Raw genomic sequence first — 266,649 nt, forward strand, 5'->3', positions numbered from 1 at the left:
TTCCCTTCCTCTGATCTACAGCAAAGTTTCCTCCCTTGCTAAATCCAACAAAAAAATCAGAGCACCATGCAGCCCACTGATGGGACCCAGGCAGATCAGCCTCCCAGGCAAGGGTAGAATGAATAGGAGTAAAGAGAAAATGTGGATAGAGTAAATGGAAGCTGTCTGGATCAAATATATAGGGTAAAATATTAATTACAATATTATAAGGATAAGAATAATTTGTAAACCACTGGAACAACAAGAACAATAGAGCAAAGGATGTACTTAATCAATCCACATTCTGGTAGATTGTAATTCCTAAAAGTTTGTGTACCACCCCTCCCCCGCTTTATCATGATTTTTTGACATTCCTCTCATTAAATTGTAAAGTTTCCTTCTCTTCACCCTCCAACTCCAGACTGGCTTGCTTAGACCAGCAGGATGATGCAGAAGTGATGTTATAGGCCTTCCATAGGCCCCAAGATGCCTTGCAACTTCTGCTATCACCCCCTTGGAATACTGAGTATAAGAGACCATGTGGAGAGAGAGGCCCAGCTGAGAGTCAGCATCAACAGGCAGACACAGGAGTGAGGTCTCAGTTGCACTGCCAAGTGGCAGCACCTACATCAATGGCCCCAGGTAGGACCAGTGGAAGGATCCCCTGCTGAAATCAGCTGGAAGTGCTGACCCACTGAAATATTAAGCAATAAAATGGAGGTTGTTATAAGCCACTGAGATTTGGAATGGTTTTCTATGCAGCAGCACATTACTAACAAATTAAACTTAAGTACATTTGAATGGCAAATAGAAAACAAGTCCATTGCTACTTGCAAGAGTTACAAAAAGCAAATGACACCAATACTTTGAAAATAAAGGAACGCAAGAAAAAAACATACCAATCAAAAAGCAATATTAAGAATAGGAAAAATAGAAAAGGTAAAAATATTTTTTAAATAAAGAAGGATATTTTAAATCAACAAAATGTACATTTACACCAGAAATATACAGAAGTCATGAATATTTATACCTCTAAAGATGTAACATCAAAATGGGTAGGGATTGGGCTCAGTGGTAGAGTGCTTACATAGTATGTGTGAGGCACTGGGTTCGATTCTCAGCACCACATAAAAATAAGTATAAAATAAAGGTCCATCCACAACTAAAAAATATTTTTAAAAAAAAATATACATAAGGTGAAAACTGTTTTAATGTAAAAATTAAAAAAGATTTTTAAAAATCTTAGAAATAAATTTAAAGATAAGTAAAAAAATAGATAATTAAGTTACATAATTAATAAGCTTAATTGACAAGCTATAGTTTAAGAAAATCTGTACTGAACATATGGGAAAATGCATCAAATATTCTTACTGATCTTAATTTTTGTGTACTATTTCCAACATAGCATAACAACATGTACCTGTCACTGGAATTTTTAAAAACTTAGCTCTTTTGCATATTTGCTTAGTTCCTTTTTGAAGGTATAAAATGCTACAGTTACAATAACACTATCTTATCTCGTTTACTTCTGCCCTTCTATGGAAAGCATAGCTATCCTTATTAAAATAGTGAATTTCCCACCCTGATTTTACACTTGTATTATACTTATGTTTCCACAAATGGGCTTGTTTTATATATTTTAATATTTGCATTGTAGGAAAGTAAAAAACACCTTTTCTTTTACTCTCCTAGGTGTTGTATCTGGGGCTCAGGAAATTAAACTAACCAAGGACAGATTAACTAAAGAAAAGTTGAATTATTAACATGTGCAAATCATGCACACAGGAGTAACTCAGGATTGGTCAGAACTTGGGCTTACATAGCATCTTTACGAAGAACAATAAATTTGTAAAGAAGTGAAAAAACAAAGGAAAAGGGGTGTAGATATTTAGGGATGGCAAACTGTGAGAAGGTAAACATGTGGGAAAACTTATGGACGATAAGAGTTGTTTCAGAAGACTTGGCGTCCAGATTTCTCTCTGGTTGAGCCAAGTCTAGAGTCATCTTGATCATTAAAAATCCTAGTAATTAAGAGTTATTCACCTCCTTCTGTTATGAGAGAGGGAGACACTTGAACAAATGGAAATTTATGGCCTGCTTTTTAGCCAGATAGGGAGAGGGAAATCTCTTAATTGACTTCAGTTTGAAGTAATCTTTATGCCAAAGTGCCATGTTTTGGGGTTGGCATATTCTGATGCCCTACAACATAAAAATTGTTAAACGATGTAAGTACATATCTTCCCACTATATTCTTAAATTCCAAATGAAATAGCCAAGCTGAATCCATTTAAATACTTAAGATCAAGTTCATTCTAAAATGAATGAACTAAAATATAACTGTGAAGTATGAGATTCAATGACCCATTCTCTTCTGATTGATTATAAGGTTGCTTCTCATTTTTTACAATTATGATAATTCTGCAGTATGTGCCTTTGTATATACACTCATTGATGTATGTAAATGCATTTCTCAGGGAAGTGGGATTGCTGGGTGATAGGTGTGACACATCTTCACCTTTACTAGGTATTGCTAAGCTGTGCTCAGAAGTTGCACCAATTTGTATTTCATTAGCTATGACTGAGTGTTCTGATCTCCCAACTTTGCATTGTTAGACTCCCAAAATCGTGCCAATCTGCTGGGAGTGATATGGGATAGTTTAGCTCAGAATATTATTCTAAATTGACAATTACGTCCCCATTGTCATCTGGCATCTAATGCTGCAAAAGAAAAATACACTGTCAGTTTAACTGTCATTCTTTTGTGGTGACTAATTTCTCTGTTTTTAATATTTTGTCTTTGACATTATACAGTTTATCATAATGTGATTAGGTACTGATTTTTAAATTCGATCTCTTCAAGACTAGGCATCCTTCTTAGATGAGAGTCTTTAAAATTTTCTGTAAAGTTCTCAATCATTACCTCTTAAAATACTGTCTCCTGACTTCTATTTCTAGCAATTTGGTAAATTGAGCATACCCATTGAAGTAGAGAACAGTTTTTATATACATGTTTCAAAAAGATGTCTCTCAACTCTCCAGAAAGCAAAGGAAAACAATCAGAGGCTGTGAAACACTAGAAAGCATGATCTGCAAACACACAAGCCAGCATTTAACCTGAGGAAGCTGCAGATCCCTAACGGTCCAGAATCCAAGAGCCAAGGAGGTCAGCTAGAGGCTGCCCACAAAAGCCAGGAACTTCCACTAATCATGGCATGATAAGTGGATGAACCAGAAAATATATACAGTGAAAAAGGCAGTTTGCCTGTTTTAACCTTTGCTCTGAGTAAGCAGAGGAGGGCAAAGAGTCTCCTGAATATTTGTAGCCACAAGTATGCACTCACTCAGCTTAGGAAGCCAAATTCACATTATTTATGAAGAGGCCCAAGCTAAAAATCCCCTCTAGAGGAACATTCTTCATAGACCTCAAAGAATTCCAAACTCTCTGGATCAAAAATCATTGAACACATGAGAAAATAAACCAGAATGAACGAGAATTATAAGAAAAGATAAAATATTGACCCAAATCCTCAAAGAATATAGAGATGACATATAGTACACAAGAAAGTCCTTAAAGCAACATTTGGCAAAGACTTGAAAAAGGTGAGGGAGAGAGGTCTCTGGGGAGGAGTGACCTCAGTTAGTTGCACGATCGTAGTTCAAAGGTCTGGAGCAGGTGATGCTTCAAATATAGTAAAAAATGGTCAGAGCAAAGAAGTTTGAGAGAGACACTTAGGGCTTGATCATATAGGGATGTATGTACTATGAAAGAACTTTGGCTTTAATCTAAGAAAAATGGAAAGTGTTGGAGGGTTTTGAGTAGAAGGGTGTTTAATACGACCTAGATTTTTAAAAGATCTTTCTGGATTCCACTTTGGGAATAAACTGTAGGGATTGGAGACAAAGGCAGATAAACCAGATACATTATTGTAGTAAATTCAGGTGGGACATGATAAGGAATCATAAGAAGTTTATTAAGTGATGAAACTGGAAGTGGATCTTCCTGAAGATAGAGCTCACAGGATTTGATACTGGCTGCCATATGGTTGAGAAAGAGAGTGGGAAAGAATCACGCCAAGATTTTTCAACGATGAGAAAGATAAAAGATGAAGTATGTTTTTTAGGAAATATCAGGAATTTCATTTTGGACAGGCTGGATTGAAACCACAAATTGAGAAACTAAGTAGGGAGTTGGGTATATGAATGTGGACTTTAGAAGAAAGGTCTTAGCTGGAAATATCTTTGGAGGATTGACAGAATGGTAAAGCTGATGAAAGAAATCCTCACATTCAAGAAGACCACTGCATCTCTAGAAGAATTAATTCTTTTTTTAAAATTTTTAATTTGTTTTAATTAGCTATTCATGACAGTAGAATGCACTTTGATACATCATATATAATGGAGTATAATTTCTCATTCTTCTGGTTGTACATGATGTAGAATCCCACCAGTTGTATAGTTATATATGTACACGGGGTAATAATGTCTGATTCATTCTACTATGCTTCTTATCTCCATTCCCCTTCCCCTGCATTCACTCCCCTTTACCTAATCTAAAGTAACTCGGTTCTTCCCTGTTCTCCCACTCATTGTGAATTAGCTTCTGCATATCAGAGAAAACATTCGGCTTTGGTTTTGGGGGATTGACTTATTTTGCTTAGCATGATATTCTCCAGTTCATCCATTTACCAGCAAATGCTATAATTTCATTCCTCTTAAGACTAAGTAACATTCCATCCACATTTTTTATCCGTTCATTTGTTGAAGGACACCACCTAGGTTGGTTCCATAGTTTAGCTATTGTGATTTGAGCTGCTATACATTAATTAATCCAGGACTTCAAGTTTCAGCATGGAACTTGTCACTCCCATCCTTGCAGTAAGAAAAAAACTGAAGGATCTGAAAATCAATGGCTTTTCTTAGATGCATCAGATTGTTACCCTGAAAATGGTACCCTGATATGGTTTCCCTGAAATCTAGAGACAGGCAAATATAAAGAATCACAGTCATTATCAGCTTGTAGGTCTTTTTAAGAAGTAAACAAAATTGACAAATCTTTAACTAGACTAAAAAATAAAGAGAGAAAACTCAAATAAAACTGTAAACGAAAGAGGAGACATTAAAACTGAAACCACAGAAATACAAAAGACATGAGACAATAAACATTATACACCAACAAATTGGGTAACCTACCAGAAATGGTTAAATTCCTAGAAACATACAACTTATCAATAAGAAAGAAAAAATAGAAAAACTGAATGGAACAATAATGAGTGAAAAAAAATTGAATAAGTGACTTAAGCAATTTTCTGCAGCTATAATACAACACCAGACATTGGATAATTTAAAAAGAAGACATTCGTTTTGGCTCACAGTTCTGGAGACTGGGAAGTCCAATAACAGCTAATCATATCTGGTATGTTACATGCTGTGTTACAACATGGGAGAAATCAAAAGGGGAAGAAGTCATGTATGGAAGAAGCAAAACTTAAGGGGTAACCTTGCTTTATAACAATCCGCTCTTGTAACTAGTACAGTCCTGTGAAAACGAACCTAGTACAAGGAGAAAGGTACTAATATCTCACAGTGACCTAATCACCTTTTAAACATCCTGCCGCCCAACACTGTCACACTGGCAATCAAAATCCAGCATTGGTCTTAGAGACAAACCATATTCAAACCACAGAAATGAGTAATCAAAAGCCTTCCAACAAAGAAAAGTGTAGGACCTCATGTCTTCACTCGTGAGTTCTACCAAGAAGTTAAAGAAAGATTAATGTCAATCCTTCTCAAACTCTTCCAAAAAACTGAAGAAAAAGGAACTTCTCCAAATTCATTTTATAAGACCCTGTTACAAAAGCCAGACAAGAAAACTCAAATAAAAGAAAATTACAGACTAATATTTCCCCATGAGCATAGATGCAGAAAAAGCACAGGACAAAACTCAACATCCTTTTATGAAAAAGATTAAGAAAAAAAACTTTAAAATTAGGTATAGAAGGAATACACCTAACACAATAAAGGCCATATATGACAAGCCTATGACTAGCACTATACTTGAGGATGAAAAGTTAAAAACTTTTCCACTAAGATCAGGAATAAGACGTGGGTGCCCGCTCTTTTCACTTCTACTTGCTGTAGCACTGGAAGTATACCACACACAAAAATCAACTGAAGTGGAATAAAGCCTTAAATGAAAGGCCTGAAACAGTAAAACTAGTAGAAGAAAATTAGGGGAAAAGTTTCTTGACATTGGTATGGACAATAATGTTTTATAAGACCCCAGAAGCACAGGCAACAAAAGTAAAAATAAGCAAATGGGATTGCATCTAACTAAAAAATTTATGCAAACAAAAAAAGCAATCAGCCAATTGAAGGACAACCTTTGAAATGGGAGAAGATACTGAAAACCATACATCTAATATCCAAAATAAATAAGGAACTCAAACAACTCAAGAGTAAGAAACTAAATAACCTGATTTAAAAGTGGACAAAGAACCTGAATAGATATTTCTCAAAGAAGATAGAAAATGGGCACCAGGTATATAAAAAAAATGTTCAGCATTATACTAATCATCAGGAAATACAAATTAAAATCACAAATGAGCTGTCACCTCACACTTGTTAGAATGACTATTATCAAAAAAATCAAAGATAACAAGTGTTGAAGAGGATATGGAGAAACAAAGAACCGTATACACTATGAGTGGAATTGGAAATTAGTACAGGTATTATAGAAAACAATATGGAGTTCTCTAAAAAAAATATTAAAGATTAAAAAAAGCATATGACCTAGTAATTATACTTTTGGGTATCTATGTCCAAAGCAAACAAAATCAGCATCTTGAAGAGATAGCTGAATTCTTAAGTTCATTGCATCATTATTCACAGTAACCCTGACATGGAAACAACCTAAGCATCCATTAATGGACAAATAGAAAAAGAAAATGTGGTGGACATACACACACACACACAGGAATATTATTCAACTCCAAGAAAAGAAGATAATTCTGTCATTAGCAACAACAGGGTTAAATCTGGAGGGCACTATGCTACGTGAAAAAGACACCAAGAGATACCCACTGCATGATCTTACTTATATTTAAATGTAAAATAGTCAAATTCACAAAAGCAGGAAATAAAATGGTTATTTCCAGGGACTGAAGGAGAGCGAGCAGGGAAATGGGGTAATGTTGGTCAAAGAGTACAAAGTTTCAACTATGCAGGATAAATAAATTCTGGAGTCTAATGTACAGCATGATGACCATAGCTAATACTGTATTATACAACCCCCAGCACCACCACCACCACCACAACAATAATACTATATTGTATACCTGAAATTTTCTAAGAGAATAGATCTTTTCTTTACTAAAAAGAGTAGATCTTAAATGTCTTCACCACATACACAAAATACATGTCTATGTGCTATGATGCACAAGATAATTAGTTTGATTGCTGTAAGCATTTCACATATATATATACATATACATAATCACTATGAATATATATAATTTTTATTTGTAAATTATACCTCAATAAATATGGAAAAATAAATAAATAATAAAAATAAAAACTAAAAAATACAAAAAATATCAGAGTGAATAAAAACTAAAATAAGATCCCAGCTATACGCTATGTACAGTTGAAAGATATCAATAGATTAAAAGTAAAGCAATAGAGAAAGATATACCATCCTAACATTAAGCAAAAGAAAGCTGTTGTAGCTATATTAATTTCAGACAGAACAGACTTTAGAACAAGAAAAAATTATCAGATAAATATCTAGGTAGGCCCAAACTACTAAAATACTTGAATCAATAATAAACAACCTTTCATAAAGGAAAGCACCAGGCATCCATGGTTTCACTGTTGAATTCAACCCAACATTGACGGAAGAAATGATACTACATTTTCCCACAAGTCTGTCCAAATGAGAGAAGCATGGGGAATACTGTGTAACTTATTCTACGAAGCCAGCATTACTCCTATATGAAAACCACATGAAAACACTGCAAGAAAGGAAATTTACAGACTATCTCTCATTAACATAGTTGCAAAATTCCCAAAGGAAATTAGAAAATCAAAGCCAACAATGTGTAAGAAGAATCATACAACACAGCCAACTGAGCATTATACAAGGTTGGTTCAACATTCGAAAAGTCAATTAACATAATCCACCATGTCAGCAGGCCAAAAAAGAAAACCATATGATCACATCAATTGATACTGAAAAAGTGTTTGACAAAATCCAATCCCTTCTCATGAGAAAAACTCTAGTAATAGAGGGGAATTTCCTCAATTTGCTATGGAACATTTACCAAGAAACCTACAGCTAACATCATGCTCAATGCAAGGATTACCTCCTATTAATACTTCTATTCAACATACTGTGGGAAGTATTGTTAAGATATCAGTTCTTCCCTATTTGATCTATAGGTTCAACCTGATCCCAATCAAAATTCAAGCAAGCTAATTTATGGATGTTAAATACTAATCCTAAAGTTTACACAGAAAGGCAAATGACCCGAAATGGTTAACACAATACTGAAGAAAAAAGTTAGAAAACTGACAGTACCAGACTTCAAAACTCACTGTAAATCTATAGTAGTCAAGACAAAATGTTATAGGCAAAAGAATAGACATATAAATCAATGGGACAGAATGTATCCAGAAATACACCCACACAAAATAGTGAACGGATCTTGACAAAGGAGCAAAGGTAAGTCAGCAGAGGAAGGATAGGCTTGTCAACAGATGGTGCTGGAATGGTCTAGATGCAGAAGAAAAAAGAATTTAGATATATAGACCCTACCTCTTAACAAAATTTATCTCAAAAAGTTCATAGACTTAAATGTATAATATGATACTATAAACATCTAGAAGGAAACATGGGAGAAAATCTACATGACATTGTATTTGGTGATGAGATTCAGATACAGTGTAAACTGTGTAATCATGAAATAAAAAATCAGTAAGTCAGATTTTATCAAAATTTAAAACAGCACTGATAAGAGAATGAAAAGATGAACAACAGTCTAGGAGAAAATATTTGCAAAACCTATTTCTGATAAATGACTTGTATCCAAAATACAAAGAATTCTTCAAACTCAACCATGAGAAAACAAACATCCCAATTAAAAAACTGGTCAAAAGATCTGAATGAGGACTTCCCAGATGTGATCAAAGAAAGGGTTTTTGTTTTTCTTTCAAGTTAAGTATTTTGGTGGGAAGATTATCTTGGATTATCCAAGTGAGCACAAGAATTACTCAGGTCTTTGTAAGAGGGAGGCAGAAGTCATCGTCAGAGAAAGCAGTGTGATAACAGATGCAGAAAGATGAGGAGGCATGAGGATGAGCGCAGGTGACAGAGCGGGAGCTCTAAAACATTAAGCTCCTGGGTTTGAAAACGGAGGAAGGGGTCCTGGACCAAGGCAGGCAGACAGGAGAAAATGGATTCTCCCCTGGAGCCCACAGAAGGAACCGTTTGTCAACATCTTGACTTCAGCCCACTGAAGTTCATTTTTGACTTCTGATCTGCAGAATTATAAAATATTGTTTGTTATTTAAAGTTACTAATTTGTTACATTCCCCCAAATCCCAAGCTAGCCTGTCTGGGAGGGACCCTTCACGTGGTCTAATTTGAGGGGAAGCAGATCCCTGACTTGCTACAGTGTTCTAATTTTACTGTGCTTTGTAACCACCACAATAGGAAACTAATACAGTCTGACAAAACTGCTACATTTTCCCACCAACTCTAGATAAACGGCAAGTTTCTCTGCTCCTTGGCCATTGGAGTGCACAGAGTGCTTTCCATCACCCTTTTCACGGTTAGCAGACTGTCCCTCAGGCCTTTTTCCCATCCATAAACAAACACAGCCCCCTTGCCACTTACTTAAAATATCTCCCACTATTTCTACCTTCTAGAGACTTTTTTTTAATTTTAGTTGAGCTATTCATTGAAAATATTTTTTGTTATATTTTGACCTTCATTTCCAAATAATTGCTAGATTCAAAAGATTCAAAAGGAAATTGTGAACTATTCAGAAAAGGGCAAAAATGAAACATAAAATAAGTGCAGGAAAAGTGGTACTTAAAGAAGCATTTAAAGACACAAAGGTGGATATTATAAAAGAGGAGGTTAAAAATAAACAGAATATCAATTCATTCAGCTCCATTTTAAAAAGCGAAAAAACAAAAATGTGAGATTATTTTATTTAAAAGAAATAAATTATGCACATATCTTTAAAGAGAAAGTACTCATAGGAAGGAAGAGGACGTGTAGTTCTTTTGGAAGGGAAAGAACAAAGAATAAATTATACAATGGTGAGAAAATTCCCAAAGCACACAAAAAACATGAAATCATATCAATATCTGAAAAATTATTCACTTTATTAGAACAGTGTGTGAAGGAATATTAAAATTAAGGAATTATAAATGCAAAAAAAAGTGAGATTTACCACAAAACCAAGCATGTAACATCCTTAGTAGTTCAGTATGAATAAAAGGATGAATCACTGTTTCAAAAAAAAAAAAAGAATCTAGAGAAGGAATTAGTTAAGGGATGTAAAACCTAAAATTAAAGATATAGGAAAATGAGCCAAAGGAGTTAATTTTATCAACAAAACTTTTTTCTCAAAAAATAAGACTATAATAAAGAAAAATGAAACAACTGGAATTTTGGCAAATAAGATCAAGAAAAAAACAGAAAATGTAACTTGAAGCATTAAATAGGAAGTTGTTTATAACTATTGGTGCAAATAACATTAAATTTGCCACATAATAATTTATAACCATAAAACATGAAATCTAAGTGACTAATTTCCTAGAAACATATATTATAGAAAACTAAACAGGTAAATAACTGCCTTCAAACTCAGAAAGAGATATTATATAAAGAGGGCTTTATGAGTGGGTTCTGCTCTACCTTTAAAGAACAGATGACTCACATCTTATTTAAATAATTTCATAGAAAAAAATATGTAAAGTTTCCCAATTTTTCTGTTACTTAAACCATATAACATGTATTGATAAGGACATTCTTATTAACCACATACACTTATGAATAAGGGTACAATAAAATGCTAGCCATCAAACCTAGACTGTTTAATGCCTGATATCATGTCATTGGAAGAAAAGATTCCAATGATTAAAAAAAGCCAGGGAGAAAAATACTTAGAATCAAACCTAATAAGAAATGTGTAAGGTCTGTGTGAAGGAAATGATAAAAATCTACTGAAGGTCATAGAAGAAAACTTTAAAAATGGACAGCCATATCATGTTCTTAGATAAAAAGTTCCAATGTTGTTACGTTGCAATATCTACTTTAATCTGCAAATCTAATGTAATCCCAATGCCATCCTCAATTCATAAGAAAGAGAAAATGTTGCAGGGTGTAGTGATACACACCTGTAATCCCAGCAGCTCTGGAGGCTGAGGCAGGAGGACCACAAGTTCAAAGCCAGTCATAGCAACTTAGCAAGACCTTGCCCAAAAAATATAAAAAAAGTAAATAAGGGTCTGGGAATGTGGCTCAGTAGTTAAGTGCACCTGTTTTCTATCCCTGGCACCAAAAAGAGCAAGAAAATGTCTAAGTATGATCCAATTTTTAAAAATTAAATAATTATGGCCAACTAGACACCAAAATATATGAACACAGTGATTTTAAAATGAGATATTAAGAGGAAAATAGGCAATAAATTGCTAGAAGTCAAAAGTCAAAAATGTTCCCATCTAAATGGAAACTAATTTTGGTTCGTATACTCTTTTATATTAGTCTGTAAAGAAGAGCCTATTAAATATATGGTACATTACTTCATATCATGAGTAAAAAATTAACTTCTTAGGAATTAGAGAGCTGGACATTAAAAAATAAGTAAAACCAGAGAACTATCTAAGAAAATATGAGATATTTTTATAATCTTGGAGAAGAGAGATGAACAAATTTGACTACATAGAAACATAACTTTTTTTTTAAATAAATGAACTTTCAACAAAAAGGCCAATGACAGACTCAGATAAAATGTTTGCTGCACAGATAACATACAAAGGATTAGTATCAAGGATAAAACCTCGCTACAAAGCAGTGAGGAAACAGGAGACTTTGAACACACAATTCACAAACTCTGAATGTACTGAGCATAATGTCTGTGGTGCTGTGCTCTGATACTGAAGGATCTATTTCCCCAGGGCTGCAAGTGTTGCTGCTCTCAGCCCGCAGGTACCAGCCCTCTGGGAATTGCTCCCAGTGGAAAAGACTCACCTCACCCAAGAGTAGCCCTCATCCAGTGACCGGAGGATCCTGGGCTCTGACCACCATGCTCTCACTTGGACAACTCAGAAAAGTCATCTTAGCTTCAGAGATCACCAGGGGTCAGCTGAGGCCTTATTTGTGACTAGTGGAAGCCAAACTTCTCCCTCTGCCTATCTTGCTTTCTCCCATCCTTCCAGAAGTTCATGAAGAGAGTATTCCTTAGTAATTCCTGCACCTTAATCTTCAGTTCAGTCTCTGCTTCCCGGGACTTGAGCTACAAGAGCCGGTGAACATGAAAAGATGGCTTACCTCCATCCTTTAATTAGGGGAACGTAGATTTTTAAAAAATCAAAGGTCTTATTTTGCCCATTAGATTGGCAACCTTTTCAGACTGGCAATATTGAGGGTTGGCAACGGTGAGAAAAAAATCTGCATTTTCATACACCAACATAAATTTCCATAATCTATCAATTTCACCTCTTTGTACTTAGAGAAACCCAGTATAACTGTATAAAATGACATACATAAAGTGGTACATTGAAATTTTTAGTTTTAATAGTAAAAAAGAAAAAATGGCAAACAATAGTATATGTACTGTTTTGTATCTTGCTCAGAATTTCTTCTCTGGGAAACCAATCCATTCTGTATCACTTAGAGATGAGATGGTGGGGCTGTCCGTCACATTGCTTCTCTATTTGGCATAATGGTGAGCACAGGACCAAGGTCTGGTCAATCAGAGCATTTTTTTTCCTGAGACACAAGGATAGGGCTGGTTGTGTACACAATCCCAAGAGGGCCAATCTCAGATCTGCCACAGAACTGACCAGGGGATGTGGGAACAAGGGAACTGGGCAGAAGTTTTGGTAAGCCAGGGCTTCTCAGTGGCCACCTTCCCTGGTATATGAAGAGGACATGTCTGTGAAATGATATCAACACACACACACAGGGGCTGATCAAGAGCCGGGAACACTGATATCTGAAGCAATCCATCCAGTGTCCACCCATTATGCTTCCACTTCACTGCATACATCCTTACTCTTTGGCTTTGCTAAGCAAGTCATGTCCTCAGTTTTGTTAAAACTAGTGTAAAACAAGTGTCTAAACTTTGCAACTAAAAGAATAGGTGGACTACTTAAATAAATGATAGGATCTGCACATGAGGAGTTAGAAGTGTTCTCTGTCGAGAGTCGAATTGTAATTACTGTAGGCTTTGCGGGTTGTATGGTCTATTTCACAGCTAGTCAGTTCTGCTGTTGTTTCCTGAAAGTGGCCATGCCCGCACTTAAATGAATGAGTGTTTCTGGTTCCCACAAAACTTTGTTTACAAAAACAAGTCGTAGGTTAAAATTCAGCCCCCAGGAAGTAGTATGCTGACTTCTGTTATACCATGGAACCACGAAACAGTGAAAAAATGAAGTCCTAGTATGTATAGATCCTAATGTCTGTATGTATCCTAATGTAGCAGGATAATATTTTGAAACATAAATTTGTGGTTTTTCATTCTCGTTACTTCTTTTAAGCTTTCTGCATCAAGATCTTTGCAACTGCAGGTACCCTGTCTGAATTACGTTTTTCACCAGTCCTGCATGACCTGCTTACTCCTCCTCTAGGCCATTATAATGTCTCCTCAGTAAGATTTTCACTGTCATGCTATCTAAACTCCTTTCTTGCTTGCTTTAGGTTTCTCCTGAAAGTTCCACAAAGACAGGAATTTTAATCCATTTCATTCACTATCCCAGTCCTTAAAACAGGATTGAGCACAAAGTATGTGCTCAATAAATATTTGTTAAATGAATGAATCATGACAGTAACATTTATTGAGCACTTATTATGTGCCAAGCACATTGAGAGCTCTTTCTGTGTATTGATAGTTACAATCCTCCACTATTATCTCCATTGGCTGTGTACCTAGGCAGTGACAATGCTGATGCCAATTTCCTCAAAGAAAGGCCAAAGAGCAGAAAATATTTTTAGCTTTTCCTTCCTGAATGGGCCCTTGAAACCCATAGTGAAGATAATAATATTTAAAGACAACATTTTTGTTGCAAGATCTGAACTTTAAACCAACAATGTAAAAAGGTTTCCATATGGCAAACAGCCAAGTACCCAAAGGATCTGGAGCATAGAGCTTACTCTTAAATGATAGTTTGGGATGATATTCACTGTTAGTTGTGCCCTAAAGGAGAGGACAAGACACCATTGGTGTAGTCAGGAGATTTCTCAGGACAGGAGAGCAGTAGAATGGGTTCTGGTGTGACCCAGGAGGCATCTCAAAGCAGAGAAGACCTCAAACTCTGTTATTAGGGGTGTCCAGGAGGCTGAAAGCTTGACACAGGAGAAGCAGACCGGACCAGAGCAGTTAACAGTGATGACCACTTGAAGGTCCAGGGGAAGGCCGTAGGGAAGCCCAAACCCCATGATTCTCTCAGGGTGGCAGTGTGGCTGAGGGGGAAGGGCAGCTCTGTCTGGTGGAGAGGTTCCCAGAGCAATGGGCCTGAGTAGAAGAGACCAGGTTGTGATGGAGTCAGCTCTGTGGAGACAAGCAGACCAATCCAGCAGAGGTCTCCATTCCAAAGCCAGAACACATAAGCCTCCTACCCCCATCTTACGTCACCTGCATGAGAGAAGGATTGACTTTCACTGAGTATTCTCTACTGGACACTGAGAGGAAGGTAGAATTTGTCTGAGTTTAGTCTAGAGGAGACTCAATCAAGGTTTTTGTAATTCAACTGAGCTAAGGCTAAATTAAGTATAGGATAGATAAAGAAAGTTACAAAAATTTTGTACACATGACATTTGCCATAAGGAAATTCATTCCTGTTACTCCAACATGGAAAGATCTTCAAGGCATAAAGTTAAATAGAAAGGAATAAATATGATTTCTTTTACGTTTAATGAAATAACACATACAGTGCATTCCCATTTTATAAAAGCAAACATATACTAGTGTGTGCACATATATATGCAAAGACAGGACCTTGGAAGACCTACTAAGACAGCAAGGGAGTAGAGGGGAAATGGGAAAATGGGAATTAGGGGTAGAGGAGTAGAAGGAGAGACTTTCCCTTTTTAGTCCATGCACTTCTGTACTGTTTGACTTTTTAAAGGAATGGATTTAATTTTGTGTAAATAAAAAAACGAAATAAGCAGATGTTGTTATTATGCTACATAAACTTTTTTTTTTTAACTCAAGCACCATCATCTTTGGCTCTGCCCATTCTACTTCCCTTCCTTCCCCTTCCCCCATAGTTGGGCAAGTGGTTCTTCCTTCCTTGGGGCATCCAGAGCACCAACCCTAGGGTCTTGCTATGGCATGTACCATATGGCACTGAAAATGGTTGGCTTAAGGATTTAGCATCTCCACCACACTCTGAGCCCCTTGAGAGCCAGAGACATGTCTTCTTCACCTTTGTGCTGAGATTCTTCTAGAATTTCAATGTATATGTGATGAACCAAAGAGGAAAAAATTATAATAAACCTATTTCTGACTTCAGTCCCTGAGTTCTATTTTATCAAGTTTTAAAATACCAGTACTATGACCTACTTAAATTTTGATTTTGAAAACCAAGATAGAAAAAGCTTCAATTAATAAAGGTAAAAACAGGATTCTTCATGAAAAGTATATTTTATAACATCTACCAACTCTCCAAGGGAGAGCCAGGCCATATTTAAGATGAAAGCTCAAATAAAGGACATGAATATGATAAATAATCAACAGTCCCATTTATTTAAAATTCAGGCTCAGATCTTTATGTAACAATGATTTCATCTATAGCTTCCTTTTAGTTCGATACTTGAATGCTAGCTAGCAATAAAAATATGTAAGGGAATTAAAAGGTGTTTTTCTGAGTCATAAAGCCCAACTCCACCTCTCTTGAGATTTTACAAGTCTTGAGAAAGTTGCTAGGAGAGGTCTGGGGTGACAGGAGGAAGACGAGATTAGATACATGAAAGTAGATAGCACTTTACACTGGGCACCCAAATCTGAAACTGTGAGAAAACTCTGGGACAGAACTTTGAGATCTTTTTAGAGGTGACAGAGGAGTTGCAGTGGATTTGTGGACTCCAGCACACACAGAGGTGGGATAAAACTCATAGGTTCCCCTGGTTTGGGAGCATGAGCTTGAGGATTTCGATGGATTTGGGGTGGCATTAAAACACGCCTACAGACTGATGGTTCTGGGGGCTGCTTCTGCTTCTGCTTCTGCAGGAGGCTGCAGTGGCTAATTTCAGGAACTGAGAGCAGAAAGGAGGAAGTGGAAACAGCTTGGGTAGCAGTCAGAATCTCTCTGCGACCCCTGGTTCCTCTTCAATTCTTACCCCTGGGATGACAGACAGGAACTACAAAGGGTTAATTGACGCAGTCACTTGGTACTAATAAGACAGGCAGAACTTTTTCCTTCACTGACTTTCAGGGCTGTTGCTTTGCATTGTCTATACAATTCTCAAAGGCAGTGGAGACCACACACTTCCCCATCTCTGACTATTGGACCCAGCAGCAAAAAGATGGCTGTGATAATTTTCCTGACCGTGATCTCAAGATACGTTTCTTTGGATGTATTTCAAATATATACTTGAATAATTTCTCTAGATTTTCTTTAGTGAAGCATCAGTGTGGTGTATATCATATTTTAGAATAAAAATACCTCCATTCAAACAGTCTTTAGGGAGGATTTCGCCCTAGGTGGCTTTTTGTAAAGAGCAGGGTGCCCCTTGGCTGCAAGCCGGTTAAAAGCACAAAGAAGGAGTGACTGAGATCTTCTCCCTGTACGCCAGTCAGTATTGAGGCCTAATTTGCACTTTCTCTACCTGAACCACTACTGCCCCTTATAGCCAAATTTACCTATTTCCTCCCATTATCTTTATTGCCAAGACTTAAGTCCAATCCACCATCAGCTCTTACCTGGATTTCTGTAATCATTTTCTTATTTGTCTCCCTATTTTGACATTTAGGTCTCTTCAATCTGTTTTCCACATAGGAACCACTGAGATTCTTTTCACAAAAAATTTCTCAGTTTCCTGTGGCACTGAGAATAAAATCCAAATTCCTCGCCTGGTTTTCCGTGACCTGAGCCCTGCCTGCCTAGCCAGCCTAGTCCTCCTTTGGGTCCTGGTACAAGCTCTCATGCTGGCTGAGCCCTCTGCCCAGGCAGTTCTTCACCTCTTTCTTTATACAACCAACTCCTTTTCTTTCAGATTTCTAGATGTCTTCCTTGGAGAGGCTTTTCCTGAATATTGTAGCTATTTTCTCTTACTACCTTTAGAACCCTTATTCCTATCTGCAAATATATGGCTGTTTACTTGCTGGTAGTCTTTATCTTCTCAGACTGTAAACTCTACAAAGGAAGAAATCATATGTAGTACCTAGCATGTTATCTGGGACATAGTAGGAACAATCAATGAATACTAATTGCACAAATGCATCTTTCTTATATGTAAATGAAAAATAGCTCTGAGAGAACAAAATAAAAACAACCTCCTTAACGGTTGTCACACTTAACTCTTGCTACAGTTAGGAGTTGGGCAAACTCACAAGTATTTTGCAGGGCTTCCTCTGTTCCCAGTATAATCCTTACCAGCTTCCACAAACTTGAGGGCCCCTTGCTTCCATCTTCTGTACATGATGGTCTCTTCCCTTGACCAGGACATACAGCTCAGGATAAAATCTCATTCCTTTGGTTTTCTTGTGTACCATTGGCTTCTGGTCCGAAGGTCATACCAATTTGTATAGGATACAATCTTCTGTCTTGGTTGATTTTCTGGAGCTATAACAAAATGCCTGAAACCAGGTAATTTATAAAGAATAGAGATTTATTTGGTTCACTAATCTGGAGGCTGGAAAGTCTAAGGACATGGTACCAACATCTGCTCACCATCTGGTGAGTGCCTTTCTGTTGTATCATGACCATGGTAGATGGTGTCATCTGGTGAGAGAGCAAGTGTGCTGAAGAAAGGACAATTCTATAATAAAACCACTCCTTGATGATCCATTAATCCATAAATGGATTGATCCATCCAGGAGGGCTGAACACTGATGACCCAATCACCTCCCAAAGGTCCCACCTCTCAAATATTAACCTATAACTTAGGGGATTCAATTTTCCATGCATGAAATTTGGAAGACACATTCAAACCACAGCAATTCCCTTCTTCCCAGAGCATTTAAAAACTACCTTAAGTGCTGGGCATTCTTATTTCCACAGGTTTCATCCCTTTGTTGTATCAAACATGTTAATATACAATCATATTCCTACATTTAATATAACACTTTTGCTGTAAAATACATTAGAAAAGATTTTTATAATTTTGCTTATGGAAGTTTTGGCTATGATTAACTATGGTTGGCTATTATCTTTATCAATCACTATGTATACTTAAAAACTATCTCACAAATTGCTTGCAAATATTATCACTTTTGTATTCTAAATTTGAATTTAATAAACAGTATTATGTTTTGCAGATATTAAATCAAGTGATTATTATTTGTATCAACTTTGCAGTCCTCTTTTGAGTCAATTTTTTCTTTTTCACATTTTGAACTTTTTCCAAGTCCCTGAAAAACGCAGGCCCTCTGCATTGGGAAGATGATATCCAGTAGTAAAATGATTCTTCTTCTATTTTCCTGTTCCCAACCTTCTTTCTTAAGAATTCTTTGCAAACGCAGGAGAGATTCTCCTCCTTCCCACATGGAGGAAAATGACCTGTTCTACTACAGGCTTACTTCACCTTTGCCTAATCATAAAATAACTGTAATAAATAGCAAGGAGCAACTAAAAAGTTCATCTCTTACAGAAATTGGATTAATGTGTTAAATGCCATTATCATGTCACTTATTTAATAATGGAAGATAGTTGCATTTTTAAAAATCATTATTATAAAAGTAACACATTCACCTTGTAAAAGTTGGAAAATGAAGAAAAATATATTTAAAAAATCATCTATAATCCAAACTGCGCCCTTGATACAGCACTGTCAACACTATGATGTATTTTCTTTTAGTGTTTCATATATATGCACATATCGAAACAATATCATATATACAATTTGTACTCTATTTTCACTTACATTACTATTAGTGACTATAACTAGCAATCAATAATGATTAGTGATTATTCCATCACATATTCTGTGAATGATAAATTTGGTTTTGATGCTCTGGATTGAACTCAGGGCCTTGCACATGATAAGCATACACTCTACTACTGAGCCACACCCCCAGCCTGCAAATGGCATTTTTTGGGGGTACACAATAGTCTACCATATGGATCAACTGGAATCTCTTAATTGCTTTTCTAGTGTTGGAAATTTCTGTTTCTATTATGAAAGTGCATGTAATAAAAATATAATGCTCTGGAGATTGACTCTTGTCTTCCATATAGCTTCCTGTCTTTCAGGGGGCTAGCTTTAGTTTTGGGGCTCTGCTTGGAGAATGGAGAAGAGGAGGCAGGCTGAAAATTATTGGCCCATTTGTGAGCCCCTCATACCAACTCCAATCTCTCCATAACAGGCTGACCAAATAGGTGCCAACTAACTGGTAAATTCCTGGAATTGCTGCCACTGTCCAGGAAGTCCCAGCCAGCTATCAAAGCCAGAAGAATCACCATTAATATTTTAATTGAAATGAAAAACCCCAACCAGCTGGTGCCATACCCCAGTCAGTTCAGAAGGTGTTTGGATAGCACGGCAGACCCTGGGAACCCCCATATAGCAAGCTCTGCCGCATCTGTTAATATCTCTTCCCAAAGAGAAACTCACATGTCACACTTGAATTTTTGAAGTCCGCTTACCGTATTTGGATCCTACTCATTGCCTTTTGGCTAAATTTGTCAGTTCGTATACTTTAATAATGGTCTTCCAAAATTATAATAATTTCAAATATCAAGGCTCTGGATGACACCACAGAAGACTGAATAATTATCCAACATCTTGCTCTGTTTTCTGTATCAAGAATGAAAAGCAGAAATGTGTCCAGATAACACTAAATCAAGGGAATTGCTGATTTCCTCTCTTCATAAGGAATTCTAAGTGGAATTCTTCAATTGATGAATTATTTTTTGATAAAAGATTTCTATAACAAAAAAATCAGAACATCTATACTATTTTAATCTCCATTTCTAGTACTATGCCTTAGTCATCCTAAAACTTTAAACATACTGCTTATCATTGTTTTGGTGCTGGGGACTCATTCTGTTTTATGATATAATAAGTGAGTTGACTATAGTAAAAGAAAGCAAAAAAACAAAACAACAGCAACCAGAAACAATGAATTCAGTACTGGTAGCCTTTGTATCTTTCCACTTTCTATTTTCTTCTTTCTTCCTAACGAACTTTGCTGCTGGGGCATTTCTTGCAACTTCGATGACTTTGGTGACTGGGTGAACAACCAGATAGTTCAAATGCAAAAGGGTGTGGCCTGGGGGAGTCAGGGACAGAGGGAGCAGGTTCTTGACTGACATAACCACATGCCTCTCTTGAGGCCCCACTTGCTCTTATCTCTAGTCATGCCTCTCTCTTCAAGACCTTTGATAACTGCTGGTGGCCTGAGTTCCCCAGTCCTTGACAAGGTAAGCAAACCGAACCAGATGCCTAGTCGAGTACAAGCAGGACACACCAATTATTTCGATGTCATGCAAACATCAAAGGAAAACAGTGATCAAATTGTTAGGTTGTTAAATTCATATAGTGTTCAGCCCTGGATCTGAAATATTATGTCTAACCTAGACCATTTCCCAATTAAGTATTTATAAGTAATCTTGCACAAACATTTCCTGACTGTGGAAACTTTACCTATAAATCTGTGAGAGATGAAATTTTCCTTTTCATTTATTTACCAAAACTTTGCTGTAGGTGCTATGGGGAAGGGAATACACTAGGTTCATGAGGAGGCTCTATTAGTGGTTACACCCTGGACTTACCTCTGAGAGTTTCTTGGGCTAGGGTTGTAGCTTGGTGTTATAGCACTTGCCCAGAATGCAGGAGGCATTCTGGGTTCAATCTCCTGCATCACCAAAAATGCTAGGCACAGTAGCACAGGCCTATTATCCCATTGGCTATGGAAACTGAGGCAGGAGGATGACAAGTTGGAGACCAGTCTTGCCAATTTAATGAGACCCTCTTAAAATAAAAAATAGAAAGAACCAGGAGTGTAACTTGGTGGTAGAGTGGTTTGGGGGTAAGGAAGGAAAGTGCCAGTTTCTTGTCTCCCAACAAGTCACTTACATTTCTCTAGAGTTCAGTTGTCTAGCTAATATATACAATTTGAGAATTGGATTAGGTACTTTTTGAAGTCATTTCTGTGATTCTAGAACTTCTGCATCACATGCTCTCCACAGAACACAAAGATAACATGTTAGATTATTGGCAAAATCATCTAATGATGTATTTGTGAATGGCATCGTGTTAAATGTCATTCGAAGCAAGTTAAATCACCCAGAATTCTGTCCTTTAAAAACCACTAGTCTCTTCCTATCTGAAAATGCCACCTGGATCTTCATCTCCGAGGTTCTGCCAATTGGCCTCTCACAGGGATGACATTGGCCTCTGCTCTCCTCCGTAGCTTGCCACTCTCCTCTTGAAACCTTGCCTGACAAAGCCACAGGTGTCCATTTCCTCTTCCTGTAGACTCATTTGGCACTTTGTCATCACTAAATTCAGTTTTATAGCATTTGCAGAAAGTCATTGTCTTGCATTATTAATATACAATTAAGTATAGCATAGCTATTGTGAAACAAATAAAGTGCTACGGAAGCACTGAAGTGAGAGGTTTAATTTCAACAAGGAGGGTCAGGAAGGCAACAAGGAAGAGAAAATATTTGAGCATCATTGTTTTCAAGGGCAGGATCTGGTAAGGGGGTTATATGGAGCAGTGATGAAAAGCAATAATCCATGATCGTGTGATGCTTTTAAGCCTGGGACAATGAAAATTTGTTAAATAAATGAACTTCTAATTGGGTTGACTGAATGATATGAATGCCATTTCCAACAGAAATGAAGCAACTTGTGTGAGGCTGAAGATGCTAAACTTGGTTTTAGACGTCTTTGTAAAGGTGCCTGTGGACAAAGGATGCAGACATGTTGAGCCAGGCATTTCTCTGACGTCAGGGGAGAATTTATGGGTCGTCTGTGAGTCCTCTACACTTTATCTTGTGTTGTTTGGTTTACAAAGGGCCTTCACGGCCATTAGCTAATGTTGATTTTTATTCTAACGAACATCCTGGAAAGCAGTCCCTAACATATTTATGTCTAATTATACCCATTAATGCAAAGAACTGAGGCTCCGAGAGGTTAAATAATCTGATCAACCAAGTAAAAGGGCTACAGGTGAAGCCCATGTCATCGTACTAGAAATTTCGGATTTTTTAATTTAAAACCATGAAGAGTGGTGATGAATGATTACAGGGAAGCAGATATTATTTTGGACGACAGAATGAAGGAAGTCAGAAATAACACGAGGCCTTCGGGCAACCTCTGTGTTTAAAGAATCAACCCAAGGGCTGCCTCTCCCCTGGACCACGGCCCCCATAAGGGATAATATTCTACCTTTGTCTCCCCTGATAGAAATAAGCGAAGAACGGGGGGTGGGGCGACGGGGTACAGAAGGTAACTACTTGGAGTAATAAGGACAACAAAAAGCAGACCTGCCCAGTGGGTGGGCTGAATCGCAGGAAATGAATGGCCAGGCTGGGAATTACTGGGAAGCCGGTTTTTAGACATGCTTAGAATGGCAGCTGAGGTGACCAGGTATTCCTATTATGGAGAGCAAATAGATTTCCATAGAAGAAGGGGAGTACACTAGGAAGAGGGGAGGGTTGGCAAGGAGTTCATAGATGCATCCGAATCATAAGGTGCAGCTCGGGGCGTGATTGTCTTGGCCAAACCAAGGGCTTTCCATGAGGAATCCAGGGGTGGGCTGGGAATGGTAGTTCAGTGTAGTAAGTGGGAGTCTCTCTTCTGCATAACGGACAGTGTGGGAAGGCCTGTCAGTTAAAGCCACAAAGGGATTAATAAGTCCATTTCAGGGGCACTCTGGGAGGCGGCTGACCACGTGCCAAGGTCCCTTCCCTAGGTACTAAAGAAGCTCTTGTCTCAGTGCAGCATTTCGGGTCTCACGAGCTCTCTTGGCCCTTGGCACTGGTAAGCCGCGGTTCCCTGAGTCTGCTTCCTTCCGCTGACCCACGCCTCTAGGGACTCCCCTCCTTGGACCGCCCCCCACCCCATCCTTTTCTCCTTTCTTCCCGGGGAGCGGAAGGGAAGGTTCTGCTGGAGTCTTCGTGGCACCGCGCTGCACGCCCACCGCGAGGCCTCCCAAGCGGGCCAGGAGCTGCTGGCCGAGCTCGCTTGAGCACAGACGGCCGCCTGGCAGCCGCGGAACGGGAGCCCCAGCTGGAGGCGGAGGCGAAAGGCGCAGCCTAACGGTCCCGCCGCCGCGCCCCGCCCGGCGGCGCCGCTGCTGCTGCCCGCCCGCCCCCTGCGTCATGACGCCGGCGCCCAACGCGGAAGCCGCTCGCGGCGCGCCTGGTCCAGCCGCGGGCTGAGCGCGGAGCCGCGGCGGGCGCGGGAGCCTGACCGAGCGCGAGCCGAGCGCAGCCTCCTGCCCCAGCCGGGCGGAGCGGGCGGAGCGGGCACAGTGAGCGGCGCCGAGCTGAACACGCGGGCAGCGGCGGCGGCGGCGGGCGGAGCGGGGCACTGAGCGCCGGGGCCGCCGCCGAGGGGATGCGGCTGCCTCCCCGGGCCGGTGTGTAGAGAGGGCGGGTCCCCGGCCTCGGGAGCGCGGCGGTGGAGGGGACGGAGGCGGCCGCCATGGCGACCCCCGGCAACCTGGGGTCCTCCGTCCTGGCGAGCAAGACCAAGACCAAGAAGAAGCACTTCGTAGCGCAGAAAGTGAAGCTGTTTCGGGCCAGCGACCCGCTGCTCAGCGTCCTGATGTGGGGGGTAAACCACTCGGTAAGGGCTTGGCTGCGGCGCGCAGTCCCCTTCCTTCTCCTCTTCTTTCGCGCCCCCCTCGGTCTCCCGCTGCAGCTGTTGCGGGGCGGGGAGCGCAAGCCGGCTGGGTCCGCGGGTCCCTAGCCCTTTGGCTGCTTGCCTTCGGAGCTGCCCACCCGCCTTGGTGCCCCTAGCCCCAGGACGTGCGCCCGCTTGTCCGGGCAGCCCCGAGCCACTTGCGCCCTCTTTGGACATGGAACCGGGTGCGGGATGAGAGATCTCCTCTACATCTGAGCCCTGCGCCGGGTGCCAGTGCCGTCCTTCATCCGACCATCCGCGGGTCGGTCCCAGCAGCTAGGGAAGTGGGAAGTTTGTGTGGGGCACAGCTCCTCCTCGGCTGTCAGACCAAGCGGAGGCTGCGTGGGGACCGAGTAAAGGCATCGCTCCCTTGCTCTCGGGGCAGGGGGCGGTGTGGCCGCCGGTGTCCTCAGTGGGAGGGCAGGTGTACCTGTTCCAGGCAGGGCAGGTTCAGAACCTCCTGGGAGGACAGAGGTGAGACTACTGGAGAGCTAGATTTGGGGCAACAGCTTTAGTGCTTAGATCCTTTTTCCCTTTAAAGGCAACATTAGTGGATACGAGGAGCTTTTTGGCAAAGAAAAAGCCAGTGTAAATATGGCACTGGTGTTGAGCATCTTCTCTGCTCCTCTCCCGCATCGCGCTGTCGCTGAGCCGGCTGAAGAGCTCTTGGCGGGGAGTCTTCCTCCTCACACCTCCTCCCTCTCCTTGGGGAGCCAGGCAGAAGTCACCGACTGCGGAAGGGCGGCTGGGGCGGTGACAGCTGGAGGGGTCCCGGCGGACGTGGATGGAAGGTGGTCTTGAGTTGATTGCATCCGCTTTGGGGTTTGTTTAAAAGGCCGGAGGAGAACGCCTTGGAAAGGTTAGTTTAACACAGCCAGGAGTGGAGGAAGATGCGCCGCTGCGGGCTATGCGGACTGCGGTTTGAGGGTCTGAAATAGTCTCCTGCTGATATTACCGCGAGAAACTCCTGCAGCTTTAATCTACTTAGATATAGGATCAGGAAACATGATAGGAGCTTTTGGCTGAGCCATGAAAGTTTAAATAAGCTTGTGAATTTTGACCGTGACCTTACCCACTGCAGTTAGCGTCTGAGGAAAAGTGTAAGCCTGCTTTCTGTGCTTTTGATTTCGATGGATGCCGGTGTGTCCTTTTCAGCGTAAAGGAAATGACAGAAAATCATGTGTGTTTTTTGTTTGTTTTCACTCCCAAATTAACAAAGTTGCTTAAAATGGCTTGTAAGCGTCGTTTTTTAAAAAATGCATTTTTATTCCCTACTGAGTTGGGGAGAAGGAGAAATAATATTAGAATTGATTGTGTTTATATGGAGTGACTTTTTTCAAGTTGATAAATTATTATTTTCTGTCAGATTAATTACTGTTCCATTGAAGTTCATTTTAAGGTCCTGACAATTTAACCATTAGGAATGTAGGCTAAGCTGTTAAGACAGTATATATTACTGCCCAAGAACTCCCCTAAGTTTTAGAACAAAATGAAATGAAACTTTTCCTACATAATAAGTCTACAATTTAGTTTTGTTTAATTTTGGTAAGCTTTTTTTGTTATATTGTTAGTTGAAGGTCCTTCACTAGAGTAGGACCTTAAAATAAAAAGAGGACATGTACTGTTAGTGCTTACTCATATTTATGGATCCTTTTTATCTGTTTTAGAGTTCTGGTGTTTTAGACCAGAGAGTGTTTGTGTCTCTGGGTTTGATCTAGTAAAGTGTGTGTCAACAATATGCTGCTGAAAAAAATGTGTGCTCTCTGGGAATTAGTCTGAATTCCATTTTACTTTAGAAAAGCCTATAACTCGGCATGATTTACTGTAATCATTTATGTTGTTACCTTATATTTATGAATTGCTACATTTGTTTCTTGAGTTTCTTTCTAATTGGAAATACTGTGAAACTACTTTAACCTTATAAAAATCATGTATGATTACTAGGTAGTAAATTTAGTGTTATTTTCTTTTACTTAAGAGAAGTTAGCATTCACAAGTATATACAGCCAGAGTACTGAAGATTTCATAGTGTACAATGTTAGCATGTTATTCATTCAGTAAATATATATTGGGCACATACAGTGCCAGCCACTGTAGGAAAAGTTGCTAAAACATCTCTCATATTTTTGTCCAGATATCTTTGTTTTGAAAACTCTAAGTTGACATAAGAAAGGTCTGCTTCATGGACTATTTTCAGATGTCTATTTTCATTAATATATTGTTTTTTTTTAAAAGAGAATGCAGTTGTATATAAAGATGAAATCCAAGCACTTGGATGATTGAAATAAATGATGATTGATGAAATCTGGTTGATTTCATTTTAGGTGACAATATGTGGTACCAGATGTTTTATTATGACCTTCTGTGCACTAAAGTTTACAGAATAATGTGAAGATAAATATGTCCAAAGTATTAATAATCTGCAAGCTCAAAGGGGAATGAAGGGAAGGGAGGAGGAGGGTAAATGGGAATAGGAAAAAGAGTAGACTGAATTGGACATCACTTTCCTATGTTCATATATGAATACACTACCAATGGAAACTCCACATCATGTACAACCACAGAAATGGGATCCTAATTAGAATAAGTTACACTCCATGTATGTATAATATGTCAAAATACAGTCTACTATCATATATATCTAAAAAGAACAAATAAAAAAAGATCAAATGATTGAAAACCTCAAAAAAGAATCAGTGAGCTTAGTGAATGTGAATATGAATATGAATGGGGACATTTGAGAAAGCATAGTAGAGAAGGAACAGATAATTTGTATCAGACAGAATCTTTTTCCCTACATTTTTTTTCTTGTGCTAGGGTTGCTTAACCACTGAGCAACATCCCCAACCCTTTATATATTTTTTATTTTTATTTTTTAAAATATTTTTTAGTTTTCAGTGGATTATTTTATTTATTTATATGCAGTGCTCAGAATTGAACCTAGTTCCTCACACATGTGAGGCAAGGACTCTACCACTGAGCCACAACCCCAGCCCCACAGTCCTTTTTGTTTTAAGACAGGGTCTCACTAAGTTACTGAGGCTGGCTTTGACCTTGAGGTCCTCTTGCCTCAGCCTCCCCAGCTAGCTGCTGGGATTATAGGCATGGTCCACTGTGCCTGGTCCTATATTTCTAATGTGATCAGAATTAATGAAAAATGATTTATACAGCAAATTATTTAAAAATTTCTTTGGACTATTTATAAAATATTTAGAAATAACCATAAATTTGGAGTGCTAAACTGCATATTTATTTTATCATGTAAGCATCTTATGATATGATTGGGCATCTTTCTCTTGCTGAGGTAAAAATCTCACTGGATCTGTGTTCTAATTCTTTCTTTAATTCTATCTATTGACCTTGGTGTGTTAACCTGTTTTTGCATCAGTGTATCTGTTAAGTGAGGTTATTGGACTGAACGATTTCCAAGTTTTTTTCTAATTTCAGATTCAACCACTTTTACAGCCTAGTAGGTGCATGACGTCATATTAGAACTTATAGAAGAAGTAATAGAATATTGTAAACATTGCATTACTATGATAAGCTGGCAAATGCATCAGCATTCAGGGAGTTTTCAAAGTCTTGACTAGAGGTGAAGGAAATCTGTGGTGATTTTAAGAGATTGTGAAGTAAGCGTTTGCTAGATTGATTGTAGTTGGACTGTGTTACAGTCTATTAAGTCAAAGTCTACTTGATTGAAATGTTAAAAACTTGCAATTAAAGTGAAAATGTACAAATCCATTGCAGTGGTAATGAAAATCTTGATTTGGGCAATGCTCAGTGTCGACAATAAGCCTGCCATTGTGTGGTTAATTTGATATGTTACTGCTTTCTAACTTAAAAATACCCATCAGTGAATGGACCAGTGCCAATTTTTATTTTAAGTATTTTAAGCCGAGAATATAATTGAATACATAAAGGAAAAGATGACTTAAGAAGGCAGTTTTATCTTGTTACTTTTGGAATTAAACTAAAAATGATCAGGCGGTTAGCTTCTTAAAATGATATTTTAATAGTGTGTGGAGCATGTTGAATGATCTGAGCCAAGACTTGTTTTAAATAGATATTCTAAAAGATTTTTATACACAGAAATATGAGGCTTTTAGAAATTAGTATTTAAAACCCTATTTAAATAGCCAAAGAGAGACATTCATCATCTGTATAGAGAAATTGTGGAGGATGTAATGCTTGTTTAAATCAAATAAGTTATTTGGGGGGTCTATCACAATAGAAGGGCAGATGAGTAGTCAAAATCATGAGAAGATGGGACTTTGGGACTTTCCTGCCCATTTTGACTTCATTCTTCATAGGCCAAGGAACTAATGGTTTCTGAAATTCCCATTTTGTCATATGTACTCCCTTAGAAAGATTCTGCCTGGTCTGGGCTCACTTGTAGCCTGCCCCTGGAAAAACAGATATGAAAACATGGCAGCATCTGCCTGGTAGAGTTAGGAAAGAGCCCTCAAAGAAGGGAAAGGGCTGGCAGGCAGTTTTAGCCCTGTGTTGTAGTTATCCTGATGTCTCTGAGTCCTGCCTTTGGAGACCTATAAGGGCCAACCTTCCAACATGGTGCCTTGGTTTTGTGAATTGAGAATATACAGTTTTCCAGGTAGAGTATTTGTAGCTTGTATTCTATTCTCAGCAAAGATGGGGACTTGAATAGCATATTGGAGAAATCGTGATTTCTTGATTTCTTTTAGGTTCATAGGTTTGTATTTGTGCTCTGAAAAAAAAAAAGAAGAAAACTGGGTTTTAAAATGATGTAAATGACTATGAAATTTTATCGACAATATAATATAATGACAAAATAAAAAATAGTTTGAAGAAACTCATTGAAGGGAATCTAATGAACCATTCATTCAAGAACTAGTCTGCTCACACTATTTTTTCTTCCCTTTTCAGAGGAAAGAAGCACACTAAGCAGACATACATGCAGTTTTATTGGGGGAAGTTACTTAATGCTCTAAAACATGGAAATGTATCTAGGGGATGGAATACAGTTTCTTCTCTATTATCAGATACCTTAGCATGAACTTTAGTATTCAGAATGCTCCCCAAGGCCAGAGGATCTGCTGTGCCTTTTGAAAGATTGCAAGAATTATAATAAACCAACAAAATGTACCTCAAGTTGACAGAAAATGCACTTAACCCAAAGAATTAATTCAATTAGCATACACTTTGAAATACAAATTTTGGAATTCATAGGAATTGATGCAGTTTGGTAGGTCAGATTAGGTTCAAATCCTGGCTCCATCATTTATGGGCTCTTTGAAAAAGGTTTTTAGCTGCTTGAGCCTTGAGTTACATATTCTTAAAATGGGGACAGTGATGATTTTGAGGTTAAATGGATTAATAATATTTAAGGCCTAGTACTGTAATTGACACATAATAAGTATTTAGTAGGTGATGCCTAAAAGGATAAAATTCACATGCTGGTATCGTGTTAATAAGCCCCAGACCAGTGCTTCTCCAAATTTAATATACATGTAAATCACATAAATCATGTGGGGCTTTTAAAATTCCAGTCTGATGGGGATGTTTTAATGTGTTCTCAGGTGATGCTGATACTGTTGGTCCGTGGGCTGCACTTTGACTAGCCAAGCAGTAGAAGGAATAGCTTAAAAGTAAGGAGAAATGTTTGGAATTTGTCCCCTGACTGTATGTGATGAATCTTTAGAAGAACAGGGACCCCAAAGTGGAGTTAGAAAAGTTAGGAGAAGGTATTGTGTATTGGGAGGATATAAACATTTTTCTTTTATAATTTAAGAAATTTTGATTTGCAGATGATGGTGGGTGGATAGTCCAGTTATAATATACTATGGGATGTTGAAAGGTAGAATTCAAGCTCAGGAGCAAAACAAGGGCTGGAATAGAAAATTGTTCATACAGAGTTGGTGGTTAAAGCTATGGGGGTAAATTAGAACTCTGAGGGAGAGGTTGGAACAGTGGGGACAACTTTGAGGGAAGGTCAGAGAAGAAGGAAGAAGCAGCAAGAGAAAATTCAGCAAGGCAGCTGGAGAATTAGATGCTCCTGAGAGCATCATGTTTGTGGATGCACTCTTTGAGAATGGTTGATTCAGGAGTGTGTGTATGTAAAACCTTAAAGATAAGGAATGAATGAGTGAAGTAGAGGTAGCCCCTCTTTTAGAAGGTTAGAAATGGAAAGTGAAAGGTGCCATTTAATTTAGGAATTCCTACGTGTTCTCCTTGGCCCTATCTTTCTCACCTCTGCTTTTCCTAGCCAGATTTACTTTCCTCTTCCCTAGACTACCAGGGTTCCTATATCCACCTTTATCTACCTTTCCTTTCCTTTTTGATGTTGAGGAGTCTTAAAATTGTGTGAAGGCCATGGACCCATTCTCAGACTAATGCTCTTAAAGAAAATAGAGGTTTCATCCTGTCAAGTTTACAGATCCCCCAAATTCTATACAGGGACTATTTGGGATCTCTAAGAACTTGTGGGCAGTTAAGGACCCTTGAAAGAATAAGATGGGGGTGCTCTGGGGTAAGAAATGGGAGAGAGGTTGCCACAACCAGGAAGAATACTATATGGGCCGAACACGTGCAGGTTGAATTCATTCCTGCTGGACAGACAGTGCCTATTTTGTGGTGGGGGTCAGACCCATGCCCTTAGCCACTAGGCTGGGCTGCCCCAGCTACTCGTGTCTTTCCTATCCTCAGTCTTAAAAGCTGTTCTTGGATGGACACATTAGTAGCTATCAATATGGGGCGGGGACTGCTTGAAAACACTTTTTTCCCTTTACAGAAAGAAAATCATTGCTAGGTACAAAGCATGTGGGTAGAGAATCAATATATAACCTATTCATGAAACGTGTTTTTAGGAGTTTTAAAACAGCAGCTTACCTACAGATGAGCTTTTAAATGCTGTTATAGTTTTCCACTGGAAGTGGTTAAGATCTGAGCTCTGAAATCAGTGCTTGGTTGGCTGTGTGACTGCAGCAAGTTATTTATATAGCCTTTTGGTTCCTTGCTTATGAAAGGATGTAAAATATTATCTACTGCAGAGGTTTGTTAGGTGGATTAAATGAGCATAGAGGCTCCTCTACTTAGTGTGGCTTACCTCTCGATAACCCACCAGGAGTTGAAAATATTTTTAGTGCATTTAATGCACCTAACTTCTCAGACGTCACAGCTTGATCTCACCTACCTTAGACCTGCTCAGAGCACTTACATTAGCCTATTGTTGGGCAGAATCATCTAACACAAAGCCTATTTTATCATGAAGTGTTGAATAGCTCTTGTAATTTATTGGTAGTGTACTGAAAGTGAAAAACTGTATGTTGGGGACTAATTGTATTTCTGAAATGACTAAATAATTACTGGAACTTAGCAAGTTCTTAATATGATAGATATGTGCACAATTAACTAGAGAATCAAGACTGCTGGAGGTGAATGGTATGAAATAGGGTGAGTAGTGTATAGGCCTTGATTAAGAAGACATTGAGTGGTTGGGTGTGGTGGTGCATTCCTGTAATCCCAGTGGCTTAGGAGGCTGAGGCAGGAGAACTGCAAGTTAAAGGCCAGCCTCAGCAACTTAGTGAGGTCCTAAGTAACTCAGTGAGACCCTGTCTCTAAATAAAATATTTAAAAGGTCTGGGGATATGTGTCAGTAGTTAAATGCCTCAGGGTTCAATTCCTGGTACAAAAAAAAAAAAAAAAAAAGAGGAAGAGCATCTTAGGCAGTGGGATCAGCTGGTGCAAGAGTCCTGAGGCTACCACTTGCTTGGCATGTCCAGGAAACTATAAGGAAGGCTATGCAGCTGGAGCAATGAGAGAGAGCTAGGTAGGAAATAGGGACCAAATGGTAACAGTGGCTATATCATGCTTCCACTTGGGAGACTTGGAGAAGACTTGAGGGGAGGTGACCCTGAGGAGAACCTTGAAGATGAAGTAGACTCCCAGGTGCAGAAGACACGGGAAGGTATTATGAGGTAAAGGGATTGACAGCAGCAGTACTAAGGGGAGTCGAGTGAGCCCTCTGCTGTGGATGTAGTTCAGAGAGTGGTGACATCAGCCGTCACCCAGGAAGCTTTTAGGAATGCAGGGTCTCGGGCCTCCCTGCAGACCTACTGGAACAGAATGCAGTTTAACTAGACGGGCAATTTGTAAGCACATGCAGTTTGGACAGGCACTGGCTAGGGCAGTCTTTGGTTTCAAGCCCCAGGGTTCTTTGGATTGTGCCCCAGAGGCAGGTGGGAGGGAGGCTGGGCTGCTGGGGGAGAGTAGCTGCAAACTCAGCTTCATCCAGAGTGACTTGTTTTTGTCCTTGTTGTTGTCTTTGTTTTTTAAATTGGGACACTGAATATAATATGTACAGGGTAACACAGGTTCCAGGGAAACCAAGGTTCTACAGCTGAGAAGATTGAGGACCACAGGGGTGAACTGTGGGGGATGGTAAGGAGATGGTTGAAAAAATAGTTTGAGGCCAGCCTGGAAGGGCTGAGTAGCTGTTTCCTAGGGAAGAGCCATCAAGGTCCTCGTGTGTTCTGTCCTTTCCGAAATCATTTACTTTCCCCCTTTCTTCTGTCGTGTCTTGTCCCTTTGTCCTCCCCTCTGCCTGATTCCTACCTTAGAAAGCACTGGACAAATACAAGCTTTCAACTTCTGCCTTTCCCACCACCCAATCTGCTGATTTTGGGGCTGCCGAATTCACCAGCCCACAGACATCGAGTTTGGTAGGTACTAACCACACATGGCTACTTTGATTTCATTTAATAGAATTTAAATTCACTTTCTCATATCAAGTGCCCGTACATGTGTGGCTAGTGGCTGCTGAATTTGGGTAGTGTCGTAGTCTATTTCCGTGGTCGTAGCACCTGTGACTGTTGCTCCCGGCTCTGAGACCTCCCGTCTTAAAACAAAGTTAAATGCCACATCTCTCACTGTAGTGTCACTCAGTCTCTTGGGCTCTCTGCTGCTTCCTCTTACGTTTTGCCCCATTCGCCTGCCCTGTTCTCCTTAACCTGTCCCAATCTAGCTTTCAGCGCCCCCCACCGCCCCCACGCCCAGGAAGCTGTTCTTCTCAACATCTTTAGTGACACTCATGTGGTTCCTCTGTTTTGGGCTTTTGTTTTCCTTCTGCCTTGCTGACCTTTCCTTCTTAGGTGCCTTATCAGACTCTTCCTCCTTAATTCAGTCCCTGAGTGTTGAAATGTCGCGGGACTCTGTTTGTGGTTGTTCACGACTACGTGTGTTCTACCTGCATGATCTTTGTCTCAGGGTTTGTGATAGCCTTTTATGCTGATGGTTGAGAAATTTGTATCTTCCGCTCTCACTTCTCTCTCTGCTCTGTATTCAGTTTCTTACCACATGTCTTCATGTGAATCCCGAGTGGACATCTCAGATGTCCCAAACAGAACCCTTGTTTTCTTCTGCCTCCTCTGCCCCACCCTGATATACTCTAAACCAGTGTCTTCCTCCTCTTAGTAAATGAACCACCTTCTCCCCAGGTGTTCCAGCCAGAAACCTAGGCACCAGCCAGGCTTTCTCTTTTCCTTTTGACTGTGTCTTGAATCTGCATACTTTTGGCTTCTAATTAAACCCTCTTCTCCCCAACACTATTTAATATCGATTGGTCTACCTGTATTTACCCTTCCATCCAAATTGTATACAGCAGTGACAGAGTGACTTTTCTGAAATGTGTACATGCCAGGTCACTTCCTCGCGTAAACCTTCCCAAGGCTTCCCATTGCACTCAGAATAAAACCCACACTCTTCCTATGACCGGCACAACTTTACTGGCCTGCCCCTGCTTCCTTCTCTGCCCCCATTAACATGCTGTCTCTTCATTACTCTGATTTCCAGCCACACTGATCCTTTTCTGGTCTTTAAATAAAACCAACTCAGAACATCCACAGAGCTTCTGCATTTACCTTTCTCTTGACCTAGAATATTCTTCCTTCAGATTTTTAGTGGTTGGCCCCTCTTTGGTATTTTAATCTCAGCTCAGTGGCTCCCCTCTCTGACTTGTCATTTAAGGAAGTTCCTCCACTCTCATAGTCCCCCTTTATCTTCCCGTGACACTTCATGCTATCTGAAACCAAGCTGTTTTACACGTTTATTATTTTTCTCTCCCAACTAGAATGGTAAGTTCCACACAACTAACTGTATCCCCACACCTCGAACAGTGCTTTTACATAGTTGGTGCTCAGTAAATATTGTTTAACAAATGAGCTGGACTGCATACAGTGGGCCATTAGTGTGCAACTGGCACACCATGAGCCCTTTGTTTTTGTCAGCTTTTTCACCGCTGTGACTAAAAGACCCAACCAGCACAATTGTAGAGGAGGAAAAGTTTATTTGAGAGCTCACAGTTTCAGAGGTCTCGTCCATAGAAGGCCAGCACTATGCCATGGGGCTCCAGGTGAGGCTGAGTGTGGCAGAGGGAAGCAGCTCACCTGATGATCAGCGAGCAGGAGAGAGATCTCGACTGGCCAAATACAAATGTATACCCCAAAGCCACTCGCCAAGGCCCCCTCTTCCAGTCACAGCCCACCTGTCTCCAGTTACCACTCAGTTAATCCCATCAGGGGATTAATTCACTGATGGGTTAAGTCTCTCACAACCCAATCATTTCCCCTCTGAACCATCTCACATTATCTCACACATGAGCTTTTGGGGACACCTCACATCCAAACCATAACACCTTCCACATTAAATTTTCACCAACGCGTGATGTTTATTTTTGTTATGATTGAGCACAAATTTTGAGCGTTTTGCTGAACAGGTTGTGCATTGCATTGGAGAGTGGGGAAAACTTGCTGCGAGTTGGTGATAAGAGATGTGGGGTAACCACAGGTCTCTGCCAAAGAAAGAGGTTATGTTTACCGACCATGCAGAAACTCTGCCTTGTGAACAGAACAGGGAAGATTCAGAGAATAAGCAGCTACTCTCAGATGGTGTCAGAGTGCCCAAGGGCCACCAACGGAACTGTGTGAAGACTGAATGATTTCTAAACTGTCTGTTATTAGGTACAAAAGTGCATTGTTGCTCCCATAGCTGGGGGTTTTTTAATGGCTTTGGGCATGCCCCTCTAAAATTCCAGTATGCAGATGTGTGCCATAAGCTAAGCCTAAAATTTCATAAGCATTGAAGAATAGTGACGATTCCAGTGTCTCCAGCCCTTGGGAGTCTTTGTGTATTATCGCTGCTGCTTCTTTCTCATGGCGCCTCACTGCTATGGATGTTTGGTTCATTTTGGCCAGGAGCTGCTCATCACCCTTGGACAGTTGTTTGCAGAGGATTCTCAAAGCTTAGGGTAAAGGTGTGAGCCTCCGAAGAGGTTTGCTTGTTTTCGTCAGGTGTCTAGGGGCACTATAGACCTTGACCATTTGAAACTAAACACATAACTTGGAAGTTTGGGGACCAAAACTATGAATTTGGGCTTCAGGTCCCTGGGGGTAGGATGAGTTTATTTTTGGTTCACCCTTACTCTAGGGTGTCACCCTTTTCAGAGAAAGGGCTTCCTATTGGACCCCATATCTTGGTTGGGCCCCAATTTCTGACTTCTGTTTTTTTCAACCCACGAGACCCTCAAGTCTCTCAGAGCCAAAGTGACTTCCATCACTACTTCCAGCTCTCTCACCACCCTTCACTTCAGGGTGACTCTCTCCTGCCTCTCCAGCTCTTTGATGCCTTTAAGATGTATATATATATATATATATATAAATTCAGGATGTGTTATGGTTTGATTATGAAGTGTCCCCTAAAAGCTCCCGTTAACGTATTTCAGAGGTGAAGAAGTTGGATTGTGAGAGCTCTAACCTATCTGGTCCCCCCTAGTTTGATTGGACTCTAGGCAGATTGGGACATGGCTGCATGGCTGGAGCAGGTGGTCACTGAGGGCATGCCCTGGAAGGGTGCATCTTCCCTGTGGTTCCTTCCCTCTCCACCTCTTCTGCTTCCTGACCATGAGCTGAACAGCTTTCCTCAGCTGGGCCCTTCCCCCATGATGTGTTGCCTTACTGTGGGCCCAGAGGAATGGGAGTCAGTTGTCTGAGGACAAAGACCTCTGAAACCATGGGCCCCAAGTGAACTTCTTCTCTAAGTTCTTCTCAGGTATTTTGGTCACAGTGACAAAAAACTAACTAAAACTGAAAAACCAAAGCTGAAAAAACTGAATGTTTTCTTGTTTTCAGTGTCAGCATTGATCTGAATAACACTATTAGCAGCATTGGAAATTAGCACCAAAGTTTCTTCTCTTTAATTTTATTATTATTACTATTATTGTTATTTTGTGGTGCTGGGGATCGAACCCAGGTCCTCATGTATGCTAGGCAAGTGCCATGTCACTGAGCTACACCCCCACACAGCACCAAAGTTTCTTAGGAGAAGGGATGACACACAGTGACCAAGTGGTGGCAGGTCAGAGCCCTGGGACAGTTCTGGGGCCTTCCCCAGGATGGGTTAGTGAGGGAAGTCCCTGGAACAGGAGGAGGAACTGAAGGAAGGAAGGAAGCCATGCCATCAATTGAATATGAGATATGGGAACCTGAGCTTGGGCAGTATGGCAAATAAAAAGAAAGATGTGCCCAGAGGTATTTCAGGAGTAGAACCGACTGCATTCAGTGAGGACTCGAGGGAACAGATAGGAAGGTGTATCTGTCAGGTTTCTGTTACCATAACAAAATTCCTGGGATAATAAGCATATAAATAGAGAAGGTTTCTTTTGGATCCCAGTCTTGGAGGTTGCACTCCATGGTCAATTGACCCTGCTGCTTTCAGCCTATGGCAAGTTAGCAGGTTATGGCTGGTGTGTGTGGCAGAGCTCATTGCCCACCTCAGTGGCCAGTAAGCAAAGACAGAAGGGAAGGGGCTGGGTTCCCCCAAAACCCTTTGAGGACACACCCCAGTGACCTGAAAACCTCCCACAAGACTCCACCTCTCAAAGGTTACACCACCTCTCAGTAGCACCACCAGGGAGACCAAGCCTTTAGCACATGGGCCTCAGGGGACATTCAGCATCTGAACTGTAGCAAAAGGAGCTTCAGGTAACACCAGGGTTTCTAGTTTGAGTCCCTAAATAGGTTTCTTACCATCCGTACTCTGCACTTATGTTACTAATATGCAGAAATGATTATAGTTTCTATTTTGAAATTTTCACAGATATTAGTTTATAAACAGCATTTGATGGATAATTCAGCATTTGAGGTCAACAATCTTAATAGATCCATAAGATTTGGTTTAATGATGCACACTTATCTAGTACTTCATTTTAATTTTTTTTTTTTTTTTTTTGTAGATGGTCACAATGCCTTTATTTATTTATTTATGGGGTGCTAAGGATCAAACTCAGTGCCTCAGATGTGCCAGGCAAGCGCTCTACCACTAAGCTATATCCCCAGCCCCTGGTTCCTCATTTTATAAGGTAGGACTTTTAATAAAGTTCTACCAATGACTGATAGCTGATTTTTTTTAAAGGTGTTTTCCAATAGTGTAAATAGTTTGTGACAATCCATATGTAATTCTCAGCTAGCTATTTTATTTCTTGTGTGCTCTCGTACACTGTAGATGTTAAGGATGGAGTTTGTGGGAATGTTTTCTTTCTCAAGCTAACTATTCTGGTGAGTAGGTGAGTACTCTAGCTTTATAACCATTGGCATGGATAATTAGATTTATAGGGATAATTATCTCCAAAGACTAGAGATTTTGTCTTAAAGTATTCTTATATACTAGCTTATTTCATTTTCCTATAAAACCCTTTAAAAAAAGAATTCTTAAAATCAATCTAAGACCTTCTCTTGTTTTCCCTTAGACGTGTTTAAGATTAGTACCCCCTGCCCTATTATTTGATGATCATATAGTAGAAGGATCATTAAGTCACCTTCTGCCTATCAATGTTGTGGACAAAATTAATCTGTTTCTTTAGGTATAATGTTTTCCATTTACCAGTACTTTACAACTCACTCTCTGCATGCCTTTTAACTGACAAAACTCCAAATTACATATAGTGTTTTTTACAAATATTCTTTAGTTGTTGATGGACATTTATCTATTTATTTATATGAGGTTCTGAGAATTGGACTCAGTGCCTCGCACATGCCAGGAGAGTGCTCCCCCATTGAGTTACAATCCCAACCCTATTTAGGGTATTTTATAGGATCTGTGCCTTCCTGAAAAATCCAGTTTGGGGCTTGTATATATATGCTCTAGTTGGATCATTAAAAATTTTTGACATGTGATGTTATATAAAGATATTTTAATGTATGCATTTGTACATTTACACGAAAATTGCTAGTCAAATGCTAGTCAAATGACTAGATTGTTAGAATTATTCTTAACTAATAATCTGTATTGAAATAAGATTGAAATTATTTAAGTATTCAAGAAGATCTAGGATATAAGGTCTCTGAGTATATTTCAATTTATTTCAGAGTACAATCCCTTACATTCCCTCCCCCTCAACCCAGCTGGGTGCTTATGGGTGGGTGGTTAAAAGGGGAACACTGAGTGAGCTGGGTAAATCCATCACCAGTACTGGCAAACAACCTAATGCATAGCTTTTCTCAAAACTGACTTGAAGCTTCTTATCAGATAAAGAAAAATTTTATATACCTCTCCAAAGAATATTCTTAAAAAGATCTTGTGGATGCAAAGTTATCATTGATTCAGCAAAAATTTATTGACCATTTACTAAATATTAGATGTTGGTCCAAGGCCTTAGAGAAAGACAAATGAGAAAACAGCCAGTAAGGAAAAAATCACAGTCTTAACTGGGATATTGACATGGAATTACCCACATAGGTGATAAATTGTCGAAGTAACAGAAGTGCTTTGTTTAAAGTTCATTTCGTTTGAAGTAAAGTCACACTAGTCAGATTAGCTAAAGGAAAGCATCTGGGGAGAGCGTATTGGATAACTCATGGTGCTTCAGGGCAGGAATCTCAGCTGAGCTTGACTGTGAGATAATGAGAGGATCCAAAGTAGTTCCACCTTCATTTTCTCTTGGGGCAGCATTGTCTCCAATCTTTGCATCACTTTTCATGAATCTTTTCTCTGAGAGTCTTGGTTTTTATGGCACATTTGCAGTTCCTAAGTTTATTTGCCCCCATATCCAGGTACATTCAGGTCATAATTAGCTCTCTTGAATACTAATTTCAGATGTATTAAGAGATAAAGGATTGGTGACACACAGATCCAGCTAATTGTGGTTTTAGAAGCAGGGTCTTCTGCAGTGCAAGTTGGCTGCTGAGCACCACCTCCATGGACAGAAGCCTCGAAGTCTTCCTGGGCACAGTATCCACTCCGCACAAACACCCAGGATTATATAGATTATAAAGATGCTCTGAGGCAGCAAAGAATTAATAAACTGGTAATAGTTACTGGTATTTGAGCGGAATCTTGGATCTTTAGGAATTGAGTTGGAATTAACCTGGTGAAGAGGCTGGAGAAAGTAGATCATGGGCAGGGACTGAAATGAGTATTGCCACCTGCACACCGTGGCAAGGGGCTGTGTTGGCCATAGAGAGACACCTTTTTTGTAACTTGCCTGCACAGAGGAGACTCATTTTTTTGGTGCCCTGTGTGCTAGCATCTGCCCCTCTTGGCCCTGCTTTTCTCAGGTCATAGCATCCACTAATTCTCATATCAAATTCTCAAGTGTAGGTATTTTGGAGGAAGCTTTAGACAGAAGAAAGGAGAGTGGGATTTATAAAGTCACCTTGCAATTTGAATCTACTTTAGAAAATGTACCATGGAGCAGTCTTTTCTGCTTAATACCTGTTTCTGTATTTAAATATAAGAATGGTAAATCAAGAATGTAGCATATGATGCAGGAATTGGACCATACACAGTCTGCCTCCAGGTCACAGCAGCTGGATGCAGAGAACACTAACACAGCCCAGCAGTAAACCAGGTCAGAAACCAGACTGTGCACCTGTTCATCCATCTCCATTCTTCCACTTGACTTCAGTTCCAGGTGCGCTCTCTTGGAAGTCCTAATTTCAGTGTTCTCTTCAATATTGGGGCATTTTGTTCTAATCTGTATAACTTAGAAACTCAGTTATTCCTTACATGCCTTCCTTCAAGTGATTACCTGTGTGTTTTTAAAGCCCATTCTACATTTATTAGAAATCAAGAAGTTTTGAGAACTGGTATGTATATTTTTAAGCTTTTTCATTTTATTTTTATGGTCTGCTTGAATTTTTTAGTATACCTGCAGAACTTAAAGTGTTTCAGGAATACATTTATTGCATCACAAAAGAAACTTTTTGCATTCACATTTTATTTTGAACAACTATGTGCTCAGGCTGGAACCGTCTCAGAGAAACTATAGTCATTGTTGGTTATTTGTTCCAAGGAAAAGGAGGTGTAGAGGTGGGGAAAGCTTTGCTGGCCAAGTGGTCTATAGCTTAAAAAACTAAAAAGACGCTCCTCTAAACAGCAGAAAATTCATTTTAATTTTATTCATTTTTTCAGTGCTGAGGATCGAACTCAGGGCCTCATGTATGCTAGCAGGTGCACCGCTGGCCTACACCCTGAAAATGGATTTCTTCCTGGACCCTTAAAGTTTCCTTGGGGATCATCCACCTGCTGGACCTCATTATTCTTCTAGTTTTTCTCACTCTGGGTGTGTTCAGATCTTTCGAAGATCTCAACTCTTAAGTTTCCATGCTCCAAAATTAACCTCTATATGTGTTTGTAAACAACTCCCTTTTTTCCCTAGAATTTGTCTCCGTGCCCAGGAATGTAAGGAGAAAGTTTTTCTTCAGCTGGCTCTTCTCTCTCAGAACTAAGAACTCAGGCTTTTGCCACAGCATTAGAACTTGGAATACATTTCCCACAGAAATGAACAGTCAACTTATCAACACATATTTGGGACACAACCCATTTAAAAATTAGGTGCTGCCTGCACCCAGGTGAGAGGTTCAAGTGTTTGGCATAGAAAGTGAGCTACCCTTGTCCACCACATGCTCCTGCCATGATGTACTGTGCCTGCACAGGCCCAAATCACCAGGCCAAGCAGCCATGGACTGGAACCTCTGAAACCATGAACCAAAATAAACCCTGCCCCTCTTTTTGAGTGTCTCAGGTATTTTATCACAGTGACAGAAAGCTGACTAACACACCCTTAAACTCTGTTTAGAGCGAGTTTTACCAGTTCAACAAAACAAGGTGCACACATAGGTGGTGAGGGGTGTTGGCTGGAGGCTGTTGTGGCTCCCGGGTAGGTTGCCCTTGAAAGGGAGCAGCTTTCACCTGATCTGCTGCTCACAATTTCTTTCTTCATTCTGCTTTAGATTCTTCTGCTTCTCTGAAACATAAAGAATATTTTAGATATTTGTTTTTATACTTTCCTGTAAGTCCAGAATCTTATGGGGGAGTCTTATGTCGAGGTGGAGGTGGGGCAGGACTGTAGGAGTGTAGGTTAGCTGAAATTTGGTGATTTGTCAGGCTAAGATGCCTAGTTGGTACACACTGATTACATCTGGCCATACCCCATGTGGCTCATATTGTACTCACTCCAAAGCATTTGATGGCAAGCAGAATTCCACAAATATAAGTATATAGCAACCAGTCAGCAGTTTGTAGTTGGTTATCCAGTCTGACTACTTAACATTAGATTTAACCTATGGATGATTCAGCTGAAACCATTCAGAACATGTAACCTGCCATCCACCCAGGTCTGTGTTTATTTTCTGTGTTTATTTTCAGAAGTTATCACCCTTCTGTGGTCCTGTAGGTTGGCTTGGGACTTGATTCTGTGTGTGTCCACAGGGTTCAGCATCATCTGATATAAATATGTCAGTCATCTCTGCTGACCTCAGAACCATCCTGAAACCTAGCATGGCCAGGTAGGGGAGGGAGATTCTTTGCCAGGTAACTCATGCCCAGGCTTATGTCTATGTAGGTAAGAGATATTTGGAAAGGAAAAAGTACTTTTGGTTTGTAATTCTAACATTAACGAAAAGTACCATTTCTTTTTTGCTGAAGGAAATGAACCTCGTGAAAACACTGAAAAAGCTGAAAGAACAAAAGCAGAGCTCTCTTAGAAAGAAGGAAAGGTTATGCATATAAAACCAAAGCTACCCCAAGCAACCGTCACTTGCTGTATGTGGATTTTATTGTGACAGTAAACTACAGCTGCCGGTTTCAGAGGGCCTAAATTACTGACTATTTAGAGGATGCAGGCTTTAAAATTAGCCCTTTGATAATAATTTCTTTTAAAATGAATTCTAATTGATTTTCATTTTTTAAAGCTCAAATTAAGTAGAAAACTGAAGGACTCTTTATAAAAGATGATAATATATACTTAATTTGGATGATTACCTAATAGAAAATTATTTCTTATTCTGTTGCTACTTAAAAATATTAAGTGACAAAAAACAGATCATTCTGAATAGGTGTTAGAAAGTAGATGACTTTTCAGTATGCATGAACTGTATGCAATTTTTCATTAATTTAAAACTAAAACCAAAATTATGGATATAAATCTTTCATATCCTTTCTATTTTTGAAAAAGTGCATTGTTTCCTTGTGAGGGAAATTTCTGTAAGAGTTGCAAGAATCTTCAATATAGAGCGATATTTCGAATGGGAATACTTTCCTGTTAGACAGAATGAGCAAATGCTAGTTTAAAATAAATATATTTCCAATGTTGAACCTACAAAACAAAGGTCCATTTAAGAACTCATTTCAGTTTGGGCATTTATAAGAAGAAAGGACTATTCTGATGGGATGTGGAATTGTCCTGATTTATGAGCTAAGCTGAAAACATTTACTTGTAACTGTTGGGCCTAACTGACTGGACCCACATAAGCTGCTTCCTTCAGAAACTCAAGCAAAACCCCAAACTCAGTTTTTTATATAATAATACACAAGTTGAAAATAATAGAAATAGCCATCAGTGGGATATTTGGGCTAATAGGATATGATGTATCTGTACATTGAAACACTCTAGCCATTGCACACCTTGTCGGAGGCTGGTGTACTGAAACAAAGTGACTAATTCATAAGTGAGAACACCTTGTGGATTCAAAATATCATATGTCTCAGGAGGGAGGGGGATTGCAGAAGACTTTTCACTTCGTACTCATCTTTTTGTAGGTTGATTTTTTAAAAATATTGAATGTATTGTCCTTTTATAACTAGGAAAAAAGTTATAAGATAAAACAGGTGGTTGGATGAAATATTTTATAAATTGAATTTGCTGAGGCAGAAATAACTCATATTTTGGGGGCTGGGGTTATAGCTCACTTGATAGAGCACAAGCCCTGGGTTCAATCTCCAGCACCACAAGAAAAAAAAGAAAAAAAAAAAAAAAGAAAGAAAGAAAGAAAAAGAAGAAAGAAAGAAAGAAAAGAAAAATAACTCATATTTTGGTTTGTGAAATGGTTATATCTGCTTGATATACCTGCACCCACTCCTAGGAAATCCCTTGATTAAAAGAAATATTGTTTGTATTTGGAGACACAATTAAGTAATAAGTGATTGTAAGAGTGTCACTTTTTGTGAGTTTGGGAAAAATAAAGACATTCTGATTACCACTACTTTACCTACAGGTGTCCATTTTTATTGTGCATCTCATCAGAGAAAAATTTGAGCATGTGCCTTTGATATGTGAATGTTTATTAATAATTAATTATTTTGTTTGTTTCATAATACACAAGTTTTTAAAGGATTCACTAAAGACATATTAACTAAGTACTTGTTCTCATTAAAAACTCATTGAGGTCATTAAAAATTACCATTAGAATATATGGGCTAGGCATAATGACAGACACCTTTAATCCCAGCAGCTCAGGAGGCTGAGGCAGGAGGGTCTCAAGTTTGAGGCCAGCCTCAGCAATTTAGTGAGGCCCTAAGGAACTCAGTGAGGCCTTGTCTCAAAATAAAAAATAAAAGTGCTGGGAACGTGGCTCTGTAGTTAAGCACCCCTGGGTAGTTCAATCCCCAGTATCAAAAAAGAAAGTTATAATAGCTAAAAAAGTTATCTCACAAAGGTATACTTGTATCAGTGAAGTACATTATTGACTATTCTTATTAACTATTGATTTTCATTTTCAAATTATCCTGTTATGCAAACATTTTGGTTAAAAATTATCTGGCAAATTTCTATTTTCCCTAAGATTATTAAATTCTCATAAAATGTGTTGCAATTTATGGATGGAGGTGATTAAAAGTGAAAAAACCTTTTTATATTCATTGAAAAGTTTAAGGTAGTTTAGAAAAGTGCTTCTAAGTTCTCTATAAATACAAAAGCACATTTCTTTTCAAAGTGCTTTCTCCATAGAATGAATTTCTTCCCCCCACCCCAAAAAGCCATTATTTTCTTGCACTTGATAAAGTAAGCTCATTAAAAAAAAAAAAAGAAAAGAAAGAAAAAGAAAAAGTATATGCTGGGTAGTGTATTACCACCAGCCACCTGCAGTCATAGAGTAGTTAAGGAAATTTGGAACAAACTGTACTCATGTGAAAGAAAAATGTTAATCATCTTTTGTACCAGGGATTGAAACCAGGGGTGCTTAACCACTGAGTCATATCCCCAGCCCCTTTTTTGCTATTTTTTTTTACAAAAATAAAAAAAAATATATATATACACACACACACACACACACACACACACACACACACAATAGGGTCACACTGAGTTGCTTAGGGACTTGTTAAGTTGCAGAGGCTGAGTTTGAACTCTCCATCCTCCTGCCCCAGCCTCCAGACCCATTGAAACTACAGGCATGTGCCACTGCACTCAGCAGTGCTAATCATCCTTAAAACAATTTTTGAGGGCTGGGGATATAGCTCAGTTGATAGAGTGCTTGCCTTGCAAGCACAAGGCCTTGGGTTCAATCCCCAGCACTGCAAACAAACAAACAAACAAACAAACAAACAACAATTTTTGTATTCTGCCCCTGTGTAGTTATAAAATGTTCTGTGGCCCCATCCTACCTCATTGGATAAAGGTCTTGTTTTTTATACCATGTCCATAGCATCCTCCTGTAAATGAACTGAAGAATTATGATCTATCTTGAGTTAAGAGTGAGGTGTGGCCATTAATGTATAAATCCAAGTATGTGTGGCACTTGTTGATAAAAGCTGCATTTCTGATCTTTTAAGGTAAGATTGACTGCAGGTAGATGCTCTAGACTCGCCTGGAGCTGCTTCTTACCCTGTGTGGAGATTGTTTCTCTTACTCCTCCCCTGTTCATGGCCCTTTGTAGATTTCCAAGTACGTTGTATGAATGAAGGGGAGCTGGACTCCAGATTTACACCACTTCCATCACTTCCATTTGTTTCTTGGATCCCATTTCCAGAATCATAAAATGTTAGAACCAGATGGAACTTGTGATCCCCCTGCCCCCAGCCTCAATCCCTTCATTTTATAGATGAGAAAATTGAGACCAAGAAATACAGGAACAGCACTGGGTGGTAGAGCCAGCACTAGATTTCTGTCCCTACCAGGCACCAGGCTTGTGTCTATTAAGTTAATCTGTATGAATAGCGTGTAGATGACCAGCAGCCCCCAGATGCAAGCCAGTGGGGATCTGTTGATGTCTGACTTCCTGAAGACTAATTTCCTTCTCAGATCTCTCTGCTCTTTTCCTTTGCCTCCCTGAACATATGGCCTTGAAATCATCGATAGTGTTTTCTCTTTTTGCTTCCTTCTTATAGACACATGCTTCGTCTAGCTATGACTGAAATGTGAAGCAGACTCATAAATAGATTCTCATTTCCTGAGAAGTAACCTTCTAAGTGGATCAAGATGCTCTTTGACTTCTAGTGAAGGTGAAATCTTTAAATCCTTATAATGTATCTATTTTCCAGAATTCTTCAAGACTTAAAAATGAAAGCATAGGTTAAAAAAAAAAAAAAAACTATGCATACCCCCCTGAAATTTATTGATTACAGACAAACAAAAATAAGAAAAGGAAAAAGCATTTAGTAAAATATCAAGTTGTAAAGAGAGGGAGGAAAAAATATATTTGCCATTTCATCTTGCACAGTCCCAGTGAAGGAAACTGACATTTGATCATGAAACTTAGTTCTCAGTTTCTTAGCTTCCATGACAAAACTGTGATATATCTGTTCTCATCTCATGTGAAGACAAATATTGGTTTCTTTTCATTCCCTGGTTCTGAGGGAAATTTATTATGAAGGGGATTAAGCAACAAAATGAATGACCTCAGTAGATTAAAAGAGGACTGAGCTTATTGATTATGCAGGACTACTTAATATCTAGTTCTGTGAAAGCTGAGGCAAAGTGTGACACCGTGTATCAGAGTAACACAGCCCAGGTGTGTGGCTTTACCCTAGTCTGGTTTTCTACAGAGATCAGTAAATGGTTCCTGCAAGAATCAAGTGTTCCAGTCTGGCTTGGTGACAAATTGAGGTCACCAGTGAGTGCCGAAAGGACATATTTTCTGAATTGTTGACTGAATTGTCTCTATACTATGTAGGTAATAAAGGCATCTTTTAGGTCAAGCACCTGACTCTTGGCCTCAAACAAGGGGCTGTTCCATCTCTGGGGAAGGCTACAGGTAGGACCTGGATATTTCTGAGAAAGCATTCAACACAGACCTCAGTGGGAGCCCCCAGATTCTAGTATTAGAGCACAGAAGACAAGGTGTAGGAAGATACTAAATGCTTGGCTTAAGGCAGGCAGCTCCGTGCAGCCCCTGTTATGTCTTTAGAGTCACCTGCTACCTGCCCTTCCTTGCTTTAGACATTTCTCCATCATCAAAGACACTGACAGATTGCTGGTGTGCAGTTCAGACCACCAGTGACAAGGAATTGAGAGTCTCCACTAGAATTCAAAGATGCTTTCAGGAGCTTTTGAGAAGTTAGAGTTGTGCTTCTTTGGAGCCTGATTTTAAAGCATGGCCAAAGCCCTTGTGGGTCAGCATTAGGAGGAGAGCAGGGTTTTCCTTTTTATTTAGAATTCATGACTGAAAACACAAAATGACAACCAAAAGTAGCAATAATGCAAGTACTGTCTCATCATTTGTGGAATCAGATAGGCCAGATGAATGATTTTAAGTGTTAAAAGTGTTCGTTTTACACAAATGATGGTGTAGGGACCTGTTTTTGTTGTTGTTTTTGTTGGTGGTGGTGGTGGGGAGCTTTTCGTCATTTTGGTTTTTGGCTCTGGGAATTGAACCCAGGGCCTTGTGCATGCTGAAGCATGTGCTCCATAGAGCCCCAGCCCCAGCCCCAGCCCCAGCCCCAGGACTTTTGTTTTATAATGAAAAGGAAGAAGTAAATTTTGAAACAAACAAGAAAAAAAACAAAACTCCTCAGGAACCAAAAATGTTTACAAGCACTTTTGGCTTCTGGAGGAAAACAACAAAAATCTCTCATATGAAGATGCCTACAAAGAAATGACCAGCCTGGAAATGGCTCAGCCTGAGAGGAGAAGGAGCGAGTGAGGGAGGGAGATCGAATCTCTCTGTTGCATATGGAGGAGAAAGAAAATTGAAGGGTGTGGACAAGCGCCTCAGGCCGACTGGCTTTATTTATTTTCTGATCTGTTTGTTTATTTAATTTTTGAGCCAGAATCTCACCATGCTGTCCAGGCTAGTCCCAGACTCCTGGGCTCAGGCATCCTCCTCACTCAGCCTCCTGAGTAGCTTGGACTTCTGCAGGAACCACAGCACCCAGCTGAGGCTTTTCACTTTATTAAGGTCCTGGGAGACCATTGGGGCACCCAGGAGGTGGGATGACAAGGATAGATGGGGGCACCAGCTTGCTCTAGCCAAGCTGATATGAAACAGCTCCACGCACTGAGTCACAGTCACCACCTTCCGGCTCCTGGGAGCAGAAGGGAGTGCTAGGGCCCCACACAGTTGACAGTGACAGCACAAGTGACAGCAGGGGTTGAGTCCAGCATTTCTTACAGCTTTAGCAAAGTGACTCAGCTTCCTTATTTGTACAAGGGGATCCTACCACCTCTGCCTTCCTGAGGGTGCTCTGTGAGGGAAACATGAGCTCAAGGGGAGGAGGCTTCAGCCTTCCCTCAGGGTGGGGAGTGGCTGTGTTTGCTCAGGGGCCCACAGCCAACTCGTATGCCACTTGGGTTGAATCTCTCCATTAGCATTTATCCTCATTTAGAGGAAGTATGTTTTATTAATTTCACAATCGAAGCAGCATTGCATTGAAAGGGGTGCTAACATTGGAGCCGCACCACCTAAAATTCTAGTCCGTTTTGCCTTTGATTCAGTTACTTGTCTTTCCGAGCGCAGTTTTCACCTCTGTGAAATGGATGGTTCTTTCTTGCCATGTTGTTATGAGGAGAGATTAGGTAAGACCCAGTGTCTGGTGGTATTAGTGAAGTCATGGGATACTCGGCGAGCACTAGTGACCCTTCTCCCCCTTCTGTGGTATCTGTGCTCCTTGAAAAATTCTCTTGAAAAAGGGAACGCTTCAGTTTTGTGTCACTCTCTTCTGCTGGGAAGAGATGAAAATCTTTCAAAACTTTCTTTAAAATGTTCCAGCTTGTGAAAAACAATTAAAAGAGTAAACAATCTTAAAGATATCAGTGGCGTTAATGATTTCCGAGGAGGGGGAACCTGAATGATTTAAAAGAGACCCGATGCTGTTTTTACTTTGGGAGGCAGTTCAGCATAATGCCTGACAATTTAGACCTAGCTGACTGGGCTCAGATCTTGGCCTCAGAATTGGTGAGCTGTGTGACATCAGGTGAACTAATTAACCTCCCTGTGCCTCAAAGGCATACTGCTTTCCTCACCCTCACCACCTATCCCCTAGTGAAGTAGTTTAAATAAGTTAATGTGCATGAAACCCTTAGAATCCATGAATGGTTAACTGCTGTTTATTGTTCTGCTGCTGCTGCTGTAATAGTAATAAGATCAAGATTCATGCACATTTTAAGAAATAATTAGAATAAAATGCCTTTTTGGGATAAGCAGTTACCTCCCCAAAAAAATTTTTTTCCCTTTCTGCAGGACTCAAGTTTTGAAAAGAGTAAGCAAATTCTGGCCTTATTAAGTGATGTACTTACAATTATCCTTCTTTTGTGCATTGGTCTTTATTTGATTTCTAGTTGTAGATGAACACAATGCCTATATTTGTTTATGTGGTGCCAAGAATTGAAACCAGTGCCCCACACATGCCAGGCAAGCGCTCCACCTCTGAGCCTCAACCCTGGCCCTGCATCAGTCTTTTTTGAGTGAAAACATTGCTAAAGAGAAGTTTGAGCAGTCAGTGAAGATACTGCAGGGTTTGCAGCAACAGCTGTCAGTTTGCTGTGGCTCTCCTTGCTAGGTTGTTCTCACGTGCTTCTACTTTTTTTGAAGTAATACTTTTACGCCTTGTTTGTTTCCAAATCAAAGCAATGTATTCCTATCCTGTTGTGCACCTTGAAATGCACGTATGCATTTCATCTAAGGGATTAGTGCGATGTTGCAAAGCACAAAACAGCGCCTTTTTTTTTTTTTTTTTAACCATTAGCTATAGGGAATTTTGCTGACTGAATGCTCAGGAGTTAGCTCAGTATGTGTTACAAGCATGTTAAAGAGGGCATGCTACAGGGGGTGGAAGGGGACTGGTTCCAGGGCAGCCTGGACAGTACAGAGGAGCAGAGGGAGGGCAGGCAGAGCAGGGCCAGGCTGGCTTCCGCAGTCCCTGGAGTTTCCACCACCTCATACCTGCTCAGGAGGAAGGAAAAAATAGTTTCTAAAGTTACAGACAGGCAAATGAATCTTTAAATGACTATTGTTGTGAATCTAATTGTTGTTGTTGTTATTGTTGTTTTGGCTTTGCTAAGTTGTTTAGGGCCTCACTAAACTGCTGAGACTGACCTTGAACTTGCTATCCTCCTGCCTCAGCCTCCCGAATCACTGGGATTACTAAGCCCAGCTGTGAATCTAATTCTTCATCAGAGTTCATTACTTTGAGATGTGTGATAAATTATAAAACCCTGGGTATGCATATATGTAAGCCCAGGAATAGGAGTGCCTTTTACCCAGTCTAATAACAACCTTGTACCAGATGCAAATTGTTAAACCATCTGACTAGTGTTAAGGATGAATGTTACCTTGTAACATTGTTGCCAATGTTACAACTTCAGCAAAATATTTCAAGCACTTAGAGAGCACATATAGTTTTCCCATCACATGCCTTCACTGCCCTTAATCTCAGGAAACAAACACAACTTCAGCTGTCCTAGAATGAGCATTGATGTACTGTGTTCAGTACCTGCAGGGTGGGAGGCAGATGTGCGCCTTGTTCCACTGTAGGATGCCTCTCACACATAGGCCCTAAATGTGATTCTAGGATTTCAAGACATATAAAAATCAAAATGGGCTAATTTAGCTGTGTCAACATGAGAAATTTAAAATATTGAACTATAATATATTGTACTTTATTCATAGATTAAAGCGAAAGTAGAGTTTGCTCTATTCAATTATTGAGCAACTCCTCGATTGAGAATAACTGACAAGAAGATGATAAGTCTTTCTGATACCTACTAGTAACAATTATCAGCACTCTGAAAGCAACCCAGAGATTGAAATTTTCCTCCCTCAAAACATTTGTGGAGTTTAATTAAGATGTAATTTGTAGAAACTCTTGGGAGATTAGATTTCCTTCAGTAGATAAGAACAACTTTCTAAGAGTTTAAGTTGTCCAAGGATGCAGTCAACTGCCTTTAGGGATAATGAGTTTCCTGTTCCTGAAATTATCCAAGTATATGCTGGCTCAGCATGTTTCACAGTTGTTTTCTACAGTGATGGACAAGTTGGGCAAACATTCACAAGAGAGAGGACTTGGGCAGAGTCAGGTTTGTGCACCATTCTTGACACACACTAGCTATGGTTCCATCCCTTCCCCCCTCATTCAAGAACAAATGTAGGCTGAGAGGGAAAGGGATATGATGGCATCGGATCTATTTGGTTCATATATAAACAATAAGCAATTAGAAAACTGTATTACTGGTATCAAATTACAGGTTGAGTATCCCTTAGCCCAAATGCTTGAGATCAGAAGTGTTAGGCTTTTGAATCCTTTTAGTTTGAAATACTTTCTTATATGGGAGGTATCTTAGGGATGGGACCCAAATCAGTGCATGGAATTCACTTATGTTTCCTTTATACCTTGTACACATATGTTTCCTTTGTACCTTGTAATTTCGTGCAGCATTTTTAGTGCACCTGCATTTTGACTGTGACCATCACTTGAGGTCAACCTTGGAAATTTTTACTTGTGGTATCATGTTGGTGCTCAAAGTTTCAGATTTTGGAGCACTTCAAATTTCAGATTTTGAGCTTAGAAATGCTCAGTCTATACCAACAACAAAATAGATAATTGAGTATTGTGTAGTCACTAATATGCGTGACGAGTTTATGTCTGTTGCCTTTATACTCTTCCATTGTTGAGGGACATCAGCATCAGGTGGCTGACAGGATTTGGTAGCTTTTAATTTTTTTTTTTTTTTTTTTAATTATGAGACTTGATTCTGTCATGACCAAAAATTTTAAGGAAAATTTAATGATTCACTTTTTTCCTGAAATTTGTTACCATTGACATTATGGTAACAAATGGAGACTTTGATTCTTATGTCCTGGGCCCAATCTGCTTATTTTGTAGCAAGTACTTGACCTGATACCAAATATCTAAAACCTTGGTCCAGAAATGAAAGATCAGTTGAAGAGTATACAACTGTACTTTGTTAAATCCTCTTAAAAATTATAGGTATATAATCTCTTATGCTATATAATTAGAAGTTAGAATATAATTTTCTACACATAGCTTTAAACACTCAATTTAAAGCAGAACCATTTTCAAAATCAATGTCCTGTTGAAAATATAAACATCAGAATTTTTGAGAAAATATACATTCACGGCAACTGTGTCATAGTAGAAGTTATATATTATTGTTACCAATAGTGAGGTCTTCTTTCATTGGGTCTGTTCACAAGTATAACAATAATCCTCACCAATCCAGTGTTTTACTAGGCTGAACACTTGCCAAAATAGCCAAGAGTGCAGAGGCTAAGCACTGTGTGGGGGGCTCTGGTGGATACTGCTGGCAGGGTGGGCAGGAGCAGCACCCTGAGGACCTGCCAAAGCACAGCTTCAGAGGACATGGCAGGGCAGCGGGATGCTAGGGAGAAGCCACGGTAGACTGCACATCTTCCCACAAGTTTTTCAAGAGTCAAAGGTACTTCACGAAGGTGGTCACTTCCTGTTATAATTGAACAGCTCTCGGCAGGTGACTCTGCTTACATAGGACTCCCATGGAGACTCTGGCATCCTATAGAAAAGGGATCCTTTTGATAACAGGCAGCTCTAGCCGGTACTGAGGGAACTTCAGGGTCTCTGAAAAACACAAATTGTGTTTCGCTGATATCATTTTTTATTTGTGCTTGGAAATATTCTCAATAGGACAAGGTGAACCAGTTGAAATAATCTTTTAAATTAGGAAAATATGTATAAGAGAGAGTATAATGAATGAGATGAGGTACAGAATATGGTAAAATACTTTAGATGTGAGCTGTCATGGGGATGGGCAGATAGGCTTCAACAGTTTTTAAGCAATTTCCCTTGGCTAAGGGAGTTGAGGAATGAGCTGTAAGAAAACAAAACAATGGAGCGAGGTGAGGGTACTTACTGTTGATTAGCAGTGCTGGTTTTTAATTAAAAAAAAAAAAAAAAGACCAAATCACTTGTATCTTTGAGATTGCCTAATAATTGTACATTTTGATGTTAATATTTTTAGTAAAGCAGCAAATCAGTGTGGAAAATAAACTAAAAGATGGTTTGCCACAGACCCAAATCTGTGAAAGTAGAGTAACTAGCATACTGTGTACCTACAAAGTGAAATAATGCATTTAGATTCTAACTTTCTACATATTTGGGTTCTGAACTTCTTGATAGATAGGGATCATTCGGACAGGTTTTTAATGGCAGTTGGGCCGATATGCTGCTTATCACAGCCAATAACAGCAAGGAAGTGCCAGGCAGTTCCAGAACAACTACAAAGAAAATACTCTTACATTTTTAATCGTGTGTGTGTGTGTGTGTGTGTGTGTGTGTGTGTGTGTGTGTTCGTTCGTGTCCACATGCACTAATTTACTGTTGGGTAGGACAGGTGGGAAAAGCGAAGAGGGGCAGCTAGTAGAGATACTGAACCATGGGAAATTACAGTCAGACCCTTCTATCTTGAAAGATGAAGCTATGATTAAGAAACAAAACCAAACGGACTACACAGACTTCTTTAGCAAACCCTGCAGAACTGAACAGAAGAGAGCGGTTGATGTTTGAGGAGGAAAGTTTAGAGAAAAAGATAACTTCTGTCTGTTTAATGGTTTGCAAGGCAGTTTCACCTTTGTCATCTGGGCTGTCCAATACTGGGGGAAGGGGAGGGGACACATTGTTATTCACCTCTGGCGAATGAGAAGAGGCTTAGAATTAGCGAGTTGGTTAGGTTAATACAATAAGCAGTGGACCTGGGATCACACCCAGCTGACGCTGGGCCCCCACACGTGTCCCACTGTGTTAAACACTCCACATTACACACACCATACTGTCTACACCCTGGAATGGAAGACTCAGAATCCAGAATCCATATATAGCATGTGTTGAATCTGTTTCTGGTATCAGGCTCTATAGAATAAAAATGTAAAATGGGGTCATCATTAAGACCCTAAAGAAAAGCTTTGACTGTGTGGTTTTTGCACAACTTGGGGCGAGTCCGGAAGCGCAATCTATCATGTCATAGCTTCCCTTGTTAGAGGTTGACGATGGTTGGTGGGCATAAGTTGATGGACTTGGTCCAAGATAAATCCCTTCATGTTTATCTGCTGTGTTCTGAGATGTAAAATAAGCTCCTGGTTTGTATCAGAGATGGCCTCTGCTAGGCAAAAAGCAGAAGGATCCAAAAGATCAGTCTCGTGTAAAAAAGGACCACAGGTAGCATGGTAGACGATTGCACATTGTTCATTTCCTCAGTTGCTGGGGATGCCAGGATTAGCAGACACAGATGATGCACATGTAAGAGTTATTGGACCATCTGTGCCTCTTCAGCTGCCTGTTGAGAATACCGAGTGTTCCTGACAAGGGTTAATGTGGCTTGCTCACCCTCGCTAACCCTGTAGTTACCCTTCCTGAATAGAGGCGTAGGAACCAAATTCAGAGCTGGGGGAATTCACAGTTCAGGCAGGTTTAATGGAAGAACAGACACTTCAGTATTTTAGAAACCCTTTCTTACTTTGTATGTTTTATCCACTTGTCCCTGCTTCTGCCACCTCCAGTACTGATAGTGCTGCTTGTTCCTTTTGTATATTAGCAAAACTGGGAAGTGCCAAACAGTCAGCACTTTATTTTTTAAAGTTTGTTGAAGACTGTTAATGACATAGTCCCAGTAACTTATGAGGAATAGAATGATCAGATCAGGGTGTTCTCCTCGGGCTTAGGTTATTAACATTTTCTAATAATAAAGGCAATATTTGTCCATATTTGAATTTGAAAGCATGTATTGCTTCCTAGCAAAGAAAATGAGCAAGACTTAACATTTAGAAATGACAAAATGGATTGAAAAAAATAGTAGTTGAAATATGATATAAGCTTACTGAAAGGTAAAATTAGCTTTATGGTAGAACAGTTGGAGAACACTGAAAAATTTAGCTAAGGTGGTCAGGGGAAGAACATGTGCTTAATAAGGACCCAGGTTCAATTTTTTTTTTTTTTTGGTTTGGGATGATGTACTATACACAGGAAGTGTGTGTGGACGTGTGTATAAAGTACTCATCAGAGTATTTCCTGTTTAAGTATTTGTATTACATCTTTTAGGTTAACTATAGCATGGGAATCAGCAACCCATGGCATGTGGGCCAAATCTGGCTTTGCCTGTTTTTGTATAACCCATGCATGAGCTAAGAGTGGGTTTTTTTGTATGCATATTAAATAGGTTAAAAAAATCAAATGAATATTTTTATGACTCATGAAAATTATGTGGAATTCAAATTATGGTATCCGTAAATAAGTTTTATTGGAACTCAGCCACACTCATTAAATTTATATATATAAATTTGCCTATTTATAGCAGTTTTTACCCTGAACTAGCAGAGCTGAATAGTCACGACAGCAACTGTATTATTTTTACATTCTCCCCAACAGTGTATGAGGTTTCTAATTTCACTACATCCTTGCCAACACTTCATGTTGTCTTTTTGATTATAGCCATCTAGTGGGTTTGAAAGCGGTGTCTCATTGTGGTCTTGATTCACATTTTCCAAATGACTAATGATGTTGAACATCTTTTCATATGCTTATTGGCCATTTTTCTCTTTGGAGAAAGAAATATCTATTAATTTTTTTTTTCATTTTTCAATTGGGTTGTCTTTTTTTATTGAGTTTTAAGACTTCATGTATTTTGGATACAGATCCTATATCAGAAATTAATTTCCAAATATTCTCTCATTTTGTTGGCTTTTCTTTTCACTTTCTTTATATTGTTCGTAGCATTAAAGTACTGAATTTTGATGTAGTCCAGTCTACTTTGTTGTTGTGGTTGCTACCTCCTTCAATGCCATATCTAAGAAACCATTGTCTAGCCCAATGCCATAAAAATTTTAGAGAATTTGAAATACATGTCATTTTATCCACTTACCTTACATTCTTTATAACTAGTACCGTGTTTTTGTTTTGTTATTCATTTATTTTAATGCAAATCCTTCACGAACAATACATGTGAAGCACCTTCTTTTAATAGGTGGATACTATTCTACGGTATAAGTATACTCTGTTCAACCATTACCTGTTGATAGGCATAAAGTCTTTCTATTTCAGTTTTTACCACAAACAAAACTGCAAAACTTGTATAATTTTTTTCTTTCTGGAATCATGAGTCCCAAAGGATATGTTACCTAGGGTGGAATGGGAAGATTCCTTCAAAATCCAAGTGGCTAAAATTTGCCTGCCAGGAGAATATGAACACTAGTCAGCTGGTTAGGAATAAAGAATATAAACCCGCTGTCCAAGAGTTTTCCATCCCGTAATTTCATTTCAATGGACTGAGTTGCCTTCACAGTCTGCTGCTCTTCAGCAGCTTATTCTCTTAACTTCCTTTATGGTGGGAGAATAGACTTTCCCCGCTCAAGCAAGAATGAGACAGCCACCGAGAAAGGCATGCCAGTGCCCCTGTCCCGCTGGAGAGAGAGAGAGACAGAGAGAGAGAGACAGAGAGAGAGAGACAGAGAGAGAGAGAGAGAGTTTTATCAGACTCTACTAAAAAGAGGCTGTATAAAGATTATGTGGATCTGCATGTGGCGATGTGCTGGCCGATGGGCTCATTGGGGAAATAGGGGCCCGTGCTGCCTCTTTGCCATGGTCCCTGGCATTCAGTTTCTTGTGTGTTGTTGAGAGATTGGCAGGGCTGAAACTGGGGCAACTGATGTTTTTCAACCAATTATGACCAAATATATTTAAAAAGGAAAAGTCCAACAACTAAAATTTGAGTATAATTTTTAGATCACTTACTCCTAATGGTTTAAAAGAAGTGAAAACCTTACTGGAGCTTTAACTGATGTCCTGGCCCCGTGAGATCAGTTTTAACATAATTAATGGTCAGCTTCTCATTTAGAAGAACCAGAGTAACAGACGAGGGTTTTAGTATTTTTAGATTCTTTTAAGAGCCCACAGTGGCCTATCATATTGACTCTTCATTAGAGTACACTTAGTCTCCCTTTAATAAACCTTCAAATTGTTGCTATTATTTAGACTTCAGGGAGAGGGATGTGTTAGGGCCATAGCAACTGATTGAGATGCTAACCTATATTTTAACTCTTTTAAAAACATTTTCCGAAGGTTTTAGGGTCTGTTGTTGCTTGACATGAGCTAAACTAAGGCAAATAATTTGTAGGAAACTGACAAAGAGCAGTGGCTTTGAAGGTATCCCCTGCCCTTTTCTCTTTTCATTAATGGAAACTTTAAAGCATTTCAAAGTACAGAAAATAGTCGTCCTCCCACTGCCACCTCCATGATGCTGTGACCTAGCTTCTCAGAGCCCTCTTCGTTTCATCATTCCACCTGGTTCATATGGCAGCCACTAGCTACTTGTGGCTGCTGAGCATTTGCACAGTGTCTAGTCCCTATTGAGATGTGTTGCAAATGTCAAATGCTGCCTCAGAGCTGCTCTCCCTCCTCGGGGCCTTCTCAGGGAGTTCTTCCCTGGGCCTCATAGCTAAATAACCTTTCCTACCTCTGTGGAAGTCCCTGGTTTGCTTCCTTTATATTACTTTGACAAACTGTAGTTATTTGATGTACCTATTAAGTTTCAGTCTGACTCCCTAAGTCCATAAACAGAAGGCCCTGGCATGGAATTGGTACCCAGTGATGACCTAATGAGCAAACACACCCCAGCAGGAACGAAGTTTCAACTCTGGCAGACCCAGTACCTCTTTTTCACAAAACCTGTATATCGTAGAATTGTTTGTTCTCTCTCTGGTAGTACTGGGGATTGAACCCAGGACCTTGTGCATACCAGACAAGCACTCTACATTGAGCTGCATCCCCAGTCCAGGTTATAGATTATTTTTTAAATGAATACCTGACTATACCATATATTTTAAATGAATACCCTGACTATAACATATAAGAGACATAGGGAAAGTAATTTTCAATAAGACAATATGCTTTTTCCCCTTTCCTGTTTCTAGTTCTGGGAGTATGGATTGTGTCACACTAACCCACCAGCAGGTAATAGTTCTAAATTCTGGCTAATGTCTTTATAACACTAATAAGCATGCACACACACAGGAATGATGGTCCTGAATGGCTTGCTTCCTCAGTTTATTCAGGTGTCTGATAGAGGTACCAGGGAGGCCTTGTCTTAGACAAAACAATAATCTACTAATGTTCAGTTGCTCAACACCCCCCCAGCAACTAAGCCTTTGCCCAAGAGCACTTCATATTGCTCTACTCTGGTTTTTATCCTCTGTCTCCTCCAGTAAGGGCAAGGAATGCTTTTCTCCTCTGTTGGGCACCTACAGCAGTGCTGAGAATCTGTAGAAGGTGCCTGTTCATATGAGTGACTGCTTTACTTCTTGCTCTCTCATTTTGATTCTTCAGCAAGAAGGGCCTACAAACAGCTGGATTGGGGACAACTGCAAATATCTGTCACATCAGCCCATCGTAGAGTTCAGATGCCTCCCTGGTTAGACTTTTTACCCTTGTTCTTCTGTGTTGGGAAATCTGTATTAAAGGAAGATGGTGTAGTAGAGGAAAAAACACATCCCCGTGACTTGGGAATCTCTTCATCTGGCAACCATACATTAAATGCTATTTTCTTTAAATAGGCAGAAAACTGAGTGATGATTGGTCTGAAGAGTGAATGAAAGGTTCCTGATGGAGAGCTGACTTGATCTGAAGTTGGGAGATACATCATCACTGTGAAGTTCTATCGATGTTAATCTTAGAGGAGAATACGTGGGTTAATTTTAATAAAATCAAAGCTTTGCTCTTACTGCTACTTGGTGTAAAGCACCTTACCAAGCAAAAGAAAACAGTTTGTTTTGCTAACAGGGTTCCTGTATGTTTCCCAGGATGACCAGGATGGCCTTGAACTCCTGGGCTCAATCAGTCCTGCCTCAACCTCCAGAGTCACTGGGCCTGCAGGTGCACGCTCCTGCACCAGGCCAGAGCAGGAGTTTTTGAGCCTGTGCTGTCAAAACAATAGTACATTTGAAAAATGCTCTACTTTGAACCTTAGGAAGAGGTGAAGAGAAGATCATTGAAAGAAAAGGAGCAGACCTGCTCACTGCCATCACAAAGCATGGACTTGGAGCAGACCATAGGGTGGCAGTGGCTTGCCCATTTTCCTGTGAGGAGAAACACTAGCTGGCATCCCCAAAGCATTTCACTAAGGAATAGCATACAATAAATTGTTATTTCCCCAAAATACAAACATAATTCAGTTTCCTTTTTCCAAGTCAGGAAATGCCAAAGAAATAAAGCATTCAAGGATGAAGACCAAGCATTAGTGATGCTTTGAAACTGGTGGCATTGCTTCTGTCTCTTCTGAACATTGTATAAATTGACTTTGATGTTCTAAGAAATGAATTGCACTGATCATTGAAGGCAGCCATCTTGCATGTTCAGGAAATTGTTTTCATTAAAAAAAAAAAAAAAACACTTGTTCATTGACATTTCTTATTCACCATTTTCTTCTCAAGGGTGTTCTAAAAGTTAAAGCAAAGATGTCAGGTAATTCTTCATGGTGATGCCTGTGATAGATTAATTTCATTTGCTCACCACTGTCTTTGCACTTGTATTTTTTGTGTTAATACAGATGTTTCCACCACTTAATGTACCATTTCAAGTTTGTAGGAATAATAAAAGAATACAAATAATAAGAGTGAAGTTTCAGAAGGATGTCACATACTAATGATGTCCATTCTGAGCTACATTCTTTTAAGGCAATTAAATAAGCTCTCTGACTACTGGCTATATTAGCTACCTTGTAGCTGCCCATGAAAAGTATAGTTGGAAAATTCATAATAAAACAAAGCTGGTAATCTATATGTTTTTAAAAACTGCTGTAAAGGTAAAAACAGAAAGACAAATGTTCTGTGTACAATCAAGAAGGTGGGGCGTAGAAGCATTCTTGCATAGCAAATATCTGAATAAGTCAGTCTTTAAATTGGTAAAATAATTTTTCATTTGATTATAATATTCCTCTCGGATGGCTCTGAATTCAGTAAAACAAAGCTAAAGAAAACCCTATTCTGTTTGCAGGAATATATAATTAACCCATAGAAATTAGTGTCATCTAGTATATTACTGAGGAAAAGGATTAAATACTGGTATGAATAAAAATAGTCTCTATTATTGTTCTCTCTAAGATAAAATTATAAGGACTGTCAATCATCCTGTGTAAGGGTCTAGTTTATCTGGCTAGGTGGGAACAGTGCTTTCTGTGTCCCTGTTACATAATAGGGCACAGTTACATGAGAGTGGGATTTTTTTTGTTTGTTTGTTTTCACCTTTTCCCAGAAGGGTCTGGTATGAGGAAGTACAGGAACAGAGAAGGCAGGAATTATTTCGGAATTATGTTTGGTATATGCTTTAATTGGGTTAGAATAATTTTTATACCTTTTAAGATTTCTTTTTGAATATCACGGGCTACTTGGAATTTAATGTGCCTTGGGCTTGAAACAAGACCTGGGGACCAGAGCTGGGCAACTGGTTCTAATCCTAGGTCTTCCTTTCACTGTCAATGAATTGATTCATAAACATTTATTTTACCCTACTGCATTAAGTGTTAAACCTATAGAAATGTATAAAATCCATTCCTGCCCATAGGAATCAGTTTAGTTGGAGGATCACAGAGATAAGCAGCCAAAATAGGCTGTCCAGTGACCTAAGGTAAGGAACCCAGGCCATCCTTGGTGGGGAGCAGGGAGGAAGACTCCCTGGAGGATGTGAGACCTGAAGTAGCCACTCTGGGTGTGGAGGGGGGTCAAGGGCTTTGCAGGTCATTCAGAGCAGAGGCAGTCTCATAGCAAGTAAAGTGGTTCCCTGCCAGGGATGCAGGGAGGAGGCTACAGGAATGAGGTCCCTGGTCCTGGTTTCCTCACTTGAAACATGAAGCTGTGTCAGTACTGGAAGACTGCCAAGGAACTCAGTGACTTTCTCAAAAGCTTTCATTCTGCTGCTTCTGGTAGTGACCTCTTAACCTGCTGGGCAACATTTTTAGGATGTCGAGGGCTAAGTATTGACTCTCTTGAGTTTGGCAACATTTTGAACAAGGACATCCTAAATCAAGGTTGGTATGACTCAGGTTTGTTACAAGACTCTTAGGTGTCCCCCTTTGTTGTTTGTTGGTCCTTGTCTCCATTCCTTCTTACATAGGCCTTAGTGTCTTTCTGCCCCTTTTTAATCTGCCCTCCTGGGATTTATCTCTGCATCCCTCTCCTCCAGACTTAAAATGTTTGTCTTGATTTTCTCAGGTCCTTCCCCATTCCCACCCCATTTTGTGTGGATATCTCATGGATTTGGCTGTATTGGTTTCTCATACACATTCTCATGTACCCTTTTAATAGACATGTACTTTCAAAAGTTGGCATTAATAAGAAATATGCATCTGTATGAAACTGAAATGAGCATTCTTTTAAGGTTAAATCAGTTGGATAAGGAATTTCTTTATCCATTTTGTAGTTCTCTGGAGCTAGCTGTGAAGATGTTCACTGTTTGGGGCAGTGTGTTGAATTCCAACTGTTAGTCCCACACCTCCTCTAAGAGCTGCTGAGCTGCCAGAAGAGCTGATTCCAGAGGCTGGTGCTGGTAGATGACTCAGGACGTAGTGGCATTAAGTGTGCTAAGTGGCTATGCTTTCTGCTTCAAATAATTACTGCATGCTGTTGACTGGTCTCTACTGGAGTAAGAATCAAAAGGAGTCTTTTTAGAAGAAGAACTTTGCTTTAGGTTGAGATGTACCTTACATCCGTTTTGTTAGGGAGTAACTGTGGGTAAAACACAGCCGCATATTGTTGTAATAGTTTTTTAAAATTTTTTAGATGTTGATAGACCTTTATTTTATTCATTTATTTATATGTGATGCTGAGAATCAAACCCAGTGCCTCACATATGCTAGGCAAGCACTTTACCACTGAGCAACAACCTCAGCCCTTGTTGTTAATAGTTTTGACATGCATGGAAGTATCAGCTATCAGAAGAATTTCTTGTACCTTAACAAATGTTGTGTTATTAGTTATTTGATGATTTGCCCCTTCTAGCAGGTGCTAATCCAAAACATTTTTAAATGTTTTTAATGGTAATGGACTTGCCTACTTAATGAAAGAACAATAGCTTCTTTACATTTAGCTAGAAAAATATTCTTGGAGGAGAGTCCTGGATCACCTGTGTGTGTGTATTCCAACTAAATCCAGAAACTCAGGTCATTAAAATTGAGAGCTTTTGTTAAGAGAGCCTTTATCAAGTCCTCTTCATCTGTCCTTTCCTTCTGTAGCACCCAGAACACCCATCAGTACACACACAACTCCATGTTGGTTGCTATTTCCCCAGCAGGGTCCACACTGAGACCTCTACCATCTGCAGCATCAGTAGTGTGGTGTGAGGATTCAATGAAATGGTTTAGGTAAATGGAGACTAACCAGAGTAATCTTTCAATACAAGCTCACATTAAATATTAATCAGGTGTTCTGTCTCTATCCAGAAGAGACCAGTAGTTAAGTTTCATTGGGTCTTTCTTCCTTCTTTCTCTTTATTTATTCACAATTCCTTCTCTAATTATCTACAAAGGCATTCAGTAGTTTATAAAATTAGTCATTGTGATAATATTTTAGACTGATGTTTACTTCATATTTATTTGTACATATATATGTATACATATGTGTGTGTGTGTGTTTCCCCTAGATCTTAACTAAGAAATGACATGCATACACTAGTATTCACCCAGTGTCTGCTGGGTGCTCAGTAGAGGGAAGGGCATCACGTGTCAGCCTGCAGTTACTGGGTGTCCTATGTGAAGACGTGAGTATCATGGCTTCTCTGTTCCATCTCACGTTGAGCCAAATTGTTTCAGAAACTTTGTCCTCACTGCAGCTATGACTATAATTGCACTCAAGTGGGAGTTTCCAGTGTCACACACTTATGTCGCCATTTTTTTTAAATTTTAAAACTAGAATTATATCACCATCCTTAGCAAGAATTTTTAGTAGAAAAACTTTGGAGTTTGTTTTGTTTTGGTGCTGGGGTATTGAACCCAGAGGCATTTTATCACTAAGTTATACCCCAAGCCCTTTTTATTATTTTTTATTTTGAGATGGGGTCTCACTAGGTTGCCAAGGCTGGCCCCAACCTTTCAATCCTCCTGCCTCAGCTTCCTAAGTTGCAGGGATTAGAGGCATGTGCCACCACACCCAACAAGAATTTGAAGATTAATGTTAAACATCAATTTGTGGCAATGTCAGACAATAAGTATTTTTCAGATTTCTATGATGTGCAGTGAACTAGCTTTTTACATACTATGGAGAAATATTAAAAGTGTGTTTTTACTAATTTGTTTTCAAATTATAAAAACAATATAGTCTCATAGAAGATGAAGAATATATGGATGAGAAAAAAAACTTAATTGCAACCATTACTAGTTGTGCTACTTAGCCCCTAGAATAGATCTGGTACACAGTACATATGCAATAAATAATTGTTGAATAAGAGGAAATGTTGAACAAATGGACCTGTGGGATTTCTAGTGGACACCCTGCAGAAGTAAGGGCATAGCTCTTTATATCTGGGAGAAATTTATCAGTCAGAGAGAACTTGGAAGACTGGGTGTGCAGTTGTAGTTTTTTGGTTGTCAAAATGAGTTTCAAATTATGTGTGCTGTTTTGAGTACTCTTTTAAAAGTAGTTAATTAATGGAAACACTAAGAAAGACAACAAGACATTGTTATGTTGGACAGTAATTTGTATTTTGATACTTGCTGAGATCCCATTAAATAGCATTGAGATCAAGCAGTCTGTGTCTAGTGACTAACACAACCTCCCTTTTGATAGTGGTAGTAAGTACATCAACTGTGTTCATTCATTTACACAGCACTTCTGCAAACAAGCAGATATGCAGATTAGAATCAGAAAGCCACTAATGTATTTTGTAAGTAAAGATTATTCAGTAAAAAGTTAAAAAGTGAACATGCTGGGTCTTCCAAGCTTACACTATCATAGTACGTATTTCTAGAACTTGCCAAGTGGAAGACCAGCTGCATTGTCTGAGCGTGAGCTGCCTGTGCAGCGGCACGCTGGGTGTGAGCTGTGTCCACATGTGGCTTGTTTGCACCACCAGCCCTTGATCTTTTTGCTGTGCACAGGAGTTTAAAGGGAATGATGCTCCTTTTCACTCTTCTTTCATAACTTAGTTTTTTTTTTGTTTGTACTCCTTTTTTTATTGGTTCTTTTTAGTTATACATGGCAGAATCTATCTTGATATATTTATACAAGCATGGAATGTATGTTATGGAGCTGGGTTCTTTGGTTTGGTTAAGGCTTATGTTTCCTTCCTTTTATATATACATTCATACCTTTCCTCGCTGTGTTTTGATCTTCAGCTTCTCTTAGTTTCCTTTTTGCTCATTCTCTTTGTGTTCCCAAGGTCTCCTCTGGTTATAGTTGAAAAATACATGGTTTGTTCTTTTGATACTTACTCATCAAAGAATTTCACAACCATCTATTTTGAAGTAAAGTGGGACTTAAAGACTTGTTTTTGGGCTCCAGAGCTCTTGAAACTTCATAGTTGTGTTCAAATGGTCTGTCCTCAACAATTTTAAACTAATCCTTGTGTAATTATGGTGTATTGCTATCAACTAGTAACAAAAGTTGTATCGAAGCCGAGCTTGTTCTGTTAAAAATGAAACACATTAAAACAAACAATTGGATAGCAGAAGTGAGACATAAAGATACATCCCCAATGTTTGCTAATAAATTGTTTAAAAAAAAAATCAAACTGTTTTTCTTCAAGCACTGGACGTGAAGATAAGTAAATGTTTCTTATATAATTTCTTTTATGTATCATTTAATGTCTAATGTTGTGAAGGAAATCATTTATATTTTCTGCATTGATACACACATAGTATTTCTTTTACATTATGGACCATAAAGAATTTTGTGGACTGATTTAGAACGTATTTTTAACATTGAATTTTCAGGAAAATGAATTGTGAGTTCCAAGTAATGAGCTTAGAAATTCACTTTTTCAACAGTTCAGTTGAGTATGGGGCGCAACATACCTTGGAAACTAATGAAGGGCTTTTACTTGGTACCTTATTGAAATACAGTCCAGAAATGTCTAGTTCATCAGCATAGCTTTTTGCTAATTACCCCGGAAAGGTCTTAGTTTTGCTTTGAAGTCAACTCATTGTCTTTTTAGTTAGTGGTAGTCTGGGATGAGAAGGCTTACCAAGAAGCTGTTCCATAATCTTTTAAAATTTCAGTGCAGGGATTTAAAAAGACTCATTTAAAAAATACTACATAGAAGTCCACAGAAAACTTCAGACTTTTCCATGGCCGAGAGTCATCATCAATTCTGAAAGGATGACCTACTTCTGAACAAATACGAAGGGGTTTTAAACTGCTGTTCAAAGTTTTTCTCAGATGTTCTTTTTACAGGTATTAGTCTTTGGGGAAAACTGTCTGGAAGATACATTTTCTAGTTAAGAAGAAATGAAGGTCAAGGAGTCACTTTCTAAGAGAATTTGAATTTTTAATTTAGGTGTTTTGGTGTGAAAAAAAGATGTATATATCCCATGGATTGTGACATGAGAAATATTTCATTTGTTAGTTATTAATGAATTGTCTTTATAACCAGTGACTGTATAAATGATCATCTGTTTGTTGAAAAATAAGTAAAACCCCACAGATGAGGCTTTCCCATTTTAAGCTTTGGATGAAGCAATACATTCAAAGCCACAGAACTGAATAGCCACTGAATCTTAATGTGTTTGCTACCATAATTATAATTTGGTATTCTGTGAAACAATTGTGTAGTATTTTAAGAGTAATGTGCTATATTTGAATATATACATGAAAATCTGCAGGTTACTTTCTTTTTTGCCACATGAGAAATTCAATAAGTCTGGTTAATGGAATTTAATTGAAATTAGTTATTTTAATTTACTTGCTACTTGATCAAGATCTTGATCTTTTAAGCATCACATAAAACCTTTAGTACCCACTCTTACCTAGTAAATTAAGATGGTTTTACATGATTGTGGAAGATATTATTCTGAATCTGATGAAGGATTTCTGTGCCAGTCAATATATTATTATTTTTACAAAGGTTAGGGTTAGGGTTAGGGTTACATGAATATTTTTTCTTGTCATTTGTCATGATTATTACTATTGTCCATGTATTTACTTAAAAATGAGTTTTACCAAAGCAAGTGGTGAATGGATTCACCTTGTCTTTTTATTTATTTATTTGCTTGCTTAATTATTTGCAGTGTCGGTGGTTAAATCCAGGGCCTTGTGCATGCTAGGCAAGCACTCTCATTGAATTACATGCCCAACGCCCCCCCCACCCCCACCGGCCCTTTTTAGGTATGCACCATAGATTTATATGCATCAGCCAGTGATTCAGGTTTCTAGCACAGACACAAATGTTGGCTATTCTGATGCTGTGCTAGCATATTATTCCTTACATAGGATCTTTTCTTTTCTCTCCCCCTCCCCCACCCCTCCCCCTCCCTCCCTCCCTCTCTCCCTCTCTCCCTCCCTCCCTCTCCCTCTCTCTCTCTCTCTCTCTCTCTCTCTCTCTCTCTCTCTCTCTCTCTCTCTCTCTCTCTCTCTCTTTCTTTAGCAAATGTAAATGAAAGTTCTACAAAGGGATCACAGGAAATTTTCAAATAAAAGTGACTACTTGAAGAGCTCTGTTTCCAAAGGGCCTATAAAGAAAAAGTAGGTCCCTGGAAACAGTGAGCAGAGTACATGAGAACAACCGGAAGCAGTGCTGGAGGACTTAGCAACAACCCAAAAGCAGTGCAGGAGGACTTGAGAACATCTGCAGTTGGGTTTTGTGCAGGCCAAGTAACAGCATTTGATCGTAAACCAGCTGCAAGATTTTGACAGCATGGCTGTCCCCCTAGGTGTTTGGGGTTGTCTTCTGAATAGATTTCAGAGCTCCTTGGTGCTCCTTAAGTATTTGATTATAGCCTTTTGGATTGATAATGTTCCAAAGTGGCTTCCTAAATTAATACCTTCATTCTTCCTAAGAGTCCGCTCTCTTTTGGTAAATTGGGGAAAGAGGCATTAAAAAATTCTGGTTTCATTTCTGACTTACGCATAATTTTCCTTCCCCCATGTTTAGATGGCTAACTTAAAGACATGAGTTAGTTGTATTTTAACATCTTGACATTTCTCAGTTGTTTATTTTGAAATTCATGGTGAAAAATTTGTGTGATCTTTTCTGTGCTTCCATATGTAATAATTAGGTAAAAAAGAGTTATTGGGAAACAATGGGAGTAATGAAAGTGGAACAGACCATGGGAATTTGGGGAGAATAATTAAAATGTGTTCTCTGAGTATTTAATTTTTTTTCCTCAAGATATTTGACCAACCTTTACTTGGTAAAATTTATTAGAAAGTATCTCGGGCTGGGTTTGTGGCTTAGAGGTAGAGCCTTGCCTAGCACTTGTGAGGTTCCATCCTCCTCACCACATTTAAAAAAGGGAGAGAAACCTATCTCAGACATTGCAGAGGCTGTTTTGTCTTTCAGGAAAGCTATCTGAAAATTGCTATCAGAATTTTAAAAGTATATAGCTTTTGATCTCACAGCCCTCCTGAAAGCCTACCTCATAGTAATTGAAACACTACTTAATAAGTACACACACACACACACATTTATTTTATCCTTATGTATAATTGGAAATAGTGACTGAATTTCAATAGTGAAATTGCCAAATAAATTTTAGTGCATTCATATTCTGGAAAACTTAAAAGTGAGCTAGACCATTTAAGTAGAAGGGATCTATATGATATAATTTATGAAAAGTAAGGTTCAGACAAGTGTATCTTAAGATTTAGAAATTTTTAAAGAATATGTCTCATTATAGATGGACACAGTACCTTTATTTTATTTATTTATGTTTATGTGGTGCTGAGGATTGAACCCAGTGCCTCATATGTGCTAGGTAAGCACTCTACCACTGAGCCACAACCCCAGCCCAAGATTTAGAATTTTTTTTTAAATTATTTAAACAAATGGGATACATGTTGTTTCTCTATTTGTACGTGGAGTCAAGGCATACCATTTGTGTATTCATAAATTTACATAGGGTAATGTTGTTTGATTCATTCTGTTATTTTTTTCCCTTCCCCCCACCCCTCCCACCCCTCTTTTCCCTCTATACAGTCCTTCCTTCCTCCATTCTTACCACCCTCCTTATCCCTAGCCCTAAACCTAACCCTAACCCTAACGCTAATCCCTCCTACCCCCCATTATATGTCCTCATCCGTTTATCAGCAAGATCATTCGTCCTTTAGTTTTTTGAGATTGGCTTATCTCACTTAGCATGATATTCTCCAATTTCATCCATTTGCCTGCAAATGCCATAATTTTATCATTCTTCATGGCGGAGTAATATTCCATTGTATATATATATATATATATATATATATATATATATAATATATATATATACCACAGTTTCTTTATCCATTCATCAACTGAAGGGCATCTAGGTTGGTTCCACAATCTGGCTATGGTGAATATATGTGGCTGTATCTCTGTAGTATGCTGATTTTAAGGCCTTTGGGTATAGGCCAAGGAGTGGGATAGCTGGGTCAAATGGTGGTTCCATTCCAAGCTTTCTGAGGAATCTCCATACTGCTTTCCAGAGTGGCTGCACAAATTTGCAGCCCCACCAGCAATGTATGAGTGTACCTTTTTCCCCACATCCTCACCAACATCTATTGTTGCTTGTGTTCTTGATAATCACCATTCTAATTGGGGTGAGATGAAATCTTAGGGTAGTTTTGATTTGCATTTCTTTTATTACTAGAGATGTTGAACATTTTTTCATATATCTGTTGATTGCTTGTACATCTTCTTCTGTGAAGTGTCTGTTCATTTCCTTAGCCCATTTGTTGATTGGATTATTTGTATTCTTGGTGTAGAGTTTTTTGAGTTCTTTATAGATTCTGGAAATTAGCACTCTATCTGAAGTATGAGTGGCAAACATATTCTCCCACTCTATAGGCTCTCTCTTCACATTACTGATAGTTTCCTTTGCTGAGAGAAAGCTTTTTAGTTTGAATCTATCCCAGTTGTTGATTCTTGCTTTTATTTCTTGTGCTATGGGAGTCCTGTTAAGGAAGTCTGCTCCAAAGCCAACAAGTTGAAGGTTTGGACCTACTTTTTCTTCTATAAGATGCAGGATCTCTGGTCTGATTCCGAGTTCCTTGATCCATTTTGAGTTGAGTTTTGTGCAGGGTGAGAGATAGGGGTTTAATTTCATTCTGTTGCATATGGTTTTCCAGTTTTCCCAGCACCATTTGTTGAAGAGGATATCTTTTCTCCATTGCATATTTTTGGCCCCTTTGTTTAGTATGAGAAAATTGTATTTATTTGGGTTTGTGTCCATGTCCTCTATTCTGTACCATTGATCTACATGTCTATTTTGGTACCAATACCATGCCGTTTTTGTTACTATTGCTTTGTAATAGAGTTGAAGATCTGGTATTGCGATACACCCTGCTTCACTCTTTCTACTGAGGATCGCTTTAGCTATTCTGGGTTTTTTATTCTTCCAGATGAATTTCATAAATGCTTGCTCTATTTCTGTAAGGTACATCATTGGGATTTTAATTGGAATTGCATTGAATCTGTATAGTACTTTAGGTAGTATGGCCATTTTGACAATATTAACTCTGCCTATACAAGAACATGGGAGATCTTTCCATCTTCTAAGGTTTTCTTTAATTTCTTTCTTTAGTGTTCTGTAGTTCTCATTGTAGAGGTCTTTTACCTCTTTTGTGAGATTGATTCCCAAGTATTTTATTTTCTTCGATGCTATTGTGAATGGGGTAATTTTCCTAATTTCTCTTTCTGAAGATTCATCACTTATGTATAAAAATGCATTGGATTTATGAGCATTGATCTTGTAACCTGCTATTTTACTGAATTCACTTATGAGTTCTAAGAGTTTTCTGGTGGAATTTCCAGGTTCCTCTAAATATATAATCATGTCATCAGTGAACAGGGATAGTTTGAGTTCTTCTTTTCCAATTCGTATCCCTTTAATTTCTTTGGTTTGTCTAATTGCTCTGCTAGAGTCTCAAGGATGATGTTGAATAGAAGTGGTGAAAGAGGGCATCCCTGCCTTGTTCCAGTTTTTAGGGGGAATGTTTTTAGTTTTTCACCATTTAGAATGATATTGACCATGGGCTTAGCGTAGGTGGCCTTTACAACGTTAAGGAATGTTCCCACTACCCCAGTTTTTTCTAGTGTTTTGAGCACGAGGGGATGCTGTATTTTATCAAATGCTTTTCCTGCATCTATTGAAATAATCATGTGATTCTTAACTTTTAGTCTGTTGATATGGTGAATGACATTTATTGATTTCCGGATGTTGAACCAACCTTGCATCCCTGGGATAAAACCCACTTTATCGTGGTGCACTATCTTTTTAATATATTTTTGTATGTGATTTGCTAAAATTTTGTTGAGAATTTTAAGATTTAGAATTTTTAAAACACAGAGCATTTCTCTGTTTTTTTTTTTTTATTTTTATTTTTTTAATCATCATATATACCAACCAAAACTACCAACGTTGACTGTAAGGTTTGAGAGTGAGGTGAAGTTTGGGGGGAAAAGTAACTTGATAAAGACAGATATTATAGAACAAATTATTTGTGTAGAAGTTAATGCTTATTTGTGTATGAATATTAAATGCATACATAAATTATATAGACACAAAAATATCAGGCTATTAATGATAATTGTTAGGTATTGGGGTTGCAGGAATGTTTCCTGTTTTTCCTCAGTTTTCTTTATTTCATGTTTTTTTCAAGAACTCCATGTTTAACAAAAAGAACCCCATATTTACATAATGTGAAAGAAAAATAAAACTTGATGAATTAGGACATGAAAGAAGAATTATGTCTAATTTTCAATTTTGTGTTATTAGCATTTGGATGTAAACCTCAAACTTTTAATGAAATGTGCTGCCCCTATACAGACCTAGAAAATATTTGTGACTCTTAGATAGTAATTTGTATTGAAATCACAAAGCTAAAATGTGTCTTTTGTATTAATCCCCAAAGTATTAGTTATTAATGTTAAAAAGTTTTTTAAGTTCAGGATTGTTGAGTTTTTGCTTGTGAGCACATAGATAGTGAACTGAAAATGCAGAGGGAAAGACTGATAGATTTAACTTCAATACTTATCATAAGTGAACTCAAAAGAAAAAAATGGAGAAAAATTGGTAACATGAAGAAGTACTATTTTGTGTGGGACCAACAAGAAAAATCAATTCTATTAAAAAACGGGTAAAAGAACATGGACAGGAAATACCACAGATTAAAGAAATATAAATACCCAATAAGCCATAGTAATAACAGTATAAATTAAAACAATAGTTATGCATGACTGATTATACCTGAACAGCAGCTGAGAAACAAACACACAATACACACCACACACACACACACACACACACACACACACACATATCCTTGATCTTGCTAGGAATTTATCATGATTTGTCTAATTAGGAACAGTTTTTTAAAGATGTTTATACATGATGTTTATTATGCAACTCTGGTCATAATGACCAAATGAGAAAATAATAATAATAATGATATTAAATTATGGTATAGCTATGTAGTTTTAGTCATGTTACAGATCATAATGTGACTATATTTACATGGAAAATTAGTGAAGAATTAATGAACAAAATGTATGATTTCCATTTCTGTACAAAATTCTTATGAACACTGCACTAAAAAGTCTAGAGGACTATGTATCAAAACATATATAGTTTCAGTTTTAGTTACAGTCCCTGGATGATGGAGTGAATGATTTTTATTTTCTTCTCTCAGTATTGTTTTAATATTCTGATAACCCCATATTTGTAATGAAATATGCTACCAACGTACATTTCTCAGTTTAAAATATAATATGCAATTTTTCACTTTTATAATGAACATGTGTTAGTTCATAATTAGAAAAAATTTTTTTCTTTAGCTGGTATATTAAGAAAAAGCCAACCCCTCCCCCTCAAAAATAATCACATGCTGATTATATACAATAGATATTTGCAAAGTTAGAGGGAAGAGGAAGGTCAAAAAAGTGACTTTATTTGGTATTAATTATGGGCTAGTTCCTCATATGTATTTTTTCAACTAAGTATTCATTTATTTACTAATATAGCACATATATATTGGATATCTATTACTGTGTTACAGTCACAAGTAGTTCTTTGCAAACAAGGAAATAGTCTTAGAAATAGGCCCTCTGGAATCACACAGCTAGTGAAGAGGAAAACCAAGGATTTAAATCCAGACAGAATTGTCAGGATCCTCTCAATTTACTTCTGACAGGAAGCTCAAATGGTTGATCTACTAGCAGTCACCAGACTGTCAGTAGGAAGAGCAGAACCTGAAGGAATATGTATCCTAATTCCAGGCTGATTCCAGAAACTTGGAGTTTATCAAATGCCTCTTCTCTCTGTTCATCCGAGGCGAACATATCCCTGATGATGCCGAACGGCTTGGGGGCTGCAGTACTCATCCCTAACCCCTAGAGTTTCCTAGCTTTCTCCTAGCTTGATCAGGTATATTTTCTTCATTTCCTGGTGGGTGCCTGTGAGTTTTTAAGCCATGCAAGTTGTCATCCAGCTAAAGGCTCATTTTATGTTATTTGACTCCATATCTTGTCAAATGAGCTTTTAGCTAACAAGAGTATTATATATAAACATATATATTTATGTATACATATGTATATATTTGTGTGTGTGTGCATATATATATATATATAGAGAGAGAGAGAGAGAGAGAGAGAGGGAGAGAGGGAGAGAGAGAAGTAATGTACCCTGCATATTAAAGGGCAGAGCAGGAAAGGGCCTTTAATTATGTGTAAAATGTTTTCAGTTGAATCTATTGGCATGCACACAGATGTCAAATTGAGGTTGTGTTTGGAAACTTCACAGCACAACGTTTCAGAGATGATCTTCAGCATCCGTCAAATCTCCCTGAAATGTGGATCCCAAACCAGAGGGAAAACTCTTTTGATCTTACAGAAGACTTTGAATTATATTTAGGAAAAGAGGAGGATTTGGAGTATGGAAAGATAGATATAACTGATGAAAGAATGCAGTCTGATAGAAGAATGTAGATTCTTCTGTTCATTAAGCAATTGAGATTTGGGGACATCAAAATGTATTGGGGTAGGAAAGTAGCATGCAGTAAGATTGTTGGTGCAGAATCTAGTATTAAAGGTAGTGAGGTTTTTGCCTCTACTTCCTACAACATAGGTAGTGGTTATTATTTATGTTTTCTTGTCATTCTTTGCCAACAGCTTTTCAGAATTGAATTTATAAGAAACTGTTCAGGCAGTTATTTCTTCTAGCTAAGGAATTTCAGTTCCCACAAATCATGAGATCCACTTTGGTTTCTGTCTGTTTTACTGGATTCTTTCCATATCAACTTTCCTCATTTTTCACATTTTCTGTCTTCTTTCCTTACTGAGACTAGTTCTCTAATTTTCAACCTTTTCTCTCTGATCCTTCATCCTAGAATCTGTATCCAGTATCTGCAACTCCCTGTTCTGAAACAATGAAAATAGTGTATTTATTTATTGGTTCATTCATTCAAACATCATTCATTGGGCACATATTATCTACCATATATCAGGGGACTATAAAGCAAAATCAAGTCCCTTGTTCTCACAGAACTTATACTTTAATTTAAAAGCAAACACTTGCTTAGACCACACTATTAGCTTCACACTATTAGCTATGCGTTATGAAGAAAGTGTTGCAGAATAAAGAGAGATCCTGAACTAATGTGATTGTGGCTTGCAGGGAAACATGGATATATTTGATAGCGGGAAGGGTTGGGAGGGACTGGCAGTGAGAGGGCAGACTGTGAGCCTTGTGGCTGCTGGGCAGCATCATCTAGTTACTCTGGAAGGAAAATTACCTGTATCTGGATTCCTTCCCTTTGCTATCCCTCACACACTGTCCTTCCGCATCCTTTCTTTTCTCCTGAATATTCCATTATTAGGAACATCCCTCCTGTAGTCTGTGCTTGCTCTTTTCTTCTCTCTCAAACTCCATTGAACATGGGGTCTCTCTGTTGGAAGTCTTCTGCTCCATTCCAAAACAAGTGTCACTTCCTGTTTTGGTTCTCCTATAGAAAAAGCATTTCTACAGATAGGTGTAGCCTAATATACACAGTCTGAACTAAAAACAAGATGAGGATAAATATTTGTGTTCTGAGGGAAGATTCAATGTGTTTATTTTTAGATGCTTGCAGGTAATAATGGTTTTGTCATCATGTGTTTTGTAGTTGTAAGGATGACTAAGTGGTCTGAGTTAAATCACTGAACTCTGACAATTTAGATTAACTGAAGTGGTTCGGTTTCCTTGACCTTTTAAATCAGCCTTGTTTTTCAGGGCCATTTAGGTTCACAGCAAAACTGATCAGAAGAGTTGTGAGTTCCACATACCTGCTATATGCATAACCTCACATGCATAACCTCCCTCACTGTTGAAGTGGTACATTTGTTATAATCGATGAACCTACATTGACACTTCATTATCACCCAGAGTCCATAGTTTACGTTAGGGTTCACTCTTTTTAAAAAATAAATATTTTTTTAGATGTTGATATATTTTTAAAATATATTTTTAGGTGTTCTTTAGTTTATTCATTTATTTATATGTGGTGCTGAGAATTGAACCCAGTGCCTCACACATGCTCGGGAAGCGCTCTACCACTGAGCCATGAACCCAGCCCCAGTGTTCACTCTTAATGTTGTATATCCTATGGGTTTGGGTAAATATGTAATGACAGATATCCACCATTGTAATATCATACACAATTTTTTGCTTTAAAAAGTCTTATAAATGTTCTTCAGTTATGAAGATTTGGTATATTGAAGTATTTATTGATATCAGGAAGTAGGCAGGGCATACGGATTATTCAAGAAAAATGTAAAGAGGCACTACATTTGAAATTAAGATAAGAGTCTTAGAAATTGTCAGCAAGATGAATCAACATTTAAATCTTACGTTTCAGGAAGCATCTTTTGTGCAAAATGAGATGGGCCCATACTTGGTTGTTTAATGGGACCCAAAGTCATAAAGCACATAGATCACCAAGATCTTTCATCTCATTTCCTACCTGCCTTTCAAAAAATTAAAATTAGATTCAGGAAGCATTTTTTTAAAAACCATTGTGTGTCAGGCATTGTAGCAAGGAGGTGCTGGAGATAGAGATGTGTGAGATGTGTTCATGCCCTGCAGCTCAGACTGGCAAGGAAGTAAGTCCTGGAAACAATCCAGTTGTGTGCAGCGCTTAAGGACAGGCATAGCGTCTGTGCCTCACAGTCAGGGGAGACTGAGAGAGCCCCAGTAGATCTGTCTTTTATGGCTATTAAATAAAAGCCTCTCTGTGCTTGCATCATCTTGTGGCTAAAAGGACATGCATTATGAGTACATGGTGTGGTATGTGCTTAGGCAAAGAAAAAGAAAACCATTGGAGACTGGGGTGGGGGAAGCTAGATTTTTCATATGGAATCCAACTGTTAAAGCCCAGAGGAGCCAGGATGTATCCATACCACCCTGTCTGAATTGCAGGAAAGCTGAGGCCAGGGTCCAGATTTCTTGGATTCTGGTTGGTGTACATTCCACAGCATTGAGCTGTCCCAAGAAGGTTGCTTAGGGACATTATAGATTCCTTATCAAGAGGATGTGAAAAGCTCTAGGCTTTCTTGTCCAATATTCATGAGATTAAAAATGACCTTGTGACCTTGGGTGAGTTATTTAACTTTTCTGAATTCAATTTTGTCTCCTTTAAAATGGAATAAAAATCCATATCTAATGGAATCACACTGCAGACTTCATGGGATAATATATATAAAATGCCTGTGTTATTATTGGGCTTAAGATAACTACTTAGAGTTAGTTAAAAAGAGGGCTGCCCTCATCATCATTCCTGTGGGATCTTTTCTACATAGCAACTACATAATCCCAGTGAATTTATGAAGTAGAGGAAATTTGGTGAAAATCTGGTTAAAGAGACTAAGTTTTGTTTTTTTTTTTAAACTGTGCGATATTTTTCTAATTTTATTCAACTCACTGTAACTTTGTATTTTGGCCCTTTGATAATTTAAATCTTGTTATGCTTCCTATTTTTAATTTATTTGTATCACTTTAACACCATTTTTTTAAAAAGTTTTCAGATTGCTTAGTTTATGTCACATTCAACTTTTCATTCACTTTCTATAACTGCTGTTTTCTAATTAGCAATATTTTTCTGAAATGATGTGTATTATGGCATGATATTTTGTTGCCACATAGTCAAAGTAAAGCAAACCTTCAAACATGTAATTCTGAGAAAATCAACAACAAAGGAAGTTTTTAGAAAACATTTTTCCTGTGGGGTAAGTAAAGTACTTGTGCATTTTATTCATAGCTGATTGCTTAGAAAAAAATTACACGTTTCTTTTCCTGTCTGTACTTCTGGCGCCACATATTTTTGTAGTAGTGACCTCAGTGGCAGTTGTAACCCCCCAAAAATAGGAAGGTCCCATTTTCTAAGTCCAACTGAAAAATGATTTCCAGTTGTACCAGCTTATATCCATTTTCCCTACAAATATTGAATCTGAAATTTCACGAGCATATCCATTTTAAATATTGGTATTGTAAATAACAATTTTCCCATTTACTGTATCTCATCCCATACTTAGAAAGATGAACATTAGCTTTCCAACTGAGCAAGCTGTCTATACTCTCTGCCTTTTCAAGAGTCTTGAATGTGTTAGGACATATTTTCTATTTTCAAGCTATGATATCAGGTCCTTGTTTGGTGGCGCATATTCTTTTATTTTTTTTAAGTTCTTATTTTTTGAGATGGTTTCTCTTCATGTTGCTCAAGCCAGCCTCTAACTCTTGGGCTCAAGTGGTCCTCCTGCCCCAGCCTCTCAAGTAGCTGGGACTGTAGGCACACACCACTATGCCCAACTAGACATACTCTTTTAGAAGGATAAGGATGCTGGTGTTAACCAATGTATAATCAAAATTTGGTTTTAGCCTATATTTTTATTGACAAAGCAGTCTGTCTCTTTCTTTGCTTTGGATTAGGAAGAATAAAGGCATCCTTTTGGAGATCCTTGAGGTGAAGAGCAAAATCTGAAATTGATCTTGGAGAAATTGTTCCAGATGCACAAAGGTTAAAAAATAAAATTTTTGAAGTTTCTTGAAAAGACAAACATTAATCCCTTGAAATTTGGAAGTGCTGATGGAAGATTGGTGCTTTGTTCCTAAAAAAATCATTTGCTGCCTGAGTGATTTGGGATTATTCCCAGCTACTCTCTGGGGACGTCTGGAGGTGGACACATCCTGTTGCAGAGGGCAGGAAGCACTGCATTGCCCGCAAAGTTGTCTGCACCAGGAGGCTGCAATGTAGCCGATGGTTATGAGGGCGTTTTGTTCCAATTGGAGGCTGAATTCTTCAGGGTAACAAACAGATGTTTGATATGTCCGCCACAGCCTTAGGTGTTGGGATAGTGTTACAGAGCAAAATAAATCATGGACCCAAGGTGTGTATTAAATGCTGAGCACTCTTCTTGGTACTGTAGGGAACCAGGAGACACTTAATCAAGCCTGGGGAGTTTAAAAATCTAATTAATAAATCATCTAATACCTCATTTTTTTAAAATCAGTTTTGCAAGTGACAGAAAATAAACTAGCTAAATCAAAAAGAGGGCTCACATAGTTTGGCACTGCTCGTCTCTTGTTTTTTTTTTTTTTTTCTTTGTGTTTGCATTATCTTTACCCCTGTGGTGGCAAGACAGCCTCAACAGCCCCAGCCTGACCTTTCTCATCATTGAATCCAGCAAGACAGTGACTCTTAAAGTCTAACAGTGTGATTAAAGTCTCCAGCCTGGCTGTCACTGGCCCAGATTGGGTTATATGTCTACCTCAAAGGAACTGCCATGTCCCAGCAACCAGAAAGTGCTAATTTCCTGGTCACAGTTCATCTTCCACTTCTGGAGCTGGGCTAGGGATCAGAAGGGGCTGGTATACCAGGTGAGAAAATAGGAAATTGTTAGTGGAAGGAGCTGAATATATGCCGAGCAGCAAGAACCACCAGGGCCCATCATCAGGAGACAGAAGAATCCAAGAGAAAACTATATGATGATGTTAAAAAAAAAAAAAATATATATATATATATATATATATGTATATTTAATTATATGTACAATAGGGCTGTAGACATAGAGACATTAAAGCTTCGTAGAGCAGATAGATATGCACTTGACCCTTAAGGATGGGTACAGTTCTTGGTTTCCCTCACCCCAGGTGCTAATGAGGGAATTCCTGGTGTCAGAATTGAGTATGTCCACTCCAGCTCCATGTGACCTTCCAGCAGAACAGTACAGCACTACATAATAGACCCAGCCCTGAAGGCCAACAAAGGAATCAAGAAACTAAACACTAGACTTGAAAAAATAATGCACATTCTGAAACACTGGGGAGTGACCCAACACCAGGACATAAATGAGTGAGTGATGGTACAGATGCATGTTGGAATGTTTGCTAGCCATCTAGTTATATTTACATTTCAGGGTAAAGAGTTATTGAGCACTTACTCATTAAAATACTTTGAGGAATTTTTTAATGAGGTAAACTAGTCTATAGGATTGTTTGCAGTACAAGCTCTGCCATCTGTAGACTTCTTAGAACATAAAAGCCTAGAAGAAAGTGCATCAAAAGGATAACACAGTTGCCTCTGTCCTTTATACTTTCAAAAGAAAAGATCGCACAGCTGTGAGCTAGTGGAATCAAGAGACAGCATTTGAAATACAGGGCATCAGATTTCTGCAAAGATAGAACATTAATTGCCACAGCTCTGAAAGCCATGGCCGCAGTCACAAGGGCTTCAGCTCCTACCAAGGGTCGGGCTGAGAAGTCCCCACCATGTCTGCGTGCACAGGCCACTGGCACGTTGGTTTAAGAACTTATCTGACCTTGAGTCTTTAGAAGTGTGCCTCCCCAGTATGGGGTCCAGTCGTCACTTTCCGCCTGGAGGTACTGTGGGACCTCCTTCAGCTTCCTTGGGTACATCCTTCTCCCTGTGCATCACCATCTGCTTTCCTCCCTCTGTTGAGGTGCTGCTCCTTTATCCGTGCGTTTTCATCTGTCGGAGCCCCATGTCCTCTTTTGCCACGGCCTTCATCACTGACCTTTAATTTGAAGTTTCACAGGCATCACCTTCATAGTTGTCAAAACATTCTCCTTTATCTCACTTGATGTTGTGACAGGTGAATGATGCTGTAGTTCCTGTTTAAAATAGGAGAAGAGGATCCTGAGATGTGTGTGTGTGTGTGTGTGTGTGTGTTTTGGTTTCTTTCTTTCTTTTTTTGTACCAGGGATTGAACCCAGGGGGGACTTAACCACTGAGCCACATCCCCAGTTCTTTTTGTTTTTTTATTTAGGCACAGGGTCTCACTAAGTTGCTTAAGGCCTTGCTGAGTTGCAGAGGCTGGTCCTGAACTCACGATCCTCCTGCCTCAGCCTCCTGAGCTATTGGAATTACTGGTTTGCGCTACTGCACCTGGTAGTCTAGAGGTTTTAAAACATGCCCAGAATTCCAAAACCTGGGTCCCCACCTCCAGATCCGGCTGCTTACCGTGGTTCTGTGTTGCTCCACCCCTGTGGGAATGCTTGGCCAGAACCAGCTGGAAGACCAGATCCTTTATTAGGAATTACACACAGGGCCACCCTTGTGTGGCTTTAAAACTTACTTCCCTTTGAAGACTTTGCTTTTCAGAGACAACTAGCTCCATTTGTTCTAGTTAACCACAGTGCATCCTGCCACCGTTTTTGGTGGGAGAGGTAGCAGGGATTGAACTCAACCACTCAGCCACATCCCCAGCCCTAGTTTGAATTTTATTTAGAGATAGGATCTGAGTTGCTTAGCGCCTTGCTTTTGCTGAGGCTGACTTTGAACTCGAAATCCTCCTGCCTCAGCCTCCCACACCCCACTGGGATTACAGGCATGTGCCACCACACCTGGCTCCTGCCACCTTTTTTATTCTGAAGGCTTTGCCCTTGTTAAGAATGCCTTTCACAGGTGTCATGGTTGATGGGGTTCTTGAACTCTTAGTTTTTTGTATCTTGTAATTTGGATCATTTGTCTGCTCTCAAGTATCTATTTGGGCACTATTTTTCCCCCTCTCTTTACACAGCAAATTCTTGGAAAGTGAGAGCTGTGTTTTCCATTTCCTTGACGTTGCTTTTTCTCCTAGGGGAATGTTCAATAAGTGCTGAGTGACTGACTGACCAACCCTGAAGAAATAAAATAATTCATCTTCAAGGAACATTTTCATAGCATTTCTGGAAATAATTATGAGATTAAATTTTCCTGAAAAAATTACTGAGACATCTGTTTCTCAGATTTGAAATGGAAATATTAATGACCCTGGGCATCTGTACCCAGCAAAATTATTTACCATTCCAGAACCCTAACTGCAGGGTTTCCTTTCCTCTTTTGTATTAAATCTGTGCCAGTAGCAAACAGGGACACCACAGCACTCACCAAAAAGCCACTGTTTACAAAATGCGGGGTCACTTCAGAGGCAACAGCTGTTTTCCTCTTGGCATTAATAGTGACCTACAGATTGTCAGATATTCAGAACATAGATCTTTACCAAAGTCTTCACTGACTTTTAAGTGTCCCAGGCATGGTGGCTCATGACTATAGTTCCAGCTACTTAGGAGGCTGAGACAGGAGGATCACTTGAGCCCAGAACTGTTGAGACCACCTGGGAAACACAGCAAGACTCCCCCCGCCCCCCAACACACAAAAGGGATATAAAAATGGTATGGATGAAAATACTGAAGTACCATCTCAGGTTGGGATTACCCCAGCAATTTTTTTTTTTTTTTCTATGCTAGAACCCAGGACCTTCCACATGCTGAGCAAGCACTCTATCACTCAGCTATACCTTGTTTTTTAATGTGCCAGGTTATAGCTGCTTAAGGGCAGGGACTATCTTACTCTTTTTTGTCTCACACTCCAGCATTCCCAGTGTGCGTTTGTTGAATAGAACCCTCAAGAGATAGATTAAGATGGTGGATGGAGTTGTTCTTTCTGAGAGTTCATTTCCCCCACTGAAACTGTCTCAAGTAGAGAAGAAGAGATTTAGGAGTTTCAGAGGCATTGTTTTGTTTTTTAATCACTGTGGCCTAGGGGCTTAGGTGGCCCTCTGTGTGGCTAGGGTGTAGAGGGGCTGGGAGAACAGGAAGGAAATGGCTTCAGTTTACACACTCAACCACCCCATTCCCTTATCTCCACACCCTCTATATCTGAGGCAGAGGGAGGGCTTTTCCTTCTTTTCTATATGTTCCTCCTTATCTGATCTTGAAAATGATTTTCCTCCTCAGAGTTGTCCTTGGAATGTCCCTGAACTTATAATGTGATTTATATCCCCAGGGATGGCCCTTTCTCTAAAACATTTAAAAGCAGAATTGAAGTAGAGCAATGAACAGCATTTTTCAGTGGGGGATTATTTGTATAGTGTTCACTGAACAAATATCATTTTCCACTTCCCTGTGTTACACACCTCAACTGTAACCTGAGTTGTAAGACTGTGAATTTGTCACACAGTAACAGACTTTTTTAGTTTTTAGTTTTTAGTTTTCATACACGTTTTACTGTTTTAGAAGCAAATGTTACCTTCAGTTCATGAAATGCTTATTTTTAGCAGAGATGTTTAAAGTTTACTGTTTCAGTTGTTTCTTAGATTCACTGTAACCACAGTTTGGGTCATGGTGAAGACATCAGTTTGCAGGGGAAGTCGCTCCCCAAAATGTCACAGCTCAGTGGTTCACTGTAGGACAGTTACAAAAGTGGATTGAGAATTTAGTGTGTGGTTTATAAATCATGAATGTTGGTTAGTGATCATCCAGCACGTATTGAGCACTGTATCAGTCAGAGTTCAGTTATAAAGAGCAGGATCCACTGTAGCTGATTTTCATGGTCAGTAATTAATTGTACTAGTTGATATGAACAGTGGCGCAAAGAGTTTGCAAGTGCTAAAGAACAACTGTGAGCTGAGCTGGCCGGTAGGGAATCGTGATACTATGTCCAGATCACTCTTGATCCTTGCTTGCAGCTTGATTTGGGAACTGCAACTTAGCTCCTCTCCTGAGCAATACAGGAAGGCACCACTGCCATAGCCACTGAGCCCACAGTCATGCTCTCTGGCCTCACAGGGGCTGCTGTCTTGAGGAGACAGACTTCAGACACCTTAAACAACTAGCAAAGATGGTGATGGTATGAGACTCCAGAGGACAGCTATGTGATGTTTAGAAATAGGTATTGAGGGGATCTGATCCAAACTGGAGGTGGAGGGGATGCTAGGAAGGCCTCGGAAGTGGCTATGTGACCACTGCATTGAGTTTGGCAAGTGAAGCAGATAAGGGGTAGGCAAGAGAAGGCTGGTGGAAGGACCAAATGGGAGGCCTGAGTCTGCTGGGAGGACAAAGTCAAGCTCAGTGTGACTCAAGTGAGAGGCAGCAGGGCCCAGAGCTGGGTAGGGGTAGTTCTGGTAAAAACATGAGGTCACCATAAGGATGTTTTCTAATAGCAGTTGAAGTCAACTTTTGAATTCAGGAATGATAACAAATAAGTGTTTTTAAACTATCAGTGACTGCACTTGGAGAATAGCTTGGAGGGGAGGACAGAGGGACAGGGAGAAGATCAGTTAAGAATGCTGTGGCTGATAGGAAAATCTAGATGGATGATGGCAGCTTGGATCTAGGGTGGTGGCAGAGGAGTTGGACTTAAAGTGATAGGCAGTGGGAGCAAAAGACTTGCAGAAGCAAAAGCCCTTGTTCCTGACATAGTTAGCTGGGTAGTGAGAGTGCTTCTGAGTCCTCTGAATGGAGACACAAGACGGTCATTGGATCTGGAGGTCTGGAGCTCAGAGGGCATGAACCAGCAGAAGCAAGCGCATACAGAGATGAGGCTGAGAGACATGCAGTGGGAGAGGGAGACTTGAGAGACCCCGAGCCAGAGCAGGGACAGCCTGCACAAAGTAGAGAAACATTCAGGTAAAATTGGTGTATTCCCAAAGAGGAAGCTATCTAATTTAGCAGGTGATATTCATACTTTTGAAAACAGACCATTTCTAGAAAGTATAGAGGTTGATTCATATATCCAGTCCTGCTAGCATCTAGGCCCTGCCTGGAAAAGCTAATCTAAAATAAAGAATGAATTTCTATAAAGATTATTAACTGTCTTGACATGAATGACAAATGAGAGACTATGTGTTTGAGGTCAGAAGTCCAGTTTATTAGCAATAAAATTGAGCTGAAATCTGCTCTCATATATAGAGCTATTATATTGTGCTCTGATATTTCTTGGCAAGATATGTAGGGCAGATATTCTTGTTTTCATTTTATAGTTCAGAAACGGAGGCTTAAAAAGAGTGACTGACAACAAGATGTTTACACCCACTTGTAAATTCCTCTGACCGTTTGTCAGGGCATCTGTCTATCACTTGAGAAGTCTCTAAAGGAGTGGGACACAGGGCACACCACTTAGGATGGAGGAATAGCCTAGAAGGGTGTGGGGCACAGTCTGGCAGCATGTTAGTTTAGTACAAATGTTTGTTGAGCCAAACGCAGGGATAGGTTCTGGGCCAAAACTTAATCTCCGTCCAGGGAGTTTATGGGTTGATGGGAGAAGATAAAACAGGTACAGATGAGGTTTGAACATTGAGATGGGTGTTCCTGAAGTTCTCCTGCAGGGTGTACAAGGGACATTTTGTGACCAGATAGGACAAGAGGGGAGGATGGTATGAATGGCCTTAGGGGAAACAAAATAAACAAAGCTGGTGGTAGTTGACTGAAGAATGATTCTATTTAACATATCTCTCAGGGTCTGTCCAGCATATGGGCTATGCAGGTCACCAAGGGGACTGCTGTAGTTATGGTCTATTCTGCCTGTGGAGTTTGTACATATATGGCTACCCAACCCATTCCTGGTACCTCCGCACTCCATGTAGCACGCTAACACCACAGAGGTGAGCTAGATTGGTATGTTCATGTTGACTACCAGCCCACAGCCAGGTGCTTGCCAACCCCTTCCTTCCTTGTGTGTAGAGGTCACCTCTCTAGTCACTTTATTAACTAACTCCTGGAGGACAGGGAACATGTTTCCTTATGCTTTCTGGCCACCTGCTCTGTGCCCAGTGCACCAGGGCACATCCATAGACATGTGGCCAAGGCCGGTGTCTCAAATTCAGCAGTGGCTCCAATCACTGCCGCCCATTTATGTGAAAGACAATGCATTTGGCAGCCAAGTTAATAGTTTCAAAACGAGAACTTTAATAAAAGAACTTCTTTTTGAGTGGAAAAATGTTGTTGAAGGAAAAAGAATCTGAGAGACATTATAGACCCATCTGATAGTGGAATACTGGAAAACATTAAATTATTCATAAGTTGCCTGATAACTGGTAAATAAATGCATGATGGAACATTTAGAATTTGGCAAGGCCTTTTAGAGAAGCCATTAAACAAATGCGTCATGCAGCCCTGAAAGTTTTTGGAGTAATCTTTATTCAGATAAATTGGATGAAAGATAGCTCAATTCAAATTAGAGCTATGAATGAAAATATTACAATGCCCTAATTAATGAATTATTTTTATTAGGGGTTTTGGGCTTATAAAAAATGACATTTTGAGGGAAATCAAATAATTAATTCTCGAAAGTAACATATTGGTATATAGAAGGTGCCTACTGCCCCCAGGCAAATGGTACCTCTTTGGGCAGCATTCTGGTGATCACAAATACCTCTTTGTGGAATTGCTTTCTTTTTGTTTGAGGAATGTGTGTAGTCTCCAGCCTTTATTGGCCAAATTGATCTCTCAAAGACATTGTGGTCTGGCACAGCTGCTTCTTGCTCATTAGGCTTGGAGTAGGTTTTAAATAGTTACATTCAATTATATTTGTTGCCTTGAAGCATGGGAAGAAAATGTGCCTGCTTCAGACCACAAGAGCAAGGGAAGTTTTTTATGTTTGATTGTGGTTAATCTGTTTTCTGTTCTTCCTGGAGAGAAACTGCATACAGAAAAGGTCACGTGTATCAGGGTTCCTCCCATAAAATCAGAGAGATGTATGAAATAACAGGGAAAAGTCAAATATTAATGAGGAGTTTTCAGTCTGAGTGAAAATACTTGGAAAAGACTAAATGCTCATTGTCCTGGAACAAGTGGTTAAATACTTTCAAAGACGTTCATAAAAATTTCAGTGAAAGGAATAAAGAAGCTGTCCCATGGAGGAAACCTCCTTCACATGATTTTTCTCCTTTGGTACAGTTATAACCTGAGGGCCATTTAATGTCAGCCAACAGAGTATTAACAGAGTGACGTACCATGCTTAATTGCCATCCCCACTTTTTTAACTGTTAGTTTTTTAGCTCTGAGTATTTTCTACACATAATGGCACTTATTATTTGGCACTTGCTCCCACTTTTTACTCAGTATATTGTGAGATATAACCTTTGCAGTAAAGAAGAAAGAAAACTATGCAGATAAACACACTGAATTGTGTGGCAAGTAACTCTGGAGGGAAAGAGACTGGCAGGAAGATCAGTCAGGGCTCGAATGTTCCAGGAAGTCTTTGAGGAGGAAGGAAATCAAATTTGAACAGTCTAGAAGGGTGAGTAGATTTAGGAAAGGGTTCAGGAGGACTTTTAGATAAGGGTGGTTTGTCATGAGTGAAGATACGGCTGAGATGTTCTCCTTGACATTTTATTTTAATCTTCTAAATTCTCAGAACATGGTTCTTATTTCTTTTCACACATTTCTTTTTTGTTTGTCTCATCCCTCTGATTTCAGGAATAGTAATGCTGAGTTCTCCTGCAACTCACTGGAGATTTTGTTTAGCAAAATCCCAAAGGGTCACTTGCAGGTACTTGTTGTCAGTAGCATATTTTCATGGGGTCATTGCTGTGACTTGATCTGGGAGCTCCCTCAGTGGACCTCTCTGCTGCCTCTGTGCTGTCATCTGTGTGGCATTCCCCTTGCTACATGGGACAAAGATGACACCACTGATGGTGGAAAGAAATGTTCTGTGCTGACCGTCATGCCAGTCACTTCGTCTCCTCCATCGTTGAATGCAGACCACAGGATTGCTGTCGTTTTCTCCCTGTTCCTGTCTTCTACACTGTGCAGACCATACGGCTCTCAGATGGGATCTAAGAGGGAGACCTCAGCCTTCAAATCCCAGGAGCCTGTTTATCTCTCCCAGCTGCCTCCCAGTGCCTTTCATTTTCTTATCTGTATCCCTGCCTGCACCTCTGTCCCAAAGCCTTGGGCGCAGCAACAGTGTGTTTACTTTAAGACAAAGCAGGAAAACACAGACACCCACAGTATTATTTAGATCCTGAATTATCTGGAAAGACTTAGAATTTGATCCTCCTGCCCTGTGTAGCACCACTGAAAATGGTGTGTCAACACACTTTCTCTCAAGAAGCCTCTAAGAGCCCATGAAATAGCGAGAATAATTACTATTAATAATAGTGTACTTATGAGGCCTTGTGTTTCCTATTCTGTTTTTATCTGAGGGCAATAAAGCCACTTTTAGAAAGCAGTTTTCCATCCTTGTTTGGAAAAGCTTTGTGGTATACATAAACAATACATTTTATTTCTCATAATGTGAGAAAACACCCGTGTGTCAGCCAGGCTGGTGATCTTGTCAGCTTGCACTCTGGGTTTCAATTTTCCTGCTGTTTCTGTTCTGTATGAAGAGTCCACGTTCCACTTAATTTACATAGAATTGAAGGCAGCATTAAAGAAGTGTTGTATTGGCCAACCTACCTAAGGAATGACTGAACTAGTTCCCTCTGTCTCTTCTCATAAGCCGGTTTGAATTCTTGGGTAGGTCTTCACTGCATGGTCTGAGAACAGGCCCTGCTCCCATAGATGTTCTTAGGTAGACCTCCACTTGACTTCCCTCCCTGCCTGGGCCAAGGAGGGAAGGAAAAGTGCCCTTCGCAGTCAGAAATGCACTTCAAGTATTTTAGCTCTTACCCTCTGATAAACAGATCAACGTTCCAGGCAATTATTCTCAGTAGAAGTTAAGGGTGGTCTTGATTCTTTGCCATTCAAACCAGTAGGCTTCCGATCCCTCAGAGTCTGTTTGTTAGAAAAATATCTGTACTGAAAACTACTGCCCCGCTGCCACCTTTCAGACGAGTGCTAGATAATCAGAAACTACAGAATCTAGTGCTTGAGGGGTGACAGGTTATTTTATGGGAGACAAAGGGGGAGAAAACCTCAAGGAAAGACTATCTGAATTATTTAGGTAAGAATGTAGGTGACAGGCCTACGGAAGTCTTAACCTTACCTTCCCGCCGCCTTTGGGCTCATTCTCAGGCCATATTTGGGGACAAGCTCTGTCTTCAATGAGAGGCACATCACATGCAGAGTGGCCCTTTCAGGACCAAAGCACCAAAACAGGACACCGTTTCCTTTTGTGTCTGTAGAAAAGCTGGCCCTCAGATGTAGTCTTCTTTGTTGATTGGTTACTGTGCACTGCCAGGATTATTGGTTTCATGGGACATTGTTCATGAAATTAAAAATGGCTTACCTGGGTCGATTACATTATTAAAATTATGCCACATGGGCTAATTGTCACTAGATATTTTCCACTCGTTACCTATAGCAAAGTTTGTAGTATCATCTTGTTTGTATTCCTGCAAAACCAATTTAATTTTAATAACTCACAAAATGCATTTGCAGCATCATAGGCATTACTGCCTTTTGTAATCCTTACCCGTTTGCCTAAGACAATGAAAATACTCTGTTTTCAAAATGAGTTTCTTCAGCCTAGTGTGAACACTGTGCAATATAAAGAAATTTAATAACTGACTCTGTTTGGGGAATTTGATAACCTAAAAGTAAATTCTGACCAGTTGTAATGAATTTGATTACACCTGATATTTTGATATTTCTTTGCCCTTTAATGCCCAGCAGAGGAAGAATGGATAGGCAGTAAACCCTGAAAAACAGAGTTGTGTGAAGTTTACTGATTATAGATCTGAAATTTATGGGCATATCTGGAAATTAATAGAAGAGTTTTTTGTTTCTGTTTTTGTTTTTTGTTCCTTCTGCAATTAGGGGAAGCTGCTGCTAAATACATCATGGTGACTTGGCTGGTTAGTTCATTGAATTCCTTCATTTATCAAATACTTATGGGCTGCCTACTACCTGTCTGGCACTAGTGTAGGTCCAGAGAATAATATACACTAGGGAAGTCTTACATTGTAGGATGGGAAATAAAACATAAAAAAGAAATTAATGAAGAATAATGTCAAGTATAGCAAGTACTCTGGAGGAAAGTAACGCTAGGAAAGGAGGTGGGGTGATGGGTTAGGTGGTCAGGGGAACCTCACTGTGAAGAGGACATTTGAGCAGAGACCCACAGTAGTAGGCTGGGGGTTGCTCCAAAAAAGACATTGTCAAGTGCAAAGCTGGCAGGGAGAAGATGTTTGAGAGACTTCAAAGGATGGAGGGAAGAGTAAAGGCTTAAAGGTCTAACTAGCTAGTGGGGCGGGAGTGGGAGGCAGGCAGGGAAGGACTTGGCCAAGGTAAGGACTTTTAGGGGAGTTGAGGCAAGAGTGAAAAATAATCTAATATTGAGTTCATAAAAGATGAGTTGGGTTTGCTGGGCGTGGTGGCACATACCTGTAATCCTAGCAGCTCAGGAGGCCGAAGCAGGAGGATCCAAAGTTTGAGGCCAGTGTCAGCAATTTAGCGAGACCCTCAGCAACTTGGTGAGACCCTGTCTCAAAATAAACAATAAAAAGGACTGGGAATGTAGCTCAGTGGTGAAGCACCCCCACCCCCTGACCCAGGTTAAATCCCCAGTACAATACATATGAGTTGAGTTCAAAGTGGAACGCTGACTGATGGAGATCCAGGACCTCCCAGGAACCTTTGCAGTATTCTGGGAAGACATTGCTGGTGGCTTAGAGGAGAGAGGCAGTGGCTGTGAGAAGTAGATGGCTTGGGGCATGTTCTGAATAAGGAGCCCCAGGATTTGCTGGTGTTTCGGATGCAGGCGAGAGAGGAGCCAAGGCTGACTGCAGGACTTGGGGCCTGAGCTGTCATGTGCATGGAGGTGTTACTCACTGAGATGGAGAAGTATGAGCAGGAGAGCTTGGAGGGGAAAGCAAGACTCAGATTTGGGTGAGTTGCTTGTTTCTTGAGATGCTGGTTAGATATTCAGTTGGCAATGCTGATTAGGCAGGCAGAATATTTGAGTTCAGAATTCAGAGGAGAGATGAGAGCTAGAATAACAACGTGAGAGCCAATACATTATAGATGGGCATGCTGGCTAATCTAGAAGGATGGACACTTCTAGGGCTGGGGAAAGTGGCCAGGAGCTTTGCAGGAGGCAGAGGTAGTGTTATATCATCTGATTGATGATACTTCAAAGGAAATGTTGAATTAGGGAGGAGGGCGGAATGGGGTTCTGGAATGGCCAAAAAGGGACACAGAGCCCCCACCTCCTGGCCCAGTGATGCCTGGCCAGGAGAGGAAACACTTGAGAGGGCTGCAGGGAAGCATGGGTCTTGGGGACAGTCAGAATTTGGCTCCTGTGAAAGATCAAAGAAAATCTTAGTGAAGACATTAATTTTTGCCAATGACAAAGCATGACTTTTGAAAGGTCCAGGGAAGGATTTGGGGATCTGCAATGTAGGGTTCAGCTGGATCAGGTTAGGAGATCTTTGGAGCTAACTCAATGGGGTAAGGGCTGGGATTCCTGTAACAACTGAATTAATGGGGAGTGGAAGGTCTGATAGGGTTTGCCCTCCTTCCTAAGACAGATTCATGGGTGAACTTTTTCTGTCAAAAAGTAATAAATATTTTAGGCCCTGAAGCCCATATCTCTCTCAGTTACTCAGCTCTGCCCTTATAGCATGAATGCAGCCATAGATAATACAAGAATAGATTCATGGCTCTGTTCCAGTAAACCTTTTTATTTATACTAGCAAGAGGTAGCCATATTTGCTCAAAAATTACAGTTTTCCAGTCCTAAACTAGGGCAGTTTGTAGTTAGGTGAGAGGAACGAGGAGGTGGGTGGAAAGAAGTGGCTTGAGTCCTGGAGTTAGGAAAGGTAGCGCTTCGGGATCCAAGTCCTTGCTCTGGCTGCATCCTGAGGAGGGGCCCACACCTTTGGGGAGAAGTTGGCATTTCCATCTCTCCACCTTGGTGCAGCAGCCTTTGGGAAATGGCTTAATGAAAGAGGCAGGTAATCTCAGGCTAATAGGATCTGTTGACCTTCCTCAATACCTTAAGAAAATGGACTAAAGAGGTAACAGGAGACACTGACATTATATAACAGGAAAGTTCTTGGCAGTGATGATGGTAAAATACACAAATTAACCATCTATGAAGGTTGAAGGTTGTTGAGAGTTTAATGAACAAGACCAATTTTCTTCTCTAAGTTAAACCACAGAATTTTTGTTGGTCTTTTCCAAGCCCTAGATGTTTTCATGTGGATGTGCTATTTTCTAAATCAGTATAAGAGGCAGATCTGTCAAGCACTGTTATAAATACTCGTAATTTGAGAATGTAATACCATATATTTAAAATTTTTCAAGATATGTGTCAAAGTTATTTTTATTGTTTGCCTTAGTAAATTTAGTAAGATTTTGAGTGACAAGGTTTATTTTGCCAGCCCATCCTCATACTCTTTATATTAGTATACTTTTATTTGTCTAAGTAGTTATTTCCCTGAAACCATACATTAGATGTTAAATATCTTCAAAGAAAATTTCAGTGAAATTCGAAGGTGCTGTCTGACTGAGGTAATTGACAGAAACCCAGTTCAAGCTAAGCAGAAAGAGGAGTTTGCCTCCAGGTTCCTGGGATGGTTCTGGAGCCCAGAGTTAACTGAAACCTGGGATTCAGACACTGCCAGGACCACTCTGTTCCTCTGCCTCCCTGCCTCCTGCAGGCCACCCTGTGTTGGACGCTGACCATCTCTATACTTACATCTTAGCATTGAGTGGTATGGAGAAGCTGGCACGAAGGTCCCCTGTTGAGACCCTGAAAAAGAAGACTCATTGTGCCTGCTTGGTTCTGGGGCCAACCCTGGACCAGGCAGTTATGGCAAGGGAGCAGGGTCACAGTCATATAGAATTATTACTCCCATGGGAACCAGGTATATTTGGAGCCCAGGAAGGGTGGGATACAGGTGGTGAGCTGGGCATTCCAAAGAGAGGGTGGCGTATACATTAAGTAAGTGAATATGAAGTCTCTTTAAGAGAACAGTAATTCACTCCTTATGTTAAAGTCTGTTTTGGTGTGGTCTACGAAGGACCCATTTTTTCCGAGACAGACTCTCTTAGTGACAGAATGGCCTCAGTCAGTTCAGTGTCACTCAGGCTATGGGTAAAATACAGGCCTCTGGCCGGGTGGTCCGGAGTTTTACCCAATTTTTCCATGAGTGACTTCAAGCCTCAGTCTCTTCACTTATAAAGCAAGGGGTTAGATTAGGTTGTCTCCAGAGTCCTCTGTAGGTGGAAATCTGCTGTGTCTGTCTACAGCACCATGTGTCATAAAATGTAATAGAATTTACAGTAAGATTTATGATTAAAAAAAACTGCCACACAAGCATATATTGTCATTTGTTCAATTGATAAGACATGATCATAAAAGGTACTTAAGGCGTTAAACTATTTTTTTTTAATATGGAACATTAATAAAATTATATATGTTCTCCAAATCTTTCTCACAGCTCTTGGAACCATTGATTACTTTGTGGCTTGATAATTTTTCCCTAGATCTTATTAGGCTCCACATCCTTGCTCTGTGTTTATAAAGAATATTAAACCGCATTCCCTTTCATCCACTGCAACTGCTTCTGCTCTGCTGCAGCTGCACTTCATTTCCACTTCACATTAGGGAATACAAAACCAAGCCATGTTTAAGCAACTTAGTGTCAATCACTGAGTCTAGATTCCATTTTCCCAGGCCAAGGAGAAGGTAAATAAATTGGATCTAGTAAGAAGCCTGAATATTAGGATGTGCCCATCATTGTCTCTTTCAGCACAACTCCATGAAGAGGGCAGGCAATCCCCGAGGCTCTGCACGGGTCACTGGGCGTGCGGCCTTATTACACAACATCAGCATAATCCACTCCCTAGGTCCTTTGTGGGGCAGTGGGTCTTGGCCAGCCTGTTTTCCTGCCCCAGCTGCTGCCCTGCCAGCCAATTCTGCTTCTCCTTAGGCCCTTTCATGTTTCATTCTCATGAACAGAATTTGGCTGAGAGGTGCTCTTTCCTGGGTGCTAAAATACCTGGAGCCATTGAAGGAGGGATTTTCCCAGGATGCAATCCTATCATCATTCTTCCATGATTTATGAGTCCCTATTAGGCTTAAGTCAAACACACATTTTCTTTCAGTATTCTAGAATTAATTTTAAAAAATCCAGTGAGCTTCATGTAAAGGATTGTGTTTTAATAAAAGTCATAATTCAAAACACTTATTTAACTCATGACTTTCAATTTCAATCAAAGCTCTGTTAATTTTTTGCTTGGGACAACCTGATTTTTCTTTTGCTTTTTCTTAAAAAAGGAAAAAAGAAAAAAAGATGGTATACCCATTTGATTGAAATTTGATTCTTTTTAGTAAAACTGCCAGTTTTAATTAAGTTTGAAATTGAAATATGGCTGGATATTGGATGAAAATCAGCATAGTAATTTCCTTCACGTGTGCTGCGTGTTCTAAAGCAGGGACTGTGAATTTGTGCAGATGAAGACTTTACATGACTTTAATTGTGCCTGCTTCTATGAATTAAATACAACTTTTAATTTATTTTTTTTTGTTGTTGTTTGGTGCTCATGAAAATCCTTTTATGCATATTGAAGGGAAGAAATTACTAAAATAGATAATTCCAATTTTTTTTATTTAAAAAAATTTTTTTTGGTATTGGGCATTAAACCCAGTGACAGTTTACCACTGAGCTACATACCCAGTTCTTTTGTTTTGTTTTGTTTTTGAAACGGAGCCTTTCTAAGTTGCCCAGGTTGGCCTCAAACTTGTGATCCTCCTGCTTCACCTTCCAGAGTCACTGGAATTACAGGCATGTGCCACCATACCCAGCAAGAATTTGTTTCTAAGCTTTGGCTACTTTCTATTGGCTGTAGCAAATAATCCACTTGAGTGTTTAATTTTAATTTTATTTTTAATCAACAAATAATGGCTGCATACTTATGAAGTACAACGTGATGTTTTGATACATGTATTTTTTGTGGAATGATCAAATCGGGTGAATTAGCATATCCATCACCTCAAAGATTTTTTCATTTCTTAGTGGTGAGAACATTTCAAATCTTTTAAAGTGTTTTTTTATTAGTTAATTTTAGTTATACATGATATTAGGGTTCATTTTGCCCTGATTACAAAGGCATGGAATATCCTTTACTCTAATTCAGTCCCTAGTACTTGCACTTTCCCTCTACTCTTCCCTCCTGCTGTTCTCTTCCCTCTACTGACCTTTCTATGATTTATTTATAGTTTCTTCTCTTTTTTTTTTTTTTATTTTTTGAGCTAGTACCTTGTGGATGTACATAAAGGTGAGATTCACTATGGTACGTGTATATATGTACGAAGGAAAGTTAGGTCAGTTTCATTCTACTGTTCTTCCCTTGGAAGGTCCTTCCTCCCTTTCCCTCAATCCCCTTCCTCTACTCCCCTTATCAGAGGAAATATTCAACCTTTGACTTCCTGGGTCTGCCTTCTTTGATGTAGCATGATGGGCTCCATTTCCATCCATTAACCAGCAAATGCCATAATTTCCTTCTTCTGTATGTCTGATTAAAACTCCACTGTGTATATGTACCACATTCTCTTTATCCTGCCAGTGGGCACCTACAGTGGTTCCATAGCTTGACTGTTGTGAACTGTGCTACAGTGATATGCCTGCAACCCTATAGTATGCCTTTTTTTTTTTAAGATCTTTTGAATATATACTGAGAAGTAGATATACTGGGTCACATGGTGGTTTCATTCCTAGTTTTCTGAGGAATCTCCATAGTACTTTCCAGAGTATTGCACTAATTTGCAGTCCCACCAGCAATGTATGTGTGTACCTTTTCCCCACGTCCTCACCAACATTTATTATTTGTATTCTTGATAATTGCCATTCTGACTGACGTGAGATGAAATCTCAGTGTAATTTTGATTTACATTTCCCTGATTACTAGAGATGTTTAATTTTTTTTTTTTCATATATTTATTAGCCATTTGTATTTCTTCTTTGGAGAAGTGTGTTTTTTTGCCCATTTGTTAATTGGGTTATTTGGGTAGTTTTATTGTTGTTGTTTGGCGTTAACTTTTTTGAGTTCTTTATATATTCTGTATATTAATTCCCTATCTGAGGAGTATGTGGCAGAGATCTCCCATTCTATAGGCTCTCTCTTCAAGCTCTTAATTATTTATTTTGTGCTGTGCAGAGCTTTTTAATTTGATGTTATTCCACTAATTGGTTCTTGGTTTTATTTCTTACATTTGAGGAGTCTTGTTAAGGAAGCCAGTGCTTGTGCCAATCTGTTGACATATTGGGCCTGTATTTTCTTCTAGCGTTTCTGTTCTAATTCTTAAGTCTTTGATACACTTTGCGTTGACTAGTGTTAGGTAAGAGGAGTTAAGTTTCCTTCTTCTACATGTGGATATCCAGTCTTCTCAGCACCATTTGTTCAAAATGCTACTCTTTCTCCCATGTATGTTTTTGGCACCTTTGTCTGGTGTCACATGACTGTATCTATGTGAGTTTGTCTCTGTGTCTTCTATTCAATTTTTCTTCATGTTTGTTTTGGTGCCAGTGTAATGCTCTTTCATCTATTTTGAAATATGCATTATAATTCATGCTATTCAACTTGCTGTGCAGTAGAACATAAGGATTTATTCCTCCTGGCTAACTATAATTTTATATCCATTGATAGTGTCCCTCTTTGGGGGATTTTAATTAAGAAAATTAGAGGCATTTTTTATTGTGAGAAATTGTGCTCTGATTTTAAGAAAATTTTGTAGTTGAATATTTTGTGAATTGTGCATGCTCTGTGTTCTTACCAATTTGCATTCTTGTATATATTATCCACTTTTTCCCTTGCTCATTTTCAAATCAATTAGGACCTGAAAAAAGTTGGGAATGTGTATACTTTTAAAATCAGAGAGAGACAGAGAGTGAGAGAGAAAAACATCCCTATTAATCCTAACTCATGAATTGAAAAACACATTTTTGTGTCTCTAATTTAATCTAAACATTTCCTTTAATTTCTATTAAGTATAAATAAATGCTTTTGGCAAGCTTGGCTGGTGTCTTCTCTGCACACTTTTTGGCTTGATTACACGCCTGGTAAAAATTGACAGTTACCTAGGTGTCTTGGTATCTGTTCTTGGTTTCCATCTAACCTGTATCTGTCTTTTCTTACCTAATTGGTAGACCTTAAACTCTCTGTTATCTTTGTTTGATGGATGCTCTGTCTTGAAGATTCTGTTTTTCTCCCACCTCCTGACCACAGGTTTGACCATGAGTAATTGTTTTCCCTAACAGTATAATCTAACTAATTTGATTTTGCTGCCACCATCGAAGGTATGTGCCAGTGCATCTGTCTGTTGCCTTCAGAAAACATCTTCCAGCTAAACTCCCATGGGCTTGTTATGTTAGTCAAGCACATCCTCAGGATGACATTAACGAAGTAAGTGTTTTTTAAAAATTTTTAAATAAGTGCTTAAGATCCATGAGGATTAAAGATGAATAGTTAATAGAAAGATTCTAACATGGGCGTAATACTTTTAGTATTTTTGAAAACCTATAATCAATATTCCATGGCACCCTAAGTTTTCGACCTCCTGCTTCTTTAAACTTCTAGGACAACATATTTCTCATAAAACAAAAGCTAGGTTCTGGGGAGATAGCTCAGTCAGTAGAGTGCTTGCTTTGTAAGCACAAGGCCCTGGGTTCGATCGCCAGCACCCCAGAAAAAAAAATTGCAGGAAGGGGCTGGGGATATAGCTCGGTTGATAGAGTGCCTGCCTCACATGCACAACACCCTGGGTTTAATCCCCAGCACCACAAAAACAAAACAAAACAGAAAAAGCTAATAAAGTGTGTCTTTCAATTAAACATAGAATAATAGAAAAGTGTTTTCTTTCTTCCTTTACAAAAATTGATCCCTGTTCACTAGGGGAACAGTAAAAATTTTCATTAAAATGTTTAATTTGAAAGATATTAAGATAGAATCAAGAGAAAGGAAAAAAGAAAGGGGGAGTGTGAGTGGTTATGTTGGATTCTTCCTGCCCCTTCCTCTTGCTTTCATACTTAATTTAAGTAGAAATACATTAAAACATATTTTTTAAGAATAAGTGAAGACAGGAAGTCAGGAAGACTGATTCTGTGTAGAGGGCAGGTGAAGAGTTATAGAGAAAAGCTGCAAGTTAATGTCAAATTAACCATAGAACATGGATGCATGTAGAAACTTAAGAAGGAGACATAAAGAAGACATCATTCAAAAAAAGGAGACAGTGTAGCAGAGATGATTGGAGTTCATTTAATATGATGTGCTTTTAATGTCCCCAACTCTAATTTCATATAGAATGTTTTTAATCAAAACAATACTTTCTATTTTAATTTTGTTCATTCTAAGCAAGTCCAGTCAACCAGGAAGGTGAAACCTGCTTTCAAGTGCAAATTATTATCAAAAATGCAGCCCTCCTGGAGCCCCACTGGGGATCATTAGTGCAAATTCCACTGTAGACCAAGATCCTGGGGGACTGCTCAGGAAGAGGGGTGAAAGGAATAAGCTGATCAAATGGCAAAATGAAGGATTTCTAAAGGACAGATTTTCCAGAGATAGCATTCTTTCCAGATCCATTTCAGAACAGTCTTCACACTTATTTTCAAATTATCCATTCAGATTTTTTCTGTGAATCAGAAAATGTCTGTTTCAAAGTACACCCATGAGACCCTTTTGGTATACAAGTATTGTACATCTTGCAACTTGCTGTACATCAGGACTCAGTGCTGAATAAAGAGGTTCTGCAGGATTGTACAACACTGTGCTCTTTGTACTTGAGCTGGTTGGTGGGGATGGTCTGAGTTCTGGTTTTGTCTTGGCAGCGTGGTTGTTGCATCCTGTTAGCAGGTATACTTGACACTGTGTATTACCACCTGGATGATTCCATCCAGCCATTAAGCCTCTTGGCTGATGATTCTGCTCTTTGACCTCAGCTTGGTGGGGCCATTCTTGGTCTCACTTACATGGCTGTGGTCACCTCAGGAATCCAAGGGTGAATGACCCAGGATGGCCCCACACACATCTGGTAGTCAGCTGGAGCTATTGCAGAAGCAACATTTCAGAAAGACAAGTCCAGGGCTCAGGCATTGATCCTCATCTGCTGATGTCCCTTTGGCCAGAGCCAGGCTCACAGAGAAGACCAGAGTCAGTGTGGGAGGGGGTTTATAAGGGTGTGGCCACCAGGAAGACTTATTTACTGAGATTAATATGCAGTTGACCACATATTTATACCCTCACCTTGTATTCTCGATGTCTGTACTTCCAAGTTAAAGTTCAGGTCTGGGAACCCTGCCTTAGGTTATAAACTTCCAGAAATTAACAGGGTGGCTTCCACTTCATAGTATCTGTCCCTGTAGTGAAAGAAGAGAGTGTGTAATAAATGATCTGTGACGATAGCAAGAGGTGGTGTACTTCCCTGAGTATGGTCGAGAGAGCCTGCACCCTCCTGGTTCTTCTTTCAATAAAATTCCTTTTCATTCTTTATGGCACCATATTCCTGAAGATTTTGGCCACCTTTTTCTATGTGTGTTCTGGGATTAGGGTTAGGGTTAGGGTGAACCAAAGGACATTTTTAGTACTGAGAACACCTCCAGTTCTTTTTATTTTTGTTTCGAGACCAGGTCTTGCTAAGTTGCTGATTCTGGCCTGGAACTTGTGATCTTCCTGCCTCAGCCTCCCTGGTCCCTGGGATTATGGGTGTGTACCACATGCCCTGCTTCTGGCCATTTCCTTTTTCTACTCTAAATCCCTCTCTGACATTATCAATTCCTATAGCCATAGCTCTTCTGAAGTTAAGGTTTGCAGATTACTTCTATTTATTTTTAGCCTCAGAATTACATTTGTAACTTCGTGTTAGACATCTCTGCATTAATCTGTGCACACTCCAAAATAATACATCCTCTGTATACCCTAAATCAACTTCTCTTCGTGCATCTCCTATTTTAGGCAATAGTTTCACTGTTCTAGTCTCAAAGGCTGGAAACCCCTTAAGCATTCTGAGGCCCTCCCATCCCTTGCCTCTTTCCCTTTTCTACTGGCCCTCTGTCCTGTGCCTGGCAAGTGCTCAGGCCCACACTGTGATTCCTGGCCTCCGGTCTTAATCCTTCTTCCAAATTCAATTCCACACATTGAACTAAATACCTTAAAGGTCCTCATCACATAATCTCCTATGTTCTCCCTGGTTCAAAACCTTTCATGACTCCTGGATGTCAAAGAACAGAAACCAGCTTCTTTGGCCTGGCAGAGTCTGAACAGTTTGGCCCACTGAAACCCTTTGCTGTCATTTCCCATGTTTCACAATGTGTCCTCCTATCCAAATCCAAGCCCTTTCCCTCCTTCAGTGTCTCCTTCCAGCATCTTCTACTTAGACCAACTCATTAAATAACAGTTTCTTACTTCTCAATACTATTAGCATTTCATGCTGTTAACACTTTTTTATTAGACTTTGTTTTTCTTTAAGAGAAGTTTGGGATTCACAGCAGAATTGAGTGAAATGTACAGAGAGTTCTCACACACCCTCTGAACACATGCTCAGCCTCCTCTACCTTTGACTTCCCATCTCATACCAGAGAGGGACATTTCACCCATGGAACTAGAGTCACACTTTGTTATCAACCAGAGTCCCCAGTTCACATTGGGGCTCTCTCTGTGTGGTACACTGCGTTGGTTTTGACTCATTTGTTATGGCACGTACCCACCACTGCACATCATACACAATAGTTTCACTGCCCTAAATATCCCCTGTGCTCTGCTTGATGGTGTGTCCTTCACCCCGAAGCTGCCAACCCTGCCCACAATTAATTGTCATAGTGTTTTTGTCACTCAGTTATGAGTCACCCCACACCACATACAGCTCTGAAGGTATGAACATATGGATTACTTCTTTAAAACTCCATTTTAAAAGCAGTATTATATCCTAAGGAAGGCCTGGATTTTATACAGATTGGAAATTTTGGAGGGGGACACCAACCACCGAGTTTTGAGTTTGCCTTTAGAAAGATGAAACATGACACTTAAGGAAGACAATGTTCGGCTTGTAAAGGGGAGTAAGTATTTGGTAAAATTAGAAGTGATCTTTGCTTTGTGTAATTTTTGTGTGTGTTCCCTTCTGAGTGGTTTCTTCATGATTTAAAAAGCACAGCTTCCTAAAAGGCTTTTCACCTCTGCTAAAGAGAGATTGGATCTTGGAAAGGAATACTCCAGTAAACCTTCCTTTAAAGCATCCTCCTTTTATAATGTGAATAATCAAGCCTTAATTGACTTTCTAAATTTGGACTTTTAAAAGATGCTATTTAATTAAAATAAACAAGCAAGCAAATGCCAAACAGGTTAGCAGTAATATATGCAGAACATGGTGTAATATTGCTACAAAAAGCTAAACAAGAAAGGATACAGAGTACTAAAGTTGTTTGAACAGCATTGTCAGCAAGTATCGAAATGTTCCCCTCAAACTGCAACCACTAAGGAAATGAACTTGAAAAGTAAACAAGAAGCACTATGGGAAAGGAAGGTGACATCCCAGAGACAAGCATAGTTTCTTACAATAAAAGGTATAGTGCATGGTTTTAGATTTGCTAATGGTAAGGAAGGGAAACAGGCAAAGCCAGTTCTGGAACACTTTGTACAAGCCTCCGTCTCCCCAACCCCTTTGGCTAAGCTGTTGCTCTGTGCTGTCATCTGTAGACAAACGGTCTACAGGTGCTCTGAGTAGCCTGGGCTCATCTGCAGGGCCTCTGCTCTGTGGACCGTCAGCTGCACTTTCTCAGTTTAGTCACACACTCCTAACGACTAAGTCAAATTATCTCATTTTGTTTTAATCCATTTTGTTTTCAGCAGACATCAGCCAAGATATGTTAAGTGTCTGCTCCAGAGCAGCACTCTGGGAACATTGCTGACTGCTGGTAAGAATTGCTTACCATGTGGCAGGCTCTGTTGCAGACTCAGTTGGTCCTTATAGCAACCCCAGGCATGTGAGCTAGAGACACCTAACTCTGAGAGGCTTGCAAAGTCTCATACCAACTTTTCTACATGTGGTCTCTCTCCTGCTGGTCTTTCACTTGTTTGAACCCAGTTGCTACCATACTGGGGCCAAGTAGTGCCTATTTTAGGAAGTGTTTTTAGGGTATACTGTGAACAGCTTTCGAGTGTAGTATTAAAGAATGACAGTCCTGTTGAGAAGGACTTGGCCAAGTCTCTGACCCCTCCCTGCCTGCTGGGTTTTGCTCCCTGTGTCCCTGTCCCCCTGAGCATCACCTGGCAGCTTCTCCCTCCTGGAGGATGAACTCTGCACCTTTGGCTCCCCACTCTGAGGAGCATCCCAAAGTGCCCTGCTGTCCTGAATGACAAGGAGAAGGTTATTTTTTTCTCTCTCTCTTTACTATCAGCTAGGGCAAAGTTGTTGTTTTTTTTGTTTTGTTTTTGAGTTTTTTTTGTTGTTGTTGTTGTTGTTGTTGTTGTTTGCATGAGGGAATTTTTACTGTGAGTGGATAAAATGAGAAGAGCAGGAAATTGTATGAACACAAAATGGATGAGTGTGTTTCACATGGACACTTTGTGATTGTTTTATGGAGTTGCCATCAACCCCCTAAGCAGTTTTTTTCTGACTTCTTTAAGTAGTTGAGCAAAGGTTTTATTTTTTTGTTTGTTTGTTTTGTTTTGTTTTTGTCCTTCTCATTTGTTTATGTCTATATAAATCAAAAGGCTGTTGCAAGCCATGGCCACGAGCCCAGGTTCTGGAGCTGCAGTGACAGATCTGGAACACAGGACACTGCACAAAGTGTTTCATGACCCTGAGCCAATCACTTAGCCACTTTAGCCCAGTTTCCTTATCTGTGAAGGTGAGGGGTATGTGATAGCTGTGCCCAGTTCACAGGGCTGCTAAGATTGATATGAGACACTATAAAGCAGTTAGCAAATATGTAATAAGCCCTAAATAAATGTCAGCTTTTGGTGTTGTTTGTCAGTTTTGAGAAATGATGAATGTTGAAATGAGAAGGCACTTTACAAATAAAAAACCAAAGAACACAAAATGGAGTGTAAGACTGAACTACTTTCTGAAAGTAAAATTATGTTTTTATCCTTTTGTTGGGAATTTACTCATAAAACTTGATGATGTAACAGAATCCAGAATATTTTATGTCCTGTTCCTCTGCCTTCGTTTCCATAATTTTTATTTTAAGATAAGCTTTAGGAATTAATTTATTCAGAGGTGAGCTAGGCACTGAGCTAGGTGCTTGGAATGTGTGTGTTTTACCCCTGAGTTGCATGCTTCCTGTTCATGGAATAGGACAAATGATATTGCTCATCCCAGTGGGGCATGGGAGAAATATTCCAATTATTTGTATGTAAAATGAACTGTGTGGCGTGAAAACTGCAAATTGAGCTAAGACCAAACTGTTAACTTGCATAAGCAGAGTGCAGATTACTAGAGAGAGAATAGCTATGCTTGTACTGTACTAAAAGTACCATTTCAGTGTTTTTACTTTTCATTTTGAAATATTTTCAAAAATACAAAAATACTGCAAAAAAATAATATGAAGAACACCCATATTCCCTTTACCCATATACTCACATCATATATAACCAACAGAACTTAGTTACGGTGGTGTCCGCTTCCTGCACTGTGAAGTTAATTATCTTTCCCATTGTTCTAAAGTGTCTTGTGAGGAGCTACTTGGAGATTATGTGAATATCCTATTTCTAATACTGTGGGTCACTGATTTTAGTTTACATTGCTAGTTGCTAACCAGCAGCATTTATTACTGTAGTATTTACACATCACTGGATTTTTATTTTCATTATTTTGTCTACATTTATTAGTTGGGATTCTGTAAGGAAGAGCTTGCCCTTCTTCCCCATTTATTTAATCACCTATATATTTCTAAAAATCAGCATGAACTTCAGATCAGAATTTGGGAATAAAGAAAAAGTTAGATAGACCAAGTCTCAAAAGATAAGCTCCCATGAGCCACTGGAATGCAGGAAATGCAAAACAAGCACCCACCCATGCCTTGGCCCACACCCTTGCCTGCAAAAAGTAACAGGAGGGCAATACATAAGCACGTGGAAAACAAAATTGTATAATCCCACCTGCCTCTAGCGCCGCCCCTAGCCACTGTCCCTCTGTAAGTATCATCACCCTACCTGAAGAGGTTGCTTATCTCCCTCACGAGATGGCCCACATTCTCCCTTGATTGTGTATTCCTTGCTTTACCCCCAAAGACATCTCTCTCCTGAGGTAGCCCACATTCTCCCTTAAATGTCTGTCTGCTTTCTTAAGTTAATGTGTCTATGTCTCTAACTGCCATGTGCTGAAATTCTTTTCTGTCACACATGCCAATGACCCCACTTTCCTCCTGTCAGGTCTCCCCTCTCCGGGAACTGCTCCAGTGACAAATTCATTGATCTCTTTTTCTGCAGGCTACTGTATTAGTCTTCTTGGGCTATCATACAAAATGCCATAAACTGGGTGGCTCAAACCACAGGTATTCGTTCACATGATCCTGGGGTCTGGAAAGCCCAAGAGCAAGGTTCTGGTGGAGCGTGGCTTCTGATGAGAGCTCTGTCCCTGGCTTGCAGTTGGCCATCTCTGGCTGTCTGCTCACATGATCTTTCTCTTGGCTGTGTCCTTCCATTGGTTTGTAGGGGTGGAGGTAAAGGAGACTGTGAGATCTCTAGTGTCTCCTCTTATGAGGATGCTGGGCCCCAACCCTCACATTCTCATTTAACCACAAACCTCCTAAATGTTCCATCACCAAATAAGGGCACATTGGGGGCTAGGGCTTCTACATATGAATTTGAGGGGAACACAAACATTAAGCCCCAAACAGTTGCAACACATTATTATTATTTACTAAGAGGTTACTTTTAGACATTATTTGAAAGAGGGATTACTAGTAGAGCATAGAAACTGTTTCTTGACTTATGGTGTGTTATGTACTGTGGCTGTGTCGTGCTACTCTCTGGGCAGCGTGCATGACTTGACTCCCAATGTGTGAGAAACTGCCACTGCACCTTCCTCACTCCCCAGTTCCACATCACTGTCTGTTAGCATTTACTCCATAGGAAGAAAAAGAGAATTGATGTATCCAAACTTGCCGTTGCTTTAGGCAACGGAAGGCGAGAAGGCTCAGAACCCAGCTACTTTGCAGTAATTGATAGATGATGAGTCATACCTCAAATTTGCATAACCTCCCTGAGCTTTTGGTGGGTGTGGGGTTCCTGAAACCAAGACTTATAGAACATGAGGGTTTTTGTTTGTTTGTTTGCAGAGTTTTTGTTTTTTTCTTATTCTCTGTGGCTCATTCTAGTTTTTGCTGATAATCATATATTTGCTAATGTCCCAAAACAGAACAGTAGGGTCATTGCTGTAAAGCGAACAAACACAACAGTTCTAGAAGCTGCTGACTTGGTGGATTCACATTGACAAGGGAAAGCAGTTTTCACTGCCAAATCTCCATTGCATATGTTATAAGGATCATTTCTATCCAGTTATATTTTTAACAATCATTTAGTAATTCTGTATCTCAATATCTAACTATTTAAATATATTCTAAATATCTACAAAGTAGGGCATTTTAAACAATCATTATAACATCTACAGGATATAGTAAATACAGTCCAGACTCTGTTTCACTGTTCTGTGCCCAAAGGTCAGAGCAAAGAGCATAGGCCACTCGAGGAAACTGCTTATGATCATCAGAGGCAGTGTAAGCCATTGTTGAAATTAGAAATTGGGTAGAGGAAGTGGCATGGTACCACTGACAGCTTCCTATCAAACAAGTGACAGTTGGAAATCTGTTCTATGGACACAGGTTTGTAGCCAGGTGGAACCTGCTGACCACACACACTTGAGTATCATGCAGGATCATACAGGTGGTCTAATCAGCCAAGGGGTCAGACATTTTTTAAGAACAACTCATATAACATCTCTTTTTTTTTTTTTTTTTTTTTTTCATTATCTAGTTAAGAGTATATATCTTATTTGTTAATCTATTTGGAAAAAAAAAAAAAAACTTTTAGAAAGGAAGATTCCTTGCCCCATCTCCTTTAGAATTGAACACATTTATTATCATAAATAACTATAGACTCTTTGTCCTTGACTACTTCTGGTTAGGAAGTATATTCCTCCTAGAGTATTCAAAAAGAAGAATGCTAGGGAGACTGAAGTTGACAGTATCATCAAATTTGGACAGTGACATTTCCTAAAGCTGTGCTAAGGCTAGACCTATCTCAATCAAAGTAGTAAACCACTCAAAATTCTATTTTGGGATAGTTTTTTTTTTTTTTTTTGTATTTTAAATTTATTTTCAAGTGTTATTTAAAAGTCACTCGGTTTTGCAAATATAATAGAATTTATTTTTTATACAAAAGGATAACCTGTTTTATAATTGACTCAATGGATAGATCACTTTCCTTGAAATAAAAAATGTTATTATCTTCTAGCATCCTGTACCAGTCGAGGTATAACTGCAGTTGTCTTAGAATAATCATAGGTCTAGGGACCTAGTTATGCATCCACACTTTTAAAGAATGCAGGTAGGTAAGCATTTAACGAGATATAAATAAAGTAGTAAAACATACTGTTAATAATTGGTGTTATCTTTTTCAAGGTTCAGTAGTCTGTGTTTAGAGATGCTGAATTTAAAGGTACTTGTATATTAGGGCTGAACACATCCTTCAGCATTATTAACCCAAGTCTGCTAAGTGTTCTGCTTTGTTTGATTGGCTGTCAACGGACTGTATGGCAGTAAGAGAGGAAGTCATCTGTTGTTTTATTTAATATTTGATTAATAATATTAATATGGAGAGCTACTATTTCCTTAGTATACAGTAACATTTTAAAGCATTTATCATTTTTCTGTGAATTTCCAGACCTGCAGATGATGACAAAGGTTCCTAATATTAAAAAGATGATTCTAGTAACAGATGTGAATATCTTTTTGAATTAAAAATGCTGTATAAATGTACAATAATAAATCTTCTTCAAGAATTACTGTGCTGGTGGACTTAGCATTTGATAAATACTGTATTTCATTTATTTTATGCAACTAAAATAATTTTGATAAGTCATCTTGCACTTAAGTGGACCAAACTCTGCATACTTGGTAAATAGAAATTTAATCATAGACATTGTAACTTGGTTTCCTGAGAGATCAATATGAGTATCCAGATATAATAGTAAAGTCACTTTTGCCATTTGTAAGTGAAGGAATTAGCTAAAATTTGGTTCCACAACTCTTTCTTGTAGTTTGTCCCTGGGGATGAGCAGGAGAATATAGGGGTGAATAGATCTAGTCCCCACCTTCAGAGAAAAAAGACATCCGTAGGTCTACTTTTTTCTCATTATGAAAAAATTTTGCTTTATCCTGCTGTTACAGCTAATGATGCTTCTATTCTTGCATTTTCCTTAGACTGTCTTTACATAACGAATCATTAGAGTCCTCAAATAATTGCTGTCACTAAACATCATGGAAATTCTTACATTCACACCAGCAAAGCCCTCATATAGTTAGATGGCAGCAAAGAAAAGTGTCATTTGTCACATGTCACAGCAGGTTTTACAAAACCACAGTGAGTGACTTTCCTTATCTTTCTTTACATATTAGATTTCTGGTTTAACAAATACAAGTTTATTTCAAGTATTAGATTTCGTGTCCTTGATGAGCAGGGAGTCAATGCTGTCGCCTTTGGTTGCCTGGAGTTTAGGTAAAAGAGACAGCCGTTCATGAGACACCATTAAGGAAACAATGCACTGTTTTAAGATCTGCATCATTTACCTCATAACCTTGGAAAGACCACTTAGGGCAGTTGTATTTTATTCCTAGGAATTTATCTGTAATGTTGGGTTGCAAATGTTGGAATTAGGTTAATTGATGGAAATGAGTAGCCTCCTATGATTCAGAAAAAGTTCCAAAATGTAGTTGAAATATCATGACAAAAAAAAAAAATTAAGAGTATTTTGTAATCGCTAAGAGTACAGGTCCCTGTTCAAACTTTTAGAGGTTCCCAAATTTAAAATCTAATGAGAACTGCCTGTATTAAATCTGACTGGATTGTGTCCTTAATTCATGTTCATAGTATATGAAGAATGAAAAATTAATGTTGATTGATCTAATTAAGAATTAGGATTTGCTGTCATCCAGTTCTCTGGTTTATTTTGTTCATCTATTTTAATAGTTGATAGAATACATAGAATGGTGTGGGAGGAGGTGGGGAGAGGAGAGCATTATTTATGCAAAACTCATGAGATGGCAAGCGCTCTTTTTCCTAAAATAATGAATACAAACAGAAGCATTTTTGTTCTTTTGACAGTTTGAGAATAGCAGTTTTTGTGGATAGGAGCTATATGTTAATTGCCATGACATGTTTTTGAAAATTAATTAATAATGAAATTGTGACAGCTTTTTTTTTTTAACCAGGTTAAAAAATGTTCTCAGTACTTTTGTTATTTGAAAAGTACTTAAATACTTTTATTTATGAGTATACATGCATCTAAGTAAAGGGTTAAACCAAGTGTGGTGGCACATGCCTGTAATCTGAGCAACTCCAGAGGCTGAGGCAGGAGAATTGCAATTTGAGGCCAGCTCTAGCAATTTAGTGAGCTCTGTCTCAAAATAAAAAATAAAAACAAATAAACAAAAAAAAGGGGGGGGGGGCTGAGGATGTGGCTTAGTGAATAAGCACTCCTGACTTCAGTCTCCAGTACTAAATAAATAAATGATTACAAATAATCCTGTTTCCAGATGGACCTGGTGGCATTTGCCTGTAATACCAGTGATTAGGGAGGCTGAGGCAAGACCATCACAAGTTCCAGGCCAGCGTAGGCAACTTGGCAAGACCTTGTCTCAAAATAAATAATGTAGCTCAGTATAAAGCACCCCTGTGTTCATTCCCCAGTACCAAAAAAAAAGAAAACAAACAACTATTTCCAGCCATGAGAAAGAAACTAATGAAGCTAATGATTATTTTTAACCAAAAACATCAAAATAAAGTTGTATCTATATGAAGAAGTGTTGTTCTATAGTTCCGTTTGATCAGATAAGGTGTGTTAAAACCTAACCTGAAAAATCTTTATAACAATTTGCTGAACAGGGCGGCTTATCCTCAATTTCAGAAACATTTTCAGTGACAAAAGAAAATTATGTAAGAAATGTAGTCTGGCATGCCTTATAAACAATATCCTTTTATTCTGAATATAATAGCTTTGGAATATTGTTTGCTAAACAATTATTTCTTTTTTAGACAAAGTTTGGGTTGCCTCTTGGCTTTCTTTCTTTCAGTGCATTTACACATGCTTGAAATAGTCTTTTGGGCTAAAGAATGTAACTCATCAGGAAAATATAACTGATATGGCATATTGGATAGGAAAGCTCTAAGCTCAGAAGTTTTTGTTGTTTTGTTTTCCCCCCAAGAAGCAACTGATGATTTTTATTTTCAGGTGAACAGTGTTAGTTTCCTTTGGGAACAGCTCATTCATACTTCATTTAGTTTTACGGATCACCTACTCTGTTCAGGACCAGGGGACTCCTTGTTAAATAAGTGAATGACTACCACTTTTTGTTGAAATGTAGGCCTCAATGTCAATTGAAGAATTGGACATTCATAAGCAACAAAATAAATCAAGACAGAGATCTTACAACCCTCACAAAAAATTAGCTGAGAATGGATCACAGACCTAAATGTAAAATGCAAAGCTATAAAACTCCTAGGAGATAACAGGAAAAAAATCTGGATGACTCTGGGTTTGGTCATTGACTTTTTAGATGCAGAAGTTTCTGAACAGAGTGTGTTTTAGAAATTGAGGAAGGAGAAATTAACATAGAAAACTGAAATTTAGATACTGAAAGTATTAATCCCTGCAATCATTTAATATCTTTTTTAGGTGTTTTGTTTTGTTTTGTTTTGGTGCTAGGGATTCAACCCAGGCCCTTGCGCATATTTTAAGAATGTGCTCTACCACTGAGTACACCCCCCAGCTCCTTAATATTTTGGTTTTGTTTGTCTGTTTTTGGTACTGGGAATTGAACCATCAGTACTTTACCACTGAGCTACATCTCCTACCCTTTTAATTTTTCAGTTTAAGTTGCTGAGGTCTCACAAAATTCCAGAAACTGGCCTCAAACTTGGGATCCTCCTGCCTCAGCCTCCAGAATCACTGGTATTATAAACATGTGTCACTGTGTCTGGCTTGGTATCAGTTTATATTACAAACTCAAAGTTTTTGCAAACTCCTCAAATTCATCCTTCCAACAAGCTCACTGAAGGAGACTTAGCTATTCTCTTGCTTCTTTGAAAAATAATGCAGAAATGGCTTAGCCCACAAAAGCAACTCTATATGGCACCTGCCTCAGGGCTCCAAGGTCCAGGAAGAAAAAAGACCCTAGAGTCCAGCGTCAGACTCCAGAGTTCAGTGTGGATGTGAGCTGAGTTCAAGCCTGGGGCTCATCAGAAAGGAGTCCATTTGTACATTTTCTTCTCAAGACCTGAGAAAGCCATTTACTCTGCTGAGTAACTTCACTTTGTCTCTCATCTGTTCAGTGAGAGTAATACTACTTCAGTGTAATGAGAGAAAAAACTCATGTCTATGTGGAAGTTTCTGAACCATATTTTAAATGGCGATGCTGCTATGACTAAGTGTGGATGGCCAGTGGTACTTCCTCAGCACCCAGAGGAGGAAAGTATGGTATCAGAAGTACCTGGGGACTTTTTAAATTCCCCAGACACCACAACCAAATACCCTATTCCCAGCCCAGGGGTGTAGTTAGGTAAAAATGTCCATACTGTGAAGAATCTTCCTAGAACAATAAACTCCAAGTTGGTTTTTTTTGTTTTTTGTTTTGTTTTTTTAAATCACCTACATAGCTGTGTGTATGTGAAAGTTGAGTATACTGGCATGTACTGTGAGTTATATATTCATGTATAAATATTAATGTTACATTAATGTTAATTAATGTTACATACATTTTACGGCATATAAAAACCAAAAAATGGTTAAAATTTTTAAATAATTATAACACTATAAAAATTCTCACTTATTAAAGATTAATGTTTTAGTGAGAACAATATAATTAATTTTTGCTATTTTAGAAAATTTTGTTTTAATAGTGATTTTTTTAAAAAAGCCTAGTTCTAACTCGGTGCAGTGGTGCACATCTATAATCCCAACAGCTGAGGAGGCTGAGACAGAAGAATTGCAAGTTCAAAGCCAGGCTTAGCAGTTGAGTAAAGCCCTAAGCAAGTCAGCAAGACCCTTTCTCTAAATATAAAAAAAAGGGGTGGGGATGTGGCTCAGTGGTTAAGTGCCCTTGGGTTCAATACCTGGTACCCAAAAAAAAAAAAAAAAAAAAAAAAAAAGCCTAGCTCTAAGTTTTGCACATTTTAATTTTTAAATGATTCTCATTGCTGAAAAATATATGTCACAAAGATTTGCAAATACAAGTGGAAGAGCAGTATCACTGGCCACATTCGGTAAATCATCATACTATTCCCACCCATCCCCCTGGTTTTATGAAAGTCTTAGTTGACTTTCAGATGGTCAAATTTTATTTTCCCTGAAAACTTAAAAAGTTTCTGGGAGATTTTTGCATTTGAAACTTTTAACAAATGTATTCAAAACCCATTAACAAATGGATTGAAACTCTGGCCATGTTTCTAACTGGCTAGAACACTGCTTTTGAGTGTGCTGATGTGAGTTCTCAAAAGTGACACAGTCATCTTGTTTTGGCAACCAGATCACACAAGTGGAAACATTTGCAAACATCTGTTTTTTGACCACTCTCTTTTCAAAGCTTTGGTTTCTCTTGAAAAGCAGTTACTTTCTTATTTCATCTGAGTCTCACCTTGACTCTGAAAGGAAGACTCAGGTGTTTATTTTTTGCTGCTAGGTAGCATATTGCCAAGTGGCACCTCTGACCCCTGCCAAGGTTCACCAATTTGTAAAGGAAAAGCACATGACTCATCTCTTAAATTATACCACTTTTTAAAAGACTTGTGCTCCTGCTTTCCTCTGAACTTCACCGTCATTCTTAAAAGATAGCAAGTAATTTAGCAAATACCAGATCAATGTTAGAATCATCTTTACTCTGATGCAGCTATAAAGCAAACTTCCTCCGCTGTATATTTATTCCCTTCTTGAGTCTTGAAATATTGACCAGTGTTTTCTGTGCATCTGCCAATCAGTATTTGCTGACAAAGGAATTCATGTGACTTTACTTTCACGTTGGTTTTCTGTGCACCTTCAGCCATCTTTACCTTGGTAGAAATAACAAGCCTTTCTCCAGTGGCCTGTGATTTTGGGAGGGGTCTTTTGCTATTAATGGAATCTAGCAAGAAGCTCCAGTACATTAGTCATGAAATTAATAAAATTTTGTGAAGCACTAAATTTGGTAGTTTAGAACTGCATGATGTTGGCCCTTATGTTTGTCTTCAGGTGCTGAGTGCTGAGTTTTGAATGACTTTCCCATTTTAATAGCTCCAGGCCTTCCTCAGCTAATACCTCAAGGCACAGTGTACACTTGGGGACAGTTCATCGGTAACGAAAATGGATAGAAGCCATATTTTAAAATGTCTTCCTATCTATTTCACGTGGTTTTGAACACACTGGGGGTCTGCTCTGCCTTAGCCCTGGCAGGTCTATTAACTGCTGCTTGTTTCTAGTAGTAACTTCCGTCTGTGGTTAATTTGCAGGCATCCTTTTAAGCACTTATTTGTTTTGTGAGGGTTAATTTAACTTAGTTCAAACCAGATGATCTGATCTGTGAATCCACTTAACTGGGCACATGTAAACCTCAGTCATTTGCAGTGCTTTGGACAAGAACAGTGCACAGGACATGGGAAAGACCTGGCATGTCCACTGCCAACCTCTCCAAGTGGTGGGATTCCTACAGTAGGCAGCTCATGACTGTTTCATATAGGGACTGCTGAGGGCATAGGTCAAACTGTATAATCAGTTTTATAAAAATTATTCTTTTTAAATTTTTTAACGTCAGACAGGTAATGTGCCAACATCAAAACAAGATTTACAGGAAGGTACATCTCACACAACATTGCAAACACCCAATCATCATGCTTATGAACCAGAAAGATCTAAAAATTGTTCTTTTTTTAAAATTTTTTTAGTTGTAGATGGATACAATACCTTTATTTTATTTATTTATTTATTTACTTATTTATTTATTTCTATGTGGTGCTGAGGATTGATCCCAGTGCCTCACACCTGCTAGGCAAGGACTGAGCCACAATCCCAGCCCCTTAAAGATTATTCTTTTAGATTAAAAAAAAAAAAAAAGAAATGGAAATTCTGTCTCCTCCCAGAGAGTGTGCACCCTAGCTGGAGACCTCTGCCTTAGAGTTAGATTGTGCCTCTGCCTCCTGTCCTCCTTGGGTGTTTTGGGTTTTCCATCCACCATTATGAAAATAATAATTGAACAGTACAGAAGTACCCAATTGCAGGTGAGCTTCAACCCCACCTCAGATTCCCAAACCCGCCTCTCCAGCTTTGTCTATGCTTTCTGTAAGTTGCATGGACAAATATATGAATGTGTAACCTCTGTAAGTAAATAAATAAGTAGAGGGCCTGGGAGTGTAGTTCAGTGATAGGACACATACTTAGCACATGCTTCAATCTGCAGTGCCAAAAAAAGAAATAAAAAGAAAAGATGGAAAGCATATTAAACACATCCATATATTGCTTTTTCACTTTACACTCTTTCTTAGAACACTTTCCATATTAGTTCACACAGACACATGTAATTACCTGCCCTGGTGTTTACTGCTGTATCTCTAAGTGATATACATGTGCCCAGGCTGCAGGTGCAGCGATTGCAGCAGACAGCAGCAGCTGGAGGCCCAGGTCCCAGGGGTTAGAGCATAGATTTCATTTACTCCTGTGCTCAGCTGGTGCCCCACTCAGCCTGCTCTGTGCCTGGCCTCTCCAAATCTGAAGCCTCTTGGATCTGGGTCTCAAGAAATCAACACCCTGTCTCCCATAGGAAGGGCTGGGGTGGTTGACCACAGGCAGTGCGTGATCGGTGCCCTACCTGGACTCCAGTTGAGGAGCCTGCGCCCTCTGAGAGAGTCAGGCATCAAGCTGCAGCCTGGAGCTGGCAGTTTCCTCTTCTATCTGGTCAGTTAGCAATCCTCTACTTATTTTCTGCCTCTTAAAAATTATTTGAAATTTCTTCTCTTCTGTTTTCTGCTCTGTAGTTGTTCTCACCATGATTGTGTGTGGCTTTTTCCCCCCATCTTTAACTTCCTCTTGTCATTTTAACAAGGTTTCTGGAAGGGAAGGAGATAAAAATGCATGGTCAATTCATCACTTAAAACAGAAATCCGGGAAAGCTGCATAAACGACATCATGGTAACCTTCCTCACATTGTTCTCTTAGAACAGTTCTTAGAAATGAAACTAGCTGCTCTTCTGTTCTGTGCTCAGGGGAGGGGGAAAAAAAAAAAAAAAAAGTCTACCCCTAACAGAATCAGGAATTCGGTGTTTCTCTTCTGGAACCTTAAGTTCCAACTTTGAAGTCTGCTGAAGAAATCTTTTAAAAATGAAGAACTTTGCATCCCTGTCCCCTTCTCCACCATCTTGCAGGTCTTAATGATGTATGCAAGTGATTGATTTTCTAAATGCATGGTTGTCTTCCATCACTTACTTTTTTTAGCAGATGTGGCTCTCTGGGATACCAGGGTGGGAGGGGACAGTTGTGTGACATGCTAAACTCTACCCCATCTTCAGCACCACCAGCCAGACACCACTCCCGGAGGGCTCTGAGAGTTAGTGGTCCCCATCAGAATTGCTGTGGGCCCTGCATCTTCCAGTGCTTGGTGGAAGGTTGGCCTTCACAGGCTACTTGAGGCATTGTAGGATGAATGTACAGAAAGACAGAAAATAGCAAAATTATTTTGGAATATTAGATACCTGACTAAATAATAATGTGTTCCTTTGAAACTTTCAAGATCAGTTTCTTAGAATGCTGTCTAGTTGTGCTAGCATTCAAGTCATGCAGATGAAGTATATATTCATTTGACATCTACTGGGTATTTTAGTGTTATGTTTGGATGTCTTCAGTCACAAGTGGTAGAAATCTAACTCCCACTAGCTTAAAAGGTGACTTCTCTATCTGGGAAGGTTGATGGAGGCAAGCTGATCTCGAGATCCACAGGGCCCAGGGATTCAAATGATGTCATCTCCACATGGCTCATCCCTCTTTGATTCCATCTTTTCTGGGTGTCAACCTCAATGCCCTTCTGAAAGCAAGCTTGCTTTACAAGGCGGAAGACATGATAATAGGCAGCTGTAGCATATTAGATTAGCATCACTTTCTTGGTATCATTTTCAAAGAAGGACCAGAAACATACAACTTTGCAGCTGTGGCTTCCTTTCCTACGTTTGTCTTTGCCCTGCCACATCTATATAAATTAAACCGGTAAGTAGGTGACCTGTGCCTTCTAGGAATAAGAGACTGTCTGTACGAAGTCATGTTGTGACTCATTTGTATTTGAGAAACTGCCTCCCGAGGGCCAGGAGCTGCAGTCCGGTGGTGGCTGTAACCCTGGAATGAGTAAAGTCATCCAAGCAGAAGGCTACAGGGAGTGTCAGGAACTGTGCCCAAGTTGAGGGTGCATCCTGCAGCCACTCAGCAACAGATGAGTAATGCCAGGCTGCATGCCAGAGCATCCCTTTCTGTTTTCAAAAGAAGCCAGAAATCCAAATTAGTATGTAAATTTTCTCAAGTCTGAAAAATTGGCAATTAATTCAGGCATTTTCTAAATCACAACCTGGGCCAAACAGCACATCACTTGAGATTTCTTCTCAAACTCCTTTTTAAAAATCTAAAGTGAGATCAAGAGAATCAGGGCCCTTTGCTCAGTTAGGTGGTCAACAAGTGACAGGACCAGCACCCAGTCATGGGTGTCCTGACTCCCAAGCCTGGATGATCCTTTTGAATAGAACAAATTGTAAGTGCTTGTTTTCATTGGCAAAGTCTTTCCTGGATATTTTTAAAAGCCAATATTACCTCTGTGATAGCTCATACATTTTTGGCCTTAATTCAGTCAGGTTCTGTGGTTTATGGGAGGAGAAATTTTAACATGACTCCATTCTTTGGATGAAGTTGGCAGTGTGCCAGCCAATTAGGCATGCCCATCAGCAGTCTCTGATTAAGATTAAAGATACCATGTTGACGGATGGTAGAGTTTGTATCCGTATTATAAATTAAAGTAAGATTCAAAGCCAGAACTTAAATATTTCTGAAGACATTTTAATTTTAGTCAAGTAACTGTTAATCAAAAGATTAACTTAATGATTCTTGTTCAACAGAGAGAAAAACAAAAACCCTTAAGTGTATTAATTTAGACTTTGGAGTTTGCAGGTACTGGAAGGACAGACCTGTGACTGCATTCACATCTCTGCTCAGCTTTGCTATCAGAACAATTTTATTTGGCTTGTCAAAATAAAGCATTTATTTTCTGCCTATTGGAAGGTAACTCACATTTCAGAAGAAGGTTTTAATTAAAATATACTCAGATCTTTATCCCGTCTTATCTGCAAACACAAAGACATGAACTTTTCCGAAAAGATCTTAGAAAATGAATATTGATGAAGCAGCTGTAGAAAATTGACCTCTTGCCCTAAGACAAATAAAAATACATTTCACAAACATTTTCAGCTGCTTTTTTTTTTTTCCTACCTCTGTAGTTGACTCTAATTTGCTCTGTCTCTCTGAAACCTCAGAACTTTCAAATTGCTATTCGATTTGCAGTGTAAGTTGCAATAGGAGCCACATCATTCCAAGAATGGCCTACATGCTTGAGCCGTACTGGGAATTCATTTTTAAAGTTCCTAATTATTCGAACCTTTATTTATTTACAACATTATAAAAATTATTTCCAAATGATGCTCAAGTTAGTGAAGTTCTTTTTCCCTAATATAGAATTTGAAGTTACTAATCAGTTTTAAATAAAAAGAGTAAAACTCTGATAAAAAAATTTAGGTCATTTCCTCCACCACCAAACATATTAAGGAAATTAGTAGGAAAAAAAGTAAAGGAACATTATACTTTTTCTTTTCCTCTCTCTCCCTCTTATTCTCTTCTTGAGACCAGGTTAGTCTATGTTCTATGTTGCCCAGGTTAGTCTCCAACTCCTTGATTTGAGCTAGCAAAAAATTGTGGTCTTTATTCTAAGGATGTTGCTACCACTACACATCAGGAACATGAACTTTGGCACATACTGAGTGATAATGTCCCCGTGTGAAAAAAAAAAAAAAAAATAGAGATACAAAGATTTTCTGCAGTCTCCTCCTAGCTTTTGGGAGAAGTGGTCATAGTTGTCACTTAAGGAAGGTAACTCTGTGTCAACCAGGCAATCTGCCTTATTTCTTACTGTGTATTATTTATTATAAGCTGTTAGATTTCTTTGCCTCTCTGTTCTCATCAAGCTTCACTCCCCTAAGCAACAGTGAGCGCAGAGCCCCCTAAAGAGCATAGGGAGGGAACATACAGTCCTGATAGCTCTTCTAGGTCATACTGTGGAAAATATTTACTTAGAAATGGGCCTGAGGTCCTTTTGTGTAACTCAGGGGCAACTCAGCAACTTAAGTTCCAAAACCCCCCACTATCGTATTCTTCAAGTACCCCCAACTCTTAATTTTCTAGTAGTTCTAATTTTAGTTTTCTGCTTATCCACTTCCTAAAGTGAATGAACCCGAGGGCAGAAAAATTTTTAAAGTTAGTGATTAGTGGGAGGAACCCTGGTATGATTTGTCAGCCATGGAGCCACAAGAGAATTTGGGGATTTTTTTTAGGGAAAGTCCAGCAAGTGGAAAGAATTTTCAGATACTGATATGAAGAAGTTATGGAAGAGGGGGGAGAAATTAATAGTAATAGTGAATTTGTATTACATTGTTTATTGTGATGTCAGGATCCTTTTGTAGAAGCCAGAAGCACTTGAAAATCTGGTAAAGTCTGTGGAATCTGGTGTGGCGTATTTGTTAATTGATTTACCAAAGAAATGAATGAAAGTTAAAATAGTATCCAAAACCATCATCTTGTGGTTATGTGTTACTGTTCTTTTCCCATTGGGTCCTTTCTGACCTTGACTCCTTGGTGTGTTTTCTGCTCTGGTGTATCACCTTGCAGTCTCCCAGTTTACTTTTATTATTAAATTATATTTTTAGATGCACACTCATTTAAATGGTAGAAATGTCGTTTGGTAGATAAATAAGCCCTTTTCAACCTGCATCTTGATCTTTGGAGGAGGGATAAATGGGTCTTTCAAGATCATTCCCACTCCATTGCTGCCATCTCCCCTCTTACCCCCAAAGCAGCACTGCCCCACGCAGGTCCCTCTGTTAGTTTTGATGACAGCAGTGTAGCCAGCAATTCCCAAACTAGATCCTTCCTGTTTCACCTCAAGGAGGCATAATTTGTAACGAATTGTCTTTACTATAATCAGATTAAGTATCTCAGTGTCTCCTTTACATGTAGGGGTTTTGTTTTTGGTTTTCTTTCCTTTTTTTTTTTTTTTTTTTTCCTTTTTGTGCATGAAGACCAATTGCTAATTATGCATTAGTCTGAGAACATAGTGTTTAGGGTGAACGTACCTGAATTAATTGTCAATGATAATGCCTCACCATTTTTGAACATATTCTTTGCTTGACTTAAAAATCTTATAAATTAGGTTCATTTTTAAAGTGTCACAGCATGAAGTGACTTTGTGGGGATAACTGCATGCCTTAGTTTCAGAACCATTACCAACCGGGTCTTGCTTATTTATTCCTTGTCCAGTAGCTTTATTATTACTTCCAATTTTTTTTAAGTTTAATTGTAACTCTATTTTCTTGCCAGTGTGAATTCAGTCTCACATCTGAGGAGTGATGCTCACTGCAGTCAGCAGATCTAACCACACACACACAAAAAAAAAACCTATGTTTTACAGTGCTGGAGGTAACTTGCATTTGATGTAAACTGGAACGTCTTGCTGAAGAGAGGAATTAAGACACCTTTTCTGAGTTGGGCTGTATGGCATTTTAAGAGGAAATACACGTTAATTTTACTGCACTTCATGTTAATCATGTTTTTCCTTAAAGAAAAACTAAGATAATTGTTTCTAATAAATAATTTCTTTGGAAATTGATTTTGCATCCTTTAAGCACACTGTTTACGATTCATTAAGATTTAAGTAGAGCTTTGGGGAATATTTATTTTCCCTTTTTGAAGTGGCAGGCCATGTCAAAGGGATAATTACTGTTCAGTGACCCAGGCCTTTTCCAAATTTAAAGGATGCTGTAGAAACCTCTGCTAGTTTAATTGTAGATCATGGTGCATATTCAATTAATTTAATAAATTAAACATGCAGTTACAATTTCATTTCTACTTTAGGAAAACAAGAAATCCTTACAAGTTTTTAACACAGTAAAGACATAAATTTCAGGTAGATGTCATATGGTGTGCTGTGACTTCCAGCCTTACAGACTGATAGGAGTTTGAATGAATCCTGGACTCCGCCAGTACTGCTCCCTCAATTGTGTATCCGAGGTAACTCAGATGAGCTGCCTTACTAGGAAGACATCAGCTTAGGCTGGGTTCCAGGTATAGCTCAACCATTTGGTAGCTAATATCTTACCTAATCTCACTAAACCTCAGTTTCCTTCTCTGTAAAATGGGGATAATGACAGTTCTTACTGCACTGGATTGTAAAGGTCAGATAAGGTGCTATGCCCAGAGTGTTTAACGTGGTGCTTGCACATGTCCAGTAAGCACGAGCTGTGAGGGTAATGACCTCGGGCACTCTCCCCTTCCCTCTACTTCCCCCGCTGCCAGCTCCTCTCTGCCCTCCCTCCTGCTTCCCTCACTATTGAATTATTACACAATCAGGAACATGTTGGCACTTTGTACTCAACCTTTGTACTGAACCGCTCGCCTTTGGCCTTGCTTCCATTGATGTTAACAACAAAACTTCTTTATTTTATTTCATATGTTGGACCCCAGCATTGTCAGCACCCACGCCCGATGGCTAGGCAGAAAGGCAGTGCACACCTGTGTTTGGGGGTGGGTGATGACATGGAATAAACAGGAACACATCCCTCCCAGGGCACAGAGATACCCAGTCTGCAGCCTCTCCACATGAAAGTATTTCTAATATACTCACAAAATAATGAGCTGTCTAGAACTGTGAATATGACTGTCAGCAGAAATAGGCAACCAGGGTTGCCAGGGTGGTTTGACAACTGTTAAGTACTTCACAGGTATAAAGTGGTACTGCCCTTTTCTTAGAAGAGCTCATTAAATATTTGCAACCTGAAAGAACTGTAAATGTACCTAAATAATTTAATGATTGCTTTCCATTTTAAAGCTATCCTAATAAAATTTCGATAAACTTCAAAACCACTTTTATCTCCATGAATTTTGGATTTCATAAAGTATGATTATTCCTAAGGGGGGTATTATTTCCTTCAAAATAGTAACAGTTAATACAAATCTTTTTGTTTCCTTTCATGAATATTATATAAGCTACATAAAGATAGGTGTTCCTCAATTTAAGTATCTATAAAGACAAAATATAAATTCTTTGCTTAAAAAATACTGAGAATAAGTATAAATGAATGATAAATCATTGTTATTTTTATTATCAATTTTGGGATGGGCCACATAGAATGATTGGGGTAGGTAGAATTCCAAACTAACAAATTATAATTTTCCCAAACTGAACTCTTCAAAAATCTTAGAATTTTGTCCTGAAAACTTCAAGTTCACACCCAAGAGCCACATGTGAAATACAGAAATTAGCTAATAGAATTTACCCCACCTTATTTAAGATGGTAGATTATTGTCATTACCTGCATCAGCTCATGAATTTGAACTAGAGACAAGCCACACAGTTTAGTGTATGTAATGAATAACACAATAATAAGCTAAAGGAGAGTGTTCCCAGGAAGTTAAATGTCCTTTCAGTGATCAGGCTTTGTGAAAGTTAGTTCAGTAAATCTGACGAATGACCGCCAACCCTCATATACAACAGAAGCAAATGTGCCTGTAGAAAAAAATAATATAGGGGCTCATAGGTATACTATGAAAATATGTGTGTAGATATTTTAAGTGTTCCATGAATTATTTGGTCAGATCATTAAATCTAGAAGTTTGGAAGATTTTGGTGTGTGGGGTGCCAGGGGGAGTCAAAGGAGGTGTGAACCTACTGTGAATGAAAGGCAATCTGGAAGAACGAGAAGGTAGCCATGAAATAGCATCACTCAGTCTCAACGTGCTCCTCTATTACAAAGGCATAGCTACGGCTCTACCAGGATATGTTATAATCTGCAAAATGAGATTAGACCATATAATCTCTGAGATCCTCTTTTAATTTTAACATCTTATGTATATAAACCAGGGTGTAAGTGTGATCATCTTTGATTTGTCTTCTCATTTCTTGTCTTCCTACTAAAGAGGACCAAGCATTCCCTAACTCTGGAGGGAGCCTGATTTATAAGGAATGGGACTTCTAGAAATAACTAAAAGTACATATTCCTCAGAGGAGAGTGTGTATGTGCGTGCGTGCGTGCGTGTGTGTGTGTGTGTGTGTGTGTGTGTGTGTGGTGGTGGTGCTAGGGGGTACTGAGGATCGAACCCAGGGTCTCAGGCTCTACCACTGAGCTATATTCCCAGCCCTTCTATATTTTATTTTGAAACAGGGTCTTGCTGAGTTGCTGAGACTGGACTCAAACATGCTACCTTCCTGCCTCAGCCTCCAGGGTAGTTGGGATAACAGGCGTGTACCACCAAACAGCTTCCCAGCATTTTATTTTTTTTACCCCAATGCTGGAGAGTGAAGCCAGGCCCTTGTGCATGCTAGGCAAGGACCCTGTCACTGAGCTACCTACATCTCTAGTCCCCAGACTTAAATGGCACCTTACGCATGGCTCACCATTCCTCTGGCACTGTATCAGGCTTCCCTTCCTCCAAGAAGCCCTTCACCCTCACCTGTGACAAGTGCACTCCTGCTCTGAGTTCCTGTGGCATTTATTACCCATTTTCTTCTAGCTGCCTTGTATTTGAACTCTTGTATTTTAATGTCCTGCCCCATCAGCTAGAGTGGAAATTCAGTGTAGTCAGAAATTGTATTTTATACCAGTTTTCCATTTCCAAGTGATTGTCTAGAACTCCCTTGCTCCTTTATCTTTATAGCACACATAACCAGCAAAAATCCTTAAACCTGAAGGACTCCTGAGGTCAGGCTCTGCCAGCATGTCACTCCACGTGGTCACTTGCTACTCTATAAATCAGCTTCCATGCACTGCAAATCGACTTTCAGCTCTGCCCAGACTAACCCCATTTCTTTCACATTTTGTTATCATTCTTTTAAGCTCTTGTGTTCTCTTAAAGCCTCTGAACCCTTTAACCTTGGCTCAAAAAAGTGTTGAAATTGGCATCAGTCTTCAGGCTTGCTTGACAAACATGCCCACAGTCCCTTTGGATGACACTCACTGGGGAAAGGAGGGTGTCTTGGAGACTTGCTTTCTGTGACCCCAGCAACATGTTAAAAACTGCTGTCTTGAGGAACTCATTTTTCATTTATTTGTTTGTTCTTCTTTGCTTTTTTGGAACTGAGAGTCCTTAAAGTACCTTCCATTCTACTGGAAGTATAGATCTTTAAATTGACTTACGTAGCTTGCAACAAGGGAGGACTATACTTTGGGAACCAAGATGCAAAAATGATTAATCAATAATCAAGGTCAAGTTTTTCAAAGTCCCGTATGAGAAGCTGCCCCTGTCACTTACTGGAATGTAAACAGAACTGGATTCTACCCTGTGTGGTCTGGAACCACAGCTTTGCTTTTGTTCCAAACCCCTGTCCAACCCTCTTCCTCGCCTGTAGTCCCCAGGGCCGGCTGTCTTCCTCCTTCCCTCTGTGAGGGTTCCTCTGTTGGTAACTTATGCCCCACACAAATATTTATTTTTAACCTTAGTTCCCTTAAGAATGGTAAAGACCTCCTGAATGTCGTTATTATTATTTGAGCATTCCAAAGTTTAAATTATGTCCATTAATCAACATATATTTACCTCAAAATTAAGAATCCCTCTCTCTCAGAGAACAGAGAGAAGTTGTCTTGGAAATGTGATCAAAGGAACTCTGGGCCAAGAGTCCGAGGGAATGGGGGTGGGGGAGTAGAGTGAGGAGAAGGGACAGGTGGCCTTGAAGGCTGTCCCCCACCCCAATATCCCCCTCTGTCACTATCAGCGGCCACTAAGGCTCAGCATCAGACAGAGATAAGAAACAGGAGCTGGAGCTGGTTGGGAGCCGGGAGGTAGTGGGTGAAGTCCGATGCGGGAGTGAGGAAGAGAGTGTAGGGTAGGAGTAGGAAGGAAGGAGAGTGCCAGGCCAGGGGTTCCTGTGTCCACCAGGTTACCTTTGCCAGTACTTAAGTCGAGCCCTTCCCACCAGGATAGTAATAACTGGTGCCATTTATTTTCCATCTTTCTAGATCAATGAATTGAGCCATGTTCAAATCCCAGTCATGTTGATGCCAGATGACTTCAAAGCCTATTCAAAGATAAAGGTGGACAATCACCTTTTTAACAAGTAAGTACAAGTTCGACCTCTCATAGGACTGCCCAGGCTGCTGTAAGAGTATGATTTTTGTGAATTTTCTGTAATCACATAATTTTTTCAATGGGTGGGAGTAAAGTTTTGCTGATGAAGTTAATCCTGTGATAAACATAACCATCTGTCATTTTCAGAGAAGCAACAGCAGGCCCTCTGGGATAATATCCTTTTGCCATATGGCATATTGTTCTCTATGAATATCTTATACATTAAAAGTGATATTCTCATTACAATTTAAAATTTTGAAGCTCTAAATTACTTGAATTTTTGAGCAGTGAAGAACCTCTGCTCTCTTACACAAAACTTTGAAATTGATGACTTTATGAACAGAAATGACTGCATCATAAAACGATAAAGAATTAAGGTATATTTCTGTAAAACATAATTGGAATGCCATGTTGGGTATTAAGAATGTTCTTCATAGAACGGTATTTTAGACATCATTGTGGAACATCTATTATATCTTAAGTAATCTGTTGAGAGTTGGAAATAACAGCAATATATAAGACATTGCCCTGCCCACAAGTCCCTCACCATCAGGCCAGTAATTGAACACTGACACATAAACCAATTACTATAACGTAGTGTGCAAAGTACAATAGTAGAGGTATGTCGCTGGGTATGGTGGCACATGCCCAGCAGTTCGAGAGGCTGAGGTAGGAGAGAGTTCAAAGCCAGTCAGCAATTTAGCAAGGCCCTAAACAATTTAGCAAGACCCTGTTTCTAAATAAAACATAAAAAGTACTGGGATGTGGCTCAGTGGTCAGGCACCCCTGGATTTAATCCCTGGTACAAAAAAAAAAAGAATATGTGTATATGTAATTTATGTATTTGGATCCATGGAAACACAAAGGGGGAAGCAATTCTGCATGAAGGAGTAAAACTCTAAGAAATCCCTTCCATGTGTGAATCAATTATGAAATTTCTTTTTTATTTTCTTTGCCTTTCTATTTTCTGTGGTGCTGGGGATGGGACCTAGGGCCTCATACATAATAAGCAAGCACTCCGTACTGAACCACATCCCAGACCTTTGTGAAATTTCTTAATGGGGCCATTGTTCTCACGTGAAACTGACATGTTCATTCTTCCTATAATACTATTTAGAGGTTAACTTTTTGAGGGAATTTTCTCTAGAAATGTAGAATGTGGTATCTATATAAAACAGGTTACTGGGGGTCTCAGTAAGAGAACAACATGGCGACCACTGTTGGGCTTGCTCTGCTGCCCCTTTCTCACTCTTCTGCTTCTTGGCCTTCACTGTTTTCCTCCACCTCGCCCCTCCACCTCTTCTTTGAGGAATGGCTGTCATGTGTGGCCAGGGTTAAGGGGTCATACAATCCAAGTATACTTGAGAGAGGAGATGGTATTACCACTCTGTCCCCTTCTGTCCACTAGATCTTTTTTTTTAAATTATATATATTTTAGTTTATTTATTTATATGTGGTGCTGAGAATCGAACCTAATACCTCACACATGCTAGGCAAGCACTCTACCACTGAACTACAACCCCAGCCCTGCCTCCCAGCTCTTGCTGGGTTGTACTTGGTTCTGTGAAATCATCCAGGCCTTCTGTAGACAGTGAACTCCACACACTTCCTTGGCTACACATAGAGCTAAATGGGAGCAGATTCAAGGGTGTCTAACTCTTCATCTGACTAAGGTTTATTCCACAATATGATTGTTTCAGAGAAAACATGCCGAGCCATTTCAAGTTCAAGGAATACTGCCCAATGGTTTTCCGTAACCTGCGGGAGAGATTTGGAATCGATGACCAGGATTTCCAGGTGAGTTGCTTTTGTAATGGTTGCCTCCTTTGGGAAATGGGTTTCATTATACCTTTTGCCCTATAAAAAAGGATGCATATTTTTGTCATTACAGTTGCATATATAGTGCTAGTTTACATTTTGCATAAGTTTTCAGTGTTCTCTCTGATGTAAAGCATTCTCTAAGTTAGAGACCCCCCTGTGTGGAATGATTTCCCATAAGACAGGACTCTTCTTTGGAAGGAGATCAAGCATGTGAGCATTTGGTGAATGCTCTCATTTCCAGGTGGAAGTTTCTACCAGCAGAGCTGCTTTCTGATTTCCAGTCAAGTGTATTTACACCATGCCTGTGTGGCCAGTGGTAGGGGTGTGTGTGTGTGTGTGTGTGTGTGTGTGTGTGTGTGTGTGTGTGTGCGCGCGCGCGCGCGCACGCACGCACGCACACTGAATTCACAGGAATCTCAGAAATTGTTTTCTTGCTTATTTGCTGCTTCTCAAGTTGGCAAACTCTCCTGCCACAGTGTTTTCATCAAAGGCCACACTTTGTGCACTACAATGCTGGATTGTAAAGTGGCCACAGCATTGTTGTCACCACCAGGAACCCACCAGTTCTTGGCACAGTGCTGTGGAGCATCTTCCTCTTGCTCTTGGTTCCTCCTACATATAAATGGGCACTGTCCTTGCCTGGTCTCAATTTTAACTTTGAAATGTGACTTGACTTTTTAAACATTTCTTGTTCCATGATCATTTTCCTGAGAAAGGACCTGAGACCTGATGTTGGTTAAATATCATATGGTCAATCAGATCCATAAAGGGCCAAGGATTTTAAGAGCAGAATTCTAAATACTGACTTATTTTAAATCTTTTCAGATATAATAAACACTTCTATTATTTACCCTAAATTTAAGAATCTTAATTTATCCTGCATAAAGTACCATATTGATACCCTCAGTGACTTTAAAAGTTGAATATAGGCATGGCTTTCCCTGTATTTTCTCTTAAAGAATCAGGTCCCTAAAGCAAATCACACTTCTTATACTTTCCTAAAGATCTATTTTCCCACTTCCCACCCAGCCTCTTGTTGAAAGCCTTTAAGAATTTCTTGCATGCTTACTCAGAATGAGATATTGCCATACTTTGAAAAAAAATGCTGGCTAGGTTGCCAGTGACATTCCCAGACACCTGCCCCCGCTTGTGTAGATCAGGGTCGTGGTCTCCACACAGGCCCAGGTTCTGAGCTGAGGCTCCTGGTGTAGGCAGAGAGCTGAAGGGAAGTGTGTGGGGCAGGCAGGATGTGGGTGCTCTGTTTGCTCTTAAAACTGCAGTGGAGGCAGCACTCACAGGGGGGCTTAGTCCTTAAGACAGTACTTAGATGGCAATTGCGGGTTTGACATTTACTGCTGAAAGAGCAAATAACTTTTAAAGAATAATTGTTGAAATAGTAAAAGAGGGTTATATGCAATAAAAAGGGATAATTCCATATGATTTAAGAACTGTTACTACATTTAAATAGACCATACGAAAATGAACTAGCCACTTTAAAAGGAATTAATGGCAGATTACATTGACATCTTTAGGAAATCTCCTTTGCCTGACCCTGGGGCCAAATACAAGTGTGTCCCTCCTCTGTCCCCATCTTTTTAAACAATGAAACAGCTGCATTGGCATTGCACAGAAACTGACTTTTAAGGGCCCAAGCCCCAAAGAAATCTAAAACAATCACACTACATTCTGACGTCTGCACCAAGGCAGAAAAAGTAGTTTTGAAACTCTGAAAATGACCAATTTGGTTGCTGAAATACTAAGGCACTACCATTTCCCCCAGAAAACAAAACTGTATAAGTTGATATTTAAGTAAGTGCAAATTGCTGAGTACAAACTTTGAAGGGAAATGAGGCAAGTGGAGGATGATTCACAAGTAACTAATTGGCAAGTCTGTTAAACTCTTAGCTTGAGAGCTCAGTACTGAGGAGAGTTGGTGTGAGTGTAATTAATCATTCCAACACCCCTCCTCACCTCAGCTAGGCTTGCTGCTTTTGGCATTTAAATTGTGGCTTTTTCTTTGGCAACTGTGTTTCTATTTAAAAGAGAGAGAGAGAGAGAGAGAGAGAGAGAGAGAGAGAGAGAGAGAAAGAGTGGGTGTTCAGAGTAACTTTAGTAACCCCCCATACACTTTTCTTCTCTCCCTGATCCTTCCTTCCTTTCCCAGTGTCTGTCCTTCCTAAGACAACAAGCCCTGAGTTTCAACTGAAGACCAGATTGTAAATGTGGAGATAAACCTGGTTTGTTGGCTACTTGGTTTAGGGAAAAAGGCAGGTTTGAAGACGTTGGCTGTAGAGTTACGCCCCTGTGCACTGCAAGGGCAAAGGCTAAGGCAGGCCTGGACCAGAGGGTCCATTACTTCAGTTGCCTGACAATCTATTCATCAGGGCCAGTCCAAGCAGCAGATGTGGGTTGGCACGCCAGCACTGAATAAAAGCAATCTCCTTTTCCCCTCTTAGCTGAGCAGAGCCTCTCACTGGTCACTTCTACTTCTGAGTTCTGGCAACAGAGCCCAGTGTATTTAAAAGATGCAATGTGGGCTAGGCGTGTAGCTCAGGAGTAGGGCATGTGCTTAGCATGCACAAGGCCCTGGGTTTGTTCGCTAGCACCACCAAAAAAATAAAGATGAAATTTTTTTTCTGAGCCCCATATGTGAATTGTTTGGGATAGTCCTTTGCAGGATAATTTGAAAAGTTAGGTCCGTAAGGTAGACTTACATCATCTTTTGGAGGTACTGGTTTGCTAACGGTGACTAACAATTGCCTGTTTGTGTTTATTATCTGAAGCATTTGAATTTTGGACAAGCAACTTAAAATCAATGTGGCAATAAAGAGCTTCATCATCTGATTCAATTTGTATTCAGACTTTTCCTTAAATCAAAAGGATAAATGGGCTGGACTTGTTTGTGTGAATGCCTTTTTGCTGCACCTGAAAAATGTCAGTATTGATTGATGGAGGCCTCTCTGATAAAAGTAGACATAGTAATTAGCCTACCAAATTGACCTCTGTGATCTTAAACTTCTTAAAAGGAACTGAAAAGCTGTCCTGCTATTTCAGTAAATATTTGTGTCTTTCCTCTATTTTAATTTCTTGTCTTTTAAAACAAAAACTTTTTTTCCTTGCTACAAATTCAAGCAACAATTCTAGAATATTCTTCATTGGTAACAGTACCATCTACCATACATACGTAAATTTCTGCGTGTGGGTACCTAGTGCTTCCAAATTCAGAACTCTCCCCAAAACATTTAGTCCTTTTTAAAGTTACATGATTGGTTTGTAATATGCTCAGATTTTAATTATGTTCGTCTCATTACCGCTTGGCCACTGTGACTCTACCTGGCCCTTCTTTCAAGATGAATGCTGCTTTGGCCACTTCCAGACGTTACCATTACTGCAGTTTTATTTCTGCCATGCCACTGCCACCTTAAGACCTGGTCCCTAAAGTCATGATTTCATGCACAATTATCAACTCAGTATGTGTTTATTTGTACCTACTTTGTGCCAGGCTCTGTGCTAGGCATTCCAGGGAATGCAGAACAGTGAAACCGTCACTTTGGATTTTATATTAGCTGCTGAAGAGATTTGTAAAAACCCAGACATTTTTATTTTTAGTATTCGTGAATAAAATCTATGCCCCTCTTTCTAGCCATGCAGGGTATCAGGGCCTCTTGTAACAATCCTAGGAAATCAGATGGAGGCTTCAGTTAATTTCTGAGATGCAGAGAGCACTGCCCACCGCAAACCAAAAAGTTCTGCAGGTCAGAGCCAGCTATTAAACCTAAATACACCACATAATTGAAACTGAGCCCTCTTGTTCATTGTGTTAGATAATATCAGGTTTACATTTCCCCTACTGCGCCTCCTGAATTAGAATCCCTCATTATTCACGTTTGATGCCTTTTCTTTGTTTTTGTAACCAAGAATTCTAATTTTAAAATGATTAATTTTAAAAGTTAACATTTTAAACTTTTGATGATCCTTGTTTCAAGTTTCAGATTCTAAAGCGTTAAGACCTTCAATGAATACTAATCTTTGGAGGGGGAAATCTGCCCATATCTCTGGAATATTAAGTCTATCAAATGAAAATGTTCTTCAAATGTAGCTTTCCCAAATTGACTTTAAACTGCCTGAAGACAGGGAGTGGGATGTTAGTACTGGCTGCCTGCACTGTAGTTAGCACAGAGGCAGGCCCTCAAGAGATTTTATGGAAGAAAAGGAGAAGGGGGAAGGGGGTCATAATGAGAGGCATAAGAGCTCATACAGGTGAAGCACTGGATGGTGGTGGAATTGAAGATAAAGGTGGGGAACTAGCCAGAGACAGATGGAAACAGGGCTGAAGACCTCTACCCTGTTTTACAGCCTGCTGGCAGCCCTGTGGATTTGGCACAGAGGAGCTATATCATGAGGTCTGTACTTTCTAAAGATAATTGACTGGTTACATATGGACTGCATGAAAGAGAGATAAAGTTATTAGGAGGCTATGGGATATTACAGTGAGTGAAGAGGAGGTGTGAGGCCAGGGCACTTGTCACTGACACCCTAAAGCAGACAGCAGCTTCACAAGATGGGTAAACTGCCAGGTTGGGGGTGGGGGCTGCTGGCTCTTGGGGGCATTGGACAGGAGCCATTGAGGAGAGGGGAGCCCAAGCAGCTGAGTGAGCATTAATGCAGATCACAGAGGGAAGGAAGGTTGAGGGTGGGATAGGAGGAGGAAGTTGAGTTTTTGACTCCGTGGCTTTGGAGGTGACTGTGAGATACCCACATGAGGCTGGTGGTCAGGACCGGGTGAGGAGCAGAGGCCCTGCCGTGGGAAGGATGAGCACTGACATGGTTGCAGGATTCCCCTGTGGTCCTATCTCTTGAAAGTCATACCTGCATGCTCACCATCTGTATGTGCTTGCTCCTTGCACTATCTATGCTGTTTTATTCCTTTGTCACTGGTTGTCATTGGGTTTGCTCATGGTTCACATTTGTCCTCTTAGGTTAGCTACTCTGTGCCTCCCAGTGAGCCCTGGAAGGCAACTGTGCCCTGAGCAAGGATGCTGCTGAACTGAGACCCAAAGGAGCACCCTCACCACCTGTCAGCCTCATTAGATTTTTCTGGTGCTTTTTCTCCTCCTCTTTGCAAGCTGAACAAATTACTAGCCCCACCACAGCCTGCCCCCACTTTTGAGGCTGGGCTTCCTGTCTGCCTTTATTTCCTGCCCTGAACCTGCTTGGGATCGCACCTCTTGATATGCACCCAAGACCTGACAGTCAGCCATCCTTTGCACTGGGTGCTTCTATCAAGTAAACACATATTTGTTTTTTATGAGCCTTGGGGACATGTCTCTGTTATTTTAAGCTCCACAGTTAAGTAGCAGTCTGAAATTATAAAAGGTGATCTCGTGGTACTCTATGAAGTTCCTGCAACTCTGCTGCTTTCTCTGTTGGTCATTACCTTTCATTTTTATGTTTTTATTTTCTGATAAGTTGTTTCATTATTGATAAGCATTAGATTGCTCTGTGTTTTGCTCCCCTCTATAACGAAAGCCATTCTACACCTGGGATCACAGCTCAGGCTTTCTTTGAAATTCCCCCAAGAGCTTAACACAGGGCTTTGAACACAGTGTGCATTTAATAAATCCTTGATGATGATGTTCAAGTTCATATGTTGGTCTTAAACTCTCTGACGAGGTCAGAAGACCATCTGTGCTCACTCAGAGATGTCAAACGTAAAACCAGAAGGCAGGCTTCTCTGGGCAGTCATTCCCATCTCCTGGGCTGTGTGATTTGAAGCATGTAATCGTAATCCCAAGTTGTCAGCAGGACAGTGACTGGTTTCCAGGTTTCAAGTTCATGAAACAGGTAGCCTGGGTTGAGGGGAAGAACATTTCCTAGGAGTTAGAGACCCAGTGGAGTCTTGGGTCTTCAGTGACTGATTCTGTGACCATAAACCATTGACCTAGCCTTTGTGGGTCTCAGTTTCCTCATCTGGGAAATGAGGGAGAAGAACACAATGCTAAGTCCCGCCCAGCTAAGCTATCAGATCTCCAAATCTATTATTAAGTCACGTGAGTACATAACTGTCACTTAAATTCTTGTATTCAATGTTGACATATGTTCTTGCTACAATGGTGGCTTTACACACTTGAGCTGGCAGAATTGATTTTAAGTGGCCTTTCCTTTGACTAACAATAAGAACTTTTCACATGTAATTTTTAGTCAAATGTACAAACTCTATCAAAATGGAAAAAATATATCTATATATGCAAGACTATGATTAGTTCGAGAAAATTAATTGTGCAGAATGCTTAGTACTAAAAAAAAAAGAAAAGTACAGGGGAACGTAGCAGTCACTAAATCAGGACATTTTTATGAGAGGTATAAAAGAGTGGCCATAGGAATGAGCTAATTAAATTGACCTTTATATTTCCTCCACTCTGAGACTCCACTAATCCTGGACCTCCCACTACGGAAATAAACATCTCCCATGCAGACTGTTGGGCTGGGGGGGGTGGACAGCATCATTTATCCTTTTCTTCAGGACAATGAATTGCCAATTATAAATGTAAGAAGGCCATTGAAGAGGGAGCTTCAGGTCTCATTATCTTCCTTTATTTCCTGTTGAGGGCTGGCATGGCACCAGAGCTTCAAACATAGCTGTCAAGGTTTAAAGTAGGATGTCACGAGGCCAGAAATTTACATGCCAAGTTGCAGGATAGTCAGACCAAGATGAACTGAGTGGTCATATTCTCTCCTGTCCTGCATCTAGTAGCTCTACTCTAGAACTTGAACTATGTCTAACCGTTCACTTTGTCCTCATCTCCCCAACCAGCTCCCCAGCAAGCCTAGGAGAATCCTTCAAAGTGGCATTTACTGGCTGTAATGTGTCCACTGCAATCACATGGAAGGTCTGGACTGAGAGCACCCACAGGGTCACCTTGCTCACCCAGAGACAGCTGGGATCTGTAGCTACACAGCAGGACACCTCATGGGGGATGAGTGTTTAGGGGCCTTGCAAGAAGAATGTCAGGGCCAATCACATATGCCTGTGTACTAATGACTACTTTAGTATGAAATATCCAGACAGGCAAATCTATAGAGACAGAAAGTAATTTTTTTTTTTTTTTTTAAGTACTGAGGAATGAACCCAGGGCCTCACACATGCAGAAAGTAAATTAACTAGTGGTTTGTTTCTAGGTTGGGGGATGAGGGAGAGAATGGGAGTGACTGCAAATGAGCATGGGTTTCTTTGGGGAGGGATGAAGTGTTCTAACAATGATTGTGGCAATGGTTATATGACTTTGTGAATGCACTGAGGATGATTGACTCATACTGTAGATGGGTGAATGGTATGGTATGTGGACTCTCTCAGTAAAGCTATTAAGGAAGAAGAATGCTTGGAGTTTGAATTTAGTTTATATTCAATAAGAGACTTTTCCCGCCAATATTGATTCTGGCTGCCTTTGTCTTAGGGCGGATCATGATTGCATTATTTCCACTCAGAACGAGTGAATTTAAGGAATGGACTGAGTGGTGATATTATATAGTTTATAATATGGAACAAGCAAATGCATAGAAGGAAAGGAGTAGCTGATGAACAGAGCAAATTTTTGCAGTTTGTTTACATTTATCATCAGCATTTCGGTCCCATGAGCTAATAGTAAATCATTGTCCATTTCTAAATGTCTGTGAACTGACAGAAGTAACTAATGCTGAAAGATTAGAAGAGCAAGTAGGAAACTTAGAAACCGATCGGTCTGGCTGTCTTACTTTGCAGATAATCAAGTGAGAATAAGGGATAGAGGGAAGGAGGTTGGTGAGGGGCCTGGAGCCCCTGACTTGAGCTCATCGCTGTGGGACAGTGACCTCTATCCCATCACCCTCTACTCGCCCACTCCCCCAGCCCCACATCACTGTCACCACTCTTTCCCTGTTGGTTTGAAAGGATGTTGAGCAGCGAAGCCAAGGGTGGAAGGAAGACCTTGTAGACCGAAAAGTTTCAGCTTGAATCTTCTTTGTAGAATGTTTTCAGTTCCCTCTCTGAAAGATAAGTTGTTAATAATAACCTGCTATCACTTTTTTTCATAAGTACATTCTTTTCTTTCTTTTTTTTTTTCCTATCACTTTTGAACTGATAGATCCAGAATCCCAAATTTTTAGTTCAAGTAATGTCACTCTATACAGAACATATACTTCTCTGAACTTTGTCCATGACAAGGAATTCAGTTTTTAATGAGAGTAGATCTTTCCAGACTCTGAGTAGATTATAGGGGTAATTAATTTCATCTGGCAACTGTCTCATAAAGATAGGCAAATGAGGGTAAAGGTTCCCGAAAGTGAATATTTTACTTTGGAAATGGGAATTATCTTGAAGATAACCAAATGGCACTGTTTAGACCTTAATTGGATCAGATCTGAATCTGAGGCTTGGTCTTTTAAATCCAGAGCTTAAGATGAGATAGAATCTTGTTCATGTTGCCTTCCGTTGGACCTTCTTTCTTCCGTGTAGATCTCATCCTAGCTTGCTGATTTCATTTTAACTTCTTTTCCCTTGTGCTTTTTTGTTTGCTTCCCAGCTTAGTATGGTGGGAAGTAACCTGGAATCCAGCATTCCCAGTGTAAAAGACTTCTTAAGTCCTTGCCACACTTGGCCAAGGTAACCATGCCATTCTGAGCAAAGAAGGGCAGAGCGTGGGACATAGTTCTAAAGATAGAAGCCAGTGGTAGAAGGGGAATGAAAACCGTTACCGTTTTTTAGACCATGTGAACTAATTAAAACAGACATGATGAAATGTGCCACATAGTCAGAAATGTGAAGAATTCTTAGGGCTGATGTTATCTCCACAATTTATAGGACTTGTAAGAGGTACTGAGTGCTAGGCACCCTTCAGCCCTGTCTTCACGCTGCATGAATTGTCTGACTCCAAGCCCAGGGCTCAGCAGCACAGATTTCCTGTCCCAAAGCCTTTTTCCACAAACACATCTGTCTAGCTCTTGCCTAGAGAGAAGACACCTCCTACTTCTGTCCTCTTCAGTTTCAGTCAAGTAATATTCTAACAGCCCTAGAATAATGATAGCTTGACACATAGGTTAATAAAAATGTAAGTTAAGAACTCTGGACTACATTAGCTGTTATCAATGCTATTTTCTACACACTTTACTTGGCAAAAATTGAAAACATAAGGACAGGTTTGGTTTTTTTGCCAACTGACTCAGACTTTAAGTTGGTATTAGAAGGTGTTTGTCACCTTGGAAAAACCAGCAACAACTCTCCTATCGTGAAGCCCAGCAGATGAGAACCTGGATCCTCCACATGCATCATCCCAGTTGACACAGTAAAGAACTAAAATGATCGAATCATTTGTATTCTCTGGGTCTCTGTTTTCTTATCTAAAGTAAGTGGTTTAGAATTCTCTCTCAGGTGCTTCCAGTTCTAATGTTCTTTGGTTATGAGATTTATTTACACATGGAGAGACCCCTTGGGGGCACTGAAAGGTCACCTCCAGGCTATTTCCCTCCAGCCTTCCCTTTTTGCTCTCCCACCTTATCCAAGCATCCTGTGTGATGCTATGACATTGGGACGTTGTTTCTTGGGACAGAACAGAGCACTCTGAGGAATTTCATATTCAGTGTGTGCTAGGTAGCAGACTGTTGAGAGGCAGTGCTAGACACTGTAAACACATAGACCTTCCCTTGTTCACGGGCTCCTTCTTGCTCAAGTTGTCCTGAATGCGTCTGGAGCCAAGGAAGTATCTTCATGCAGCTCCAAGAACTAGCGTCATCTTGTCTGTACTCTTGGCCCAAATGTCCTAAGATGATGGTGTCCTGTCTTCTGACTGGATTCTCCCTGGGTAACGTACTGAGTCACCTTCTAGGCCCATACCCTCCGGGAGAGCAATGAGCTGTGTCTTAGGGTAAATACATTTTTAGAGTTATTGAAGATCTGATGTAAGTTCCAATTTAGCCCCCTCTCTCCCCTGGGCTTATTATTTTCTGTTACTTTACGAAGCAGAAATTGAGGCTCGAAGAGGCTAAAGGACATAAGCAAGCACTGATTAATGGTCGATAGAATGAATTGCAGAGCATGGTCTATGTCCCTGACCATTACAGTGTACTACCTTTAAAACATAACTGTACCTTATTTCAAAGGCTACAAAAAGTCCATGGCTATGATCTTTCATAATGGCAAAAGTTTGGTTTTATCTTTGCCAGTTGCCTATTTTGTTACCTAAGAGGGAGCCTTAGGCAGGAATCTCAGACATTGTACTTAACACTGTAAACCAGATTTTTATTGTCAAGTGGAAAAATGCACCTGGCTTCTCCTTCCTCATAGTAATGTTGTGAATAAATACGAAATAATGAGCTGGATTTTTCCAGGCTTTAGAGTCATTCCAAGGATCAGGCATTTTGTGTAAAATTGCATTATATCTTCTAATATTCTTCTTGTCTATTAGATAATACTTTTACTAAGTTTGATGTATTTTTATGTTCATAGTGGCATGAAAGTTACATTTTTGACAAAATTTCGCCGATAGTACTTAAAAGCCAGGAGCCTTAAAATGTTTTGGGATTTTTTTTTTCCACGTATTGAAAGTAGATATTGTGAGTTGAGACTTCTGAAGGAATTACTTAAAAAAAAAAAAAAAAAAAGAAGAAGAAGAAGAAGAAAGAAGGAAAGAAAGAAAGAGAAAAAGGAGTTGAGACCGAATCAGGATTAGAATTGAGACATGGCCAGTAGCCTAATGCAAAGTCTTCAATAATTGATTGTAACACCATCTTTGAAACTGAAGGCAAATAATTTGGGAGGAGTCAGCATCTGAGCTAAGAAGTTCTTAAGGTATTTGATTATGCATCTTTGGCCTTTATAAATCCATATATTGCCTTATCCATAGTCAATGTTATTAAATATTTATTTAATTAATGCAGTGAATGCCATGAACTTATGAAGTTCCTCATTTTAACAAAACCAGAGTTGGAGAGAATATAATGGGAAAGGCATTAATGCCGATAAGTATGTCATCATAACACACTGCCTACATTTCACTCGACTCCCTATGTGCCAGATGAGACACTATCACCGCAGTCAGTAGACCCTCGTGCCTCACATGTGGTCCACACACAGCAGCATCAGTATTGTCAACTTCTTAAAACGGCCCACCCCAGCCTCTGGGATCAGAATCTGCATTTTAGCATGGTCCCAGGTGATTTGGTTGCTCATTGAACTTTATTGAAAAGCACTAGCGACACAACTGTCCATTTTATTCTCCCCCATTGGCCCGTGAGAGAACATTCTCCTTTCTCATCTAAGATGTACAAAAAGGTGAGCTGTGAGACAGGTGCTGCTGTGATTCCATCTTGGCTGAATACAGTTTTCCCTTACTATTCCCCAACACCTAAAAAGTTATTTTGCCCGAATTGTCAGTTTTACAGAGTTTATGGTCTGTTCCACCTGGCTTTCATGAAAGTTTATTGTTCCTGCTTTTATTTTATGCCTGAAAGTAATTTGCAGTCTTACAATTCCTAAAGTTCTCATTGTATTTGCAACAAATACCCCTTTGCAAGTTGATGTTTGGGATGAAAAAGTAAGACAATTAACAAAGAGCAGTGATTGGGGAGGTTTGGGGGAAGTAGCACTTAAATCTCCAAAAGGGGATATTCACTTTGATTCTCTTCCTTGTTACTTTAAGTAGGAAATATAAAGAGAAAAATTTTAAGAACAAAAATAATGCCTGTGAGTAGTCATTTTCATCCTGATTCTCAATCTAATGAATTTCAGTTGTCTCAAGAATAATTTAGCACCGCCAAATCCTGCTGGTTAAAGTCATTGGGAGTTACACTGATTTTTTTTTTTCATCTCAAGTTTTCTAATGAGCTTAGGAAAGCAGACTTATTTAATTGACATTCTCATTTCTGCACTTCGGCAGGGGCACCTGCCTACACTCAGATCTGAGGTGTACTGTCTCAGAGAGTAACAGTAACCACTGCATACGGATCTTACCAGAATGGGGAGAAGTGTCCTGTGCAAAATGCTGGCACATACTTGTCATATAAGGGAATGCTTGGTGACTGTAAAATGTCCTTTCATAACTGGAACCTAATCTTATCCAGAAGAAAATTTGAGCTCATGTCCAATTCTTAAAAGTGCAGCATAGTGAATAAAGTAATTGTGATCCTAATTCTAGATATTAGCCTGCTTTAAGAATATTAGAATCATAGTACTTGCCCTATCTATTTTCATTTCATTTGAAGACTTGCAGTTTGAGTTACAATGAATATAAAATAGCATCAGCCAACTAATCGACTTTTTCCTAACACAAATGTTGCTATGACAACAAATTATTTGGGGATCAGAAATCCACACCTTTAACCAATTCTCTTCCCTCCTTCCCCTTACCCTAACCGGGAAGAACTCCTTGACCAGAAGTGCACCCCTTCCTAACGACTCCCAGGCACGCAGTGGGGCTCGTTTCCACACTTCCTACGACAAAAGATATGTCATCAAGACCATTACCAGTGAAGACGTGGCCGAAATGCACAACATCCTGAAGAAATACCACCAGGTAATTTTCCTTTATCTGTATTTGAATCTCTGAGGGTAGTTAACCTACGTGACATCAAGGCCAAAGGTCTAAATATGTTGTTGGGAAATGATGAGAACACATTTGACATAAAAATCTCCTGTTGCCCATTGTTCTAAAAGTAATGTGGCCCGACTCCTGACAGTTCAGATTTAAGACTGCTTATGTTGTAGAGGTCATTATTTATATAATACTTTTCCTAAATACCCTCCTGTATGGCAGTTTCAATGATTACCACTCTGATTTTCAAATCATTCTGCTTAAGATTTGGTAGCTTTCCAGAAGATTTTGCTTGTGCCAGGAGTTAGGTGTCGACTTCAGGGTTTTTAATCCACCTATACCCCCAAGCCTCTTCCTGCTCCCACTCGTCCTTCCTGTCCTAATTCTAGAAAGACACACCCATACCCCATATTACTGAGGAGAGATTACTCCAATGCAGGCGTATTGGTCTACTTCCTGCCCCTTTTCATTCCTACACAGTATCCCTTTGTAATTGCCCTTGGGGAATTGAAACTACCCTTGGGAGCAGCAGCAGTGTCTCTCTCTCTCCCTCTCTCTCTCTCTCTCTCTCTCTCTCTCTCTCTCTCCTGGAATAAGTTCCAGTGCAGGTTTGCATGATGGCGCACATGATCCCATGCTCCAGCCCAGTCTGTAAGAGGCCTCATCACTGTGCAATAGTAGGAACATGAAGTCCAGAAGCAGACAGTCCTGGGTTCAGATCTCAGCCCTATCACTTACTGACTGATTTCCGGACTTTGAAACCGAGTTTCTTTATTTCTACAATGAGGGTATTAACACCTAACTACAGAGTCCTGAAAAGTAAATGGGCAGTGTATACCAAGTACTTAGCACAGTATCGGTCACACTGTAGAAGCTGAGCATATGGTGGATGTAGTGGTGGCAACGCCGTTTTCATCAAGATATTGTCTATCATACAACAGTAACTAATAACAGTCTTGAGCAATTGTAGTCTTTGGCACAAGTATGACTATTGCTGCTACATTGCAGGACTCATCCTTCGAGCTGGTATTTGAAACACACACACACACAGAGTTGCTTTTAGAGTCTTAGTCTGCTTTGTCTGAAGTAACAAAACACCATAAACTATGTGACTTAAACAGAAAAACCTTACTTCCCAGTTCTGGAGGCTGGAGAATCGCGAGGAGGGTGCCTGCATGGTCAGGTTCTGGTGAGGCCCTCTTTCTGGTATGCAGATGGCTGCCTTCTCACGGTAGCCTCACTTGGGAGGAGGAAGAGAAAGCAAAAGCTCTCTGCTGCCTCCTCCAATAAGGGCGCTGATTCCATCACAAGGACTTCATCTTTGTGACCTAATAACCTCTCAAAGGTGATTAGGGTTTCAACATGATGAATTGGGGAAGATATAAATATTCAGTCCATAGCAGAGTCCAAATTCTCTGGTAAAGATGGACTTTCACAGAGAATATTCAAAATAAAGTGTCGCAAGCCCTGACTGTATCAGGAGGATGCTCAAAGAGTTTAAACCATCACATTTTTTAGGTGTCAGCTTCTTGTCTACTTTGAAGGCAGCCCTCATTTGTATTTGTGTCTGTTTAACAGTGTTACTTTTGGTCATGCTTCATACTTAAATATTACTGATTATTTCTTGGCAGTGCTATTCTTCCAGTCTTTGCAAATGTGATCAATTGCATTTTGCTTGCACTGAAATCCATAACAGTCTTTGAGCAACATTCTTTTTCTGGAAACTTGGTACTGCCTCTGGTTTGTTTTCTTAAAAGCATTAGTCAGTCTCTAAATTCATTTACTATCTAACCAGTCTTTTATAGCATTTATTGCCTTTGAAATTTGTTCTACCAGGCTCATGCTATAGCCCATTATAAAGGAAATTTCAAGTGCTCAGAGAGTACCTTCAAGAGTGAAGACACCAAGGCACTGGCTTACGAATGAATTAAATTGCAGGTCGCAGCTTTTAACTCTTCACCTGTTTATTTTTTATATTCAGGTTCCCTGCTCCTAAATTTGATGTTGCACTCATACATTCTTTTTAGACTTCCTTTCAGTTGGCTCACAACACTCATGAGAATGTATTATTCTGACAAATGGCTGTGACTCCATTCTAATAAAATGTGACACACGATTTAGGTAGCCACTTCTTTTTGACAACTTTGAGTTCGCAATCTTTTGACTTTACAGAAATCACGGTTTGAAATGTTTTCTCTCGGGTATTTACTATGACCTAACGTTACAGATTGGACATACCCGCAGTGTCACAGAGCACATTGGGATCAGTCTGTTGGTAAACTACAGGAGCTTTAAAGTGCTAAAGATTTCTTTTTGTACCACTACTACAAAATTATTATTTTGGCTATTTTTTTTTTAATTCAGGAAAGTCTCATTTAGCCAGTATCCATTTTTTTCTTCATAGAAATAGAATATTTTAAATATTATTGAAAGGGTCATGATGACTGAGAATCATTATTGTTAATACAATTTACTTAAAGGATACTATGCTGAAATCAGGAGAGACAGACCCTAGCTTGTTATGAACCTGTCGTGTTGACAATCTCTGAACTCAATTTCCCCATCTATATTTCATTCCTTCACCTGTTTATTCAGGTATTTACTCCAGAAAGGATGTAAGGTAGCCTTAAGACAGTTTGAAATATAAAGTAGAATAAATGGGGAGAAAAGGGAAAATAGCATGAAGGCACAAATTGGAGCCAAGAAGAGTCTAAAAATTTATCATGAATCTTAGCAGATTTTAGTAGCACACCTGCTACTCTGAGGGCCACTAAGTTGACTCAAGCTTCCTAGCAGCCTGTAGAAAGGGCAACCTGAGTTGGTTGCACTGAAGATATGTTCACTCTGTTGCTAAGGAGACATAAAAGTGTTTTTGATAGAAAATCCAACAGGGTTGTCACCAGGGAGTTCCCCAGAGAAGACACAGGACATCCAACCCTATGAACAGCATCATTTCCACAAGCTGTGAAACATACAAGAATGTTATAGAACTTTTTGAAAAATAATAACCAGTCTGGGCTGCTAAAACTGCACTGACGTGTAATTTCTATTTAGTGTACACAGTTCTGCAGGGTCAGAGGGGGTACAATGCTCACTGACCACCTGGCCCTCCACCATACTGGCTTCCATGGAATGTTCTTCAACTGCCCTTCTCCAGACCACTTCCAGACAAGGTTTCGGTAACTATTACATGGTGGGGAGCTCAGTCTGCAGGTCCCTATGTGATTCCACAGGCCCGAACACAGGCCTCCCACCTGGAATCCTGGGAGGCCCTCTCAAGCTTTGTCATTCTCTCATTCTGTTCTGAGATGCTCAGAGACACTTGAGGTGTAACTCTTAGGCCTTTATTCTTTCTTAAAGTCTAAACTGCTTTTGCCTTCTGCTTCAATAGTGACTGTCAATTCTTCTGTTTCTTTTTGCTTTTTGTTACTTTCACTTTATAACTAGCTGTGCTTCTCAGGTCTCAGCATCCTCAGCCATGTGTTCCCCCCAGTGTCTAGAGGGCTGCCCAGGACACGCCCCAGCAAGTAATTAAGTCTGTTCCAATAGTATAGCAATGGAGGAGAAGGGCTCTAGAGAGGGCCTCTCCTGTGGAACAAATCAGATGGCCTTTCTGACAGCTTTGTTCGCTCCAGAGCCAATTCCTCATCTTTTCTTTTCCTTTGTTGTTTTTTGTTTTAATGAAATAACATTCACAGTTGCAACTATATTCTGGAGGGTTAAAACCACCACAAAACCAACCTCTGGAGAGATTACTTGTTATTCAACTAAATTCTTTCTGGGATTACTTTTCTGACAAACCATCCTTACCAGCAGTGTAGTGTGGCAGGTAGGACAGAGTAGAGATCTGGAACCAACACATCCCAGTTTTGCCCCTAACCAATGACGTGTCTGTGGGCAAGTTACCTAACCTCTTGGCATCTGTTCTTGATCTAAAAATTTGGATAATAGTACTCCTTTGTTTGGGTATTGTGCTTCTGAGGCAAATTCATGCTTATTCTCATAAGAGTGTCTATTATATAAGAAGTGTATAACTGATTGAATAAGATAATTAAATGTCATTCTTGTATTGTATTTCTTATATCCCAATGTTGAAATGATCCCAATGTCAGTCATTAACTCTTTCAATCCACTAGAGGGCCTGGTTTCTGGCAGAGTCCTGCACTGATATAGGTTTATTTGAACTATTTGAAGATTAGAACTATAAGAAGTTAGGACTCCCCACCTCCAAGTTTCAGGGCCTTGTCCTATTCTTTATTTGCTGCCCAAATCCTACCTGATTCCACTTTGTTTTAAGAATGGACAGCATCATCTCTCAGACCACTGGAAAATTCATATTATTATGAAATCTCTTTCATTTGATTTTCTTTCTTTCAGTTAAGAAAATAATATTTTGGTATAAATATCCTTTTCTTCAAATTTCTGCTAGACTACAACAAACTCAGATCTTACGAATGATGATTATCAACTAATTACTAAACAACATCAGAAGAACATTCAAAAAGGAAAAAATAGTCAGGAATCTTATTTCTCCTAAGTTAACTGATTTTTTTTTTCCACTGACCTGAACTCTTTGAGCTATCATATAGCTTCAGCTTAAATTAAAATTAAAAGATAACGATGTCCTGTCCTTTTAGTTAAGATCTAGTATAAAATTCAGAGATATTGTCAGTAAAGTTTTAGAAGTTTTATAGGACTTACAGTATAGCTTTTGGAAATTTACAAAGTAGGTGATCAAGGAAGAACTTAGAAAAATAGCATTAAAAATATTTTAAGCTTTTGAAATATAGGGTTAACACAAGAGTGTGAAGTTATACTCCATGTATGTATGAAATGTCAAAATACATTCTGACATATATAACTAAAAAGAACAAATTTTAAAAACCTCTAAAAAAAGAAATATAGGGTTTTAATTTGTTTTTTATTTCAAAGTGTGACTGAATCAATAAATTGATGAAATTGAAAAAGTGAGTTCAAATCTGCCCTTATGTTAGTTAGTGCCTTAACTTTCAGTAAAGGAATTCAGTGTGAACACTTGACTTTTTGGGCCCTCCTTAGAGTACCTTTGTTTACCCTCCCCTGAGGGATGGTGGCATTTGTGTTATTTGAAGGACAAGGCATAAGTAGAGTAAAACTGAGACACTAGTGCCAAAAGAACAAAATAGGTGGTCCTGAAAGAGAAAAGGTAATGTTACATTAGTGCTTCTCGAACTTTCACTGTGACGGACCTGAGAATCTTGTGGAAATGCAGGTTCTGACTCAGTGCCCCAGGGCAGGTCAGTACCTGTTTTGGAACAGAATATTTTGAGCTCTCTCCCAAGTCTGCCCTTTGACTTTCTTGTTTGTTTTTGTTTTTGTGTTTTGTTTTAGAGACAGATAACTTGCTATGTTGCCCAGGCTGGCCTCAAACTCCAGGACTCACGCAATCCTCCCGCTTTAGGCTCCCAAATACCTAAGATATAGATGTGCACTGCTGCTGCCCTGGGCTTTGTCTTCTCAATCACTCTCTGGAGGAGTGGCCAGTTGGAATTTGAAAAGTACAATTCTGCATCCTATTAGTACCACAGTACTGTGAGGCCTGAACTCCCGCCAGACCCTCCACTGCCAGAAAAAACTGTAACACTTCTTGCTGTTCTCTTAGAAACCTCAGGAAGGTATTTGCCTTCTTGGGGTTTCTTTTGCTCTCAGAACATGTGTAGTCCTCTGGTCTTGGAATCCTCAGCCACATGGTCCCCCAGTGTCTAGAGGACTGCCCAGAACACTCCTCAGCAAGCTTTTCCTACAGCAGTTTTTCTCCAGTTTCTAGAAATTTCCTAGTTCTTTTCTCTTTAAATATCAATCTCTGTCCTCTATTTTCTCCTTCATTCTCTCCAAGACTATATATTTAATATTCTTACCATGGCTCTGCAGTCTTTAATTTTAGTTTTACTATTTTCCACACTACTCACTTCCAGGCAAGTTCCTCTGCTATAGCATCCATTTCTTAAGCTGCTCTAATCTATGGTCTCACCTTCCCAAAGATTTTTTATTTCAACAGTTATCTTCCTCATCCCAGAAGCTTAACCTAGAAAAATTTTCAAAATCTGCCAGTTCCTTGCTGGGTTTTTTGTTTGTTTGTTTGTTTGTTTTGTTTTGTTTAATATGCTTGTCTCTGAAACTGCATCCTTTCTTTTTGTTAACCCATGCTAGGGATTGAACACAGGGCCCCACACATAGAAGGCAAACCTTCTATCTCTGAGCTATATCCCCAGCCCTGAAATTTCATCCTTTAAAATATTTTGTGCATAACGGTTAAAAACCTATTTCTGATGGTCCTAACCTCTGCATCTCCTGGGTTCTAAATTTGTTGGGTCTCATGCCTGCTGACCCTCACACAGTGACCTGCCAAACCATATGCATACCCAAACTTTGGGTATATATGGATCATGGATTAATGCCTGTATGGGGCAAAAGAAAGAAATAAGATTGGGCAGAGGGAGAAGTCACACTGCCGTGATGCCCTGACCAAGCCTCAGCCAAGCTGGTGGGCACTGTGCAGTGTGTCCCCCAGAGGCTCTATGCTGGACCAGAACACACTGTGCCATCAGGCCTTGGCAGACAGCTTCACCTGTGGGCTGTCCACAGCTAAGTGGCAAGGCATCCCTGAAGAGATCTGAGCATCACTTCTCCCTGTGACCACACGCGCCTCCCCTTGGTTTGATAGTGTTGCTGAGCTCATTGCTTATCCTTATCTCTGGAAGGCCTTGGAAGGCCTCAGAGCCTGACTTAGGGAAGCTATTTCCCCAGAGCAGGGGGCTAGTTGTGTCTCCTCAGGACACAACCAGCCCCCTTCACCCTCCTCACTGAGGTTTTCCATGGTGGGTTCCATCCAGCACTTCCTGGCTGGCTGCCTCCCCTGCACCCTCTACTGTCTTCGGTCCTGAACTCCCTGCCTACTCCTGGGCATACCTGCTCCCACATCCACCCCCACGCCCCAGCCTTGGTCCCAGGCTGTGTCACTCAGGACCCAAGTCCTCAAACTCTGGAATGTCTGAGGGGTGAGGAGACAGGTCTAGAACCCTCCTGTCTTTGATGGCAGCTAAGCTTCCTGTCAGAGGCGTGCCCCACTGGTTGTGAGGCTCAAGCAGCCATTCTGCTTCTCAGTTATAGTAAATCCCATCCGTGCCTGTGATAAAGTGCTTTGTGGTGTGTTTTACAAAGTTACTTCATTCTTGATACTATTTATAGATCTTTATTGTAGCATGGAACAAATGGAATTAAGAGCAGTGTCTGCATTTGTACATATTCTTACTATCTCACTACTAAGAACTGTTATAAGCACTACAGCAGAATGCTTGTTCCTTTTAAGACTGGTTTTTCTGAAGAGTTTTGTTCTTGTATTTGCTTAAACAAAGTCATCCTTTTGTTCTTCTTTGACTTCAAAAGTATTCAAATCCAGAATAAATTTTATTAACTGATACTTATAGTCTATTATCTTGAAACATACCAAAACAGGAATTCAGGGAGTTTGGATTATTTATTTGTTTGGCCTGGATTATTCATTTCTTTGGTCATTCTAAAACAAAGCAATCCACACTTTCAAATTGGCTTGATGTCCTTCCTTCTTTCTCTCTTTCTCTGTCTCTGCCTCTTTCTTTCTCTTTCCTCTTGTCTTCATCTCACTCTTCCTCCCTTTCTCTCTATTGTTGGGGTGGCCCATAAACATAGCCAGAGGCCCAATAAAGATCACAGATAATTTAACCTTTCAGTAACATTAAGTGAAACAAGACTTTACATTGAAGTATTAATTTGATGCTATATTAAATTGTCACTTCAAGCCTCCAAAAAAAAAAAAAAAAAAATGAGTGAAACGTGATAATAACAGCAATTTCCAAAAGCCAGAGCCCAGGTTCACACTATCACGCGGAGATATAAATATTTATCTGTTGAAGCGCATCACTTAGAACCCTCTCTGCTGAAACCTTCAGTCAGCTGTGAATCTTTTAATGGCATTTCATTTTGCATGAGAAGAGCAACAAATCAGGGATTCATAATACTTGTTATTCTCGGTGACTGCCTAAGAGCAAAGGGAGCTAGAATCTTGTGGTGTTACATTTTATGTTTTTGAAAATCTGCTTCTGTGATGTCAATTAATCAGTGCCTCACATTCCTAACAAGACTGCAGTTATACCAGGAAAAGTTCTAAGGGAAACCAATGAAGAAAGAAAATTTGTCTTTATTGATGATACCATGACATCACTTATGAATACATTTTTTGAAAGGAAGACAGAAAACAGTCGTAACTGTTAGTGTTGGAAGCAGGTTACAAACCAAACATTACCAGCAAATGTGAGTTTCTGAGAACATCTTAGAAAAAACAGAAGCCCCTACATGATAAATAACTGAAGGAGGTGACATTAGGTGCCCCACTTTGAAAATATAAGGGTGAAAGGTGAATAATAAAAACAATTTTTAAAATGTAAACATAGCTAATGCAATCAGTATAATGTTGAGAATATGGAAGCTGACCCCCAAAACAGTTGTGATTGATTAGACTGCGTATAATAAGTGTAAGAATGGATGATGATCAAGTTCACTTTTTAGAATTTGGAACTTAATTTTCAGCACCTATTCAGAGGAAAGTTCTTTGTCATCAGTGCATTGCAAGCATCTGAAAATCACTCCTACAAGCCAGCTGCCGTGTCTTACATGCCTGTAATCCCAGTGGCTGAGGCAAGGAGAATCACCAAGTTCAAAGTCAGCCTCAGCAACTTAGTGAAGCCCTAAGCAACTTAGTGAGACCCTGCCTCAAAATTTAAAAAAAAAATTAAGAAGGGCTGGGGAGGTGGCTCACTGGTTAATTGCCCCTGGGTTCAATCCCTGGCACAAAAAAAAAAAAGTTTGAAAGTCATCACTACAGATGCCAGATAGGGCTTCTTTAATGTTGGAAAAGAACGTGGCTGCAAGAGACCTGGGGAGCATTGTACCCTAGAGAGGAATGTGTGGGGAGGGGAATGCCAGATTTGAGGAGCCACTGTGAGGAGCGCTCTGGAATATTACATCAATGTGTCCGTCTTCTCCCTAACACATGCTCCTAACTTCTGGCCACACATGTGATGCAGTGGCCAGCGTTGCCAAACGTTGGTCCAGCTGGGGCCTAATCTCCCTTGATGGCACCTGTTGAGCCTAAAAATCAAAACATTGATACAACAGGTATGAAACCCTATTTTTGTTTACGCCTTTTAGCCAGCAGGAAAAGAGTACCTGGTAGCTACAAAAAGAGAGTGCTTGAGCATGGAAGAAATATTTGTACCTTTCTTAAAGAGTGAGTTTAAAGATTAAATGGTTACTTTCCATTCTTGTAATCTAGAAATTAATCTTACAGAATGGCAAAACCAACCATGCCTTGAATTGTCCTGTAATTAAATTAGTAATGCTAAAAAGAAGTGGATAGGTGCTGAGGATGTTTTTAACTTATTAAAAATGCTCATGCCAAATAATATATTATTAAAAGCGTGACATCATGGTGCCCCCCAATGCACCCTTATTGTTTCTGAAGCACTTATTGTCAAGTTATTTGGTTAATTCATCTGTGGTGTTTAAGTTCCTGAAGGGAACAGTCTCAGAGTTGCAAGCTTAAAAGCACCAGAAGGTAGAAATAATTTTTTAATGTTTCTTCTATATGTACAAAAATATTACCTCACTTTATACACAGATACATCAACATATGCAGCATTATCCATCTTTGGAAGGTATTTTATGGCGATTCCTTAAAACCTGGAGTTTGCATCATGCGTTTAAGATACAACCATTTCTCAGTGTTATTTAGGATCCCATCTGGTGCTCCTGGATGTCTCCCTCCCTCCCTCCCTCCCTCCCTCCCTCCCTCCCTCCCTCACTCCCTTCTTTCTTTCCTTCCCTGTCACGTTGCCCCCTTGAACCCCAGGTCTTGCTCATGTTGTTCATCTTGTTCCTGCTTGAGCCATCTGCAGGCCCTGTTCCCCAATTTTAAGTGTGGACTCTTTATTAAACCATCAAACATAATTCTTTACTCCTATTTAGCAACAAACTGTATTAGGAGGGCTGTGATCCTCTCTCCCTCCTTTCCTTAGAGCTGTGTCCCTCGCATGTGGCTTAAGGTGCAAAGAGTGATGCAACACTGACTGGTGCAGTTTCCCCATGCAGTGATAGCTCTAGAACATCTGCAGTCCTTTCCAGATTTACCCCCAGGCTACCCGTGCAACAGTGGCTTTTATAAAATTAACGTCCTTAAAGAATTACTTTGTTATACCTTCTTTTCTTCCTTTTGTGACTGACATATGCCTTATAACTCCTAACCCCCCTGCTTTTTTCTCATACCATATTCTTCATTTATCATGACCATCATGCATCATGATAAAAACTCTTGGGCTTGTCTTTCATCATAAATAGCATTGGATTTTCTTCTGCTTTCAAAATCCAGAATTTTCACATTTACAACAGAGGTGAAAATCATGGTGTTAATTATAAACATAGTGGAGAATGTAGGCATCTGTAAGAAAGGTCTTAGGTTACTTTTTAAGTTAGTTCCATGCATTTTCTTGTTCAACAGCCATTTATTAAGTACTTTTACATACTAAACACAGAAGATTTTACATTGAATAAAGTTGAGTGTTTTTATTTTTGTACTTGTTTTATACTGAGAAGCTGCCAGTGGAGGGACACAGGTTGGGGATCCTGGGCTGAGAGGGGCTGATGCCTGAGAACCCAACAAGCTGGATCCCAGGATGAGCACAAAGACTGGTCATGGAAGGAGCACAAAGACTGGTCATGGAAGGAGCTCCAACGTCACCCCTCCCACTAGAGCATGGGGTGGCCTGTGGAGCCACCCTGCAGCTGCTGGGAGATTGGGCAACAGGAAACCAAGGCCATTAACTTCTGGGGGTAACTTTTTTCCTACCACAGAAGGATAAGGTTCACAGGATAAGAACCAAATCTTTTCGTGGCCATATGGTTGGCCCACTCAATGCTAGGCATTTAATAGATGCTCAATAAGTATGGATATTATGAGCAGTGAGGGGGTTTTAAGGTTTGAGGACAATGGAAAAGGTTCAAATTACAGATAACACTTCTGTACTACTTTTTATGCTTCGGGCTCTGTTCTCAGAATTTTGTAATAAATTTAGTTATCACAAAGACCCTAGGCATTAAGTGCTATTATTACCCCTATTTTCCAAATACAAAGAAGCAAAAAGGTTGAATAACTCTCACCCATGATCACAAAGCTAGTGAATGGTGTTGAGGGCCCAGCTAAAGACATGACCATGAATTTCCAATCTCCCTGATTTGGGGCTCACCTCTAGCAGTTTCTTCATGCAGGAGTCCTTGTAGATATGCTCACCTGTGTTTGTCCATGGCATTTCCAGCGTCAGCTGATGAAGAATCTTTTGGTTAACACCTGCACATAACAGCACATCATGCTGGAGTACAGTGAACCCCAACCTTGGGTTCACAGACCTAGCTCCATCTTCCTTTTCTAAAAGGCAACAGCACATTCTTTTCCTAGTGTCCACACCCAAAAATCCAGTGAATGGGTAGAATTTTTTCTTCTGCAAAATTTTGACCTCCAGATGCTTTCTAAACTTTTGACACCAACTGCAGCTTGGCAGCATTGAATTCTAATAGATAGGCTTTGATATGATGTATAGTTTTGTACATGTGTATACACTTAGGAGTTTGAAGTTCATTTAATCTATATTTTTCAAGGTATTCATCAAAGAATCCCATAAGTGAGCCATGCCTTTGAGAACAAGTACACGTTGATACTTGTTGATGGAGTAGATGAAATCTGATCTGATTTTTTCATTGTAGCAATTTATCTAATCTTAAAGGTGGGGAAATTGTAGAATGTAATCTGTATGGGAGTGTTTTTTCCTAAAAAGAAAAAAAAAAAAAAAAACTTGTCAATGATGTTCTGTATAACACTGAAAGGATTGCTTTAACATATTCAGCATGATCATGGTCAGCATCCCCTGTGAGCCAGGCATCCTTAGGGTCTGCAAAGGTTTTAATCAAAGAGACATTCTCTACTGGCAGGACTTCTTACAGATTGTCCAGAATGAGAATTCTCTGAGCAGTGCCCAGTGAGTTTGGAGCCAAAGCTCCAAAATAGGTCTAAAAATTTCCTTCCTTCCTTCCTTCTTTCCTTCCTTCCTTCCTTCCTTCCTTCCTTCCTTCCTTTCTTTCTTTTTTTTTTTTTTTTTTTTTTTTTTTTTTTGGTACAAGGGATTGAACCCAGAGACACTTATTAATCACTGATCCACATTCACAGCTCATTTTTATTTTGTATTTTAAGACAGGGTCTCACTAAGTTGCTAAGGCTAGCTTTGAACTTGTGATCCTTCTGCTCAGCCATGCACTGCCCCCCAAGCTGCTGGGATTGCATCTTGTGCCTGGCTAAAATTTCTAACAGGGTTTTGAATGAAAATTATTATCATCATCTGCAGTTGGAGGAAGAGTGCATTTCGGTACACAGCTTTGCATGGGGTATTTTATGTGGTGTTATCTGTCATTCCACAGCCACCTTCAAGGTGGGGATTGTGGTCCTTGTCTCTGGAAAAAAAAAAAAAAAAAAAAAGGAGAAGAAAGAAACTAAACTGCAGAGTGATTTAGTAACCTACCCAAGATGCCACAGCTAGTAAATGGCAGCCCCAAGACAAACATGCGTATCTCTCTAGTTTGCAAATCTCCCATCTTTCTACCTCACTTACCCAGTAGAGATGCCAGCAGTCTGTTAAGGCCCATTCAACCACCTTTCTCCAGGTGGGAAACAACAACCTCACATGTGAGAAATTTTCTTTTCAACCAAGCACTATCTACCACCTGTTGTGCATTAGCAAAACTCAAGTCGATTTATTATGTTTTGAAAGGAAAGAAATAGAAATGTTTTATTCATCTGATTTCAAGTAACAAGCTAAGATGAAACTCTACTCAGAAAATAATGTCAAATTAAATATATAGCTCAATTATTGTCAGTAAGAGAATGTATGGTGCATAGCATGTTTAAAATTTGTCAAAACTCTGGGTGGCAAAAATTAATCCCAGATGCTGTTGTTGTTCATCTTTAATGATAAAAACTAAGACTCTAATTCATAGGATGGTTAAATATTACCAGACTTGATTATTAACAGTGTTTACCACTAAGAAGTTTGGTAGACCATCCTAATTATTTTTATTAAACATTGATTGTAAAAGGAAAAGAAAGAAAATTTAAAACCATGCAATTTTTTATAAAGGGTCAAAATTGCCCAAATACAACCATTACCATTAGACAAGCATTCTTCCAGGCATTTCTGTATAAGTATGCACAGTGCTTATGATGTTTACAATATAGGAATCATGGTATTCGTGCTGTATATTATTCTGGAGATTTAACGCACATGTCGTGGACATAAAAGGGCTTTATTGGAATCTTCTTTTTCCCCATTTTAAAGAAAGAAAAATGTAGCTTTCCTTTGAAAACCAGTTTATAAAGAGCTACTTTCCAGGAGAAGTAGCTCCATCTTGTGGCCCTTTGGAGTATGATCACTAAAGCCCTCCAGTCATGTTGTGTTTTTGCAACCTTTTTTTTTTTTTTGGTGGTGCTGAACCCAAACCCAGGGCCTCACACCTACTAGGTAGGCAAGTGCCCTACCACTGAGCAACACCACCAACCCATGTTTTTGCAACTCATATTGGCAATGTGTCAACCTTTTGACTTGTCCAGTGGACAGGATGGAAACCACACAGGACCAGACACTCCCCCACTGTCTATGGAGACAACATGAGCAAAGGGCCCCTTCACGCCCCTGCCCTTGTGGGCAGTTTAAGTCTAGACCTTAAAGTCCCGGCGAGAAACAGAAAACCTACGCTTCTTACACTGGGTCCTCTGCAATTTCCTCTTTAATCTTGACTTCAGCAGCATTTAAGAAGCTGATCTCAGTGACCAGCTCTCTTTGCCTCCACCACATAAAGTCATCACCAGGACTTCTGAGGTGGAAAATAGAGGCCCCAGATAGAGAAATTTCATGTAAAGGGAATTTCAGAAAGGACCGATTGCTTGTGCTCTTCCCTTGCACCATCGTTATCAAAGTTTTTGACTTTACAAACTAGTTTAGAATGTTAGGAAAAAAAATTTGCAGATAAAATTGAATTTTCTGAGCCGTGTCTGTATCTGATGGGTGAGTAGTACAAATGTGGTCATTTTCTAGAAATAGATGCTTAATAATTGCAGGTTTTTGCCTTGTTTAAGCACCATCAGCAGAAAACTTGTTTTCTAAATGGGCGTCTTTTGATGGGAGTTTTCCTTTTTCTTTCTCTCTTGTGCAGTACATAGTGGAATGTCATGGGGTCACCCTTCTTCCCCAGTTCTTGGGCATGTACCGGCTTAACGTTGATGGAGTTGAAATATATGTGATTGTTACAAGAAATGTGTTCAGTCACCGTTTATCTGTATATAGGAAATACGACTTAAAGGTGAGATTGACTTTATTAATTTTCACTAAATGATTCAAGTTTATTCATTCATGTAATAAATGTTGCAACTGATTATAGCAAGTCCTTAGGAGGCACCCAGAGCTTAAAACTACCAGGAAATTAGCAGTGCACCCGTTTGGGTAAACAATCAGTGCTTACTGAGTTCACCAGAAGACACTGTACATATTTCTCAGGAATATTCAAATTTCTCAGGAAATTCTGAGAGTACAGTGATGTGTTCTGACATCTAGAAACACTGACTTGATAGGAGAATGTCCAAGTTAAAGATTGGCAAACTATGATCTGCCTCCATGAACTATCCAACCTAGGGGTCATTTTATAAATAAAGTTTTATTGGAACGTGGTCATGCCCATTGTTTCTGCATTGTCTGTGACTGCTTTTGCACTATCATGGCAGAGTTGAGCAGTAACTTTAGGGACCATTACGAACCACAAAGACTTATTTACCCTATGACCCCCAGAAAAGTTTGTCTATCTCTGGTCTATAGCAATTGGTGCTCAGGATTTTTAGTCTTAGAACCCTTTCACATTCATAAAAGAACACACCAAAGAGCCTTTCCTTTATATAGGTTGTGTCTATGGATATTTATAGTATTAAAAGTTAATATGAGAAATATTTTTTTTAATTTACTTTAAGTAATAAGACTATTTGCACATTAACAAATTTTTTAAAAAAATAAAAGGAAAAACTTAGGTAAGTAGCATTGCTGTATAATTTTTGTAAATTTCTGTAATGTCTGAATTAATATGGAATATCATATCTGATTGTGCTATCAGTTTAATGTAATGTTATTTGATTGCAGTAAAGAAGGAAAATCTGACCTTGCACAAAGAATGTAGTTGGGAAAGGGAAGGGTGTATTTTAATAACTTTTTCACATAATCATAGATATTCTTCTTTGATACTACACCAAAACTTGACAGTTGGTAATTTCTCAAAGTATAGTTTCATTGTGGACTCTGAAATCATATCAGTGAATTTTTTGTGCTTTTTATATTAAAATTCACTGGTCTGTTTGCATGCACAGGTAATTTTCTAGTCATATACTTGTCATTGGGAACATATTACTTCCCTAAGTTATGTGGTTCTTCCAAATATGGACACATTTCACTGTGTAGTATCAAAAAAGTCATATTAATATCACCACCAATCTCATTGGGAAAGTCTTTCATGTACTCGGAAGCTGGCAAGCTCAGGGTAGATACCAGTTCTTCAGAATTCCCGTTTTCACTTGAAAGCTCTTCAAATTCCGTCATTCGTTTTCTGTGAAATGACAGCACGACCTCCCCAGCACACATGGGAGTCTAGCAGCTTTGTCCACATTTGAGCAAACATTTGCCAGTTTCTCAGAGCTAAACAAATACAGATCGTCAGTTGTTCTTTCAAATAAAAACATTGTCTCATGAAAAAGGTGGCTAGTTCAGCTCATAACTGAAACCATCACGAGAATGGTTCCTGATAAACAGAAGTGCTCCTGCGTGCTTCTGCACAGAATAGTGGAGGGTGTACCCCAGGATCAAGAGCTAATGAAATTGATTTTAGTGCTTCATCACAAACATTCTTAAGTGATGAGGTCTGTTTTGTTTAGTTGTTTTTAAATGACCAGTATATCCAGTAACACTCTGTGCTTGATTGGGCTTAGCTGCCATCAGTTTTGTCCACTAATGTTTTTGCAGTATCCATGTAAATATCAAGACAGGAAAAAGACAAATAGTGTCTCAGTATTATTAAGATACTCAGAATTATTAAAATTAGTTTTGACTTTGCAGACTCCTACAAGAGCTGCACTGAGAAATGCTAGTCCCAGCGAAGGAAATCATCGAGGCTTATTTCTCCCAGACCAGCTGGATCAACCTACCACATATAGTCTTGCCCTGTCTTGCCTCCAAGTCTTAGCTCAAGCCATTTTGTGCCCCTGGAATTGTCCCTGGGGAAATCCCAGCCACCCTCCAGGTCTCCCACCAGCACTGACTCTTTTACGAAGCCTTTGCAGAACTGCTCAGCACACTCAGTCTGTGTGCTGGTTTGACTGTCCCATGCCAGAAAGCCAGAGTGACCTCTGAAGCCACGTGTGCTAGGGCTTCTTCTTCTTTTTTTTTTTTCCCCCTGTGGTGCTAGGGATTGAACCCAGGGCCTTTCCCATGCTGGCAAGTCCTTGGCCATTGAGCTACACTCCCAGCCCCATGCATGTGCTGGCTTTATGACTTGGTAGCTGTATTCAAGTTGCTGAACCTTTATGAGTCTTAGTTTCTTCATCTATTGAAACAGAGATGAGTTTACCTGTATTTATGAGGTTGTTGACAGGATTAAATGAGATACATGTGTGTACCATCCAGAATAAGGTACAGCATACAACTGTTGTCTCATCCATTTTGTTAGTGAGGGCCTTAAATGTGGATATTTTATCCCTATCTTTTCTTTTTTTTCAGTGCTGGGGATGGAACCCGGGCTTCATGCATGCCAGGCAAGCACTTCATCACTGAGCTACATTCCCAGCCAATCCTATTTAATTTTTTAGCCCCCACAATGCCTACGATGGTGCCTCCTACAAGTATGCACCTAGTATAAGTGCCTTGGTGTAAGTTATAATTGTAGATTGAATATTTTTTAATTTTGCCTTGCATTTCATAATTTTATCTCCCTAAATAAATTCTGCTGGGCCACAGTAGCACATGCCTATAATCCCAGGTACTCCAAGAGGCTGAGGTAGGAAGATGGCAAATTTGAGGCCAGCCTGGGCAACTTAGTGAGACCCTTTTTATAAATAAAATATAGAAAGGACTGGGGATTAACTTAGTGGTAGAGTACTTGTCTAGCAGGCATGGCCTTGGGTTCAATCCCAAGTACTGCAAAAATAGATTGATAGATAAATAAATAGAAAGATAGATAAATTATCTTTCTAGTACTTTCAGTTGTGATAGAACCTGTACTTTTGGCATTTCCTGGCTTCAACTCTTGTCTTCAACTTACTAGCCATACTTTTCTACTTTAATTTTACTTTTATTTTACTTTTGATTGTGAATTAATTTAAACTTGGATGAGTCCTTTCCTGCCCCTTCCCAGGCTAGTGATGATGTGTGTTTACATAGAACTGAAGTTTTGAATCAGAAGCAGGGTAATTATGATTTAGGAGGGAAAACACATACAAACCAACAACCTGGTTACAGACCCAAACTAAATAAATGGTTTCTTCCTCTGCCCAGAAGCATATGCAGTGCTCAAGTGCAAATCACAGGTGCCAGCTCCTCTCTGAGACCATGTACACTGTGGTCATAGGACAGGTCCCTGGGTTTTCCTTCATGAATGGTTTACATTATCCGTCTTCATTCAGTGGATCATCTTCATGCTCCTCGAACTTGTCCCCAAGAAACAGTAGCATTTTCTGTGCTTCACCAGTAATGTCTCTCGCATCCACAGTGCTGAGGACACTGGGTGTCAAAGGAGTGGAAACTATCTCCAGGGAACTCCAGCCCTGTCTTGGCCTCCTGTCTGGCCCTTCAGCCTGAATTTCTTCATATGTGAATTTCAGGCCACTTGCATCCCTATCAACACCTGAGCTGCTTGAATGAGAGCCCATTGTAACGTAGAAGTTTGAATCTCTGAGTGGTGGAGCTGGGAGCTGCTTTCATTTTACCCAAACCAAATATAAGCTCCGTCAATGGTTGGCTAACCTAAGTATTCCAAGGCAATAGCTATCTATGTAAGAAGCAGTCTAGTTAACAAATAGTTTGACCTGCCTGGTAGTAGCTCAGGTGTTCAGTGCAAGGGTATGGGGGACCATCATTGGTCTGTGATCTTTCTCCCATTTATTCAGCAAACACCTCCTGTGGGTAAAAATCCCAATAGAGCACAAAGAATAAGTAATGGTAGTTGTGTTAATATTTAGGAATACACTGGGCTGTTTGTTTCTTGGCTTTTCTTTTGAATTAAAATTTTCCACAAAAAAAGAAAAGGGAAGTTTCTCTGCTTGAACCCTACCCCCAAAGCCTCCCTGTTGGCACCTGGAGTGGACTTGGTTATCTTGGACACCCAGAACTCTGAGGCATAGTTTTGAAAATGTCTGCAGTAGACTAGACACTGCTGCGATCAAGGACTGTGTTTTCTTCCACTTTGTACCTCTCTGCTCAGCATAGGGCCCGGAACAAAAGAGGTACAAGTAAACGTGTGTCTTTGAAGGAATCTCCAAAGTAAAGGGATCAGTAAGTTGCCCACAGGGGACTTGCTTAGTGTGAGCAAGGAGAAACTGTCCCTCAGTAACTCTAACACATGAGAGAAAACAGTCAGTGTTGTAGAGAAGGCAGTCCAAGGGCTAGGACATGCCCTCATCTGGAAGATGTGATGCGGAGGAAAAGGCACTTAATGCCCCGGCAGTCCCCACAGCCAGCCGATGGCCCCCTTCCCCTTTGAAAATAGTAAGACCAACCGATATCTGGCAGTGGATGTAGTTTTGATCCAGTATTTAAGTTATTGCTCAAGTGATTGTCAGGTTTTTCTGATTTCCACCAGGTGGATACAAATCAGAGAAAGATGAAACAGGTAAGGACAACAGGGATGGGATTGCAGAAGAGTGTTCAGTGGACAAGAACACTTCAGGGAGGCCCCAGATGAGGCTGAGAGCTGTGCTGAGGAGGGGTGAGGAGCTCACTCAGAAAGAGCCTTGCAGAGAACAACACTCAAGAATTCTCCGCTCTACCCATGACCATTTTCATATTCAATACACGTGAGACCTGCTGCCTGGTGTGTGCACATTTTTATTATTTCTTTGTGTTTCAGGGCTCTACAGTGGCTAGAGAAGCTAGTGACAAAGAAAAGGTAAGCCCTCTGCATTCTCACTGTGTGTCTGACTGTGTGCTGGCTCCACCCCTTCCATGTTGATCCTTTTTTCTCATCTTCTACCACTGATTCTTCCCATTTCCTTTGGCAATAAGAATCAGATTTTCAAGCTGAGGACTGTTCTCCTTCATTTCCCTTCCTCAGATCATTGAATAATGAAATAGTTATTAGCTGTGTGATTGAAAAGAGCATTTCACATGCTACATGTGCAGAAAACAGTTACCTGCAGAGTGAACTTAACAAAGATGGCAGCTAGAGCTCAGGATGCTCTCCTGCAGGTCCAGGAACCAGGTCCCCAAGGCCACTTTACCACTTATTACCCAAATGTGACCTTGAATGAATTTCTTGACCTTTCTGAGTCTTTCTTTTCTCCCATGTAAAGTGTCGGCTTGCAGGAGTTTGCAAACTCCTTTACAACTATAAAATGTTAAGATAGGAAGCTGGGCAAGGTGCACACCTATAATCCCAGGTACTGAAAAGGCTGAGGCAAGAGGGTCACAAGTTCAAGGTTAGCCTGGGAAATTTAGCAAGACCCTGTCTGGGGAAAAAAATACATGTATATATATTTAAAATATGATTGTAATTTTTTTGCTTAAAAATTTAGGGATAAAGAGAACACATTTTTAAAAATTTTTTTCCTGACTTGTGGGTATATTAGGTAATATTTGAATCACATTTAGTTGATTAGACAAGATAATCAACTTGAAGTGTCAGTTTGAATAAGAATTTGAGAAATTGATTCCTATATGTAAATCTATACTAACCCAAATCATTGCATGCTTATGTGAAAGATTACTTCTGGATTCTTACTGTTTCCTACCCTCTAGCTTCAGAAGTGCCATTTCTTAACTATTCCATTTGAAAGATAGACTCAAGATCTTGTTTAATCTTTTAATTAAATTTCTTAGAATAATACCATTCAGTTTTGATTTAAATTTTATAAATTTGCTCATTTACTTTCACTTATTCACTCAAACGTGTTTGTGAATGTCTTCATGGTTACTATCCCAGCTTCAGGGGCTAAAATATTGAGACACCCAGATATATACATTAGAGGGTGTTGCCATTAAGTAGAAAGTGGTGGTATCTGGTGAAGAACGCCCTGACAGAGTGCTTGGAGCATGTAGCAAGGGCATCTGACTCAGGCTGGGCAGGGCCAGGCAAGAACTTCCCAAGAGAGTTGATGTTTGGAAACCCGATAAATAAGGAAGAGTGAGCCAGAAGAGGTGAGGAAGAGCAGCAGGTGCTGAGACCCAGAGGGCACTTTATGTTAGCTGGAGAAAGAGATGAGACCACCAGGAAAAGAGGGCTAGTTGGAGAGGCCGATGGGGCAACCGCAAGAAGATGGGGCCTGAGCTAGCACAGTGTGTGTGGGTTTGTTATGGGGAAATTTGAAGAGGAGGATCAACAGAACTCACAGGTGGAATACAGGAGGTGGCTGGGACCTGGGAATATGTGCAGAGGAAGTGGGGGTTCAGAATGACTCCTGCATTTCTGGGTTGGACAGATGGATAGCATTTCTTTGCACTCACTGAAATGGGGCATAGCAGAAAGGATTGTCTGCAAAGAGAAGAGTACATGAAGTAATCCAGCAAGAATGTGTGGAGAAGAAGAGAATCATATATAGACCAGCCCAGAAGAGCATCGCCATATAAGAGGAAGTCCAGGAAGAGAGTCCTGCAAAAGGTCAGCCAGAGACAGGAAATGAGCAAGAGAGTTTGGATCAGTATCTCTGATGAGCAAGTATTTTGCCAAGCATTTTGCCAAACGTTGTAGGAAATGCCTCAGGAAAAAGATGAGGCAGTCCCCACCTTCATGAAACTTGCACTCTAGTAATGTCCCAGAAACCAGAGGAAGAGAATGTTCTAGAATTGAATATTGGGTGCTTCTGTAAGGCCAGGTAGGATAAGGACTGAGAGTTGTCCCCTGTATTTATCAAGAGGGAAATTCCTGGGGACCTGGTTGAAGCAGATAGGTAGGAGTAGAAATCGGATTCCTGTGCGTGAAGAAGTGAGGAAGAAAAAAGGAAATGGTGGGTCCTCCTTTGACAATTTGTGCTCTTAATGTGCTTTAGTGGAATATGTACTTTTATACTTCAATCCCAGTGCAAGTCACCTTGCAGACACCAGCTTTGGCCCTAAGAAGCAGCAACGATGCCTGCCAACTTCCAAGCTGCTATAAGTGAACATTTCAAGTGCCAAAGACTTTCTCCTAGGAGGAGGTATCTGATTGTTTAAAAAGCCACATATACTCTTCAACGTCCTAACCCCATGCCAACCTAAGTGAGAACTGTGGACAGGATGAAGTCCCTATTCCATGTCAGTTGCTCTGTTTTTCCTTCATCCCAAGTCCCTTGAGGTTACTATGAGCAGCATCATTTTCCTCTGTTGGTTTTGATTTCTTCAGGTTCAATCCACAGGGCTGTGTCTGCTGGGATGATACCACTGCCAAGACAGACAGTTACAGCTTAGGGCATGATGGCTGCTGAAAGCTAAATCATCATACAAGGGCATGTAGGAGGGGAAACCACAACTATTTGACACCTTGTAACTGAGATTTCCCGGGAAGCAGAATGTACAGTTCTGTGTGTCCCTCTCCAGGGTTCTGCCCACAGGACTCTCTGCTTTCCAGAACCCCGTGCCATTAACCACAGTTCCACTGCCCTCAACCAAAAAAGGTCAGCCCTGGACTGGGGTAGGTTTCTGTGGAAAGAAAAATAAGAATATAGAATTTATTTGAACAGAAACTCAGTTTTTGTAGGACCCTGCTAGGCTGCTTTATGAATGTGTGGCCCTCTTTCCTCTCAACATTTCCTTCGGAGGAGGCCTTAGAGAAAGGGCAAACCCCGGAGGGTTTGAGATCAGGGTCCAGCTCCCCACCTTACTCAGGGCAGACCATGGAGCTGCAGTTCCTGGGCCTCCTCACATAGCTCACGGCAGATGCAGAAACCCTGCCTCAATCTGGGATTTTTTTTTTCTAAATGTTAGCTTCAGTATATTGAGAATTATAAAGGTAAACAATAATAAGAGACATTTGTTGAGTAAAAGCTACCTGCCACAGACAGTTTTAAATCGCACATGAATTTGGTCATATTCTACTACCACATGGAGAAGGATGCAATTGTTCCTTCCTTTGAGTTACCAAAGGTACTGTGCAGACAGGTTCAGTAACTCGGCCCAGGTCCCAGTCAGGAAGTGACAGAGCCAGAGCTGGAGCCCCAGTGCTCCAGCATCAGAGGCCAGACTTCTAACCCCTATCGTACAGCCTTCTAAATGTCAGGAGTGTTCTTCCCCCAGCCCTCTGTGTCTTCTTTCTTTTAAGGACATATCAAAAATTCATATTAATCTCATTAGTCATGAAAATGAATGAGGAAAACTTTACTACATTGACAGACACATTGTAAGAGAGTTAAATACATGCTACAACAGGTCATCCTGAGTCTTTTTTTAAGTAGTAAAATAAGTCATTTAGTATCATACTATATTGGCAAAACAACTATTTTATATTTCCTTCATTTGAGAAGTTTGAGTATTTTTGTACATACTTTCAAGTGTGCATTTTTGGACAGAGTCTTTCTCCCCATATCTTACACCATGTAAACCTTGAAATTGTCCCCACTGTTAACCTGAGAATCCAGTGCTCTGTACTTCTTTGGGGGTTAAGTTTTTGACAGCTCTTCTTCCAAAAGGCCACCTCATCTGTCATTGTGAATACACGACACTCACTGGAAGGGTGGAGGAGAAATATAAATATGGAAAGTAAAAGCAATGCAAATTAATAATCCACCATGAGAGTGTGGCCTGGCAGTAGAGCATCTTCTCTCTCACAGCAGGAACATTTTGTTAAATGGTAATAGATTAAGTAAAATTCATTAATGGAGCCAATCTCTTTAAAAACTTTGGATTTTTAAGATATAAAAAAATTTCTTTGCTTACCTGTTCTGCCAACTTTCACATTTTCTTTCATGATCAGTTAATATTTTTGACTCTTTCCAAAAAAAACATAAAATTCTTTTATCTTCACAAATAAAACCATAAATGCTATCAAAACCATCACTGCTATCTTCGGTTTGAAATATTTGGGGAAAGCTAAAAATATTTATTTTCTGCCTCTTAGTCTTTTAGAAATGAAAGCAAATGATTTGCAAGAAAATTATTTTCATTGCTATAATTGTACAATGATATTCTTTCAAATGATTGTTACGGTGCAAAGTACAATTTTCATAGAGAATCTCCATTGACATGGCTTAATTAGTAATCTCAATTCTTCTTAAGTTTTCTTTCATTGGAATCATTATAGCTGTTTTAATTTCTCATACTTTTCACTTGTTGATGACAAGTTTTGAAACTGTCATTTCAAATATTTAGCGATATAGGTGCAGACAAGTCCCATCCCTTGGATTTCAGCTTGACACATAATTAGTGTGATTTGCATTAGCATAATAATGAAGATGAAACAGAAGGAAATAAAGAAGTTATATTCTAACAATAATGGGATCACTTTCATGGCAACAAGTATCAGAACATGCATGTACAGATGTCTGGAATTTTTTTAAAAAAAGAGCAGAACATTACTTTTTTTTTTTTTAACCATTGTCAAATTCTGACAGCTGCTATGACTTGTTTTATTCTTTAATTCTTTCCTTTTTAATGGAAGGGCATCTTCCATTCATGGCTCCAGCAGTTTCGCCTCCTCTAAATGAGACAGAGAAATGCGAATCTCCCTGGTGGTCGATCTTTTCACAGCTGCGCTGCAATTCCAGTGTGACATCAAATTAGTAATTATAGTTGAGCGGACTGCTTTTTACAAATGACAGTCTTAGCATGCTGCCAGCTAGCAAGCTACTCAGCAGGGAATCCGGGGAAGTAAAAGAAAACATAACTGGACTCACTTGATCTCTGGGGGATTTGACCTGACTCTTTAAAAAGCCCATGTTCTTGAGAGAGAGAGTCCTGGGGATTTACACAAATATGCATTTTGTTCATCGTTCTGCACAATTCTTCTCAAAACTCATGTCTGATTTTATTAGGTAAAGTAAAGCCTGTGTAATGGAGTCATAGGGTCACAATAAGAAGATTCCTTTTAACATACAACCTTCTCCCCAGAACCCATTTGAAAGAAAACAGCTGCCCTGCAATTGGCATTTGTGTAACTATATTGGCAATAATCATTGTTGACACTTTGATAATGGGCTACAAAAAGCCACCTTGTCGATTCTTATGCATTGTGAATTGCACTAGCAATTAAGAGACTGTCACCATCTCTGACATTTTACCTATTACTGACTAAAGGTTCTGGAGAATTAAGCATTAATACCCTTACATCTAAAAATGCTTTCCTAAACCAGTGTTCAGCATTTCTTTTGTGATCTTTAAATTGTAACAAATTATAATTAATTACTACCTCTATCTGGTCCTTTGGGCTACAGTCAAAGGCAAGGTAACAAGGGTGGCAGGCCCCTATAGAAGGTACAAAAGCCCAGCAGTGCTTCCTTCTGGAAGTCTTCCTTTTCCTCTCCATTAAAAGGACCTGCTTTTCCAGTGTAGGCAAATAATCAGTTAAAAAGAGATTGCCATGAGTTTTCAACCCTCGATTCAGCTAATGCTTTACCCTTGTTCTGTAAAAGTTCTTTTCTCCCAAGATAGAAGGGAGCCCTGTCTCTCTGCCAGCAGGGTTAGGAACACCTACCTCACCCCAAAGTACAGGGCTTGTTTCTCAGACCTTCAATTAAACACAACACCAGTAACTTCTGCCTCCTGGAACAGAAACATTTTATAAAAGGGGGTTTGTGGGCAAAGGCACAGAACAGAGGATTAGGGAATCTGCATCCCAGCCCTAGTGGGAGGAGGCATTATTGGAAGTTTGGGGTTTAGGGAAAGGTCATTTGACTTTGTCCTCATTTGTGAAACTAAAGGATTTGAATCTATCACTGGTTCTCATGCTTCGGTATTTGTGAGAAACTCTTGTATCAAATGAACCTTCTCTGGACCCTCCTTCAGAATTTCCATTCAGCAGTAGACTTCACTTGGGGAAGTCCTGTACTTGATAGTCGCCAAAATCTCCTCTGTTCTCCTTATAGGTTCAGGTGATAGCTATGATGGATGCAAAAGAGTTCTGCACCATTTTAACAGCAGATGACTAAGCAGGCCATAAGAACCGTACCTGCAAACCATGAGAATGTTCTTGGAAGAGGGGGATTGAACTCAGGCCTCACACATGCTAGGCATGCACTCTAACATCCCAGCCAGGAAGTAGGGGTTTTCAGCTTCAGTGCATTTGGAAGTTTTCCTGACTAGTAAGTGTGGCATGTGAACAAAGAGACTCTCATCTTCCAGATTTTTCTCTTAGATGAAGGCATTAAAGTCTTCAAGTCTTTTGGACTTACTGGGTTAGAGTGATGTATAAACTTTCAATTATCTGAATTTTTATTTCATTGGAATGAACTCAAGAGACTCACAAGCACATCTGGAACTGTGCTGTTAGATAATGGGAATTATTTTAAACTAATAACTTTTTCAGTTGGTTCTAGAAAAGCTTGAAGTAGAGAGAAGACATGAAATTTAGTATGTGGCCTGAATTTAATCCGAACTGCTATAGATGTATAATCCATAATAATAAAATAATTGTCTTTACTAGGTTAGTATTAAACCAAAACAGTACGACTTATCAGACTCCTTAAGTGTTCAGCCTTTGAAATTTGAGTTATCACTGTAAACATGCATGCAACACAGTCTTTGACCAGATTGGAACAAAACTGTTTTAAAGGTTCTCTTTTGTAGGTCCTACATACGGTTCAGTGGTCACATCATTGCTTATAGAGGAAGACCAATCTGTCACCTTTGGCATTGCCCCCAGACTTATGTTCATAAGAGTATGAAAGTATTAGACAAGGAATCAATTTCATGTAGCTCTGTGGTAAAGTGCTACTCTGTTCAATCCCTAACACCACATACACACAAAGAATTTTTGAGAAAATAACCAATAGCTGGGCCTCACCAGTCTTAACAATTCAAAATGACAAAATGACAGCAAAGTTTATCCAGGTTTGTGCCTCTTAATTATGGCACTGTTTCACAAGAATGTTGAGGTGTATCTTCTTTCCTTATTTTACATATGCACAGACACACAGAATCAGAATTGGAATCACAAAACTTTGACACGTGAATGCTGGTCACAGATGCAGACATTCTCAATGTTTTCATTGTGGAAATCAGAAGTTAGTTGGATCATTTTGCAAACCAGGAACTTGGGTAGACCTTCAGCTTAACGATAGTTAAGGGAGGCTGTGATATGTACTTTCATGACAAAACACCTGTTATGTTTGCTAGTTCTGAACAAACTTTATCCATATTCACTGATTTGCCTTTGCATGTATCAAATTTGTGGCTTAGCTGTTTTGGGAAGCAGAACTGATTTTATTATAAATCTCTAGTATCTCTTGTTACCCCAAAATTGATACCACATATATGATGTTATTCCATCAAATTGTTTTTATCCTGGCTCCCATGTAAGGATCATCTGAAATTCTCCCCCTGACAGACAGGCTTCTGGAGTGTATTTTCAACTTTATAGGCTCTGATTTTTATGAAGATTTTTGGCAAGCATGGTGAAAGAAGTTTTATTCTATTTTGCAAGTTTATTTTCCTTTAGGTACACTTGGAATAATAAGTAAATCAGGAACATAAGCAGTCCCTAACATAAGACCATAATTAGTATATATATTTTAAGTTTCTCATGCAGCTCAGAGTGTCACAGTATCAGCCCATCAAAGGGATACCAGGCAACAATCTTTGACATCAAGGTCTGCAATTTGATTTTTTTTTAATGGTTTGCCAAATGAGTACATTGAACAAAAATTCATTTCATTCTAAAATACAAGTCCTTTAATCACAGAGTATTATGATATATATTATCCTTTGCATTGAAACCTTCTGGTGCCAAAATCCTGTTTGCATTAAACACTCAAGTGTGACCGGGTGCATTTCATCTTCCCAGTAAGGTTCATATCCAGACTAAAACAAAAACTTGGCTCTGCATTACATAGATGTGATCTTTGTGCATTTTAAGAACATGTATTTCTTACTTTCCTGTTGTTAATGATCATGTACAATACAGTTGACTCTTTTTATTATGAAGTGTAGCATGATAATAAAATCTAGCGTTGACTTGGTTTGAATTCTATATATTTGAAGTCATGTTCCTGACCATAGGCACAGATGTAAAATTTATTGTGATATTGTAAAAATGTTTTTTGACACCTAAAAGATAATTTGATTTTTTTAACTCTCACTAAACAAAATTCCCCTATAATTTCTGGTTTTATTAAACCTTAAGATAGCTTATAATGCTATCCTCCATATAAATGACAGCAGTTATACATCAAATCACAGAACCAAATGAAATAAGCGCCCACATGCGTGCGCGCACACGCACACACACACGCACACACACACGTGCACAAGTGGGGTAGGTCCCATTTGACATAAATATATTTAAATCCTATTGGTAACACTTTGTTGTTTTGGTTTTGGCTTTCAGAGATTCTGTAAAAATTCATAGTAATTTGAAATTTTTAAATATAAAAGTGCTAAGTATTTTTATATTCAATTTTTAAGGCCTTGCTTTTCTTCCTTTCTACCCGGTTTCACTGGGAAGCAAGCAGAGTCTCGCATCTCTTGTGCCCACGGGATTCTGTGCTCTTAGTTCTTGGGTCTTTGTCTGCCTCGCTGTCCACAGAGGCATATGTTCATTTCTAAAAATAAAAGCACTGAACTTTGTAGCCATTCTGAATATTTTTAAAATCTCAAACCCCTGGCCAAATCTGTCCTTAGAGATCATTTATGTCTTTTATTGAGCCTCGGGGGGATAATAAGTGATTATTTATATTCAGAGGCTTTTGTACTTTTTACAAGTATCCGCATGCTGGTTATCTCAGGCTCTGGGACAGCCGAGTGTACATCTGGACCTCATGTTCATGTTCATTTGTCTCTTAGTTACACATAAAACATTTTGACCATGACCAATAATGTTGCGTAGTATGTTTTCTACTATTGAAGAATATAGACTTGCTCTGAGACAGATTATAATACTGTGTTTTAAAAGAAAAACTTCACAACAATGTGAAGTGTTACAGCTCATTCAGAGTTAAATGTCTCCAAAGAATTTACTACTCCCTAAGAATGAGTTCACTACTCCTTCATATGTGGGTTGTGTTTTCTGGCTTCTAGGCTTTCAGTTCATGGATTATTTTTTTTTTTTTTTTTTTTTTTTACTTTAAGTCAGCAAAATAGCATTCACTAAATTAGCCACTCACTGAGAAAAACTAACTCTTGGAAAATTAAGGTAAGACATAGTCAGCAAATTTCTGTCTTTGGCCATATATAAAATCACTACATTTTATTCCACATATTTAATAAATGTTATGAATTATAGATAATTTATTAATTCAAAAACTAATGTACCCAGTTTTTAGAATCATACAGCCACATTTTATTTTCATTTGGTTTTCAGTGAAAATTTTTCTAAAAAAATTTTTTTGTGAGTTTTTTTACTAGGATTAGTATGTGAACCAGGACCGTAGTGAATGGACCAGCGGGTGAGGGCTGGATTTGGGTGCATACACTTGAGCAGCCTCCACTGGCTGGGGCCTCAGAGCCACTCAGGAGTCCAGGCCAAGGGCCGGGCATGCTGGGAAGAATGTGGGGAAGAGTGGGAGGGCCCAGAGAGGATGGCCTTCAGTATCACCCTGCCACATCTGGCATCTCGTGATCACCATGAAACCAGTCAGGAGAATTGACCAGAGCAAAGAAATAGAGTTGGCCAGTAATCAGTCCAGAAAGACTGCTGAATGCAGGCCGGAGGCAGTTGGGGGGATTCATAGTGAAGAAGTTGTTCTGCGCTGCCTTCAGTCCGCCTTCTTGGCTTCCTTTACCCTCTGTTTCCAAAGACCACAGGCTTGGAAAATTCTGAGTGCAAACAATCAGGGTTCCAAATAACCCTGCTGATCACTGTGCAAAATTCTGTGCTGGTCTGCAAACATCACCTTTGTGGGCAGCTTTACGCCAAGAGTTTATTAAGACCATTAGTTCATAGTAGTGTTTCTCACTTTTTAAAAATGGTGCATTTCTAATGTAAACATTGCTTATTATCAGTGGGGTATATTGAAATTGTTTTTTGAAAGCTAAGTACTAAGGTTTTCTTGAGGGGAAATCACTGGGGAATGGGATTGTGTGGGATTGGCAGTGTTAAGGATTAAAGATAATCATCTGGATCCCACAACCTACTTTCTGTGTGACTTGATCTTAAGCATTTAGTTCTTAGTACAAAAGAAAAAGGGGTTTTTTTTTTGTAAGAAAATATTTTGTATGCATTCCCTCAACATGTAATACTGGTTTCAAATCCATACAGTGTGTTGAATGCTAACCTCACTGATGATGGTGGTCATGGTGGTCATGGTGGTGCTGATGGTCATGATGATGATGGTGGTAGTGATGGTCACGGAGACGGTGGTAGTCATGGTGGTGGTGGTACATTCACCATTTAAATGAGTCACACTGTTTCTGGTTGAATTCTCAACACAACTCTCCCTTGGTAGAATGATTAAGAGTCAGACTGCCTGGATTCCCAGCTCAGCTCATCAGTTATCAAGCTGTGAGACATTGCTTATATTGTGTAATTTTAGTTTCCTTGTCTGAAAAATGTGGATAAGAATGAGGGTTAAAGTTGTTGGAAAGAGTAAATGAGGTGATGTATATAAATAAAATGTTTCATGTGGAGAACTTAGCACAGCACCTTGGGTGCTGCAGAGATAGCAATCCCTCGCATTAAGAAAGAACCTGGAGAGGCCCAGGAACTAGCCCCAACTTCAACAAGTAGGGGTAGAACCAGAATTGGAACCTCGAGATTCATGATTCCAAAACCCTGATGCTTCTAAGCTTTACCTTAGGACAGATGTGTGGGAGGTGGGTGTTTGTTAACTAGTGTTAGATTCCTTTTGCTCAGCTGCCCTGCTAAGGACCCTTCTTTGCCTCTGATCCTTTCAATAAGCCCTTAAGTCTTTTAACCAATCTGGTGTGCCCTTTTTTGAACTTGATCCAATCTAAATATGTCCCTAGTGCCTGTGAAATTCACAAGTAAGCTTAGTAATACAGTACACTGTCCACAGTTTTATGAGGTAGGATTAGATTTTCCCTGTCACATGAGGTAATTCAGCTGGGGTGAACCTGAAATGGCATTCATCTTCATTAATGTGACTTGTGTTACAAACACATTTCTAATGTGTAATTTACTGCCTTGTCTGTGGTCTGTCATCTCAGCCTACACATTTCTCAAACACACACACACACACGCCCCTCTTTACTTATACATATAAAGTGAATTGTAGGATTGAGATGGATATCCTTAATCCTTAACACCTACAATCCCACCCAGTCCCATCCCCAAAATATAGTTACACAGAAACACCCAAGTTGTCTGCTTGGAGAATCAGGGTCCTTCTCCAGCTCCTCTTTTTTGTGTGTGGAGGTTTCGCTGCAACCCTTTCTAGCTGTAGTTGATACAGACCTTTAACAGTGATGGTAAAGACATTCAGGGTTTTTTTTACTTTTTTACATTTATTACATTATTTATTATCAATGTCCAGTTTAGGGGGTTATTCTACAAGGCCCATCCTGAATTTTGTGACAAATGGCATTGCATTTATTTCCTCAAGACTCATGACTCAGTATAAAAGTGACAAAATCAGTCTCCCCTAGAATCGTATTTATCTGCATCTTGCATGCTCAGACTGCTGTATTTTCTACCTGTTGGCCATCATGTCTTTCATCACGTCTTTTTCCTATACAGTTCTACAAATAGAGATTTTTAACCTGTTCTTATCCATGTATATAACATCAATGCAGTAACTGCATATTGAATTGAATCTTTGGATTTCTGAGGTTTTCTGTACCTACTTTGTAAAGATAATTGTTTTGACAGTAGTCCTACATAATCCAAAGTTACAAAACAGGTCAAATATTTTCAAAGTTAAACAAAATTAATAGCCAAAGCTACTAACTTAGAAATATAAAATATACACATATATATTTTTCTAGGCAGATGTGAATACATTGACATACATGTGTATACTTTACAAAAAGAGGGGGGAAATTGTGCAGTTCAAGCATTCGAAACATGATTCAGTAGATATGCCCAGTGAGTTTTCTTTAGCAGGGAACAAACTGGGTGGGGACTAGGAAAAATATGTTGTTTTCTTGAATTTTTTTTTTTAATCCATTTGGTTCACGCTTAAGGAGAAAAGGACCATTCTGGGCTCATTATTATACAAAGAAAGGCAGTATCAGATATTAGATTCCTTTCAATTGAAAGAGATAAGTTACATCTCACCGAAAAGAGTTGAGGGGAGAGTGGTGGGATTTTTCTGTTTTTTCTTTTTTTTGTTTGTTTTTGTTTTTGTTTTGGTTTTGGTTTTGGTTTTGGTTTTTTGAAATTTCCCAGAATATTATAATTCCCAAAATGAAATAGAATAATCCACACTCTTAAAACTAGATGTCTATATTATCCTATATGGCACAGCACAAGCTCAAGATTTTCTCTGCCATGACCCACATTTTGAGTCACCCATTACTTTTCATTGGTTGGCAGAAGTACAGTTTACTTGCTGGCTTACCCTCTTGTTTATTTGTAAAACATAGAGCTTTCAGTTTAATATGCTTAACATGCTTAAAAGAAGAAATGTTTTCTTTGACATTGCCCAAATGACATGAGAATTTCCTTCCTGGTTGAGTGGCAGCCAGGAGGGTTTGAAAAGGCAGAGGAAGAGTAGATATGATTACGTATGGAGCTTTATGGACAAGATAGCGTGTTATTTGTAACCAGAACCCAGCAAAGCCTACTCAAGAGTCCTTGGAAGAATAGAGTTGAGTTGTACCAGTTAGAAAATTGAGGGTTCCTGACACAGTATTCCAAGAATACCAGTTCTAAAGAGAACTTCTTGTAAGAAAGTGAGCCTAAGAAAGCAGTGGGGTTCGTTCCTATGAAGAACATGAAAGCTGTTGCAAAAAGCTTATTACGGGGAGCTTGCCTGACCCCCATTCCTAGGGGGAAGCGTCCAAGGTCACTGATGCCCCCTGGCGGCACTCAGGTAACCTCACATTTCACTGCCTTGAGTGAGACCCCTGTGGTAAACAGGGAAAATAATTTTCACGGCCCAAGGGTGTCCGTGTTTTTATATTGCAGCTTCTTTCTCATTCTTTTTCTCATTTGTTTTAGGCCAAAGAACTGCCAACTTTAAAGGATAATGATTTCATTAATGAGGGCCAAAAGATTTATATTGATGACAACAACAAAAAGGTATTCCTGGAAAAGCTGAAAAAGGATGTGGAGGTAAGAAAAATGCCTGGGAAGGACAGCTCCACCGTGTCCACATCAACACTGTCGGGTTTTTAGGAGCGTCTTACCCCATCTATTTAAATCTGCAACCAAGGTTAAAATATACATATTCTACATTCTCCAACTCAGATAGAAACGGATACACTGCTTGTTATGTGTCTGGTTCTGAGATGAAATGTGCCAGTTCAGGATGACAAACACCAGCAAGGCCTGCTGTCATCTGCTGGGTATCCCCGCCCTCAGGTTCCCCTGTGATCTTTGGTGGGGCTGGCCTTATGAGTAGTTTCCTCCCCTGGAGGTCTTCCTGCCCGCAGCCACCAGTGTGGGCAGGGTGCGGGGAGTGCTGGATTCTCTCAGCAGAGCAAAAAAAAAAAAAAAAAAACATGTTTAGTAACTGCTAGAATCTTGGCACTCTTCCCTCTAAACCACATTTCAGTGTTGGTAAACGCAGCCGCAGTCGCTGGATGCTTTTCATAATTCTACCAGCCACCGGCACAGTTGTCGTGGGGCTGGCGAGCCAGCCTGGCCACATCATGGACGAGCATGGGGCACTGTGTGCACACGGGCCATGGGGGAGGGTGGTGAGAAAAAAGACACAGCTTTGCACTGGGCTTTCAGGCTGTCACGGAGGAGAGCTCATTGTAAACCCTGTGCTAAGAATTAAAAACATACCTCTTCCTATCTCGCTTAGTATAAAGACGTTGCAGCTGTCCCACTGGACTTCCTTATTTCATTATTTTAGGGGAATACGCTCAGAGAAAAACCTCATTTTCTTAGAATTTGTTGAGTTACAAGACGGCATAAAGAGAATTCTAATTTAGGCAATTACCAAACCAAGTTTCTCTAGACTGTTCCTCGTCGTGTGTGCTCTTTTTTCTCTTTACTGACGTACTGTTCCCCACATACTAAGATCTGCTACTTAGAGGGAGGCTTTGTGGAAAGATTTTCTTTTTCATGTCATTAAACAAAAACAATTAAACTGGCTAGAGCCAAAGAATGAATGTCATGCATTTGATTCCCCATGAAGGCAGAAGCAGTATTTTAATTTTCTTTTTAATCTCCTAACAGTACTTTTTGTTGCAAAACACTCAGGCTGACCAAGTTTGTTCCTAATTATTTTTAGATCTTCTAACGAAATTTTTTCACATTATTTTAACCTCCATGGTATGCATATTTGGATTAGAACATTAGTGTCAGTTCCTTGTGAAGGATACAAGTGTCTAGTTTAAAGACAGTGTTTGCTTCTATCGTGTAACATTTTTCTGCAGTTTTTTATTAATAAACATATTTTTCCTCAGTTGTCAGGGGTTATTATTAAGCATTTCCTCTTTGTTTGGGAGTCAACTTGATTTAACTGGTAATGAAGTACAGTACCACAGGGAAAATATCCTCCTTTGGATTTTTTACTGATTAATCAGCAGACCTTTGATCCTGAGAATAATATTCTTTTAGCAATGATGATAAGTAACCCTTAGGGTTATCTGTGGTCTGCCCCCACAAACAAAATGTTTTTATTTTTTTCTGTCGACTATATTTCTCCATGATATTTAGCCTCCAGAAATAATGTAACTCAGGCCGTTGAACTTACAGTTGAAATACACGAGGATCCTCTTAGCCTTTTGTTGTCTCTAATAATGTCGTTGATTAAAGGATTGGATAGTTTAATCCCGTACGTGGCTCTCACACTCAGCGGTTTTGTTGAAATGAAAGCAGAGCATAAAGCGTTCTTTCATTTAAAAATTTCTCAATGGCTGATAACAGTGTCTTTAGTTGTGAAATTCATGCAGAAGCGTCATTAAATTTTTAAGCAGGTAATTATGGTGAAGTAGCTTGACATCTGATCTTGATAATGAGACCAGAATTTAATCTAGTTTTTTTTTTTTTCATCAGTTCCACACTTTCTAATTTAGCTGACTGGCCCTAGCCACTGAAGTTTGATAGAGTTTGTTTTGTTTTGTCCTTTTTTTTTTTTTTTTTTTTTCCATTTTTTGTTTCCTTTCTATTCTACTTAAAAGTAGAATGTCTGAACCTATTACAGCTCAATAAATGATCTGCTTTTCCCCCTAGAAATGGAATCATCATTTGAGAATCTTTTGCTTTTTTTTCTGCAACTGAAATCCTATTCTACTAGTCACTTACCAGGCTGGAGACTTTAGTCCAGAGAGTTTTACACATAGCTAAACATATGTAAGCCTTTGGGGTTGGGGGTACTCTGTAGAAAATGAAAGTCACTTTCTACCCTGCTTCTTGTCAACTCTGGTCATGACCCTTGAGAGTCACCTGGATCTCTCCTCTGATGGCTTACACTGAGCTCAGACATCACGCAGTCTGTCCACGTGGGGTCACAGCGCATCTCAGCTGTCTCAGGTTTATGATTCCATAACCAACTGTGGTAGTGAGCAAGGGTGGATGAAGTGAAAGGGGTGGTGGCATGGGTGGTGTGGCACACACGGTGCCTAAGTCCTTTCCATGCAGTCATTATCTCTTTTTATGCTTAAAATAGCTCGTGGAGGGTAGGTCCTGTTACTATCCCAGTTTGGTGGATGCAGAAACTGAGTTCAGAGACATTGCATAATTTGCTCAAAGACTCAGAGCTACTAAATTCAGACAGGGATTTGAGGCCATCAGAGACCATACTCCTAACAATGCTGATATAAAATGCACATTAAAAATGTTTCTGAAAGCACAGTTGAAACTTTCTTTTCTGACAAATACTCCAAAAGGGGAGGATAAAATTTTTTTGACAAGTGGCCAAATGTTAAACAGGGCTGACTGGAATTTTAATTTACATCCCAGATGTGTTGGGAGATGGTAATTCATTAAAGCGAATGTGTGAGTGAAGTTAGCAAATAAGGATCATTTAAATCTGTTATAAAGAATAGTTCATTCACTCCTCCTCGGACACACGGTTTAGTAGAAGAGTTTGGGACGGGGCTCATAGTGCAAAGAAGGTGCTAGCACCCAGATTTGTCATAGGCTGGGCGCACCACTTAGAGGTACTGCGTGTGCTTAGCAAACTCAAGCCCTGGGTTCCGTTCCCAGCACACACACAAGAAATTGATTTAATAAGGAATTAATTATTAAGGAATAGGATTAGGTAGGAGAGTCTGGAAAAAAAAAGAGGTAGATCAGATGTCTGGCAGGTAATTATGAAGACCTTAGAAAGGAAGAAAACCAGGAACCCTAAAGACAAAAATCTCCACTCGTTGAAATCTCTTGTACTTAAAAAGCAAATACATGAATTAGAGGCTTGAAGGAATGAACCAGGGAGAAAAGAGCAACTGTGTTTGAGTTCCTGTCCTTAGCTGGAGGCCAGTCCCACTGCTGAGCCGTTTTGTCTGCTCTCCCTGCCCCAGCCCACAGTAGTTTTGTGATTTCATGTTGCAAGTCTTCTATTAGGAGAATCTTCGTTTCACCACCCCACTTCATTTCCATCTACCTCAAAAGGTATTTGAAACAAAGTTTGTGAGAGACAAGAGCCAGTGAGGCAGGCTTTTCCACAGATTCTCTTCTCAGCCCATCAGCTTGAACCAGCGTCCCTTTCTTATTTGATGACCAAAAGCCTTCTACCATAATCAGAATCACATTGGCAGTTGTAGTACCCGCTCCCACTGTTGTGCACCAGACAGCGTAGTCTTTGTCTAGGCTACATTATCTGTCTTATCTTATATACACCCCACGGAGGCGAGTGCTATTGTCCCATTTTATGTTAGGATAACTGAGGCTCAGAGACTAAATTATTTAAGGCACAGAGCTAGTCAGATGTAAATAAGACTTAATCTCCTCTCTGACTCCAAACCCTATACTCTGTTTTTTAAGGCCATCTGAGGCTGGTCATATGTGTCAATGATAGATCATTTGCCTAGTATACACAAGGCCCTGGGTTCCATCTCCAAGAAGAGGAAAAATTTATATTTAAAAGATTGATACTTTTTTTTTTTTTTTAACCAGGGATTGAACCCAGGGACTCTTAACCACTGAACTACACCCCCAGCCCTTTTTTATTTTTTATTTTGAGACAAGGTCTCCCTAAGTTACTTAGGGCTTCCACTAAGTTGCTGAGGCTAGCTTTGAACTTGCAATCCTCCTGCCTCAGCCTCCAAGTCACTGGAATTACAGGTGTGTGCCACAGTGCCCAGCGCTTCTATCAACTTTTAAATAAATCTGTTTCTTCTACCTTGCTTTCATATCTGAGGGTAATATTTATATAAGTTTTTGTTTTCTGAGTTCAAAACATATGGGGAAGATTTAGCTGACTCCAGGGGATTCATGTGGGAAGGTGCCCACGTGGGAGCTGGGGAAGGACTGGTGGCAGGTCAGGCTCCCTGGGCCTGTAGACAGGCAGAGGCATGGGAGGTGACTGGTCAGGAGTGCACTGGAGCCTGTGCACCCAGAGGTCCTCCATTCTTGCCAGTTAGGGAACAGGGCTCCTCACTCAGCTCGGAGATGGCTCTCGAGAAAAAGAAGTGGCCCTGCAGGTCTCCACAGATTTATTTCATTTTCAGCCAGAACTTCAAGACCTGTGATTGCTTATGCTTGCCCTTCGTGTATGAAGTTTGTCTCCAGAATTCTCTCAGAACAACCCAGAGGCCTATTAGCCACTCCACTTCACTGATCAGGAATGGTGCTGAGTTCTTCAAGAGTCAGGGCCGCACACCTTTTTTGGACCCTTAGCTCAGAATCAAAGCAGAACTGGACCTTGTGCAGAGCCACCAGCTGGGGGATTAGGGAGCTGTTTAGTCCCAGCCAGCAGATGGACTGCTGCAGTGCCTACCCAATAACCCATTCACACCTGAGTGAATCCGTTAGAATAGTGCACTTAAAAGCACATACCTGGGTGCATCCACCTAATAAAGAAAGAAAGAAAAAGAAATCATGACATGGAAAAATCAAAGAACTTGGCAGGAGTAGCCAAACCCACAGAGCTCGGTCTTGCCTCACAGTATATTCTAGCCATGGCTGGACAAGAGAAGAAGGGATGACAGGAACCCCAGGCAGAGCACGTTCAGCATCTTCCATCCCCTCTTCCATCAGAAGGAGGCCTGATGAGGATCAGGATGGAGGGACTGCACTACTCGCCGTAGCAGTGACACAATTCATTTGCTGGTTGATTGGGACGCTTGGGCTTTTACTTATTTGTGATGGACAGCATAATAATCTTCTCTGCAGGGTGTGCTGAATCTCAGAATGCTTTCCCAAACCACTCCGAGAGATTGCTGGAAGCCACTTGGGAGGGCCCTGGTTTTTCCCATTGGCCAGTTTCATTGTTGGGAGAAACTTTCTCTTCCCTCCCTCTGTGGCTCTTTCTGGCCAGTCATGCTCTCTGCTCTCTGTTATAACCCAACCACATGTGAAATGATGTGCCTCAGCATGCGACTTTGCATTTCAAGGAAAATTACCCTAACTCTGAACTGGCCTCAAGCACAGGGCTGTTTTAGCCAGAGAAACAGCCTTGGAGTGTGAGACCCTCATGCAAGGGTACACCCCCTCCCTCACAGCCTTCCCTACGTGAGTTGGTCTTTAAATCTTGGCAGTTGCTTAAGACATAACTGACCGTGTCGACTCCTCCCTCCAGTTCCTTGCCCAGTTAAAGCTCATGGACTACAGCCTTCTGGTGGGAATTCATGATGTGGAGAGAGCCGAGCAAGAGGAGGTGGAGTGCGAGGAGAATGACGGGGAGGAAGAGGGGGAAAGCGACGGCACACACCCAGTTGGGACCCCACCAGACAGTCCCGGAAATACCCTGAACAGCTCACCACCCTTGGCACCCGGCGAGTTCGATCCAAACATTGATGTGTATGGAATTAAATGCCATGAAAGTAAGCTCAGTTACCATCAATTCCTCTCACACATGAAGTGGTTTGATTTTTGCACTGTGATCTATCAGTAACCATAACCCCAGTTACAAGTGTGCTGTCCTGCAAGACTTTTCTCCAAAGTGCAAGTAAATTGATTTGTGGACAAAAGTATGTTAAAGGGAAATGGAATCTCTGATGTTGGAATCACATGTGATCAGGTCCTTGAATTTTGTGATGTTGAGGGAATGGGGCAAAATCACCGACTGTTTTATAGCATACACATTTACAGAGGTAAATACCTACATACACACACGTGTACATTTATAGATAAGGTATACAAGAAATTATTTTTAATACTTAAATATTTTAATATTTAAATATTTTAAATATTTTTTCTTAGCTGTCATTCTTATTTATTTATATTCACATAGTGCTGAGGATTGAACCCCTGGCCTTACACATGCTAGTCAAATACTCTGAGAAATACCCCCATCCCCTCTCTTGTCTTTTAAGTAAGTCAAAAGTATCACAAATCTATCCTGAGTGAGGCACCTGCGTGGAGCCCACTATGACCCTCAGGTGGCCATCTTGTGGGAATGCCCCATATCATCACCAGTCACCATCAGTCTTCTTGGGGTGCTGTGCCCAGCTCACAGTGTGAGGAGTGAGAATTTCTGATTTTCTACTGTCAGTCCTCTTCCACAAAGGGGACTATGATCCTATGACCCTCTTCTATAAGTCATATTCATCTTACTCCTTAATATTTAGGTAATTGAATATGTGAAGGAATATTACATTCTACCTTAGCTACTTATTCATGAAAAAATTTTAGTTATATGATAAAAACTGTTTCTTGTTTTTGGAACAGTAAGACCTGCACCTTTTTTTTTTTGGTATTGCGGATTGAACCCAAGGCCTTGCACATGCTAAACAAACTCTACCATTGAGCTCCACCCTCTCAGCGTTTTCTAAAATTTCAACAGCATCTTAACTAAGTGGGTTTCAGTTGTTTTACTCTATTTTTCTCACCAAAATTGTTTCTTCAACATAGAAAAATTACAGTCAAATACAAGTTTCTTACCATTCATCATTGAAACATCTTATTTTTGAAAATAATGTAGAAAGTAGATAATAGAGGACAAGGCTTCATCCTGTTCTGATACTATGTCCAATGAGAAGTATGAACAGTGTGTCTAAGAGTAGAAAAGAATTGATGAGCATAATTAGTTCTATACATAGAACACTTTAAAAATAGCATTTTTCTTTATACCAAATCAATACACTATCATTAAAGAAAATAAAGATTAACAAAATACAAACATTTGATCTCACCCTCAGGCCTCTGTTGTTAATATTCTGGGGCTGCGATGTTGATGCTTGTTTGTTTGTGTGGGGTTTTGTCATTGTTACTTTTTGAATTGAAAGAAGACTTGAGTATGGGGAGCGCTGCAGAGACACAGGAGAGAGACAGCTGAGCTCGTTTTCTCTCCCCCTCACTCCAACCTCACTTCTCCCTGCTCTTCTGCCTTTCCAGACTCACCTAGGAAAGAGGTGTACTTCATGGCGATTATTGACATTCTTACTCATTATGACGCAAAAAAGAAGGCCGCCCACGCTGCAAAAACTGTTAAACATGGCGTAAGTCTCGGCTTGTTCCTTCTCTCTCCCCTCTCTCTCCCTGGTCCGCAGGAAGCACTTTTCGACTGCAGGCTCCTTTCTACTCATCTGTTCCAAGTCCTTTAGCGATGCTTGTTCCACGAGTCTGAATGCAAGACTCGGAGCCAGCAAGGTCCAGCTGCGACCCTTGCACTTACCATGACTCCTGTGCCCCCGGAGAGTAACTTAGGCTCTGCACTAGGGATGTTAATAGCCACATGCACCTCTAGAATATTACACAGATTCTTCTGTGTTTGAAAAACACCCAAAAAATAATAGTGAAGGTAGTTTAGTGTTTTAATATGAAATGTTCCAAGCTGAAGCAGGATTCTCTTGAATGTGCAGGATTCTGTTTCTTTTTTTCTCAATAAATTGTGTTTTGTTTCTATTACAGAAATCTCTTGAGGGCAATATCTAAGTTTCATAATACCAACCCCTCACATTTATCCTGCTTGCTCAGAATTATCGTTATCCTGGGCATATTAACTTGTAGAGATCCATTTTCAGCCTTCCAGGTACTAAAAAGTCATGGAGTCCATCCTACACAGATGAACTTTGATCCTGTTTGTTGACACTGGGAGGAGAGGTGCCTCCCACAGATTGTGTGGAGTCAACCAAGACACACCAGAACCAACAAACTCAATTAAAGGTTCTTTGTTGTCCCGGGAATAGAATGAGCCTAAAACCATATTCCAATGGTCAAAAAGTATTTCAATCTTATCAACGATAGCTGTGGTGTTTCTGCCACATGCAGACCATAGACTAAGGCCCAGGGACCACATCAGGAAGAAAGGTGTGCAGTGAGTCATCTTCAGAACCTTCTGAGTACCATTTTTAAACTGTGCATGTGACAGGCACACTGACCCTTTTCCCTGGTTCTGAATCCAGCACAGAAGTTGAGGGAAAGACCTTCAGAAGGCACCATGTTAGTTCTCATGTTCACCTAGGGTGAAAAACATGGGTAATTTCCAAGATAGGATTTGGTGCAGTGTCATTTTCCCACTTGCACCACTTTGAGGAAATATTTTAGGAGCTTCAGTTTCCTGCACTGATAAAGGGGTTCTAATGCCTTGGTTGGTAGGGTTTTACAGGGGGATATATGAACACACTATGAAATTGACATACCATGGCCAACATGGCTCCTTCTTAGTCTCCCAAGTAAGTTACCAGTTCAGCTCTGTAATATACCCCATGGCCTAAAATCATGGGCAGTTTGTAAGAATGGAACATTACTCTTGGCAAAGGGGTGTTGTGTTGAGCTGGTGTTAGGGGTCAGTCTCCCTTCGGCCTGAGCTCTTCAGTGGAGACCCCAGCAGCCCAGGCCTGGAAATTACAAGTTTGCCCATGAACATGAGTGTCTAAACATAGCACCGAGGGACTTAAACTCTGGCCTTGCCCTTTGTAGTTCAGGAAACTGGCCAGTAACTGCTTTGAGTGTGATAGTCAGCACTGTTCATCTAAGAACAGAAAATCCCCCACTGGACTTCGGCAAGGAGCCATGCTTCCTGGCTCTATGCAGGTCTCTGTTCAGGGAGAACAGTGGCACCCCTGTACACCACTGCCAAGGAAAACCAGCCCCAGGGAGTCTCACCTGGCTGTGGTACCAGAAAAGGGCCTGTGGCAGTGTCCCAGGATCTGTCACTGCTGTCACTTACCTCTGTTATGAACTGAGGAGGTCCTGAAAAATTAACACAGTCCTTGTTGTTGTGATCAAGGTTTCACTTTTGCCAGATGTTTGTTTTTGTCATTCTCCAATCTGCCTTCTGGAAAAGTAAAGGCGTTGTCCCTCTGCCTCTAAATGTCAACCACATCCATATGATATGAATGTACCAAACATGGCCAATTGGATTGTTGTTTTAGGTTGCAAATGTCACAGGTATGTGATAATAGCCTGGCAGCCCTTGCTTCATTTTCACACATAGATTCATAGGACTCTTGACTACTGGGCCAAACAGCTAAGGTAATTTGAGTTGTGGTTCAACAGTAGAGTCTGCATAGATGTGAACGCTATTAGCTGGAGGGCTGGAGGTGTGGCTCTGGTAGAACCCTGGCCCTCATGCTTGAGGACCTTCATTGGATCCCCAGCACTGCCAAAAACAAAAAATTAGCATTATATTCAGCTGCAATTGAAAATAACTATAAATATTGAGTAGTAATTTAGGGAAGCCATAAACTTGATATCAATATTCTTTTCCTCTAAAACTGCCCAGGCTGGAGCAGAGATCTCAACCGTGAATCCAGAACAGTATTCAAAGCGCTTTTTGGACTTTATTGGCCACATCTTGACGTAACCTCCCACACAGCCTTGGACAGACATGAGCGTGGGAAGGACAGAGGTGGCTTCGGTGTAGGAAAAATGAAAACCAAACTCAATGAAGCACTCATCTTGCAGGAAGCAAACCTCCTTGTTTACATCTTCAGGCCAAGATGACTGATTTGGGAGCTACTCGCTTTAACAGCTACCTGATATTTCCCAGCATTGTTCTAGCTATTTCTGACTTGACGTGTGTGCGTGTGCACATGCACGCTCACGTGCACATTTTAAAATAATCAATTAATTAATTAATTAAAACCCATCGGCTTGAATCAGAATGTGTTACCACAAAAAAAAAAAAAAAAAAAAAAAAAAACCTCTGATTCCAGCTGTGGCCAAATGAAGGAAAGAAGGAAGGAAGGAAGGAAGGAGCACGTGGGGGGAGGGTGCAACCACGTCGGCATCACTCGGTAAACTATGGATCGGTTTATTTTTTGAGTTGAGAGATGTGAGACAGTATTCATAATAATAATGAAGATAATAATAATGATGATAATAATAATGATGATGATTAAAAGGAAAAAAGAAAAACTTGCTGCAAATGTTACACTTCCACCCCGCACGCAGACACTCCTTAATAGTTGTCACCTGAGCCCCCGGGCACTAAATGGAAGAATGCTGGCGTCTCCATGTGCACTGGTTTGGGGTTCCATCCCCATAGTGTGGGGACCCCCAGTGTCCTGGAGTAACACCCCCCGTCCTCCGAGAAGCTGATGCCAGGACTCTGTCTACATTTTCACTTCCGTAAATATGTGCAGGAAAACCGCTTGCTTCCCTTCTCTTGCCTGGAGACTCACTGTTACACCCTTATGTTACAGTCTAGGAACTCATGCTACAAAATAAAAACAGAGCTTACCTGAAAGGTGCATAGTTTGGGGCAATGGTAGCTACATCTCCCATTGCAGGAAGATGAGCAAAGAAATAAAACTGAATTCTCCTGGGATCGAATGCAGATCTAAATTATAAGAAGTTTGTGTTTGACCGCTGTTTAAACAACAGTGGTGTTTCATTACAAATTATCCCTTTAACTGAAACCCTCAGTTTTACTGTTTACATTATTAGGAAAACAGGGATAATTTTGAATCTAAAAATTTAATATACAGCACGTGATTTTTGAAGTTTACATGTAAAGTCATTTTACAGTGTAGGTGAAATAATGTTTGTTGTATTTTGAGATGTGTCCTGAATTCGTGAATGTTTTGTTCAAAGTACGTGGTAGACAGTCTTACAATAAAAGGAAAAGGATTGTTTTGTCTCCTCCAGATGTACACTTATCAACCTAATGATTTTTTTAAAAGAAGATTTAACCCAAATCTGGTTATATCAGTTCATTGCCCTAAACTGTGCTGATTGTGTTTAATCAGGTTAAAAAGTTCCAACATCAATCATGTATCTATCAACTTCTCTGCATTTTCTAAAAGGCATCAAGTTATAAAATATTAGACTTGCTTAGAGTAGGTTATCAACTTATACGCTGTGCTAAAAGCTGTGCCTTTAAAACTCTGTTTAAAACATGAGGTGGTTTTTGTAGGCAGTTTCAGAAAAGGAAAAATAAATCTACCCTTTGATAATGACTTACAACCCAACAAATCCTCCCCCGACCCCAGCTGCCTCTTTCGGTCACTTTCCTCCGGGCTGCAGCTGTGCCCAGGGTATGTGGGCTGCCTTCACAGCATCTTAGGAAGCCAGCAGCAGTGCCATCTCATTACCCTCTCCTGACTTTACATGATCTGTTCTCCAGTGCCGTTAGCTCCACTGTAACATAGTTGCACATGTCTGTATTTTATGTATTTAAATTAATCAGTGCTATGATTTGGTTCCCCACCACCACCACCATTAAATCTGGCATTAACTCCACTTCAATGTCCTAAAGTTGTACCATGGTTCCTTTGATCCAAGAATTACAGACATGAGACCCTGAAGTAAAGACAAGGTACACATCCATGATTTGAGTAACCGTTTTCTTTGTCGCCAATCTGTGTATGCTTTTAGAAGTTTACAAAACGCTTTTATTTTTGTCTGTAATGGCCTCTGTCATTCATTTCTGTTGATACACTGTTGGGACAGAGTGAGGAAGTTTGCCTTGTATCTCCTAGTGCTAACAATACACTCCAGTCATGAGCCAGGCTTTACGAAATAAAGCACTTTGATGACTCACAAGGTGGATCCTTTGTTCCTTTGTCTCAACCGTGTTTCTCGGTGCTGCACACATATTTTAAATGCTCAGTACCAGAGCATCTACCTAATCCGTGAAGAGGTAAAACTGAAATTGAATTTTTTTCAGTTTGGAGAGACTTGCCTTCAATGTGTGAACTATTTTTTCATTAAATAATAGTAACTTTTCTAATAAAACCGACTTCTTAGATGGACAGGTAGAGAGAAAAAAAACAAAAAAATCTCTGGAGAATACCCCAGAAGCCACGTGGTTATTTTATGTTTTGACCAATCTTACTTCTTCGGGTCAGCATTTTTTGAAACTTCATTGGGATACCCTTGATGGAGAGAAGTCCGTCTCATCCCGCTGTCATCAGTGCCTGGCAGCAAGCACAGCGCACTGGTTCTGAAACACATGCGCCAATGCAATATCTACTAGGAGAGGTTTAAACATGACGCACATTTCACGTTGTTTGTGTGCAGTTTGGTCCACAAGGAACATCAGACCAACACAGGAAACAGCACCCGCTGCACTGAGCCACGTAAGAACACCCAAGACGCACCTCAAACATCCGCCAGCACCTCAGCTCAGTACGGGTGTGCTGCGTCCTGCACACCCACCTCGGGAGCCACAACTTTCTGCCTGACCTCAGATTGCCCTTCTTCCTCCGTCTTACCATAACCAAGAGCTGCAATCCTCTGACAGCCATGATCACAGGCTCCACTTGATTTTTCAGGGTAACTGTATATTTACTTTGGTATTTGTATTTTGTAACGATTTAGCATGTTTGAAACTCCTGCTGTTTTTATTGAGTTCCTGTGGGGGCGGGGTGCTGTAGTTTTGAGGTGTTGGGCCCCTAGTTTCATTTTCCTCAGAAGTTGTATGATTTCTACTGTATGCTTTTGCCTAAAACTAATTTCTAGGGACACTTTTGTCACATTATTACAGAACTGATGGATCAGCAGGGAGCTTTAATTCCATTTTCTTTGTGGGTGATTTGAATGTATTCCCTTCATTTTTGTTATTTAATTTCCTGAATTGAAAAATTTCCTGGTCCCAGAAAATTAGTTCTTTCTAACTCAAAAAGCACGAAAGTTGTTGTGAAGCATTAACCCTTGATGCTTTTGGAAACAGTGGTTATGAGTTAAGTGCAAGCTACAGGAGCTCTGTGTCGTGACGCAGTAATGGCCACTGGGTGTACCTGGAGGTAAGGGGCCCAGGGTCCAGTGGAGACTTAAACTCCCGGAACTCCTGCCATCAGAGGGCCGAGGCCCCTCCCACCACTCCACACAGCCTCTCTAGGAAGTTTCAGTTGACGCGAAATCAGTGATCATGGTGACTATTATACCTGTGCACCCTTTGATCTCTCAGAATAACTGGTCCCCCTCTCTTTCTTTATCCCCATCTTCTTAAATAGCACTTTATTAAGCTTCAGCCACATGATGTAGAGATTGCTACATTAACAACATAAGAATTATTCTCCATAAAAGACAGAAACTCTGCTCTACCTTTTTAATTTCTGATAGGAGTCACTTAATGCTATAGTGTGGGTCTTGACCGGCCCCCAAAGGCCATGTGTTGAATGCTTGGTCACCAGTGTGAGGCACTATTGGGAGGTGGTGAAATCTTTAGGAGGTGGGGCTAGTGGAAGAAAGTCAAGTTACTGAGAGTGTGTGCGCTCTCTCTCTCTCTCTCTCTCTCTCTCTCTCTCTCTCTCTCTCTCTCTCTCTCTCTCTGCACCGCCCCACCCGCTCTGTCTTTGCCTCCTGGCAGCAATGAGGAGAACTCCTCCCACACACTCTCCTGTCATAATATACTGTGCCTCCACAGGCCCAAGTGACAGGACCAAGCAACCATGGATGGAAACCTCTGAAACCATGAGCCAAAATAAACCTTTCCTATTTTTAAGTTGGTTATCTCAAGTATTTGGTCACAATAACAGAAAAACTAACACACCTACATAACCTCGTTCGGCCTCTGACCAGCCTTCCTTTGCTCCCTTTTCCACTATTCTGAACTGGTGTCTTTAAACTATCAGTATATCAAAGAGGCACTCATCCCAACGTGACCCTGAAGACCACTGAAGCATGCCAGGAAAATTAGAGTGGAAAACTTAACCTAGAGTGATTGTTGAAAGTTCTTTCATAAAAGAACACCCTAAAGAGTAGAGCGAGTACCTTTTTTCACAACTAAATGCCCTTCAGAAGTTTGTTCTAGTTCTGTTTTTTGGGATTCTGTGAAAATCCTGTCAAAGGTCAGTTAAATGCCACCATCTGTAATATTCTCACTCTTAAACACTGTGTTCAGTTTAATTTCATAAGAGAGAGGATAAAAGATGACAGTTTCCCAGAACGGGCTGCAATAGATCTGTGTTTTCTAAAATCCCACACTTGGTGTTGTAAGAGGTGCTATAGATGAGGAAATTGTCAACCTGTATAACAGAGAATGGCTCTCTTGAGGTCTAAAAAAGATTTTACCCAGGAGCGTTCAGAAAATTGCAATCTAGAATATGTGTGCTATATATATTTCAGGGAGGCAAAGAAAGACAAGTTTCCAAAGGTAAATGAGAAAGGTTACATAAGTTGGTCTGAAGCAGTTACCCTTGTTCCTAATAAGGGTGCTACTGGCCCAAGACTGAATAGGCAATTGCTGGGCAGAGACATGCCTTTAGAAATAGTCTTTGTGTACGGTTGCAGTGGCCTTTGTGTGGTGCTGTGGTTCTCAGGGAGTCTTTGTAATGGTCATCATCACAGTGGCTTATGCATGAGAGCCCCGCCCTCGAGGTCTCCCTGCTCCATTGTGTTAGGTCTGGTGTAAGTGACTCCATTTTGGTATTAGTGTCTTTCACTAAACTTTGGCTGGCAGAGACCACAGTGGTTAGTGGCAAAGCCGGACTTTGAGCTCAGCCCTTGCTCCAGCTCAGGAGTGGAAGTTGAATGTGTGACCAGTGGGCCTAGGTGCTCCTGCCCTGCCTTCCTCCCCGTCACCTGGTGAGCGTTGGCACACAGTAGTCCATTTTCCTATCCTCCTCACTTGATCCAGCAGTTCATTGTTAAGGACAATGATGAGCACTCAGTGTTTTAAAATCAAGCAGTCTCACTGGAAATATGAAAATAAATCTTCTAAATGGCAATATCAGGAGTAGCACTTGGAAATCTACCATTAAAATATGGTGCTTCTCATGACCATCCAGGATTGGAAAACACTGCCTGAAATGGTCCACCGATTACTAATTTTATTTTTCCTGATATCCGTATCTCCCCCTCTCTCCTGCCTCCTTCCCCCACGCCCTTTTTCCGTACTTTCTGCTGGTATATGAACAAGATAGCCTCTCGTGGATTCAAACTGGAGTTGCCCAACACTGCCTGAGGGCCAATCCCGTCCACTGAATGTTTTGGTTTTTTTTTTTATTGCAAGTAAAGGTTTCTTGGAACACAGCCCATGCCCATTTATTTAGTATTTTCTAGGATTACTTTTAGGCTAGAATGGCAGTTAGCAGTTGTGACAGGCATTTTATGGCCTATAAAGCCTAAAGCATGACTATCTAGCCCTTTACAGGACGATTTTGCCAACCCCTGAAGTAGAGCCCCATTGTAGTAGCACAGTCATTGTAGAACCGTGGGCTTCAGCTACATTTTCTTCATGTATTTCCTCATCTGTGACATGATACAAAGTTTAAAGAACACCTCAAAATTTGCCAGCAAAATTGGATGTTAAAATTTTGGCATGATTTATGATTGAATAATCTGTGCTTCTTAAGTACATCCACGGTGATTGCCTTTGATGAGTGCTTAGGGTTTTCAAATCAGGATGATAGATTGGGGGTTGATTGTTTCTCTAAAAAGAGAACCTCTGAAATTTAGGAAGCCTGGAGACCAGACCCCCCTCTTCTCTGTCACTCCCTAACCTATCTGTGACTGTTACTACTGCCCCATGTCATTCTAATTAAATTCCCTGTCTTTGTAATCTTCAGAATAGGAATAATAAAACTCTCCACTGGGCATTTAGCCCATATGTGTGTCAAATTCTAGGTTTTTCTAATCACATGAGAAGAGCCACCTCCCCATTTTCCCTACCTTGTCTCTGTCCTCCACAGAGAACTCCACACTCTATCTGGAGGTGAAATTTTCACAACTCACAATTTTCGTTGAAATCATATCTCCTTTTGAATTTGCATTTTAGTAAATTGCTCTGGTTATGGTAAATTAACATCACAGTGACCAGTGGAGTTGCAGATCCAGGAATCCCATTTAGAAAGGGTCATAAACTTAAGTCATTCTGTCCATTTGTTAAAATCCCATAAAAACACATGACTGAGCTCTTCAACATGTGACATTCTGTTTTCTCAAGAAACAACTTTAATATCTCTGCACATACTTTTATTGCTTTCTGCCATGCTGGGCATCGAACACAGAGCCCAGCTATCCCTGAGCTACACCTCAGCCCTGGTTCCTCTTTTTTATTAAGTCTCTGAAGCTTCCTCTCCCCTGCGTTCCACACACACAGGCCTGCAGTAGAGGGTGGGCAGTCGGAGCTCTGTTGGCATTTAATTTGGTTTGCTTTTCTACTTACAGGTAATTTGAGTCCCAGGATATTCTCTATCCTCATACTGGAGAAGGTGAGGATCATGAGTGGCTTTATTTGCTCTCCTTGCTGAATTTATGGGCATTTTAAGAGTGTAAATGAGAAGATTCAGGATTAGGTAGCCCCCCTTGTCCTTCATCTGGAAGTTTCAGTGAGCTTTAAAGGTGCATCTGGTTTGGACCTGGGTCTTCTACTCTCTGCTTAAAATTGCTTCTAGTCGATTGCAACCACTTTTGACTCCTGTTTCCGATGAAGTCATTAATGCCTACGTAGATATCTCCTGCCCATATCTCTCCTTCAGGATCTAAACTCCTCAGTTGCCTGTTCTGCTTCACTTGGGTGTTTCAAAGGTCCTCAATCCCAAACCGTGCAATTCTATCCTAAATTCATGCTGTTATCTACCACAGACCTAGGCCTCCTCCTGTTTTTCCCCTTACCCTCATGTGTTTAGTTAGGTACAACAGAAATCTTGGGACTCATTCCTCCCTAACCTCAATTCCATCAACCCTTCCCACAGCCAATAATGTCACATCCCCTTAGTTTTCTCTCCTAAATATTCCTAAAATCCATCTACTTGTCTCCAAATAAGATGTCACCCTCTCGTTTAAGTACCCAGAATCCATTCTGTTACTCAACCAGAAACCTGGAAACATCCATCAGTGATTTTATTCCCCAATCCCTCACTACCACACTCATCCTGTCTGCTAGTCCTACCGGCTCTTTTCAAAATATCTCATTCCTTCCACATCCACTTGTTTCCACTGCTAGGAGGCAGGTCCAGGTCACTGTCATCTGTCATTGGCTGCCCTCTTGCTAAAAGGTGAATCAATACATGTCACTCAAGTATTTAAACCCTTTCAGTGGCTCCCCATCGTATTTAGAATAGAATCCATCCTCCCCGTGTTGCTGGCCAGACTTAACTCCTCTTGCCCCTTGCCTACTTCCTAGATTCAATCCACTCCTCTTCCAGCAGCTCCCTCTGTGCTCCAGCTACACCTGATTTTCTGTTTCTCAAACAACCAGAATCTTCCCACGTAGGGTCTTTGCCTGTGCCCTTCACACATCCCAGAATATCCTTCACCGGCTCTTCACGGGACTCAATCTTCCTTCTGCTGAACATCCTGTGAAGAGAACATTCTTCTATTCTCTCTCATATTTCCTTTTATCTCATCTGTCATTTTTCCAGTGTGTTGGTTTCCTTATTTAATGTTAATTTTCTGTATATCTCCTGTGATAATATGGAAGCACAGGTATTGGTGGTGGGCCTGGGTGGGCACCTAGGAAAGGCATTTGTGCCATCCCTGGAGGAAACAGCTGCCAAAAGACAGTGACCCACCTAATCCATCTAACTTGAAATCCAAAGAACCTGTGTCAAAGGGGAGCTGAGGGTAGCTAGTAAGAAGAGAAGTTTGGCCAGACAAAAACCATAGATAGAGAGAGCCAAGACAACACAGCAGTTTCAAGTAAGTTTCCTGTGATTGGCATGTTGGTTGGAAGCCAAGACTATCAGGAGGTTGAACAAGATGGGCTGGCACTTTGTGTCCTGTATCTGCAGATGATCTCCTTGACATGGCAGTTCCTCGGATGGGAATTTATTCTGCATATAAACTCAAAGGGGTAAAACAATCCCTGCACATTTGTGGAAGCACCGTTTGTATTGGCACAAGTGGAAGATAACTTCAATATCTGGTGAAAGGTACTGTTAAATACATGAGACTTTAATCCTGGAAAGCAGTACCATGCCACTCATAACAAGATAAAGGAGGACCTCCATATGCTGAGGTTGAAATGATCTATTCAACATAAACTGACAAAGGAACGAACAACAACAAAAACGTGTTGTCAAACAGTAAATAGAGGATAATTCCATTTGTGTGGAGTTCTTATTTTTATTTGTTTGTTGGTTGATTTGGTTTGGTACTGGGGATTTAACTCAGAGGTTCTTTACTACTGAGCTACACCCCCAGATCTTTTTAGTTTGAGACAGGGTCTCACCAAGTTGCTAAGTTGCTTAAGGCCTCTCCAAGTTGCTGAGGCTGGCCTTGAACTTGCAATCCCTCCTGCTTCAGCCTCCTGAGTCTCTGGGATTACAGGCTTGTGCCACTGAGCCCAGCATCTACTTATATTTTAAATGGATGCATACTGTATCTGTGATGCATAGTATAACTGGAGCAAACACAAGAAACCAGTGATTACCCTTCAGGTAGGGAAATGTGTTCTGGGAGACAGAGATGGGAAGGAGTCTTTCTCTACATTATGTACCCTTTTGTTTGCTTCCCGTGCATTTACCTTTCCAAATAGAACTTAAATCATAACCCTTTAAAAGAGTGATGCTATTGAAATTGAGGGAAAAAATTCTGACTTCCAGAATGTTCTTTGTTGTCACTTAGAATACTCACAATTTCTTGTTCTGCAAATTTATTTCCCTTCATCTAAAAAAGCCAGAGTGAGTGTTGAAGGTCCAGGCAGCAGGGATGATACCTGGTCTGCCCGCTTCTACCTACATAAACTACAATCCCTTCCAAGGGGGCAATGGGCAAAGTTGTTCTCAGACTGGGTAGCAGTTCCATCCCTCAGAGCCAGCCCTGGAGTGGGGGAAGTGATTCAGTGCTGACACTTCAAAGGGCACACAAAGGACAAAGTGAGCACGGAGATGTCTGCAGCAGGGGCCAAGTGTGCGGTTCATTCTGCTCTCTTGTGGCAGCGTGTCTGGACATCTCTGCGGGCATGTGAAGCAGGAAGGATAATGTAGGGCAGCTTTGCAAGCCCTTTACTAAGAACGTTGTAGGTTCATCTGGAGTTAAATTCTCACTTCCACATTCTCAGCACCCCAAGCAGATTTCATAAATCTCGTAACACCTAGGTGGTGATTGGTTGATGGGTTGGGCATTCTTGTGACTGAACTGAATCACACCGAGTTGGTGATGGTACCAGATGTCCATTCGCCTCCTCATTATTCTTGAAGTGGGTGTCCATTCAGCACTTATAACTTGTAAAAATAGGATGTCAAAGCTTCCCACCCCCTCCCCTCCTTTCTCATTTTTATTTCTCGCTTTTTTTTTTTTTATTTATTTGTTACTTCCAACCATAATTCTCACAGGGGCAAAATCAAATGAGATGTGTGAATCCTGTGTCAACAGCAGGCTGATGTCTGTGCAGGCAGCCACCATGACAATCAGCAGAGTAAGGAGCGGGCTTCTTGGGCGGCTGTGTCTGGCTGTCAGGTAGGTGTCCCAGACGCCTGTAAAACTAGGGTTAGCACAGTAAAGGCCGCCAAGATACAAGATCTCTAGATAAATGGAAAAGGCAGACCTCCAGGACTTGATTATACAGAATTTACATCACAATCTCTCATTTAACAAACTTTTATTGGGTTTCTATTATGTGTTAAGCCTCCTGTGAGCCACTGACAATGTAAAAGTCAATGAACTAAAGAAGCTTATAGGCTGGCGTGCCAGATAATTCGACCAGCATGCCAGAACCACAGCACTGGGGGCGCCATCTCCCCAAAGCTCTGGCATCCTGCCTCTGCCTGCTGCCTGGGGGTAGATGTGCCCCCACACACACACTCCATGTTCTCAACGGAAAGACCCAAGGCTTAGGACAGACTTAAACTCACTTCAGTCTGAAGATGGATCCTGTTCTGTTTTGTGCTGTGGGCAGGCTTCTGAGTTTCAGTTACCACTTTTACAGAGAGGAATGTTTCACAGCTGACACAGTTGTTTCAGTACTAAGTGAGGTCATGTGGGTCACATACCAGCTTTAGGACTTAGTACATGGAAGGTACTTATGTCCCCCGGATCATTCAGGATTGTGGGTATTTAGGACTTAGCACATGGAAGCTACTTATGTCCCCCAGATCATTTAGGATTGTGGGTATTCATCAGATATTCCTCATTCATGAATTAGAAGGGACAGTTGAATCCATGTTCATACCATCTAGTTGATAATGCCCTACACACACACTAGCCTTCCACTGAGAAGTTTCTCCCGAGCAGGTGACACAGGAACTTCCACCTCCAGAGGCAGAAAATCGGCTTTGCAGTGGACATTCAGGCAGCTCTGGTGGGTCTTCTGTTGGGCTGAGAGTTTTATCTGAAGGTGTCTCAGTGACACGTCAGAGATATTTTCATCTTCCTCATGTCACCTCATTGATCACATCTAGTTACTCACTCAACATCTTCCTGAAACCTTTTCTGGCTGATGGTTCCCACCCCGATTTTTCTGTAAAGGCAAAATGTGCACAGACCTCTGCTGGAGTAGTCTTTAGAGAATCTATGATATAAATAATTTTAAAATAAGCTGTATTTGAATAGGAATCCAGGGAAAGCATATTGGTACATATGCCATGTCTGGGGGAGACGGAAGGATTAGGGGGGCAGGCACAACTCTTGGATGAATTCCCAGCTTCGTGGCTGCTGTGAATAGTGATCCTTAGATGTTTTACTAAATTAACAGAGTTAAATAATGAAAACGTCCTGAAAATATTTTTGAAGAGCAATGAAGTTTAAACAATGTAAGGAAGAATTAAAAGTGTCTATCCCATTGAATTATAAATAGAGCCAAGATCACAAAAAGAAAACTCAATAACAGAAAAAACTCAGGTTTTTGCTTGTGGCTTAGATCAGCCAATTCTTCTCACTTGCAAAGGGTGCCCTTTCACAGAGCCCCAGCTGCCCACAGAGGAGAATCCCTTTTAGCCAAGGTCAAATCCATCAACAAATGTCAGTACTGGTGGCCCCCTACTGCAAAATTCTCTTGTCAAAATTTCAAGTGTAGATTAGATAAGAGCATGTTTCATAATCTAAAATTAAAATTCAAATAAAAGAAATGCCTATTCATCAAGAATCAAAGTTATCTGAAAACAAGAGTTTGCAGAAAGCTTCTGCTGAACTGTGCAATGATAAATGATGCTCAATCTATGCAGTGTCCTAAAGGGTTTTATGACTCACCAAAGAATCACATAAATCATGGTTGGCTTGATCTGTGTGGTGTGAATGTTATTAAGGTCTTTGAATGCTTTCTTGAAATTAAGTGGTTCTTTTAGGGCATATTAATCACCTTAATCAGAAGTCCCCATTTCCCAGTCATGGGGGGTATCCCACAAGAAGAAGTAGGGAGTGACCTTTCTCGTGACCACAAAATCTTTCCCTCCCTCTGTCCAGTCATCCATCCAAACAGCAGATCGTCATTGACGCCTTAGGTACCGAGCCTCTGCCTTACGTGTAATTCCTCTGTTCATACAACACCCTCCCCATCCAGCTGTCCTTTTCTCCCCTCCATTTCTAATCTCTTCCCATAGGTGCACGATTCTCTTAAATGTTCAAGACTGAAACATTTTGCTAGATGCACAACCTTCTGTGAGAAATATTGGAGCCTTTAATGAAACGGTGTTATTTTATGCCCTGCTTCTAAAAAGTCATGCTTTTACAGTTTTTCATGCTCAGAACCAAAGATAGACATCACCTCATTTGACCATCCCATGAATTTCACATAGTCACTTTTGGATACATGATCCTCATTCGGCTGCTAAGAACCCCTTCCTAACCAGGTCTACTTATGTTAAAACATCTATGGAGAGCTCTTTCAGAAATATACTTACCAGAATCTCATTTTCCTTTCATAATTCCTCAAATTAGGAAAAAAAATTCATGAGGCATAAAATCTGAAATGATAGCTTTACTTCCTAAGCAATTAAATACTTAACCATTTTAACCCTAGAAAGGGCACCCTCTGCAAGTGAGAAGAATTGGCTGATCTAAGCCAAAAGCAAAAACCTGAGGTTCTGGAATTTCTGTCATTGAGTTTTCTTTTTGTGATCTTGGCTCTATTTATAATTCAATGGGATAGACACTTTTAATTCTTCCTTACATTGTTTAAACTTCATTTCCCTAGAATGGGAAACCCAGCCAAATGCCTCTTTCACATACAATGATATTTTTTAAAGGCGATGTCTTACTTTGGATGGATACTCTAGGTGAGCTTTAAAACAACTCTTTACTTGCAAACATTTAACATAACCTATGTAAATGTTCACACAGTTGCAAACCTATCTTTAATATTTTTTTGTTTTTTAATTAACAAATTAATTAATCTGGACTCTTCCCTTTTATATATACATATATAATGTATGTATAATGTATGTGTGTGTGTATATATATATAAAATGCATACATATTTTAGTTATTGATGGACCTTTATTTTATTCATTTATTTATATGTGGTGCTGAGAATTGAACCCAGTACCTCACACATGCTAGGCAAGCACTTTACCACTGAGCCACAACCCTAGCCCCAGACTCTTCCTTCTACATCTGTTGGTGCTTTCTCCCTTTAAATGACATCATTACTTTTTTTTTCTGTCTTTGAAACCCCAACCTCACTGAGAAATGTATCCATGTTCATCTCTGCTTGCTTTGCTAGTGACATCAAGATACTTGTTAGTACATGCCAACTTTCCTTCAAGTCTTTTAAGCTAGTCTCTTCCCTCCTATTTTTTAATGCATTTCAACTTGGAAAAACTGATCAAGTTATTTTCAAACATTCTGGAAATACAAAGTTCTATCAGGTCAAATAAGTAACCTTGATGAGTATGGAAAGATCAATTAAATTGCAGTTAAACCATTTGCCCCTGACCTGGTGTTAGCTCAGAGGTGTCCAAGGGTGAGAAGTTTGCTTAGGAAAGCTACTTTTACTCCAGAAAAAAAAAAAAAGAAAGAAAGAAATCATTTCTCATGTTTTCTTTATAAACTGCAATAGTTATGCCAGTAAAAAATAATTGTTATGCCAGTAAACAATAACTGTTAACCCTGCTTAATAATGATTTTTATTGACATGCATGTCTCTCAATGTGACCACCTTCATAGTACAGGGGCTTAAACTGATCTGAAAAGTGTCTTGTATGGGAATCTGATATGTCATGATAATGCTTTAGCAATCTCTTCTGACTTTTATGTGAAACTCTTGATAAAGGTTCCTGATACTCCTGGGAGAGGTGGTTTCCCTGAATTCCAAACAGCAAATGAGGGACACAAAGATAAAGGAATTCTCCAGTATCACGTGAGAACCCTCTGCCTATGGTGAAGTTTGGAACTTCGAATGTCTGATTCTTAGTTTTTGCCTCTTGCTAGAACAGTACTCCCTCTGTTTAGGCCTATAAGTCATATTAACCCCAGGATTGATGTTGTTATTCCAGTCTAATCATAAAGGTCACTTCCAGTAATGGGAAAAGGACACATTTACATATATCACATGCAGCACGTTGTCCTGTGAACACTGCCCCAAGCTAAACAAAGACTTTCTCGTCCAGCAGGATCACAGGGGACTTCAGAATTTTTATCTACCTCTATGGTCCTGAATGTAGGGTCCATGTCATAATATAAAAATATGACTGTTAGCTCAAGACAGGTTGATGTTACTCCGAATGCCATGGGAAGAGAGTGTGTGTGTCCAAAGCTATTATTTTCTACAGACAATCATTTCTCCCTATGGCTCTTATGGTCCTATGGTCCATAATTCCGAATTGTATAGGAGGGAGGGGAGAGGGGTGATTCGTGTTGGTGGAAATGTGTGTAGAAAATACATTTGTACGTAGTGATTATTGTGAACTATGTGGTTGGGTTGGGTTTGGGTTTTTTAGCAGCTTATCCCTGTTGGCAGAAAGCAGCTCCTGACAGATGAGAAGATAAACACCATTGAAACACACCACCAACTTCTGTCTCTTTTCAGCGTGACTCTAGTGAACTGAAGCGCGACAGACTTCCCACGAAGCCCAGGACGCTGGACGTGGAACGCATTCCCAAGCTTTCCTCACTCAGCGTCTTTCCTGATATCTATTTCCTACCCATCTCCAGGCCCCAGGTTAAACTTCAGATTTGGGAAAGAACTGAATTGGCTGCTAGCACTGGAAACTTTTCTCCATGAACACTTTTTAGATGGCTTTGGCAGGCACATATAATACTGGTGGAAAGAGAAATCCCACTGGCGAGGGAAAATAAAACCTTAACATAACTGTAATGGTCCTGAGTGGTGTTTTACATGTTATGCTTGCTCAAGATTTATGTTAAAATCAACCTTGCAAAAGAGGTTTTTTAAAAAGTCTATCAAACTGCCAAAACTTAAATAGATTTTTCTTTACTGTCAATGACAGTGAGTTTTAACAACTTAAATGACCTGGTACAAACTGGCATTTTCTAACTTTCAACTTCAAGTTTCCAACTTTCAGACCTGGTCTAATTTCACCCCATAATTTTTATTTTATTTTATTTTATTTTATTGATGTCAGAGTCTTTTGATCCCTCTTTCTCCTCTTCTCACCTCTCCTCACTTTTCCTTTCACTCTTATTCTATATTCTTTCTGTCTGAAACTTGGGAAGAATCCAAAGGAAGTGATGCTAATTAATCCAAAGTCATTGAGAATTAATTTTCAAATATGGGGACCACAGTTGGAAATGCTCTTTCTTCACCCTCAAATGTTTCCGGACTTCACTGCCAGTTCAAGCTGTCATTGATCACTCCTGCACCACTAACTGCCCAAGTTCAATAGTCATCACCTTTCCACACACCCCACCCCGGGTCAGCTCCCCATGGCAAGTCAGGTCTGTCCCTGGAGTGGGACCCTTCAGCTCAGCTCTCTGCCTTGTTGCCAAGTCCCAGCATCTGGGATTTCATCCATTCCTTGAAGAGTCAAGGCCTCTAACATGCATAAGTGACATTTAGAGCTCCTGATCCAGGTGGTAAATTTACCTGGCAACTTACATATCACTTCCAGAGTAATTATCAGAATTGCTGAAGAAAAATTACTTCCACTCGTGATGTACCTTCATGTGGCTTAGAATATACATGACCAGAATGAGGTCTCTAATAAGAAGCTGGTCTTTCAGAGCTGATCCCACTTACAAAAGGTATCTAAAGCAGTCAAATTCATAAAAACAGAATGATGAATGGTGGTTTCCATAGGATGGGTAAGGGGGATGTTGGTCTTTCTGTGAAATGGGTAGAGAGTTTCAGTTATGCAAGTTGAGAAAGTTCCAGAGATCTGCTTTACAACAATGTGTATATTGTTAGCAATCCTATCCTATACCCTTGACATTTGTTAATAGGAATAGAGTTCACATTGTGTGGGTTTTTTTTTTCCTTTTCTTTACCACAACAACAACAAAAAAGTTCCTCTTATTTCTCATCCTTACCAACACTCAGTATTCATTGATTTAAGTCCTACTTTTTGGTGTGTACTGGCTATTGACATTTTTGTTTTCTTTTTGAGTCATCTTGCCTTGTTTCTTGGATAACTGAAGTTTATCTTAATTTTATACATCCCATATTTCTCTTTTACCTTCACCCCTGATATTATTTTTATATTTTGTTCATTATTGATTCATATCCTGCATGCTATTTGAATAATAAATATAAAATGGTGATAATAAATTAACTATTTACCAACAACATAAAAGAAACCAATCTTTGACTTTTCTTTCTTCCTTCCATCCTTTCCTTCCCCATCCCCCTTAAATGTATCCAGCACCTAGAGCGTACAGGCCACCTGCTTCCAAGAAGGTGCTGAGGCAGCGGAACAGGCAGGCAGTAATGAGTTTTCATGCTAACTCAGTACCTCTGGTGCCCAGTTAGTGATGAAGGGCTACAAGAACAGAAAATGAAAAGGGGCAGAACTCAATCCCTGCCTTCCACGCAGGGGGCGGGGTGGCTCAGCTGTCCCTGAGTGAAGACAGGAGAGAAAGAAAGATGCTGAGGTAGTAAAGTTCAGAGAAGTAAGACTTCGTAGTCATCACCATTCCAGGTCTGAGGCTGCACCCCCTTTCTAGGGAGCCTCACCAGGGTCCAGTGCCCATCAGAACTGGCTGAGGTCTATGTAGGAATCTCTGCAGAGCTTCCAGATTCTTGAATGGACTGTTGAGTTCATTTGATTTGCAATGCTTTTTGTTTGTTCCGGTAGTTTGTTAGCAAAGGGCTAACATCAGGACCAGGATAAGAGAAACCGGGTGCTGGCCTAGCAGGCAGTCTTGCTTCCCCCACCACTGTACACTGTGACCAGCCGTCTGAGGAATCAGCGAGGTCCATCTTGAATTTGTCTTTGAGCATACTCTGCACATAGGACCCTTTGGTGGGGTTTACAACTGGGAGATATGAAGATGATTATTCCCTGGGAATACATCAGGTTTTGAGAGGAAACTCGTGTCTCTTGAGGACAAATCAAACATGCAATGGTGCAAAAGGCACCATTTGTCTTAGGTGGAATGATCCACTCTTCACCCCCTTCACCCCGTGTCTGTCCTCAGAGGCTCGCACACTTCTTCCAAAGAATCTGTGATTCACTCAGAAGAACTTCACAGACAGAGCTGTGGTCTGGGTGCTCACGGTCATGGGTGATCATTCTCATGATTTTACAAGATGCCTGCTGAAAGTCATGGATTCCAGATGTCTGGAGCTCCCAGACGTCTAGTGAACTCTACATCGCTGTGCCCATGTTTCTTTTTCTTACTAGTGGATAAGTAGTGTTGCCAAATTAAACTCAACTTGCCAGACAATAGCTTTGCCCCATTGGTGATGGGGCCACATCAAAGAGAAAGCCATCCATTCTATGAAAACCTCACATCATCAGAAATACACTTAGGGTATCTGTAGACATCCTGAGGAAATATTTAGGGGGCATGGAACCCAATCGGCTGCTGAAGATAAGAAAGCTTTCTGAGAGGTATACATACAAAGAAATGTGACCCTGGTTAATGCAAAGACAGGTTTCTGGGCCTTTCCCCCATTTGGTTATCAGAATTTTTTGTAAAATGTTGACCTCCTGTCTTTTACTACCTTGTTAAACAGACATAAATAAATAAACTGTCTCCCTCCTTACCTTCAGCCTCTTGCCTGTGAAGCAAAATTCAGTCCCCTCCACTGCTGTGGTTTGAAAGTATACCTCAAAAAGTTTGTGTTGGAAACTTAATCCCTCTGCCTTCATGAATAGACTAAGGTCACTCTCACAGAATGGGTTTATTATCATGATAGTAGCTTCCTTATAAAAGTGAGCTCTTTCTAGTCTCCTTATTCTTGTCCTTTTTCCGTGGGATGAACCTCTGCGGTGGTATGACACATCAAGAAGGACTTCAACAGATGCTGGTACCATGCTCTTAGACTGTCCAGCCTCCAGAACTGTAGGAAAGAAACGGCTTTTCTTTATAAATTAACCAGTCTCAGGTATTCGGTTATTGCAATGGAAAATGGATTAAGACATCCACCGAGCGTTCTTGAACCCCCTCATGCCCCTAACCCTAGTTGATAATGGACCCCTCTGATCAATGTATTCCAGTTTTCCAACAGGGACCCTCTGGCTTACCGTACTGTAACCAGGGCCTACCTGAATACCCCAGATTTATGTCCACTTTCCAGTTTCGGAAGCATAAGCTCTATCACCAGGAACATCTTCCTGCTGTCTCTCCATCCATCCATGAGCTGCCACTGCTTCAGCATCATCTCAAGTCACTCCTACTCCCTAAGGCATTGCCTGATTATCCCATTAATATGATGCGTTCCCCAGAGCCTTTCTGTCACCCTCAGAACTTAGCCAAACTACATGCATGTGGCAAGAATTGAGAGGTTCTTCTGAATGAGTGAAGGACTTTGGTGGGCTCAGAGTGAGTAAAATCCCAGTCTCAGTCCTTCTAAGGCCTACTGTTTCATACCCTCAACTGGATGTGTCATTAACTTTCTTCTAAATGCAGGCCAAACAGATGGAGGGTGAATCCAGTTAGAAAACATAGTAAAGTCATGATTCGTTTGTCATTCTTTCAGCGCACAATGCTTTTCTCTGTGCTAGGTACTGAGATTGAAAGACGTGGACACTTCCTCCCTCTGCCAACTCCTGCCATTGAACTTGGAGTTGAAAGAAAAAAAAAAAAAAGCCACCAACCACACAGTAAGGGCAGATACATATGGAAGAGTGGGTGCCTATGCAAGGAAACCAGTTCAGACTTGAGAAGACAGTGTTATGGTTTAGATGTGAGATGTCCCCCAAAAGCTCACATGTGAGACACTGCAAGAAAGGGCAGAGGTGGGTTATGAGAGCCCTAACCCAATCAGTGCGTTAGTCCTCTGATAGGGATTACTTGGGTGTTAACTATAGGCAGGTAGGATGTGACCAGAAGAGGAGGGCCATTGGGGGTGTGCCTTTGAGGCTTGTATTTTGTCCTTGTAGAGCAGAGCACTCTCTTCTTCCTGAGCACCATGTCCTGAGCTGCTCTCCTCCACCATGCCCTTCACAGTGATGGTCTGCCTCACTCTGCCCAGAACAATGAAGCCAACCATGTGTAGACTGAGACTTCTGAAACCATGAGCACTAAATAAACTTTTCCTCCTCCAAAATCTTCTTGTCAGGTCTTTTGGTCACAGCAGTATAGAAAGTGGTAGAATACAATTTGCAAGATTCTTATATATACTTCTATACAATGCAGTAATCCCACCCTGGGTATTAACAGAGAACGTTAAGAACATGCGCACACAGAGACAGGTACTAAAATGTTCCCAGCAGCCTTATTCAGAATAGCAAATAAATAAATAAATAAAAAACAGAAAATAACCCAAATGTCCATCATCAGGGTGAAGGAGACACTAATTGTGATATATTCATGCAATGGAATAGTACTCAGGCAAAAAAAAAAAAAAAAAAAAAGTAACTTGTGATACACATGCTATGGAAAATATCAAAAGGTTTGTGATTGAAAGGAAGCCTGAAGAGCTCATTCCAATACTTCTCAAAGTATTCCATAAAATAGAAGAGAAGGGAACCCTCCCAAACTCATTCTATGAAGCCAATATCACACTGATACCTAAACCAGACAGAGACTCATCAAGGAAAGAAAATTTCAGACCAATATCCTTAATGAACATCGACGCAAAAATTCTCAACAAAATTTTAGCAAATCGCATACAAAAACATATTAAAAAGATAGTGCACCATGATCAAGCGGGTTTCATCCCAGGGATGCAAGGTTGGTTCAACATCAGGAAATCAATAAATGTAATTCACCATATCAATAGACTTAAAGTCAAGAATCACATGATTATTTCAATAGATGCAGAAAAAGCATTTGATAAAATACAGCACCCCTTCATGCTCAAAACACTAGAAAAAATAGGGATAGTGGGAACATTCCTTAACATTGTAAAGGCCATTTATGCTAAGCCCATGGCTAATATCATTCTAAATAGTGAAAAACTGAAAGCATTCCACCTAAAAACTGGAACAAGGCAGGGATGCCCTCTTTCACCACTTCTATTCAACATCATTCTTGAGACTCTAGCCAGAGCAATTAGACAAACCAAAGAAATTAAAGGGATACAAATTGGAAAAGAAGAACTCAAACTATCCCTGTTCGCTGATGACATGATTATACATTTAGAGGAACCTGGAAATTCCACCAGAAAACTCTTAGAACTCATAAGTGAATTCAGTAAAGTAGCAGGTTACAAGATCAATGCTCATAAATCCAATGCATTTTTATACATAAGTGATGAATCTTCAGAAAGAGAAATTAGGAAAACTACCCCATTCACAATAGCCTCGAAAAAAATAAAATACTTGGGAATCAATCTCACAAAAGAGGTGAAAGACCTCTACAATGAGAACTACAGAACACTAAAGAAAGAAATTAAAGAAAACCTTAGAAGATGGAAAGATCTTCCATGTTCTTGGATAGGAAGAATTAATATTGTCAAAATGGCCATACTACCTAAAGTGCTATACAAATTCAATGCAATTCCAATTAAAATCCCAATGACGTACCTTACAGAAATAGAGCAAGCAATTATGAAATTCATCTGAAAGAATAAGAAACCCAGAATAGCTAAAGCAATCCTTAGCAGGAAGAGTGAAACAGGGGGTATTGCAATACCAGATCTTCAACTCTACTACAAAGCAATAGTAACAAAAACAGCATGGTATTGGTACCAAAATAGAAAGGTAGATCAATGGTACAGAATAGAGGACACGGACACAAACCCAAATAAATACAATTTTCTCATACTAGACAAAGGGGCCAAAAATATGCAATGGAGAAAAGATCGCCTCTTCAACAAATGGTGCTGGGAGAATTGGAAATCCATATGCAACAGAATGAAACTAAACCCATATCTCTCACCATGCACGAAACTAAACTCAAAATGGATTAAGGACCTTGGAATCAGACCAGAGACCCTGCAGTTTATAGAAGAAAAAAATAGGTCCAGATTGGCTTAGGACCAGACTTCCTTAACAGGACTCCCATAGCACAAGAAATGAAAGCAAGAATCAATAACTGGGATAGATTCAAACTAAAAAGCTTTCTCTCAGCAAAGGAAACTATCAGCAATTCGAAGAAAGAGCCTACAGAATGGGAGAAAATCTTTGCCAATCATACTTCAGATAGAGCACTAATCTCCAGAATCTATAAAGAACTCAAAAAACTCTACACCAAGAAGGCAAATAATCCAGTGGACAAATGGGCTAAGGAAATGAATAGACACTTCATAGAAGAAGATGTACAAGCAATCAACAAACATATGGAAAAATGTTCAACATCTCTAGTAATAAGAGAAATGCAAATCAAAACCACCCTAAGATTCCATCTCACCCCAATTAGAATGGCGATTATCAAGAATACGAGCAACAACAGGTGTTGGCGAGGATGTGGGGAGAAAGGTACACTCATACATTGCTGGTGGGGCTGCAAATTAGTGCAGCCACTCTGGAAAGCAGTGTGGAGATTCCTTAGAAAACTTGGAATGGAACCACCATTTGACCCAACTATCCCACTCCTTGGCCTATACCCAAAGGACTTAAAATCAGCATACTACAGAGATACAGCCACATCAATGTTCATAGCTGCTCAATTCACAATAGCCAGACTGTGGAACCAACCTAGATGTCCTTCAATTGATGAATGGATAAAGAAACCGTGGTATGTATATACAATGGAATATTACTCAGCCATAAAGAATGATAAAATTATGGCATTTACAGGTAAATGGATGAAATTGGAGAATATCATGCTAAGTGAGATAAGTCAATCTCAAAAAGCCAAAGGACGAATGATATCGCTAACAAGTGGATGATGACACATAATGGGGGGAGGGAAGGGTTAGTGTTAGGGTTAGAGTTAGGGTTAGGGAGCGGGGCAAGAATGGAGGAAGGAAGGACTATATAGAGGGAAAAGAGGGGTGGGAGGGGTGGGAGGAAGGGAAAAAATAACAGAATGAATCAAACAACATTACTCTATGTAAATTTATGATTACACAAATGGTATGCCTTTATGCCATGTACAAACAGAGAAACAACATGTATCCCATTTGTTTACAATTAAAAAATAAAAATAAAAAAATTTAAAAAAAAATAAAAGCATATATGAAATTAAAAAAAAGACAAAAAAAAAAAAAAGAAAAGAAGCCTGAAGCTGGACACAAGACCACATACTCTGATTTCATTTATATGAAATTCTAAAATTAAAAAAATAAACACCAGCAAATCTACAGTGATACAAAGGAGATCAGTAGTTTCCAGGGACTGGAGACAGAAGGAGGGGCTAAAGGCACATGATCAAATCACCCTCTATCCTGATCATGGGGGTAGAGGTTACGTGAATGAATACACTTGTCAGAGCCCATTAAACTATCCATGGAACACTAGTACATATTTTCTTTGTAAATTACACTTCAATAAACTGATTACAAAGAGAAAGAAAGATTTGTGTGTCTATGAAGGAGATGCACTTTGCCCAGGAGATGCACAGCAGAAAGCAAGGTAAGCAGAGGCATGACAAGATGAGATTTGTGCTTAAGAAAAATGATCTGACAGCAGCAGCAAGGTGGGCTTAACTAGGGCTGCCCTGGAAGCAGTTTCCAGGCACTCCTTCCTTTGGCTGGGCAGCCTTACCTCCAGGAGCACTGAGGGAGAGTTTGCATGTGTGGCTCCCCCAAACCCCAAGAGACCCTCCATCCCCTCACCTTCCAGGAAACACACCTTGATTCAATGTCCATCAATGCCTTGATTCTCTGGGCATTTGGCAACTAACACGTCCTAGGAACAGGTTCATTTATGCCCTCACTAGATGCCAGGAAAAGGCATTCCAGGCCCACTCACAGGCAGAAGTGCCTGAGGGCATGGTCTGTTTGGAAAGAAGTTCTGAATGCCAGGGCAGTGGGGGACATGATGTGAAAGACTTTGTGGCTGGTGTCTCCTCTTCCATTATCTCCTCCAAGTATCCTAGAAGGGCCGAGGGTCCAGCTACACACAGACCTTCTCTCTGGCAATGGGACTGCTATGTTTCAGAAACTCTCTCCACTTTAGACCAGAATACAACTGCACCACTCCCGAGTTTGCCCTTACCTGGGGAAGGGGGAGCACCAGCATGGCCCCCGCCCATGTTTTCCTGGGTGATTTCTACTCATTAAATACCCAGTGTAAATGTCAGCTAGATTTACTTTTCATGATAATGACCGCGTTATTTGATGAATATCATGGGGCATTTGGAGTGATAACAATGCACGCTCATCTGTCTGCTGGTGAGGGCCCAAGCAGAGAGCAGGCAGGGAACACACTTCTTCCAGCTTTGATGGCAGACGTGGCGCCAGTGGGCCCCAGTACTTTGGGGTGCAGCACTATGGGTGGGGCAGTTGCACTATAAATCTTCCACACCTAGTTGAGTAAGTTTTCAGATCACTTCTTTCCCATAATGCTAATAGTCAGGCACTGAGGGGCATTGCTCATTTATGCTTGTAAAATTCAGCAAGAATGCACTAAGATTTTTGCATTCATTAGTCATAACAGTTTTTTTAATATAAATAAAGGGACTTCCCAGAATTTGCCACCAAGCCCAGGGGGCTTTTCAGAATTTTGTAGCCAAACCTATGAAGCTTTGCAAAATTTATAGCTACAACTTAATTATAGGCAGGGACTTTGCTCTGATGCTACTGTACTAAAGAAAATATTTAAAGTCCCCATCTCTGGCATATTTCTTATTTGAGAAGATTGACTTACCTACACGCCTTGGGGAGTCTACACGGGCTCTGTTGTGTCAATGATTTTTCAGTATTTGAACAACCCTGCTGTTCCTTTGGGATCGTTTTTGTTTTTCAATGCTGGTAATTGAACCCAGGACCTCATGCGTGCTAAGCATGCACTCCACCACTCAGCTATACCTCCAGCCCAACCTTGGCATTCTTTTTATATATTCCAGGAATTGAACCCAAGAGCGCTTAATCACTGGGCCACATAAGAAAAGACGGAGAGACCCTAGCTGGCACACAATTTGTCTTTCCATAAGATGCCCCTCCATGTAATGATGCAGCAAGAAGACATTCACAAGAAGCCAAGCAGATGCCGGCACCATGATCTTGGACTTCCCAGCCTCCAGAACCATGAGCTAAATAAACCTATTTTTCATAAATTACTCAAACTCAGGTATTTCGTTATTGCAGCCTATAACAGACTAAGACATTTTAAGGTATGAAATATTCTACAATACAGAATCAAAATCAGATGATTTTTCTAGCAGCAAACTCAATGAATATTTTGAAAACACTAAGGCACAGACCTTACTTACCACTCATCTCACAAGTTATTTTTTAGTTCATTTTCCCCACTCACTTCTCTAAAGAAACTCCAGCGGGTAGGGGCACAACTGAGCGGTGGAGCACCAGCCTAGCACGCATGACATCCTGGAATCCATCCACAGCATGAAAGGAAGAAAGAACCTGCAGCATGGTGGCAGGTACCACCTGCCTTAATCCGCGTGGCTTTACTCACTCACTAGATGTCTGGGGAGACTGTATGATTTAAGGTAATCTGGGTTCCAGTAAAAGAGAGCCCAAATCAGTGATCACTCAAGCACCAAGAACTTCGTCTTGACTCAAGTAGCAATCCCAGCCATAAGGTGGCTTTCCCCATGTGATGGTTAGGGGCCTAGGTTCCTTTCTTTCCACCATCTTCTAAGGACTTCTAATTGTCTGCTCCCAACCATGGAAGAGGAAAGACAGTGTGGAGGAGGCACATCCACTGCCTGAAGGCCTGGGTCTGCGGATGCCAGATATCATCTCTGCTCTCATGGGTCTTGCTGAGGTCCAGTCGCATGAGCACTTCGCACCTGGCAAAGGGAGCCAGGCAATGCAGCTCGTGTATGAGCAGCTGCTTCCTCACTACAGGTACATCTTCCAGAAGGGGAGCCTGGGTTTTGGTGGGCAGCTAACCATCTCTGCCACAGGGCTGACTGCTTTATTAATTGATATATATAGCTCTACTCCAAAATGGATTACAGGAGCTGAACGCTACCCTAACCCTGGCACTGTGTTGGCTGCCAAAGAACATGACTACAATGGAATAACCATGCCCAGCTGGGGTTGTATGAAGAGGGGAAAGTGGGCAGTCCCCTTAATTAGGAACAAAGTGGTTCCTGCCACACCTCCACTATAAGATACGGCAGCAGACCTGGACTAAGTGTCAGCAGTGTTAACTATCTCTAGACAGCAAGTTGTGGATCAGGTCCTTTCTTTATAATACCTATGCTTTCCAAATGATTTACAATGAACATATTTTATTTTTATAATCAGAGAAAATTTGTCTTTTTAAGCCAAATTATTACCAAAAAAATAAAGCTAGCCTCCAATTTACAAATTTTAAGAACTAGGACCAGCCCTTAATTCTGCAGCTAGATGACATAGCTCTTAAAAGCCACACCTTGGGCATCTACAAGGGTATAGTGCAGCAGTACCTATCATGCTGGCATGGCCCCCCTTGCATGTTGGAGGTTGGGTGACTGTGGTAATTGAGGTAATAGGCAATGGGTATGAGATCAGAGAGACAGAACAAAGATTTAAGAAACAGAAAACCACATCTCTCAACTATAAGGGTAAATCAAATACACTAGGTTGGTCGGGGACATACAGGGTCTAAGTGGTGATTGAGTGGTAAGTTGATGCTGGGTAACTACCCTCACCTAAGCACAGAGAACCCAAAGGTCATGACAGTATTAAAAATTAAAACCAGGTTCACAGCCAGGGCAATGGGAAACCCCAGATACCAGAGACCTGAATTGGGACAAATCCAATTCAAAAAAAATTTTATGCTCCTCCTGCTACTGGGAAACTATGAAATGTTTGCTACAGTGTGGCAACCTGGCATAAGAAGCAGATTCTGACATCCAACCAATCATTTAGATGAATTTGTTCATTCAACCAATATTTAATGAGCACCTACCACATGATAGGAGCTACACTAGGTGCTACAGATACAGAACAAGACAGACAACTTCCTGTCTTTATGTAACCATAAGATATGGATCTAACCTCATGGTAGCAAACAGGTCTAAGTGTCAGCAGGGCTATTTCTAGATAAGTCATGGATCAGCATGCCTTCTCTATAGTACCTTACGCTTTCCAAATCCTCTATAACGAACATGTGTTACTTTTATAATCAGAGAAAAGGTCTCTCTTTTTAAGCAAAATTATTACCAAAAAATGAAACTAGCATCTACTTTACAAAAGAATATTGGAATTTGTATGTTACTTTGGAACCTCATTCCTGAATGTATACATTATAATCCCCATAAGAAAGAGAAATCTGAAATTCAGAAAGGCTGAGAAACTTACCCTTCATCATACACCAGAGGCAAAGATTTGAACATAAATCTTTTTACCTCTAGTACCTATATTATTTCTATTGCCATGCTTTCTTTTATATCAGATAGTTTTATTTGTTGTATTTTTTGTTTACTTGTATTCATTTGTGTGTGGGTGTGTGTGTGTGGGTGTGTGTATGGGTGTGTATTACTGGGGATTGAGCCCAGGAAAACACTCTACTACTGAGCAATACTCCTCTGCCCTTTTTATATTTTATTGTAAGATAGGGTCTCAGTTGTACAAATTGGCCTTGAACTCTTAGTCCTCCTGCCTTAACCTTCTAAATAACTGGGGTTACAGAAGCATGCCATCATACCTGGCTTGTTGTATTTTATTTATTTTTAAGTTGAATTTTTGTCCCACTTGTTTCATCCCTAAGCTGTGAAAATCCAACTTTCATTTGAGGAAAAACAAAATTCAGGGCTATGTTTAGTTAGTAGCTCTGTTCAGAGATAACAGGTGTCACTTCATCAGCAGCAAAAGGATCAAAATGCATTTATCATGTGATTGTTAAGTCTAAGATGTCTGGATAGAGGAAGAATGAAGCTGATGTTCTGAAAGTAAACAGAATGAACTCTCCACTCACAGCACCAACCAAGCATCTGCTTGCTCCACTGTAGCCCCTGGAGATAACAGCTGTGTCTACTTTTTATGACTTCTCCAGCTCCTAACACAATACCTGACAAATGATAGGTGCCCAAAATATGCTTGTTGCTGGACAGACTGGTCAAGAATGAGTTGGTTTATTCTTCTAATCATTTCTTCCCCCAAGCATACTGTTTTCCTTACCTTCTTGTTGCTCTGCCAGCCTTGGGGAATATTTTGGTGTGTTTTGCTATATTTTTAGAATTATGATTGTTACTTCCCCATCACATTGATCAAATAGCAGTACACTTAGAAGGCAGGGCCGGATTTAGGAACTCTTTATGACAAAGAAAGAAATTGGGTCTCCCTTATCTATGACTCATATGCGTCTGCCATGAGCAAAACCCTACATTACATGAAGTGCTGTAATTGAAATAGATTTGCAAATCTATTTTACTTTCCATGGAAGTTTCCCTTGATAAGCATTCCTTTTCATAGGTGGGAATCCACATAATCTCAAAATACCCTTATAATTGAAGGGAAAGTTTGTATAGCCAAATAACACATGGGTTTTGAGATTCCACAGAGCCACCTCTCCTCCAGCCCTAAGAGATGGGCCTAGGACTGAATTCCGTAAGTCAGAGAGCCGTCTGTTTCCAAAGTGACTCATGATTTCTGTGACAGGCTCTGTCATCTAGCTGTTGGTGACAGATTTGTTAAAGAAGTTAAACTGTGACTTTCCATGCTTCCTTAGCATTTGGAACTTGATGGTGAATTTCGTAATTTATTTTCCACATAAAACATTTATCTGGCTCTTACGAGCCATGGACCTCATTTCTTTCAGACTGGCCTCTTTGGAGACTAACAAACTGACAGTGACTTTCAGTAGAGTCTTTCCACCTGCCATGATCCTGCTATTCTAATAGAACTTAACACATTGGGAAGCCATTGAGCCCTTTTCAACTCTGTGATTTTTCAAAAGCAGTAAGCAGTGTTTCTACAACTGTAAATATTTATTAGAAACATAACATGTGAAAGGAACTAGACAGGACACAAGAGAAATGTACCAGAGAGGCCTTATCCTCATCAATAACAAAAGGAATCCATAGAGACATGCAGTGACATGGGACAGAGGCTGTGCTAAGTCCACAGAGGGAGAAGACAGTGTGACCTGAGTGATCAGGGAGGGAGGCTCAGAGAAGTGTCAGCTGCAGGGTGACACAGACCAAGAAGGACTGATGATCAGAGGCCTAAGACAATAAATTTACTGAAATTTCAAATTAAGGAGTGTTGGCTTGATACAGAGGTAAGAACAAGGTGCCACTAATAAAATCTACACAATATACCAGTAGCCACAAACTGACAATAAGTGATACACAGTAACTTTAGTTCACACCCTTCATGATTTCCCCAGATTCAACTCTCTTATCTTTATTCCATTCCTAGAATCCTTTCAAAGAAGAACTTGTCAGGAAGCTCAAGTGATTCCAGGCCCAAACTTGGAGCTAGGCCATCGGGGGCCAGCCCCAGCTCCTTTGTTATCAGTATGGGAGAGATAAACCATGTAAGGTTCAGGTTCCTGAAGTTTAAAATGAAGATTAAATAACCCATACCTGGACAGATAGTTCAGAAGATTAAGTAAAATGGTGTGTGTGAAGTCCAGCATGTGGGATGTGCTCAAATAAATGGCAGCCATTATTGCACGGTCGAATTCTCTGTTTTAGCAAGCAGAGTTACAAGCAGATGTTTCTTCCAGTGGGACATACAACAGGCATGTGATAAATGTTTAGTGAATGAATGACTGAATTAATTAAACAAAGGTCCTTCACTTCATGTAGAAGCTACCATCTATTAAATCAATGTGTTATTCATTTTATAGTACAGTGACACTTGAGCTTTATTATTTTGAAGGGAAGCTGTGACAGAAAATGTTTTCTTATTACTTGACCTCAGAGAAGATGAGTGAATGTTTCTGTTCTTTTGCAGAAAAATTGCCAAGGACTGCTGGTGAGGTCTTCTGGCAAATGTAGGAAGCCAAATGTCATTAAGAGAATATGAGAACTGTTTAGATACAATAGAGTGGTGCTGGATTCAAACGGAAAAAAATCACAAGTTATCTCCTTTTTGTGTCCAATGAGCATTTTTCTGGGCCTTTGCAACAAGTGACACCTCCCTATCCAATTCCTGCCCTCACCTTCACATTGGAAAAAGTTCAAGTGAAGCTTTAAAAATGAAAACAATGCATTTTAAATAAACCTGCTTTCTTAGAAAGGAAGATCTATCACCATGCAAAGTTTCCTAACTCCTCTTTTCCAAACAAGAATTTTGGAAACTGGTTTAATATGTGAATGCTGAGATTTTAAAGAGATATTTCAAGCCCTAGGCATACAGTAAGCACATTGGCACATTTTAGGAGAAACAGTATCTGGAAAGATGTCAGCACTGGAGAAAGAAGGCAAAAGGATAAATAGATTATACAGTTTAGTACATCAGAATATCCAGGAGAGAGAGAGAGAATGCACTGGTAGTAAACCTGTCCTGCCTCAAGACTGATTTCTCAGCATTCTGTACACCAGATGGATTAAATTAACTTCATGGTTTAAGGATATCCTGTCTTCTGAAGCTACTGTGCTTTGAACAGCTTTGTAGTATCCATTGGAAGTGAAAAATAACCTGTACCAACTCACTTACATATTTGAAACTTTGCCTCCAAACTCTCCAGGAAGCTCCTCAGATGTTCTAGGAATATAGAAACCATAATTGATGGCAGAGCTTTGGTAAAAGTTGATATTCGCCAAGAGAAATGAAGGGTTTCTGCTTCTTATCTCTTTCCTGGGAAGGGTGAGTGGGAAGGCAAAGACCAACTGTGGCCATTAAGACAGCAGTTGTGAGTGCAGGACCTCTCGCCGTTTTATTTTGCCAACTTCTTTTTATACTTAAGTTTCTCCTTTGTTTGAAGCAAAGGAACTTTCAAGATGGCCAAAGACACTTATTCTCCTACATAAGAAAGGGCAAAGTGAGCTATCGGCTGACTTTGCACAAAACATTGAATCATGGTGCCAACTGGGCCACAGCCAAGGTACTGATGTCACTTTTGGGGGTTCTTGGAAACTGAGGATGGTCCAGGCTCAAATTTTTACAGAAGGGGAAGCAGCTCTGTGACAGAACACTTGCCTTACATATAAGAGGACTTGGGTCAGTCCCCAGCACAGCAAAAACAAAAGACAGAGTCAAAACAGGGATTTGAGTGTGCAACAGGGAGGGAGTGGGAACTCCGTAGGTGAGAGAAACCCCCGTAACCACACCGCTTCTGCCAACTAATGGGTGTTTTCCTGGGTCTTGTTAACTACCCGTGGGTAGATTAAACAGAATCAAAAATCATTTCAAACCCCTATGTGAATGGGTTTTAAAAGATTCAGTGCATGCAATATGTCTGCATATGCTAAAATAAACAACCTTAAGGTCTATGGTCAGAGATTACACCTTAAATTTGGGGGAAAAAAGGCTGATGTAAATGGTATTTCCACCCCAGAAAACCTTTATAATGATAATGTGCAGAATAATAATGTGGAGCCCCCAGAGATTATCTGGCAAATCACCTAAAAGTTTACAGAAAGTTTTTTCTTTTCCATTTTTGGAAAATACAGAAGTGAAAACTGAATCTGAGTTAACAACAAAATCTACCCTTCCACATTATTTATGTTGACCTGGATTATATACTTCTATTCTTTGTTTTAAAATGTTTTAAAACTAAAAACATAAAAAAAAAAAAAGATCTCCATGCTAGCATCTGTTAAAATAAATTTAAATCATTATTTTTAAGGAAAAATATAAAGGCCACAGAAGGTTTTCATTGTTCTATTAAAGTACCTTAATTTCAATAGTAGAAAATGACAAAACTTTGCGTGTGTGTGTGTGTGTGTGTGTGTGTGTGTGTGTGTGTTCTGCTGCGACCAAACTCGAGCTTGACTACTTAGAACTAAGATACTTTCCTCCCTAATTAAGGTCATAATTATCAACTTCAATTAACTTTGATAAATAATATGATATAATTAAATTACTACTGAGTTATCTGGCAATGCTGCAAAAGTGACCATATAAAAACATGAAACTATTTTTTAAAATATTGTCTACAAAAATGTTACAAAGCCAACCACAAACTAGGACAGTATTTTAATCAGACATGAAAGACAAGGATTATTTTATATTAATACAGAGAGATCATTTCAAATATTTGAAAAAAACATTGACACCAATAAATAAACGAGCAAAGTCTATTAACCACAATTCACACATAAAAGAAAAATTAGCAAACACCTAAAAAATATATTGGTCCTAAGCCAGGCGTGGTGGCACAGGCCTCTTGTTCCAGCTAGTCAGGAGGCTAAGGCAAGATGATCCCTTGATCCTTGGAGTTGGAGATCAGACTGGGCAGCATAGTGAGACCCCATTTCAGGGGTGAAAAAAACAAAGTATTAGTCCTCACTAGTAATAAAGGAAATACACAGTCAGAGCAATCTCAGGATGCAATGTTATACTCATCATGTAGCATCTTTTTAAAGTAATAACATCCAGTGTTAGTAAGATGAACATAAGTCTGGTTTGCTTCTATATTGCTAGAAATTTTGTACATTATTGCAATTTTCAGTGATATGGTAGGACAGAGAAAGAACCAGAAAGACATATTTTTTTCCCTAGAAATTGACCAATAAAGGACTAGAGGTATGGGTGTAACAGTTTTGAGGACCATAGGATGCAGTGACTGAGAGCACAGGAGGAGGAAGTTCGGCTTGAGTTGACAGAATCCCAGCTCAGCCCTCTCCTGTGTCTGCCATCACTGCCCAATGCCTCAGTTTCCAAATCTGTAAAATTGGTTAATAAATCTACCCCCAAGGGTTTTTGCAAGCCTTAAGTGAAATAAAATATACAATTCCAGGTACAGAGTGAATGTTTAGTATTTACAAACTACATAATACATACTACATTATCATTATCCATGAAAGACCAAAAATTAAAATTCAAACAGCTTAATTTTTCATTTTTAGAGACATGGTTTAATATATCATGGCAAACCATTAAAATGGCTTGTGCAGTCATTTTCTTAATATCTACAGAAATAATGAGATGTTTATTTTATTAAATAAAATAGTAAAAAATTGCTTATTCTTTTTGAAATAATCCATGTGAATGAATTATTCAAAAAAAGTTGTATATGGGTGGGGATATTGTGGTTGATTAAATATTAGTTTAATGTTGTTATACTTCTATTTATAAATTTAAGTACTACACCAAAATCAGGCCAGGCAAGAAAGATTCCACACTTCATCATATTAAATAAATTAAATGCATTTTATAAAAAAGAAAAAAAGACTCATTTTCCTAATTGTTTATGTCTACTTAACCCAAAATATTTCTGTCTTAAGAGGCCCTCCACTCATATCAAACTTCAGAGGTTGCTCATTCTGGTACCAGCAAGCAAAGAAAAGTCTTGGAGTTACATTGACTAGATATGGAGACATAAAACAGTTTTGGAGACTCAGTGTGGTAGTGCACACCTTTAATCCCATCGGCTTCAGAGGCTGAGGCAGGAGATCCCAAGTTCAAAGTGAGCCTCAATAACTTATCTCAAAATAAATAAATAAATACATAAAAAGGGCTGGGGATTTAGTTCAGTGGTTAAGCACCCCTAGGTTAAATCTCCAGTACCAAAAAACAAAGCCAAAACAAAGAAATGAAAAAGAGAATAAAGCTTCCAATTCTAAATGGTCTTTTTTTTTTTTAGTTTTTCTAACTAAAGTAGTAAAGGATACAAATATGCTTTTTAGGAAATATTCTGAGACTATTACTAGCTAATTAACCAACCAATGCACCTGGATTTCAGTTTCTTGATCTGTAAAAAGGAACTGATCAGATACATAACTCAGGATTATTTGGGAAATAAATAAGAAAACATAGTGAAGCACTGCTCCTGGTGCCTAATCAAAGAATGACTTTTCCTTCTCTGCAACCCCCTTGCCCATTTTCTGAGAAAGTATTATGTACTCTATCTAACTCTTTAGTATGAGAATAAATGAAATGACATGCCCAAAAAATGCTTTTAAAAATAATAGAAACACTCTAAAAATACAGAATACTATTACTAAAAAATCGATTCAAAGAACTGAGAGAAATACATAGGTACCTTTAAAATGCTTCAAACTATTGCAAGGTGTTTAATAATTGCTGAAAACAAAATGATTGTTTAAGAGTCAAACAGTTCCCTATGAAAATCTTCCACTGCCATTCATAAAAAGCTATTTATATATAAATCTAGTCACTTGCTATTATTTTACTTTTGGTTTCAGTTTGATCACATATACTTCCTCCTGTTTATTACAGGGACTTCATTTAGCTTTATCCCTGCTCATTTCCTGTGACTTAACTAATGCTATTGACCTAAGACACATCCAGTGCTAAATGACCGACATCAACCTGGTCAAATGCTGCCTGGTGCTATGTGGGGTAATCAAGTTACTTGTCACTTTCTTCTAGACACCACCACTAGAATCTCAGTTCTAATATTCTGGAGGAGGGAAGGAGAAAATAGTCTGAAATGTGTTCTTGCTAAGGTAGTACAGATTTATTTCACAAATGAAACCACCTGGCATTAGCGACCACAGCTTTGCTGAAATTGACTTCACCTATTTGCTTGATGGCCTGTGCTAATTCACAAGTGAGCAAAATTTAGTCAAACCTTGACTCTGCTACTCATCAGCAATGTTATAGTGTCTCTCTGCCTCAGTTTCCTTACCTTTGAAATGGGTAGAATTATAGAAATTACCCTATAGGGTTTTTGTGGCAATTAAAAAAATCAATACACATCAAATGCTTAGCACATTGCCATGTATTTGGTAAGAGCTCTTAAATGTCGGCCATCATTACCAATTAGTAATGTTAAAGGGCAGCCAAGCACTATTATACAGCTGTAAATAGTTTACAAAACTCTTCGAATCCCCAAATTTTCATTAGGCTTAGTCCTACCAAACAAAGACTATCACCTAACCTAACTACTGCTTTTCAGTATTTTCCATGCTAGCAGGCTAAGAACATGAGCAAAACCCAAGCAAACAAGAGAAAAATTATAATTATTCTAGATCCCAGTCTTATTGTCTCAGGCTCTAATTGGGCATGAGGTATTGATTAGGGTTGGTCTTCATAAGCATGAATGACAGGTTTGTTTGGGTGTCTGTCCTCTGTAAAATCCAGTAGGTACTACACATTCAAGATGGTTGAATTCTAGGCTAATGAATATCACACCTTGTGATTTCTAAAGGAAAACAAAATTATTCCAGTCCATGGCTGCCACTGCTAATCATAATCAGTTGCCAGGGCTTATGTCTAGTCAGGTGAGATGGAGTGCAGAGAGAGGAGAGGAGAAGCAGCACCCATCACTACTACAGAAGTGGAAGTGATTCCCCATCTTATTGCTATCTTTGTTAAGAGGCTTCCAGAACAGGAGGTTGGGGGTATAGCTCAGTGGTAGAGCATGTGCTTAGCACGTGCAAGGCACCGAGTTCAATCCCCAGCAACAAAAATAATAAAGTAAAGATTTTAAAAGATAAGAGGCTTCCTGCTTATGCATGTTAACATCCTCCATTTGGAAACCTTTGTCCTGTGGAAAGACCTGGCTCCCACTTGTGTGTGGTTCTGTTGCCTGGATTACACACAGGTTCTTGATAGACACCCAGTAGTTCCTCTGCTGCTGAGAGTTGTGTTGTGTACACCTCCAGAGATACCTGAATTCCAGGGCAAAACCATCATTCCAAATCTAGACTATGGCTCACGGCTTCTCCTGCCCACTTTACAGTGACTGGTGAGGGGGCAAGAGCCCAAGACTGACTCAGTAGACTCCCATTCTTGGCCTATGCCTGCGCACTTCACCTCTTTGGACTATGGCTTTTTGTCATCAGTGCAGGCAATAAGGAGTGGTTGTAATGAGCTAGCAAGAACCGGTTAAATCCGAAGTCCTATAGCAATGGAGGGTGTTATGTTTTAATTTTTGTGGTGGCTCCCTTGACGGACAGATCATTCAACGGAGCTCGGAGCTCCTTTGGTTCAGTTCTCTGTGGCACCTCGAGGCCAGACTCAGCCAGACTCAGCCAGCCGGTGACAGACACAGCAGCTTTCTGGGCCCTGTTCTAGTATTGCATCATCTGGGCAGAGCCTGGGTGAGGATGAGTGAGCAGAATTCAACAATAGCTTTCAGCCTTTTACTGCCAGGGAAGATGAGGAGCTGTGTACAGGGTTTCAGAGAAACAAGTTGGTGTGTGACTTTGATCTTTATCAAGCTAAAAAGTGTATTACAAATACAAACCAGGCAGATTTGTGAGTGTGTGTATGGGTGAGTGAAAGAGAGAGAACAGAGAAAGAAAGGAGGGAGCCCAAGACTGTCATCTAGAAAAGAACCCTTTTTAAATGCCTGTCTCTAAACTGGGCAAGGTGGCAAATGCCAATAATCTCAGCTACTTGGGAGAAAAGGCCGATGGTGAGTTCAAGTGCAGCCTGGGCAATATAGTGAGATCTTCATCTCAAAAACAACATCAAAGTCAATTGCCTTCATCTATACAAAGAACAACCATTAGGAAATATAAGAGACCCAGGCAGAATGGTGTACAACTGTAATTCCATCAACTCAAGGGGCTGAAGCAGGAGGATCACAAGTTTGAGGCCAGCCTCAGCAACTTAGAAAGACCTATAAAGCCTCCACCAGAAACTACCTTCAATACCTGCAGTTTTGAAGTATCTGAGGTGTATCTTTTTTGTCATTTCAGTGGGTAGTTAGCATTCACGAAATTCTGTGACATTTATAGTGAGATCACTGACATTTCAGTTTATTGAACACACAGTTTCTCTTAGGTGGGACACTGCTAAAGATCTGCATTTTAAGTTGAAATATACTAGGTGTTAATTTAACTACTGTGGGTGTTTTATTTAAATCATTTTGCATTTTGAACTTTTGATGCAATTCAAATGGGAATGTATCAAATAAATGGACTGTTATATTTTAAAATCATCATAATAATTCTTAGGGGGTTGACAGTACCTCTCTGTTTTGGGTGGCTGTTTGTTATATACAAGGCCTCGAACCGAAATAAGTAGACAAATAATTCAGCAGCTCCTATTGGCCTATAATAGTACTTTAGAAGTCTGGGCGTTCGGTTTGTGCAGAAAGTCAGAAACTGGGGCCTAGTGACAGGAGTTGGAATCTCAGGAAGGACGCCCAGCTTCCACCATTTTCCCAGAAGGAGCACAGCTGGGCTGCCCCTGGGCCGGAACGCCTGGGTTCTACAAGGCCTTCAGCTGATACTGGCTCAGGCGACACCGGGCTCCACAAGGACCTCAGGCCCCTGGGCGAATACACCAGCGGGAGTGTGGCCTGAGCCGAAAATGCCCTGGGCCCGCAGGAAAGCCAGCGCCCCGAATTTGCTGGCTCCTCCGGCGCCCCAGAGCATGGCGGGGGAAGGCCTGGGCAATGGGTGAGGCCAGCTTGGGGTTGTTCTTCCCCTGACCCACGTCGAAACCCCGTCACTGAGCTTTAGTGTAGCGTCCAGCGAGACAGCAGTAGATGACGGGGTACCGCAGCAACCCACGACTCCCACCCCAACCTCCATACCCCGGGAGAACGCCCCAAGCCCTTAAGCCGCGGCCTCTCGCGACCGGGTGTCCCTCCTCAATTGTGTGCAACCATAAAGGATCGGGAGCAGCCCTCGGGGAGGAAGCAGATTGGCAGGGGCGGTGGGTCGGAAGGGTCCCAATGCAGTGGGGTACCGGGCGAGCGGGGCCTGAGGGCGGGAGCGACCTCGGCTGCGATGGAGCCGCCAGGGCTAGGTTCCTCGGCGCAGCCACGCTGCGGTCGGTGCGGTGGCCCGCGAGGCCGTGTCCAGGGCCCCGGACCGGAGCGCCGCAGGTGTCGTACAGCAGAAGCCCCGGGAGAATCCCACCCGCTCCAGCGGCTGCCCCTATTTGCCAAACCTCCCAAGCAATTGCTTTAGTAGCGTGGGGACTTGGGACAGAGGGTCTAAGGCAGGGTTCTTTGGTGGCTGAAGGGCACGGGAGGTGGAGTGTGGCGAGACCGGGTCGGGGAATGCAGACGACCGAATGCAAAGCGAAGAGGCGTCATCAGCTCCAGTCTCGCTGAGGGTGATGTTAACCCGCCGAGAGGCCCAGCATATGGTTTCCAGGTTGGGCAGCGGAACACAAAGGATGACTCTGAGCCGAGGGAGACTTCCGACAACGAAACCAAACGATCTCGACATAAGGAGGCTTGAGTGGCAGGAGGCTGGATTTTTGGTTGAGCTGCAATTAAAGGGAGATAATTAAGCCCGGAGCCGTGCAGCTTATTAATATTTATAGCCCGGAGCGACAGGGCCTTCGCTTGCTGGAGGCGGATTTGCAGGCCCAGGCACAGAGCCGGGGTCTCTGGAGCCAGGCGCTTCGCAATGACTTGGGAGGAGAAACCTTGATGGTAAAATGGGGCGCATTCTCCTTCAGCGTTTCTCCTAATTAAGTGAGCGAGAAGTGCGGCCCCGGAGAGGAGGCGTTTGGCGGGACCCGCCGTCCTTGAGTCCCAAAGGCCTCAAGCAGCGCCAAACACTCGTGCAGGGCCACCAACACAGACCAGCAAGCCTTTCGAAAGCCCCGATACTGTCTCTTTAATGATTACCCAGACATTGCCATTCTGAAATATGTTTCTAATTCCAGGGACAGACAGCGCGTTAAGGAAACGGTCCAGTAGGATCCGTGTACATGTCTTTTCCTCCCCAATTGAAGAGCCTACAGGGCAAAGGAGAGAGGGATTACAAGTGGCCCAGGCTTTGGGGAAGTTCTTTGAAAAATGCCCTGTGGCCTCAAACTTTCTCGGTTCCCGGTGTGCAGGGCGCGGGGTGCAGATCCTCCCCTAGGCAGAGTCCCAGGGCGTCGGTCACTGGCGAGGGGGTTCTAGGTGTCCGCGGCGCAGGCGTGGCAGCTGGGGAAGGGGAAGGCGGGGCTGCGCAGCGGTCCGGGCGTCTCGCCGGTGCCCTGGGTTTCTAAGCGTTCGGGTTCCCGCGCCCCAGACGATCGGTCACTGGGAACTGCTTATGGAATCTGTCCCTCTTGCCGTTTTGCGATTTCGGCTTTTCCCGCACTGCTGATGGGGGCGGGGAGGAAGCGCGTTGGGGGCGGGTCGAGAGCCGGGGGCTGCTGAGCCGCGGAGCCACCTCTGGCTCCTGAGGCCTCGGCTGCCCAGGCGCCTGGCGCGGATCGATTCTCCCGTAATAAACGCAGGGTTCCGCGGGAGCACCGCCGCGGTTCCCATGGCAACATGGCGCTTCGCATCAGCCCTGGAGTCCGGGTTTCTAGAGGCTGCGCTGTGGATGGAGCTCTTCGCTGTGGCCGCCGCGGCAGCCAGCCTCTTCCTACTCCTGGTCTTCCTCATTTTCATCTCGGTCTACGTTGGCTCTGGACCTCTCCATCAGCCTCTGTCCCAGAACTGTTAACTGAAAAAAGAGAAATTTGTCGTCGTCGCAAAGATTGTTCCTGATGGAGCAGTGCGCCACAAAGGAAGGATCCTGCTTCATCCTGTGGGTACCACAACAGCCCCCGCCTCCAGCACCCAAGCCCAGATGTGGAGACACAAGACTTCTTTACAGCTGTCGTCTGAGCTGCCCTGAAGCTGGTTGGCACTAACACCAATGAATGATGGAGACTCCCTGTGTATCAAAAGAGGGATCGATGGGGCTTAATTGTGATCATGGGTTATAGCATAAAGGCATATTTAGCAAAGACACACAGATGGCCTTGTAATCGAGTTTTCTTTACACATGTATATACACACACCACCTGCAAAAGAAAAAAAAAGTTTACGCAGGCACAAAATGATTTTTTTTTTTTTTGTATATAAAGAATGTGTGTAGTTCATGGAATTAGGCAGGAGGAAATGGTGGCATTAGATAATTTACAATAAGGATAATTCTTATTCTGAAAATAAAAACTATACTTTGTATTTAGCTCATTGCCCACATGTATCAATTCTGATGAACATTTTCTTACTACCATTCAATTTCAACCTAATATTTAAAATTGCTGAATTCCAAAGGATGTTAAAGAGCTATCAATCTGATGTTCGCTTAATGAGTTATTTATTGATCATTTACATCGAATAATCCTTTGGACACAATTTAGGTACCAACTGTTCTCTCTTCTAGAACATTTTTCTTCTGCAGAGAGTACAGTCCAGACATGCTTTTTAAAAGAAATCAGACAAATCAGGGGATGAGTTGGTTTGGGAAGCTTTCTGGAGTGATAGGGCAATTTTAACCACAGCTTCTTTGGCTTTTAGATTTTAGTACTGAAACAGTAATTAATGCATTCATTCATGCGCTGCTCTTAGGGGAATGGTTTTAAGTACCATATTGGTAATTTGGTTATAGACCATCAGTTCTCCTAATTGTAAAAAAGTGTTCCACATTTCCTTAAGCCCTTGAGAATTTGTCACATAGTGTAACTCCCAAAGTGTATTTTTAAATGATGTAAATAAACTTAGAACTCGTGCTTAACAATGAGGAAAAAGCAAACAGGAGTCTTCATGACATTGTGAATATTGATACTATCATCCAGAACCTGAAGCAGACACATTTGAACAGGTAAATAATGCACTACATTAATAGAATCTGATTCCCTTTTCATTTCTGTGGTTTTCAGGCTAGCAGACTTGGTGGATCCCATTTTTTTGGTTGGTAATAGAGTAGTGGTCATCAAAGAGAAAAGGTAAAATTAAAGGTGTATTTTTTCATTAAAGCACAAGTGTTTCTAAGAAACTCACGAAATTTCCTAGTGCGCCAGTGACTCTCTGGTTGTGCTCCACTGAAGCTAGTCATCTCGGAGGACATTTCTGTGAGTGATTCTTCATTCTTTTGCCTTGAGAAATGACAGATCAAAAAATCCATAATTTAGCATAAGAGTAAATACATTTTCCATCCATTCAAGATGAAAACCTCAATTCCTACACAAATCAGGCAATGTAAACAAATATCTTACAGCATGATAATTTGAAGAAAGTGAAAACAAAATTTTGAGGAATAATGCATTTTTTATTCTCTCTTATTTATTTTATTTTATTTTTAATAAAGTCTACCTTTAATCATAGAAACAAAAAGCAATGTTAAACACCCTAGTGTGTGTGATATTTTAAGTTATTTGCCTGAATTTTGGGCAAATGAATATCTTTATTAGAAAAGATGTTAAAAAACAAAAATCATATTTCAGCAGCTGTCATTCACTGGCTGAGTTAAGCTGAGTAGAGCATGGCATAGATTTAGTCCCATGTGTATTGAGTCAGGCAGTCATGATAAACAAATGCGGACTCTTGTGGGTGAACTTCAGCATGTTATTTAACTTCTCTGGACCTCAATGTCCTCAGTTATAAAACTGGGATAATACTAACTGTATAAACTGTAACTTTATAAAGTTTTGAGGATTATATGAGATACATAGGAAGCACATAAAATATAAAAAATAGCAAGTGATCACTTATTATTGTTTATTGTTTTTAAATACCTAATATAGCCAAATACTAAATTTTATACTAGGTTTTCAATAGTATTCAAAAACAGACATGTTACTGCATAGACCCTAAAAACCAAATTCCTAGGTTTGAGTACTAATTAACCTGTCCATTTTTATTTAACAAATTCTAATTTTGGCCTATAACATGTATAACATTGTGCTAAATGCTGTTGATTTTGCTGCTGTTCCCATTCATTACTGCAGAAGTGATACGCACCAATAGGGAATGTAGCTCCTGGCAACCCCACCCAAAACCTATGTATAGAAGCTGCGTATTCACACTCATGCGCTGATGAAGAGTTCTCCAAGAACACAGAACACAGGACCAATGCAAATTATTTTTCATTTCCTCTGTAGACATTAATGAGTACCAACCATCATGTATTAGGCACTGTTTAGGGCTGGGCATTCATAGGTTTAAAAAAAAAGTTCCTACCTTCAAGAAGCTTACAGTGCACTGGGAGAAGGTAAATGTAGAATGAGTAGTGTGTTTAAAGACAAGATATAGTGCAAACATATAGGGCATCTATCCCTGACTTAAAGGGTGAAGGTGAGCAAGAAAGTCCTCCCAGAGAAGATGCCTACCATGGTTGTTGAGGAAGAACCCTGTTGAGGAAGGCACTGATGTAGGTGAGAAATGAATGTCCGAGCTGAGAAAGAAGTGTAAATGGAGAGAGGGATTCAGTTCCAGAGGTAGAAGAGGCAAATCTTAGTCACCAGTTGAATTTGGGGAACAAGGGAGAGGAAAGGGCACAGGAAGGGTTTCTATTTGGGGGCCTGGATGGATGGTGGAGCTCTTGACCATGGGGGAATCCTGAAGAAAGAGCAGGTTTGGGAAAGAAGATGTTTTGTGTGATCTCAGACACAGGGTTTGAGGGATCCAGGGGACAGGCTAGTGGAGATTTCTAGTTGATAGATGAATTCAAGGTTCTAAAGGTGGCTGTGTGCGTGGCAGGGACTATAATATTGACATGTAGAGCTACTAGGAAACCACCCCATGGCCATCTGAAAGAGGGGCAGTGAACCCAAAGAAGGGTAGAGTAGACCTGCTCATGAGTGCGCATGGTGGTTGTGTACGGTTACCAGCTCTACAAAGTATGATATATACTCAGACCAAAGGAGAGCACCAAGAATATTGTGTGAAACCTGGTGATCTCCTGAGAGATATCCCTAGAGAGAAAATACAGTAGTAGGCAAATTGACCTGGAAACACAATTAAAGCCTGCTCAAGGTTTTCTAGGGTATACTACGTAGTTTCTGTCATCTTAACCCTCTTAGGTCAGAATAATTTCCTGTGAAATAGACTCTGGTTTTCTTCAGTGAGAAAACTCAAATGGAAAATAGCATCCACTCCATAGAAAGACAGTTGAGAGTCAAATTTAACATTTATTTCAATACTAAAATAAGGTACACGTAGAATTCTAGTTAGTCCCTTTGTCCAGCTTACAACGTTTACCCACTATAAAACTTCTCAAGGAGTTTTAAGACTTATTTGCCTTGAGTGGAAAAAAGACATCTGCGTGCATAGCCTCACTAGTCCACACTGGCCGTGGGATCAGGAAGTGGTGTCTGCGTCCCTAAGCATTGAACGTTGGATCTTGCATAACAACTCATGAGAAAGACTCCATTTGGGGCTGGTTAAAGTGAGCCAGCCACAAAAAATTAAGGAATTACTCAACCACAGCAAAGAAGTCAGCTAAGCAAGAATTTCAGATGCTTTATTTAAGGATTATACCAATACACATACCTTTCAGTATCAAAAAACCTGAATCTTTTAGATTGAAATTTTGGCATTTGCAGATAAATGGATGGAAATGGAGAATATCATACTAAATGAAATAAGACAACTCAGAAACTCAAATGTTGAATTTTTCTCTCATATATGGAAGCTATAGTAAAGTAAAGGAATAGGAGGAGGGAAGGATAGGATAAACATAAAGATAAAGGAAATATCAGTAGTGTAGAAGATCAAAAGGCAGAGTGAAGGGATGGGAAAGCAGAGGCAATGAAGAATGAATTATTTAAAAATCATGTTATGTGCATGTGTAAGTATAACACAGGGACTTTCACCTTTATGCGTAAGTAAAAAAAAACAAATACAAATAAATAGACAAGTGGAAGGAAGTCTAGTAGAACAAGGAGAATGGGGGAGGGAGGAGAGGAGAGGAAAGGGGAGGAAAAACATTGATCATGAACTGAAATCAATTTCCATGCATGTATGAGTCTGTCAGCATGAACCCAATACTATGTATAAGTATAAAGGTCTAATAAAAAAAAACTTTTAGATTTTAGAATCTTTTCAAAAAGGCAGAAAATAGGTGATGGGTAACTTAAAATGTTAAATTGGCTCCTGTCTCTTTATATTAAGCTCAAAGGACAAAGCAAACCTTTAGAGTTCTAAGTTTTTACACATTACTTGACTAGAATCATTTTTATTTCTTAGGAAACATAATCTGAATTATGCAGACTATACAGTTATGTTTTTAAGATCACTCTCAGTATAACCCCAGCAGGCATATTGTGAGGAATGGAATGAAATATGGAAGAGGTGCATGTTCGTGTAAGAACAAACACACAGGTTTAGTTGTTAGTAGCCTATTACATATAGTAATATATTTTCTAGACCCAAACCTGGCATGTGACCTGGTAAATACTTGTGGGAAAAACAGGGCAAATATCTGTTGTTTTATTTTTGATTTACACATAATAATTGTACATATTTATAAGCTGAGAAAATACTTAAAAGAACAGTTTCAGAATATTTGGGTGATCTGTACTGCCTGTACTGTTAAGTGCAAGGAAAGTATTTTGGGATAACTTGGAAAACTTGAGCACTCTACTGACTTTATACCTTTTTAATTCATGTTCTATATATTTGTCTATCTCTTACTAATCTAAAATTGCTACGAGTAATGACAATTCAACTTATGAGTCTTAACTATTAAAATATTAAACTTCAGATAACAAAGCTCTTATATTTTCCAAGCTAAACTTTGAAGATTATGCCAGTAAAGTCATTGGAAAACTGCACGTTGCAAAAGTCAGCACAGACAGACATAGTGGGGAGTCAGAGAAGTTCATCTTTCCCTCAATTTAAAAATTCCTATTTTTCCTGAATTATGTGGCTGCTTTGATCTGTTCTCTGTGTTAGTCACAGTGAAATATGTCATTACTTGTTAGATTTGAAAGAGAAATTAAAAGAACTCAGAGAGTCATATCTGGAAAAACCTACTTACTGAGTGAGAACTTAGTATTTGCCAGTTTTAGTGCTCAGATTCAGAAAAAGGACTAACAGCCAAACCAACAAATGGCAAATTGGCTCCTGGCCTCACGGAGCCTCTAAGGAAACAGAGCAGTAAGCAGACAATTGCAGCACAATGAGGCAAGCTTGGGATGTGGACAGCCAGCTGCTTGTCCTTGTCACACAGCCAGCAAGTGGTTGAGTGATGCCACCCAGCCTGCCATCTCCCTCACGGGTTTGATAGAATACATGGAGGAGTTGAAAATTAACTTTGGGGGGAAAAAGATAGGTGGTTATCTTGAGAATAAGCATTAAATCACCCCATATGCTTCTTCTAGGGATCTGTTTTGTCAAATGAAATGTTAATATCAAATCTCAAGAATGGGTACAAGAATGGAAGGCAAATGTGCAGCTGTTTCAATGGTCAGATTAGGCCCAATACAGCACCAAAAAAACATGTTTTACAGTTCACTTTTTGTTGTTTGTTTTTGGTGGCGCTGGAGATCCATCCCAGGCAGACCTTGCAGGGCCTTGCTCTCTACAATTGAGTTGTATCCCCGGCCCCCCACTCCATTTACATATGCAAGTGCTTGATGTTGGTCAAGTTACTCACCTCACTGGGCCTCATCTTCCTCATCTGGAAAGTGGAATAATATTAGCGTTGTTGTAAGGATTAAATGAGAAATGAGATGATCCATGTAAATTTAGAACTTTGCCTGCTATATAGTACTATTATATTTTTAAGCCAAAATGAAAATCTTGTTTGAAGAGGAGATTATTAATAGATATGAATAGATGCATTTTAAAAATTTTGTGCAAGGATAAAAGCAGAATTTGTTTTCTGAAATTTCCTTATCTTTTATTTTTTATCATTTATTAAAGACACGGTCCTTATCTTTCAGAGATTCATATTGAAGTTATTTGCAGATGAAATGATACGATATCCAGGATTAATGTAAAATGATGCAGTAGAGTATAGCTCAGTGGAACAGTCTGTATTTAGCATACACAAGGCCCTGTGTTCAATTGCCAGTGCCCAAATAATGACAATAATAATAATAATACAGTGGGTGGGGCTTGGAGAATGAGGGAGTATATAAATCAAACAAGATTGACTAAATGCTGATCACTCTTGAAAGTGGGCTTTAGGTACATGAAGTTTAATTATACTATTTTCTTTTGTATGTGTTCCAACTCATACTAAAAAGTTAAAAGATAATAATAAAATCAGACTTTGTACCTACTATTTGCTCCTATGTAGACATTCTCTAGTGGGAATTTAATGTTCAATTTTCTTTTCAAACCAGGCAAGCATGAATTTGTGTCAACCTGGTGCAGAATCGTGTTGCTACGGCAACTCTTCATCACATCAAATGGTTGTAAAGTCAAAATGGCAGCAGGTTTTTTATTTTTGGTGTTTGGGTTTATTTTCCAGGAGGTGATCAGCATATCAGAAAAGGAAACCCAACTCAAAGAACCCTGCCAGCCACTCCCATGTCCTAAAAGAGCCTCCATCTTCTGCCTGCTAGGAGGGATGGAGGTGTAGACTCCCCCAGAGTTTCAGGCATAGACTCCCCTCAAGTTTCAAATATTAAGACCTTAGGGACAGCCTCCCAGAAGAAGCCACCTAAATTCAGTTCTCACTCTGTTGACTGGACCTCACTGCCCAGGTAGGGCAGCTGGTGGATAAGATCCTCTTATCAGGAAGACAAGCATCAGTGAACATCTGTTTCTTTCCTTTAATGTCCTTTCCCAACATGTGCAACTGATCAATGACAAGGAACAGGGCCCAAGCCCCACTTCCTGCACATGGGACTCTTTCCATAGAGGCCCACTACGCGCTTTTAGCAACGAGAGAAAACTGTCATGTGGCAGAGGTTCTCTGGGCATCATTAAGTCCTTCCCCCTGCCTTCAGAGAGACTTTCTCTAAGTCATTCCGTATGGTGACTGTAATGGCAACATTAAGGCAGGGGACCCTGAACAAGAGTTAAAAGGGTTAAACCCACAATATAGAATTCTCTCAGTAGTGGGGTTGGCTGTGGTCCTCACTTCTTAGCCTGTCTGCTGTAACATCCTGGGAAAGTCATTTCACTACGGTGTGTTCATTCCCTCGGGTCTGTGAGAAAAAGGGAACAAGATAAAATGTGAGGACATGCCTTGAAGAATGAAGGAAAACTTCGATTACGAAGCCACCTAGATTATTGCTCTTTTCCCCTTCTTTCCTTCTCTATTTCCATCTCCCTTCCTCTTGTCCTTCCTTCTTTCTCTCTTTCTTTCCTTCCTTCCATCCATTTGTCCTTCCTTTCTCTTTTGGTCTTTCTTTCCCTCCCTTCCTTTCTTCTTTATTAAAAATTCCACAAACCATGACCCAGTGGCACTTACTTGTAATCCCAGTGACTTAGGGATCTGAGGCAGGAGGATCACAATTTCGAGGCCAGCCTGGGCAACTCAGCAAGACACTGCCTCAGAACACAAAGTAAAAAGGGCTGGATATGTGGCTCCATGGTAAAGTGCCCCTGGGTTCAATCCCCAGTGCCAAAAAACTAAAATTACACAAGCCAATCTGAGGCTTGTTTTTTGGCAAGTCCCATGGAAACTGTCTCTTCACATTTTTAACAATTAGTTTATTTTTAAATACTGGGCCCTCTCCTTAAACACTGCACACTACATACTAGTGGGCAGGTTGCATCATTCATCAAATCCCCTAAGGGTACCTATATTACACTAATTCTCAATACCTTCCCTTTCAATCTCCTTCCTATCAATTGAACTCAATACGTTATCTCGCACACTATTATTAAGTGATACAGAGAAATGTCTACATGGCACAAACCAAAAAGCCGCTACCTGAAGATACATCTCCTCAGTCAGGAAGTTCTCTTTAATATGTTAGTAAGGAAATGTTTATTTTGACTAAGTCAACATGTAGGATTGTTGGTTTCTTTGTTTTTTATATTTTCCTGACACTTGATGCTGGTTATTAAAAGCCCCCAGCATCTGGCGTGACATCAGGAATTCAAAAACATTTTTAAAGTGACAGAAAGTCTGTGCGGGCATATATTTTAATATATCTTGGTGGTTTTAAACAAACTGTTTTTCATGAGGCCACTTTTGTTCTCTAGCTTTTATTTCAGGTAGCAATGCCAACAGAGGTGAACAGTCCTTATTCAATCCGAATGCTTGAGGTTTGTCAGGCCACTGAGCAGTACGGTAATTGGTGGAGCAAGCCTTCTAGTCTCCAGTGTACTGGTGCTGGGACTTAGATTGCATTTCTCCTCCTGAGCATCCCAAGGGTGAAGGCCCCTGAGCAGGTAAGGGCTGAGGCATAGGGAGCAGCACATAGGCGCCTGTGAGAGCGAGAAGAATAAGAGGGTGGGGTGGACTCTCAGGTGAATCCAAAGGGCAACAGGGAGCCACGGTGCATCTTAGAGGAACAACACAATGCAAGCCTTTCACAGCCACCCATCTAGTGGTCTCCAAGTTACTTTGGTGGTCTATAACTGTCGTGTCATTGTGAAGCAATATCCTTGATGACTGAGCAGCCACATGCCCTAACACTAAAGCTAAGATGTGTCAGTACTGGATAACAGAATGAACAAGCTGTGAATAAACTCAACCCATTGAGCTTTAAAATGGCAGTGGATGGGGTGGGGCTCGGGATCAGCGGTAGAGTTCTTGGCAACACCAGTACCGGGTGGTGGGTGAGGGATGGGATGGAAGTAGTGGAACAGCCTCCTCCTTTCTTGTAAAAGTACATCAAGAATTAGTTAAGGAGAGGGGATCAGGTATTTGTGAGGAAGATCTTTCAGCAACATTTATGATCATCTTAAAAAAAAATAAAAAGTTGAAATTCATTCAACACTTTGCAAAAGCCTATACAAAAAAAGCAGGTAAAGTCATTGCATTTAAAAAGAAGGAGGAGGAGGAGGAGGAGGAGGAGGAGGAGGAGGAGGAGGAGGAGGAGGAGGAGGAGGAAGAGGAGAAGAAGAAGAATCTTGAACTCCAAGTCTGAGAATACCTATGTCAAGATGTGAGACACATCAGCCAGACACCTATTCCCTTGCTAAAATGTAAGCCCTGTTCCCCGGGGGCCCACAGGTTTGGAAGTAAAATTGGTGACCAATCAATGGTCAGAATTTCATATTTCTTGAGACACAGTATCACTTACTCAGTGTGAGCTGCCACTCCCTCTCTCTGATTTCCAGATTCCTCCCAAATACGTCTGGAACTTCAGGGGAGGAGTGGCTGGTGTGAATGGAAACCTGGTCTCCCTTGGTTCTCAGGTCATTATAGAATTTTTCTTCTCTTCCACCTCAAATCACAGCAAGTTATTATATTTATTTAGCTACAAACTGGGGGAAGCAGGGTCCTACAGGGCCTGCCTCAGGTCATCAAGCCTCCAAATTTAAGGATGTCTTTACCTCCATGGCCACTGAGATTGCTTAAATTGGTCTCCACATTCTGTGGACATTTTAGTTAAACAGCTCTTAGTTTTTATGCCTTTCTATTTAATGAAGGTTGATCACTCTAGTTATTATAAGCAAGGGCTCAGAAGTCAGACAGACTTAGGATTTGAGTCCCAGATATTCTTTTCTCTAGCTGTTACCTAGGACCAGTCACTGAGCCTCAGTGTGTCCAGCTATAATATGGGGATGATCAGAATAGTACCTCTATAACAGGGATGTCCTCAGGACTAAACCAATCAGTTGATCCATGTAAGGCACTTATAACAGTGCCTACTCCTGGTAATCAGTAAACATTACCTGTTATTGTGGATGCTGCTGTAGTTGCTGTGACTGCTGGTGGTGTTCCTATTGCTGTCCATATCATGCTGGGATTGAATCCATGGGGACAGAGCAAGAGAGCAATGTGAGTGATCAATACCCTGCTTTTATCAGAAGCCCAATCCTAAAATGCACCTAACACAATGCCTGGCATGTAGCATCTCTTAGTAAAGCCGATTTCCCCTTTGACATGTTTTTTCCTTCTTTAAACATATATCTGTCCCCTGTGGTGTGAAGGTTGTATATTTTCTCCTCGCATTTTTTATTTTTACCACTGTAAGCTTTTCGAAAATTTTTGAAAATACATCTGTTTGGTTTCGCCTTTCTGTCTTTTTTGTTTCATTTTGAACTTCATGTCCCCAGGAGCCTTAGCTTGATTAACTGGTTTCCGTTCATTTCTACAAGAACTTTTCCTGCCCCGGGAAACAGATCAGCTCATCATGTGGGGTTTCCACCTTCCAGCTCTACCACTTCTCTTTGAATCATGCAAAATGGGCCCAAGGCTGCTGTTTGACCATAGCGTCTCCATGGGCTACCTGAGGCTCCCTTCCTCCCTAGACTCTGTTCTAACCAACAGAACAGTTCCCAGATCAAGTGTGTTCATGACAGTAAAGGGACTCCTCAGACTGAAGTATTCCAAAAAGTCTAACTAAACAATCTTAGGTGGGCCTTCTTCTCTAAGGGTTGCTATGTGCATGAAATGCCATGAGCCTTGACATCAGGCTGGCAGTACATCCACTGTTTGCTTGTCCCTCCGGCTGCTCAGAATCTCTGAGCATCTAATCAAAATGGAAAAACAGCTGGGCACAGTGGTACAGGCTTGTTAATCCCAGATGCTCGGGAGGCTGAGGCAGGAAAATGGCAAGTTAGAGGCCAGCCTCAGCAATGTAGTGAAACTCCGTCTCAAAATAAAAAATAAAGTGTTGGAGATGTTGTTCAGTGGCAGACCATCCCTGGGTTCAGCTCCCAGTGCCACAAAACAAAAAGTAGAAAACCCATTCATAATGACTCCCTTTTCCATAATGGGAATTAGAAATAATAAAAGGGTTCTTGCTGGCAAAAACCGACTCTGCTCTTATCAATTCTATATTACCAATATAACTTTTCATAAAGACCAAACCAAAGGGCACAACACAGATACACAAGAATATAAGGATTTTATGAGACTTTAAAGTCCAATACCCAGTTTGTGTGAAGCCCTGAGGTCTGGTTTCCTGTAGGCTGGAGGCACATAGAGGAGAGTACTTAATTTCGTGAACAAAATACACTATGCATTCCAAGAACAAAATACCCCAAAACTCTGTTTGGATTTTTGACCATTTGGTTGGTGGGGGACAGAGACACCAGGAGGAATATTGCCTGCCTCTTCATCACTGCCTTCCAGACTGTGTCCACTGCAGCCTCACAGTTCATAAGCCCAACTTTCTTGCGCTTGACCAGTTATAGCAAATGAGTGGGAATCCTATCCTAACCTACCAATTTTGCATCTCTCCCTAAATCCTGTGGCAGAACACAGATCAGTTATTCTGGCCATACTGGAAGTTTATGTGTATGTGCGGTGCTGGGGACCAAACCCAGAGCAAGTACTTACCACTGAGCCATATTCCCAAGTCTTAGAACTGTTTGATTTTTTAAACCTGTATTATATCTTAATGTTTTATGGTTTCTCTGACCATATTATTTGATGAGCCTTAGGAATCAAAGCCACTTTAAAACCACAGAAGAGTAGAGAGACTATTTCACCATTTGGCCAAGGTGCTGGCTATTTCCAATTTCAAGCTCTTAGGCTTCATTAGTGTTCATTCTGATAATGCTTTATTCTCCCCCATTCTACCCCACCCCCACTTGACCATATCGATAAATAAAGCATGTGAGGGAGGAATCTCTCCTGAAAGAGGAGTGCGATCATCCTTGAAAGTGTGGAGGATTTTTTTTTTAAACATGTCTGCCTTGGGGGAAATGCTGCGGTAGCATTAGGAGACAATAGCATTTTAATTATGAATCTAATATATTTGTATCACAAAACCTGGCAATTTCAACGATAAAGTACTGTGATTACACAAAGCATTTTTAGAAATAATAAACTTCTGTTGAATATGCTCATGAAGCACATTAAGATTCAATTTTAGCTCTCCTTAGTAATATTAAATAATATGGGGGTTACTATTTTTAAAGGTATTAAGTGTAAATTGATTTTGTATTGTCAGAAATAATATTGAGAGACATTCTATAGTCCCTATCATAAACCTTGCCTGGTTCCCGTCTCATATGTTTCTAATCAGGGAAGCTTTGTATAGCATTTTATTTTTCATTATGTGCTCTCTTGGCTGCCTGATAGACACTGCTATCCTTTACTTCCCACCAATCTTGAACTTGTCTGTTTAATAGGAGCCAGGGTCCAGTCTGGGACCAAACACTGAGCATCAAGGCCTGAGGGGCATAGCTTGGGGAGGATGGGGCCGTGATCCCAGACACAGGCTCAGGAGGCAGCACCATCACTTCACAAGATCGCTGGCTCTACTTCTACCAGGGACATCAAACTCTCATCGAAGCCACACACGTTTGTCATGCAACATGAATTAACATTTGTAAAATGACTTTATTCCTCTGCTGGTAGGATCGGGAAGCACTGATTGCAAGGTTCCCTGGGGAATGCAGCAAGGGATCTGGGTGTCTGCAACTCTTTGGTTTATCCAAGAAATACATTTTGTAAACATGATAAAATAATAACATACCTCCTAGGAGCTTGCATTTCGTTAAGTATCAGCAATCTGCCCCAGATAAATATGAAAAGCATGAAAACACAGGAAAAGTTAAAGAATACATACCTTAAATTATCAACTGTTATGGCACAAGAAACACTTGTCAAGGAGGAGTGGGGTGCCTAGAGATGAGGGGGAAAGAAGCATTGTGTGGGTCAGAGAAGCAGCATGTGCCAAGGCCATGAGTTAGGATGCCCTGGAAAACCAGCTGCTCTGACAAGATCTCAGCAGAGCCCGAGTGCAGGAGCGGCTCAGCCCAGCCAGCACTGCCTCCAATTTCAGGACTGTGTCTCAAGGCTCTGAAAAGCTGCAGAAGGAGGTGCAGGGCCATTTCTAAAAATAAATTTTACACAGAGGTCTTAAAAAGCAAAAGCAAAAACCTATAGTTGCTGTTGTCCATACCTGTGTCGTATCCTACTTTTCTCTTAGCAGTTCTTCACTAGAGCCACTTTTAATTGCCAAATGGTGAGTCATTTAACCATTCCCTTATGATTGGGTATTTAGATTTCTTCAACATTTTCCAGTATGATAAGTTAGAGTAGTGTAACTTCATACATAAAACTTTTCCTTCTATTTAGAATTTTAGGGGCTAGGAAGGATGCTGGAGGGGTGGGGGCTACGTTAGAAGAAGGGCATGTGGACATGATCAACCAGTGACGTATACTTATACAAAAACATCACAGGGTAGCCCACTAATGTGTACAGTTGATGTGTGATGATAATAATCATAAGAACTTTTAAAAGAATGGAAACAAAAACATTTCTCCTATTTAAAAGTAATTCTGTGTCAGGACATGGGCCTGAATGTTGCACTAACCAGGTGGGACAATATTGGTTTCCTTGACTATTTGATGGGCAAAAAATCATTATCTTCTAGTTTCAGTTTATATCCTTTCAATGGCTACTAAGATTTAATAGGGCTGTGTTTTTCAACAAGCATTCTCAGGGCAACAAATAAAGTTATAAAGTAATTTAGTGAACAGATAAAGAGAATGTCAATTTGGCATTTTATACCCTAATAAATCTGTGGCTTGTGCAGACCAGTGAAACAATTATAGACAGGGCTTTTATAAAAGCTATATTGTTATTTGAAAATCAATGTGTGTTCTAGAGGCTAAATAAATTGTTCTTTGGAAGAAAAGCATTAAGACAGGTGAATAAACGTTATCTGTAGACATGTATAGATAATGAAATCAAATACCTATGGGATTTAGATACCAGAGTAATCTGTCTGTTTTGTGTCGCTTAGTCACACACCTATGCCTAAACCAGCCTCCAAGTATCTCAAAACTCACCTATTCTACTACTAGAAACACAGGCTCAAATTCTTTATATTGACCCCAGGAAGCATCTGTATTGATCTCACTGAAGGGTGGCTCAGTGAGGAGCTCCAGTGGTTTTAAAATAGTAACTTCACTGAGCCACTCCAGACAGGAAAACTGTGTTTTCCAGCCCATTAGGACAAACCCCCAAATCAATTTACAACTGTATTCATGAAAAGCTCTGAGCAAGATTGCTGTCAGAATCCACTTCAAAGGCCAAGTTCTAAGAGGGGATTTCTCTCCCTCCAGCTGCCTCCAGGATAGGACCCCACTCTTAAAGGATTTGTTTGAAATTTACGTAAAATCTAACTGATTCTCAATTGCTACCACTGAGTCAGAGTCAGGCTTCAGATGGAGCAAACACCTGATGTGTGTCTGACTCTATCAGACGGAAAAACAGACCTCAGGGGCAGAGAAAGGTTCTGGTGGTGAAGCAAACCAGTTGCTTCTTAGGGGTTGTTTCCAGGGGTGACCCATGGAGAGCCAGCACTGGGAAGCCCCTCAGGCAAATGCAGAGCTGGCTCCTGGCAGGTGCATCCAGTAAAACCCAGGACCCTAGACTCTCAGGAACTTAGAGACTCTGCTGAGACCACTGACTGAGTTGTTGACAGGGAAAGCCAGTGGAGTCTACAGATTGCCAAGGCAAGAAGTACCTGTTGGGTCTGCGTTGGCTTTTCTCCGTTGCTAGGGACCATTCCTTCAGGTAGTATGGTCCAGGTGAACACACCCCTGGACCACCCATACCTCTACCCTTTAAGCCATAAGCAATCTAACTTTAACAGTCCAATGGCTATTTAATATCCTTGTAAAGCAAATAATTTTTAAAAACTGGTTTTACAAAAGTCTGTCAGAATTTCATGACACTTCATTCTAAAATACTGAGCACAATCACTAGTTTAAGACTAGTTGGCATAAAGCCATAGGGATAAGGCTTAGCCTCTGAGCCAAGGAAGCTTGTTCTTTTCATCTTGGGGTCTCTGACAATATTTTGGGTGAACTCCATACTCATAAGATTGACAAAAAAGAGAGCATTCTCTTGAAACCCTCCACATAGAAAGCCAGTGTGGCTGGTTAGACCCTCCTTGATTCACCATTCACACAGCTATAGCATGTAGGGCAGCGAGCAGAGGATCTGTGGAGGGATGGAAAGATCTTTCCAATGTCTTTTCTGCCTCAGGACTTAAAGACTGTTCATTTGGGGACTTACTGTTCACTTCTGTGCTCCTAAACTGGGCACTACTCTGATGACGGCAGATTATAGAGAGCTGGGACAGCACAAAGGGAGGGATAATTAATCAGGTCGTTACTTGGCACATGGCCAGAGGTTCCTTGGCAACATGGATCCTTCAGCTGTCAGCAATCAGAATACAGGCAGCTTTCAATTATCAACGCTATTGGAGGGGGCAGTGATGTGGGTAATCCAAAACAGCAGATAATCCCTCCAAATCATTTAATTTATCTTTTGAATGATTTTCACATGTATACACATGATTTCTTCCTCCCTCATTATGTTCCACTTAGGCTAAAAATAAAACTGATGTGCATTCCTTGAGCATACGCCAGTTGATAAGAGGTTATCTGAAGGAAACTCGTTCTCAGAGTGAACATTTTCTGTGGATCACCCACTCATGTATGATAAAGGGTTTGATATATTTGATTTCATAGACACTTAGCACCAGAACCAAAAGAAAATTTATTTCAAACCCTGTCCTTTGCAGATGAAGAAACTGGGTCAATTGCCTAAAACCCTTGGATAGCTAGTTGTCCATCCAATTGTCATTTTTTCATTCTCAAGAATTCTTCTTCCATTGTCTGTCCCCTTAGCCTGTTTATTCCTGATAGGGGAGAAGTCATGGGGACCCAGGTGTAGCGTTAGTTCCAGTGCTTCTCATGGGCTGTGTGGTGTGAAGCTAAGATTCTTAGGACCCAGACTAGTGGCCCCAACCCTGACAGCTCATTAGAATCGTCCAAGGAGCATTATAAACATCCCTGGCCAATTAAATTAGAATCAGGAATAGGGGTCAGAGGACACTATGGGTGAGACCTGGGCAGCAGAATTTAAGTTCCCCAAGTGAATTCAAAGTGCAATCAAGGTCAAGAATCACTACCCAGAATCCTGCCTCCTTTTACTAGCTACAGAGCCTCAGACAAATTCTCTCACCTCTCTGTGCTTCTGTCTTTTCTATAAAATAAAAAATGAGGATGATAGTTTAATACTTGCCTTGCTGGATTATTAGGAGGATTAATTAAATATATACACAATATAAATATATACACAATTAAATATATACACAATACCTAAAATAATTACTAACATATATAAAGCATTGTATAAATGTTAGCTGTCATTGTTATTATTACCCTACTACTATTATTATTGTGTGTGTGTGTGTGTGTGTGTGTGTGCAAAAGAAGGAACATGCTAAAGTATGTCTAGATACATTGGGCTAAATGGGGACTCCCTTTTTTAAAATTGGCTTGGGACCTTGGGATATAAGTTAACCTCTTTACTCAACAAAATATCCAAGGAGTGGCATATAAGAATAGGAGCCAGAAATAAATCAATCAATTCCTATATAGGAATTCACCACTCAACTTGGTGGAGGATAAGGCAGAACATTTTAATGGGTTGAATTTGAGTGATATCTCTGGGTTTTAAAATTGCCATAACATTTGGCCATTGTTCACTCAACACTTATCATATTGATTATAATCATGCAGCAGCTATTGACAGTCTGAATTTAAAGCATTACTGATCCCATGCTTACGCTGCAGTCGCTGCTCCCTTTAAATGGCTGTGACGCACCTCACATGGGATGAATGTCTAAATGTGCATGTTAGGCCCACTGAGGCAGGGGACACTTGATATCAGTTTTCTTGTGATTTTCAGGAGTTTTAAATAATAATTTCACTGTGATGTCAGGAATTTTTCACTTCTCATTGTTATGGACTGAAAATCTGTGTTTCCCCAAAATTCATATGTTGAAATCCTAACCACCAATGTATTGTTTGTAGGAGGTAGGGCCCTTGGAAGGTAATTAGAACTTGAAGGTGGAGACCTCATGAATAGGATCCTTACAAAAAAAGACACAAGAAAACTGTGCTCTGCCATGTAAGGGTGTAATGAGAATATGGCTACTTGCAAACTTTAAGAGGGTCCTCACCAGAACCTGACCATGCTGGCATCCTGACCTGGGATGTCCAGCCTCTAGAATTGTAAGAAATAAATTTCTATTGTTTATAAGCTACTCAGTCTATGGGACTTTATTATTGCAGCCCAAATTAAGACATCCACGTTCTATTTATTGGCAAACTGATGGACAAGAGATGGGCAGTTATTTACCTGCAGAAATTCACCTATTTACTGTTTCTCAACAAAGTGATGACCAGTTTTGTTCTAAGGAAACCAATACACTGTAAAAACACTTTCAGGCGAAATGAAACTCACTTGCTTCTTGCTAAATGCTTCTTACAAAAATGCTAGCAAGTGAGCTTCTTTCCAAATAGATAACTATTTTACATAAAAATTTGAAACATTCTTCCTAATAACACATAAAGCATCATGATATTTGTAAATTGTAAATGCTATAAAATTTCAGATTTAGCTCACTGCTACTAATAAAGAAACAATGTCAAGTTAACTTGTGATTTAAAAGACTTCCTTTAATAGAGAAATTTTCAAAGACCACACTGTACTTTTTTTGGTGAATGTACTGAAATATAACATACATGCAGAAAAGTGGACAATTCATAAGCATAAAACTTGATGAATTTTCTAAATGTGAACAAACTCAAGTAATAAACAACTTTATCAAAAAAGCAAAACAGGAGTTGGGGGTGTAGCTCAGTAGTAAAGTGCCTGCTTAGCATGCATTTGAGACCTTGGATTCAATCTCCACAATAACAACAACATCACCAGCAGAATATTGACAACACCCCAAAATCCTATCAGGTCTAATACCATAAAGCAGTTTACCTCTAAAAATTGTTTTCACATTTTAATAGAGACATCTTAACTTTGTATGATCTTACAGCATGGACTTTCTGATGTCTGGCTTCCTTTTGCTCAACATTGTGAGATTCATTAGTACTATTGTTTGTGGCTATGGTTTCTTCATGTCATTGATATGCGGTATTCTACTGCATAAGTATGCCACAATTTATCCATTCTCCTGTAGATAGTTTGATTATTTCAGTTTGAGGTTAATATGAATAGTGCTACTGTGAACATTCTAGTGTGTGCACATCTTTCTGTTGGTGATATATCTAGGAGCAGTATTGTTGGCCTTGGGGTAAGTGTATGTTCAGCTTTAGTAGACATCCAGTTTTCCAAAGTGGTCATATTAATTTACACCCTCATCAGAAGGATATGGTCATTCCAAGTGTTCCACACCCTCACCAACACTTGAAATTATATAGCGCTTTCATTTTTGTTATTCTCCCACTGAACACTTTAAGAAAGAATAAAGGACCTTACAAATCATGATATTGGGAAAAGTTTATCTCAGGTCAGGTCTCTCGGTCTGCAGTGGAAGCAAGAAAGTGACCTGCAGCGCCATTGTCCCCTCATCACTTTCCCTTGTTCCCTGGAAAATGGTGCAAGCCTGAGCTTCTCAGGCAATGGGACAAAGAAGAACCTAAGAAAGATGGCGGGGCTGGGGTTGTGGCTCAGTGGTAGAGCACTTGCCTAGCATGTGCGAGGCCCTGGGTTCAATCCTCAGCACCACATGTAAATAAAAACAACAAAAGATCCATTGACAACTGAAAAATACTTTCAAAAAAAAGCAAGAAAGAAAGATGGCTCCAGTTCTCACTCAGGAGGCTCCCTTGACAACAGGGCTTACTGAATTCTTGGAATAGTCCACAAGTATTTACTTAGCAGCTCCTATACTAATCCTGTCAGGAATCCAGACCCTTCTCTCAGGGTTTGCAGTCACCTTGCTGACTCTTGCAGCTCCAGAGGAGCATCTAAACTGCAACAAGGGAGGATCTGAGGCCAGGAAGTGCTACACAATCCAGACATATAGAAGCAGGTGCAAATTCCCAATAGTTTCACCTTCTATATAGAATATAGAATTTGCACTTCTGGGAAGTGAGTTTCCTTTATTGAAAATTGGCTCTCATCTTAAATTAGTTTACTTTTTTTTTTTTCTTTTTTCTTTTTTGCATTTAATCCTATTGAATGCTGCACTTCTGCTAAAGAGATCCCTCAGGGTCTTGGGTCAGGGATCCCTTATTCCTTAAGCCTTTCTGTTGCCTTCATAGCTTTCTCTAGATATTTCTAGACCATGACTTCAAAGTAACACTCCAAATGCTCACTCAGTTTTGTCCACTTCCTAACCCTAGCACCACTGACCATCCTCACCTGAGAGGACATGCCTGGGTTTTCAAATTCATCAGATAGGCCTTCGGGCAGCAAAACCACAACTTCTCTGAGCCTGTTTCTTAATTTGGTTCTATGAGGATTAAATCAGATAACTTGTGTAAAATACTTAGTACTGCCCCTGGCACACCTTGGGCATGCAATAATAGTAGGTGAGGTTTGTAGTGATTATTTCACATCTTACCTATCAAATCACATGGCAGCTTGAGTCAGGGGCTTCATTTCTGGGCTGGGGATATAGCCCAATTGGTAGAGTGCTTGCTTTGCAAGCACAATGCCCTGGGTTCAATCCCCAGCACCACTAAAAAAAAAAAAAAGTATGAGCCTTCATCTCTGATGAGGCTGCACTGACACCAGGGATAAAGCCACATCAGGAAAATGCCCCTTCATGGCCCTGGGAAATCAGGCAGACACCCATGGGCTGGGGAAGTGGGCTCAGCGAATTGTCTGATTGTATTTTTATATCTAAAAATTCTGACTGCTAGAACCATGAGGTATTTTGACGTGATCCCAGGATTCCAAGGGTTATGGGTTTCTCTACTTGTTCTACAGGCCACATAGTGAAACCCAAACTACATCAAACTTTGTGGTTGATTTATCATTTCCTAAATTCAAATCTTGGTTTTTCTCAACATTGACTACAATCTTTGGCATCATTCCTTTTTCCACTTTTCTTTGTGTCATTTTAAGCTTCAATATGTTTTCCTAAACATTTTTCTTAAATAGTTACTGGAAAATCACACAAGGTATGTGTCCCAAAACTTGGAAAACCTTAGCAAATAGCCTTCAATTCTTAGCCTAAGAAGGTTAAAACTGTGAGACATCAACACATGAGTGACCTCTGAGATTATCTAACAATATTTATTATATATCCATTTGGGTTAAGAAGAGCTGTGAAGGCAAGCCTACTGAAAGACTCCTCTCAAGACACAATCTTAGACTGTAAGCTCAGTTCAGAGGGCTTGGCTAGATTGTGGAAAGCCTGGGTTCAATCCCCAGCACTGCAAAAAGAAAAGGGGGGGGCTCTTAATTTTGAGGAGAAAATGAATAAGATAGGGTACAAGGGGAAAAGAATATAAACCAAGGTAACCAACATTTCACTTCCTGCTCTAGCATGTACAACCTGTGTGAACGTGGGCAAGTTTTTTTCTCTTACTTTCCTGATCTGCAAAGTGGAATTAGTAAAATTTTCCTGACTGAATATATTGGGAAGAGTAAATGTAGGATACCTGAAAAACTCTTAGCATATTAACTGGAAATATAATAATTTAATAAAGATTGGTTCTTATCCTCTACCCTAACTTCCCAGTTGTACAGCAACACACAGACACGCAGACACAAATTTCAGATACATTTAAAAATGAGAAATATCTTCAATTAACTTCAAACCTAAACTTTTACATATAACTTTGCTTTGTTAATTTAATGCACACATTTAATGGCAACTGTCAGTTCTGAAGACTCACTGATTCAGAGTCAGGGGTTGGGGGAAGAAAGGCAGGGTAATGAGATCTCATCCTCAGAGTCCACTGGATAAGTCTGACCAAAAATGTGAGTTTTTACATACAATCTTGGTTTTAGAAAATATTTATCACTAAAAGGCAACGTTAAGTTGAGGATGCAGATAGCAAAATGTTCTGAGTAACTAACATTTTGGAAACGCATTCAACACAGTTGTATGTTTGTTTTTTCTAAATATCACCACAACTTGTTTAACCATACCAATAAACACCCTTGGAAACCCACTGTTTAACTCAGAACTTTGGACTTTGTGGAAATGAACAAACTTCCACATCTACTTATTGAAATGCTGTTGGTGACTGTGCTTAGAAACCATTTTTCCAAATCTGTTTTTCACCTAAGGGCTGCCTGCAACTGGTAATAATATTAAGATGCTATAGCCTCCTAAATGATAGATTATATGTCACTTTGAAAAACAGATGTGTTTCAAATTAGTTTTTCTAATTTCTTTTAAAACAAAAATGTCCTTTTGGGAAATACTTCAGCACAAATGAACAATAAAATCACATGTGCCTACATAAAAACTAAAATATTTTTTACATTGAGGTGAAGAGTAATCATATTAATTTTATTATTAAAATTATTTTATCTGATCAATAAATGGGATGAACTCAAACTAAAAAGCTTCTTTTCAGCAAAAGAAACAATAATGGAAGAGAGAACCTACAGATTGGGAGAAACTCTTTACCACATGCACCTCAGATAAAGCATTAATTTCTTGGACATATAAAGAACTTAAAGAACTTAACACCAAAAAATCAAATAACCCAATCAATAAATGGGCTAAGGAACTGAACAGACACTTCACAGAAGAAGATAAACAAGTAAATATATGAAAAAGTGTTCAACATCTCTAGCAATTAGAGAAATGCAAATCAAAACTAAGACTTCATCTCACTCCAATCAGAATGGCAATTATCAAGAATGCAAGCAACAATAAATGTTGGTGAGGATGTGGGGAAAAGGTACACTCATATACTGCTGGTGGGAATGCAAAATGGTGCAAGCATTATGGAAAGCAGTATGGAGATTCCTCAGAAAACTTGGAATGGAACCACCACTTGATCCAATTATCCCACTCCTAGGTTTATACCCAAAGGACTTAAAATCAGCATACTACAGTGATGCAGCCACATCAATGTTTATAGCAGCTTAATTCACAATAGGTAAGCCAACCTAGATGTTCTTCAACAGATGATCGGATAAAGAAAATGTGATATATATCTACACACAATGGAATATTACTCAGTTTTAAAGAAGAATGAAATTCTGGCATTTGCTGAAAATAGATGGAGTTAGAGAATATCATACTAAGTGAAATGAGCCAAACCCAAGAAACCAAAGGCCAAATGTTTTCTCTGATATGTGGATGCTAATTCATAATAAGGGTGGGGGATAGGGAAGAATAGAGTTACTTTATATTAGATAGAGGTGAGTGAAGGGTGGGGAAGGGGTTTGGGGGTAGGAATGATAGTTCAGTGAAACAGACATTATTACCTCATTTACATGTATGACTGCATAACCGATGATCCTACAGTATGTATAATCAAAAAATGAGAGATTACACTCCATTTATGTATAATCTATCAAAATGTAAAAATGCATTCTACTGTCATGTACAACACATTTTTAAAATTTTTTAAATTATTATATCTGAAAAAGATCTTGTTTTTTTTGTTTTTAAGCAGTACAAGAAAATTCTGAACACAAAAAATATGTATATAGATTCTTTATGTTCCCATCACTCAACTGCAACAACCACCAGCTTTAGAACCAACCCCACCCCATTCACACCCTTTTCCCACTTCCTCCCTCCCGTATTATTTCGAAGAAAATTTCAGACATCATATAATTTTACCTGTAATCATCTCTGTACTTATATCTAAAGTATAACAACTACTGTCTTGTCAAAATAAGCATAAAGCAATTACCATGCCTAAAACAACTAACAATGAGTCCTTCATGGCATCAAATAACCAATGTTCAAATTTCTAACTGCCTCATAAAATTATAATTTTTAAGAAATATCAAGATTCAGATAAAGTACATGCTTTGCAGTTGATTGACATGTCTTCTAAGTCTTCTTTAAACTATAAACTGTTCTCCATCTCTCTTTTTCCCCCTTACAATTAATTTTCTCAAGAAATTGGGTTGCTTGTCCTGAAGCTTCCCCACTCAGGATTTTGCTGATCACATATTGAGGTGACATTTAACAACTTCTTCTGTACTCTATTTTTTTGTAGATTGGTAGTTGAAAGCTTGAACCACACGCACAATTTTTAAATGTTTGGCTTCCATCTCCTTTCATTCATTCATCCTTTGCCTAATACCTACTACAAGTCCCTGGTACTGCAGGTTGCTATGGAAACAGAAACGCCTCAGGAACTTGGATAAGAGTGAAGGAAATACAGGCAAACAGAATCATAATCAATGTGTTCGGTGTTAAAGTTTAAAATAGCTGCTAAAGAAGCCCTCAGGGTGTGGCAATTAACTGGCCTGAGGAGGCAGGCAGGCTTCACGGAGGAGGTGAGTTTTAAAATAAGCTTTAAAGGATAAGTAGGTCTGGGAGAGAGGGCGAGAGGAAGGATAGGCAATTACCAATCAAAGGGATCAGCATATCTGAAGGCCAAAAAATCATATAAGAAAAAAAACACAGCTGAAGAATTTGCCCATCTAAGGTAGGAACATGGATAACAGTGTCCCCGAACTGGATAAAATACCTTCGACTCACTCTTCCCTATTTCTGCTCCAGGAAAATTGTGTGCTTAGTGCCTGCCTTCTTGGCCTCTAAAGTTTGTCTTTTAGAAGGAATTGGTCATTTTGGCTAAGGGGAGGAAAAGCAGAACGTGGAGGGGACGAAGAATATCAGAAAATGAATGACAGATAAGTGGCCGGGGATCCGAGGACTCTATAACAAAGGTTTGGGCAGTGCCCAGTTGTCCTATTCTGCGACTGGGACCTTGGGCCGGTTCAATGAGGTTCAATGACTGGCATATTCACACACGTTTGGACAGCCTGGGGTAAATGGGCCTTGGAGGGAGTTTATTCTTTCTGTTTCCTCAGCCCCCAGGGCATGTTTTTCCCATCTCTCCCTGCTCCTCCTCCCCTCACCCCCACTTACAACAACAATGACCCTGATAAAAATAAGGGCAGAATCAGATTCTGCAAATATGAGAAGATGCCTAGGGGAGAAAGAAGGAACTGAGGGAGATGTGGGGGCGGGGGGACAGAAAGCTTCTGGGGCAGCCCTTCTGGAACAACACCCCAACTATCCCAAGCTGTCCTCCTTCTCTGGCTGACAAACTCTTGATCATTCTTTAAGGCCAGCTCAGGGCCCACTATCCCTCATCCCTATGAAGCTGGAACAAACCGCTCCCGTTACTGCATTCTTATAGCACATAGGCAACTCTTTGTTCCTGAATTCCCTGCGCTGTATTATAATCATCTACTCTTGTCTTCCATATCTCCTCAATTTGACTCCTTCCCAATTGAGATGTGGTTCATTCTTCTTCACATCTCTGTGCCTAGTTTAGCTCTGGACTGCGAAGATGTTCAGTAGATATTTGCTTTGTGACTAATTGAAAATATTAAATAAAAGGTTTGGACTGAAACTTTTGTCACTTTACCTTTTCCCCCTTCCCAGTTAGAAGATGGCATGTAAGTAGTAGTCTAGAAACAATTTCCTGGCTTTGCTATTGTGAAATAAGGTCTAATGTTAAGGTCCAATATTATGTATGCATTGACACCTGGGGAAAACCAGGAAGGCCTCAAATGGCCTAACAGAAAGCTCTCTTGCCTGTCTGCTCCCGTGGATAAGATCCTCTAGTCAAACAATCCTCCGCATCAAATGGACTTGGTGCTGTTTGTGCTGATGCCTGAGTAGTGAGTTTTCAGTTCTCTGCCAGCCTGTAAATTCAAACAAGTCCATCACATCCTCTCATAGGAACCGCAGACATCTTTACCCTCTTGATACTATGAAGCCTGCCTCATGTGGTCCCAGCCTGCTTATTCTATTTCTCAATTCAACCACCATTTGGTCTTGTATGCTGTATCCTTCTCCCCCTGGCAATAATTATACATGACTAATAAACTGCTGTCAATTTTATTTGTCCAGTGTCAGATGTTGTGTATCTGACCAATGCTGTAATCCCAAGGAGGGAATCCCTCCCTTGCTAATGTGCTAAATAGGAAGTGACTCAAATAACTATCAATCCCAGAGGAATGGCAGTGATAGTGGGAAGCAGGAGAGAGGCAGGCAGGGTTGTAGAAGACCTAGAAGTCTCGGTTCTCATGAGTTTCATGTCATGTTGGGCTCCTGCTTATGCTTCTTAGGTAATACATGGTTCCCGATGGCATTGAAAAAAGTCTCACCAAAATGTGCATTTACCAAATAAAATTTATGAATAAATTATACATGTTAGTCCAGATATTTCAAAACATGACAGCCCCAAGGGTAGAAATACAATGTTTTTAAAAATCTTTGAGACTTCTGGCCAAACCTAAGTTAACTTTTGTGGGACTGTTAAACTCTGAGAGCCCTGGGCTGATTCCTTTATCGTTTTTCCCTTCTTAACCCAACTTAAAGCATTCAGTACCAAAGCTGTACCCCGTGGAGGTAATCCATAGAAGGGCAGATTTCTTTGACTTATTTCCATAAGTACACCACTTTCCACCTGGCTTTAGTGTTAGGCCAGTGGTATTCTGAAACTGCATTTCATGTTTGCCAAAAAATAGGCTCTTTCCTGCCAACAGCTATGACATAAAAGCCAGGATAGAAGTAAATCGGTGCCCACTTTCTCATTTAATATGATGCTTATTATATACTCATTTTTAAGATACAGGTATCAGAAAAATGGGAAAGTAACAACTAAAAACTAAAATAAAAAAAAAAAAAATCCAAGCTTCAGAAATCTAAAAAAAGTGTTTTTTTTTTTTTTTTTTTTTTGAGGGGGAAAAAATCCTCCGCTGAATCATTCATTTTTCAAATGTGACTTTGTGTAGCAAAATGTTCAGATTCCATTCTCAGTTCAAGTCCATTGTTCTCTGGGTAATTGCCCCAAATCAGCAGGGTACTGCTCTCTGATGTACCAGCAGCAAATCATTTCAGCCTACAGCATTCTGCCATCTCTCTTATACTTTTTAAAAGGTTCTTTGACATCCAAAGGAGTTGAATACAACTGATGAATGTCTAAGACAGTTTGGTTCAAAGCCATTTTTTTTCCTGAGTGAAAAAAGTATACTAAAAAGAATAGATTTGTTCACTTTTAAAAATTCTCCCATACTAACATTTGCATATTACTATGGGTTGTAATACTATTTCTTACTACTTCAACACTATCTACTCTACTCTATTACAAGTTTATTTAGAAACCTAAGCAAATAATAATACTTCATTAGTTCCATAGACCACTTGTTCTCTTCCGCCAACCCCTCCCAAGAAACTCAAAGATGGCACTGCAGAAAACAGGGGGCTATGACATAGTTGCTTTTTTTGTTTTTGTTTTTTGTTTTTTTTTTTTTTGTTTGTTTTGTTTTTTAATGTTTTTTAAATAAGCATTGTTCCAGGCTGGGATGTAGTTCAGTGGTAAGGTGCTTACCTTATAAGCAAGTGGTAAGGTTGGATCCCCAGTTCCAAAAAAGAAATGACAAAAACCTAATAATTAACATTGCTCCATTTACCTTTACTATAGACATCAATTCATGGGGCAGTTACAGGAGTTTATCCATAGTTCCTCAGAGTGAGGAACAGAGCACAGAATCTCTACTTTTCATACTGACTACTGGAGAGCCCTGGAAACATTCAGAGTACAAAGGGACATTGATGGCTTAGGGTGGTCCAGTCTTTATTTCCAGACACATTCACATCTAAGTGAGTCTTGGCTGACACAGGACCAGGGAATCTTCTTCCCTGACCCTAATGGGGGTATGGGAGGAGTGACAGGAAGACTGGGTTTCACTCCTGGTTTTATCACTATCAGGGTAACCGTGGTTCCTCTTTCTAGGCCTCACTTGCCTTATCTGTAAAATTAAGAAAGTGGAATTTTTAAGGATCTTTTAAGGTTCCTTCAGATCTAAGTTTTCATGTATGGTGGGTTGTTCTTGAAGATGAGCTCCACAATTCCCAATCTACCTCCTGTTTCCTACCTTTTTCAAAAAAAAAAAAAAAAAAAGGTACATTACCTTCTGATACTGCAGAATGCATACATTTTGACAAATGTGTACATTTACATGTGCACCACCACACTCAGGGTGCAGAACATTTCTATCACCCAAAAGAGTTCCCTCATGCCCTTATTCTGGCACTTCCCGCTCTCCGGCTTAAAATAACCAGTGATCTGCTTTCTGTTACTATAGGTTCCCTTTTCTAGAAATTCATATAAATAGAATCATATATAGCAAACCCTTTATGTCTGTTTTCTTTCACTCAGCCTAACCACATTGCTTTTGCAATGTGACTGTACCATTCTCCCACCCAGAGTAGAATATAGCTGGGCTCAGTGGAGTACGCCTGTAATTCCCGCTACTCCTGAGGCTGAGGCAGGAGGATCAAAAGTTCAAGGTCAGCCTTGGTAACTTAGTGAGATCCTGTCTCAAAATAAAAAATAAAAAGGGCCCCTAGTTCAATCCCCAGTAACTCTACCTCCCACAATAAAAAGAAAAGAAATCCATTTCCCAACTCCTTGCATCCAGTTTGGCCCTCTGACTTGCTTTGACCAGCAGCATACAATGAAAGTAAGCTATGTGGGCCCTTTTACACCCTTGGAAGACAGCTGCCCTAAAAAACGCTATGCTAGACTCCCAAACTACTCAAGACTGTGGATACAGAGAGGCCATATGGAGAGCCAAGGTGCCCCACCCAATAGCATCAAGGTCCAGAACTGTGGGTAAAGCCATCTTGGATCCTCCAGTCTCACCTGAGGCACCCCAGTCAGTATGACATGGAGCAGAGAAGAGGCACCTTCGCTGACTCCTACCTGATTTCCTAAGTCAAAGAATTGTAAGCAAATAAAATACTTTTTGCTTAAGCAACTAAATTTTGGGATGGCTTGTAACACAGCAGGAGTTAACTAAAACCATGAGTCTTCAGCCTCATCTTCTTTTGAGGGCCAACAGAATTTCTTTCTGACCCTAGGACTATTAGTTAACTATCCAGATGTTTTACCTTAAAGTTTTTCTACTTCTCTTTTTTTCCTTTTTCATGTTGTTCTTCCCTCAGGTATCATAAATTGCATCTAAATTCTTTCTAACCTTATGATAACTCTGCTTCATTGGCTTGAAAATTGTGGAGTGTCTTTTTTACATTCCATTTTATAGGGTTAAAAAATATCAAATTCTTTCCCTCCTCCCTTCAGATCCAGTGTTCTGGCATTTGAATTACAGCATGTTCTAAAGAAAAGAATGCAGAGTCTGCAAGCCAAGAGCACTCACTTCATACCTAATGAGCTGCATGGTTCTGGGCAAGTTTGAAAGCTTCCTGCCCCTGATTTTCTCCATATAAAATAGAAATATTTCCTGGGATGGTAGAGAGAGCATAAACTGAAAAACAGATGGGAAAGTTATATAAAAACAAAAGTACTTTCCATTTCCACAGCCCTGATAGGTCCTCTGCAATGATATCTGCATGCCCTCCATGTATGTCAGGCTGTCTGCCACAGGCTTGCACATGCGGGACACCTTTAACTGTTGTCTGGAAGGCAAAAGAAAGACTATCTGCCTATGGCTTCTTGTTAGGAGAAATGAGAGAGGTGCACTCACACGTGTGTGTGTGTGTGTGTGTGTGTGTGTGTGTGTGTGTGAGAGAGAGAGAGAGAGAGAGAGAGAGAGAGAGAGAGAGAGAGAGAGAGAGAAAGAGAGAAAGAGAGAGACAGAGACAGAGAGATCACATAGTGTTTTGTTGTGGGTTACTACAAGACTCATTATGGTCAGGGAAGATCTGGGTGAAGGTACCATTTTCATGAAGGGTGAAAGTTGAGAGTTTATATGAAGAAATGCTTTAACATACAAGAGGATTAACTATAGGAATTTTGACTTTTAGAAGTTACCTCTAACAATGAAAGAAAGATGGTAGTCTCATTTCTCTCACCAAATACATTGAAATAAAAAAAAAAAAAATCACACCTCAGAGGAAATAAGCCAGACACAGAAAGCAAATACTGCATGTTCTTAATCCTTTGTGGAAACAAACAAAAAAAAAAAAAATTAGTCTTACAGAAGAGAGTAGAATAGTGATCACCAGAGACTGGGAAGGGAAAGATGGAGGAAGGATGGAGAGAGGTTATATAAGGAGCATCAAAACACAGTTAGATAGGAGGAAATAGCTCTGGCTTTCTGTAACCTAGTAAATTAACTATAGGCTACAAGAAGCTGCAATATATTTCAAGATAACTAAAAAAGTATGAAGATTCTCAACACTTTGTAGAAACCATGTCTGAATAGATAGAAATGTTAATTATTCTGATGTGAACACTACACACTATATATGTGTATCAAATTACTACACAATAACCCATAAATATGTACAAATGTCAAAAAATAAAATTTAAAAATCATGCCAAGCCATAAAGAGGCCCAAGAAGTTTCTGATTTGTATAATAATTGCTTCAAAGCTTTGAAATATCAAATCTTTTGACTTTTTCTCATTTTTTCCCCTTGATGTCCCTGTTTTTTTTTTTTTTTTTTTTTTTTTTGTGTGTGTGTGTGTGTGTGTGTGTGTGTGTTCTAGAACAGTGATTCTCAAAATATGCTTCCTAAACCAGGAGTATTAGTATCACCTATGAACTTAGAAGAAATGCTAATTCTTGGGCCCTGTCCCAAATCTATTGACTCAAAAATTCAGCAGGTGTTCTAACTCCTAGAGTGATGCTAAAACACTGGAGTTTGAGAACTGCCTTGGACTGATCAATTGAGCTGCCCATTGAACTGGCTGTTTTTTTGTGTTGGGGACTGAACCCAGGGGCACTTAGCCACTGAGCCATATCCTCAGCCCTTTTTATTTTTTATTTTGAGACTATCTTACTAAGAGGATTTGGGACTCACTAAGTTGCTGAGGCTGGTCTCGAACTTTCAAGCCTCCTGCCTCAGCCTCCCAAGTTGCTGGGATTACAGGCATGCTCAGCTGGCTCTGTTTTTTGTTCTGTTTGTACTCTTTTCATTCTTTTCTGTCTATAAAGTCAAGTTCCTCTGCTCAGCTCATTGGAACACTCATTCTATTTTTTAAAATGAGGTATTGCCAGATTCTAGAATCATACATGCACCACACTTGCATGCACAGTAAGTCAATTAGATCTTTAAAGGGATGGGGGAGCTCTAACTCCATAGATTCTGATTTAAATGGCCAAGGATGGATCAAGAACCCAGCATTTTTAAAAAGCTTACCAAGTGATCCTAGTATGCCAACCAGCCTTGAGAATCACTAGCATGTTGGCTAATCCAGTCCTGATATCCAGGCTTGTGCATTTGTAAGGGGAAGGTCAAGAGGAGGCCATCTTTCCTCAGTATGAGGATGAGCAGGGATAATTCAAAAGAATGTTTAAGCAAGTGTGAAATAAAATACATTTAAATGTGAAATGGGGAGTAGGGAGAATAACAGTTAAGTCATAGCCTTCAGAGAATATTTGAGGCAGTGAAGAAGACTTCTTTAGACTGAAGGGAGAAAATTTACAGAGCTAGTAGAAGAATGTCAGAGATAGTGCAACTGAGATAAAGTCTTGAAAATTCTTCTGAGTCTGTTGTGCACTAGAATTCTTTTGTACATCTATTTTCTAAGACTTTAAGCTAATATCATTTACAACTTTAAAAAAATCTTGAAGAGGGACATTTCTATTTTTAAAAATGTTTAATTTGCTATTCTCTATATTTTATGGTATGCTACTGTAAGATTGGTTATGGACAGGCAAAGTCTGGGTAAAGGAAACATTCTCATAGAAGGGTTAAAGCTGATTGGATAGTAATTACATGACAAACAGTCAACTGAAGAAAACCAAAAGATAATTTTTAAGTTTCATTTTTAAAATATGAGCATGAAACAAAAATTTGAAAAAGTGACATTTATGCTAAAAAAATTAGCTTTTAAAAAGGACCTTATTTTAAAATTTATTTCATCATATATTTTATTTGATATGCTCATATTTTAGATGAGTTGAGGGACAGAAAATAATAACAAGTTTTGAAAAAAAATAGTTAAGGAATGAACCCAAATAGTAAAGAATAATGTGGGACAAACAAACGGGTAAAAATAAGGAGAGAAAAAAAAGATGTAATTAGAGGATAGAAAGGTTTTGAGTGGAACAATGTGAAAGAGCGGAAGGATTTCTGTCTGTTCACTGCTAAATCTATGGCATCTAGAATAGTGCCAGACACGTAATGGATTCTCAATAAATACAGTGTATTATTGAATGAATGAATGGCCTCCAAGGATACATTCAGATTTACATATAGAATGCTATAATTAGTGGGTGACTGAGGCATTTATGTGAAATCTTAATTGTTTTTTATGAAGTTTTCCAATAATACTCTAGCAAAAATATGGCCTTTTTCTAAACAAATTTCCAAAGAAAAGGAAATTGAAACAGGAGTAATTCCTCAGAGGAGCTCTCCATTTTAGTTTCCCCTCAAAACTTAAATCACCATTTATGAACCACCATCCTGGGTGCCATTTTTGGAGGAAGAGGATGTGGTCAGCCAATTTTCATCTAAAACACACTCCCCAGGTGTGTTTCCAAGTCACCCTCTTATGGGTGTTCTGAAGGAACCATAGAGCCCCATGTCTCCATGTCTTACTCAGGCAGGCCACCCAAACTCCCAGATACCTAAGGTGAGTATGTACTCCAGGGTCACTAAGGACTTTAATTTTCCCCATGGATGGGTCAGAGAGTCAATCTGTAGTCTTTTGTTTTTTTTTTGTGGGGGCGCGGTGCTGGGGATTGAACCCAGGGCCCTGGGCTTGCAAGGTCAGCACTCTACCCACCGAGCTATATCCTCAGCCCCTCAGCATGCTCTTCCAGAGCCCAGGTAGGCTGCCAGGGCTGGGCCCCAGAGAACAGCACCGAGCAAACAACTCCCTGCCCTCACAGGCTTCTATTAAGTGTGGAAAACAATAGCTATTACGTAAAATATGTAAATACATCAGGTGACTCTAAGGGCCTGGTGGGGAATAAAAGAGGATTGTGGGAGGTGATCAGTAACACGAAGCTCTCGACCCAACCTCACATTTGGTGCCATGGAAGGTACTTTTTGTTTTGCCCCGACAGGCTGTGTGCTCGAACAGACTGCTGACTGGGAGCCCCTCCTTGAACTGACTGCTCCCACCTGCCCTGACCAGGCAGTTCATCACCATTCCTAAAACCCTATTACGAGGTAATAACGCCCGACAGCCACTTCCTCCCTCCGCCCGGCCTGGCCCCACGTGTCCCTCGGAGTGGCTGTCTCTGCGCCCCAGGCCCGGGGAGGGCTGGCAGAACCAGTCTGTGTGAAGCCCACCCGCGGCTTCTTCTTTTATTTCTGACGTGGGGGAGAGATGCTTTTATAAGGACCCAAAGAAGGTTCCATATACATTTTTAGAGTAGCATAAAATCCGATAAAACCTAAGAATAAAATACTAAGCCTGAAGGGAAGGCTGATGCCTCTCGACCAGAACGCCGTGACAAAAACAAAATCAAAATTTAAAAAATATTTTTTTAAAACAAACATTTCTCTCCCCGCCCCCCCAACTCCTTTGATGTGGGGGAACCGGTCCCCAGCGCGCCTCCCGCGACCGGCGGCCATTCCGGAGACCGCCGCATGACAGCGCGTTTTCCACAGACAAAGCCGCCTTCCGAGTCCCTCCGCGGCGCCCAAGAACCAGGTTCCATTCGGAAGGAAACTAAGGCTCGCTGCCCGCCAGGCAGCCAGACCACGGCGGCGGGTGACGGCAAAACGCCAGCGCCTTTGTTCTCCTCGCGCCCTTAAACGAAGTCTCCCGACGCTATTGTTAAGGAGGCGGCGCAGGAGAGAAAACGACTCCGCGCCGCTCCGCCCCGCGTCCCTGACTAGCCCGCGGGCGCACACCGCGTGCTGACTCCGCGCCCCGCGGGCTTCTTTTGAGCAAGCGGAAGGACGCGGCCCCGAGTGAGAAGCGTCTCAAGTCCTCGCGGCCCCGCGGTCAGGGCAGAAAGTAGCGCCGTCCCTGCGCGGAGGAAAACTCCCGCGGCGGCGCGGAAGTAAATGTCCTGAGTGGCGCGGCTGAACGCGCCTTTATACCCTCGTGCTGACCAGCTCCAGAGAGGCGCGGTGGTGCTGCTTGGGGTCGTTGGACGCCTCCGCCGCCCAGCCTGGGGGCAACTGCGCTGGCCCTTTAGCTAGTCCGGCAGGCGACCTCGTGCAGGGGCGGCTGCCCGAGCTGTGACTTCGACCTCGTGGGCTTCTCAGCCCAGTGCTCGCCCAGAGCTGGGCCTGGGCGTGGAGTGTGTGACGCACCCATTTCCTGGGCTTCGTGTGGTTCAACATTTATACCTCCCCAAGCCGCCAAGCCCCAGCTATCTTCTCCAGCTTGCCGGCGGGTGCCCACAGGTCGGGCTCCGGACGGTGTGTGTCCAAACTGATGGACCGGCCACCCAGACCTTCCTGCAAAATTCAAACGCACGGGGCGTCCAACCTGTTTTCTCTGCAGTGAAATAGGATGTTATGAGCATTCGAAGTGAGATAATGCAGCTAAAATTGCTAAACGGCATGTAGTTAAGTTCTCCAAGGCAGAGCCACTATTAACTCGTTATCAATACAAGAAACGTGGGTGGATTTGAAAAGCGTTCTTCTTTTGGGGGGAGGGGGACACAAAAGGCCTGATTCCATTTATATGAAATTGTAGAATAGGTAAACTATAGTAATAGAAACCATTGGCTTGGGGGTCAGAGGTAGGTGAAGCGGGGACCAAATGGAATGCAAAGGAACAGGAGGGAATTTTGGGGGGGCTGGGCCGGTGGATGAAGGAACAATTCATTTCTTGATGGGAGCGTGGTTACGTGACATACATGGTTGCCAAAATCCGTCATACTGTAGTGTCTAAATGGGTAAGCCTTATTATATTTATAAGCAAAATTATATTCTTCCAAGAAGCTTGGGGAAAATGAGTTAAAGGTAGTCGTTACTAGGGGTAGTTAGGAATAAAGGACAAGGTGGTGGGAGAAAGTTGCACATCACACTATCTGAGAGGTAAATCAATGCAGTCTCTGAATTGAGTGGTTGCTTCTAGTCCTCTAAGAACCGGTCGAAACCAGAATTAGGAATAGGTTAAGTGCAAGAAGGAAAGACCAAAACAGATTGATACACCTCCCCAGATCTGCTCAGTCCCATCCTTGCTCAGTGTGGAGGCCTGGCCTCCCCAGCTGTGGTTGGCACTTTAGACAGCCTACTCCTGGGAGAGAGTCTGACTTCAGCACTGTCTCCTTGAGGCTATAATGGTGGGATGCTGTCACTCTTTCCACTTGCCCCAGACTCAGGTGAGAAACTTAAATGTATGGAATTCTGTTCCCTCCCTGGCAGTTGTCCCGAGGAGTCAGGCATTTCCGAATAGAGGAGTGGCAAAGTCAGAGCCCGGTGAGGGTTTTCATGAAAGAAGGCAGAAACAAGTAGTAGCCGGCATATAAACCCTTTTCCCTTTTTATGGGCAATCCCAAGTCGCGATGACCTGCCGGGAAGCCGCCTTTTGGGACAGAGCAAAGGGCTATACTTTATCGTGAAGTTGCTTTCAGCTCAGTAATGCACCACCTTGTATTTGCTTTCCTTTAGCATTTCCCCTCACCCTTGCTACCCTGGGATGTACCTTTTAGTCTTAACTTTGTACTTAAACTGAGCCTCAGGCTCAGCTTTCTAGGGAATCCTTTAGCAACCTTTGGGCTTTAGGTTGGTGCTTTCTTTCCTAAAAATTTCAGGATCACAAACAAAATTAGGACTATTTTTTCCTGGTTTGGCTCTGACTTTACTGTACCATTAAAGTGTTATTTTAAAAGGCAGTCCATTGAGACCAATGTTGAATACCTACATTTTAATAGTTAGGCCCCTATTTGAAGTTGGTAGAGATAAAAGTCTGGGGTTCCATTTACTGGTTTCTCATGATGTTTCAAGAGTCAATCCCTAGATCATAGGCATTTATACGTTATAAACATTTAAAAGCTTGAAAAACTTGAGCTACTTGTGGGTGCAAAACAACTCAATTATGATCATAAAGCTGTTAGTCAGAGGATCTAGTATGTTTTTGGTTTATTCAAAAACCATGTTCTATCTTTCCTCAAATCATCAGGGAAGGATATAATAAAGACTTTTTAAGGGACTTCTGGTTCACAATGCTTTGCAAAACAATTTTTAGCATATATCTAATATTTCAGTAAGTTCATGTTTTTAATAATAGCCACTGACTCTGGGCCTACTGTTTATTGTAGATTTGTCAGGCCTTACTCTGGGCTTCCCTCCCACCTGGTTTGCCAACCATCTGTAACTTGATCAACAGTAATTTGAGATGGGACCAGCCAGGGTCATATGTTAAATAGGACATTTCCACTTTTCTGACCACAAAATCCTCCCTTTCCTGGCCACTTAAAAACTGTTACATAATCTGCAAACACATGGATTTAATGATTTCTGCTACATACCTTGGCAAAGGTCACACCTGCAAATCTACCTTCTACTGGCACAATGTTTTTTGTAGAGACTTATTTTTATTGCATACAATTGTAGCCTGTCAGGCACTTAAAAATTACCTTTAAAAACATGTTCTGCCTTCATTCAAAACATCATACTGAATTGATTTTTGCACAGAAAACTTTGTTTTCCTGCCTTGCTTACAATATTTAATCTTTACATTTGTAAAATGTTTCATCTGAGGTTAATTTTGATTGCAAGCAAAAATGAAGCCAGGCTGTACACATGGTGTGTTTAAATATATTTTTACACACACACACCCACAGATTTAAGAATATCTGTGGTTACACATGCAGTACCAGAGGACATTCCAATAAGCAAACACGAGAACTCCCCTTTAAATACTAGCTGTTGATTTTTTTCAAGTTTAAGAGGGCAAATGATCGGCAAATCTGAAATAGGTATTTTCCTCTTCAGACTAGGTCATAAACTTGCTGCAATTGTACTACCCTTACTCAAACATTTTTAGAATTCTTTGGAAATTTTCCACAAGAGTCTGAATCATAGTCTTTTAAATGACATAATCAGTGGTAACAATCTTCCTTCTCTAAGGACAGACTTAGAAATACCCAAAAGTTATCTGAAACCACACCAAGTTGGTAACATTGTTTAGAAGGGGGGAAATTGAACTTATTGGCATCAGATCTGCTGCCAGCCATTATATTCCCTCCCCCACACTACTTTACAACCCAGATTGTTAGCCCTAGCCAGTACTTGATCCAGATTGCTAGTCCGCAAACCTCCTCGCCAGCCATTGGTTCATTGTGATTAGCCCGCAAAATTCAACTACTTAAGAATGGCTCCACTGACATTCTTTCTCTCTCTCTCTCTCTCTCTCTCTCTCTCTCTCTCTCTCTCACACACACACACACACACACACACACACACACACATCTTCTTGATCTCTCACCCTGCAGGCAGACACTCTGCCTGTCCACTTCATAAAGTCTCTTGGGCTGGGGAGATAGCTCAGCTGGTAGAGTGCTTGCCTCGCAAGCACAAGGCCCTGAGTTTGATCCCCAGTACCAAAAAAAAAAAAAATCTTGTGTGAGTTCCCACGTCGGAGTGGTTTCTGGGTGCTTTCAGAACTAGAATAAAATTGAACTAGAATAAAATATGAGCTCAGTCATATTTTTTAAAAAAAAATCTCCAAGAAAGAGGAATTGACTATGGTAAAAATAAATGCATTAGAAAAACAATAAAATTATTAATCAATTCCAAAGGAAATTGTTGGGAAAAAAGATCAAGGACACAGAGAACTCTCCTTGATAAAACCATTTAAAAAGATGGGGGGAGGGTATAAATACAGTTGTAAAGGAGAAAGACATAACAGTTTGGGCATTTTTTATAATTACCTGAGACGACTATGTAGAGTTAGCTATATGCTTATTTTTTCTGAAAAAATAAAAATAAAAAACAAACATAAATCACCAAAGTTAAGAAAATGTTGAAAGATGAAGTAGGTGAAAGCCAGAGAAAAAATTTAAAAAGCTTTGAAGCCTAGAGATTTTATGGACAAATTCCTGCAAATTTTAAAGGACATGTAATTCCCCTTTAAATGCATAAAGATATTAAAGATTAATTTTTATGAATTAAACAATTTTTACCATAAAACCTATTCAAATGGTGTAAAAAGAACACTCCAAAAATATAAGGTCCCAAATGCCATAATTCCCCCAGACTATTACCAAATTAAGTTCAATAAAGTAAGTTATTTTTAGCACAGTCAGGTAGACTTTATCCTAGAAATGGTAGCTATCTTAATATTAGGAGATAGTTGATATACATTTAGACCATAAAAGGGAAACAATCCTTATCTCAAATCAGTGGTAAAAATCTAACACCTACTCCTGACTAAAACAACTAAAATTTTAAAAATACTCTTAGTAAATGTTAAACTCTTAACTACCACCACGTCTTTTACTATTTTATAAAAATAATAATACTAATGATGTTAACCAAACTATAAGGAAGTAAGGAAGATGCAAAGCTAATTCCTCAACTTATCATTGCTTCTCATTCCCTTCTCCAGAAGTACCATTAGCAGTTTTTTACATATTCTTCCAGAAATTTTCCATGTATGTGAAGGTTTTTTCCCCTTTGGGAGAAAAAAAAACAATGGAATCACACTAAACATGTTGCCTTACACTTTCTTTCCTTTTTCATAAAAAAAAAAAAAAAAAAAAAAAAAAAACCTGGACATCTTCCCACATCAACACATATGTTTACCAAAATGTTTTCACAGTAGTTCAATACAATTATATGAATAAACCATAATTTTTCACTCACCTATTGGGAACCAGTTAGACTGTTTTCTGCATTTGTATACACTGTTGCAAAGAGCATTATTGTATGTCTTTACCTATTAATTAGAATTAATATGTACTAATGGAATTGCATGTTGATGTTTGCATAGATACTTTCAAATTAATGTCCCAAAGGACTGGATTAATTTATTATCCCACTGAAAGTGTATGCAATAATGTTGGTAATAGTTGAACCTCAGTGATGGGTACATGAATTCATTTTATTATTCAGCCTACTTTTGTGTATGTTTTAAAATTTCTATACTTAATGATATGACTGCAGAAACAGTCTCATTAAAATCCAGGGTAAAGATACCTGTTATCACCACTATTATTTAAAATATGTTATGCTCAAAATTATTCCTTTATTTGCAATATTACTAAAATTTCAGTGGAATATTTTTGAAGTTGAAAATATTAATTGGAATTGAAAAAGCAAGAGAATAATCAGAATACTTTTGAAAAAGAAGAGTAGTATCAGGTGATTAACTGTACCAGATGTTAATATATATTACAAAGCCATAATCACAATGATAATGAATTTCTGTGAAAAGATGGAAAAATAGATTAATATTTCAGAACAGATATCCCTGAAAGAAAATTCAATATACCAGTAAGTGAAGCATTACTAATGGGGAGGACATGGATTATCAATAAATAGTACTAATAACACTAGCCAATCATTTGGGGGAAAAAAATGGGAGATTAAGTACTTAACACTGCATGATGAAATACATCCCAGGTTAAAAAGGTTAATGTGAAAATGAAACTCTAAAGGAAAATGTAATATTTAAATGACTTTGGGGCTGGGGATATAGCTCAGTTTGTAGAGTGCTGGCCTAGCATGCACAAGGCCCTGGGTTCAATCCCTAGCACCACCAAAAAATAAATAAATAAATAAATAAAAATTAAAAATTAAAAAATATATGTTATTTAAATGATTTTGAATGAGAACCACAAAACAATGGAAGAAATCATATAGATTCATGCATATTCATAATCATTTAGACCATCTGTATGTCAAAAATTATGAAGAGTTATAAAGTAGAAGTTTGTTAAGAATACCATAAATGAGGGCTGGGGATATAGCTCAGTTGGTAGGGTGTTTGCCTCACAAGCATCTAAGGCCCTGGGTTCAATCCCCAGCACTGCAAAAAAAAAAAAAAAAAAACCATAAATGGGATAGATGGTATTTGAACCTCAACAAAGGTTCTTAACAACGCTTTTTGAAAGAATAAATTAGAAAACTTTTGGGCAACAGCATCATTGTATTATAGGTGTCAACTCGAAGGGAATCATTTTGAAGAAGAGAATTCCTTTGGAAGAATCACTCTCTTATCCCATTTCTAGAATGCCAGGTTTTTATTTGTGTCTTTTGTTTTGCTTGTTTTCACTTCATTTTCTTTGTACAAGGTAACGTTTAGATTGCAAATGCTTTTTTTCTCTGTTTCTTTTTCAAAAGTACCCCCAAAATTTTTGCTTCTTTATATATTTGGAAGAGGTTCAGTTGATCTCGTTACAACCCCGGAGGTAGAAACCTTTACTAGCCCCATTTTCCAGACTAAAGAGGACATAATTGTGACTTAAAGCACAAATAGGCAACAAACTGGAAAATCAACATAAACAAAACATTTAAAAGCATTAAAGACACCAAACCAAGTGATCATCATATGGAGAGAGGGAACTCTTAGAAGTATTTGCTAATCCTCAAAAGAGGTATGCTGAACCAGGATCCTCACATCCTATCCCTGTTCTTAGCTGTCACAGATGACATTCAAGAGATATAGCTTAGCTTTCATCAGTGCCCCATGGGCCTCTGACTAGAGAGATGGAAGACCCTAAGGAAGTACCCAGACCTCCAGGGAAGCACCATCTTGTGCCTGCCTTGTGCTAGGGGCCTGGGTCTGTTCTAAGCATGTTCTGACCTCATAATCTGCATGCATCGTCTCATGTATGCATCACTCAGGATTTGCATACTCTTGTAACACATATTTCCCACTCTCCTGAAGCACAGAAGAGTTAAGTAACTTGCTGAAGTTCACACAACTAGAAAATGGAAGATGATGTTCGAGGCCAACTGGCAGGTCAGCTGGTCCTGGAGCTGGAGCTCCTTGCCCACCTGAGGCCTGTAACCACGTACACAATCCTCTCATGCACAGGAGCTCACATGACCCTCACAACTTTGTGAGGAGGTCAGAATATTTCCCCAACATATACTGAGGCAGTAAGAAAGCAGAAGTGGGTTATTGGAATTAATAATCTTTTTTTTTTTTAATGATCAGAAAGAAACTGACAGCAGAACATGGGTTGATAAGTGTGCAATAAGTAATGACTGGAGGGAAAACAAGGCTTGAAAATCTTGAATCAGAGAGAGAAGGGCCCTGAACATTAAATAAATTAAATACAAACTCCGTAAAGGGTATGGATGCTGGAGAACAGGCAAGAAGAGGTTATCCTGAACACAACAAAGAATGGAAATCATGCCAGTTCTTGAAACTTCAAGGTCCAGAATGATATTAGATAATATACAGTGAAAGAAATCACATTCACAGCATTCCTATTATTTTGAAATCTACCTTCCTTCCTGAAAAACAGCTCCTATTTGAATTTAATGTTTTTCTAACAATCTTGTTAATTTATGTCTCTGTTTATTTACATGGCCTTAGTTTAGATAAGAGGACTAGAAGTTGTACTTAAACCACCAAAATGAGTTTTCCATTGAGCAAAAGGATTTTCACCTGGTTTTTAAATACAATCATGGTAATAAAGTTTATATACATACTTTTAGAATTTGCTTATCTAGTATTAAAACAGTATCATCAAACCTCTGAACTCGTTCTTGATTTTTTTAAATCACATTTAAAAATTTTATTCCAAAATACTATGAATTTCAAAATATCAAAAGAATATCATGCAAGTTGAGAAGCTAACTTTTGTAAAAGGATTCATATTATACTAAAACTACATTCCTTTAAAAGTAAAAAAATAATCATTTTGCTATAATATTGTCACCTACTCATTTATCTGATTTTGTTTGTCTAATTTGGTAATTATCATCATAACAGAGGCATATATTCTATACTTATTTCAATTCTATTTTGGGATTTAAAATGGATACACATCAACACTGCAAGGGAAATTCATTTATCTTCTATTCAACATTATTCTCAAGTTTTATGCAGTGTTATGTCAGTATCATAAGATTTATCATAAGGAAGTTGTCTCTTTAGTATAAACATTTTCATAGATTTCCATCTAAATCCTCTCAAAGGTGACCAGATTCCAAGTAGTAAGTCCTTCCTAACTTCCCCTTCCTGCTCCAAAGGCACATTCTTTCCCTTTCTAATTCTTTACCATAAAAATCCTTTGTTGACCTATAGCAACCAAACAGGTTTCTAGTATTAGACCTCAAAGAGTTAAAAAAAAAAAAAAAAATTAGAGAATTGTTCAGACGGAAATATTTTGGCTATGCCTCAGGGAGAAAAAATAAAAGCCACTCTTAATCCATGCTTATAACAACATTGTTCTGATTTAAAATTTTTTTTTTTTTTAATTGCTTGTGCTGGCATGAATGATATTTAGGATGATTCATCCAATGAGAATTTGAATGCTGGTGGAAAATCCAGGTGACTTGAAGGAGAAAGAGATCAGGAACTTGTGAGAAAAATGCTGTCCAAAAATGAAGAGAGTTTCAGTGAATGCAGGAAAACAAACATAGCAGGTTTGAACTCTAATATTTAGAGCCTGCTGAAGGCCAGTGACATATGACACCAGGATGGGGAAAAAGCCAGGGTGAAAAGTTTCTAAGCTGACTATTAAATAGATGTAACTCACTGATGAGTGTACCCATGTGGGATTTTAATTACTGAGACATCTGTTTAGCGAAGTGTACTACTAAATAGGGATCAAATACAGAGATCAAATTACGTGGGGAGGGGAGTGGAGATGACATTCATGAGTCAGAAAGGAGAGCTATCGGCCAGGGGAAAATCAATCCTGGCTTTACATCTCACCAACAGAGAAGCAATTATTTTAGATGTGGGGCTGGTTAGCATCCTAGGTCATGAATTTAATTAAATAACCCTCGAGTGGCAGAAAACAGAACAAACCACTGTATTTAACTGTCAAGTAAGACATGCCGCAAATAAGAAATCTAAAGTCCTCCTTTTTCCTTTCCCTCCTCCCAAATAGATTTGCTGTACTTTTTCCTAAATTCACAACTTTCTTCCTCTTCCTAATTCAGCCTTTCCTTTTCACTGGCATCCCATAAACTCATTTAAATAGATGACTTGAACCTCAGGATTTATCTCCTAAATTCTCACAATGGGATACTTGGCAAAATGAAGGGGAGGGGCAAGAAGAGTTAAGGATTATGTCTCCATTTGAGCTCCTTCCTTGGGCTCAATAAAAAGGCCAATAATTCACAAAACTAGCATGGAATCAGAGAAGACTCTGTGGCCCTCTAACTGGTCATTAGTTGGCACCTTGGATAGGTAGGGCAGGAGACACAAAACAAAGGAGTTCAGTTGGTTGGAGCAAGAACTGTAGGAAACTTCCCTAAGCAGAGAAGATGGGGAGAGAGCATTTTTCTATTGCTTTTGAAATGCATATTTAAACTCAGCCTCACTCAGTGTGGTCCTCTGCAGCCCTGGCTGAGCTCCAGTCAATTGTCTTCTTGGCAGCCTTTTGCCCACAGTTAACAGGGCAGAAAGGCAAAATTTGACTTTAGAGCTTTCACCCCAACTCAGTCCTCAGTTCTTCTTCCCCTTCCCCACCGCTTTGCTCTGCAACTCAATTCTTCCAGAGTCCAACTCAGGTCCACCTGGTTTCCTCTAAAATGCCTTCCTTCTTCTGTTTGCAAATAACGGAAAACAGCTGGGGAAAACCTAAGTAAAAGTATACATTTACTGAAAGGATATTCTACTCTAGCATCTGGTGGAATTCAAGAAAAAGTTGAATAAACCAGCCTCCCCTAGGGTGAACAGGCACTGGCAGTCCTCAGTATCTCAGGCTGAAATCCATTAATCCCTCCAAAAGGTTGCCATTAATGACTCAGCTTCCAACTCCAAAGACTCAGCCTTTGCCGCCTAGCTGTGTAAATCTGAAATTCCTGGGAGAATCTGATTGGCAAGTGTACACATGGAGTATGTATTCAAGCTCAAGCTTGAATAAACTGAAAATCATCCTACATGTGGGTTCATTCTTTCTAAGCTGGTCCTTTCACTACTACTTTAAAGTTCCTAAGAAGAACAGCTTCAGGCACTGCTAACCTTAGCTGAGTAAATGTGGCTGACAGAGCAACCAGATTCCAAGGCCTAGTATAAACAGCATGGCAGCAGCCCTGACAGAGCAGAGCTTGAAAAGAGCCCATTCTTTTTGGGTGAGCTATACTTTCAAAGTGTCTTTGCCCAAGGTTGGGGATGAAGCTCAGTGGCAGAGTGCTTGCCTAACAAGCATGAGACTCTGGGTTCCATCCCCAGCACCACAGATAAAATAAAAGTGCCTTGACTAAAAGTTCCCTCAAGAGTCGCCAACAGCTGGGAGCAGTGGTGCATGCCTGTAATCCCAGCGGCTCAGGAGGCCAAGGCGGGAGATTCGCTAGTTCAAAGCCAGCCTCAGCAAAAGCTAAGCAACTCAGTGAGACCCTGTCTCTAAATAAAATTGCCAACAACCAGGAAGGCTCGTAGAACTCTGTAACCTCAAAAATCAGTAATTACTTCTAGATCACCTACCAACACTAGGCAAACATTCCAAGTGTTAAATACAAGGTGACTCAAGTTGGTTGCATGTCCTAAATGTGTATAAACCTAGACCTCATCTCTTGTATGAGCAACAAAGGACTTCTAAGAATAGCTTCATATGAATCCTGGGTTTTTAAACACCCCCCACCCCCGCCCCAATGAGAAACCTAAAGATTTTGCCTGAACTGTGAGGCAACACCACTGTTAAGGAGGTTAGAACTGAGATAGCTTCATGGTTAATCGCGGCCAGGTGACTTGGATGGTGTGAAGGTGGGTATGAAATTACTTTTTGAAAAATAACTGATGTTTCATTCCCCTTTGAACCAATTTGATAATTGAATGTAAGTTCATTTTTTAAAATTCTAGCCATTTTCCCTAATCTTAGGTAAGAGCACACTTTGAAAGACACCAGCTAAATTCATGCAGGAAAGACAGGAGCTTTTAATTAGCAAGAACTGCTAAGATCATGGAGTCTACCCTGGGCTACATGTGCAAAGTGTGTAGAACTTTAGTTTGGGCTTCAATCTGAGAAAATTTGAAGTTCTGGTTTGGTTGTATTCCAATTTGGACTAGTTGCCTAAGTGTGTTCTTAATTTTTTTTAAAATTCATATTTTAAGATTTAGCAAATTATTAAGATTCCTTCTGGCTGAGAGTTGAGGATTTAATTCAGTTCATATCTGTGATAAGGATGTTAACTTGTGGCTCAAAAGTCACAACAGCTGGAGGGTGAACTGGCTGTTGGCCCTGAAGAGGGGATATGAGAGGAGCACTAAAGTATTTATTTGTGTGTGTGTAATACTGGGGATTGAACCCAGGAGTGCTCTACCATTGAGTCACATATGCAGTCCTTTTTATTTATTTTTTTAAGAGAGGATCTCACTAAGTTGCTAATGCTGATCTTGAACTTGTAATCGTCCTCCCTCAGCCTTCTGAGTCACCGGGATTCCAGTCATGAGACACTGCACCTAGCTAGAGTAGTTATTATAGCCCGCCTCTTGCACTGCTTAGCTCTACTTGCTTCTTATAGTAAGTTCACTCATTGCCCAGCATAATCCAGTATACTTGTTGCCTTTTTTACTGAGGAAACTTGGAAGGTTAGTGGGAAGACTATAGTCATTGAAGCTGTAACAGATCTCAAGCCAGAAGTAACTGATTCTACATCTCCCTCCTTCAGCCTCCCCTTCCCCGTGCTTCAAATGCTTCAGCCTGAGCTAGCAGCCATGATGGTCTAGGTATATTGACTGGTGGGGCGACTAGAGATAACCATGTCTGGCTGCCATGGTTATCTCAGACATAGCTTTTGTTCGTATATGTTTATAGTTAAAAGTAGGCAAGAGATACCCCAGCAGATCATCCATGTACCTAACATTCTTCCCTTCCTACATTCTTTAATGGAGACAAGGATCAAGGTCAATGACTTCTGCTAATATAGGGACTCCTTTCTTGCTGGTCTCTTGGCATAAGGAAACAAAGTAAGTAAATGGCAGCTGTACTATACTGGAACTCTGTGTCCACTCATGAAGTACTACCCTTCTAGGAACCAAGACTTTTTAACTCATAGACTCTAAAGTTTTGGGGATGAGAAGTACAAATTCCTCAATTGTACCACTGGGAATGGCAGGAGGACCATTCCTGTTCTCTGTCCCCACTCCCAGTGGTTCCTAGACCCATGTATTCTGCCTAGTTGGGGCATAGCATCATATAACGGACATTGATTTAGGGTGGCATCTCAACCTATGGGGTATTACCTCCAAACTGGAGTCTCAAAAGAATGATCCAAGGCAGTGAATATATGATCTTATGTCTAGTGGTGCTGGCTGAGATCCAGTGGATAGGAAAGGCAAAGAATATGTGACAATCCTGGTCAAGATGTTCCTGCCTCTCCCAGGGTAGAAGTTCACTGAAGTCAGCTTACCTCCGTGGTTGGCTGGACTACTTGAGGGATGATGCTATACTGGGAACCAGCAGTAGTTTTTTTTGTTATTGATGAGTTAAGACATTTGGTAGCAGCAGTAGTTGGATCAGCCTCAGTGAATGGAAGTCTGTGACCTTGGGCCTATAGCTAGCCATCATCCCTGCCACTGTGGCTACTCCATTCATGGTCCCATTTTGCCAGCATGATAGTAACCAATGATGGTTGCTGACTGATGTACATGAATGTTGCTTTGCCCCTTTTTAGTAATGGGTGCTTTGTGGGGGGATTAACATTGGATAGAAAGTTCTTCACACTCATATTCATACCAACCTTTCTCCTTCTAAGACCCTAACCAAACTTCCACCCCACTTACTCATGTCCTTGATCTTGCATATGTTCTTACTTTGAGCTGCTCTTCTTTCCATATGACCAACTGCATCACCAGGAACTTTGCCCATTTGGAGGATATTTCCCCTCATCTCTCTCTTTCAAGGTCACTCTAAATAAGGTTTCTATATAGTAGCATTTGGTCTTGGAGTGCACTCTTGTGCTGTGTCTATCCATCTGTGATAGAAAGTCCACCTTTTCCCTTCTCCATCAGCTGAACCCTAAGGAACACCCCCTGCAACCATAGTTGAGATGGTTGGGAACACCATAATTATGCCAAGGGAAATAGTAGTGTATAACATGCAGATCTGGGCCACCAACTGGCACAGCTTATTTGTGTCCTCTGGCTGTATTCATGCCCAATCCTGTATCTGCAATTTCCATTTCATGATGGATTGCTGCTAGGTCCACTCACCTTTATGACTTGGTGGGTCTGATAGAAACCCAGCTCTGGCCACATGGCTATTTGATGTCCCCTGGAGAGATGCTCATCTGTGCTTCTTTGCACAGTAGTCTGCAAGAACTTCTTTTTGAAAGATGTACAGTTGTTTGCTACAGATGGTGTGGGTCTTGCTCCAGAATCCTAGGAGTCTATGCTGACATTCTTCTCTTGGGATTCCCAAGAACTCTCCCTGGCCTTCTTTCCCCCAACAAATCCCTCTAACATCACAGGGTTTGCTGTGGGATATGGCAGCGCTTATTGTGCTAGTATCTAGATCTGCTGCAGAGGTCTGTCACCTAGTAAAATAGTTGGAACAATATTCTTAAGTGCTGGGAAGTAACTACTGAATATACTTATTGGGTCATACCAACCTCTTCTTCAAACAATGGCTTCCAGGCCTGAAAATTAGGTCTGGAAACTTGGCTATTGACTGTGACTTTTTAATAGTACAGCTGTCCTCAAGACTCCAAGCTATCCATTCTTGATTTATTTTTACTTCACAAATAGATAACTTTGTTGATTAGCCATTTATCTTGCTTCTAGAACATTGAGTTCTATTAAATGTCTCCATAGCTCCCTGATTGAGATCCTCAGGCACTAACCTTGCCCTTAATTGCAATAATTGCACACCTTCCTTCTGACGGTTAAGTACTGCTGCTTAGCCTCTATTATTTCAGGACCCCATCCTTATTTCTGATAAGGAACCCAGGTCTATAACAATGTCTGCTGTAGTCAGAAGATAGCTTCCACTGAGATCCTGTGGCTGTTGCCCTCTTAACACAGCATGCCTTATCACCTTGGTAAATGGTGTGTGCTGTATGGGGAGCTCCTGAGATCACAGCCAGCTGGGGGGTTTTCCGTCCTTATATAGGGACACTTCAGGATGCCTGTCTCCTCTCTGAGCCACTTGATACCTTTTCCCAGTCTGCTGTGGCAGTTGTAGCAGTTCCACTTCATTTTACCATGGCTATCGCTTCCTCCAAGCTTATAAGAGCCATTCTGGCACCTGGAGGCCTTGTCATTGTGATATATTCTGTATCTTGGGAGATTGCTCCCATTATCAACACACTGTCCCTCACCCACTGTTAGTCTTCTCCATGATGGTACTGCGAGGTCTGAAAATGAGCCTTTTTTTTTCCTTTAGTGCACTAAAGGGTACACATACTATACTACATCCCTTCAGAAAGGACTGATCTGGTTAGAAGTTACGCCCCAGCCCAGGTTCTGAGATAAAGAAAGGTGAATGGAGCCCAGCAGAGTTGCTTTCCAGAGATCTGCAGTCTTGCAATAATGATGTTAATACAATGTTTTTGGTCTAATTTTAAAATGAAAATGAAATGGCTATATGGGTTTTCCCAAAATGTGCTTTGTTTTTGATACATAAAATATGTCCCCTTATTTGTTTTATAAATGCAACAGTAATGGTTTAATTAGTATCTTTACTACCTTAAATTTCAGATTTTATTGTAGAACATACTTTTCAGTGAGGGAAATGAGAAGTGAAGGAAAGAGTACAAATATTTCCATGTTTTATAGCAAAATGCTAATTTTTAAAATTGAGATTGACTTTGGCTTTTTAATTTTTCTAAATGAATCTTTTATACAAAAGCTTATCTAGAATTCTGTTCCAAACCCCATTTACAAAAATAAAAAGAAGAGTAGCAAATACAATATATTGAGCACTTACGTGCACAGATGTTCAGGTTGTGTACTATCCAAGGGCACCAGCACTTCTTGGGTGGTGTGGTTTACATATTAGACATCATGGATTTGTGTATTTATAAAGAGAATTTTCCAGCAGATGGCAGTAAAGTGTCTTACTTTAACAAAATAAGGCTATTACAATAATTTCTGCCACATAGAAATAGTGTCCTGAGGACTGAACATCTTTTTCTATTTACACAAAGATATCATATAGCCTAATGACAGCATTGCTTACTGCATGCCAAGCCCTGTGCTCACTCACTCTCTATTCCCCAGGATCCTATGAAGTGGGTGTTGTTACTAACTTGCCCAAGGCTACTGACTCTGGGTGTAGTAGTCTTGAGATTCTAATGTGGGTCTCTTTAATCCTACTCTGTTCTCTTCCACCTTACACTATAATATTTCAGAAAACTAATGCCTGGGAACATGAAGAGACTTGACCAGAGAGCCGCCTGGCCTAACTCATCCAGGTGCCCAGTCCAGTGTGCCACTACTTCATGCTTACCATAGTGCTGATGACCCTGGAGACTGGTGAGAAAGGAGCACATTTCACTCGTCTAAGAAAATGACAATGCTTGAGTTATCAAAGTTAGAAATGGGAGAATGATGACATTCTTTTAGTCCCTTGACATTTGTATGATCTGAACACTGTACATACCACAGAAATAAGGAAAACAGTATGAAAAATGGTGGAATGAGACAGACGTCATTACCCTATGTACATGTATGATTACATGAATGGTATGAATCCACATCATGTAGACCATAGAAACAAAATGATGTACCCCATTTGTGTACAATGAATCAAAATGCAGTCTGTAAAAAATTTTTTTGAATATATAATTAAATTAAAAATAAATACATAAAAATAAAAAGCACTGATTTTTGAAGTTAAAAAAAAAAAAGAAATAAGGAAAACAGAAAATTCAATATAGGTAACAATAATTACCAAAGAGTTGGACTCTGTATCCAAAAATACTTTGAATAAACACATTTTAGTATAAGTTTGAGAGGGTATTATCAAAAATTCTGTATACATGGAAAATTAGAGGTTTTATTTACTGTATAAATATACCAGATCACTTTGTAATAGATACATTAATATTATTAATCTAGCAGTTTTTAAAATCTATTATAGACAACATATCAATCATGAAAAAAAGGAAGACAGTTATATTTTATATTGACCC

At 40.0% G+C, this 266,649-nt stretch overlaps 1 protein-coding gene across 1 annotated transcript; it reads left to right on the forward strand.

The window, feature by feature from the left end:
• Positions 1-23,778: 23,778 nt before the first annotated feature.
• PIP4K2A (phosphatidylinositol-5-phosphate 4-kinase type 2 alpha) lies at positions 23,779-179,093 on the forward strand. The gene is made up of 10 exons (XM_079106343.1): positions 23,779-24,172; positions 121,743-121,840; positions 123,552-123,648; positions 136,062-136,214; positions 150,558-150,704; positions 155,499-155,537; positions 168,828-168,941; positions 174,523-174,766; positions 176,280-176,383; positions 178,612-179,093. The coding sequence occupies exons 1-10, from the start codon at positions 24,029-24,031 to the stop codon at positions 178,690-178,692; spliced, it is 1,221 nt and encodes a 406-aa protein (XP_078962469.1). The 5' UTR covers positions 23,779-24,028; the 3' UTR covers positions 178,693-179,093.
• The last annotated feature ends 87,556 nt before the right edge of the window (positions 179,094-266,649 follow it).

The sequence above is a fragment of the Sciurus vulgaris genome, assembly GCF_902686455.1.
Source record: "Sciurus vulgaris genome assembly, chromosome: 12".
NCBI classification, from domain to species: domain Eukaryota; kingdom Metazoa; phylum Chordata; class Mammalia; order Rodentia; family Sciuridae; genus Sciurus; species Sciurus vulgaris.

Bases quoted from the DNA above. Each gene is read 5' to 3' on its own strand.
- PIP4K2A (XM_079106343.1), top strand. From the start codon at position 24,029: ATGGCGACCCCCGGCAACCTGGGGTCCTCCGTCCTGGCGAGCAAGACC. The intron at 24,173-121,742 runs GTAAGGGCTTGG...CCATCTTTCTAG, and splicing joins TGTGGGGGGTAAACCACTCG to ATCAATGAATTGAGCCATGT. The intron at 176,384-178,611 runs GTAAGTCTCGGC...AAAACTGCCCAG, and splicing joins CAAAAACTGTTAAACATGGC to GCTGGAGCAGAGATCTCAAC.